This window comes from Hibiscus syriacus, unplaced genomic scaffold (genome assembly GCF_006381635.1).
Source record: "Hibiscus syriacus cultivar Baekdansim isolate YM2019G1 unplaced genomic scaffold, ASM638163v2 tig00110387_pilon, whole genome shotgun sequence".
Classification (NCBI taxonomy): Eukaryota; Viridiplantae; Streptophyta; class Magnoliopsida; order Malvales; family Malvaceae; genus Hibiscus; species Hibiscus syriacus.
This window is the reverse complement of record NW_024062717.1, coordinates 7532497-7769363: the sequence shown is the minus strand read 5'-3', so window position 1 is coordinate 7769363 and position 236867 is coordinate 7532497. Positions and strand designations below refer to the sequence as shown.

The 236867-nt window shown below is 35.1% G+C and overlaps 16 protein-coding genes, 4 long non-coding RNA genes, 1 other non-coding gene and 17 pseudogenes across 22 annotated transcripts; 17 read left to right on the top strand and 21 right to left on the bottom strand.

Annotated features, from left to right (window-relative positions):
- Positions 1-21268: 21268 nt before the first annotated feature.
- On the bottom strand, positions 21269-22692 carry LOC120122703 (annotated as a pseudogene).
- Positions 22693-24082: 1390 nt separating this feature from the next.
- LOC120122579 (protein S-acyltransferase 10-like) lies at positions 24083-27776 on the top strand. Its single transcript, XM_039141708.1, has 11 exons — positions 24083-24401; positions 24576-24690; positions 25007-25081; positions 25193-25264; positions 25428-25565; positions 25971-26004; positions 26362-26471; positions 26753-26839; positions 27007-27090; positions 27208-27273; positions 27541-27776. Exons 1-11 carry the CDS (start codon positions 24314-24316, stop codon positions 27713-27715), a joined length of 1044 nt encoding a protein of 347 aa, XP_038997639.1. The 5' UTR covers positions 24083-24313; the 3' UTR covers positions 27716-27776.
- A 4726-nt stretch (positions 27777-32502) lies between these two features.
- On the bottom strand, positions 32503-33369 carry LOC120122791. Its single transcript, XM_039141876.1, has one exon. It carries the CDS (start codon positions 33367-33369, stop codon positions 32503-32505), a length of 867 nt encoding a protein of 288 aa, XP_038997807.1.
- Positions 33370-36494: 3125 nt separating this feature from the next.
- LOC120122789 lies at positions 36495-39741 on the bottom strand (annotated as a pseudogene).
- A 1676-nt stretch (positions 39742-41417) lies between these two features.
- LOC120122788 lies at positions 41418-42035 on the bottom strand. Its single transcript, XM_039141875.1, has one exon. It carries the CDS (start codon positions 42033-42035, stop codon positions 41418-41420), a length of 618 nt encoding a protein of 205 aa, XP_038997806.1.
- Positions 42036-44061: 2026 nt separating this feature from the next.
- Positions 44062-45575, bottom strand: LOC120122690 (annotated as a pseudogene).
- Positions 45576-51029: 5454 nt separating this feature from the next.
- Positions 51030-58375, top strand: LOC120122799 (annotated as a pseudogene).
- On the top strand, positions 58273-60470 carry LOC120122787 (annotated as a pseudogene).
- Positions 60471-69104: 8634 nt separating this feature from the next.
- On the top strand, positions 69105-73656 carry LOC120122578 (annotated as a pseudogene).
- A 171-nt stretch (positions 73657-73827) lies between these two features.
- LOC120122786 lies at positions 73828-74841 on the bottom strand (annotated as a pseudogene).
- Positions 74842-74911: 70 nt separating this feature from the next.
- On the bottom strand, positions 74912-77186 carry LOC120122785 (annotated as a pseudogene).
- Positions 77187-82302: 5116 nt separating this feature from the next.
- LOC120122576 lies at positions 82303-83483 on the top strand. The gene is made up of 2 exons (XR_005516094.1): positions 82303-82388; positions 82939-83483. It is a non-coding gene; the product is annotated as an uncharacterized LOC120122576 (long non-coding RNA).
- A 766-nt stretch (positions 83484-84249) lies between these two features.
- On the top strand, positions 84250-92348 carry LOC120122573 (phosphoinositide phosphatase SAC7-like). Its single transcript, XM_039141706.1, is given in 22 exon segments — positions 84250-84550; positions 84700-84865; positions 84976-85059; positions 85319-85446; positions 85530-85621; positions 86258-86315; positions 86523-86579; positions 86677-86710; positions 86841-86921; positions 87331-87437; positions 87813-87899; positions 87990-88067; positions 88269-88339; positions 88422-88520; positions 88696-88795; positions 89316-89424; positions 89610-89682; positions 90530-90623; positions 91126-91135; positions 91138-91217; positions 91927-91993; positions 92085-92348. Coding segments are annotated over 21 exon segments (1788 nt in total). The 5' UTR covers positions 84250-84550; positions 84700-84717; the 3' UTR covers positions 92216-92348.
- Positions 90175-90247, bottom strand: TRNAK-CUU. Its single transcript has one exon. It is a non-coding gene; the product is annotated as a tRNA-Lys (tRNA).
- Positions 92349-94588: 2240 nt separating the features above from the next.
- LOC120122574 (probable serine/threonine-protein kinase PIX13) lies at positions 94589-96837 on the bottom strand. Its single transcript, XM_039141707.1, has 7 exons — positions 96819-96837; positions 96696-96777; positions 96220-96560; positions 95624-95759; positions 95388-95527; positions 95145-95268; positions 94589-95048 (listed from the first exon to the last, which is right to left on the bottom strand). The coding sequence occupies exons 2-7, from the start codon at positions 96772-96774 to the stop codon at positions 94624-94626; spliced, it is 1245 nt and encodes a 414-aa protein (XP_038997638.1). The 5' UTR covers positions 96775-96777; positions 96819-96837; the 3' UTR covers positions 94589-94623.
- Positions 96838-103070: 6233 nt separating this feature from the next.
- LOC120122575 lies at positions 103071-105129 on the bottom strand (annotated as a pseudogene).
- A 470-nt stretch (positions 105130-105599) lies between these two features.
- Positions 105600-119311, bottom strand: LOC120122784 (annotated as a pseudogene).
- Positions 116335-117083, bottom strand: LOC120122577. The gene is made up of 3 exons (XR_005516095.1): positions 117000-117083; positions 116790-116892; positions 116335-116397 (listed from the first exon to the last, which is right to left on the bottom strand). It is a non-coding gene; the product is annotated as an uncharacterized LOC120122577 (long non-coding RNA).
- A 1543-nt stretch (positions 119312-120854) lies between the features above and the next one.
- On the bottom strand, positions 120855-122533 carry LOC120122783 (annotated as a pseudogene).
- Positions 122534-122589: 56 nt separating this feature from the next.
- LOC120122782 (pyridoxal phosphate homeostasis protein-like) lies at positions 122590-123255 on the bottom strand. The gene is made up of 2 exons (XM_039141873.1): positions 122780-123255; positions 122590-122652 (listed from the first exon to the last, which is right to left on the bottom strand). The coding sequence occupies exons 1-2, from the start codon at positions 123095-123097 to the stop codon at positions 122590-122592; spliced, it is 381 nt and encodes a 126-aa protein (XP_038997804.1). The 5' UTR covers positions 123098-123255.
- A 1401-nt stretch (positions 123256-124656) lies between these two features.
- Positions 124657-126662, top strand: LOC120122570 (annotated as a pseudogene).
- LOC120122572 lies at positions 124755-128386 on the top strand. The gene is made up of 2 exons (XR_005516093.1): positions 124755-125101; positions 128341-128386. It is a non-coding gene; the product is annotated as an uncharacterized LOC120122572 (long non-coding RNA).
- Positions 128387-129052: 666 nt separating this feature from the next.
- On the top strand, positions 129053-132277 carry LOC120122569 (annotated as a pseudogene).
- A 4241-nt stretch (positions 132278-136518) lies between these two features.
- Positions 136519-138575, top strand: LOC120122571 (annotated as a pseudogene).
- A 1489-nt stretch (positions 138576-140064) lies between these two features.
- On the top strand, positions 140065-148625 carry LOC120122781 (annotated as a pseudogene).
- Positions 148626-148814: 189 nt separating this feature from the next.
- LOC120122567 (glutamate receptor 3.6-like) lies at positions 148815-152910 on the bottom strand. 2 transcript variants are annotated; one of them, XM_039141704.1, is made up of 7 exons: positions 152777-152910; positions 151978-152282; positions 150553-151889; positions 150189-150466; positions 150060-150091; positions 149555-149961; positions 148815-149473 (listed from the first exon to the last, which is right to left on the bottom strand). In XM_039141704.1, exons 2-7 carry the CDS (start codon positions 152243-152245, stop codon positions 148985-148987), a joined length of 2811 nt encoding a protein of 936 aa, XP_038997635.1. In that variant the 5' UTR covers positions 152246-152282; positions 152777-152910; the 3' UTR covers positions 148815-148984. The 2 variants fall into 2 exon arrangements, with proteins under 2 accessions (XP_038997635.1, XP_038997634.1); XM_039141703.1 differs by lacking the exon at positions 152777-152910 and adding an exon at positions 152613-152701.
- Positions 152911-166118: 13208 nt separating this feature from the next.
- Positions 166119-168122, top strand: LOC120122718 (probable protein phosphatase 2C 47). Its single transcript, XM_039141832.1, has 4 exons — positions 166119-166717; positions 166792-166989; positions 167143-167348; positions 167451-168122. The coding sequence occupies exons 1-4, from the start codon at positions 166499-166501 to the stop codon at positions 168004-168006; spliced, it is 1179 nt and encodes a 392-aa protein (XP_038997763.1). The 5' UTR covers positions 166119-166498; the 3' UTR covers positions 168007-168122.
- Positions 168123-170407: 2285 nt separating this feature from the next.
- On the top strand, positions 170408-172117 carry LOC120122566 (amino acid transporter AVT3A-like). The gene has a single exon (XM_039141702.1). The coding sequence runs from the start codon at positions 170597-170599 to the stop codon at positions 171884-171886; it is 1290 nt and encodes a 429-aa protein (XP_038997633.1). The 5' UTR covers positions 170408-170596; the 3' UTR covers positions 171887-172117.
- A 2048-nt stretch (positions 172118-174165) lies between these two features.
- On the top strand, positions 174166-176629 carry LOC120122565 (SRSF protein kinase 3-like). Its single transcript, XM_039141701.1, has 4 exons — positions 174166-174461; positions 174890-175675; positions 176140-176187; positions 176270-176629. The coding sequence occupies exons 1-4, from the start codon at positions 174279-174281 to the stop codon at positions 176552-176554; spliced, it is 1302 nt and encodes a 433-aa protein (XP_038997632.1). The 5' UTR covers positions 174166-174278; the 3' UTR covers positions 176555-176629.
- Positions 176630-178072: 1443 nt separating this feature from the next.
- Positions 178073-180392, bottom strand: LOC120122564 (annotated as a pseudogene).
- A 1358-nt stretch (positions 180393-181750) lies between these two features.
- Positions 181751-182766, top strand: LOC120122563 (DNA mismatch repair protein MLH3-like). The gene is made up of 5 exons (XM_039141700.1): positions 181751-181853; positions 182055-182197; positions 182281-182332; positions 182431-182478; positions 182599-182766. Exons 2-5 carry the CDS (start codon positions 182072-182074, stop codon positions 182760-182762), a joined length of 390 nt encoding a protein of 129 aa, XP_038997631.1. The 5' UTR covers positions 181751-181853; positions 182055-182071; the 3' UTR covers positions 182763-182766.
- Positions 182767-198894: 16128 nt separating this feature from the next.
- LOC120122560 (DNA mismatch repair protein MLH3-like) lies at positions 198895-210129 on the top strand. Its single transcript, XM_039141696.1, has 5 exons — positions 198895-199082; positions 200394-200463; positions 200582-200632; positions 200777-200908; positions 209193-210129. Exons 1-5 carry the CDS (start codon positions 199011-199013, stop codon positions 210020-210022), a joined length of 1155 nt encoding a protein of 384 aa, XP_038997627.1. The 5' UTR covers positions 198895-199010; the 3' UTR covers positions 210023-210129.
- Positions 210022-214074, top strand: LOC120122780 (DNA mismatch repair protein MLH3-like). Its single transcript, XM_039141872.1, has 14 exons — positions 210022-210467; positions 210543-210621; positions 210723-210829; positions 211083-211156; positions 211263-211460; positions 211976-212020; positions 212093-212146; positions 212243-212263; positions 212427-212467; positions 212586-212655; positions 212902-212961; positions 213210-213269; positions 213384-213456; positions 214019-214074. The coding sequence occupies exons 3-14, from the start codon at positions 210730-210732 to the stop codon at positions 214072-214074; spliced, it is 852 nt and encodes a 283-aa protein (XP_038997803.1). The 5' UTR covers positions 210022-210467; positions 210543-210621; positions 210723-210729.
- A 1130-nt stretch (positions 214075-215204) lies between these two features.
- Positions 215205-217094, bottom strand: LOC120122562. Its single transcript, XM_039141699.1, has 5 exons — positions 216768-217094; positions 216422-216512; positions 216228-216282; positions 215544-215682; positions 215205-215332 (listed from the first exon to the last, which is right to left on the bottom strand). The coding sequence occupies exons 1-5, from the start codon at positions 216912-216914 to the stop codon at positions 215225-215227; spliced, it is 540 nt and encodes a 179-aa protein (XP_038997630.1). The 5' UTR covers positions 216915-217094; the 3' UTR covers positions 215205-215224.
- A 2556-nt stretch (positions 217095-219650) lies between these two features.
- LOC120122561 (WUSCHEL-related homeobox 13-like) lies at positions 219651-220665 on the bottom strand. Its single transcript, XM_039141697.1, has 2 exons — positions 220372-220665; positions 219651-220220 (listed from the first exon to the last, which is right to left on the bottom strand). Exons 1-2 carry the CDS (start codon positions 220562-220564, stop codon positions 219754-219756), a joined length of 660 nt encoding a protein of 219 aa, XP_038997628.1. The 5' UTR covers positions 220565-220665; the 3' UTR covers positions 219651-219753.
- Positions 220666-228943: 8278 nt separating this feature from the next.
- On the bottom strand, positions 228944-230412 carry LOC120122778 (annotated as a pseudogene).
- Positions 230413-235247: 4835 nt separating this feature from the next.
- Positions 235248-236230, bottom strand: LOC120122777 (AT-rich interactive domain-containing protein 5-like). The gene is made up of 5 exons (XM_039141871.1): positions 236214-236230; positions 236095-236161; positions 235965-236015; positions 235583-235675; positions 235248-235338 (listed from the first exon to the last, which is right to left on the bottom strand). The coding sequence occupies exons 1-5, from the start codon at positions 236228-236230 to the stop codon at positions 235270-235272; spliced, it is 297 nt and encodes a 98-aa protein (XP_038997802.1). The 3' UTR covers positions 235248-235269.
- An 8-nt stretch (positions 236231-236238) lies between these two features.
- Positions 236239-236639, bottom strand: LOC120122676. The gene is made up of 3 exons (XR_005516100.1): positions 236594-236639; positions 236375-236426; positions 236239-236281 (listed from the first exon to the last, which is right to left on the bottom strand). It is a non-coding gene; the product is annotated as an uncharacterized LOC120122676 (long non-coding RNA).
- Positions 236640-236867: the final 228 nt, after the last annotated feature.

The following is a 236867-nucleotide window of genomic DNA, read 5'->3' as shown; positions in this document are numbered from 1 at the left end:
TTACAATTCTCACGTTTGGAATTGAGCCGTCGCTTTAGCCTTCGGCTTAAAAGAAAATTAGCTAAGCATAACCAAAGTCATACTTAGCATAATAGAAAAGTATGCGAAAAATAGAGAGAAAGCTAGAGAAAAAAGAAGATTTTATTCTCAAATGAGAGATATATGTTTATAGACTCACCCTTAGAGGGTATTTATAGCCTTCAAAATCCTAAAAACAAGCTAAAACATCTTAAATCCTAATTAAAACACTTAAAACTATTTAAACTAAAATACCTAAAAAATTATATAATATTCTAAATCCTAATTAAAATACTAAAACCTATTTAAACTAAAATACAAAGATAAAGATAAAATATAAAAATAATATCCTAAAACTTAATTAAAATACTAAAAACCTATTTAAACTAAAATACAAAGATAAAATATAATGTTTAAAATATTATCCTAAATTTGAGTTTAAACCAAATCCGAATTCCAGCCAGCTTTGATTCCGAAAATAAAAAATCTGCAGAATTGTTTCCTTTCTGTGCAATTTCCATAATATTACGTCCTGTACAAAAAATGAATTAAAATGAACAAATAAGCCACAAAAATCAATGATTAAAGAGTAATTTAAAAGTAAAATATTAACTAAATTAAGCACTTATAATTCCCCCTCACTTATTCAATGCTTGTCCTCAAGCATTCTTCAATTAACATATCAAAATCATAAGTTGTCATCTTCAATTTCAATTTATTCCTCAAACTTCCAATCGAATTAAGTCCATGACATTTGCCGAATTCAAGTTACAATCAAGCAAAGACATAACCAAGAAAATTTAAAGTAGGCAAGATATCTCAATTAATTGCCAACTTCAATGAAACATGGCTCAATACCTCACAAAGATTCACACATATCCGCTCAAAGTGTTTGGGTAAATGGAACCGCTCGAACTGAAACTAACCAAAATATTACCATAAGCTTGGAATCCAATCAAGTCTCCACCACGAAAAATGAACATAATGCAATAATCAAGGGGTCTTTAAACAAGGTGTAACGTGGCTTAGGTTAGGGTAGGGAAATGCCGAAAAGAAAGATTTAAAATAACGAAACAAGAGATCAAAATAATTAAGAACAATCCACGATTAACATGAAGCGTAATGAAGAACAAAACAAGGAAAAAGAATAGATGAAGACAATTGAAGCGATCGATTTTTTTTCTTCCCCTTTTTTTTCGATCAAAGGGTTTTTTTTTGTTCGATATAGTGAACAACTTGTTTTTTTTAAACATTGAATTTTTTTTCTGGAACAACAATGATACAAGATCTCAAGTCTCGGTAAGGGTGTGAAAAGAGAGGAAAAAAAGGGTTCGGATTTAATTATGAGGTGTAAAAACAAAGAAAGAGAAATAGACTCAAATGTGGTTCACTAGTGGATATATAAATGGGTAGGTTTTTTTGGGGAAAGTGGGTTTATCCTAGGTGCCCCTATCACATTAAAACATTACGCTCAACATGTAGTCTCGATATGCATTGTGATTACAAGTTCTAGAATATCCTAATTAGTTCGGCATACACAAGTCAAACAATGAGCAAGAAGGAAAATGTATGCTCGTTAGACTCAAATCTCACAAGAAAAGTTTATATGCATTGAGTCAAGTTCATCTCTATTGACAAAAGCATGAAATATCAATACTCAACAAAAAAATTCACTAGCTATATCAATCACCAATCATGCAAATTAAATTCGATAAAAAACATGGTCATAATCCAAAAGGAAGCAAGAGTATAAAGCGAAATTCAAGACTAGCAACCAACGATTACAATTTATCAACATCAGAATAACTCAATTTCAAACGATTAAACAAGTCAAGAAAAAATTGGCACATGCTTATCCTTCCCCCCTCACTTATTCCGTTTTGTCCCAAAACGTATATAAAATATAAAAAGAAAAAGAGGGGAAAAAAAGAATACTCCCCAATCTAGTGGCGATCACGGCCACGTCGAGACGACCTGTTGTAGAGTAGACTGTCCGATGATGCACTGTTCTGTTCGAACTTTTGTGCACAGTTCGAACCAAATCTGTTTTTTTTTCTGCACTATTTTTTTTCCTGCACTTCTATGTTTGAATCTGCTGTGTATTTTTCTGCACTGTTAGAACCAAATCAGTTTTTTTCTGCACTGTTATGTTCGAATTTTTCTGCACAGTTCAAACCAAGTCAGTTTTTCTGCACTATTTTTTTCGTTAAATATTCGATCGAAATTCAGATCTGTTCAGAAAAAATAAAATTAATCAAAATAAAATAAATAGAATGAAATAAAGTTCGCTAAAAAAATAAAAATAAATAAAATGAAAATAAAAAAATAAAAACAAAAATATAACGAAATGGGTTGCCTCCCATCAAACACTTTTGTTTAACATCGTTAGCTCGACGACCTGATTTTTCAAAGCGTGGGTTCCTCTAAATTGAATTCTTCGATTAGACCAACTAGAATATGGCTTCAATCTTTGACCATTAACTTTAAATCGTACTCCTGAGTTATCTTCAATTTCAACAGCGCGTGAGGAAATACTTAAGTAACTGTAAACGGTCCGAGCCATTATGATTTGAGTTTTCCTGCAAAAAGTTTAAATTTGGAGTTAAATAATAAAACCTTTTGACCGACAAAAATTTTAAAAGAAATTCCACTATCGTGAAATTCTTTTGTTTTTTCTTTAAATATCCGAGCATTATCATAGGCCTTTCTTCGGATTTCCTCAAGTTCTTGAATGTGTAATTTCCGAGCTTCACCAATTGCATCCATGTCCATGTTACATTATTTAACGACCCAATAAGCCCGATGTTCTAACTCGACCGGTAAATGGCATGGTTTACTAAAACAAGTCGGTATGGTGACATCCCAATGGGACCTTTATAAGCAATTCGATATGCCCAAAGTGCATCGGTTAATTTTAAACTCCAATCCTTTCGGTCCGGTTTAACAATTTTCTCATGAATCATTTTAATTTCTCTATTTGATACTTCTGCCTATCTTATTTGTTTGTGGATGGTAAGTGGTAGCAATTCTTTGAGTTACTCCAAATTTCTTCATTAGTGACTCGATTACTCGGTTGACGAAATGTGTTCCTCTGTCGTTTATTATAGCTCGTGACGTGCCAAACCTGGGAAAAAAATTCAAAATATTAACTATAGTTTTAACATCATTATTCCGAGTGGCTTTAGCTTCCACCCATTTAGAAACATAATCCACAACTAAAATAATATAAGTATTTCCAAATGATGAAGTAAAAAGACCCATATAATCGATTCCCCAAACATAAAAAATTTCACAAACTTGTATAGAATTAAGCGGCATTTTATTCCTACGGCTTAAATTACCTGTACGTTGACATCTTTCACAAGTTTTACAAAATAGATAAGAATCCCGAAAGATGTTAGGCCAATAGAAACCACATTCAAGAATTTTATGAGCTGTACGTTTTGGCCCAAAATGACCACCGCAAGAGTAAGAATGACAAAATTGTAAAATTGAGTTTACCTTACTTTCGGCAATACATAGTCGAATTACCTGATCCGAGCAGTGTTTCTATAGATAAAGATCGTCCCAAATATAGTATTGGGATTCTCGCTTAATTCGATTGATTTCAGCTCTCATCAAATCTAATGATAACTTACCTGTCGCCAAATAATTAACCATGTCTACAAACCATGAAGTTATGCTTTGCGCCACCGTCAGTTTTTCTTTAGGAAATTCTTCTCTAAGTGGTGGTTCGAATGTGGAAAGGGGAATTCGACTCAAGTGATCTGCTACCAGATTTTCGTATCCCTTTTTGTCTTTAATTTCCAAGTTAAATTCCTGTTAAAGTAGGATCCACCGGATAAGCCTTGGTTTTGCTTCCTTTTTGCTCATCAAATACCTTATAGCTGCATTATCAGAAAAAACAATAATTTTAGTACCAAGCAAATATGATCTAAATTTTTCTAAAGTACAAATTATAGCAAAAAGTTCTTTTTCCGTTGTCGAATAATTTTTCTGAGCCGAGTCCAAAGTTCGGGACGCGTAGGCTATGACATGTGGCTCTTTCCCTATTTTTTGGTCGAGAACGACTCCAACGCTAGTGTCCGATGCGTCACACATAAGTTCAAAGGGATGATTCCAATCTGGCGGCTGAACAATTGGAGCTGAAATAAGCTTTTCCTTTAATGAATCGAAAGACTCTTTGCATTTTGAATTAAAGTCAAAGTCTTGATCCTTTTGAAGTAGACTGCATAAAGGTTGTGTTATCTTCGAAAAGTCCTTAATAAACCTGCGGTAAAATCCTGCATGGCCAAGAAAAGAAAGAATTTCCCTCATAGTTGTGGGGTAAGGAAGTGAGCGTATAACATATGTTTTAGTTTTATCAACTGCAATCCCTTTTGAGGAAACAATATGACCTAAAATTAACCCATTATCAACCATAAAATGACATTTTTCATAATTCAAAACAAGGTTATATTCTAAGCATCTTTTAAGCACATTAGTTAAATTATCAAGACATTCATTAAAAGAGTTACCATAAACCGTGAAGTCATCCATAAAGACTTCGATGCCCTTTTCTACATAGTCGGAAAATATACTTAGCATGCATCTTTGGAAGGTGGCTGCTGCATTACAAAGACCAAAGGGCATTCGTCTATATGCAAATGTACTGAAGGGACAAGTAAAAGTCGCTTTTTCTTGATCCTCTAGCGCCACTGGGATTTAGAAAAAACTGTAATCAATACAAACTCGCCATCCATTTTGAACTCTTGTTGGCACTAACTCCCCTTCTTGATTTTCGACCATTGTGACTCCCGTTTTCTTGGGAACCACATGAATCGGACTTACCCAATTTCTATCGAAATTGGATAGATTAAGTCAGCGTCAAGGAGTTTCTGAATTTCTTTCTTTACTACTTTCATCATCAGTGGATTTAATCGACGTTGTACTTCACGTGATGTCTTTGCTCTTTCTTCGACTTTGATCTTATGCATGCAAGTCGAGGGACTTAATCCTTTAATGTCGGCAATGGTTCATCCTATGGCTTCTTTGTGAGAGTTCAATATCGCTACCAAAGCTTCCTCTTCTCCTTTGGATAATTTACTTGAGATGATCACTGGTAAAGTTTCATTTTCACCCAAAAAGACATATTTCAAATGCTCCGGTAATTGCTTCAATTCTACCTTAGGTTCCTGCAAAACATAAGGTAAAATTTTAGTTTTAGAGGAATATAAAGATAAATCAGAATTGATTGAATTAATATTTTCAAACTCCATTTCTTCATCTTCGTGGCAAAGTTCAGGATCCTTAAAAAGATCATAAGAAAAATTAGATTCAATATATTCATCAATTAAAGGATCTATAATATCAACAAAATTAATTCTTTCAACATGATCAGGGCATTTCGTTGCTTTATAAACATCAAATTCAACGATCACACCATCAAATTCCATTGTTAGTATACCACTTCTAACATCGATCTTTGTATGTGCTATGCTTAGGAAGGGTCGGCCTAAGAGTACCTCGGAATAACAATCCGACCTATCATGTTCCATGTCAATGACATAGAAATCTGTAGGAAAGAATAATACATCGACCTTTACCAAGACGTTTTCCATTACTCCCACTGGATAGATCACAGATCGATCAACCAACTGTATGGTTATTCATGTTTCCTTCAAAGGCTCGTTAGTAATCATTTTATATATAGAAAATGGCATAACATTAATTGAAGCTCCTAAGTCACACATTGCACGTTTAATTTTGAAGTTACCTATTTTGCAAGGTATAGCGAACATACCTTGATCCTTCATCTTTGGTGGGAGTTTTCATTAAAAAATTACAGAAACATGTTCTCCAAAATTTACCTTTTCGTGTCCCATTAATTTTCTCTTTGTAATGCAAAGTTCTTTTAAAAATCGAGCATACCTTGGTACTTGTCGAATTACTTCAAGAAGAGGTATGTTGACTTGAACTTTTTGGAAAACCTCTAAGATCTCCCTTTCTTCAGCTCTTTTATCACACTTCATCAACCTTGATGGGAATGGTGGTGGCGTGATTTCATGAGAAGAAAGAGAAGGATGTGAGTCAGACATACCTTGTATTTTTTGAGGTGGTGTTTCCTCTTGTTCTTCCTAATGTGCGTCTTTTTCTGCTGGAACTTCGGGTGAGATTACTTTTCCACTTCTGAGTGTGATGGCACTAACATTCTCTCTCGGATTTAACTCCATTTGAGAATGTATTTTTCCTTGTGATTCCAATTTTCCCATAGTTTGAGCTAGTCGGTTTATTTGATTATCTAACTCTTGAAGATGTGTTTCAATTCGGTTTTGGAATTTTTCTTGGGATGCAATGAATTTTTCTTATGAAATTGCTAACTTTCCTATGAGTTCCTCCAATGATGAGTTTTACGTTTGTTTTTGAGGAGGAGGCCTTTGTTGATAAGTTGGTCTCTGATTTGTCACATAGCTGAAGTTTGGGTAGTCTCGCCATCCTGGATTGTAAGTATTGTTGTATGGGTTGTATTATCTTTGTGGAGGACCTGGAAAGTTCCCTACTGCATTGATTTCTACATTGCCTCTTTCTTGTATCAACGAGCAGCAATCCGCCAGATGGTCTAGCTTTGTACATATCCCACGTGCTCTTGTTGCTCCATATTTTTCTGCAACAAGTGAATTAACTACTTCAGTTAATTTATCTAACTTGTTTTCTAGGCAAAATGTACTTATCTAGATCTAGATCCAGAAGTTAAATCCGAAGTAACCCAGGTGAATTAGTAGATCTAGATCTAGAGATCGAAGCACGAGTACAAAGAATCCACGCACAAACGCTTCGAGAAAAGAGAAAAAGACAAGAAGAACAAGAGCAAAGTTCAGAAGCAGAATCAATTCCAGAGACAGACTCTGAAGCAGACGCATACAATATCCCGATGGCAGAAGAAGAACAAACGATCCGAGAGCTAGCCACAACTCCTGTCACTCAGACGCCATTATGCATTAATTTTCCTAGTGGCGGGACTCCGTTTCAATTAAAGACAGGAATCATTCATCTTCTTCCCACTTTCCATGGCTTTCCCACTAAAGATCCGTACAAACACTTGTTGGAATTTCACATGGCTTTCCCTTTATCTGACTTGGCTAAAGATTGGTTATTTTATTTACCTCCAAATTTAGTTAATTCATGGGTTGACATGAATCGAATTTTTCTTGACAGGTTCTTTCCAGCGGCTAAAGCAAGCGAGTTGCGAAGGAGCATTCTTTCCATTCAGCAAAAGGGCGAAGAAAGTCTTTATGACTATTAGGAGCGATTTAAAAAGCTTTGCGCACATTGTTCGCAACACGGATTAAGTGAGCAAACGTTACTTTAATACTTTTATGAAGGTCTTTTACCAATGGAGATGAAAATGGTGGATGCCGCCAGTGGAGGAGCATTAGTTAACATGACCCCAACAACAACAAGGGAATTGATTTCAACCATGGCAGCCAACTCTCAACAGTTTTCGAGTGAACCCAGCCGACGGGTTCACAAGATAAGTATATTTTCCCTTGAAAATAAGTTAGATAAATTAACTGAAGTAGTTAATTCACTTGTTGCAGGAAAATCTGGAGCAACAAGAGCATGTGGGATATGCACAAAGCTAGACCATCCGACGAATTACTGCCCGTTGATACAAGAAAAAGGCAATGCAAAAATTAATGCAGTAGGGAACTTTCCAGGTCCTCCAAAGACAATACAACCCATACAGTAATACTTACAATCCAGGATGGCGAGACCACCCAAACTTCAGCTATGCGGCAAATCAGAGACCAACTTATCAACAAAGGTCTCCTCCTCAATAACAAACGCAAAACTCATCATTGGAGGAACTCATAGTAAAGTTAGCAATTTCACAAGAAAAGTTCATTGCATCCCAAGAAAAATTCCAAAACCGAACCGAAACACATCTTCAAGAGTTGGATAATCAAGTAAGCCGACTAGCTCAAACTATGGGAAAATTGGAATCACAAGGAAAACTACCTTCTCAAACGGAGTTAAATTCGAGAGAGAATGTTAGTACCATCACACTCAGAAGTGGAAAAGTTATCTCACCCAAAGTTCCAGCAGAAAAAGACACACATCAGGAAGAACAAGAGGAAACGCCACATCCAGAAATACAAGGTACGTCTGACTCACATCCTTCTCTTTCTTCTCATGAAATAATGCCACCACCCTTCCCATAAAGGTTGATGAAGCGTGATAAAAGAGCTGAAGAAAGGGAGATCTTAGAGGTTTTCCAAAAAGTTCAAGTCAACATACCTCTTCTTGAAGTAATTCGACAAGTACCAAGGTATGCTCGATTTTTAAAAGAACTTTGCATTATAAAGAGGAAATTAATGGGACACGAAAAGGTAAATTTTGGAGAACATGTTTCTGCAATTTTTCAACGAAAACTCCCACCAAAGATGAAGGATCAAGGTATGTTCTCTATACCTTGCAAAATAGATCATTTTAAAATTAAACGTGCAATGTGTGACTTAGGAGCTTCAATTAATGTTATGCCATTTTCTATATATAAAATGATTACTAACGAGACTTTGAAGGAAACGGGAATAACCATACAATTGGATGATCGATTTGTGATCTATCCAGTGGGAGTAATGGAAAACGTCTTGGTAAAGGTCGATGTATTATTCTTTCCTGCAGATTTCTATGTCATTGATATGGAACATGATAGGTCGGATTGTTATTCCGAGGTACTCTTAGGCCGACCCTTCCTAAGCACATCACATACAAAGATCGATGTTAGAAGTGGTATACTAATAATGGAATTTGATGGTGCGGTCGTTGAATTTGATGTTTACAAAGCAATGAAATGCCCTGATCATGTTGAAAGAATTAATTTTATTGATATTATAGATCCTTTAATTGATGAATATATTGAATCTAATTTTTCTTATGATCTTTTTAAGGATCCTGAACTTTGCCACGAAGATGAAGAAAGTGAGTTTGAAAATATTAATTCAATCAATTCTGATTTATCTTTATATTCCTCTAAAACTAAAATTTTACCTTCTGTTTTGCAGGCACCTGAAGTAGAATTGAAGCAATTACCAGAGCATTTGAAATATGTCTTTTTGGGCGAAAATGAAACTTTATCAGTGATCATCTCAAGTAAATTATCCAAAGGAGAAGAGGAAGCTTTGGTAGCGATATTGCACTCTCACAAAGAAGCCATAGGATGGACCATTGCCAACATTAAAGGATTAAGTCCCTCAACTTGCATGCATAAGATCAAATTCGAAGAAGGAGCAAAGCCATCACGTGAAGTACAACGTCGATTAAATCCACTGATGATGGAAGTAGTAAAGAAAGAAATTCAGAAACTCCTTGACGTTGACGTAATCTATCCAATTTCGGATAATAATTGGGTAAGTCTGATTCATGTGGTTCCCAAGAAAACGGGAGTCACAGTGGTCGAAAATCAAGAAAGGGAGTTAGTACCAACAAGAGTTCAAAATGGATGATGAGTTTGTATTGATTACAGTTTTTTCCAAATCCCAGTGGCGCCAGAGGATCAAGAAAAAACGACTTTTACTTGTCCCTTCGGTACATTTGCATATAGACGAATGCCCTTTGGTCTTTGTAACGCACCAGCCACCTTCCAAAGATGCATGCTAAGTATATTTTCGACTATGTGGAGAAGGGCATCGAAGTCTTTATGGACGACTTCACGGTTTATGGTAACTCTTTTAATGAATGTCTTGATAATTTAACTAATGTGCTTAAAAGATGCTTAGAATATAACATTGTTTTGAATTATGAAAAATGTCATTTTATGGTTGATAAAGGGTTAATTTTAGGTTATATTGTTTCCTCAAAAGGGATTGCGGTTGATAAAGCTAAAACAGATGTTATACGCTCACTTCCTTACCCCACAACTGTGAGGGAAATTCGTTCTTTTCTTGGCTATGCAAGATTTTACCACAGGTTTATTAAGGACTTTTCGAAAATAACACAACCTTTATGCAATCTACTTCAAAAGGATCAAGACTTTGACTTTAATTCAAAATGCAAAGAGTCTTTTGATTCATTAAAGGAAAAGCTTATTTCAGCTCCAATTGTTAAGCCGCCATATTGGAATCATCCCTTTGAACTTATGTGTGACGCAACGGACACTAGCGTTGGAGTCGTTCTCGGCCAAAAAATCGGGAAAGAGCCACACCTACGCGTCCTGAACTTTGGACTCGGCTCAGAAAAATTATTCGACAACGGAAAAATAACTTTTTGCTATAATTTTTACTTTAGAAAAATTTAGATCCTATTTGCTTGGTACTAAAATTACTGTTTTTTCTGATCATGCAGCTATAAGGTATTTGATGAGCAAAAAGAAAGCAAAACCAAGGCTTATCAGGTGGATCCTGCTTTTACAGGAATTTAACTTGGAAATTAAAAACAAAAAGGGATGCAAAAATCTGGTAGCAGATCACTTAAGTCGAATTCCCCTTTTCACATCCGAACCACCACTTAGAGAAGAATTTCTTGAAGAAAAACTGATGGTGGCGCAAAGCATAACTCTATGGTTTGCAGACATGTTTAATTATTTGGCCACATGTAAGTTACCAATAGATTTGACGAGAGCTGAAATCAATCAAATTAAGCGAGAATCCCGATACTATATTTGGGACGATCCTTATCTATGGAAACACTGCTCGGATCAGGTAATTCGACGATGCATTGCCGAAAGTGAGGTAAACTCAATTTTACAATTTTGTCATTCTTACTCTTGCGGTGGTCGTTTTGGGCCAAAACGTACAGCTCATAAAATTCTTGAATGCGGTTTCTAATGGCCTAACATCTTTCGGGATTCTTATCTATTTTGTAAAACTTGTGAAAGATGTCAACGTACAGGTAATTTAAGCCGTATGAATGAAATGCCGCTTAATTCTATACAAGTTTGTGAAATTTTTGATGTTTGGGGAATCGACTATATGGGTCCTTTTACTTCGTCATTTGGAAATACTTATATTATTTTAGTTGTGGATTATGTTTCTAAATGGGTGGAAGCTAAAGCCACTCGGAATAATGATGCTAAAACTACAGTTAATTTTTTGAAAAATATTTTTTCCAGGTTTGGCACGCCACGGGCTATAATAAACGACAGAGGAACGCATTTAATCAACCGAGTAATCGAGTCACTAATGAAGAAATTTGGAGTAACTCAAAGAATTGTTACCGCTTACCATCCACACAAAAAATGGACAGACAGAAGTATCAAATCGAGAAATTAAAATAATTATTGAGAAAATTGTTAAACCGAACCGAAAGGATTGGAGTTTAAAATTAACCGATGCACTTTGGGCATATCGAACTGCTTATAAAGGTCCCATTGGGATTTCACCATACCGGCTTGTTTTCGGTAAACCATGCCATTTACCGGTCGAGTTAGAACATCGGGCTTATTGGGCTGTTAAACAATGTAACATGGACATGGATGTAATTGGTGAAGCTCGGAAATTACACATTCAAGAACTTGAGGAAATCCGAAGAAATGCCTATGATAATGCTCGGATATTTAAAGAAAAAACAAAAGAATTTCATGATAGTAGAATTTCTTTTAAAACTTTTTTTGTCGGTCAAAAGGCTTTATTATTTAACTCCAAATTTAAACTTTTTGCAGGAAAACTCAAATCAAAATGGTTCGAACTGTTTACAGTTACTCAAGTATTTCCTCACGGTGCTGTTGAAATTGAAGATAACTCAGGAGTACGATTTAAAGTTAATGGTCAAAGATTGAAGTCATATTATGAAAATGCACCGGTTCATCTAATCGAAGAAATCAATTTAGAGGAACCCACGCTTTGAAAAATCAGGTCGTCGAGCTAACGACGTTAAACAAAAGCGCTTGATGGGAGGCAACCCATTTCGTTATATTTTTGTTTTTATTTTTTTATTTTTCGTTTTATTTTTTTTATTTTTTTAGCGAATTTTATTTCATTCTATTTATTTTATTTTGATTAATTTTATTTTTTTTGAACAGATCTGAATTTTGATTGAATATTTGACGGGAAAAAAAACAGTGCAGAAAAATTGACTTGGTTCGAACTGTGCAGAAAAATTCGAACAGAACAGTGCAGAAAAACTGATTTGGTTCGAACTGTGCAGAAAAGTTCGAACAGAAAGTTCGAACAGAACAGTCATCGGACAGTCTACTCTACAACAGCTCGTCTCGACGTGGCCGTGATCGCCACTAGATTGGGGAATATTCTTTTTTCCTCTCTTTGTTTTTAAATTTGATATACGTTTTGGGACAAAACGGAATAAGTGAGGGGGGAAGGATAAACATGTGTCAAATTTTTCTTGACTTGTTTAATCGTTTGAAATTGAGTTATTATGATGTTGATATATTGTAATCGTTGGTTGCTAGTCTTGAATTTCGCTTTATACTCTTGCTTCCTTTTGGATTATGACCATATTTTTTTATCGAATTTAATTTGCATGATTGGTGATTTATATAGCTAGTGAATTTTTGTTGAGTATTGATATTTCATGCTTTTGTCAATAGAGATGAACTTGATTCAATGCATATAAACTTTTCTTGTGAGATTTGAGCCTAACGAGCATACATTTTCTTTCTTACTCATTGTTTGACTTGTGTGTGCCGAACTAATTAGGATATTCTAGAACTTGTAATCATAATGCATATCGAGATTACATGTTGAACGTAATGTTTTAATGTGATAGGGGCACCTAGGATAAACTCACTTTTCCCAAAAAAACCTACCCATTTATATATCCACTAGTGAACCACATTTGAGCCTATTTATCTTTCTTTGTTTTTACACCTCATAATTAAATCCGAAGCCCTTTTTTTTCCTCTCTTTTCACACCCTCACCGAGACTTGAGATCTTGTATCATTGTTGTTCTAGAAAAAAAAAATTCAATGTTTCAAAAAAAGACCCTTTGTTCGGAAAAAAGGGGAGAAAAAAAATGATCGCTTCAATTATCTTTCATCTATTCTTTTCCTTGTTTTGTTCTTCATTGCGCTTCATGTTAATTCTTGGATTCTTCTTAATTATTTTGATCTCTTGTTTCGGTATTTTAAATCTTTCTTTTCAGCCTTTCCCTACCCTAACCTTAGCCCCATTACACCTTGTTTAAAGACCCTTGATTATTGCATTATGTTCATTTTTCGTGGTGGAGACTTGATTGGATTCCAAGCCTATGGTAATATTTTGGTTAGTTTCAGTTTGAGCGGTTCCATTTACCCCAAACACTTTGAGCGGATATGTGTGGATTTTTGTGAGGTATTGAGTCATGTTTCATTGAAGTTGGCAATTAATTGAGATATTTTGCCTACTTTAAATTTTCTTGGTTATGTCTTTGCTTGATTATAACTTGAATTCGGCAAATGTCATGAACTTAATTCGATTGGAAGTTTGAGGAATAAATTGAAATTGAAGATGACAACTTATAATTTTGATATGTTAATTGAAGAATGCTTGAGGACAAGCATTGAATAAGTGAGAGGGAATTTGATAAGTGTTTAATTTAGTTAATATTTTACTTTTAAATTATTCTTTAATCATTGATTTTTGTGGCTTATTTGTTCATTTTAATTCATTTTCTGTACGGGACGTAAGATTATAGAAATTGCACAAAAAGGACACAATTCTGCAGATTTTTTATTTTCGGAATCAAAGCTGGCTGGAATTCGGATTTGGATTAAACTCAAATTTAGGATAATATTTTAAACATTATATTTTATCTATGTATTTTAGTTTAAATAGGTTTTTAGTATTTTAATTAAGTTTTAGGATATTATTTTTATATTTTATCTTTATCTTTGTATTTTAGTTTAAATAGGTTTTAGTATTTTAATTAGGATTTAGAATATTATATTATTTTTTAGGTATTTTAGTTTAAATAGTTTTAAGTGTTTTAATTAGGATTTAAGATGTTTTAGCTTGTTTTTAGGATTTTGAAGGCTATAAATACCCTCTAAGGGTGAGCCTAGAAACATATCTCTCTCATTTGAGAATAAAATCTTTTTTTTCTCTCTAGCTTTCTCTCTATTTTTCGCATACTTTTCTATTATGCTAAGTATGACTTTGGTTATGGCTAATTTTCTTTCAACCGAAGACTAAAGCGAAGGCTCAATTCCAAACGTGAGAATTATAAGGTACTTAAATCGCTTCGGATTTTCTCTCTGTTTTCTGAAGCTTACTTTTCAAATAAAAGCTATTTCGACATTGGTTCGGATATTGTTATGGTTAATGTTTGAAGTAGGATTTGCTTATTGAAGCATATTTATCTTCCCGAGAACACACTTAGCAAAATTTTTGCTAAGAGGAAACTGAGATCGGAATAAGTTGTTGTTGAAACGACACAATCCGAGTTGGTAGCGAATAATTGTTCTTGTAAGCTTACGTGAATCTTGAAGTAAAAATTTGTTTCGCTGATCTGAGAAATTTGAGGCGAAGCTGAAGTCTGAGGCTGCTTTCACAATAAGTTTCTTTTTATCTTAATCTCTTTAATTTGTTTATTTAATTATTTTTTCTTTTATTTAATTCTTATTTTTTATTTTAACCACAACTTTTAAAAAAATCCCCTTTTATATTTATTACTATTAATATTTATTATTATATTTTTTATTTTATTTTATTTTAATGTATCTTTTCAATTTCATCTGGAATTCTATCTTTTTCTAAAATCAAGAAAGAGTTTTATTAAATCAGAAACACCACAGTCCCTGTGGATCGACTCTGCTTCTCTATACTACATTTTCATTTTTATTTATTAAGAAGCCAGGAATTATGTTGATAGCAAAACGACGGTTATCAGCGATCTATTGATAAGATAACATGCCATGTTAACGGCCTCAGCCCAGAAGTGTTTGGGAAGCCCCGCATTCAACTGTAAACATCTGGCTCTTTCATTCAACGACCTGTTGATCCGTTCCGCAACACCATTCTGTTGTGGTGTCTTGTGCACTGTAAAATGCCTCTTAATCCCATGCTCCTTACAGAAGTTTTAAAACTCTGAATATGTGTACTCCGTACCATTGTCAGATCGCAAACACTTGATTTTTCCTCCTGTTTAGTTTTCTACCTCTATTTTCCACATCTTGAAATTCTCAAAAATGTCAGACTTCTATTTCAAAAAATACACCCAAACTTTCCGTGAAAAATCGTCAATAAAAGTAACATAATACCTAGATCCACCCAAAGACGATGTCGTGGAAGGCCCCCATACATCAGAATTCACATAATCAAGAATCCCTTCAGTTGTGTGCTTCCCAGTCTTGAAATGAACTTTAGTCTGTTTACCAAGAACACAATACTTGCAAAAATTGAGCTTGCAGCTTTTAACACCATGCAACAGATTTATTTTATGTAATTCAGTCATACCATGTTCACTAAGATGAGCAAGACACATATGCCACAGTTTGGTAGTATCATCACAGTACTTAACATAATGAACTCCACCTACAACGGTACTCTCTAACAATCTGTAAATATTCCCTACAGTCATATTTCCTTTCATCACAATCAAAACTCCTTTAACAATCCAAATGGTTTCCCTATCCTCATCAGCCTTAGGGATAGAATCATTCTTGTGCAAAGAACCCAGAGAAATCAAACTATTCTTCAAATTTGGGATATGTCGAACACCACACAACGTCCGAATAGAACAATCATACATCTTAATTCTGACATCACCAATACAACCAATATTGCAACATCGATCATCACCCAAATAAACAGAACCAGAATTAACCGACCTGTATGTCGAAAACCATTACATATTTGGCGTGATGTGATAAGAACATCCAGAATCAAGAATCCAAGCATCCTTCAATTGAGTCGTTGAAATAGAGAGCATATCACCCTTACTGCGATCAGAATTGTCATCCTCGACCACATTCACAGACTTGGATGAGTCATCACGCTTCTCAGCAGTCTGCTTTTTCAACTTCGGACAGCCTCGCTTCATATGTCCCGCCTCCGTGCACTTGTAACAGTGAATTGTGTTCTTATCCCTAGATTTGGATCTGAAATTCCGCTTCTCAGACCCTGCCTTCTCTGGCTTCCGTCCACGGTCTAGATTACCCTTGACATATAAGTTATCAGCTTGAGAGTTTTCCCTTGCATTCTGCTTCCGCTGATTATGAGCCAACAAGGCTGCAGTAATCTCCTCAACTTTGATAGTCTCTTTCCCATATGTAAGAGTAGTCACCACGTGTTCGTAAGAGGGGGGCAACGAACACAACATAATTATCGCTTTGTCTTCATCCTCAATTTTCAATCATGCCGAGCCAAATCAGAAACGATTTGATTGAAGACATTCACATGTTGTGCCAAATCATGATCATCCTGCATCTTCAGCCCATACAGCCGCTGCTTTAGATACAGTTTAATCGTTAAGGATTTGGACATAAACTGACTTTCCAACTTCTTCCAAATTTCATCTGGAGACGACAGATGCATGACGTGATACATGACCTCGTCCGCCAAACATAATCGTATGGTTCCTACCGCTCGCTGCTGCAATTCTTCTCAATCTTCCTCCTCCATCGACGCCGGCTTTATAGGTCGCAAAGCCTTCATGATCCATTTTGCGCCAACAGATCATTCACCCTTGTTTGCCATAATCCAAAGTTACCCTGACCATCGAATTTCACAACTTCGAATTTGGCTCCTGACATCTGATATCAATTGTTGAATAATCGAGTTAAGAAAACAGAAAGAACACAAGAATTTTAACGAGGTTCAGCAATGTGCTTACGTCCTTGGTGCCTTAGGCGGCACTAGAATTTTTATTCAATTCAAGGTCTCATAGGTTTATGTTATATCTCCTTTTATAATAAATAAACCCCCAATACATATTTACAAAAATAACCTGTACCATACCGCGGAGCCACAACCCCTGCACCTCCAACCCACATAATCGTAACGGCCACTACGAAACTTTCTCGGTATATTTATGAGTCATACCTAACAGAAGCCAACATCTTGCGCTCAACGGATCTCGTAAACTAGTTGCTTCGATGAATAATAACCGATAAATAAACAGTATATTTCCTCCAAAGACCTGATCGGAAAGCATATGCAATGTCAGAAGAAGAAAAAAACCGTGCATCATGTTATCTATATGATTTCGAACAAAATGATAAAATTAGCAAAATCTAAAGAGAAATAATTAAACAAAGATGAGAAAAAAGTGCAGACCTTTGAAGAACAGGAAAGAATGATAATTAAACTAAATAATGCTTCTTTTATTTCCTCATCGTCGACGGGTGTACTTAGGGCGTTAACTTGGTGCGCACTTAGTCTTGGACCACGTGTTTCAAGAGCTTTCGATTACCTCATGGAGCTTGTGAAAAATCCTTGTAAAATTCCATGGAATGCTCTTTTAGCTCTTTCTGATTTGTGGAACATTCTCCTGAGGGAAGTTTTAATGTATCAATTGATTTCTTGTCCAATTTTGTTACTGCTTTGGTATGGAAATACCTAGTGTGTTTTTCATCGTGGTTGATCCAGCTGCACCGAGCTCTTTGTGCCCACAATAACTCTTCTTTTCTATTTAACATGTCCAGTTCAATCTTTATTTCTTTTTCCAAATTCACAAGGGTGTCCGAATAATGTCATACCAAGGCTTTATCAATACCTCTTAGTCGTGCTTGCATTCGCTTTTTTGGTCCCGATAATTCCAAAGGTGTTTCGATTCCATTCTGGTATCTCTTTTATCAATGTTTCTAGATTTGTAGAAAGTTCAGCGTTCACGTCCCAATTTGATTAGAGGAAGGTCTCGAATTTCGGGTGGTCCAACCAGGCTGCCAGAAGTCGAAACTGTTTCTTCTTCTTAGTGTTTGATCCGCCTGTTGTTTGTAGTACTAAAGGACTGTGGTCTGATGAAATTCAATCCAAGTGGTTTACTTTGGATGATGGGTATAATCTATCCCGGCTAGTGTTCATTAGGCAGCGGTCTAAACGCTGCCATAAGTTAGCCCGCCTTTAGGTATACCTTTGCCCTTGATAGTCCACCTACATCAAAGCGTTATCGAAGACAAAGTCATTAAATAGCTTCTTGTATCCTTTATACTTGGGCTTCCCCCATGACTATCTTCGGTTTTAAGGATACAATTGAATTCCCGTCTAAGGATCCATGGATCATCATCCCGTGGCCTAAGATTAGAGAGCATATTTCATAGATGTTTCCTAGTCGTTATGTGCGGGCTTGCGTAGACCACTGTGAAGTAATGCTAGCTTAACTTATCATTGTTCTTGAATCTGCCATGAACAAACTAATTTGCAACTTTCAATATTTCTACTTTGATAGAGTCATCCAAGAGGATCCATATACCTCCACTATTACCTTGTGCTTCCACCCTGAATGAATTCTCAAAGCCCAAGGATTTAACAATCTTGTCAGCTTTGTCTCCACTAGCATGAGTTTCAAGTAACACTACCTGCTTGGGTTTACGCGTCCTCGCTAGTTCTTTAAAATGTCTGCGGAAGTTAGGGTTAACTACAACCTGGGTATTCCAAAACATTAAGTTCATCATATGACTTGATTATTGGTTCTGATAGTTTATCCTTTCCTCTTCCACGATAATCTCCACCAAACCATCGCTGTTGGTTCTGTCTTGATCGTTCATATCTGGCGATGTTTGTGGCACCATAGTTTGATTTTCATGGCATCTATTTGCGAAGATACTGAATGGATCCAATATGATAGGATGGGGTGTTTGGGGATCTAAATTCCCCAAGTTTCTTGATTTCATATTCTTATAAATGCCTTTTGTGCTTGATTTGTCACGCTTGTTCTTTCGCCATCTTTGAGTACATGATGTTTTTGTATTATCTCATCCAATATGATAGGATGGGGTGTTTGGGGATCTAAATTGTTCTTTTGCCATGCGACTTCCTTTTTCAAGAGCTGGTTGGTGTTCTGTGATAACTGCCTCTTTTTCTGCCATTATTTGGATTCTTCATTCTTGTTGGGTTCTTGAAACGTAGTCTAGTTCTCTAGGTTCTCCGGCTTCTATTGGCATATCCACTAATTTCTCTCTCTTTATCCATGCTAATCCCGACTTTGGCTTGTTTAGTATGTGATGATTGTTCCTTCCTAGGTCCTTTTGTCTTATTACCTTCTTTTTGCTGGTTCGTTTCCAAGGGATTAGTCATGAATCTTTTAGCATTTGCGGTGCTAGAGGATGGTTGTTTCTGTTTGGGTTTCCTTGTACCTCTTCCGTCGTCTCCAAGGTTTCTTGGAGAGGTGCGAAGCGGGAGCTTGTGTTAATATTAGTTGCACCTTCCTTTTGTCCAATATTTCAAGTTTGGTTTCTCAGTCTTCGCTTTATTGTCACTACCATCCAAGGCCCGTAGGGGTATCGTCGTTTAATTCGGCTTCCTATGTGTTTGGCATGGTTTGGTTGTGTAGGTTTGCTGGTTCTGGCATGTAAACTGGGTTAACCCCACACATCCTTTCGAGTTTCCGTAGATGCTACACTTGAAAAACAATTGTCGTAGACTTCGTATTCAATTTACTGGGTGAAATCATCGATGTCGATGCAAGGAATTAGGGGTTTATTCAGATCAACTAAAACGACTAATCTTGCAAATTTACCCCGTTCACCCGCCTTTGTGTTGTAGTCTATTCTAATCACCTTGTCGATCGAATTGGCTATTGTCCTGAAAAGCATTTTTGTGTAGTATCTATAGGGTAATCTCAGGAGGCGAACCTAAATTATTACTTGATATGGATGTTTTCCTAGGTGGAGAATCCTCTGCTCCATGATTGTACTGTAAGGTAACTCCCGTAAATCGTCCAAGGGCCGTCCGTGAGAACCTTGGTGTAGTCTTCTGCTCATTCAAATTTCACGAGGTAGTAATCGTTGCCAAGGTCGATAAGGTTGATTTTTTCCATAGGGTGCCAAAAGGCGTTGGTCCTATTCCAGAGGACTCCAATGCCTATCTTCTTCCCTATGAGCCTCAAGATGACTGTTTGTTTCATGTTCTGGTCGATTAGGTCGTGTACCGGATCATAGAACTTTATCTTTGGGCAGGGACCGGTTGTGTCGATTATAACTTCTCCCTCCTAGAAAACTATATCGTCTTCTACTTTTCTTTTATCGTGAAAAAAAAAAAATGTTTTTGACAAACATTATATGAGTCTCTTAGCACTGTTGCAGCAATATTTCTCATCTTACAATTATATATTTTATTTACCTCTATAAAATTTAACATATAACAATATTTTTAATAACAATATGTACATATAGAATAATTATTTGACATATTTTTAATAAAGAATTTCTTTTATCTCACTCTACGTTAATATATCAATTAATAAATTATATTGATTTCTTATCTTGAAATTTTTTTAAAATTTCACAAGCAAGTATCTTGTTTTATTTTTTGAATTTTTAAAGTTAATCAAATAACGCATGTCATTATTTTAATATTATTTCTTAAATAACAGTTTTTATTTTATTTTGATACACATGTATGTTCTATATATTTTCGAAGTACCTAGAATAGGCCTGTATCTAGGACTATAACGAGTTGAGTTTGAATGAGTTTTACTAGGCTCAAAAGTTTAAAATTGAACTCAATTCGATTCAAAAGCTTGCGAGTTTAAAATTGTAAACTTCGACTTAAACTCGGAATCAAAAGTTGAAGTTTAGCTTGAGTTCGAAAAAATTTAAACTCGAAACATTCTCAGATTTAACTTAATTAAAGCTATAACTTGAACTCAGTTCTAGCTCGAATGCGAACCTAAACCTTAAGTGTACAAAAATCTTATATTGCATTTTAAAGAACATATAAATATTAATATTATTAATAATTTAATTTAAAATTTTAAAACTTAATATATTATTTTTATCGAATTTTCGAGTTGGATATCAGGTAGCTCATTTCAGTTCGTTAGAACTCGAGCCGAATTTATTCAATTCGAATGATAACCGAACTTTGACAAAATCGAATTCAATTAAATTGTAATGTATCTATCTCATTTCCAGGCGTACCTATATCTATCTAGCTACCTTAAACAGGTCTTACTAGCAGCCATTTTCTACTAATTAATGTTGTTGAAGATAGTCGTAAAAGCTTGTATTACATGACAAATAGGGTGGCACTTCACTAAAGCAAGGTTGTACACCAGGTACAAAATACATAGGATTCTCTGACATTATTGAATTGAAATAGGTCGATATTATAATCAAGTCTATTTTTTGGTGTTAAAAACAAAGTGATGTGAATATGCAAGATTCATCGGTAGATCCTAAAGGTTAACCCCCAGCAACCGGCTGAAATTCATGGGCGCCACAAGTGGTTCTGATGCACCGAATAGAGTCAAAGCTGCCAACTCCGATGCCCTTTGTGTTGGATGGAACCGGTCCCAAAACAAGTACTCGTCGCGGTTCGAGCAGAAGCTTGCAGTTTGATTGCAGTCATAAGTTCCATTTCCACAGCAAGCTGCTGCAATGTTCTTGAAACCTGAATAAAACATGTCCATTGGATTGTCAAAATGATTACTTGTTTCTGTGTAGGAATAGTAAATGCTTACCCAAGGCCAACATGTCTCCCATGAAAAAACTGGTCATCAGAAACGTATTTGCCACCGAATATTCATGTCTTGGACTTGGGAGCTGAAATTGTCTAATAAGATCGCCACGTTTAAAGAGAACTCTGCTGCAAGCTCTTGAGCCGGTTTGAAACAGCTATCGTTACCGGTGAAGACGGCTCGAGCGAATGGGGTGCACCCGATTGGTGGAACGGTTAAAACGCCGAACGTTCTTGCTCCGAGCTCGTATAGAGTCTGTGACATATGTAGAAACATGTATGAAAGATGCACCATAGTTTAAGGCTTCAAGTGAACTAATTGAAAGAAGGGCAAATGATGATCAAACCTTTATATGGTACGCGTATGTGGATAACAGGGTGGCATTGAACTCCAGTACAGACATTGGGGGCGCTGGGTTAAGTAGATATTCAAGGATGTCGTTGCTTCCGATGCTGATAAGAAAGAATGCTTTCGAAAGAATCCTACCGGTTGCTTCTTCATTGCCTGTCTTGTTTGTGATGTTTGAACGAACGGTTGAAAACTGTTTGATCTGATCCTCTAAGGAAATCGCCATTTTCTGCAGATGTAATTATGTAACATATAATTTAAGAATTGAAGTTTGTTTTTCTCATTCATGCAAGTTCACAGAATTAAAAAGATGAACAGTCACGTACTACTTGTCCAGTATGGTTCAGAATACCGGATCCTCCAGAGGCAAAGTTGGCACCCTGCAGTATATTCTCCTGGAAAGTTGATGGATCATTGAGAAGGTATAGAAATGGTGGTGGACTCTTCGTTAATCCGAGCAGAACCGCTAAACGAATAGATCAAACAAGTCATTAGTACATGTCATAATGGCTAGCAAAATGAAGAGCTAATGGTGGATTTCTACCTATCTGATCAGCAGTGTTAAGGCCGTTGCTGAACCTCCCTGTCGGCTTCGAGTGAGGGAAATCAATACCATTGAAGTAGAAATCCGCCCTGGCCAGGCACCCAGGTATGAAGTCGTTAGTACCGACATCAAGGGTCGAGTCCCCGAATATGTAGACGGCTGCTGGTGGTGCCTCGGCACAGAGCAGAAGCGAAGTTACTGCAATCGACATGAAAACACAAAGGAAACATGAATCGTACCTATTCGCCATGTGACAGTGGCTATTCAACACAGAATCAAACATGTTATTGAGAGTATTTATATATGCAGAATCAAACTAAATGTTACAGCCTGTAGGATGTCATGTAAAGACGATGATAATTGAGGCCGAATATCCTGTGTAAAAGGATCTAAAAGCTCGAAACAGAAGAATTCCAAATCAAATCCTTCATGTTAAGAAAAAAACAAGAAAAAAGTACAAGCAAAAGAATCAAGTGAAAAAACTTATGTGGCGTGGCGACATGTCTCCATTAGATCATCTAAGTCCAACGTTAAATCACTATGTTGAAGGGATGTCTTTAGTGGAAGAGACGAATGTACGTCATTTTCATCCTGCTCACATGCATGCTCCAAAACATACATTCCCATAACAATGAATCTCCTCCATCCTCAACCTTACGTTTCTTTGCTTTTTCGACTTACATAAATAAGACGCGTGAAGCTAAAGACACTAACTAAAACCATTTGACAACAAATCAAATCTAAAACAACGTTGCCCTTTAGCTCATTTCAACCTTTAACATATGTTACAGACATTTCAAGATTCATCAACTTAATTAACTTATTATTATTTTTTATTAAATTTGATTAAATATTCACCTCTATTCTTATTAGGGATGCTAATGGAGTTGAGCAACTCAACTCAAGTTCGACTTGGTCAATGCTTGATTCAATTTCGAGCTCGACTTGAGTTCTTAACGAGTTTAGTCGAACAAGACTTAACTCGATAAATTTGTGAGCAACTCGTTAATTTTTTAAAAATAATTTTTTAGAATGTTTATTGTCTATTTTTAAGGCTGACTATGTAATATTAAACTTATCTTTTTTTCAATAATGATTGTAATATGTTAGTTTGGTATATTTGTGGATTGTTACTTTAGTTGTAATATGTTAGTTTTATATATTTGTGGATTGTTAATTTGGAGGTTAGACTTTGGAATTACTTCAGACACTATTTTAATCATTTTTTTAAAATTTTTTAAATTTAAATTTATATTAAACTCTATATAATATCACTAGATTTTACATATATTTAAGAAACACGACAAAATTATAGTAAGCTTAATGAATCGAGTACAATTTTATCGAACTTAACTGGCAATAAATCGAATTAAATAATTTTTCAATCTGAATCAAATACTATTCAATTTGTGATCGACTTGCTTGATAATCACCTAGACTTGATTAAGACATTAATAGAAGATAAATCGTAAATATTCTCATTAGTAAAAATGGGATTGGATTGGATAGGTTGGGCCAAGAGGTTAAATACTAAAAACCTGATGGGCTTTTTTTGTAGATACCTAACGGTAAAACATTATCTGACCGACCGCTACATACAGTTTGATTCTCGATACAAACTGCCTGCAAATACAATCTTCTACGAGCTCGCTTCTATCTTCTTTTCTGGTTTGAGTTTGGCTGTATTCACATTCCTAATCTTCTCTAAACTTTCCTTTTCCTTTGAAATTAAAAGAAAAAGGGCCAAAACCAGGAAAATCGGAAACAATAACGGACCATTGTGATGCAACAACTGGTGGTGTATCGTGTCGTTTAATGATTTGATTTGAAGATTGAAAATTTGTGTTGTTGTTCTTGGGTGGGTTTGTTTGATGACGATGGTCGTAGGTGTATTACGTTCCTTTCGCGATCGAGCCCTCGCCCGATGCTTCCACTGCTTCCCTTGTCTCTCTGATCCTGGTACCCTTTTTTTCCCTACAAAAAGAGAAGAAGAAGCTTTTACTATGTATTTTTTTTCATAATTCAGTTTAGTTGCGGATAATTAGCTTATCACTTGCCATTTTGTCGGAATTTTTTTATTTTTTAACGTTTCCCTTATGAATTAATTTGGAATTTCTGGCTGTGAGTTCTTAGCCCGGAGATCATCGTGGGGTTTGAAAGTGACATTGCTGATGCTGCATCTGATATTCGTTGGCATTCTCTTTCTTTTCGACGATGATTTGATTGAGAAAACCAAAAAAGAACCCTGGTATGTATGTATGTATATGTGACTTCATTCACTGCAATTACTTCTATTTTCTGCTTTGAAAAATATAAAGTTGGATTCTTTTGTTCAATTTTTCGATGGTCGATTTAACCTCAAGATAATGTGTGTATTTAACCTCAAGATAATGTGTGTATAGCATAAGAACATCAATAAATAAAGCATAAAAATACATCTTCCTTAGCTAGATGTTTTGATGTTTTCCAAGCTCACTTGCTTTCGTATTTTCTCTTGAAATTTATAACTTGTAAATGCTACATGTCTGTGGAACCTTCAATTTAATTCTTTCCTCGTTTTCCAGGTACATCGCTCTATATTTGTCATTGCTTTTTGCCACATTGATGCAATACTTTATTACTTCTAGTTCTTCTCCGGGGTAATACCAGTGCGCATTTATTCTCGAGATCAAAGTTTTCAACTGTATAAAATATTGATTACATTTTTACTCTAAATGTTTTTGTTCGCTTTGTTGTTATTTTGCTTTTAGTTATGTGGTTGATGCAATGAGGGCTGTTAACGAGACAAATGTGGTGTATCAGAAGTCGTCAATGGCCTCAAAGTAAGCCTTTTTTTCTTTTATCGGTCCTTCTCTGTTCTTTGTCACTCCTATTGTTTTGAAGTTTGAACTAAATTATTCTGGATAGAATGATCTAACAGAAATAGAAGCAGATTTATGCTTGGAATCTTACTATTTATCACGTTCTTATTATGTTTAAGCAAAGAAAGCCTGCTTCAAGCAAAAATGGAAGCTTGATTGTCAATGTAGAAGGGAGAGAATCAGGTAGAAATTTTCAAGGGAGTAATCCTTCATCTTGGACAAAGTTGGTGATGGACATGTATCCCCCTGGAACATCCGTTAGGTATGTAAAACACAGTTGACTTTGTGAATAATCTCTTTCAGTTACCTTTTTAAAGAATTTATATTTATGGATCTGCAATGGTGCTAAGTGCTGGCAAAGTTAAGCAATCACGGTATTTTCTTTCATGTATCACTTACTACTCTTGCCTTTTTACTTATGCATGTTGCTTTTATAAATCTTGCACAAGTGTGGATTAAAATACTTAACCTCTTTGCCTCACTAGTTTTAATCTTATCTAAGCACGTCTACGAAACAAATGGCATATGAATCTTGATGTTTTGCTTATTTTAGCCCCGTAAGCTTGAGTTTAATCTGAGTTTTTTCATGCAAATCACCAAGTGGAATGCAATTATGGAGAACTTATTGAATATCACTGAAGCACTGTGTTTCTTTTGGATTTTACAGGTCTTGCACTTGCTCCTATTGTAATGTTGAGCAGGTATTGAGATCTAATTTTTATGTCCTTCATGTGATACTACGTATTTCCTTTGAATTGACACCTCTTGATAACCTCTGTTTATGCTGTGTTAGTTACCTAGATGGTGGATGTTCATTTTTGACTTTGTATGATGTCTAGCATTCAAAAAATGTTTGTGTGAATATTTGTAGCTTTAATAGTGAGCCTGGAAACATGTTAACTTTAGTCATATTGTTGCTTTTGATTGGATGTTCATTGCAAAAATATAAAGAATCACTTCTGATTATTCAGCTAAAAATTTAGATGTTACTTTTGTGCCCACTTATTACCATGCATGGCATGTGATTGTTAGTTATGTTTCTTCATGTACAACTGCAGCCTCCACGAGCAAAGCATTGCCATGATTGTGATAAATGTGTTCTTCAGTTCGATCATCATTGTGTATGGCTTGGAACATGTGTTGGTCGTGATAATCATTGCAAATTTTGGTGAGTCTACATCATCTTTGACATATTCTTTATTACCTTACCTATAGTTTGTGAGTTACTATGGTATAAGGTTATCTATAATCTAATGAGAAGGGTGCTGAAACTGTAAAAAAGAAACTCATCATAAACCCATAAAGTACATTGAGAGGATTTTCTTTTCCCATTTCCATTATCTGAAATTGTTATTTTTATGACAACTATAACAAATTCATATAGTTGAAATATATTTTTCCTAATTTGAAACTGATTTGTCTTCTCCCATCACAATTTTATAAATTCAGGTGGTATATTTGTGAAGAGACAGCATTGTGCCTTTGGACTGGCATCTTGTACATTTCATTCCTGAAGGTCAACATTTCAAGGGCTTGGTATGTTATATTACTAAAGTAACTTTTCCTTTCTAACATCTTGGTATGGCAGTCCAATATTTTATGGTGTGAGACATGAGTGGCTAAATATCTATTATTTGACTTTTATCTTCTATTTGAGCCTCTTTAGTTACCTATTCTTAAAATTTGACTTGGAAACATGACAGGTGGAAGGATGCCATCGTTTTTCTGCTATTGATCGCCTTGTCAATTTCCATATTATTTCTACTACTGCTGCTGCTATTTCACAGGTAAGTGCTGTCATTTTTTACTTGTTTTTAGCATTGCATTTCTGATTTTGGTGATTGGTTTTAATGTTATGAACCATGTGCACTGCTTTATCATGGGAACCTTTATTTTTCATGCAGCTATCTTGTTCTGACAAATCAGACTACTTACGAGCTCGTTAGACGCAGGCGTATCCCATATCTAAGGTTAGTGGGTGCTTTTATTCTCTTCATTCTATTTTGCATCATGCCAATTGTGTGCTAATTCATCTTGAAGGTACAAATACAGTACCATGTTTATGTATATCGATGGAATTATTAACTACAGATCAAAAGACTCGCTATTTAATTTGATACAACACGTTTATTAGTTATACGCTGGTATGAAGCGAGTGTGAAGCTCAGATTGATTTTTTATCAAGTGATTAATCATGTGTTGACAGCTTACTTGATTTCCATTTTCACTATATGCAGGCAAGTTCCAGAACGGGTTTTTCCTTTTAGTAAAGGAGTTTGCAGAAATTTATATGAATTCTGCTGTGTTCGAAGCAGCTTTTACAGTTTGGAATCTTTGCCCTTGCCTCAAGAACTCGAAAAAAAATCGAGGCCTTACACTTGCTTAGATGTTTTAACCTGTCGTTGCTGCTGATATTATAGGGATATGTATCATTTAGCGAAAACAATTGTGATTTAAACCGAAAAAAAATATTTAATTTGGGGGTTTAGAAGCAATCATTCTAGTTTAATAGATGTATGGTTGGGTGAAAGTTGAGATGCTCATCAGGTTTAGATTTTAGTGGGTGATGTTTTTTGTTCCGATGTGTTTTAAGAAGTTGGAAATTGTCAACCAAGATTTGAATCGTCTCATATGTAGCTTCTTATAATCATCCAAAGGTATGAAAGAACTGCCATTGGGTCTTTAGCATTTCAATGCATTATTTGGAAGTTTATGTTGCTTCAGATGTCGAAAATAAGCTTTGTACACTGCTCGCACACACCATGTGCTCTCACCGACCAGTACATCAGAAACTGAACCTTCTAATACTTGTATCTTTTTAGGCTTATTGACCACCATCCACCCCTTTCGTTGACGGAGATCTTTCCGACCACTTGATTCCAATAGTTCTTGCGGCATTGAATGGACGAGGGTGTTTAATTAAATGGATTAGAATAAAAGACAAAACAGTATTTAAATTCAGCATTTGAACTTGGCAAAAAATATACAAATGCTGCCCCAGTAAGGTCTGAAGTAGAAGGAATCCACCCTATAAGAACAGTACATGGCGTCCCAAAAGTGAGACATTTTAGATTACATGCATGTCAGTTGTCGATCCACCTCTCAAATCTCAATAGACTGGAGGGCATGAATTTTCACATGACAAGAACTCCTAATGAGAGTATGTTTAGGAAAGACTATTATGGAGCAAGCTCCTAAACATGCACTCTAGTCCGTCTTCAAAACTTTCACACTCCATCCAAAGATTCTAAATCAAGCTGTGCGGATTGAATTTTCTTTTCCCCGGGGTCCTCTTTTGAACCCTGCAGCAGTAAGTTGCTGACCGCCAGATCGACTCTGTCTAACTCGTTCATTTTCTGCTCGTCTGTGAACAACGCTGAACCCTTCCGCACCAACTTCGAAACCAATGACCACTTCGAAGGCTTTGTCTTCAACGTAAATGGAGAAAGGAAAGAGGAAGGTGTGAAAAATGGAAGCAGTGATCAGGCTTGCTTCTTTAAGCAACGCAGTGACCGCAGAAAGATGATGGTCTTGTTTTGATCGGGAAAGTCTCGGAACATGTCCATAATGTGCTTCAATGATGCAAGAGAACTGGCAATTTTCTTTTTCATGGTCATCCTAGAGGTGATGTAACCGCTAACATTGATTTCAATGCTTAGCTCTCCCAGCTTGCTTCGTCGAAGAGCCGATTGAAGTTCTCGAGCACTTTGTTTCATCGACAGAATGGCATCCCTCGTGTTTTCGCACAGATCCAAGTGCTTCAACGAACAATCTAGCAATGCGTTCTCCCATTCCTCATTGGGATGCTGAGCTAAAGCTTTTTGAGTGGGGCAAATTAAGAAGATCGTCTATGCAAATGTACAACTCCGCTAAGCCAAATAGACTGGTGCAAAGTGTTTCGGCATTCGATGATGAAGCACCCTGCCAACACCTACACTTATTCAGCTTCTCTTCCAATCGAAGCGTGCTCGGATGGGATCGAGCAGGGAAGCTGAAGGATCGAACACTGTATTTCTTCGTAGACTTTGAGGAGAAAGCAGCCGTTGTCACTCTTTTCATTCTAAGATGAAAACTAATTAATCATCCATTAACATATATTTATACCAAGAAGCTTGGAAATAGTAGGCCCGTGTACCAATGTGGAAGGCATGTGATGATGGTGTGGGAACTTTTCCTGTAAAAAACGATTTGTAAATGATAAAGTTGCCTTATTTAACAAAAATCCCAGGGTTCTGATTTGGATACGATGTATCTGACTTCCGGGATTTTGTTTCTTTTCTCGCAACACTTGTGGATTCATTACAGCTCCAATGCATCGTTCATCATCCAACAATGCACAACTACCACTGTCGAACGCCGACCTGAATTTTTCTATTAAGAAAAATATGGCCACGCAAAGTTATCTAGATATGCAGGACCTTGAAATTCATGTTATTTGATATCCGAGATAACATTTGGAACTAAGGATGGATCGAAGGTGTGTTGGGAGCGGTCGTTCTTCTTGAAAATTTTAAATTATTATAAATTTTAGATATTTTCTCTTGATAATTTGTTTTCTTCCTTAAAAGTGTATTAGTTCACTCTCGTTCAAAATTTTAAAAGTTTATTTATTAATATAAAAATATTATGATTGATTTGATACCTTATAATACTAAACTTTAAATCATTTAAATAATTTTGTACGAGGGGTACCTCATAATAAGAAGCGATGCTTCCTAGCATAGACTTGACAGGCTAAGATATATGTCTTCTGCTTCATGACATGGTTTTTAGAACCGGACCGGTTAGTGAATCGGTTATGTTACCGGTTTATTGGTTCAACCAGTCGAATCCGTCTGACCGGACGGAAGAACCGGACGACGTTATAATTATTTAAAAAATTAAATAAAAATACCAAAAATATTTAATAAAAAATAATTTTTTATATCACAAGTCATATTCAAAGCAAGTCATAACATATATAAGTTAAAAACCATAAAATCAATTGAAACAAAATGATTCAAATTAACTACAACATAATATTTAATGTAAAACATATTAAATATTAAATATAATTATATAACTATAATTAAAAAATAAATTTGAGGTTAAAAAAAACATAACAAAATGATATTGTTTGGTTTAATTTTTTTTTTTAAAAACAATCCCACATGGCTAAGAAACATAGAAGAGCATCCCAAAAGTCTAAAGAGTAAAAATATGAGAACAAAACAATCTCACATTGCTAAGAAACATAGAAGCGCATCACAACTAACTTCTATAAATAATAGAGGTAATTTGGCATTCAAAATCATGGAGCCTTTTGGTGAGCATTGAGTGAACTATTCTTTCACTTCAATCAAACTTGAATTTTAGGCTTCAATCGAGCTTCTAATTTTTTTTTTTGAGTTCAAGCCTTTTTGAGTTCAAGTTTCAATATTATATTTCGAGTTTGAGTTGAACTTGATAATTTTTAGCTTGTGAGTTTGAGTTGAGTTGAGCTTACTTTTAAAGTTTTCAAGTTCGAGTCGAGCTCAGCAATACTCGAGTTCGACTTGACTCGTTTAACAAACGACGTTGTTTGGTTTAATTTTTTTTTTAAAAAAAAAAACAAAAATCCCGATTTTTTTCGGTTTTCAACCGGTCCGGTTCGAACGGTTCAACGGTTCTGGCCGGTTCACTAATAGCGGTTCAACCGGTTTATATTGAACCGGACTAAGAAACAGTTCCCGGTTGAACCGGTTGAACCGACCGATCCGATCCGATTTTCAAAACAGAGGCTTCATGTTATAATGTTGTGCATGGGTACATGAATGCTACTACGTTTGACACATTCAACATGAGGTGGATCTCCTTATGGATTTTGGCTAGCTTATTGTTATTTGTCACAGTTTCAAATTTTGAATCTAAAATTTATTGAAAGTTGTTTTTTAATTAATTTAAAATTTTTTATTTATAAAAAGGTGTTGTCTTCATTTTGTTTTAGATAAAGGTAAAAATTAATATTATAATAATATCATAAACAAAAAAATTATGCATTGTGATATAAATTTAGATTTTTAGCATTTTTTATTTTTAAAGGAATATTAATAATAAATTTATTGTTATAGTTTAATTTTAAAGGAAGTTAAAGGATTCTCAGTTAGATTTGTTGAATTTATAATATTTTTTGACGAAATAGACATTAAATTCATATTCATAATATCAAAAAGGAATAAATTATAAATTTTGGGGTCTAATAATCGAAAATGATAGTGGCCCATATCGATGGTGACGATGGTGAGTAATGACGACCACAAGAGACTTGGGTCGATTTAATCTATTTGATATTTATCTTAAATTTAAGAGTTAAAATGATATTTTATCTAAAGTTTAAGGTCTAATTAGTATTATATTTAAGTTCAATGATTAATTAAAAATTGACCTCTTGTGACTAACGTGTTATGTCATCAACTACTAATTGACCAAAATATAACAATCGATAACATAAATGGTCAAAGTTTAATAAATCAATAATATAAGTGATCAATTTTTTATAAAAAATTTGGCGATTTTTTTTTTTTAAAAATACCAATCCAATAGTTTATTAAAATTATATTCACAAAAATAATTTTATATTTGATAAATTAAATATCCCTTCAATGTTGAGTATAAGTGAAGTCAACAATTTATCAAAAAAAAAAAAGACAAATAAAGTGTAACCAACAAAAGTATGTGAAACTTCTAAACCCTATCTACTTCTGACACGTGTCAAGATATTATTTAATTTCTCGTTTCGGGTGCCTCTACGTGGGTTCATAGCCAACACGTGGAGAGAATTGGACGAAACACCAATTTACTTGAATAAGGAATGTGGTAACAAGTGTGCGGCGGGAAAAGAAAACGAGAAACAGCTGGAGAAACCATGGAATAAAAAAAAAAGAATTGAGGATCTATAAAGGGTAATAAAAGCCTTTATGAAACCATAAAATAATAGTATAATGATAAGATTATGGACCTAAAATACACATCTTTTCTGTTCAAGTTGTGGGACTCTGTGTTATATGAATCTACCATTGGATATTGTCTTATGAAACAAATAGGTCATGATAAAACCATCTTGTATTTCATTCTGCGAATATACAAATTTTGTGTATGATGTACAAATCCATTAATTAAAATGGAAATCCCATGGCATATCCTCTAAAATTTGGATGTTTAGACAGTATTTTGACATTACTCTATTGAGAAATGATGTTCAAAAGAGAGGTTCTTGCTTTAATCAAGTGCCTAAACAGGCACTCCACACGGTTCTCCACGCCTTCAGTGCTACTCTCCAATGCCACCAATCTTTTATGTGCGGTTTGCATCTTTCCAACATCCAAAGCATGTGACCTGCAAACTGCAGCATCCACGCTTTCTAATTCATTAACAATACCTTGCTTCTCTTCACAAGCTACCACACCCTTATGCATCAACTTCGTCACCAGAGACCACCTCGTTTGCTTCGTCGAAACTGATGTCGACAGGAACGAGAAAAGGGATCGAAACACGCAAGTATTCATTCTGTTAACTTGTCTCAGAGCTCGAATCACGGCCGAGAAATGATGGTCCTGGTCCAGACATGACGATGATGCATCCAATTTATCATCCATTTGCTTCAATTCCGTGATCAATTTCCTCGCCTGCTTCTTCATCGCCTTCCTGAACGACGCGTAACGAAGGATGTTACTCTCGATGCTCGAATCTCCCTTCCTCCTCCTCACGGCAGATCGAAGAGCACCAACATGTTCCTTGATCTGAAACATGTAATCCCTCGCAATACCACATATATCTAAAAGCCTCACATATCCATCCAACAATTCATCGACACATTTCTCGTGTCGACGAATGGAGAGTACTTGTTGCGTCGAAGCCATATTAAGGAGATCATCAATGCATTGATACAAATCCCCGAGCTTCGAAAGACCGGCAGAAATCGACTCCGATGTCAACACAGCCGATGCTTCCCAAGTCTTGAACCGGTTCAACTCATCCTCTATTATGAGTGTGGTGGGATGTGATCTCGAAAGCAAACTAACCGATCTTACATGGTATTTGCTAGCCATCTTAATTTGCATCTTGCTTTCTTCTCCTCTCTCTCCTTCTAGAGAGCTTGAATCCAAGATGATTTAAAATCAAATCAAAATCAACATCTATTTATATTGAAGGCAAGGGAATGCGATCACCATGTGAACCATAGTGGACTTGCTCCTTGGGAATTTCGGATACCATGTCACATCCTTCACCAGCATGGCTCAAATAATAAACTATATAATAAAATATATAGAATATTATTTTCAAAACTTAAAGAATTGCAGGTGACTCAGTTTTTGCATAGGTGGCTTGCCTGGGTTTGTCTCCTCATTCAACAACCTTTGTACACCAAAAGGTATTCATTAATTTTTCTTCGTCTTGAGATTGAGATCCAGATCCGTTACATAAAACCAAAATGCAATAATTTATAGGCTTGTTATAATTTCAAAATCTTGATTATAGCACTAATTGGCCGCCCTTTGTATTGCCTGTAATATTAAGTGCACGATTGGCATGCACTCTGTATAATGGTTTAATATAATATTTAATCAAAATATTTTTAATCCTTTAATAATAAATATTTAAATATTCATAAAAACAATTTAATACAATCCGAACTTTCTAAATATAATAATTATTCCTTTAATAATTGAGTAATTCCTAGATATTAATAATCTTCAATGTAAAAGTTTAACATTAATATATATTTTTACAATTATGATGTGAGTGTAAACATGTTTTATATAAAAATAAGAATAAACTTGATTGAGTTTTAGAATCAAAGGTAAATATAAAAGCACGTATAGTTTTCGTAGCGCAACACGTGTGATATAACAATACAGTCCTTACATATTGGGAATCGGTGAATTGGTATTTGGCAGCTGGCTGTTAGGGAATAAGTATATGGACACCAAGTGTCCACGGCTAGTCTCTAACTCCGATGGGAAACATTACTTTAGGCTTTAAAGGAACCATGATTTGATAGACTAAAGCTCTTCATTCGAATTATATTTTGACTCACTTTTTTTTTCTAAGCTAAAGTATACAAATAGTCTCTGATAGTATTTTATTAAGTCTTTGAAATGGTTTTTCGGTTATAGTACGTTATTTTATTAAGTATTTTGATTATTAAAAGTAATAAAATAGTTACATAATTATTCGTTACGTTTTAAACTCGTCTTTTTCGATTAAAAGATTAACGTTCGTCTAAAATAGATTTTAACATGTTGATTGAGATACGATAGTTATTTGAGATCATGAGATCAAATTTTATTATATATCAATCAGTATATTAATGTCCAGCTCAGACGATCGTTAATTTTTTTAACGGAAAATGAAGAGTTTGTAACATAATGAATAGTCAGGTGATCATTTTGTAATTTTTAATAGTTGAGGGATTCAAAAAGCAAAACGTTATAATTGGATTATCATTTTGTAATTTTTAATAGTTGAAGACTAAATAAAAGAGTATCCTACATTTGAGTACATTTGTATATTTTTATCCTATTTTTCCTAGTACTTTAACTTTCAATGTTTTAATTTTTATTAATTAACGGCACTACAGCAAAACTGTACATTTGCGGCGTTTTTTTATACCTATAGCGGCGTTTTTAAGCGCCGCAAAAAACACCTGCGGCGCTATGACAAACGCCGCAAAAAGCGCCGCTGAAAATAGCGTCGCCAAAGTTCGCGGCGTTTGGTAACAAAAAACGCCGCAATAGGTAACGATATATAGCGGCGTTTGTCCAACAAACGCCGCAATAGGTGTTGATATTTAGCGGCGTTTGTCCAACAAACACCGCAATATGTTTTGATATTTAGCGGCGTTTTTTCAACAAACGCCGCAATAGGTGTTGAGATTTAGCGGCGTTTTTCCCACAAACTCCGCAATAGGTGTTGAGATTTAGCGGCGTTTTTTCCACAAACGCCGCAATAGGTCTTGAGATTTAGCGGCGTTTTTCCCACAAACACCGTAAAAGATCTGGTATATAGCGGCGTTTTTAGAACAAACGCCGCAAAAGGTCATATCTATAGCGGCGTTTTAAGATACAAACGCCGCTAATTACCTCTCTATAGCTAAAAGAAATTGATTTTGCAAATTAAAACTAATTTGTCAAATGTTGTTTTCTACTCTTTTATTACCCAAATTTAACCTGTAGCATTTTCCAATAAACTTGACATCCATACAACAAACTTAAAATCCATAACAAAAAAATGAAATCCATAATAATAAATCAAAGTTTACATTAACGTAAAATATAATGTAGTTCAACATTATAACTATAATAACAATAATATCTAAGATATTTTGCTTCTAATCTTACACATTCTTCAAAACTCTTCGTCACAATGAGGCGCTTAAATTCAAAGAGATAAATCCAGTTTATATGGGAAAACAATGATACAGAGCTAGTATTGTCCTGTCATTTCTTGCACAGATATTTTGCTTCATGAGGTCTTACTCCAATTGGCATACCACTTGAAAAGGCCCCATCCATGTCAATGCAAACCCGATCTCTAGTTTCATATCCAAATAAATCATCAGTTTATATGAAAATCCATTATATCTTACGTTAAAAAAGTTAACAACACATTTCTACATAGTCAGTCCCAGCAGTCAACAACTCTATGGCATGGGCAACCATCATGATGATAAGCAAAATATAGAGATAGATTTTAATAATTGTGCAGAAACATCCAAGCTTGAATTTCATGATAACTTCTAACAGCTTATCAGACCAAACATATTTTAAATCAATAGCACCCAGAAAAAGGCTCCAAAACTACATTCCTAACAAACAGAAAGATATAAAGATGGAAATATGACAGCTCATCGAGGGTTGTACTCAACCTGGTTCAAAGTCTCCACCTGTTTCCCGAAATAACAGTATAAGGTCAATCCCATTGGCACCATGTCAAGTCATAACACAAGATGACTATTCTACTCACCATAAAGTTCGTTGTGGTAACATTATACTCATACTTCCCAGCTATCTTCGACCAGACAATAAGTATTGCTTGTGAACTTGTAAGAAAAAGTCAATGCAAGTGTAACAATTGTCCTAATCAAGGTGGGAAAAACCATCAACTTTTTATCTTTCTCAGTTTTTTTTAAAGCTAATATTAGTAAAAGGAAAACAAATCATGTAAGTTGATCTTACTTGCATTTCCACTTGGCTTGTTCCCTTGGAGGAACATTCTTACGGAAGCTGTATATCAATGGAAATCATAACAGAATTGAGTAAAACAAAGGATGAAATTTTGTACAATTGAAATTGCATAGCAATCAAACAAGCACTTTTAACCAAAACATACCAACCCCTGGAAACCCTGTGCCTCTTGGATTCTCAATGTCATCACTTACAGTTCCTCCATCATCATCCTACGAATCAAAATTCACTCAAACAAGAATAAAATATCATATTTAAACCTCTTATGTAGATAATTTCAATCAAATCTAGGACAAATTTCACACACTTAGCAAGTAAATATCATTCCTTCAATTTTACAAATCAAAATTCACTCGAACAAGAATAAAATGTACTATAATCAGAAATACTTTAAATTAGCTTTTCTCCAGTAAACAATTACATCGAATTTTCGAGGAATTCAAGAAAATTAGCCACCAGGTTCACAGAATAAGCTAAAGCAAATGCCGTTAAATAAACAAACTAGGATTTACTGGCAAAATAAAGGTAAGCAAAGATATCAGTGACGATTGATCCAATTTGACATCCGAATATGATAATTAAGAACGTTGAGGCATACAAATAGAGGAGAAAAATAAAAGGAATAAATCGAAACTCTGTAATAAATACTTACCAGTTTGCAGACATTATAGGCAAACAAGATATAGAGAATGACCATGATACACACAATAAAGATGTTGTATTGTCCACAATCAAGCTCTAGACCCATAGTGCCTTCTGTATTTTCATGTTTTTTTGGATATTTCGTAACATACAAATAAATATCACTTATGAACAAATTACCAGGTTAAAACCGATAATTTAAAGAATAAAAAAACATTTTCAAGAAGAAAAAATTACGTGACTGAGACCCATTTACAATCGAAATGTTGAACTTGAGCTATCCCTTCTAATAAAGCATTATATGTATTATCCCCTAGATCACTAACACCCTTTACGATAGCACATACCTGCATTATATGTATTCAGTTATCACGTAATTCGTGGAAATGAGAGGATGAAGGATAACAAGGAAGTTTATTGAAGACTCACCACAATTGCGTAAACTGCCGAGAAGAAAAAAATAAGTCCTGCTAACAAACGAGTTGATATAGTCTCCAAAAAAATAGCAGAGAGCAGGTTACGTCTTAGAAGCTCATACGTCATCCTCGCAGATGTGCAGTATGCCTCACCAGTTATTGAGGCGAAGTTGATGGTGAACTTGTTAAGAAACTCTATCGCAGACATTAGGGCATTAACACAACACCGGAGGACAAGATTCACTATCCCGGGAACATCTTCTTCTCTCGCGCTATCAACAGCAACACACACCACTCGAACGACACAGATAAGTAGTCCAGATAGACAGACAGTGCCAGAAGAAAGACCAAATGCATTTTTGCAAGTGTTTAGAACCAAAGGGTTAGAAAGGTTAAATCTAGCTGTTTAAAAATAAGCAGACATGGGTGATGCCTTGAAAGTATGTCCAGCTTGATTCTCGATGTTGTAGATATTTCATTAAGATATCCTTCAGAAACCACCTTAGCGACACTAAGAATAGTGTTATGCCTAGTGGACACGAAGCTAAAAGACTGCCTAATCTCAATCGAAAAGGACCCAAAAGAATTCAATGTTTCTAGAAAAGAAATTAACATGTTGTATTCAACATGGCAACTTGAGCAAATAAACTAGAGAAGTAGCCCCCTTTTCATGGCACCAGAGAAACACCACCTGAGAGGAACATACTCTAGAAGAGTTGTTAGGCACCAGATCATTAATGCATTCTTCAGTCCATTCAAGCAAATAAAAAACAATGTCAAATTGAATCCATAAATCCAAACCAAAGCGAATGGCCACTACAGCGATCTTCCATACTCAAGAACAAACACTATACTTGAATCCATCATGCAGCCAAAAACATACTAAAATCAATGTTACCAACCTATAATCCCATAGGATCACTATTATCTTTGATAACTAATCAACACAATCTGGTACTCATGATGTAAGCATGTTGCATCCTATCAAAAACACAATATATATTTCAAACCGTCTATATTAATACATTAAAAATCATAGATCATGAAAAAGCTGAAAAACAGTAGGATGTTACCTCAAAGATCGTCTTATACTACGGTGAGGTTTCTCTTCATCCTTCGAGAAGTACCATTGAGCAATTGTGCCACTGATAACATAAACCTGAGCTTCCACCATTGTTGTCAAGGACCACAACATTGTCAATATCGCCAATGTAAAATAAGCTGGCACCCAGCTATCTTGTTTCCAAAAACAAGTATACTCCCCATTCGATTCTTTAGCTACAATTTTCCCATTAAACGTTGAAAACACCAAGAACACAACAATTGGGGCATAATAAACTAACAATCCAGCGGTCAACAACGGTATCACCAAGAACAATTCTAAGTTCCTCGAAAGCGAATCGGAAGCAACCCCGATAATCCTCACGATCAACTCGATTCGATGCCAATTAGCCACGACGATCCAAACAATAACCCCAACTCCAAGTAAACAAAACAAGCACCAAAATTCTATAGACCAAAGGGAAAGTGTCGCTACAAGAAGAGCTCAAGGTACAAGCAACGAACCAATAAACATCAAGAAAGTCGGCACAATTACAAAGAAAGGAAGCAAAACATAACTATCTGCTTGGTGTAGTGTTTGAGTAACAAAAGCAAAAGGAAACAAATGGGTACACTTAGAACTAAAGTTATGACAAAGGTCCATGCTACATATGTCCAAAGACTCGAACTTGACAACAAAAAAACAGAACTTTCAAAAACCCATACTGATTTTGATGAAAAAGAAGTGCCCTGAACGCAAGAAGTGGAATTGGAATCGTAGGTGAAGGTCGAAACGTTGGAGTAGCTGTCGTTTCGATGGAAGATTGAGAAAATACCGAAAGCAAAAGTGCAGAGTACCGAGAGAAGGAAGAGGAAGAGAAAAGGGAGGTCTTTCAAAGGTCTGGGTCCGTAATTGAAAGAGATCTGGATGAACTGGGTTGGGTCGGATTCGGAAGGGTCGGGTTGAGGTGTTTCTTCGATTGGAGGAGATGGGTAGGTGGAGCTGGTGGTGGGTTTGAAGAGGAGAGGTTCGGTTGGTAAAGTGGCGTCGTATAGAGGGATGGGTTTGGCTGTGCTTGTGGTTTCTTCTTCCGTGCTGCCCATTTGCAGCGGCGGACAAACAAAACGTGTCTTGAGAAAGGATTCTAATTTGATAGGAAAAGGGGATCGTGGGAACAGATGGAAAATGGGAAAGGGATTTGAACAATTAAAATTATCAAATATTGCGGCGTTTGTTGACACAAATGCCACCTTTTATCATTTTATAGCGGCGTTTTTAAGAAAACGCCGCTAAAGTACATATTTTTTATGGCGTTTGTGTAAAAACGCCGCTAAAGTTCTAATATGTTGCAGCGTTTATTAGAAAAAAAGCCACTATAGGAGAACTCTATTGTGGCATTTTTATAAAAACGCCGCTAAAGTACAAATCTTTTGCGGCGTTTGTCAGAAAAAAATGCCACTATAGATGGACCTATTGCAGAGTTTGTATAAAAACGCCGCTAAAGTACTACTTTGTTGTGGCGTTTGTTGAAAAACGTCATTACATATGTACCTATTGCGGCGTTTATATAAAAATGCCGCTATAGTACTACTCTATAGCGGCGTTTGTTTAAGAAACGCCATTAAAGTATCATTTTGTGGCGTTTGGATTGTAAACGCCGCTATATGTTTAAATTTTGCGGCGTTTACTTTCCAAACGCCGCTAAAAGCGGCTACAGAACAATTTTGCTGTAGTGCGGTCAATTCACATTATTGATGTATTATTTTTATATGTGCTAAATTATTAACTGATCACATATTACATCATTCTAAGTGATAATGTAATATATGTTATGTTATCAAAGGTGATAATATGGTATGTCCACATCACTTAATGTGAGGTTGTGAAGTGACATATCATTTAAAATGATGATGTGATATATTCACATCATTTAAGGTGATGATATGATATGTTTGCGATACTAAGGATGATGATGTGTCATGTACAACGTCATCCAATGTGATAACATTTTTAAATCACATTATTTAAGGTGATGTTGTGACATGTGATACATCAACAATTAAACATATGTAAAAATATTAATCAGTAATATGTATTGATCGTTAGTCAGATAACGATTTTTATTCAATAAAAGTTATTTTGATAAAAATATTTAAAATTAAAATTAAAATGATCATTCAATAAAAATAATTAGGGTTAGTTTTAACATTATAATCCCTAAAATTATGTGAAGGGGGTAAAGGAACTTCTTCCACTTTCTTTCATTCATAAAAAAAATGTATATATTGTCTTATAATGAATTGTCTCTTCTCCTTGAGTTACTTTCCTTTCCGTCCCTTCACCACGATCCAAGCATAGTGTAAAAGTTATGTTGGAATGAAAAGAGGAAATGCTAAATAGTTAGAATTATTTGAAATCATAGAATCCTCAATGGCTTTTGCATCATTGCCTGTATTTGCATATATACATACACATACGTTTTGCTTATACAATTCTCTTACAAAATCTTCTTCTTCAACATGGACCATTCTTTCCAAAGTGCAGATGCCATGAACAATAAGGACTACAATATCATGTTCAAGGTGTGAGGATATTAAGTAGAGACACTCTAATTTTGATTAGGCTTCTAAACAGGCAATCTAAACCTTCCTCAAGGCCTTCTATGGTTGCAGGAAGTGTCTCTAGTCTCCTTAGTTCAACCCGTGCATCGATCTTGACATCTTTTTTTGGAACTCGTCCATGGAGCATGTACAGGGTAAAGCTTTTGATTCCTATCGGAAACCAACCTCCTTTGGTTTTAATTACAGGCATCAAAAGAAACGAAAGCAGTACCGGAACATAGAAATCGCGACGGCATTGGATTGTTTATGTGATTTTACCACCCTTGATAAATGGCAATCTACATCAAAGATAGGAAATGCAACATTGTTATTGTAGCATTCCAATCTCTTTAGTAGTCCAAGGCTTTTAGCAATGTTCTTTTTCAACTTCTTTCTGAAGCTGATATAAGCATGGATATTGTTTCCAATGCTCGAATCTCGGCCCCTCCGACGTAGAGCGGATTGAAGGTCTTGTACTTGCTCCTTCATCATCATAATTAGGTCTCTCACGGTGCCACATGCATCGAGCAATCTGACCGAATTGTCAAGTGCCTCCTCCACTGGTTTTACATTTTGCTGATGTCGAAGAGTTCGGTGAGTGTGTGGAGACTGAATGACTTCCACGATGTTGTTATACAACTTTGCAAGCCTAGTGAAATCTGCACATATTGTCACGCCACCACCTTGAGTTTTTTGTGAACACAAAGATACACCGAACGTTTTAAGCTCGTTCACCTCCGTTTCGATTGAATTAAGCTGCAACCTGGAAGGCAAGCTGATGGATCTTACCGGAACATTCACAGAATGAACTACAGATGAACTTGCCATATTTTTCACACAAGAGGAGGTCGAGACATATATGCTCAGACAACCATAACTCTTGTATATATATTTATGAGAAAGGCATTTGACGCCAAAGTCCAATCATTGGCCATGTGATAGAGAAGGGGATTGCCCTACAATTGGAAGATCCTTGTAACACATTTTTCGTACAACCTGCAACCGTTTATCTTTGTTTAATATTACGTTGGAGAGATGAACAACAATCGGTACAGTTCGTGTGAGCCGTATGCTGCCTTGCCTACTCATTTAGTGCGATACCCTTGTTTCCAACCAGAGTTTATTCATGTCCTCATCAGCTATTAGTTTAAGGACATTCAAGGCTGGCATGTCATGATTAACCAATGGTTTAGAGCCAGAAACATAAGGTCAATAGGCAAATCATAGGGGCAACGAATCTGGAGCAGACCCCTAGGCAAAGAATCTAGGGCGGCCTCGACATACAACGAAGTCCATAGGGTCCTCAACTTGTAGGCCACGACGCTGAAATGGAGATTTTTTATTGAAGAGAATAGTTTTAATAAATTTCGACGACAAAGTAAATTGTAAAACTGTCCGGACAGGGAGGGATCTAGGATGAAATCATGGAGTCTATCTTTAAAATTTAGAGCAAGTAAGCTTTTGGTAGAAAAAGGTGAGAGGGGAAATAGTAAAGCAGAAAATAGCAGCATCACATGCTCCATTCATAGGCAACGGAATGCTGCGATTCTCCTTGTCACCCGTTATTTCCGAATCCTAGCCATAAATTAATGGTTCACAAACATTATTATAGTTGTCAAATACTTTTATTAGCTGCCTATTATTTTCTTTTCAAAAAAAAATATGTAATAGAATATTTTCAACTATGGCATATAAACCCTAATACCTCCACTCCACCCAATCTAATAACATCCTTGTTGCAGGCCATCGTCACAATCATCCAACCCTATTTACTTCATTCACTGAGATGATCTCAACAGAAATCGTGCAATCAAATGATCGTTCTGGTATCACTTATCACGAGACTATTACCCTTTTCTTAAAAGAAATATCTAATGAGGCCATCACCACTTATAAACTTCAAAACCTCCCTTTTTTTTTTTTCAATGCGTGACACTTTGTACTCCCAACAAACGTTTTGCCTTTCCCTTTTGTTCAATAATTTATTTAAGCAAACTTTGGCGTTTCCTCATCTCGTTTGATTCAATAGCAGGGGACATCAATCCAGTGTAAATCTTGTTGTCGAAATTTCGGTGCATGGCCTATGTATAGCAGTAGAAACTCGCCACCTGCCACTGGAGATCGAAGGATGCAAGATTCTTTGCACCAAATCCATCATAGCCGCAAGTATCGTACCATTATTTTACACTTCTTTTCCTCCCCTTGTTTTCAATTAAATGTACCTGGCGAAACGTACAGGCTTCACAAAATATAAAAATACAAGCTTAAACATAATTATTGCATGTTAATGCATGGGCGTGGTCCACATGGTCAGATAATACGACAAAAGCATACTCATTTTCCCATTTTAGGAACACATCATGGATAACATATAAAACAAATTACATGTTTCCATGTCTATGAACCAAGAACCAGAAAACCAGAGAAAAAAAATTAAATGAACAATGAAATTTGAATTACTTGCTGCCATTTTTACACAGAAGGTTCAGTAGCAACAATGGGAAAAGCCTACTAGGCTAACAATGAAAAACGGGTACGTAATGCTCATTTATAGAATCTAAAGAATGAAAGTGATCTCTAAGTGCCATTTTTTGTTCCCCTTTATTTCATTTTACAATTTCTTCTGCTTTTCAAAAGAACCTCTAGATTTCATCTACCCGTACTGGATGAGCACAAGCACGATGTAGTATCGTGTTGTAATACAGCCTGAACCTATAAAAGCATTAGCACACGTAGCCGAAAACAGCATAAGAGGCTTATTGTGTGCTAATTCTTGAAGACACAAAGCCATACACATAATAATGCACTTGCAGTAACAGAAATTATGATGCCACAAGCCAATTTTTCCATATAAATGCAGTGCCTCACTTTATCCATAAAATAGGGGTATCAAAATTGCAACAAATAAGAACTACAAATCAGAGAGACTGATATTCGAGAGCATACTAGTTAGACAGCTAGCCCTTGTTGTCTAGCCTTCTTCAACCACTTAAGTGTAACCTCCAATGTTGAGTACGCAGCAACATCGGTTAGACTCTTACTCTCAACAGCATAATCAAACACATCATATGCCTCTGCAACCCTGCCCTCCCGACAAAGTGCTCTCACAAGAGTAGCATAGGAAGCAGTCTCGAGCTTCATACCAGCTGACTTCATTGCCCCGTATAACTCCATTCCTTTCTCCATCAATCTACATTTGCACAAACCATGAAGCAGTGTATTATAAGTGCATGAATTTGGAGTACAGCCCTTTCTTTCCATCTCTCCAACAAAACAACTGCACCCAATGCATTCCCTTCTCTACACATTCCATTCATCGAGATGTGTAAGTAACAGCATCCGGAAAATGCCCCGATTCAACCAAAATATCTAAATCCTAGCTTCTTTTACTCTCCCAGATTTTGATAACCCGAAAATCAAAGTATTATAAGTCACAAGATCAGGCTCCACACCTTCCTCTTTCATTTTCTTATAAACCTCTATCACCTCACTCCCTTTACTCAACATACAATAGCTTTCATAATGGTGTTATAAACAAAATCTGGCTTAAACCCCGACTCATTAAGAACACCAACCAATCTCATGGCCTCACGCAATTCTTCGAATTACAAACATTATCAATCAATATGGTATAAGTACAGATCAGGCTTTATATCAAACGAACTCTTCATATCATCAATAAAACCGTAAACCGTGCTCAAAGTTCTACACTTGCATAAATTTTTAACAAGAAAGTTGAACGTATAGGTATCAGGCGGAGACTGCTTTAAAGAAAGTTCTTTTACCAATTCTACGGCATGGTCGATGCGCCCGACCTCGCAAAGTGACCGGATAGCGATATCAGTGGTGACCTGATCGGGTTTGAGTCCATTATTGATCATCATATTGAGTATCTGGTTAACGGCGAGAGGGAGGAATCAGGTGTTTTACAGGATTGGGAGAGCAAGATGGGTAGGTTGATCGGTCGGGGGAGAACAAAGGTTGGGTTTTGAGCATATGGTGAAGAAGGGAGATGGAGTCGTGAAGGGTGGAGATTGAGGCATAGGATCGTAAGAGGGTGTTGTGGAAACGAAGATCGATGGAGGACTTGGTTGTGGCAACGATGTAGTTGAAAACCTTCTTGGCGGATGAAAGTTCGGGAGATTTGAATAAGGTTTCGGCCTTGCCGGATGCTAAGGAAGCTTCGGGTTTCCGAGAATGATGGGGTGGTTTTTTCCTGGTGATTTTCTCGGGAATATGATTTGGAATTGGGGTTTCCAAAGGGAACTTTCTAGTGAGGGAATTCGAGATTGCTGGACGAAAAGAAGGCGGGACTTTCCCCATTTTTTCTTCTTTTCCTCTTTTGAGTGGGAATTTGGGGGGGGGGGGGGAGGGTTAGGGTTTTGCAGGGGAAGAGTAGAAAGAAAGGAGGAGGGAGAATGTGAATATGAGATGCAATTTCATTTCAGGGCCCAACTCCAAGCTTAATATGGATTTTAGCTCAGGGGTTACTAATATATTTTGTAGGCCCAATATGTTTTTTTATAATGAAAATCTTATTTTATTATGTGTAAATATCAGGCAATATTATTGAATAATTTTTTTAATTTTTTATTAAAGCGACACCCAAATAATATTGTCGAAAACAATTTGGTTTAGAGATATTACGTGGAAAGCGTCTTTCGAAAGATGTACTTTATAGGAACATCATTATAAGGCTCTTTTCGTATAAATTTATCTTAATATATTGTATGTGCTATTTCTTTGTTAATTATATTCATATTTTGATTTATTATTCTTATTTTCATCTTGAATAACATGGGCGTAAGAAATGTCGAGAAACCTTCCACGTAGGTAATGGTTAAACACACATTTTAAAGGATATTTCTCTCATGATGTGTCTTTATTAAAGGATGTCATTTTTTAATAATTTTATTTTGATTGAAAATAGTTTTTTTAATAAGCTAATCTGAATAATAAAAATTATATGATTTTTCATCTAGTAATGTCTATATATATATTGTTTGAAAATGCAAATATAAAGATTTTACTTTGGTTGATTTTTATAAATTATTAAAAAATTATTTGTTGATAATAAAAAATGAATGTATTGTATTTGTTTTAAAAAAAAAATTATTTATTTGAGAGTCTGATGTTAATTTGGAGCACTAATTATGGAAATGAAATTGTTTTGTTTCTAGCAAAATAGAAAGCCGAGATTGTAGGAGTGTCCCACCAAGTAATCCGCTATAATAAAGTCAAGATGAATGACGGTCCCGAATTAAAGGTGTTTTATACATTGTGTTCAATTTTTTTTAATAAAATAAAAGTAAACTACACCGGAGTCGGAAATTGTAGCAAATTTAACGCACGTAAAGCACCCAATGGTGCTCAATCAGATATTTTGTTGAATATCTTAATTATTCAAAAATAAAGTGATTCTCATATTATAAAATTATTTTATTGAGTCACTCAATTATTAAAAATATAAAATGGTTATCCAACTATTTATATGTTTTAAACTCGTTTTTTTCTATTAAAATTTTGACGACAATTTGAATTGGACGTTTTGCATACTTATTGAAATACGATAAAATAAATTTCATATCTCAAATGATTATCATATCTTAGTAAGTAAGTTAACGTTCATCTTAGACGATTGTTATTTTTAACGAAAAAGACGAGTTTGTAACAAAATGAATAGTCGGTAACCAATTTATAACTTTTAATAGTCGAGAGACTCAACAAAGCAATGTCCTATAGTCGGAGGACCATTTTTATAATTTTAACAATGAGGACTCAACAAAATAATATCTTTAGTCGGAAGACCATTTATGTACTTTACCATTTAAGATTAGATCCGTAGAGAATTAAGGATGAGAGGAGACTTGAACTTGAGACCTAGAGCAAAGAAAAAGTTAATTAACCATTGAACCAATTCAACATGAATTTGTAATTGATAATATTTTATTTGTTCTTTATTGAATTGAATAGAATACACTACTGAAAACAAACTTTGATTTACTAGAATTTAATGTATATTAAGTGTTGAATTTAAATATATATATCCATTATGAATTAGATATTAAATTCGGTTCTATGATTAGACGTGTTCTTTTCTTATAGGTCTCAAGCTTGAGCATATTTCATTTTTATTTTTCAATGATAAAATGGAATTTTATATATATAAAGATGTTGTCAATTTGAACTGTGTAAAGGTCTTGATTTAGTGTCCAGGAGATTGCTTAAATTAAAAATTATGATATGTATCATCTAATTGGTATATTAAATTTATTAAATAAATTAAAATTAGAATCAAACTGTTAAAATATATAAACAATAAGGACCAAATATATAATCACAAAACTTTGTTTAACCTTCAATATTTCTGTTAACCTCTAACGGTTATAGCTTAATTCATAAATTCATATATCGATGGTCTAGATAGAACCACCTATATAGTTTAGGGACAATACATGTAGTTTACCCAAAAAAACAAACTTCTATTCTCTACTGCATAGTTTACCATTGATATCAGCCACAGCTGGAAACCATTACACCTTCAAATTTCTCCACTGAATTGAAATTATTTATTTCACGAGATAACGTTCTCCCAAGATTAATTGTTGAAGTAGGGCGAATTGCACAGTGTTAGCCGTAGGTCGCCATGCCTTCCGGGCGACCTACGACGTGGCAGCTTCCGACGAGAGAATGATCGTGTGCATGGGATATGCACAACCCAACCCATAGGTCGCCATGCACTCCCAGCGACCTCCTAGGTCGCCATGCACTCCGGGCAACCAAAGAGGTCGCCATGCACGCCCGGCGACCAAGCTTTTAACCCTCTGCACGCCCTGCATGTCATAGCTGGGAGATTCCTGCCCGAAGACCAAGCTTTAACCCTTTGCTCCCTCATGCATGCGTTGCATCCATAAAGCGGGGCGTTGCATCCATAGAGCGGGACGTGCAGAAATATCACATGGCCATGCAAGGAGACAAGGTCGCCGGGCGTGCATGACAACCTCCTTGGTCGCCCAGAGTGTATGGCGACCTAGGAGGTTATCTCGTAGATTTAGCCGAATCGGAAGATACCGGCTATAAAGACACTATTATTGCCCGTCACTAGAAACCACACTCATTCGAGTCACTCCTGTTCTTTTCCATGCTCGAGTTTAATATGAATCATATTTCTAAAGATGTATGTTGAATTACCAGGATTTCGGTTACACCCACTGAAGACCAACTCGACAACTATTACCTCAAGGAAACCGCACTGAGTAATGACCTATATTCCACATCATCGGCTTTCTCAACATTTATAATATCACCCTTGTGTGAAGTAACTCGCATCAACTTCTCTCTCTTAATTTATTATCCATTTATGCGTCCTAGGATTTTCACTCGCAGATATGGCAAAGAGAGGGGAGAGAGAGTGGTATTTCTTTGTGCATAGAGACAACAGGAGTGGACATGGTGGAAAGCCCAACAGGGCCACCGAGAACGGCTACCGGAAGGCAACTGTCTCCGACCGTAAAATCATGCACTTCACCGACCCTAAACAACCGTGGGATATGGAAAAACTTTGGTCTTCTACACCGGGAAAGCCCCGAAAGGCAGCAGAACTGATTGGGTGATGAACGAGTACAGACTCTCAAACTCCAATTTTCTCACGGTATCATCACTCAATTGAACTGATTTATTCATGTACAAATGAAATATACAGTTATAGACATGTATACAGGAGGACATTGTACTTTGCAAGATTTACAGAAGGGCAACATCGTTGAAGGTGTTGGGCAACATCGTTGAAGGTGTTGGAGCAAAGGGCTGAAGAACATGCCGCTAGGTTATCCAGCATCCTTCCTTCGTACGTTTCTCAAATTGACTTTAGTACGCCATTGTTGTCCCTGCAAGACCTTGATTATGGAGCAGTGGCGGAAAAAATTAGAATCCCGAAAGGAAGCTGATTATGAACCCTTGGTGAGAGGTTACTTCTTGGAATCAGACTCAGCTTGGATCGAGTATTTTACTATGGACATAAATGAGAAGTTGCAGTTTCTCTAGCAATGTGGTGAAGTAGTATATTTTGGAATGAGACATGCATGTTTCGTAGTGCAATAAAAATGCATAGTCTTAAAATTTTGCAATACTTGAGATTTATGTAACAATGATATCTATTCATAATCTTTCTTAATAATTGATAATGAATACAACTACCGACACAGCTGCTTAAATTTAAAATCTCTAAAATAAATAGTACTCTTTTCTATTACTGAGATTGCTCAATAGATTATGCAATGATAATCTTAATTAAATTGTTTGATTGTTTCATCGTAATTTACGAACCAAAGTTATGATTAGAAATTTGTCTACATATATGATCATGATTAGCAAACACAATATTTCGAAAATGGTTAAATTTAGGGTAAAGTGTATAAACGGTCCACTGACTATAGGATGTTTTATTGAGTCCTTGGTCATTAAAATTTATAAAAATTATTCCCCGACTATAGGATGTTGCTTTGTTGAGTCCATCGACTATTAAAAGTTACAAAATGATCACTCGATTAATCATTATATATTCTAAACTCGTTCTTTTTCATTAAAATTTTAACGGTAGTCTGAGCTGGATGTTAACCTACTAACTGAGATATGCTAAAATTTGATATCATAATCTCAATTTACTATTAAATCTCAATCAACATGTTAACGTCCAGTTCAGAAGACCGTTAATTCTTTAAAGGGAAAGGACGAGTTTGAAACATAATGAATAGTCGGGTGATCATTTTGTAATTTTTAGTAGTCGAAGGACTCAACAAAACAACATCCTATAGTCAGAGATCATTTTATAACTTTTAATAGTCGAGATATTTAACAAAATAGTATCATTGGGAAACCGTTTGTGTACTTTTCACTTAAATTTAATACATTAAATTTAATACATTAGGCAAAGAAAATATCTAATCCACATCTAGTGTTGTCTGCCTTTACGTTTTTCCTTTTACAATAAATTTGGAGTGTTAAATATCTGCCACAAACTCCGGCTATGAAAAATAAGTTAGTATATATCATCATGCGGAAATACAACAAAGCCATTTTTTCTTCTGGCTTTTCTTATTCGTATTCTAATATTTCCTCTTCGTCGGCGTATTACCGGTGGCCTTAGCCGCCTTCTTCTCGTCGCTAGCCTTTTCGAAAATCACCGTAAATCCTTCGGCCGTAGCCGGATCGTTCACATCCCATTCCCCGAATTTCGGTAGACTCCTCTCCCTCAGATCAGGTGATTCCGCCATGAATAAACTTTGATCAAACAGTGTTATCAATACCACACGCTTTGCTTTCGGAGGCGGACGGTTACCCTTTATAAAGCGCTGAAAGGATAAACACGAAGGTGTTATCTGTTTTGCCTATGCACTGTACAACAAGTAACCAACTCGATCATTGACTCGTGTTGCAGCCGCGTGAGAAACAATGTGTTCTCCTTTTTTTTGAAAATTATTCCATCTTTCTACTATATTAATCTATTTTTGGAGTATTGTTTTTGTATTATTGTTCACAAATGACTTGACGTGTAAAACATCCCTAAAACAAAAGAAGAAGAAGAAAAATTAGTTAAATGCTCTCCAATTTCGATAATGGCATCTTGTCTGTTGCATGCTGCTGTGTTATCTGTAGAGTGACGACTGGTGAATCTGGCCCATTTGCTGGGTAAAAGACGAAACGTGATTAGCTGATTAAATACGCACCGTCCTTATCTTGACCACCAATTTATATATACTTTATAATAAGATTGATCTTGTCATTAACTTATTAAAATCTTAGTCTTTACTCGCACACATCTACCATCTCATAAAAAACCTAACTTGAAAATGGAGAATCTTCTGTTCCATTGCTCAACAAATCATTCCCTCCTATCGCCTGTGAGTTTCTTGGACCAAGCTGCTAATGCTTATGGAGATAAGGTTTCCATCGTCTACGGCACCGTAAGCTTCTCCTGGAGACAAACTCATCAAAGATGTTTAAAGCTTGCTTCTGCTTTGACTCAACTCGGGATTTCTTCTGCTTATACTGTAACATCCCGAAATCTGGGTCAGTGACTAAAATGAGAATTTTTGAAATTTGGTGATAAAAGTAGAATAGTTAAATAGTTCAATGACTTATTGGAAATATAGTTGAAGGTTGTCTAGTAATTATTGAATGAATTAAAGGGTAAAATGGTCGATTGACAAGTAAGATTTTTATTTTCCTTTATAAGATAAGGGAACCATGTGGAAAGGGAGAGATTTCTCCAGAGTTCTCTTATTCTCTTTTTTTTCTTCTTCACGTGGAAGCCAAGAGCAAAGGTGAGTTTCTGGTTAATTGATTTCTTGCTGAATTTTAAGTTTGGTTTTGATTATCAAGTGACTCTTAAGCTTAAGCGAGGCTTAATTTGTCATAAAACAATAAGAGGAAAGGTATAGAAAGGATTAAAGGAAGTAAGTGAACAAATGAAATCTTGGTAGAAAGACATTTATGGGATTTCCATACCAAATTTGACTTGTCAAGGGTTTAATTAAGAAGTTGGAAACAATAGAATTGAATTTGGAACATGTTGAAAATTTAGTGTAATTCTTGAATTATATATGGAGAATAGGATTTTGATGTTAAAGAGGTGAGTAATGAATAGAAATGAGTTTGTATATGTGTATGTGAGTTAAGAATATAAAAGGGGATGAAATATGAAGAGTTGAGCTAAAAAGAAAGTGAATTTCGTGCTCTAACTAGAATTTCTGGGTTGTGTGCATCGATGCACATTCATTGTGTACCGATGCACTCTCAAATAAATGAACATCGAATGCAATGAGTGCATCGATGCATAGGGAGTGCATCGATACACCCCTTAAAATGGAAACATCGAATGTAAATTATGTATCAATGCATGGGGTAGTGCATCGATGCATATGTTAAGGGATGCATCGATACACTGTAGAATGTACCGATGCACTTCAAGGGAAAATAGAATTAGGACTTTCTTTTGGCCTAAGAATGATAGATTAGAATATCAATTGGATATTGATATGTATCAATGTGATATATAGATATCGAGCACGAACAAGTTCCGGAACGATTATCAAGTTAATATTCGATCGAAAGAAATGAATCATAAAATGGGATTGGAACTTAGTGAGGCCAAGGTGAATGCATCTTATTTTATAGAATGATATGGAAATTGGACTTGTGATAAGTCTATTTCCGATAGTTAAAATGCATGAAGTCTTGATTAAAAGTAGGCGAATGACATGAAATATATGTATGAATGGTTGATTATATGAGTGGATATGTTTTTGTATGTGCTATGTGGCTTATGGGAACATATGGTTATGAGATAAAATATGTAATCATAGGAGAATATGATGAAAGTGAATACATGAGAAGACATAGCCATGTGACATGTGAATATACTTGAATAATACATGTTATGTGATATGAGATTATGTGACAATAAGTTATATGATGTGAATAATATAATAAGAAGATAGGTGATAAAAACTGTGAGCCTATATGAATATGTGATATTAATATACTTGATGTATGAGAATCATATGAGAATAAGAGATGACAATGAGTTACATGCCATATGAACACAAGAGAAGTGTTATAAGCTAAGTGACATATGATTATGAAATCATATGAAAAGTGAAATGTACAAGTGAATATGTGAAGTGATATGAATATAATGCCCATGTTATATGATATGAGAGCTATAGGTATAGTTGGCATGCCAAGAGTCGAGGGTCTACGCGGTCCTTCGGGACATATAGTGATCCTTCGGGATATTTCATAGTGGTCCTTCGGGACAAAATTTCATATCCCCTAGTGGGACCCCATACGGCATAGTGCACAACCTCAATAGACTCACATATCTACAGTTCTCACAGGTGTACATGGGCTAATAAGAGATAAAATTGAATATAATGTATGTGATGTATATATGTGTTTTGTGATATGAATTATATGATATGATATATGTGTGTTAGTGATTATTGTATATGTTATAGGATATATGATATGAACGTAATGGATCATATAAACAAGAAAATAGAAATATGAATGGTGATAATATGATAATGATAGGAAAGAAGATAACTATATACATGTGTGGATTTGATATATATATATATATATATATATATATATGAATGGATATATGTTTGGGTATGATGTGATAACAGTAATTGTTCATGCATGATTACAAGTTATAGTTTACATTATATGTTTATTGTCTCACTAAGTCATAGACTTAGCGTGTAAGTGATTTACACGTAGGTTACAGAAACGAGAAGAAGAGTAAAGAGCAATGTGGAGCAAGACAAGTCAGTTCTCCTTACTGAAGGTCAGATCAGAAGAGAGGTGAATAATATGTATTTATATATATAAAGTTCTAGTTGGCATGTACTCAAAAGAATATAGTGTATAAGCTCTGAATAGTTCTGTAAACGTTTTGAATAAGTTATATGTTATAAAAGTTTTAAATTACTCACTATTTTATGCAAGTAAATGTTTTAAAAAGTCAATGTGACACCTTAGACTCGGATCCAGGTCGGATACGGGTTGAGGGTGTTACATATATTGTGAGTTCTTGTTCTTATTACCATTTAAATGGATCAAATTATGCGTTTATTTCTTATGAAATTAGAACGTGGCTTTAACATATTAGTTATTTAAATCGTTTTGAGTTTAAATAATTAGATTGGTGGCTAGTGTAAGTGAAGCTCAAAATTATTGGAGGATACAATAGTTGTGTTTTTCAGGAATGTATTCTATGTAATGGGATTTTTGTTAAAAGTTAATTAATAATAAGAGCTCAATAAATGAATGAGTGCCTGATGAACAAATAATGTTGATTAATTAACAAAATCATGCACCCAACAAAATTACAAATGTATTAAAACAATATATAATATTGACTATATGCATAAGATATAGTTTTTCCTTGGTCTTTAAGGTCTAATTATATCTAAATCAATAAATTTTGAAAAATAATAATTAAAAATACATAAAAATCCATATAGTAGTATTAAAAAAATCTCATTTCTTAGTATGAAGATAACATATTTGTTTGTTTGTTTTATCCCTAAGCCAACTGAAGTTTTTTTAAACATTATTGTATCTTGGCATAATGATAGATCAAAACTTATTTTGCATAATTTTAAAATTAAGAGGGATTTTAAAAAATAATTGTACTAATAAAATGGAAGGTTAGAATTAAAAAAAATAATTTACCAAGCTCAAAACTAAGAGGACTTAGCAAAGTTGAATAAAAAAAGCTAAGATTTAATTAATTTATCTAGCTTCAAAATTAGAAGAAACCTACAAATTAATTAAATCTAAAATTTAAGAGATCATGACCCCTCCACATTACACATAATTATATCCCTATATATGCAAAATTTCTTATTCATTAAAAGCATAACATTAAATTAAGAATATGATACATCAACTATGTGGTAAACTAAAAATTTGGTTCAAGTAATACTATTATTTCATAAAGTTTTTAGTACTCAATTATTTAAGCAATATTATAGTCAAAGTTTACGGTAAACGATGAGAAATAAACAATATAATTTACTATAAAATAGTACAACGCGTCAAGGTCAACATCTCAACCGAATGTGAAATTTATGCACGAAGGTGATGCACGAGAAATACGACAATATCATGAACTCAAACAAAGAAATTCGGCAATGTCCTTGAATTTATATTTTGTATCTGTCTTTGTCTAGAAGCCTATCTGTTTGATCACTTTCAAAAATGTTAAACACGATAATGGATTTAGAAATATTTTTTAAGTAAAATTTTAAAATTAATATAATAAATTAATAATTAAAGAAATAGGTATATGCCCATCTTGAGTAAATAATGCATACGCCACCAGTTAAACCAAGAACTATAAGCACTATTAGGGATGAATGTAGGATTTAATGTTAAGAGGTGAATTTTTAAAATTTTAAAAAAAGTCAAATTTTTAAAATTTTAAGGCTTGAAACACGTTATGAATTAAAAAATATATGAAAAAAAATCTGAAAATATACTCCATCTGTCTCATAAAATATGTTCATTATTGATCTTTTGTCAATATTTTTAAATTTGACTAATTATTATTTAAAATATATTTTTTATATTTAAAATTTATTATTTCTAAAAATATATAAAAAATATATTTTAAAAGTCTTCAAACAAATAGTTTTCAAACGTATATTTTTTAAAATTTAAAAAATCGTTATCAATATTTAAAAAATTTGACTTTTTAAAAGTCAATAAAAAACAACTTTTATGAGATAAAAAGAGTATAATAACTTAAAATTTATAAGAGATAACTCATTCAGCTTCCTCAATCCATCCATCTATGTATTATACTTACATTTTTTAGGTTAGTTGCCCCTCATGAACGCCTAGTCATTTTTAATGTATATTTTTTCAGTCAACTTGAGTTTGAGTTAAATCATTTGAGTTAACATAATTGCAAAATTGACCAATTAACACGTGAAGTAACATTGTTTTTAGGTGAATCAATGATTTAATTAACAATCCAATTGTTTTAATGAGTCACATTCTTCACTTGTTTCCAGGAAGATCCATGTAAGCAATAAATGTGAAATTTAATGAAGAAAACAAACAATTTAGCAGTCGACATGAAAAAGAAAAAAAACAAATGCATGGCTGCCAGTGAGACTAATCGGAATCTGAATATGGAGACTATAAAATAAAGGAAATGGCGATGGTGGGCCGCTCCTGGTTAATTACATCCAAATGAATTACTAGTCACTTAATTATTCGTGGTTCCATTTTAACCACCTAACTATTTATTTTTTAAATTATACCGAACGTTATGTTTTAGTTTTATCGTGGTCTTTTATTGTTAAAAAATTAACGATGATGTTGATGTATTAATGTAAGGTAATGACATATCATCATTAAAAAAAATAAAAATGTTACGTAATTATTAAAAAAAAACCAAAAATGTTATGTCAACAGTTATATTAATTTTTTAATGATGAGTGATCAAAATAAAATCAAAATATAACATTTGATATTTTTTAAAGAAAAAATAGTTGAATGATCAAAATTAAACCTTATAAATAATTAGATGATTAAATATGTACTTTACCTATATATAAATATATTGTATTTGTTACCTGATTTACTGATGTGGTAATTGCGAGGAATTTTTTTTAATTGACACATAAACATATTAAAATTTAATTTACTATAGTACTATAATAATGCTTTTTTATTAGCAATAATTCTAACATGAAGAATAAAATTTAAATTAATAAATGGTTGGTTTATTAGGATGAGAAATTAGATTCATTAAGCAATGTTAGAGATTCGATCCCTGACGATTGTAAATGGAGTAAATTGGGTTAGGAGGGTCGTCATCGCCTTTTCAGTACTCGATCTGGATTAATTGATCAATAGACCGGATACTAATGATTAATTTTAAAAAATAAAATTTTTATTTTTATTTTAAATCATTTTAATTATAATTTTTATTAATAGATGAATTTCATATATACTAAAATTAAAATTAACCCATGCATTGCACACTTTTCTTTGAAAAATTGGATTTGTCAGAAATTTATTTTACATCTCCATTGATATCAAATGAGTAGGTTGCAGCTTTGGCTCCAAATATTCCAGTATTATACGAGCTGCATTTCGCCGCTCCAATGGCCGGTGCAGTTCTCTCTGCACTTAATATCAAGTTGGATGCATCAACTTTAGCAGTAATACTTCAAAAACTGGAGGCCAAATTTATCTTTGTTGATTATGAATATGTTGACGTTATCCTCAAATCACTCGAATTACTGCCGAAAACGATGGCCAAGCGAGCTCTCCTTGTGTTGATTCAAAAACTTGACCAGGCAACAACTCCGGTGGAAAATGATTTGGCCGCCGGTACTAGTAATAGCTTCAAGTATAGTGATCTTCTCGAGATGGGGGAGACTGATTTTGAAGTGGTTAAACTGAAGAATGATGGTGATCCAATTTCAGTGGGTTTTACTTCCGGTTCAACTGGAGAACCTAAAGGAGTGTTATACAGCAATAGAGCTGCGTATCTGAAATCATTAGCATCGATTAAGCAGTATGACATGGGATTTCCTCGGTGTTTTTATGGACGGTGGACATGTTTCGGTGCAACGGATGGTTGTTGCACTTGGGCCATGGCTGCTCGGTGGCACCAGCATCTGCCTCAGAAATGTATCGGCGAAAGTCATATTCGAGTCCATTGTTCTTCACAATGTGACTCACTTGTGAAGCGGTCCGGTCGTTTTGAACATGATTGCGGATGCACCGTCTTCCGAGCGAAAGCCACTTCCTTGTAAAGTTCATCTCACCGTTGCCGGTGTATTGCCAATGTCGCAAGTGATCAAAGTTGAAGGATTAGGATTTACTGTTAGCCATATGGAATGACAGAGGTACTCGGCCCTGCCATTGTTAGGCCATGGAGACCTTATCAATGCAACTCTTATCACTCCAACGAAGCCTACTCGGTGACCTTGTGATCGAAGAGGTCGAAGTTAAAGAACCCGAGACAATGAAGATCGTACAACGCGATGGAAAGACAATCGGAGAGGTGATGTTTAGAGGGAACACCTTGTCTGTCGGGGTACCTTAAAGATCCTAAAGCACACAAGAAGCATTCGAGGATGGATGGTATAGGACCAGGGACCTTGGGCTTATCCACCCAATGTGGTCCTACAATTGAAGGACCGTGCAAAGGATATCATAATCTCAGGGGGCGATCATCAGCACATTGGAGGTTGAAGCAGTGCTTTTAAGACACCCAAAGGTCATGGAGGCGGCTTTCGTCGGAAAACTAGACGAGCATTTGAAAGTGAAGCCTTGTGCTTTTGTGAAATTGAAGGAAGGGTATGGTGCAATAAGTTGCGAAGAGATTGTTAAATTCTGCCAGGGACAACTCCCAGATTTTATGGTTCCTCAGACGGTGGTGTTCGGGGAATTACCGGTGAACTCGACAGGGAAGGTGCAGAAGTTTTAATCTGAGGTGAAGGCTAATGCCATGCATAGCTTCGGTCTCAAGATGGGTGCCAGAGATCGTAGAAGGTTTGTTGTGTTTATAATTTAATATCTTTCAAACTTCTATCTGTTCACAGTTTTACTCGTACGTCATAATTTGCCTTATTTCGTTTCCTTGGACAAATAGGATCCTATATTTATAACTCATGTTTATGGGTTATTATTGCTATTATTTATTTTTAAAAATGTTTTCTATTATATGGTGAAAAAAGATAATATTTGTTCGAAACACTTAATCATTTAACAAAAAATCTATATACCCGTGCAAATATCGCACTCGAGCTTGAAATATCTAAGAATAAATGATCTATTAACCACTAAAATTTCTTTGATTAGTGTATTTCTTTTTAAAATATATTAACTACATGTAGTGAACTACAGCTACTCACCTAATTATAAACTTGTTATTTTAATCATCTAACTATTGGAACTCTCAATTTATTCACTAAGAATTTAAAAATTATTTATTTTTATCCTTTTCCATTCAATCATTAATAGAATTTATATACTTAATATTCTTAAATGATATGTTTGGGTATTACATTTGGATGATAGACATTGATGATAAGAGATTTGATATTTAAGTTTAGGGTAAATTACATTGGGTGGTCATTGAATTTTACGGTCCTTTTTCTTGGTCACCAAAATAAAAAAAATTCACTAAAATCCCTACCATAATAAAATTTTCATTTTTATTACCTGATTGTTAAATGACTAACGAAAGTTGATATTACATTCGCATGTCAAACGACAACTAAATCAGTCATGTATGTGTCATGTAAATAATATATATCAAATACACTCCCTAAATAGAATATTGGTCATGCAGTGGGAAATCAGATTAATTAGGGTAGATATGTATCTGTTATGAAATTTAAAATTATTTATATTAATTATTATTTTATTGATAATATTTACTTTGAAATTTTATTTATAATAATCTCATACGAAAATTTCTATTTTAATATATTACTTTTAAAAATATTCTAAATTGTCAATAAATTTACATAAATGAACAAGAAAAAAAACTGGACAGGTCCAGGACTAGAACCATAGATAGGCTCATAACATAAAGCAAAGCCGGTCATATAAGGTAAGTCCAGCAACACGTACACATGGTATATCCCAACAAACATCAAAATTTGAGTAATAGGGAAAATGTCTATTATGGTATTTTAACATGATGATTTGATATGGACACCTTCAATCTGATTCAGCTATCCCGGACAAAAACACAAAGACAAAATTCCAGAACAGCTGGGGCCACATAGTTCTGCTGCTTGTAGGAAGTTGGTTTTCTTGTATATCTATTGTCATAGAACAAACGTGAATATGTTACGTCTCCGCCTGGATTCTCAACCGTTTAAACTTCAAACTTATCAAACCCTAACATTCACTCAGCCTCACCAAAACCTAAAACTTAATTTAACCTCTTTGGAAAGACACTTTCAGTATTATAATGAGAATGACTAAAATCATTTGATGGGGTTGAAGAAGATGTCATGGATTAACAGAGGAAGAAGGAGACACGGAGAGTGAAGCTGATGAGGAGAGGAGAGTCATGATAAGGGTGGTGCCTCGAGAGATTTGAGAGTGCCAGTTTTCATACACTTGTCAAACTCTACAGGCTGCACTGATGCCGGGGTAGAAGCTGCGGCGGCGGTGGTGGTTGTCAAGCTGATGAATGCGATGCTGATTTGAAATGCAAAGCAATATCATCGGCGGCACAGAGTCTGCGAGCCACACGCCAAGGCTGCGGTTGTTTTGGTTAAGGGAATTAGCCAGAGGTTCTGCCAGCAATGTAGCAGGTTGGTGCTCATCTTCTGCTACTTAATTCGCCAAATTTAAGTCATTTTGTTTGTTTCAGAAAGACATTTTCGGCATTTGCTATGTTTTTTTAACGTTTCTTCTACCAAGTGTATCTTAATTAATTATGGTTTTAACCATTCTATACGGTTTAAGTGTGCAATTTGGTGATTTTTTGAGTGTCAATGCAGGTTCCATGAAATTTCAAAGTTCGATGTGACTAAAAGAAGTTGCCGCGACCGGTTGGCTGGCCATAATTTGCGGCGGAGAAAGGTGATGCAGACAGATCAAGAACCAGAGGATGTTAAAAGACAGCCAACTTCATCCTCAAATATTATTAATAAAAGTGATAATAGTAGCAGAGTCCAAATGAAAGGGGTAAAACCTCCTCTGTAGGAATGTACACAAAATATTTACTTCACAATTTTAAATTATCATATATGTTATATATTATTTTATATATTTATTAATAATTTGTTTTTATTTCTTAAAAATTTAGATAAAGTTATGGGTGTTTATAATTCGATTAAAGCCGAATTACCTGACCGAACAAAAAAAATTCAGTTAATCAGTCGGTTAATTTTGGGTTCAGTCAGTTAATGATTTTTTTCAAACTTCGTTTACCGATTAATTCGGTTTGAAATCAGTTAATTAACATAATTAACCAAAAATTATTGAATATTGAATATTTATATATTATTTTGCTTTAAGGGTGTTTAAAATTCATTTTTAACTGAATTAACCAAAAATATTAAATATTTAATATATAATATATTATTTATAAATTTCGATTAATTTGGTTAATTGACGAAATTAATCGAACTTAGTTCAGTTCGATTAAAATATTTTTAAAAAAGTTTGGCTCGGTTAATGGTTAAAGAAAAAGTTGGTTAATTCGATTAATGGGTCCGGTCGGTGACCAAATTAACCGAATGAACACCCCTGGTAAAGTACAAAAATAATCATCTGATAATAGAGTGTTGTTTGGTTAAGTCTCAGACTATTAAAAGTTACAAAATGATCATCTAACAATTCATATACTCTAAACTCGTCCTTTTCTATATATAAAAAATTAACGGTTGGACATTAACCTGTTGATTGGGATATGATAAAATCTGATCTTAAAATCATTTAAAGTATATTTTGTGGATCGAATCATCGTTTCCTTTATGTCTTCAAGTTAGTGCTTGAAAACATTATGACATCCAGCCAGTGCTTAAAAATAACGACGGTGTCGATATACATCATTAAAATATAATTTTATCATATCTTAGTTAGTAGGTTAGCGTTAACTCAAATGGCCATCAATTTATTAACAGAAAATGATGAGTTGGAACATATAAATAGTTGGGTGACCATTTTATAACTTTTAATAGTCGGGGACTCAACAAAGTAATATATAGTTAAGAGAACATTTATAACTTTTAATAGTCGGGACACTAATAAATAACGTCCTATAGTCAATGGACTATTTATGTACTTTACCCAAAAAATTATAAGTTATACCCTAAACTTTTTGAGTTTACATAGTATAGAATCTATGGATGGATCGAATGGGATAAATGGAGGTGGTCGTCTTCTTCGGAAATTTTAAAATCATATATTTGAGATATTCTTTATATTTTTATTAACATTTATTTTCGTCCCCGATAATTTATCTCTCATCCAAATTTTTTAAATTTATATTCTTAACATAAAATTATAGGTTTGTAATAATAGAATAGTGTATGTCTATCTTATGACCCGGGAACTGACACTCCAAAGTTGCAGCAGTACTAGTACCGAGCATTTTCGAACTAAATAGCATAGGCATAGCAACAAATTCTACCATTTTATAATTTTAATTTTAGATCCTTAGTAATGTTAAAACCAATTACTAGTATGTTATGTTGAACAGAACAAATTACTAGCATGTTATTTGTAATCCAAAATTTACTACCATATTGTTTTGTTATTAATGGACAGGACCTCAAGGAAGCTTGATAGGAGAGAGTGATTTTTTAGTTTGGGTAAATTATGCAAAAGGTGCCCCCGACTATAGAGTATTATTCTGTTGAGTCACTCAATTATTAAAAGTTACAATATAGTCCTTCAATTATAGGGTGTTGCTTTATTGAGTCCATTGACTATTAAAAGTTACAAATGATCACCCGACTATTCATATGTTCCAACTCGTCCTTTTTCGTAAAAATTGATCGTCGTTTAAGGACGTTAACATGTGACTGAGATAGGATAGTCATTCAGATTCTAGGATCATATTTATATCTTTCAGCATGTTAACATCCACTTAGGCTATGGTCAACTTTTTAATAGAAATGGACGTGTTTGGAACATAAGAATAGTCCATATGATCACCCTATAACCAGATGATTATTTATAACTTCTAATAGTGAGGGACTCACAAAGAATACCTTATAGTCAGGGACTATTTGTGTAATTCACCTTTTAGTTTTTACCGCTAATTGACTTAAAGCATTTACTCACCCAACTTTAAGAGAGGGTGTGCAAATTTAGATTAGACCCAATTTGATCCGAAAATAACCTAAAATAGTGATCTATATTTAAATATCTGAATTCGAATATAAAATTTAATTTTATAAAAAATAATTTTATATTTTATATTTTGTGACTTAATGTAATTTATTTGATATTCTAATATTATTATATATATATATATATATTATATTAATTATCACACACAATAAATAATTAAATATCCTAATTTTTATTAGACTTTAGCTTTAATGGGTCACTAGGTTACTTATCTATTGGGCTAAAGGCTATCTAAAATCTAAAAGCTCAATTTTTTAAGATTTTCAAATAATTCGAAATTGAAATTTATTTTATTTGTATTTGAGCTGATTATCTAATTTTTTTATATTCAATATGAATTATCCGAAAATCAAAAAATATATTGAATATCTGAATTTTTGGATTAGATCAACCGATTAACGGATCAGATCAGATCTTTTTGCACACCTCTATTTTACTGTGATTTTTTACATGTGTGTATATATATATATATATATATCGTATAGAGTTGTAGAGCTTGACTCAAATTTAAAAACTAATTCACTTATTACTCAAAATTATTCGAGTTATTATTAAAGTTATTTGAATTATATTTTATAACTCAATTCAAATTCAAAATTATTTTCAAATTGAATCAAAATTAATTTTTTGAGTCAAGCTATTCAACCCTAAAGATCGACTGGACATCGGACTCAATGAGGTAGAATCGGCTGGGATTACCGGACTAGTATTGGCCCTCTAACCGAGTGAAAAAGGCCAAGGAAAGCGGAAATAAGATAAAGGTGAACAAGTTTGGCATTTCCATCACACAGATTCATAAGTTGAACAACGAAATCAAATATCATCATAATGTGATGAAATCATTCCTCAGCTCAGTGTTGGAGCAAAATCGAATAATAAAAATGAAGAATGTTCCTGGCGTATACAGATGGATACCTGCCTGCTCTGCAATTTTTAGAAACTGCAGATGTGGACAATGAGAGCCACCTTTTTCCTGTCATGCCATTCTCATTTTCTTAATTTTTTTTCTATTTACCAATTATATATCAGATTATATGAAAAATATATATAATAAACAATGTGTTATTTATTGTTATAAATAGAAGTAATTTAGTAAATAATTATTACAGTGAAGTTAATTGGACTTGATAATTAAATAAAATATAAATCACTTTTTAGATTTAGCGAGTTTCAATAACTTTTTGCTTTGCAAGCGAGGGTTATGGTTTGATGATTTAGGATTATTTGAGTGGGGAGATTAGGGTTCATGATTATCCTTGAATTTTTTTTTTACGAACCTCATGCACTCTCTGTTTGATTCATTCTAAGCGTTTCATTAGGGTTTGGAGAAGATGAAATATGAGAGCAAAGATAAGAGGAAGAATAGATGAACAAAGGGGTTCAACTTTCCCCTTAATTTTTGCCCCGATTGACAAATTTGAGGATTTCAGCCTTATCTTCCAATGATCTAATTACTCATATGATCCCTATTCATTTGATCTTAACTAAAAAAATATGACCACCGGAGCCTAAACCTCATTCAATTAAAGCCCACATTCTAACTACTAATTCTAATCACATATTCACATCGGTCAATATACCTCTTGAATCAACTCACATGTGTTGATTTGGAAATTCAAGGAGTTATAGATTCTAAGCCTTTCTGGTTTTTGGTATCGATATCTACCCTATGATATAAAACTTTGGATAGTATTGATACCATATTAACATATTGTATGCAACATTTAATTTCAGTATCGATACTCAAAATTCGATAATACCGAGGGAATGATATCAATACTCTATGAATAAGTATTGATACCCTATGAATAATTTGTCTATATTTTAACTTTAATTTCATATAATATCGTATACTTCATAATCAATATCAATATTCAAATAAAAAAATCATTTTAAACTCAAAAATCAGTCATAACCCCCTACACACTAAATTTAAGGCCCTAATCTATTTCTATTTCCAATGAAGGGATATCATGGGGTCATATAGCATTATTTATACATATGTTTAATAACATATTCAATAAATTGGTCACCAAACATGCCAAGCACTAAAACAAATACTCAATAAGTAACATACAACACACAAAACATCATATTTATGAGTTTCATGATACAAAATAAGATTAGGAGTACATTGTTTTAGCTTCAAGCATCAATGGATGATCCTATATCAACTTCCTTCCATCTCCATTTTCCCCGGTCTAAATAGGCCCAAATATCTTTCGATAAGACTTTTATTTATCTTAAGAGTTCAATTATACAATTAAATAGGTCCACGACTATTATCGGTCAGCTTACATACTTCGATTCAGAAAATCGATTCATTGCAATCCCTAATTTTTTTAATATATAATATACATCCACAAATAATAATTATTTAAAAATGTAAGGAAAAAACCAAGACTTTAAACCTAATCCACAAGTAGGGTTGCACAGAAGTCGGATTTCAATCCGATCTGGATCGATTTTTATCCGATCCAGATTTTTCTCATAGAAAAAAAAACCAGTTTATAAAATAACCGGTTCGGTTTCTAACCGGTTTGGAGGGCCGGATATCCTAACCGGTTTGGAGGGCCGGATATCCTAACCGGTGTAACCGGTTTCGGTTTTAAAAAAATCGGTTTTTTTTTTAAAAAAAACCGGTTATAAAAAAACCGAATTTAATATTATTAAAATTACATCGTCATCAATTACAACAAAGTTTACGATAATTTGTTGAAAACATTTTGATATTTCGATATAACAAATTAAGTTAAATGAATTTTAAGATTTTCCAAATGATTTTCTAAGTATATTCGATATAATTATTCGAATATCAAAACATTACTCCAAATATTTCAAAAATCATTTTTAATCCTTACTTAAGTGTAAAATTAAGTTTTAATCTTAAAACAATTTCAAAATAATCTTTCAAAGTATTTCGAACCATTTCAAAACCAAAAATTCCAGATTGCTCAGAGGGAACCGATTCCCCCCCAAGGGGGTACCGATTCCCCCCTGAATGGTTTGGCTCCGAGATTTCCAGAATGCTCGGAGGGAACCGATTCCCCCATAGGGGGTACCGATTCCCCCCAATTCAACGGTCGAAATATTTGAATTTTACACTTAGGGAACCGATTCCCTATGAGAGGGTATCGATCCCCCCCACGCTCCAAGCATTTTTATTAAATGTTTTCACACTTAAACGGCTATATTATCTTCATTAATTATCCCTAACGTTCAGAAGTGATTCAAGGTGTATTTAAGCAAGCTTAGAAGCCATTGATCAAAGACAAGAAACATCAAGCAACTAGAATCAAGAGAGAATCAAAGAGAAATCATCAAACCTCAAGTTTGAGCATTTCAAGCCTATTTTCATTCAATATTCATTTTGCTTTCAAGAACACATATTGTGCTCAATTGTATTCATCTTTGAGTGTTCTTTTCTTTGTTCTAGAATTGTGCAAACAATCTACCTTGTGAGGATTTCCTTGTAAGTTTGCAAATTTTGTTCTCTTTGGAGAGAGTTTTCTCAAGAATTTGGGGTAATTCTTGAGGGTTTGTAAGGTTACTCTTTGTCCTCAAAAGAAAGACAAATTTGTGAATTTGTAAAAAATCCTTAGTGTAGATAGCTAAGGTAGTGGACGTAGACTTTGATTGAGAAAGTCGAACCACTCTAAATCGCTGTGCAAATCTTTTTAATTTTCAGCAAAAGCTTCCACCGAAATTTTAATTGCCAATTCACCCCCTCTTGGCCGATTCCATCGATCGATTAACTCAACATAATTGAAATACTTAAATACTTCCAAGTTGATAAATTCAAATACTTAAAAACTTCCAAGTTCGATAAATTCAAATACTTAAAAACTTCAAGTTCGATAATTGAAACAAAGTTTACGATAATTGAAATAAAGTTTAAAATAAACTACATTGCCATCTCTTCTTCATCATCTTCGCCTTCTTCGTTTGGAGGGATATTCCAAGTTCGACTTCTTCAATGTGTAAGTTTGCTTCCAAATCGGCATCAATTGCATCTTCTAGGTGGTGATGTTGCTTACGAGCCGCTCCATCCAAATAATCCTTTAAACAAATGCATACTTCCACCGACACGGGACTTAGTCTTGATCTCTGTTGCGATATAACCCTGCCACTAACAGAAAAAGCGGATTCCGAAGCTACCGTAGAAGCTTGGACGGTTAGTAAATCACGGGCCATGGCGGCTAGAATCGAAAATTGTGCTTCCTTTTCTTTTCACCAAGCCAAAATATCCAAACTTTCAAACTCTTCAAATGTCATTTTTGATAGAAAATCGCATGACATGTAATTTCCCAACTCGCTACTTGGGGTGGTAGTACGTGATCGTTTAGATTGGGAATTTACAAGAGTGTTAAAAAGATTCAAATTTATGTTACTTGGACGTCTACTAGATGATTCCGCATTCATTCTCATTTGATGTATTACACTACTTGATCCGTATTTAGTTAAATAAATTGCAAACATGTCTCGAAAACATTTGTTAAAATAATTATTTGGTTTTGGACAAAGTTGGGTTCATCATCGGTTAGATTAAAAGCAAACGCAATTTGTTCAATTAGTGTTTCAACCCCGCCAATATTTAACGTTGGGTTTAAAGCGGCGGCACAAGTAAAAATGGGGGGAATCTCCTTAAAATATTTTAAAAATTTTTCCTTCATTGCAAAGCCAATTTCTTGAAAAACTTCGGTTTCAAATTCAAAGTCATTTAGTCGGATAGCCAACAAAAATATTTGATTAAGAACCAACGGGCTAGTAGGATAATAAACACCGGATAAAAAATTTATTGCATTTTTAAAAACCCCAAGCAAATCGGTTATTTTGGCTATAGTTTCCCAACTCGAATCCGGATAAATGTTTGGGACATGACCCCTCTCGAAAAGCCGATCGTGAAATGTTTGCAATGTTTCCCTTTGCCTTAAGGTAGTATGTACCATCATCCAAGTTGAGTTCCAACGAGTTGGACAATCCAAATTAGGACCCAAAGCTTTTTTATTAACGGACTTACAAAATCGTTTATAATCATTTAGTCTTTTGTTGTTGTTACAAAGAACCAATTTTATCATTGTTTTAAATTCTAATCTAATCGGCTCAATAACCTCCAAACCGGGTTGCACGGATAAATTAATTATGTGTGCAACGCAACGGGTATGAAAAAACGCACCGTCTAAAATCGGTGAAAGTAATATTTTCAATCTTGGAACCTCGTTTATATTATTCGATGCATTATCAAAGGATATAGAAAAAACTTTATTTTCTAATTTATAAAGACAAATTACCCTTTTTAAAAGTGTAAATAAATTAGCACCGGAATGCGGCTCACCGAATAATTCAAACGCGATTGTTTTTCATCATTTGCCAATTATCTTGATCTAACCAATGTGACGTAACGGCTAAAAAGAATTTCGGTATTATGAGGGAAGCTCCAAATGTCACATGTAAGCGACACACCATAACGTTGTTCTTGGAATCCTAAAATCATTTTTCCCTCGCCGTACGCCACATTTTTATAGCATCTCTTCTAAAGGTAGTACGACTTACTTGAGTATAACGTGGTTGCATTAGTTGTTGAATTGTTGTCGTGAAATCTTCATCATCAAAGTGGTCGAACGACAATGCTTTTGTAATCACGAACTTTGTAAACGCTTCTCGTAATTTTTCGTTGTCGTAAACAAAAACACCACCTTGCGGTGTAAGATTCGATTGACTAGGATCCGATCTTGAGCGAAGTGTCTTGCATGATTTTGTCAAATGGTTCTTCAACGTTGTGTTTCCTTCTGATGCAAGAACTTTAGACAAAGTTTACAACGCCCTCCTCGAGCCATTGGCATCTCACATAAATCGTAGTGATCCCAAATATCTTTGTTTCGAGGTGTTCGATCATCTCACGACTTCAAGGTTTCCTCGACGGAAGATTTAGCCGTGTTACTCATGATGAACAAAAAATTACAAAAATAAGATTTGAGAGATGTTTAGGTGTTGTGTAATAAGATTTGAAAAAGTTGTAATCAACCAAATACATCCCCAACCTATTTATACATGTTTAGGGTGGTAAAATGGTAAATTTTTAAAGAAAAAAACGGTCACAAAACCCCCCAACGGCTATATTAACGGCTAGTTTTTTAAACCTAGACCGGTTTTTTTGAATAAAAACCAATTTTTTAATCGGTTTTTTTCAAACCGGTTAAAATAACCAATTTAAAAAAATCCGATCCGGTTAAAAAAATTAATTTTTTTCAAATCCAATTTTAAATATTTTTTTCACAAAATCAAATATTTAAATTTGTTATGCACCCCTATCCACAAGCCCCAAATTCCAAACCATGGTGAAAAAAAGAGACATGTAATATGAGCCATTCGTAGGAAGAAGCCAAAATAATAATAATAATTAGAAAAAACCAACACGCTATCTATTAGACCACATCGTCTCCCCAAAGAACAAGAAAAACACTTCAATTAACGCATACATCAGACAAGACAAAAAAGAAAAGGTTCCTTCTCCACTGCACCACTTGGCCTTGTAAATTCCTATCTCTTGCTCGTTCATGAATGATAGAGGTGTTGGTTCATAAACAATCCCTAGCTTTTCTTCCTTTCCTTTCTGTCTTTACTTTTTAATGGGTTGTGTCAGTGAGAAGCGTTGGGAGTCGTTTCCCGAGATGCTTTCCACTGGGCTATCCCTCAAGGAAACAGAAGATGGAGACGAAGCTGCACTTGAGTCTGTACAGTTCCCTTTTGAGAAGGTGTTCCCGGTCTATGCAATGAGCCTTTCCAAGCCTGACATCGATTCTACTGTCAAATCGGGTCACGACCCAATTTGGGATGCGGTGCGAGAGGAGGCCAAGTTGGAGGTATCAATTTTCATAGTTATTCTCTCCCCTTTATTTTTCTTTTTGCCTGAACCATTTTTTTTCCTGGGATATTACTCGAATGGTCTGTTTGATACGTTTGTGATGAGATTTTGATTGTTGAGGATTTTCCTTCGTATGCTTGTGACTAAGTTTTGTGAAAGGATGCACAATTTATAATCAGAAAGAAGCTGATAGTCAATTGTCTCTTAGTTTTTTTCGTGTAAAGATGAATATTTTTTCTCTCGTGATTACTTGACTTTCATTGGTGATCTTTCCATCGATTGAGTGTGTTCCTTGGTTTTGATTATTAACCTGGCTTCAGTTTTTCTTTTATCACATGCACGTTAAATTGAAATATTGGCTGTCCATTTTGTGAGAAAGTTAAAATAGTTCTAATGGCTTAAATGAAGGATCAACTTATGTATTCTTTGATCAATCATTAATGCTTTTGTCTTTCAAAATCTGAACGGATGATAGCTTCTTTGTTTTTTAATGAAAGGAGTTTGTTGATTAATGTATCCTTCTGGGTTAATTTCCTTTGCTTCTTGATATTGTGTGAGGTAAAATTGATGGGATTCTACTTGCTGCAGGCAGAAAAGGAGCCTATTTTAAGCAGCTTCTTGTATGCTAGTATCTTGGCACATGATTGTTTGGAACAAGCATTGGCTTTTGTTCTTGCCAATCGTCTACAGAATCCTACACTCTTGGCAACTCAACTGATGGATATATTTTCTCATGTTATGATGCATGATAGAGATATTCAGAGATCAATACTCCTGGATTTACAGGTAATTTTGTTAATTTTTAAAAGATCGTATAGAATTGATGTCTGATTGTAGAAGTTTTCACTAAAAATCATTTTAAATGTGTTACATTTGGAAATGTTATTCTGCAGGCATTCATGGACAGAGATCCTGCTGTTTGTCATACAGTTCAGCATTACTCTATCTTAAGGTAATATATACTTTTTACAGGTATTTTCTCATGTGTGCACGATGTCTTAGCTTTTACCCGAACTGTTACTTTGCAGCCCTTATTTTTAAAACTATGGTTGGTGTGTTCCTTAAGGTGAAAAAGCTAGTTGATTTATTATGGTTTCAGACGTAAAGAGAAGATGTTTTAAGAGATGAGATATAAAGGCGTTAACAACTGTTGCACGTTGACTGTCCTTTTTTCTCTGGACACCATTCTCTGCAATCAATCGTATCCAATATGTTACAAGTTCCCTCCTTTTTCAGGGATACCATTCTCTGCAGTCATATCGAGTAGCTCATGCCTTATAGAATTGATGTCTGATTGTAGAAGTTTTCACTAAAAAATCATTTAAATGTGTTAACATTTGTAAATGTTTATTCTGCAGGCATTCATGGACAGAGATCCTGCTTGTTTGTCATACAGTTCAGCATTACTCTATCTTAAGGTATATACTTTTTACAGGTATTTTCTCATGTGCACGATGTCTTAGCTTTTACCCGAACTGTTACTTTGCAGCCCTTTTTTAAACTATGGTTGGTGTGTTCCTTAAGGTGAAAAAGCTAGTTGATTTTATTAGGTTTCAGACGTAAAGAGAAGATTTTTAAGAGATGAGACATAAAGGCGTTAACAAACTGTTGCACGTTGACTGTCCTTTTTTCTCTGGACACCATTCTCTGCAATCAATCGTATCCAATATGTTACAAGTCCCTCCTTTTTCAGGGATACCATTCTCTGCAGTCATATCGAGTAGCTCATGCCTTATGGAAGCAAGGCCGGAAATTGTTGGCACTGGCATTGCAAGCAGGATTAGTGAGGTAGAGTTTAGTTTCTGGTATTTGGTTAGGCTTATGCGTTTTTGGCATGCCATTTTGATATATCTTTCATACTTTTCAGGTTTTTGGAGTTGACATACATCCAGGTATACTTATTTTATACTTTAATCATATCATGTTTCTCATGCCTTTCACAAGATATAATCTCTCGTTATTAGGTTCCATATGATTTCTATTTATAAAAAGGGGTAAAGAGTTATAATACTGTGCTTTGTTGCATGAAACAGCTTATATATCTTTCTTTTGAGGGTTTACATAGTGATTTTTTCTTATTCAGTTTGTTATCTGTGAAGATAACAAGGTTTTCCAATTCTCATGTAAAGGAGTATATCTAAACATCCTTTTATATGTCATGACTTTATGCAGCCGCAAAATTGGAGATGGTATTTATTGGATCATGGGACTGGTATTGTTATCGGTGAAACAGCAGTTATAGGAAATCGTGTTTCATTGATGCATGTAAGCCACTTGTTTGTTCTTTTTATTATTATCTCATGAAAACTGATTTTGTTCTCCTTATTTATTTATTAAACTCCACTGTACTTGTTAATAATCCAATAAAAGAAAACAGAACTAGCGCAACTCATCAGAATTTTAGAAAAAACTGGTTGATTTTGAAGCTTGGATTGATGCTATGCAAATAGCGCTCGGTTTGGAGATTGATTCTGGATAAACTTTAGTTAAAGTTGATATCTTGAATTCTATTTTTTGTCTTCTGCCATTCATCAACTTCCTATGTCTATCACAAGTTCTCGATAATACGTTTCCTTCACCGTATCTGCATATCTAGACCAGTAACTTCATGGTTCAGACCTGTTTCCCCTGTTGATAGCATGGGATGTGCAATGTTCATAAATGTAGGTTCTTTTGTTCTGTGTGAAGAAAGAGCTTGTTGATTGTACCCCTGATGTAAGATTATTCTCTATGTTCCAAGAATCAGTTGGAGTCTCAATTCTTAATGTGTTTTATCTCCTTGTTGGTAAAGAGTTGCCAACTTCTATGGTATGGAAGGACCTGCTGTTCATTACATTATATGATGCTTTCTTTCAGGGTGTGACATTGGGGGACTGGGAAGGAAACTGGTGATCGCCATCCAAAGTTGGTGATCTTGCACTACTCGGTGCATGTGTAACTGTACTTGGGAATATAAAATAGGTGAAGGTGCAATGATTGCTGCCGGTTCACTTGTATTAAAACATGTTCCTCCACATAGGTACCTTTGTAACTTCCCAAATATTCATGATTTCACTTTATTTTGAAATTTAATGACTACATCCTAATGTTTGAATGCCTTGGGGTGTTTTGAAGTATGGTAGCAGGTACACCGGCACAAGTAATTGGATCCATAGATGAGCAAGATCCTCTTTTGACAATGAATCATGGTAGGTCTTGTGCATGAATGTTAAATATTAAAAGAACATTTGGACCCTGTGAATAATATTGGACTCGTCTACGATGGACTAGCAGTAGTTGTCTGGACTTGAACTCTAAGTTCAGAGGGTTTTTTTGTGCCAACTGGTTCAGCTATAACTTTATCATCTTGGTTAGGTTATATCTTCCGGAAGCTGCTAAATGTGGGTTAGTTCCATTAGAATATGCAAAAATGATTTAATGGAAAACGACCTTCATTTTTAATTGATAATATCTTCATGACAAAATGGCTTAATGTGTTGTCGTAATCGAACTCATGGCCTGGAATTGTTATGACGTAGATGGTGTAAATGAACGCCATCTTTGCTTTAGTTAGTCTCATTACTGGTTGCTATGATGAACTTGCAGATGCTACCAAAAGAATTTTTTAAACATGCTGTTGGTTCGAGAGATGGAAGATCGAAACAGTAAGTATTCATATTTGCTGTCTATATTTCAAGAAAATGATCATGGTGTTTCTGCAATTTAATTTCAAACATATCTGGATAGTTAAATTGGATTCTGAAAACTCTAATCATTTAACCTTATTTCAGAGCCATCGAATGATGAAAACCACGATGGTGACATTGATGTCCCTGCCAGGTGCAGTTTTCTTCAATTCGGAGACTGGTTGTAGTTTGCATGCAAGACAAATAAGATGAGAATCAACATAATATAGGCACATGGGTCAATTGATTTTTTTTTGCCCCATGAAATGTCACTGTCACTAACCAGACAACACAAAATTATGTTTCTAACATAACACTAGTTGTGTTGGATTGGGATATCATGCAGTGTGCACTAAACAAGAGTTTCTTCTTTATTAAGAAACTAGCTGCTACTCCATATGCATTTCAAAGCTTGAGTTTCTTGTTGTTGTTGTTGTTGTTGTTGTTTTTGAGGTCCACGGGGATGTAACATGTAAGAAATGTACTTCAGCATTGGGAATAGACAAGTATGTATCTACAACGTTTAAGATATGTTCATGACTGTAATAACAATAAGATGGAGAAAAAGAAAAAAGCATCAAAATTCAAGTGACCTTCCATTGCATTGATTAACGTCGTACAACCGAGAATCTATTACAAAATCTTTGCTAAACTTACCCAGCTTGTATATTCAACAGTTCACCAAGAATTTGCTTGTAATATAAGCATGCCGAACCAGGAAATCCTTCATGAAAGCAACCAACTCAACACCAGCCAAAGGCATTGTAATATAAGATCGAATGCTTCCCACCGACCTATGTCCTTGAGCTACACCATCTCCTTAGCAGCTCTCCAGAATTCAGCCTCCAACTTTGTTTCTCCAATGTAAACGGCACGTTCATCAGTGGGTTTCTCGACAGGGCACCTGTAGAATCCTTTACTGTTGTCAATGGCACGTTCATCAGTCATGCATGACGGGGTTATCGCTTGTGCGTTCCTTAAAAGATCTTTCCTGACGACCATAATGCAAACACCTGATGCCCCACGTTCTTCTGCGCACTAGCATAAATCAAACCAAAAACTTGGTTACATCTTCTCATAGGCGCATATATGCAAATAGTTGGCGTTTGAGGGGACCTTGGCGTAGTTCTCTGATTTCACCGATCAATGACTTTCGGCTTGCAGTATTTATGCCGGCTTCCTTAAAAATTGTCATCCCATGAGCCAGATCATCAACGGAGTCATTGGGGCCGCAAAGATTCAAGGGACGGCAGGGAACTGGGTTGTGGCCCCACCTTGAAGGAACAAAACGGCTTATTCTTCAGGGATAGTGAGAAGAGCACGGAGATCGGCCTTGGCTTTGTTAATATATGTTTGTCGACTCTTAAAAATATATCTAGATCGGTCACCACTCATGCCGGATCCATGCCAGTAGCAAAGTTCGGATTGGGACTCGAGGAGGACGCTTTTGGGCAACCCGATCTTGAGGTCGGATACTTGTTGCAGCCATGGCTGTAAAACTTGGAAAGAATATTTATTCTACGTAAGGGATAATCGACTCGACTTTATGTTTAATTATATTAAAAAAAAACTAAAAAAGAAGATCAATGGAATTAAAAAGAATGGTTTTTCATTTATTAGTGTATCAGGGAAATACATGAAATTACAGTGAGAAAATTAAACTATGTTCAATGTGAACATACATTTCCACCAACAACCTAGGATGGGGCTGCAAGCTTAAATTATTTTCAAATTTGCTTAAGAATTCCCAAGTGCACGCAACACAAGTTGCTCAATTTTATTAAAATTAGATGTCTTCTGCCCAACTCTCTTCGTCAAATCAGGTATGGTCATTCAATAGCTGGATGCGCTATGGTTGTTGGGTCTAGTAAAAATTTTGCAGCTTCACATTTTGCCGTGAAACCAAACTTTGATGTGCAGTACTTTCTATGTACCCCTGTTAATTTTCCTGTTGCAGCCTTCTCATGGAAGCCAACCATCAATCTTGAACATTCTCTGCAACAACCAGAAAAAAAAAAACATCATTATTTGGCACAATGTTTGTTTGGCAAGAAACGAAAAGAAGAAGAAGAAGAAGAAGATATGAACGCTCACAATAGCTGTTCTTCTGCGTAGCTGCTAAGCCACTCGCATGTCTTACTCCATTGCTTGATCCCATATAGACTGCATTGTGCAGTATAGATTGCAGCAGCTGCCAGTAGTGATGGTTGGAACTTGAGCATCTCGTACTCCACCAGTGCAAGCTCGATCAAGAAGAACGATAGAAGCTCGAGCTTCTTGTCGGACTGAGCCGCCTTGAGGAACCTCCGCATGAAACGTACGGAGTGGGGAACGACATGTTGAATTGCAATGCGTTGAGCATCAATTTCTCCATTTCCAGAACTTCTTTCCTGGAGTAAGCTTTATCTGATATAAGGATTAGATCTCCCACGACGGGAACAGACACCTCCTCGTACTTGCATGCTAAGAGCATAGCAACCAGTCCAACCAGCTGAAGCTTTTTCCTCACCACTGTTTGTTGAGACAAAAATCTGTCTATGAGATTAACTGTAAGAAATAATGTCTCCCCCATGAGGTCAAATTTGTCGTGCACCTGTTGATGTTGCAAGCCAATTATGACCTTAGTTCACATTCATTGTTATACCATTTATGGCATTGGTTTAGTAGGGAAGAACAATTCAAATACCTCAATGAGCCAGTCGATCAGTATAGCCCTCATTTTCTCATTAATGTCAGACTGCTGCTCCATGTACTTAGGTGAAACACAGCTAAAATTCTGCATACATACAATGAAATGGTTTAAGCATGGTAACTAAAATTTTGCTCAACTTAACTAGGAAACAAATCCCATAATGGAAATGGATAGATTTACCTCCATCTTCTGTAATAGGCATGCAAATCTTCGACATACTCGACGACTGCCAGTGGATTCCTTGCATCACAGCCATCGATATCAACAATTGGCTCTTCAACTATATCCTCCATTTCCACTTCCTCCTATCCAATTTCACCAAACCCCGTTTTAGTAAACTGCCGATAGTGAAGAACAATAACAATGTTTGAAAGAATCTGTGTGAAGTAAATACCATCTCATCCGCTTCACCGAGGCTGGTTTCTGTTTCTTCTAAGAACATGGGTACTGGGTGGTCTACAGATGCCTTATTTTCCTCCACGTCTACAAATATACAATCTCCAAACGCATTTGAACTTGGAACCGATGGTTTCAGCTTCTTAGTTTCCTGTTAAAAGGACAAGACATCAGAATATTGAAATAATATTGTTGTTGTCAATGTTACTCAAGCTCTTCAGTTCCCTTGAAGTGTGGTACCTCGGGGCAATGCTGTTGACTAGTACTGGAAATTTGGGCAGCAAACTTCCTGGAAGTCAAAATTGGAAGCAAAAGCTCAGGATTTTAAAAGGACACGACTTTTCTAGTTGACTGAGATAAAAAGATCCAAATTTTGAACCTTTGCTCATTTAAAATTTCAAACTCTAACCTGGAAATAGGTCTGTGCACAGGATCAACCTGCTTGCTTTCAAAACACCCATTTCGTCTGAGAAAGAAAATAAAAAAAATTCTCACATTTTCAAGAGAAACTGAGAGACGAAAGAATAAAGGAAGTGAGAGATATACTGTGACGAGCTCTCTTATTAACAACACAAGGGTATGCTTTAGCTCCCACTAAGTTGTGATTAATTACACTCAAAGCCCTTCTGTTGTGCTTAATCTCCTGCCCAAACTTTCTGCAACCTGCAACACCACCTCCTCCTTTATTCAAAACAAACATGTAAGATCTGCGGGGTTCAAATAAAACCCAGTTATGGATATTGGATTTAAAAGGAAATGAAACCAGATATACCTTGAAATTTTGTGGGTTTGGTGAGATTATGATTGTTCTCATCAGATATATGTTCCATTTTCTATCCACAAAAGCAACACCACCCTCTCCAAATGAAGAAGAAGAAGAAGGCCAATGTATGTAAATGCAAACTCTTTAGATTAGGGAGAGAATGAGCATTTAAAGAAGTTCAAAAAAGCTCTCTCTCAGTGGAAGCGGAGATCTACAAACACAAGAAGATAGATAAAGGTTGTCTGAAAGAGAGAGGGAGATGAGGGAGTGTTTTTAAAAAAGGACAACGGCTAATTATTGAAAAGTGACCGTTAGATGACAATTCGAGCTTTGTCCTAACAACGGTCACCTGGGCTGTGACGTGGCTGTCCCGCCGCTTGCGAGTGGTTTTCAAAAATTATTAAACATCGAGGTTTAATTTAGTTAATTGATAGGATTATGGTGCTTTTTTATTATTTAATATAGAAATTTACTTTATATAGAAAGTAAAATAATAAGATTTGAAGTTTGATTATTTACATTATTATATAAGACTAAATATTTATAACAATGATTGTTTTTGTTCAGAAATAATCCCAAAAAGAGTCCTCTAAATACGTACTTATTCAAATTAAACAAAACTTTTTCCACCTGACATCACTTTTAAGAATGTGTTGGAAAATTATATTTAAACAAAAATAATATTTTGAGATATTATCGAATTCAATAATATTATTTTGAAATGATCATCCAACTCAGTTGGTAGAGCACAAGGTTCTTAACCTTGAGGTCGTGAGATCGAGTCCCATGGAGGGTATTTCATAATTCGGAGGTCTTCTACGGAAGATGCTCTCAATCTAGTGTTGGGGGCAGCCTACTATCTTACCTCTCCCTTACCCTATTACATATGGGAACAAGGGACAACCATTGAATGTTTAAGTCAATGTAAAACCGTTTTTTAATAGGGTAAAGTATACAATAGTTCTTCGATGATAAGACGTTGTTTTGTTGAGTCACATGACTATTAAAAGTTACAAAATAGTTATTCGAATTTTCATATATTCTAATCTCGTCCTTTTTCGTTAAAAAATTGATGATCGTCTGAGTTGTACATTAACCTGCCAACTGAAATATGATAAATCGTCGTTGCTTTCAAGCACCGACTAAACGACATAATGTTTCAAGCACTCGCTAGACAACATAATGTAAATGGAGAGTCGATCCATAAATACAATTCAAACGGTTATGAGATCAGATTTTATCATATCTCAACCAACAAGTTAACGTCTAGCTCAGACGATCGTCAAATTTTTAACAAAAATGATGTGTTGGAACATATAAATAGTCAGATGACTATTTTGTAATTTTTAATAGTCGGGAATTCAACAAAGTAATGTCTTATAGTCGAGAGATCATTTTGTAACATTTAGTAGTCCGAGACTCAATAAAACAATATCCTATAGTTGTGGGATCATTTGTACTGTGTTTGGACACTTTGGTCAAATTTCTTAATGAATAAACTCAATAGTTATTCCATGTTCAAACTTTAATAATATTTCTCGAAATATTTAAATGAATGTACGTACAATAAAAATGAGAAATATCAAACTTAATATGGTTTCATTATAATCATTATTACAAAAAATTATAAAATAGGAATATATCTCACAATGACAACATAATCCTTAAATTTTTATGGTGGTATGCCTTTAGTCAAAGGATCAACTAACATTTGCTCAATGTTAATGTGTTTAATGACCACTTTCGTTTCTTTAACAAGTTTACTTATGGCCAGATACTTAATGCGATGTATTTTTCGACTTTCACTTTTATTGTACTTAGCCATAAAGACATCAGTTGAATTGTCACAATATATCATTATTAACTAATGACCTAGAAATTGAGTCTATGAGTCTAAGCTCGTAAATGAAACTCTTTAACCATACTTCATATGAGATAATCTTAAAACATAAAACAACTCAGCCCTCGAAGCAAAAATAGCAATTAAAGTTTGTTTGATATTCTTCCAAAAGTTACATCTTAAAAAAATGGTTGTCCCTTTTTCCCATATATATGGGGTAAGGGGGAGGTAAGATAGTAGGCTACCCCCAACACCAGGTTGAGAGCAGCTTCCGTAAGAGACCTCTGAATTATGAAATGCCCTCCGTGAGACTCGATCCCACGACCTCAAGGTTAAGAATCTTGTGCTCTACCAACTGAGCTGGATGGTCATTTCGGCAAAAGTTACATCTTAGATTTTTGTTATTATTGCTAATTGTGGTTGTAGATGGTGACCGGATGAGATTGATGATAATGGCTCAGAATTTGATTAGTTTGATCATGGATGATGGTTGTGGATCATGATTATCGTGTTTGAGATTTTGACGGAATGATGGTGATGAACGACTAAACAGTAATGGGAAGATGATGAAGTTTTTGAACATGACATGTGTTAGTGGTAATGACGATCAAAAGAACATCAGATGATGATGGTGTAAAAGAAAGAAAGTTGATGGCTACCAATTTAGAAGAATACTCTAGGGTTTTTTTTAGGGAAGTAGATTTTAACGTCCCACGTAAAATTTTATTGACAACAATAATTGTAATGAAACGAATTAAAAAAATTAGTAATTGTATTATAAATTTTAAAAGTTCGATGATTAAAATGTAAATATACTAAAAATTTACTAACCAATTTTTTGTAGTTTACCCGAAGATATACCATGGGGAAAGTTTGAAGAGGGTGAGAACCAACATAGTATAAATGAGACGGATGAAATGTGTTGAGGAAACTTAATAATCCAACACCAGATAACTCCCCTGAGTTAGCATGTAGAGCTACCATAGTATAAGCGACCTTCTCCTAGGTTCATGTTGAACCTAGATGTGCGGGCATTGGACCAAGCGGATGGAATGATGTCTCTCTAGATTGAATATTTAATCTATCATGTCCTCATCTTATTTTTTCCAACTTACTTTTATCGACTAATTATTAGGAATGTTCAAACAGTTAATTCGATTATTGACTGAATTAAATTATCGATTTTTTCTTTAACTATTAATTGAATTGAACTTTTTTTGAAACTATTAATCGAACCGAACTTTGTTCGATACCAAATTTTTATGATTGTTTTAGTTAGATTAATTTAAACTTGATATATATTTTTTATTTATAAAATTTAATTAATTTTTGATAATTTAATGGGTTTAATGTGGTTAAAAAATAATTAAGTCTTAATTTCTAATGGATTTTAGCTTAAAATATGTATTAAATATATATATATATATATTTTCGATTAATTAATTGATTTCAAATTGAATTAACCGTTAGTCAAATAATGAAAAAAATAATCATTCCCCAAATCGAACTAATTCGATAACCGATCATTTTAACCAAATTAATTTAGTTCAATCAATTAATTCGATAAAAATTGAGAAGTGAACGTCCCTACTAATCACTCATTTAGAATATAAATTATATTAACGTTTAAATCTTTCAAATCATTGATCCACCAACTTCAATTCTCGAATATATTAATATCTTATTTAAATAATTAAATATTTTTATTAATATATAAATCTTTTAAATTTTTAAATTTTTTTAAATTTATGAAATATAAACAAACTAATTCGAGTTAGGACTGGTAATGACCTCGCTCTTTTTACTATAAATATATGCTACCTTGGTTGAATATGTATATATATAATCAAAATAAACAAACGTTAGTAATTATTCATATTTAGATAGCTTAATATATGTATTTAATACTAATATATATAATCATATTTTTCTATTAATTATAACTAATAATTGAACTTATTATAACATATATATTTAATATTAAAGTCATGCTATCCTAATCCAAAGAAGACAATTATAGTATAACATAAAAAAAGGAAATTCGAATTAGAGTATATATTATAATCACTCAAAACTATTAAAAATATCAAATCTAATATGAAATCATTAGTTTACTTAATCTTCTATTTAATATAGTTTGACTCGATTAAAAAACCAATCACGATAACATGTTCCTCACTTCTATAACCAATATTTTGTGGTATACACAAACCGCATAAATTATTTAAAAAGAACCCTCATTTAATAATCCGCGATTACTATTGTTATTATTCTTAGAAGTAAATTATATGAATGATCATTTTTATTATAGTCATCAATTTAAAAAATGATTTTATCATTTATGATCAATCTGTTTATTTTATCATTGAATTATTAACTCTCGTTAGTTTAATGACATGGTATGTTAACAAAATATTTTTAAATTTGACCATTGAAATTTTAAAATTCATTTTTTATTCCATTCAAAAATATTGAAACCTTTTTTTCCTAAAAAAAATACTTTTCTTTTCTAACTCAAACTCTAATCCTAAGCTTGTTGCCGTCGTAACCTTCTGTCGTCGTCTGTGTTGTCTTTGGCAAAGAGAAACTCTAGAGAGGTTGGATGTTATCTTAACAACGACTTTAGCCATCAACTCGTCAAGGACACCAACAACCGCAATATACCTCACTCCTCTGGCAGCTCGACAAACAACTCCGATCACACCCCGATTGCCACATTTCTCATCGTTTGAACTCTAGAATCTGAAACCGGACATTTACACTCCCAATCGTTATTCTCATCCTCCCTTAAAGACTTCTTGACGTCAAGTGCTCGGCCCACCAGTGAAGCCAACACGACCATTGTACTACTCCACTCCTTAAGACTATAACTTCGATCACAATCGTTTGTCTTATCGACTCTGATGCCAATCCCCACTTATTTGCAAACTACGCTTTCCTTCTTTGCTTCTTACCATGGCACTCTTCGCGCTATCATTTTTCTCGAACCAAACTAAGAAAACCTAAAGTCGTTGTGCACCTTTCTTTCATTCCTATAACTATAACTTGCGATTTTTAATCCATTCACAATAAAATCCGAAAAGGAATTGTGGTTGTCAAGATATCTCCCATAAACACCACGATTAATAGTCAAATGCGACAACAATAACAAATTTAGGATTCAAATTATAGTTAGAAAAGATTAACTTTTTTGGGTGCGAAGAGATTAAAAAAAAGAATTTTTAAAAGCTCAAGATTTAAATATAAAATTTACTTATATTATTAACGTGAAATTAATTATTAGAAAAAGATAACTAATAATGTAGGTGACCAAATTATTACTTTTTAAACAGATAATCAAATTAAGACAAATATAAAATAAAGATGACCACATGTGTAGTTCACCCTTATTATTATAGCATATATTTTTTTTGGAAAGATTATAGCATAAAAAACAGATGTATAAGTACAGAAATAGAGAAATCCCTTCCTTCTTTAGTCTGTACTCTTATCACCAATCTCCTTACCTTCTTCTCTTCTCTGTTCATGGATCCTTACAAGGTACCGTTTAGAAAATACCATTATTCATTTATTAAGCTTCAGTTCTCACCCAAGTTTCAGTTTTGGGATGCTTTATATCTACCAAGTCTGAAAAAGTGTTTTTTCTTGATTGCTCATCTTTTTTTTTTTCTGTCTTTGATTGTTTTCGGTGAAAATTTTCAGAAGATATAGTTGTTTTCTCATCAAAGAGACAAAGATTGTTGTTTTCTCTTGCTCTAAAGAATGGATAAACTTTTAAATTCCTTCCCATTTTCCCTATATTTTCTTAGCTACCAAGCGGGGAGGTTGTATTTCTATTATCTATATCTAGCTATGTAGTTCAAATGTCTATTGTTAATGGTTTACATTTTTTTGTTACTTTATATGCTTGCACTATAATATATTTCATATGTTCAATTTCCTTTCTGGTTTTCAGTTTCTGGGTTTTGGTCGTTTACCTCTTATAATCTCTGCCAATAAAGTCAACTCCACTATCTTATAGAATCTTCAATTAGTTTGCTTGTGCCTATTTATTTTACTTCTTATTGGATCTATTTTTGGTTTGATGCAGTTTCGTCCTACAAGTGCCTCCGATTCCCCGTTCTGGTCTCAGGTAGGAATCTCATTCTTTTACCATAAACAATTTGGAAAGATAAAGCCTTTTAGTGTTTATTTGTCACCCTAGTTCTTTTCTGGCATGATGAGCATGCAGTTGTTTATCATACCAAGTAATCGTGCCCATTGTAATGCCAAGGAAGGAAACAATGTATATGATAAGTAGTAGTGCTTAATAATTTAATAGTCTTTCGTGACTTAAGGCTGACAAATCTTTGGGTCAAAAGCTTGCTTCTCGCCTCAATGCCAGACCAAGCATTTGATTAATGACTTCAATCAAATCCCAACATCAGATGGAGAAAAAAAATGCTTCCTTGTGTGCGTAGAGGAAGTCGTAAAGCATATCATCGTGCTGGTATACTAATTGTATCGTTCTGAATACTTGCATTCTGCAATGGAATAAGATCATAATGTAGCAATTCTATGACTAAAAACATCTGTGCAACTAGATGTGCTAATATTTTGTTGTATATGTAAATTTTGAAGTATTCAAATACTCTACACATGGCAAATTGCCTTGATCTAGTTTCTGTCATGTGCAATGACATTTTATGCCAATTAATCCAATCTGTTCGCACTGGAGCTTTGCTGTTATTGGGCCATGGCTCGCGTGCATGCTACTTTTCCTCGACAGCTAAAGCTTATATTTTAATAATTTTATGGGTTGTCAAGTGTTTCGGTTTTGAAAATAGAACAGTCTGCTAAAATCTTGAGAAGATTGTCAAAGGTTTGTAGACAACCATGAAAAAGGCTAACTTGAGGATTGAGGAAGACAGAATTTATAAACATGTTTCAAAGCTGCTTTCAGCAAAGATTTTCACAATGTAGAAATAAAATCCACCATAACTGCAACTGAAATGGGAAAAAGAAAGAAAGATCAATCACATGACAGTAGTTAAAGTAGTGATTATATGAAAAATCTGCATTCTGCACAGACTAACCATTTTCAGAGGAAGTTTATTATATTTCTATAAATATGGTTTTTATTTATTTATTTGAAACGGCTCGATGTGTGATAAGCACAAGAACTTTAATTATATTTAAAATTGAGTCGAGATCTTACTTGAAAGATATTAAACTCATCTTTCGATCATATATTATTTGTGTGGAAATGAAAGAAGAGGATGAATAGAAGAGTACTATTGTTAGCAATGGATAATGACCATGTCAATGATGCCCTATTTGTGGGTAGAAATTGGAAGCAGCGAATGGAACCCCACGTTAGAAGATAATCAGTTGCTAAAAGCCCCAGACAACGGCATAATAATAGTCTTCCGCCTTTGTTTTATTCTTTAATTAGCCTAGAACTGTTAAAAATCCTCCGCTCAACAAAACTTAACACAGCAGTAAGAAGAGAAACAAGAAAACATAAACAATCATTGGACAACGTTAATCTATCAGGCTTTCGCCTGCCCTCTCGTTATACCTTTCTTACTTTTTTTTTGTTGCAAAACAGGTTGCATTTGCACTTGAAGAACAACGGGTTCGTTTCCCTTTTGTTGTTTTCGACCAGGAAACTTAGATCTCACTCTCCACACAGAATCTTGCCTTCATTAGTCTTTTGTCAGGTACCTTTGCTTTTTCTCCTCTTTCTTCTCGTTGGCTGCCTGCGATTTGTTTCTCACTTTGAGCAAACTCCTACATTGATACACTGAATATTTTTTTTTGAAGATATATTTCTTTCTGGTGTGTTTGATTGTTGAATATGATTTTGTAGTGAAATAGTATTCCAATAATGATGGAGAGGGCAGAGTCATGCCAAAAGCTATATACAAGACTGCGGTTATGGGAGTTCCCTGATGAGTATGTGATTGAACCCACCGATGGTTCTTCTGCTTCCTCTTTGTCAATTAATCGTGTGGATGCCTCAATCAAGCTCGTTGGTGGGTTTTATTTTATTTTATTTTTTATCTTGCTATGCTTCTGCCTCTCTTTTCAATTTTGGTTGGTAGAATACTAGATGTTTTACTGGACGTCTTTGTTCGTTCTATAGATGCTATTCCAGAATGCAGCGCTGTTCGTGTTCCTAAGATTCAGGCGATCTTTGGAGTAGTTGGAATGCTAAAGCTTGTTGCTGGTATGATAGGCTCCTATGAAATTTCTGATTTTTTTATTATCCTCTATTCATTTGGTTAATTCATAATGGAAAATTAGCAAGGGACCCAATTGGACGGTGAAAATGTAGTGCCTGATTAGATCAGTAGGGCATATGAATATGTAAGATCCAATGAGACGACGATTGGTTTTCTTTTTTACTTTTGTATTTGATTATATTCTCAGAATTGAGGCCTGTGGTTTCTCCAATCATTTTGATGTGTTAAATTTTATGTGTTTAGGATCATATTTAATTGTTATAACGGAGCATGAATGTGTTGGATCTTACTTGGGGCATCCCATCTTCAAAGTCGTATCCATGAGGATTCTCCCGTGTGATCATTCACTTAAAAACTCTTCTCCAGAACAGGTACAGACTGTTTCCTCACTTCTTCTAGCAAGTGTGATTGAATTGGTTGATTAACACAAGAATCTTTTGAACCATTTTGGCAGAAAAAGGTGGAGAGTGAATTTTCTGGGCTGCTAAAAGTTGCAGAGAGGACTGTTGGCCTCTTTTTCTCTTATGATACCAACTTAACGTTGAGGTGAACTACTTTCTCAAATTAGGCCTTGCATATGCACGCTTAGAACAAATTTCTTTCTCAACAGTCACACATCAAGCAACAAAAGTTCTTGATGTGCACACCATCATCTTTCTGAGTGACATCTTCGTAGCAAAACTTCCAACCAGAGTAGTTTACAATTACATGAAGTGTCTGCAGTACAAAAATCAGCCTTATGTAAGCACGTGCAAGCTGCTAAGTATAAGTTTATATGTGGTGGTCCTAGGAGGGGTAAAGTGCAATTCCCTTTAGACACACTGGCAAATGAATTGACTTTATATATGCCTATGTTCTGTAGTTTGAGATGACACATAGGGAACATCTTTGTGAGAACATAGCTTGTTGTGAGGCAAAACAGGAAACTCTCCCTTTAACGTGTTCAAGTTAACTATCATCCACTAAGTTGTTCTAGTGTAATCATCAAGATTTTAATTTGTTAATGAAGGCCAATAGTATGTCATCAAACAGCTTTCAAACTTCCAATATATATCAATAGGCTAGGTACTTTTGGAATTATTAGCAATTATGTATTATTTTTCATTTTTCCAGTCATTATATTTTCTTTAAATATTTATATTTATGGTGAAAGTAACCATTGTAAGATTTGGTACACAACAGTGCTCAGCGATTAAATGATCTGGGAGATGAATCTAAATTGCTTCCTCTTTGGAGACAGGTAAATTGCTCTTTGTTTTTTAAGTACCTAGTACATTGATTACTCTGTTTTTTATTTTACGAGATTATTAGATGATCTGTCACTAGCTTCAAACAGTTGCTTTTATGGTAGTTTTGTAAGTGCAGTGTTCAATATTCATCATGTGATTCTTCGTTTCTATTAAGTTACTGAGAGGCTTTTCCTTATGTTATCAAATGTTTGCCACAGGCAGAACCCAGATTTCTTTGGAACAATTATATGTTGGAAGTACTTATAGACCACAAGGTGAGCCTTTTCCTTTAGTAGCAGTGTAGTTTCATGCCCCACATTTCCATCATTTGCATTTGAACCAGCTAACTCCTTTTGGGTTCTGTGGCTGCAGCTTGATCCGTTTTTGCTTCCTGTTGTTCAAGGGAGTATCCTTGAAGAAACTATTAATTTTAGCAATTTTTGGCATGAAAAGTTCTTATTCCTTCTTAACTGATTCATTACTAGTGTTGGCTTATATTTCTTTCTATATGAAGCTTCCCCTTAACTGCTAATTAGGTTTTCAAAACTTCCAAGCAGCCATTGGAAAAGAAATTGTTGATGTTACATTGATTGCTAGGAGATGTACCCGAAGAAATGGTAGCCAAAGCTAGAAATGCCTCTCAATCTTTTTAGCTTGGCTTTATCTTGCCTACAATTTTTTTTTCTTTCAAATTTGTCTTGCTGAAGGGAAGGGTTTGAATTATTGAATGCTGCAAAAGTAATGAAAATCTGGTAGACTAGTACTATTATAGATTCTCTTTTCTAATATGAACAAATTCATTCCTTTTGCAAGTTCCATTCATACTTGTACTGGACAACTTTCATTATCTGTACAAAATATTACCTGGCAGGATTGCCTCATCCATTTTGAGCTTGGGGCGGATAGGAAATGGATTTTCCAAATGGATATAAAATAATGTTTAAACACTGCAACATTTTCTTACTTTCAAGTTTTTTAGGCCTTATGTAGGCAACTTAATCTCATTGATTATGTATTGTTTGAAAGGAACTCGAATGTGGAGAAGGGGAGCTGATCCTGATGGGTACGTTGCAAATTTTGTGGAAACAGAACAAATTGTGCAGATGAATGGTTTTATTGCTTCATTTGTTCAGGTAACAAGCACTACTTGTTTAATCTCCATAAAATCAATATGCTACAAAATTTGGCATCTTTTTCAGTCCTTATATTCTTTAGAGAAGTACCAAGCACAAACGTTCCCCCCCCCCCCGCCCTCCTGAAAAGTAGATATTTATTATTAAATAAAGGCTTATAAACCAAAAGTAATCAGACAGATCAAAACGAAGTTACAAGCATTAAGAACCTCTTCCAAGTGCAATCAGCAGTGGCTGACTCTACCCAATGGTCCCAATCCTGCCTTTGCCAATTTTTCAGTGTCCAAGTTATGGGGGCCATATTTTTATTTTCATGTTCTACGAGTTGTTGGATCAGACTGTTATAAACCCCTTCCCTTGTTTTGCCTCTTACAGGTTCGGGGGTCAATGCCGTTTCTTTGGGAACAAATTGTTGATTTGACTTATAAGCCTAAGTTTGAGATTGTAAAACCTGAAGAAGCTGTAAGTATGTTCATTTATTGCAACTATTTTATTGCACGCATGAATTTCTTCTACCTTCACTGACTTTTCTGGTATTATGAAATTATGTAGCCCCGAGTGGCTGAGAGGCATTTTCTGGATCTAAGGAAAAAATATGGAGCTGTACTAGCCATTGATCTTGTCAACACGGTGAGCATTGGATGACTATTGGTTTGCAGTATGCGTTGTAATTTATTATATCGAATGTACTCAAATCCTCTTATGAAATACATAGAGAACACATTTTGACGATATACTTTGTCCTTGCAAAAAGTGAGTTTTCATTTGGGCAAGCATGCATTCATTCATTATTTCAAATGTTTGATCATGTGTCACTGTATCTCTTACCAGACTGGAGATGAGGGGCGCTTAAGTGCAAAGTTTGCAAGTTCAGTGGAACCTATACAAAGTGATGATTTAAGGTACAGTTTCCGTTTATCTAAATCTTTCTTTCTTTTTCCTTTGTTTTTCTTATCTTTTATGCAATAACCCGTGATCTTGCAGATATATTCACTTTGATTTCCATAAGATCTGCGGACATGTTCATTTTGAGCGGCTTTCCTTCCTCTATGATCAAATTGCAGATTTTCTTGATAAAAATGGGTATGTTTTGATAATTGAACTTATCTGCAATGTACAATTTGATAACTGTTCCTACTGCACTGTTTATTTGATTGATTTTGCAAGGAAAGGTTTTAGAATATTGTTCTCTTAGTAGAAGTTTATAGCAATGAAATATACGGATTGATGTTGGGTTCTCTTTGTCCAAAACTGATAGGTACCTCTTGTTGAATGACAAAGGTGAGAAAATGAAGGAGCAACTTGGAGTTGTAAGGACCAATTGCATTGATTGCTTAGACCGCACCAATGTTACACAGGTGCGTTTTAAATTAGATATATCTAATCCTGGCTTTGTTGAAGGAGGCACAACATGTTTGCCAAGGCATTTTCTTTTTGGATAGCAAACTTATGCTTAGTGCTTACCCACTGTGACAATTTCAACTCCAGCCTGAACCCCTAAAGATACCTTCATTTTCTGATGCTGCTCCTTCTGAATGGTTGTTACTTATAAAGAGTAATACAAGATATTTTATGGGAGGTGTATTAAGTACTACAATGAATTCCAACTATCACTATAAAGTATTCATAGATGGATGTTTCTGACCTTTGAAAGTGCTTCCTGTAACTAAACCAACAACTCTTGAAGTTTTGAATTTGATGTATGGGACTATCTCTTAGCATATACGTTGCTTTTGTTGTTTTAAGTTGCAATGCAGATCTCTCTCTCAGAGACATATACACATACTCAAGGAGAGGTGCATGTAGTTACCAGTTATTCTTGTTTGCCATACGTCTAGTGTTCTTCACTTCCATAACTGTGCTAACCAATGTTTGCAGAGCATGATAGGTAGGAAAATGATGGAACTTCAGCTTAGGAGAATTGGTGTTTTTGCTGCTGAAGAAACTATTAGCTCACATCCAAATCTAGATGAAAAGTATAAAATATGTAAGTATTTCCATTTTTTCTTGATCTAGTAATTTTCTTTCACAGGATGTTCCTTCTTAACTTTTATTACTTTTGATTATATATCAATTAGCTTATTTATTTTTGGATAAACTGATAAACGTATAAAATTGATTTACTACCATGCGAACTAAAAAACTTAATTTTCAATGTTTGCACATGTTCAGTGTGGGCTAATCATGGGGATGATGTAAGCATACAATATTCTGGCACTCCTGCACTGAAAGGAGATTTTGTCAGGTACATTTGCATCCTGATTTTACAGATTGAGAGTTAATCTTTATATCTGGAGAATGCTAGTCTCAAGCTAAGTTGGTGCATCCTTGAGAACACTGTCATTAATATTAAATTTGGACCGACACTAATGCTATGCTCTATGAAGTTTTTCTTTTAACTGAAAAGATTCTACAAGCATAGTTATTGTGCCTTACTAGTTCTCCTTGGAATACTTCCAGTGTTGTTTCAAGAAATCATGGCATCTATGTTTTGAATTTAAAATAACACTTGAATTCTTAGGCTTTGCTTGGTATGAAGGATGGAAATGAGGAAGGATAGAAAATTCGTTAATCAAATGGTTAAGATTCAAAGTAAGAAAGTGGTTTTGAATCTTAACCATTTAAAAATTAGTTGACCCTATTCCCATATGTAATGGGGTAAGGGGGAGGTAGGGTAGTAGGCTAACACCTAACGCCAGGTTGAGAACAGCTTCCGTGGAAGACCTCCATTATGAATTGCCCTCAATGGGACTCGATCCCACGACCACAAGGTTAAGAGCCTTGCGCTCTACCAACTGAGCTAGACGGGCAATTCTAAAATCTTAACCATTTGATTAACAAATTTTCCATCCTTCATACCAAGCAAAGCCTACGTAATTTGATCTAATTCTAAAGCATATTAAGAACATTTAAAGGCATTTGACCTTCGAATCAAAATGAAATCCATAAATGATATTCGATTAGCCTTTGGGAACTTCGGATATGACCAGTTATCATTTTGTGTGCATCTCTGAAAATATGACTATTCTATTTATGTTCCCATTTGGAATTGATCAATGGTGTTTGACCTGTTCGTTTCATGTGAGCTGTAGGTTTGGTAAGCGAACAGTTCAAGGGATCCTTAATGATTTTTATAATGCCCTCGGTCGGTATTATTTGAATAACTTTGCTGATGGAACAAAACAGGTACGTATACTTGTTTCTTTAAGTAATACTTGCAATAACTAGAAAATAAGTTAATAACATTTCAAACTATTTTCACTGACCGTCACCATTTATAGCTGTCTGTAAATGTATGGGGTGGGATAAGGGTAGGTAACCCTATCTTTTAGTTAATCTCTTTCCCTAATTCTAATGATAGAAAACTTTAATATGCATAAACGTCCATCAGTCGATACTACTATTTCACATCGAACTTTTGTTTCAGCATTCTTATTGTTAAATAGATGTCGTTATTTTATGAACAACCATCCATGCTTTGATTTATCAAATCATATATTTACTGTTAAAATAGGATTAATATATCGAGCAGCTCTTTAAACAATTGATGTCCTGCTCTCTCTCCTTTTTTTTTTGTTTCGGAAAAAAATGTTATTTTACCCCATTTATAAAGGGATCATTTCTGTGATGGTATTCAATATAGAAGCTGACTTCCTCTGATTTATATGTTAATGTCATGTGCATTAAGGATGCGATTGATCTCTGCAAGGACATTACATTGTTTCTGTCAGCCGGGATATAACACCACCGTCACAAAAAGGGGGACTTGAATCTATGGCTGTAAGTATAGATGGAACAAAAACATGACTTTCAAGATTTCATTGCTTTATTGTGATGTTTGTGAAGCTTTGTACTGTGTGATATTTGCTTAATTTTTGAAGCAATTGCTATCTTGTTTTTGTGGATTATACAAGAAGCAAATGTAAGGTAGCAGTCCTCAACAGGAACTTACAGTTCATTGTCCATGGACTTGTCCTCGTCCAATGCAATTTTCACTGCAGGTTTGAGGCCTGCAGAGAGAGAAACCTTCATCTGAAATTTTTGAAATTTATATTTTTACTGAAAAATGATCAGGCAACTATATTAAGTTGTTGAGATTATGGCTTTACTAGGCATAGTTAAACACATCATTTAATGCATATTCGAAAGTATTTTTGCAAGAATATTTCAGTTAATCTTTACAACCCTAGTAGAATGTAAAAAGCTTTCCATCTTTTTGTTCCACCTATATACTATTCCATAGTATCTCATTCTGATCTATTATGTTATTTCTGTGGCACAAGCCAGAAGGTGAATGTATTACTTTCCCATCATCATGTGCCATTCCATGTTTTTAGTTGCTGGTGCCAAGATTGAATACAGATGCATATATGTATATATATGCTTTCGTATGTAACCTTATATTACTCGTTTCGTATCCATGTTGAATACTTTTAGCCGTCTTAGTAGCTCTGTTAAGTTCTCACATTTTTTTTCTTTCTTTCTGCAGAACTTCCCAGCAGCTTTATGTGTGGTCTCACTAGGGTTATTTCTCACAATCTTGTCACTTGGGCAAGGTTAGTTGACTTCTGCTTAATCTAACAATGAAGTATAGCTTCATTAGCACAAAAGGGATATTGACATAATCTTTGTTTTCGCCATCTGCAGCTCGATATGATCTCCGGTACTTATTTTTCTCGGCTTTGTGGGCTACCATAAGCCTCGGTGTTGCAGCAGTTGTGAAGGCTAATGGCAGGATTTTCTGCAATCGCCCTCGTTTGCATAAACCACGCCATTGATGCATATGCTGAATGCTATGGGAAATAAAACTTGTTCAAAAGCTGTTCATCTTGCTCGGATCATAGTTATTCTTTTTCACATATTTTTTTGGTAGTCCATTTAGTTTTAATTTAAACGATTGCTTTACCTCAATCATTTTGTTATTCTGCCAACACTTTTTATTCTCATTAACATTAAACTAAAAAGTTTTTTTTTTTTGGCTCATTTGTTCCTTGTGAATGTTTACCTCCTGCCTTGTTTGATAGTAGCAACAATCCCATTTTTCACAACTTTGTTTAATTGGACTTATGAATCATACTAAGAATTTCTCATATACTTTATTTTGATCACTTTAGTCCTTATACTTTTTAGATTTTAAAATTTCAATCTTAACCTAGATAGTAGTTGTAGAATATGTTAAATTAAATCCTACCATTAGTTTATCAACAGTCCGTTAGTGTATTGAGATGAACATTAGATTTCTTGAGAAAGGTCGGGGATTCGAATCTTGATATTTGTAAGTGGAACAAATTTAGTTGGGAGGGTTGCTCTTGCTTCTATCGTATTCGGTCTAAATTAATAAATTAATAAATTAGATATCGATGATTATATTATCTATGTATTATTTAAGACAAAAATTTAAGTTTTAAAAAGTAAAATAAATAAAGTTGACCATATTAAAATAAAAATATTAAATCTTGACTTATGCAGACTACATATTCTAACTACAAAACTTAATCTAAATAATTCTTTTCTCATTTAGATGTTTAAAATTTTTTCTGTCGATCAAGGTGTCTAACGTTACAAATATTATCACTTTAGATGTCTCGACCATAACGGTCGTTAAAATATTTTGTTAAGTGACACGTGTTGCATTTATATAATTTTAAAAAATTATTTAAAATAAAATTATATATATATATATTAAAAGTCCAAAATTTTCAAAAAACTAAAAAAAACCCAAAACTTTGAAAATCTTTATTTCAATTTCTAAATCCACGTCGGTCACTGGCCTTTGTCGGCTTGTCGCCACTGAACCTCCACCCTACCGCACCTCCACCAGACGACCAATTAGCCGACGAAAAGCCACGAGAACAGGAGTCAATGAACAAGAAATAGAGTCGATAAATCATGTGACCCCGACGAAGAACAAAATTACAATAGCAACATCACGTGATCCCGACGACCAATCAACTAAAAGGATGAAGACGTCTAACTAGGAAGATGTCGGCGGCGGTGGTTGTGGCTGAAAAGGGAGGCGAGGTTAGGGTTAGGGTTAGAGATTTGAGATTTTTAGGGGTTTGAGGTTTTTTGTAATTCAAGAAAAAATATGGGTTTTTAATATAATAATATTTTAAGTTTTTTAAAATAAAAATTTCAAAATTACATGGATGTGATATGTGTCACTTAACGGATTTTTTTTAACTGTCAAGACACCTAAAATTTAAAGTGATAATGTTTGTAGCATTAGACACATAAATTGACAAAAAAAAAATAGACACCAAAATCAAAATATATATAATTTGTATATTAAGCCTAAATATAATACTTTGGCAAGTACCCATTCGACCAAATTGAAAATACGTTTATCAAACTATATTTTTATACTCGTAAATACAAACGCAAATTAGTTAAAAAAAATTAAAAATTTGGCTAAATCTACAAATAATATGTTTATAGTAAATTTTATATAGCAATAACTTGAATCAAATAATACATATTTTGAATAATTTGAGTATTAAAATTATATTTTAAATATTTTTATTGAAATTTAATTTAACCATCAATATCTAATTTGTTAATTAATTATTCTAAACCACATCTTGTAAAGGCCGGTAATAGGGCAACCCTTCCAACCCTATTTGCTCCATTTGCAAACACCAATATTCAAATTACATATACAAGTCTTCGAACTCAAGATCTGCCTAAGCAATATCAATCTACTTACCCTTTGAACCAACCCGTTAGTTAAAATATTATCTTCTATCTAATAAAGATAAATTATTATCAGATGCTCATAAAGTATTTAATGAACCAAATGTCTGCTAAGATGAATGTAATACACAACTCGTCTTTTGATATAATACACGAACATAAATTCTTTACCTTTCCTTTCGCCTACAAACAAGATCAAACCACGTGGATCATCTTTTACTTATAAGGATAAAAAATTAATATGAAAATCAATCCAGCAAATTTGAGATGCATGGGAAATTAAACTACGTGCAACACAACTCAACAATCTCTCCCTTCTATTCTACATTTACAACGACAACAAAAAAGAATCTCTTTCCAGTCATATCTATGCAGAAATCTCCAAAAGAATAGTAGTTGATCATTGGATCATCTTAATCATATAATATAACCGAGAAGAAGAAAAAAAAATCACCACTCTTCCAGAACAGTAACACAATGTAGGGTTGATTACTTATCTTTTCCCCCGGATTGATCCAGCGGAACGATGACTGCTACCTTGTTGTCCATACCTAGGAGTAGTGCAGGACTGAATGGAGCCGGATCTAGACGTGTCCTTTGGCCTTTCCTTATTGAGTGATTCGATCCGTTCCAATGCCTCGACTACTTCTTTCATGGACGGACGGTTTTTAGGATCGTGCTCTAGACATTTCAGGGTGAGCTCGGCTGTTAGCGATGCGGCCTTGGACGAATACTGACCCTCGATCCGCGCATCCATTATGGTTTTGTGCTTTCTTTTGTGTGATAGTACTGGTTTAAGCCAATCCACCAGATTTCGCTGTTCTTCCGGGCGCTTTGTATCCAATGCTCTCAACCCTGTCATCACCTCGAGCAACAACACACCGAATCCGTACACGTCGCTCTTCACGTATAAATGTCCTGTTGGAATAAAATTGGAACTTTAACATTAGCCTGGTTTAAGCAGTTGTTGAACAAGAGAACGAAATGACGTATCGCATTGAGTATTGATGTTACCGGTTGCGATGTATTCAGGTGCAGCATAGCCATATGTTCCCATAACCCTGGTCGTTACGTGCGAGTCTCCCCCCGAAGGCCCCAATTTGGCCAAGCCAAAATCTGATATTTTTGCATTGAAGTTCTGTAGTTGTAAACAAGAACCAAAATATGAATTTCAACTCTTATCAGTCCACATTTTGAAAAGCTTCATACTATACATATCCATTGAAATCCAAAGGAATGAGGCAAACAAGGACTAACCCCATCAAGCAAAATATTAGAGGCCTTGAAATCCCTATAAATGACCTTCTCCGAAAAGTGTAAAAATGCTAGACCTCGAGCGGCTCCGATGACGATTTTAAGCCTGGTTTCCCATGACATAGGTTCAACTGCTGGATTTCCTGCATAAACCAAATAATAAAGCAATCAACATGGCATTTGTCCATGGAGATGGAACTTCCTTTTTTTCTTATTTATATTCTGAGTCTCGAGCTTACGTCGAAATAGATGGTTCTCCAAACTTCCTTTCTGCATGAACTCATACACAAGGAGCAGCTCTGTATCTTCCCAACAGTACCCCAACAGCTTAACCAAACTGGGATGAGATAACCTTCCTAGAAAGTTCACCTCTGACTGCAAAAACAATGACAAAGAAGAATCAAATATCATTAGCTGGCTCTGGTAGAGACAGCCTTGATAAAAAACACGACAATTTCAGAGGCGTTAAAATAAGGGAAATGGCCTAATCATACAGCTAGAAAAGAAAGCGATGGCATTGAAACATAGATGCCATCATACGGCATCCATCAGTACTGGACATTTATAGTCAATGAATGATATGACCCTATGGAAATCAATATAGTCCTGCCACATTTGGGGTCAACGGTTTGAAAACCATCAAACGATCGCAGATGCACATATTTTCTTTGGTGGGGTCAAGGATTAAAGGCTCAATAAAGCTAAAAAGCATCTTGCTTTCTTCTTCTTTTCCCAGTCTAATAATTCTCGGAACAAAGTTTTGCAAGATAATAATGCATAAACAAAGATGAAACTGATGATTAACACAGCACAGTAGATAAAAATTATGGTTTACCTGCCACTCCTGGAAACCTTGAACACTTTCTTGCTTCAATTTCTTGATAGCAACGATCATTCCAGAGCCAGCCTTGGAGGGTGTTAAAGTTTTCTCGTCCAACCAGCCTTTGTACACTTTGCCGAAACCCCCTTCACCCAACAGTGTATTAAAGTTCTTAGTTGCGGTTTTCATCTCTGCAAAGTTAAAGACTTTCAAGTTCGGTGTTTCCAGGATCCGCCCGTCGGGATTTTCCTCCTCCACGATTTCACTTACAGTTTGTGAAAATTGACTTCTGCAATTGCTAACGCTGCTGGTGGCCGAAGATTCCATGTTGTTGCTGCAACTATTCGATGTCCCTGTTAACACAGAAACAAAACCGTTGACTAAATTACCAGTCTCTTTTTTTTTCTTTTTTCTTTTTTTCTGTATCCATGAGAGGAGAAAAGAATACAAAAACAAAAAACTGGTTACATAAACACAAATATTACAAACCTGGGTAGTAGGGATATTGGTGGAGCTGTAAACATGGCTTGTTTCTCGACCAAAAGAGGCAGATCCCCAGCAATTACCCATACCGATATGCACAACAACAATAACTCTACCAAGTCTCTCTTACCAATAGCCTTTTCAGGGGAACAAGAACAGCATTCCCAGCAGTACAAGCTCGGAACTTGTCAAATTTGCAAGCAAAAACGCATGCTGATGTTCATATAAGAAAGCAAAGAACAGTGGAACAGATGAGGTTCCAAGCTTCTTTTGTGTGTGTTTTGTTTTATGCTTTTGGGATGGCCCCTTTCTTTTCCCTGCTGTTGCAAGGAATCAACTTTCTTGCTTCTCCGGCCAGAAAAATTATATCTTCTTCTTCTTCTTTTCCGAAGCTCTATAGCTTGTTGAATATATAAAGAATGCATAGGAAAAAATGTGTATAAAATTTAGGCGCTGTTGTTACGATTGTCGTTTTGCTAAAAGACTATGCTTCACCGAACATCAAGGGAATATGAGGAGTGCATTTGCAATGCGTAGGTGAGCATGGCGCGTCATAACTAACCGTGTAGCATTAGAGAATTATAGCCAAAACTTTGACTTTAATTTTGCGAATTTGCAGTCACAGTGCCTTACGTCTGCAATTATTTTGCTTTATCATTCAGAAGAAAAAAAGGTTATCATAGTTTAAATTCTAGGCGATTTTCCCGATATATCATTTGTGACCGGTAATATTATCGATCTAACACCGGTTAAACTATATTTTCGTATCTAATACCCTTAGCAGTAAAGCGCGCCCTCTGCATCGCGCTATACGATGATTTGGCGCCACGTGGGGTATAGCGCGCCCCCTGAATCTTGCTATACGGTGAGCTGGCGCCACGTGGGTATAGCGCGGCCCCTGCAGCGCGCTATACGCCACGTAGGGGTATAGCGCGGATCAGGAACCGCGCTATACCTTTACTTCCGACATAATTTTATATAGCGCGGGGCAGGTACCGCGACATACCTTTACTCTGACATAATTTTATATAGCGCGGATCAGGTACCGCGTTTTGTATAACTTTCCTCGCTATAAATACCATTCTCCATTGGTTAATTTCTCACATCTCTCCTCTCAACTTATAAATTAATACAACAATTCCGTCAACGAGTCAATAATTCTGGCAATCTTCTCATATTTTATTTAGAAGTTCGTGCGATTTTTCGTTATAAGGTAATTTTGTTATAATTTTTTATTATATTTATTGTTTATTATGATTATTTGAAAAAAATATTATACTAATTATTTTCAATTAATTTTTGTGTTTGTAAAATTAGAAAGTGGGAGCATACGTCGAAATAGTTTTACGGTGCAGGTAATAATATTAAATTATATTATTTAATTTATTTACGTTGATGTGTAAAAATTTTATTGTGTTATATGTTCGTTCATATATAATTTATTAAATCAGGTTTGTTTCATTTTTTTTTGCAGATTTAATAGTGCCGCACTTTTAAACTCAAATAACGGCGCGACTTTCAGTTATTGTTTATTATGATGGTGAAATTCGAGAAGATGAAACCGGCGTTGTTTTCGTATCAAATGAGCGTGTTAAAATATCATTCAAGAGAAACATAACTCTTGAGGAGCTGATAACAAAGATTTCGAGGAAGATTCATGTTAGAAGTAGTAGAAGAGTGTCGTCGTTGCAGTATAGATTTCCAACATCATTATTGCCATTAACTTATACAGCGTTTGAACTTTCGAACAATGATGATGTTGAAATGATGGTTGAAGCTCAAAGTAATTATTCAGACGCCGCTATTGAGATGTATGCACATTTTGTTTAAGTGCGTGCTGTTCGGGGTCAATCATTAAGCTCCCACTATGGGCTGACTGAACAAACAAGTTGACAGCCCGACGACAGTAATGTGTAATGATTTTAATGTCATAATGGGGAGATATTCATCCGCAACTCCTTACGATATGTACCAAGGTAGGTTCACGAACAATCCGTATGGCAACATTGCGTCCAGTTCAATGGGAAGGCATTCATCTGCAAATCCCTTTGACCTTAATATGGAGATGCCATCGACGTAACCATCTGTGCAGTTTCCATTTGACGCGATGACTTCAAGCTCTAGGGGGAGGCATTCGACTGCGATCTTTTTCGATCTCAATGTCGATATGCCTTCCAGTTCAAGGGGAAGGCGTGCAAGTAGTAGGTTCTTCGACCTAAATGTGGAGAGCATGGAGGAACCATCATCTCCACCAGAAGAACCGCTTCGTGAGCCTGGTGCGGATGGTGTTGAGACTGAACTATTAATTGACCCAGAATCACCGCAATTCAACTCCGATGATGATGAAGTTCCAGGAAATGTGGCACAAACTGACCCTCCTGCACACATGTATGAAGTTGATTATGGTGCAATGTACGGGCCAGAATTTGCGGATATGCCTCATCTCGGTGACTATGGGTATTACTCATCAATAAATAATGGTGAGTTATCTTTAGGCATGGAGTTTTCAAGCAAAGAAGAAGCGATGATGGCTATCAAAAATTACAATATCCGTAATTCTGTTCAGTCCAGAGTAGACCGCTCCACGACCGAAAAATATGTATGCTACTGTGCCCAGCGCGAAAACGGATGCAATTGGATGGTTCGCGTATCGAAGAGGAAGAGGAAAAATAGCAGATGAGAACTAACAGTATACAACGGTCCTCACACATGTTGTGCTGGAGGGGTCAACCAAGATCATCCCAACTTGGACTCTGAAGTGATATGCCAAGCCATCATGCTCATGGTCAAAGCAAGCTCTCATATAGTTGTTGCAGTGTTGATTTCAGCTATACAATCGCAGTATGGGTACACTGTCTCCTATAAAAAAGCTTGGTTGGCAAAACAAAATGCCATTGTCAAACTTCATGGTGAATGGGATGCATCTTACAACAAACTTCCAGGTTGGTTTAAGCTGGTGCGAACGTTGAATCCTGGGACAATTGTGGACTTCGAAACCTCCTATGCATACCATAATGATCGAGTTCTTCGCGATCGATGCCAATTCTACCGAGTTTTTTGGAGTTACCCACAGTGCGTTAATGCTGTCAAATACTGCAAGCATGTGGTCCAGATCGACGAGACTTTCTTGTATGGAAAATACAAGCAAGTTTTATTATTGGCAGTTGTCCAAGATGGCAATCGCAACATTCTTCCAGTTGCTTTTGCTCTTGTCGAAGGAGAAGATACAACTTCTTGGGCTTTTTTCCTCTGAAATTTACGGGCACATGTAAAAATATTAAATAAAGTAAAAACATAATAGTAAAAATATTATAAAATATACCTTAAAAAGAGAGTATTTGAGAGAAATTTATAGAATTTGAGAAAATTTAGTGTGATAAAAGTGATTGAGGATGGGGATATTTATAGGGAGGTTGAGGACGTGAATTAGGGGTATAGCGCGCCCCCTACACCGCGCTATACCCCACGTGTCAGATATACAGGTATAGCGCGCTGCAGGGGTCGCGCTATACCCACGTGGCGCCAGCTCACCGTATAGCGCGGTGCAGGGGGCGCACTATACCCCATGTGACGCCAAATCATCGTATAGCGCGGTGCAAGGGGCGCGCTTTACTGCTAAGGGTGTTAGATCGAGAAATATAGTCTGACCGATGTTAGATCGATAATATTACCGGTCACCGGTGATATATCAGGAAAAATCGCCTAAATTCTATCCCTTTTCGTCAATATATAATGATTTTACCATTTTAACAATAATTTTATCAACTTTTGCTTCAAGCACTGTAGTTAATTTGATGTAATATAAGGTTTAATTATCATTTGTACTCTTTAGATTTTGATTTCTAAATTAACTGTTAAAAATATTATATATTCAAATTTAATAAAAGGGAGTGAGGTACCATTTTAAAATATATATAATTTTCACTAGTATATAAACTAAAAATGCCTTTATTTTCAAAAGTAATCTTTATGTGAATAAGATTCAATACCATTGTTTTGGACCTCAATAGAATCTGAATTAATATTAGTCTTATCTAGTGGCGAAACTCAACATTAGTTGTTAGGGACCATTTTTAAAAAATGTATATATTAGTTGTCGAATACTTAATAACTTGATTGAAATCTCAACCCAAAGAAGTTGAGCAACTAAAAAAAAGAACAAAAAATATTTTTGTATCTTGAAATCAGAAATAACAACAAAATATATTTACGTTCATTTAAAAATACAATAATAATAATAAAAATTGAATGATAACTCTTTTTAATAAATGATAACTAAATTTTAAAGTAGTAGTTTTCAAATTTTAAGGTAGTATACAGTTTTCTTGGATAACTAAATTTAATAACTTATTATATAAATTTTTAAGGGACCAATTTAAGAATTTAATATATATAAATATATACTTACAATAAGTTGGTCTAAGGAGAAGAGACATTAGATCCTTTAATAAGATTAGATGATTAAATTATGATATTTGCGAATAGAGCAAATTGGGTTGGGGGTCGCTCTCACCTCTGCATATCCTATTCGGATTAATCGATTACAAATTAGATACCATTGATTATACCAACTATGTATGTGTGTGTATATATATATTATTTAAACAAGGCTAAACTACAATTTTAGTACCTAAACTATCATTTTTTTCAAAAGCATACCTAACGTTTACTTTTTATTTCATTTTAGTACCTTACTTTTTAAAAGAAGTGTACTGAAATAAAACAAAAAGTAAACTATATGTATGATTTTGAAACAAATGAAAATTTATGTACTAAAACAGAATAAAAATGACAATTTAAGTACTGAATGTGTACTTTACCCTAAAAAATTGGGAAGACCATGGCCCCCTCTAGTCTTGTAATAGTTATTGTTTACCAGTAACTATAAAAAAAATAAAATGTATTCAAAGATATTAACCTTAATCTCTGTCAACCTTATTATGAACTTAAAATTGTAACTTTTTTTAAATGAAACGTAATTTTGTTCTTTTAAATTGTAATTTTCAACTAGAGTATCACTTATAAGATACTTAAAGATCAAGGTCTTCATTGGTAGGGACTGGATCACAATTTAACCTCTCTATATATAAGTGGGGATGGACTTATACGACGTCAGGTGTCTGCAGAAAATGATGCAAAGATGATGTTGATGAAGAATAAAATCAAGCAAATTATTTTCATGCGTAATGCAATTTTCAGAAGTGATTAATTGTCGGGTTGAATTAGAAATTGGAAATGGAATTAATGAGTGTAGTAGGCAGTGTGTGTGGCCAAAAATAGAAGTGGAAACTTGGGAATGGATAGATGCACTTTGAATATCTGAAATCCATAACTGGCTGCCCTCTCTGTTAATTAATTAATTTTTAAGGTAAATTATACAAGTAATCACTGAATTTTTAAAACATTTAAACTTTAGCAATCGAAATAAAAAATGTAAATGCAATTGATTTTAATATCAAACAACTTCAAAAACAATTTCTGTAAAATATGAAATTTATTCTAAAGTTGGTTCAATGATTATATGTTCTCTTTAGAGTCATTGAGTTGATTTTACTCCTTAGTAAAATATGTCTTAATTCTTAGGAGTATTACTAGTACTAGACTGCAAGCGGGTTTTGAAGACCAACGCCTCATTGGATGACATAAATTCTCACCTTGCTTATTTGCGCGTGATGAATCCCAAAAGTGAGAGCAGAGACTTACAAAAGGATTAAAATTGGACGTATGGAATCCAGGAATGGAAATAATTGAGTTGGTGCAGTAATATGCAGTTCATCCTTTTTAGTTTGGGTTGAGAGTCGTAATCGGTGGAAGAACGGTCGATAACTCTTCTCTTTAATAAAGCAGATAGACGAATGTGAGGATATTAGATTCACATTCCCTCTTTTGGTTTTGATCGAGAGATTTTATAGTGACCCTTAATATTGGTGACAGACATAAGTCCCATGATAGCTATATGTAGGTTGTCATGATGGACAATTCTACTTGATATGATTGACTGCCGATTAATTTTGACATAACACGTGAGTTTTACTAGGATTCGTATCACAGGGTTATGGTTTCTCGAGGGGTATAAGACTCTGAGTGCTTCGAGTATGAAGATACTATTCTGGGGCTTCCATTGCAGAAAAGTTCCCCAAAGATTTTGATGTACTGAGCAGAGGAGATTCAAAAGGGTTGAAAGAGTATAACAATAATAATCATTAATTACTTTATATAAGCACCAGCTAAAGGACCCTACACAGATATGAAGGCATGTAAAGGGAACTTTACAGTTTACACTGCCATTTACTCCTACTCCTATAGCATATATTGGCCAGCCAAAATGTTCAAACGAGGAAGTGTTTATCTCACTATAGTCCTTCACTAACCAATATATTTAGTTCTATATATCAATCATCTACTCAACTCATTTGATCATGCAAAACTGATAGGTACTGGTTTTTAAGTGCTCTACCTTTATGTCTTTGCTTGAAGCTATCCTGTTAAACCGCTTCGTCTCACTCTTCATTCAATACAAGGTTCCCTTTCTATGCATTCTTTCTCCGTCTCCAGCATCATTCGCCTCTTTGCTACTACATAGGCTGCACGCTCATCATCCTGCTGCCGCTGCTCTGCCTCTTCCTGCATGATTTGTGTCTTCAGAGGTTAAGAAAGAAAACAAAAGAATTTCTTCCTAAACAGGTATATATATATACAGTAATATCAAACCTCCTTCCCTTCATTTCTTTTATTTTGAGGCAATTTGACAGCAAAAGGGAAAGAGAAAGGACCTGGAGATCACGAATTAGACCGTCAAGGGACTTGATCTTCCTGTGAGGACAGCGACAGCGATGAATACCGAATTCTGTGCACTTCCTTTTCAGAACAGTGAGACCAACATTCAAATTTCTACAAGCTTCCACACTATCGGAAGATCAAAGTATTTTGCAAGATCTTCAAGAGAAATTCTGGTTACATCCTTCGAGCCTGCTCTTTTTTTTTCTTTCTTTTTCGCTGCTTCCAGTCTTGAAGACATCATGCTTCATAAATGGTAGAAAAATTCATGCAAATCCATCTGCTTCTGGATAACCTCATAGATTATCATATGTTCTATAGCTTCAAATAATCTTCCCAAGTATTTCTCAAGACAGCTAGTAAAATGCCGAACAAATAGATCAATCATTATCCACCAACACGTAATACCTTTTCACATTTTACGGGGATGAATACATGAAAAACATTCTCTCTTTTTTCTCATTTTAACGCTGAACTTTGCGTTTTAGGACAACATTAATCCATTTGGAGTGCAGAGCAGTTCGGTACATAAAACTATGAAGATTGTAAGCACAAAATAAAATCTTCTTTACAGAATATAGGACTTCTTATTTGCGTGCAATTACGAAAAAGAGGAAGCTCTAAAAGAACCTGTTGCATTTTTGTTCTGTTCGTTTAGATTTCAGCAACTCAGATGCAGCGACTGAATCAGGGAGGCAATTTTAGATCCTGATCAAGTACAAGAAGATTTCTTTTTGAGTGGAAATGATTATCTCCATCCCTGCTGCAAGTTCCCTTAGATGACTACCTAGATGGTCCCCTTTCTTCTGCGCCACACCCCCTCTGGAAAATCATTTGCAAGTGTCGGAATAGCTTTGAGCTCTGCATGATGACTTAAGTTATTAAAGCATGATTAAAGCAAAATGGAAGCCAAGCAAGGAATCTCAAAACTTGCTCTAAATACATGGAGAAAATGGAAGAAGTTGAGACATTTGCACTTCCAACTCAAGGCATGGGTCAGATTGGAATGGAGATCACTGGACTATGTTGTCACATTAATACTTTGATAATGAAAAACCAGGTGAGTAAAACACCAACCATTTGCAATTAAGGGTTTACCTTGATTTTGCCTACTAACCTGGTTTTGGTGTAATCACTTTAAGTTGGCGTTATATTTGACATCGCAGAAGTTGCTTGATAAATACCACTCAAAACACAATTGCTCCATTAAAACTTTGTAAGCAAAGGAAGAAGAACCGATGAGCATGAAAAGCAAAAGAGCAAAGCCACAAACCCTGCCTTCAAAAAGCTCCCGAGGTGGAAACCCCAGCAACAGAAGAAGAGGGGCAGACGCCGTTCCCAAGTAAGGACCATCATTTCTGAACAAAAGCTCTCTCTCCACCTCATTGCCCTCTCCACTCTCCAACCAATATACATGCAAGCTTCTGATCAACTCTGCAAGGAACAAGGAAACAAGAAGAATTTAACCAAGCCCAGAAAAGAAAATCCAAGAATTAATTATGTTTGGCGAGGGTAAGGGATTAAGTAACCTTTGTTGATGGTATTTTCGGAGACTGAGAGCGTTATGTGGCAAGCGGTTTGAGTTGAGTCCATGAAGAAGAAGAAGAGAGCATGAATGCAGAAATGTGGAAAAAGGTAGAATAGAAAGGAAAAGGATAGACAGGACTGAAGATGTACCGGTCAAGAAAGACAAGATTGCATGACTCTCAGTCATGGTCATGGACCATGGCTTTATTACGTTCTTCTTTTCCCACTTGTTTTAAATTGTTTGTTCTTTTTAATAACATAAAAAGCATCTGAATAGTCAATTACATGCAGCTTAAAGGTGGGCTGCATATTTTGCCATTGCTTTTAATAACACAAGCATGTGATTTACAAATAAGAAACTTTTCAATTTTTCTACAAGTAGGCCTCCCCCACTTCTTCTACTATTTTGTATTAGTAGAAAGTAATTAACAACTCACAAGCAGAGAGATGTTTTTAATTTCATGAACATTTTTAAATCATAATAAAAATGAAATAGTTGAAAGTGTAGAAATAGAAATACATTGAATTTATAATTGTATCTCATAAATAAAATGAATACCTCGTAAAAGGAAAGAAAAGAAAGAATGTATTTAATTTCAATGAAGTACTCTGATTTTTCACTGCTATACAAACATGGACACATAAATAAACAAAAAACATTTTCAAACAAAACAATATTTATATTACGATGTAGGAGATTCATTTGTCTTCTTGTTCTTTAGCCCGCAGCAATTCTCTTACCATGGAAGAGAATGATTTTGCATTTTCTTGCATCTCTATAGTCTTTAAGCTGATTCCCTGCCCAACACATGTTTCAACGTTTCATTATTTTTTCCTTAACATTTATTTTAATGAAAACTTTTTTTTTACAATAAACATCTCCATTTCAAAAACCATATGCATGTGGAACCAACATCCATCATCCATGTGACGTCATGAATAAATCACTAATATCAATCAATAAAACTTCAACAATTCAACAAATATACCTGCAACTTCCTCACATTGTCCTGAAGCTTGCTTTCTGCCATTTTAGCTGCACTTGTTTCCTGCACCCAAGGATAAAAGGACCATAGTTTTCCTGCTTTCACATGGTTCACATGGATTAAACATCTAAGGTCTGCGGAACTGCTATTCACTCTGTCCATGACAAAAGACTCGAGGACTATATTCTACAACAATAGTATGATCATGATTAATCTCATCTAATTCAAAAATGAAACTTATTGTCATGCTAGCAAGATAAATTGGAAAGCACATCAGGCGGTATTCATCATATATCCAAGGTCTTTGGTTGGCATGATCAATTACAACTTTTCAAAATCCTTTACTATCTCCACCACTGTTTCTCAAAGAAAATAAATGGAACGAATTATCAAAGAGTATTTTAAAAATACCAAGCTAACCTATACGTGTTGTGGTAACTAACAAAACAATCAAATACAGGAAGCTTGCAATCAGAGCAAATACTGACACTTTGCAAAGAAAACCCATATTTTTTCTTGATTTGATCAACAGCACTGGACTTCTCATCTTGCGGTTTTTCTTCTGGGATAGTTTTCTCATTTTTAACCTTCATCTGCTTCAGTTTACCTGAAAATGTGCAATCATTTATTATAAAGCAAGTACATTAATTGTGTCTGTGTGTGTGTGGTTTGGGGGGGGTGTTCTGTTGATTCACGAATAGATAAAAGAACAGACCTGCTGTAAAAGCCTGAAACTTAAGTTTATGCTTATTAAAAGCTGCTAGGATATTCTTCTCTTTGGGTTTCTCTCCAGGATCATCAATGTCAATATCATCTTCAAAGAGAGGGAAAAGAAAAAGTGGGGAAAAAAAGAATCGGATTATGCTGATGCAAGAACTTGACAATCACTAAATGCATAGCAAATTCCTCGTGAAAATCAGCCATACACCGACAGCCTATTTGAAGTAATAAGCAGAAGACATGAAATACTCAACTCCCACAACATACAATACACAATATATCATGATCCCTGCATGCAACACGATTACCTATGTTTAATTCCATTTCATCCTCATCCACAGTCTGGTTATCTTTATTCTCAACCTCGCAGATAAAATTAGCAGTTGAAAAGATGGTAGAAAGCTCGTCAATACTTTCTCTAGTATCTTGTCTCCATTTCAGGAAAATGCTTTTTTACTGCCTTTTATGTCTTTGAGGACGGAGCCAAAAATTCCCTGACATGCCAAATAAGTAACATTTTCAGGAAAATCATCAGTTTCAGAAGGTTGTATCTAGTACAGAGACCAAGCAGTGCAACCCATTATCTACCTTTTTCTTCTCCTTCTGAACTGTGGCTCCAGAGGCAAGCACTTCCTGAGTAAGCATTAGATCTTTTCTGTACACATGGCTGACAAAGTCCAAATTCCTATGAAACAAGTTAATACTTAATTATGTCCTCATCAAAGACCCATAAGACAAGAAAAAAGGGAACCTTAAGGGTCTTTTTGAACTTTAATTTCAGTTTGCAATAGGTGTAGACAAATAGAAAGCAGAACAGGAAGAACATGGTAATCTTTTTCTCTTTATGGAAAATAAAATGATTACAGTGGCTATATTTGCATTTAAATTTCCTATGAAAGCTATGAAGTAATAGTGCTCTCCTTCCAGTGAGATAAGCTTTTGTCAGGACATGGCAGAAAAGAATGGTTACAAAGATAAGTAATAAAGACAATCACACAGAACTTTCTAGAACATTATACACCTAAAAATTTCCTTCTGAAGCAAAACTGAGAAAATGAAGAATTCTTGATCACCATTCACCTGTGAAAAGGAGTAAGAGTATATCAAAACCATCCCCTCGAACAATATATATTAATATAAAGTAGTAAAATTAATAATTATGTTGTACCATTACAAAGTCTCCAGAATTTGAAGAGCATATTGAACTGTCAGATAATGAATTTGGTTTTGGTGCATAATATCTGAAACCTCTGATTGATGTTTCCTTAAACAAGGATAACTCTGGCAAGGACCTTATATTACAAACACAAGATTTTTGTTGATATTCATGAGACCAATTCCAGAAGTAAATTTGCAAAAAATACATCGTTTCCAATATCAAAGCATTACAACGTATTGAACATTCAGTCCAGACCCATTTTTATTTGGTATAAATCGATTCGTAAAAGCACAGACTAATATAAATGACCGTCACCTTATTTCAACTTTTCCACTAGTGAAGAGGAGTATAAGGCCAACATCAGGAGCAGTATAAAATGTTGAGGCCCAGCAGCAAGAAGTGGAATGAAACTTCTTCTTGTAGTGCACTTTTTTAACTCCCTGAGTCAAAAAGAAAGGTGTAAGTATACCCTCATTTTTGTTTTGAAGGGCAGGGCGGGCTGGGTACAAATGATGAGTACCAACAGAAATAATGTGCTGATTACCTGAATGGTTTGAATCAAGGAATAGACATATGCAGCCTTCTCAGAGCATACAAGTATGAAAGATTTCTTTGGTATGCCTTCCTCAACAGGAGACCAATAGATATATTTGCTTCTCTAACTGATATATCCTGCCAATCTGTAGAATACAAATAAGGAATACTTTTTCACCGAGTTCTACAATGTTGAAAAAACAGGCAGCCACAATTTTGTACTTAATGATATCAGATTTATATGTTCAATAAATGTATTATGCTATCTAGTACTTATTTTAGGAAGCAAGCTAACAGTAGCACATACCCAAAATCTGCATAAATAGAGCTCTAGAGGGTTTCTTGGGTTGAACCATACTAGTACCCAGCATGTTCCCAGAATTACTATCAAAGGCCAGAACTGATGAATCCTTTGTTGCAACCACCAAAACATTCTTCTCAAAATTTTGCAGACTTCAGGTTTTAAAATGCATTGAGATGATGCCAGGACAGATATCACTTGCAATATGACCTTGAAATATGATATCGAGGCCTTCAGTTTCAACTAGAGAACCTGTTTATAGAGTTGAAAGTTTAAAAAAAAAATATTACACTAACATGCCACTGTTACTTCCTCCACTATCAGCTGAACCGCCAAAAGTTTCAAACTACTTGTGAATTACATGTAGAAGGAAAGAATCAAAAGAAAAATAGCTTACATCTCCACAGTCAGATCCAATAGCAAGACGTCTTGTTTTCTGGCATATTGCTAGTGAGAGTACAGAACCATTAACCTTAATGACCTTTACACTGTGGATTATATGATTGTTCCTTTTCTTTATGCTTCCTGGACCAGAAAAGATGAAACAGAAAGAAAAAGGAGAATATACCATGGTGATCACTTTTAGGATATACTGAGAGCAGAAAAAGAGTATGCAATTGAGATCTAAAATTTGATAGAACATCTGAACTATACTTCTTATAAATGGTTGAACTGCTACCCATTCATACTTATGTTTCACGTTCAAAGGAAAAGAAACATGGAATAGATTGTTTTGTTGCATATACCAAAAAAAAAAGGCAGGAATATGACACAAACCCAGAAATAACTGCTAAACCCAACTTCAAAACCTCTCAATCCAAAGGTATACTTAAAAATACCTTGGAAAGAAATGAAACTGTTTTCTGCAGTATATGGCTCTGCCTTGAACCTAAAGATGCGAACCTGAGGTATTCATAATAGAAGAAGAAAAAAGTTACATAACAGAAGAAATCATTTACTTCAACAAAACTATCCCCAGTAGATATTACCGTTCCACTCTGGTCACCAGAAATGAGAGTCCTAGAGTTTCCATCAAAATATAATGCCGTCAGTGGTATACCACTTAAAGTAAAATCATCTCCTCTGCATTAAGAAAAAAGGTAAAAATAAAAACAAGAAGCAAAAGCAGAATCCAGCCAATGTGCAATAATCTAGAAATTAATATTTTTAATAAAAATAACCAATCTCCCAGCTTGCTTTCTTATGAAATTTAATGCAGCATGGAAACTAAAAGTTTCTTAAATTTATATTACTTGTCGCTTTAATGACAGAACCGGTATAGGGAAGGGGCATGATAAATCCCAAAAATTAATGGCTCCATCACGGTCCAGTTGTGTAAAGGTTTTTTATCTTCCCAAATCCATTAAATTGGTATGAGTTTGAGTGACCTCCAGCTTTCGACTTGACTCCAAGGGAACAAGTGATGGAATATCCTTGACAACTTGAATGTAATTCTGCAAGACCCGAGAAAATGCAGAAGCAGCAGAAGAAAAAAAACACTAGACAAGTTACTTATCCAAAGAAAGAAATGACAAAGGTAGCAGAACAGAAAACAAATATTCCAATTAACTTACCTCATCTGAACTTAATGCATAAGGGTTGTCAGTGATGAGCTTTGAGACTGTGATGCTTGAATCTACAAGTGGCATCTTCACCATTACCTCCTTTGGGAGAGAGGGTGGAGACTTTGATTGGCATTGCAGAAGATACTTCTCAATAGAGAAATCATCATACATATAAATATTTCCTGATTTGCCAATCAGAAGTAGAAAATCTTGTTTAAGTTTGCTTTGCTTGGTGGTACTTGAAGTGATCACCATATCCACACAAGGCTCATACAAATGAAGCCCAAGTTTAATTGTGCGAGTTTCAGAATGCTCGTTCAATAAGATTACCTGCCTCATCATAATCTTAATAGTCAAAAATTACATCCAATAATTGATTAAGGTTTTCATGTTAAAATGCCTATAATAGTTGTCTCTCATCCTTCTTAACTGGGCTAAAACTTGAAAGCAAAATATTAAAAGATATATGTCATATCGGAGACCATGGATAATGATAACAAAATAAATATGAACCTGCAGCAGGCTTGAGGCTACATCAGAGGCACCCATGACATACAGTCGAGTGGCTTATGCATCAGTATAACCCCATTTTAAAGATGTTATTGGAGTCTTTTCTGATTTAAATCCAAGAATGAGTTTACAAATAGGAGCATTTTGAATGCAAATTTCGGATTGCATTGATGTGGGAACACTGCATATGAGAACCTCTCCATTATTGTTGTTGAAATTCAAAAGCACATGGCGTGGAAATTCAATGCATGGGCGGCTACACAATTCAACAATAATTAGGTTGCCTAATTTTGTTGAATTTGGGCAAGGGTTAATCACCAAATTGAGCCATTGTATTTTAGGGTAATTACAAGATTAGTCCCTAAGTTTCAACTATAAATACCCTAGCTCATTTAGCTTCAAAATCATCCCAAAACATTTCTTTCTTCCTATACTAGAGAGCTTTCTTGTGAGTAGTGAGTGTTTTGTAAACACCTGTAAATTTTCTCTCTTAGTAAAAGATCTGCAGCAGCCCGGAGACGTAAGCACAATTAGCTGAACTCCGTTATCAATTTTCGGGTATTATTTTTCCGCTTTTATTTCGCATTCTCACTAATCTGGTTATAGGGAAATTACTTGTGCTGGGTTTATTTTCCTAACAACTGGTATCAGAGCTTTTGGTTATAAATTTTGTCAATTTTTCTGCGAGGTTACTATTCACGTGAATAGTGAATTTTGTGAATAGTGAAATTCGGTCGGCGATACGAGTTTGTCGACGGAGGTGTTCTAATACACGGCGGTTCACAGAAATTGTCAAAAACGATCCAAAGAAGCCAGATTCGAGTGGGAGCGACGGCTGCAGACGAAGGGAAGGTGAAAATTGAAAAGTTCGATGGTGCGGACTTTGGATTTTGGAAGATGCAAATTGAAGATTTTCTGTACCAGAAAAATCTATATCAACCCCTATCAGGAAAACAACCAGAGGGCATGAAGAATGAAGACTGGGCTCTTCTTGACAGACAAGCCCTCGGAGTTATCCGACTGACGTTATCCCGCAATGTTGCTTTCAACATAGCAAAGGAAAAGACCACGGCGTGTCTTTGGCTGCTCTCTCCAGTATGTATGAGAAGCCATCGGCCTCAAACAAAGTTCATTTGATGAGGTGATTATTCAATTTGCGGATGGCGGAAGAGGCATCGGTGGCACAACACCTAAATGAACTCAACACAATCACAACCCAGTTGAGTTAAGTGGAAATTGAATTCGATGATAAAGTTCGAGCTTTAATTCTCTTATCATCTCTACCAGACAGTTGGAATGCTACCGTTACAGCAGTCAGCAGTTCGTCGGGAAACAGCAAATTAAAATACGACGATGTTCGGGATCTGGTACTGAGCGAAGAAATTCGACGAAGAGAATCGGGTGAAACATCAACCTCCTCAGCCTTGCACACGGAGTCCAGAGGGAGAACTTCAAAAAGGAATTCAAATCGTAGCAGATCGAAATCCAGAAGGGAAAAATCAAGAACAGGAAATAAATATTTTACCTGTTATAATTGCGGCAAGAAGGGTCACTTCAAAAGAGATTGCCGAGCACCGAAGAAAAATACCGGCGCACAGGAATCTGCCAACGTGACAGAGGAGACAGGTGATGCCATGATTCTAAGCGTCAACAGTCCGATTGAATCATGGATCCAGGGGCATCTTTCCACTCCACCCCATGCCAAGAAATCATGGAGAACTATGTCAGTGGTGATTTTGGGAAGGTTCATCTTGCTGATGATGAAACCTTGAAGATCGTCGGAAAATGAGATATCCGATTAAAGTTGCCAAACCAGACCACCTGGAAGCTGACAGGAGTGAAACATATTCCTGGCCTCAAAAGAAATCTGATTTCTGTTGGACAGCTTGATGGAGAAGGATATAGTACAACTTTTTCAGGCTGTGAATGGAAGATTACCAAAGGAGCACTCGTCATTGCTCGTGGTAAGAAGACTGGTACTCTCTATGTAACCTCAAATTTAGAGAATATCATTGCAGTAGCAGATGCTGATGGAAAATCAAACCTATGGCACCAAAGGTTTGGCCATATGAGCGAGAAAGGGATGAAGATACTTTTATCAAAAGGGAAGCTGCCGGATCTAAAGAATGTAGATGTCGGACTATGCGAGGATTGCATCTTTGGAAAACAAAAGAAAGTCAGCTTTACAAAGATTGGCAAGACTCCCAAGGCAGAAAGGTTAGAATTGATTCATACTGATGTATGGGAACCATCCCCAGTTCCATCTCTTGCAGGCTCACTATATTATGTCACCTTCATCGATGATTCAACAAGGAAGGTGTGGGTTTATTTTCTGAAGAAGAAATCAGAAGTCTTTGATACCTTCAGAAAATAGAAGGCCATGATGGAAAATGAGACTGGTTTGAAAGTCAAGCGGTTGAGGTCTGACAATGGAGGAGAGTACAGAGACAGTAGATTCAGAGATTTCTGCGCAAACAATGGGATCAAGATGGAGACAACAGTTCCCATAACACCAACACAGAATGGTGTAGCAGAGCGCATGAACAGAACTCTAAATGAACGTGCCAGAAGCATGAGGATACATGCCGGATTGCCCAAATTTCTATGGGCTGAAGCTATCAACACTGCAGCTTACCTGATCAACCGTGGGCCCTCAGTTCCTTTGGATGGCGGAATACCAGAGGAAGCTTGGAGCAAGAAAGAAATAAACCTTTCACACTTAAGAGTGTTTGGTTGTATTTCTTATGTACACATAAACTCTGCTGAAAGAAGTAAACTTGATGCCAAGTCCAACAAATGTGTCTTTGTTGGTTACGGTGGTGATGAGTTCGGTTACCGGTTTTGGGACTACGAAAATCGAAAGATCATCAGAAGCAGAGAAGTCATTTTAAATGAAAATGTGATGTACAAAGACAGGTCAACCGCAGAATCAAGTAATATCGAAGCTGAAACAAAGGAATTTGCTGAGTTCGAGGAGATTTCTGGAAATGATGTTCAGATCAGTCCTGAAACAGTTCAAGAGGAAGAACCACACACCAGAACTGAGACGCTCCTCCAGAATTCCTAAACCAACCCAACGGTATTCGCCTTCTTTGCACTACTTGTTGCTGACTGACAATGGTGAACCCGAGTGCTATGATGAAGCGATGCATGTGGATGATTCAGTCAAGTGGGAGTCTTCCATGAAAGATGAGATGGATTCACTTATGTTAAATCAGACGTGAGAATTAGCTAAATTACCACCAGGCAAGAAAGCGCTCCATAACAAGTGGATTTACAGGATCAAAGAAGAGCACGATGGGAGAAAACGCTACAAAGCAAGATTGGTTGTCAAAGGCTTTCAGCAAAAAGAAGGTATTGACTACAATGAAATTTTCTCTCCAGTCGTAAAACTGTCTACAATCAGACTGGTGTTGAAAATTGTAGCTGCAGAGAATTTACATCTTGAGCAGTTAGATGTAAAGACAGCTTTCCTTCATGGTGATTTGGAGGAAGAAATCTATATGAGGCAGCCATAAGGTTTCATAGAGGCAAACAAGAAAAACCTGGTATGCAGGTTGAAAAAGAGCTTGTATGGTTTAAAACAAGCTCCTAGACAGTGGTACAAGAAGTTTGATAGTTTCATGAGTAGCAGTGGTTTTACAAGATGCCAAGCAGATCATTGTTGCTACATCAAGAGGTTCGACAACAGCTTCATTATTTTATTATTGTATGTTGATGACATGCTCGTTGCAGGCTCAGATATGCAAGAGATTATAAACTTGAAGCAAAATTGTCGAAGCAGTTTGCTATGAAGGATATGGGCGCTGCAAAGCAGATTCTTAGGATGAGGATCAAGAGAGACACAAAGTCGGGGACTTTGATGTTATCACAGGCTGAATACATCAACAAAGTACTCTCCAGGTTCAACATGCAAGATGCTAAACCAGTAAGTACACCTTTAGGTGTTCATTTTAGACTCTCCAAAGAACAGTCACCAAAGACGGAGGAAGAACGTGCACACATGGTGAAGGTGCCGTATGCCTCAGCAATTGGAAGTCTAATGTATGCCATGGTTTGTACCAGACCAGATATTGCTCAAGCAGTGGGAGCTGTTAGCAGGTACATGAATAATCCGGGAAAAGTACACTGGGAAGCAGTCAAATGGATCCTCAGATATCTGCGGGGTACTACAAACAAAGTACTTTATTTCAAAGGTGGAGATACGATACTAACAGGCTATGTAGATGCTGACTTAGCCGGAAAAGTCGACATCAGAAGAAGCACTACAGGGTATGTCTATACTCTAGGAGGAACCGCAGTGAGTTGGGTTTCTCAACTACAGAAGATAGTTGCTCTCTCCACAACTGAAGCAGAATATGTCGCTGTTACGGAAGCCAGCAAGGAGATGGTTTGGCTCCAAAGTTTCTTGGAAGAGTTAGGCAATAAACAAGAAAACAATGTCTTGTATTGCGACAGCCAAAGTGCTATCCATCTAGCGAAGAATCCGTCTTTTCATTCCAGGACGAAGCATATACAATTGCGATATCATTTTATCCGGTCTCTTCTGGAAGATGGGATTTTGAAACTTGAAAAGATTAGTGGAGCTCAAAATCCGGCAGACATGTTGACAAAGACGGTGACCACAGACAAACTGAAGTTGTGTTCAACTTCAGTTGGCATGCTAGAGTAACAAGACTAGAAAAGCTGCTGCATTGATCGAGGTGTGAAGACAGATTAAAATCAGTCTTCAAGTGGGAGATTGTTGAAATTCAAAAGCACATGGCGTGGAAATTCAATGCATGGGCGGCTACACAATTCAACAATAATTAGGTTGCCTAATTTTGTTGAATTTGGGCAAGGGTTAATCACCAAATTGAGCCATTGTATTTTAGGGTAATTACAAGATTAGTCCCTAGTTTCAACTATAAATACTCTAGCTCATTTAGCTTCAAAATCATCCCAAAACATTTCTTTCTTCCTATACTAGAGAGCTTTCTTGTGAGTAGTGAGTGTTTTGTAAACACCTGTAAATTTTCTCTCTTAGTAAAAGATCTGCAGCAGCCCGGAGACGTAAGCACAATTGGCTGAACTCCGTTATCAATTTTCGGGTATTATTTTTCCGCTTTTATTTCGCATTCTCACTAATCTGGTTATAGGGAAATTACTTGTACTGGGTTTATTTTCCTAACAATTGTAACCAACAGCAACTTTACTACCAAAAGGGCACACCCAGCATGCAGAAGTCACATGTTTTGCTTCATTTTGTACTGATTGGAACATACTTTCACCTGTAACCAAAATAGCTTTGCTTTCTCGAATTTTCCACAAAATCATAAAGCCGTCTCTAAATATTATAAGAATTCTGTAGTGAAATGAGCAACACGTGAGAAAATATTCACTGCTGAGATAACACAATAAAGTTTGAATAAAAGGTAAAGAAATGAAGTATAGAAACACAAATGTGTCTAGATGCCAGAAATCCTCACTATAATAAGAGTCAAGGGTACTTGAAAAATGGCATCTCCCAGGAACTTAAATTATACACGAAAATTAACAGAATTAGAAAGTAAGAGTACCTTTTTCTTTTAGCTGTTGGCTGAGGGAGTATGGAGATAACAGCCCTATCAGCTAAAACTTCCGTTGGATTTCCTAAACAAGATGGTTAATCAAGTTAGATATATCAGTAATGTAGGACATGGTACCACAAAGTAAACTTCAAGAATTCTCGGAATGGCTGCAACAGAACTAACACATGAAAAGTATGTACAGTAATCAAAGAGGGGCAGTAAGTAGGTTTCTAGGAAAGGAGTCATTTGGAAACTCCAAATGAATCAAGTAGCATGCTTTATCCGTTTCAATATTTTGTCATCAGGGAAAGCAAAATGATGTCATTGTCTCCCAAGCCTTGTAGAGAGTAAACAAGAACATCTTGAAGGCATAAAGCTTGAACCTTGTAAAGTTTATTTATTAAAAGATAATGTCGCATGATTATGCTTAACAACACACTTCAAAGCTTAAGCTGATATGTATGTTGTCCTTACCATGAGAGGCTGAGAAAGGTAAGTGTATTTCATTTGTACAACATTACATACTTCTTGTTCAATCTTTAAAATCTTGATGTTGCCATCAGAGTCTCCAACATACCTGCAAATTCAGAAATTAAATCGACAAGTGAAGTTCAAATTCTGCATGTGCTTATCTTGAAAGTTGAAATAACCCACAGTGGAGCTAAGAACCAAAGATAGACTTACATGTAGGGACCAGTTTGCATAACCGTGAAAGAAGTAATTTCTTCTTTAAAGACATGTACATGAGACAAGAGCCTCTTTCCCAGGTCTCAAATCTACATTAAAATTTCCATAGAAAAATGAATTCCCATCGGAAAAAGAGGGAAAACAAAACATATTTATTGGTAAAATATAAAGCAAGAAAACATAGGCAATACTGATTCTGGTGATGTTAAAAGTAGACTACTGTTATATCTAATCTAACAGACCCAACAATTGACCAAGCAAGTAACTTGCCTCAATATGGTTCTTGAGATTTACATTTATATCGATGCCTTGATTCTGGAAAAACTGAATAGAGATAACGGTTCATATTAGTAATTCTGAATAACTTGATGAAAAAGAGAAAATGAGTTTTACAAGGCAAAAAGAAATACTGATATAGCATATCAATGATAATTTGATATGTATCGGAAGAACCACAATCGAAAGTAACAAAAGACCTCCAAAAACTTGCTTGGCACCGTGTCATCAGATTCAAGTAGTGCTTGAGAGTTATCTCCCCCAAAGAGTTTAATTCTTCCATCCCTGAAAATGAAAAATTACTTAAATAATAAACAGCTTGTAGTATATGGTTATCACCATACAATCAGATTTCAGATGCATCTGCACGGATCGGTGAAGAAGGATATTCAAGAATTAACCTTCTGTAAACTATATGTCCAATAATGAAGTGAAAAATGACTTAGCAATTACTTATCAAGCAAGTAATTAAGAGAGAGAAAAGAGGCTTACACAGTAGATATTGCAAGTATCTTTTGAACAGAATCATAAGAAAACATGCAACAACCCAACGGTATAACATAATGAAATACCAAATGTGGGTCCACATCACTTGCTTTCAAACCAACAGAATTTCCTCCAGGCTGAAATAGAAACAGTAATAGTGTCATAAGCTTGTTACTCCCAGATGCATTTTTCTTGCTAGCTCTAACAGTATAGGCCCAGAAAGTTACTATTGAAAAAAAGTTAGAATCAAATATTGATGATGCTAATAAATTTTATATTGGCCTTTTACTTTATTCTTTTAACTTTTACTAACTGTCAACTTAAAAGATAATGTAGTAGTTCTGCAATGATGAAATAGTAAGACCATTATCTTGATTCTTGATCAAGTTTTATGAAATTTCTGCCACTAATCTCATCCAATTTATTATAAATAATAAATAAAGTTGCTTTTGAGTGGGTGCACAGAAGACAAAACAAATGGATGGGGTCCCATGGATTGTCCACATCCAATCTTACTTGCAATAAAAACAGCACCGACTATAACATGGACAGGTTTTACTGGTGATTTTTAAACTTCCACCAACCAAATCAAAGTTGAGTATCCTAAATTTTGTTACTAACTAGAATTATAGGTATCCATCCGGATAGAAATGGAAGAAGTCTACATCCAAAGCCTCAACACAAGGGATACGCCACAGCGGCCTTGATTAAATAGTAAAGTTGTATCTTTAGTACCTTCCAAACAGTATTAATTCAATTAAGTCCTTTTAACTCCTTACTCCTTAGTTAAATGGGGGGGAAATGCATTTTTGGCTCTCCCGAAAATTAAAAATTCAATTTAAACCGTTTGACACAAATTTCCTGATTTTAACCCTGCCCTGCAGCTAAAGACATAGCACCAAACGTTTCAGGGAAAGCTTTCTTCTTTTCAAAATCTGGTGGCATGAGTTACTTCTTTTAAAGTTACAACTGTATATGTATACGAGTAATTTTTGTAACAGTTGTTAAATGTGGATTTGACATGGTGATCTAAGACTACAAGTAAACTTGATTAAACCTCCTCAGAGGGGACCTGGGAAAGGTGAAATAAAAAGGGGGAAATGGGATTCAAAGTGTTAACGATTCCAAATTTCAACCAGTACAGTACGCAATGCGTCTAGTACTTGAAACTATATCTGATTTGCAATTAGTTCAGACTTGAAAAAACAAAACTCTGAATCGAAATCCCATCAGCTTAAACTATAGTTTTTAATTTTAGAAGAGAGAAATCTCCGGATACAAACTAGTGCGAATCGAAAACGAAAAGTGAAAATCACAATCGGAAAAGTAAATGATAAATTTTACCTTCTTAGAAATGGAAGCCTTCTCCACCAGCTTCTTAACATTACCAAACATGGATTCTTCCTAAGCCAACACTCTCGGATTCCAAGGCCAAGTGCAGAGCCAGAAGTAATGTATGCAAATCCAAATTCTGCTTTGGGATAACCGAACTTCAAAAGGCTTTTCAAAAAACGAAGAAGAAAGTGAATTGGTGAGGGACGGTTGATTACAGTTTCTTCAAAGCAGACAAGCAAGTATAGTGGGAGCCGTTTCTATGTTTCTTCTATATTAGCGTAGCCCTGCTGGAAGTTTATTATTAGCTTTGGAATATTATTTTCTTTCTGTTTATGTAATATTATAATGAAACCAAAGACGGGATCGCTATCTCGTCCGTCTCTTTCGAGGAAGACGATCTGACTTTGTTCATCTTGCCGCCAAACGATAAGCCGGGGCTCGTTATAGGACACGTGTTGCAAACGCTGTGTGATGTTAATATGGAACTGCCCGCACTCGAACCAAGCCACCTTGCTTGCCCTTTTTGTATTTTGATTGGTATAAATAAAAAGATATGATTATGAGGAAATAAAGCAAATAAAGAAGGATTAAATTCTTTAGCACAAAATTTATTTCTTAGGGTGCGTTTGGTTCACGGAATATAAGATTACCAGTGGAAATAAAAGATTACTGTGGGAATAAAAGATTACCAGATAATAAGATTATTGAGAATGTTACATTACTGTGTTTGGTTGGTTTGGCAGGAATGTAAGATTACAGTGTTTGGTTGAAGGAATAAAATATTACTAGAATGTATATTTTACCAAATTGTCTTGTTCTATATTTATTTTTTTAACAAATGAAATTCTAAATATTTAAATAAAAATTATTTATATAAAAATTCTATTTGTTGATAATATATTACTTGAGTATTTAAATATATCATGTATATTTTAATTTTAATTAATATTAAATTTTATATAATTTATGTAAAAATATATTAAAATTTTACATCAACATTTAACTAAATGTTTATATTGTGGAAATTCTTCATAGATATTTATAATAATAAAAAGATGTAAATTATTTTTGTTATCTAAGATATAATATTTATTATATCTTCTATATACAATAATTTATTTATTTATCTTTTATATTTATACTTAATTCTGCATACTTTATCATTATTATTTATCTCATTAATTTATATTACAAAAACATAATTCAAATAAGTAAGAAAATATAACACTAAAAATCATATTGTCTATAATTCTATATTTCACCATCATTCATCATTATCTTTGCTAATATTTTAATAAAATTATTAATACTCGGTTCAAATCTGATTTGTACTTAACTCTTGATTACGAAAAGCAAGCAAGCCAATAATATTCAATCCTAATCTAATTTGTACTTAACTCGGCCATAAAATAACTTGTTCATCCGTCTTTTTATTTTAATTTTGGTTTTTAAGTACAGTTTTTCAGATTTCCAATTTTATAACCACTAGATCAGTCGACTCTCAATTGAATTGGTTCGATTGATTGAATTAAAGACCTCGAGACCTTGTTTGGATGTGCGTAACAGACTAACAGAGAAGTGCAAGCTTTGAGGAGGTCGGGGAATGCGTGGGAATCTGGGTGTGTTAGATTTGAGCGTGGATATGCAGGTGGCGAGGACTTCATTGTGGGATCATTGTGAGGAGAAACTGATTTAACGAAAGACTAAAACTCGTGTACTTGAGGTTAATTTTCCAACCGAACAATAAGAATCGAATTTCAGATCAAACAATTACAATTTTATTAGCATTATTTAGAAGGAATAAACAAGTTAAATGGATTCTACTATCAGTCAGTGTATTCTTTCTCTCGGATCAAACCACATCAACCCGGTGTAACAAAATAACAACCCGATGATTATGTTTAATAACAATGCAACGTTTCATTTCTTCTTTGGATATTCCCTTGCCCCAAAGATGGTTGATCCAACTCTGACATTGGTACTGCCCATTTCAATCTGTGGAAACAATGAGACAATCCATTAGACAGTCGTTCTCTCGTAAGCTTTAAAAGAATTGAATGCTATTTTATGGGGTTTGGTTAGGGAATATGACACAATAGGTACATGAGTATAAAGGTACAACCCTACAAGAGTTCTCGAAATATATGAGAAACTTCGAAAAAAATTAAGTATACTCATATCTAACACACCCAAATTTGAGTAACATAGCATGGTTTTGTGCACAGTATGTGGCAGGAGCACAGACATTGCACAACAATGTTTTAGTACTAAAGCATAGACAAAGCCAATTGCATACAAATATAAAGTTTTCCTTATCTAGATGGTAATGGGAAAACAATCCTTACAGCTAGCTCAAAGTCGCCAGACATTCTCATTGACAGTTCACATTGTTCTTCTGGTATTCCAAGAGCCTTGCAGACTCTACTTCGGCAATTTGTTAATGTCTGGGTATCAAATAAATATTGTTAGAAAAATAAAGAATCGATTGAAAAGGATGGAAAAACCGAGATAAGAAGTTCAACCACCTTGAAATTCTCTGTAGTTGATGTATAATCAGGCATCCCGATTGTCATCAATCCATAAAATTGAAGATTCGGGCAATTTAGACTAACATGTTTTGCAAGTTCCACACAACCTGAAGGCTCAACACCAGATTTTGCTGCAATAACATGATGCAGGAAAATACTATAAAAACGATCTCCAAGTGTTGATAAAAGGAGCTTCTTTGTCGCAAATATACTTGACCTAATCTAACTAGGTACTTAGCCCCAATGAACTAGGTTCCAATAGCCATGTTGATAGAGCATAGTACGGAACTAGAAGCTAAAGAAACAAGACCAGTTTTATCTAGCAAACTTAAAGACAAATACATGACAACACGCTTGAACGTGCAAAGCCTTGACACAACTCAACGAAAAACAATATATTTTCGTCGTAATAAAAATAAATTTACTTACATTCCTCTCCACTGGTGTTCACCTGGACTAAGACTTTCAAAGTTTCCAACCGCACGATTAAGATGATTTGTAATCTTGCCCAAAATAAGGAAGATGCTTAGTTTAATGAGGAAAAAACACAAATACTTGGCCACATTATGAATGTTGTTATTGACACTATCAATTGAAAGCTTTGACATAATGATTAATGATATAAGAAAACAAAATCATATAAGTCATTCTCTCTAAAACTAGATTCAAAATTAGGTATAAATTAATTAAAAAAGTTGTCTCTAATTCTGTCTCCAATACATAAAGGAACAGTTTATAGCAATTATACTAATGGAAATGAACAGAATTACCTTCTCATCATCTACAGTTTCCACCATGACGAGGTTCGACACAACAGCTGTATAACAATGAATATAAGTAAACACACAACAAACATTGCCCTCCAGCAAAACCAAATGAAGTAAAAGTTCAATTTCAGATACCCATTAAAAAAGCTCAGCTTAAAAGCAGTAATAATAAACTATGATGTAAACACGGACATTTTAATCGAAAGTTCCTAAAAACACGTAGCTTTGCTTACCAATCAAAGGCTTCAATTTATTGCTCTGCAAATTCCCAATAAAATGCCACTCTATGTCATCCGAAAGTTGCGATTGCAAGCACGGAAATGATTATTACTTCGGTACTTTATCATTTTCAAATTAGAAATGATTTTTTTGACTAGTTTGATGCTTTTTCTTTTGAATTAAGTGGAGGAAGAACCTGAGGGGCTTTCTCGACAAGTTCTTGGACGTAGTTTTCGCCGAAACATCGATGACCGACGTCGTACACTTGGCGAACGAGGGAGACGGGTTTCGTTTTATTGACGGCAACGACGCGGATCCACTGCGATTCACGACCACATCGCTCGGCGACCTGTTGGACTCTCTGGAGAACTGACCAGAGAGCCGACGCTGCTATTCCGTCAATCACCGCCGACGAGGCTGCCATCTCTTGTTCTCGTTGATGTTGTGGGTAGAGATCCGGTTTGGACTCTTCCAGATTGTTCATCAGTATTTGTGATTCTTATTTCCTTCGCTATTGACTGTATTGTCCAAACCTAATTAATCTCAAGAAAATGTGTTTTCCATGAAAGAGGTTTGCAGATCATCTAAAGAAGAACCGAAAAGATGAAACTGAAGAGAGGGAAGAAAATAACAAAGAGAGCGCGAAGGCAAAAACAACGCTTGAGAGAAAATGAAGGGTATTTTAGCCCAGCACATGGGAATAAAATAATACCTAAGAAAAGTAAGGGATTAACATTCCCGGTAAAAGGAGAGAATTTTTTACTGTTGGGAATATATCATTACTCTCTATTGGGAATATTTCCCATCCAAACATAAGAATTTGAATCTGGAAAAAAAAATTCCCATAAAATCTTGAATTCCATGATCCAATCACCCCTTAATTACAATGTTGAGATTTACGTTCTGTAAATTAAATTAGGTACATCGTACATGTTAATTAGTTAAACAGGCCGTACACTTACAATCATAGTATCAGACCTGTAACTAAATATTTGATTCGTTGAAAAGTATCTGAGAACCTTGTACTTTTTAAAAAAAATTAATGTAGCCCTCGAAGTATTTTTAGCCATCAAACTTAAAAAAAATTTAATGTGATCATTTGACCAACATTTTTTATCATTAACTTAATATTTTATGGTATTAACACGTAAATCCATAATAATTGATGATGTGACAGATAAATTAGATCGATCCTAGCATCATAGATCTCTCCGTTTGAAGACCTCCGTTTGAGCAACAGATACTCGCAGATTTTTACCACTATATTGGTGCTAAGGACACACATGAATGCCTCTAAATGAAACACCTTTGTCCGTACAACGTAAGAAGCTTCTTGATTGAAGCCTTTGACCTACGAGGTAGGGGAATTATATTAATTCTTGTGAATTTTCTTCAACTCTATGAGAGAGAAATATGAATCCCTCTGTAACTTTATGAGAGATAATTGTGAATTTCCGAATAAAGTATCATCCCTCAATTACAAAATATATAATAAAGCACCCGATAAGATTTTCTTTAAAAGGGAGAGAATCGAGTCTACCCCATATCCAGACCAAGGAGAAGGAGGGGGAAGATTGAGACAAGTTTAAGCATAGAAAGAGAGCATAAATCGATATAATAGAAAGAATAAAATAGACGCACAAAATGATTTTCTTTTAATATATTTAGTATAATGACAATGTAATTGAGAGGATTGGTAATTGATGTTGAAGAAGATATATTTAAGTGGGAGTTTGATATTTTAGTTAAATTAAAATTTGGACAAGACTTTAAGGTTGGATTGATATATATTTTAAAATTTTAGTGAATAGATAAAAAATAATTTATTTTAATAGCGTGACATATTATCAAAATAACAAAAATTAAGTTAAAAAATAATATATTGATAAAATTAATAAACAATATATATATATATATATTTAATTTAATGATCAAAATTGAATAAAGCTAAAATAAAATTGGTCAAATTTGTAATTTATCCTTCAAAAATATCCTTAAAGTAGAACAATTTCCCTACTCTTCGCTCGGCATTCCTTCACATTTCCCTACTCTTCGGCTTTGAGCGTCCTTCCTCGTCTCGCTCGCATTCTTGCAAAACTCGATGATCGTTATCTCAAATCATTCCGCGAATCAGGTCACTCCAATTCATCTATATTTCTATTGATATTGTAGTCATTGTATTTGATTGATCAGCTAATCACCCCCAAAGATTGTCTTTCAGCTGAATTTGTTTTTTTAATTCTGTTCCATATCTTTATCTCTATAAAAGGCTATCTGGATTTTCTTTTCTTTTTTTAACTTTTTTTTCTTCTAATCAATGTCTTTTGATTTTAGGTGTAAAGAACTATGCATATGGTTTTTATCTTTAAGAGAATCGTTTTTTCAGTGATGGGTTTGTTTGCTTATTTGCTTTAGTCTTTTGTAGCTCTGGAATTGCTTGAAAACTGTAGTTTAGTATTGAATAGTTCAGCAGTGAGCACTCATATAAGTTTCTAAGTCTTCATGTTTTTTCTTTGGGTCAGTTCTAAGTTGTTTAAAGAATCCCGTGTCTTCCACAAAAGCACCTTACCAGCAAAAAGGTGAATGAAAACAAAAACACAAATCAAAAGGAAGAAAAAGTCCAGCAACAATTAACAATACGGATTCCAAAACCAGATGAATGGAATGAAACCTAGCACTAGCAGGAGCATTAGCAACAGGATGCTCAAAAGTCTGTTTAAAAAAGCCCGTACTTTGGCAGGCCTTGCCGCCACTTCCGCTGCTGCTACCGTTCCCATCTCACCATCTTTTTCCAACTCTGCCCCTGCACCCATGGACACTCCTCTGAGGACCAAGCTTTGCATCATTGGCAGCGGCCCCGCCGCCCACACAGCTGCCATCTACGCTGCCCGTGCTGAGCTCAAGCCCATTCTCTTTGAGGGCTTCATGGCTAATGGGATTGCCCCTGGGGGCCAGCTCACCACCACTACCGATGTTGAGAACTTCCCTGGATTTTCGGATGGCATCCTTGGTTTTGGCCTTATGGACCGCTGCCGCAAGCAGTCTCTCCGCTTTGGTACAGTCATCTTCACTGAAACCGTCAGCAAGGTTGACCTGTCTTCGTCTCCGTTCAAGATCTTCACCGATGCAAAACTGTCATGGCTGACTCAATCATTGTGGCCACGGGGGCCATAGCGAGGCGGCTCAACTTCCCTGGTTCAGGGGATGGGGCAGGTGCTTTTGGAACAGGGGAATCTCAGCGTGTGCTGTCTGTGATGGGGCGGCCCCAATTTTTAGGAACAAGCCCCTGGCAGTGATCGGTGGGGGTGACTCTGCCATGGAGGAGGCCACCTTCCTGACCAAGTACGGTTCCAAGGTGTATATCATTCACAGGAGAGATACATTTAGGGCATCCAAGATCATGCAGAGCCGGGCTGTTTCTAACCCTAAGATAGAGGTGATATGGAATTCAGTTGTGGTGGAGGCTTATGGGGATGGGGAGAGAGGAATTTTGGGAGGGCTCAAGGTGAAGAACCTACTCACCGGTGAAATTTCCAATTTGGAAGTCTCTGGTTTGTTCTTTGCCATTGGCCATGAGCCTGCCACCAAGTTCTTGGAAGGCCAGCTGCAGCTTGACCCAGATGGCTACATTATCACTAAGCCAGGTACAACTCAGACCAGTGTGCCCAGCGTTTTTGCCGCTGGAGATGTCCAGGACAAGAAGTACAGGCAGGCTGTTACTGCTGCCGACACAGGTTAGTCGTTTTCTTTTATTGTCATCAAGCATTTTGCTGCTTACAGGGGCTCGACTTGAATGTTCTGTTTTACAAAATGCAGGGTGCATGGCAGCCTTGGAAGCTGAACATTATTTGCAAGAGGTTGGATTTGTGGAGAGCAAGAGCCATTTATAACAAGTGATGCCCTTGCTGTTTACATGCGTGCAACTTTATTATTTGCCAAGATGTATACATAGACGGATCAACGTTTTAGAAGAATGGCCAGTGTTATTTACATTCAATATCTGGTTTCAGTGGCAAGCTGCAGATCACCATATTCCTTTCTGTTTTTTCCCCCCAGCTCTTTCTATTGACTGCTAAACCTGAAACTAGTGGTAGTATTTTTTAGGTATTATTGACATTTTCTCAGTGCACAATCAAATTCATCCAGACCAAGCATCTTTCCAACCCCATCATTTTCATTTACAAAATCCTTAATCAAATCATCATCACTGCAAGCATCTAATATAACAAACTGCAATATCAGCATTACCTGAGCAAATTATGACTTGTAGGCACTCAGAACTGTTCGCAGGTTAAACCAAGTAGGTTATCTAGCAGTTCAGCACTGCTGTTTCGAAACTCCATCATTTGTTCATTATGATCATCATAAACTGGTTACTAGAGTTTTAGAGGAAAAAGGAAAAAAGTAACGTGCAAAGAATCGGCCATTAATTCACCAGCAATCACCTTGAGATATCACAAGCGGACTAAGAATTACCAATAACATGGTGACTTGTTTGGGAAATTGCATTTAGGAACTCTGAACAAACGTCTAAAAGTGTAACAACGCCATCTTGACTTTTCATTACAGTAACAAACTATAATCAGGACATCAAAAGATACCTAAATTTGAGAATCGAAGGTATATTTATATGTGTTTTCTTCTTATTGGAGAGTATCGATTTATAAAAAAAATGACACATAAATTGTTGATGCGGAAAAAGAAATGAGATGAAAAACCAAAAATAAAAAAAATATTACATCAGTAATGATGTTAATTTTTTAACAGTCGGTAATTAAAATAAAAAAAGAAAGTAATATTAATGATGATTTTATCAAAAATAAAATTTAATAACGAAGAGAGAAAAGTGACAATAGTTTGGGACTAATGATCTAGTTGCCCAAAAATACTACTTTTAAAATCTAGCATAAGCGAACAGCTTTAAGTGATGATACTATTAAATAAATTGGGTAAACTACACTTTTAGTACTTCAATTATCATTTTTGTTTCATTTTGGTAATTTAACTATTTTTTTCAAAATCATACCAAACATTACGTTTTGGTTTCATTTTGGTCACTCAAAAAAAATTAATAGAACTACTGACATGGTATTTTTTCAATGATTACGTGATATTATCTTATGGTGACACATCAGCATCACTGTTAGTAGGTGACCAAAATGAAACTAAACCTAAACATTAGGTATGATTTAAAAAAATAGTTTTGTGACCAAAACAAAATAAAAGTGGTAGTTGACGTGATAAACATGTAGTTTACCCAAATAAATTTACGAGATTAAAAAGTAAAGATCCCCTTTTCTTCACATTTTCCTACTTGGCTGCAAGATTGTCTTGGCTTTGGGCTTCTTTCCTTCTCTCGCTCGACATTGTTCCGAAGCTCATCGTTATATTAAACCTCAAATCATTCCACGTCTCAGGTACTCTGATCCCACTCCAATTTATCTCTATTTGATCGTTATAGTCATTGTATTTGATTGATCAGCTAATCACCCCAAAGATCGTGGCTTTCACTTGAATTTGTTTATTAAATATATTCCATATCTTCATCTTTATAGAAGGGGTTTTGGGGTTTCCTGTTTTATTAACTATTTCTATGTTTAATATTTAGGATAATAGTCTTTTCAGCGATTTTTTTTTTTGCTTTCTTGCTTTAGTTTTGTAGTTCCTGAATTGCTTGAAAATTGATAGTTTAATATTTGAATAGTTCAGCAGTGAGTACTCATATAGGTTTCTTAATTCCGTGTCTTCCAGGATAGCACCTTACCAGCAAAAAAAGGTGGCTTGTCATATTCAGTTAATAAAAACTGATTTTATCAGATTTTGTGCAATTCATATTTTAAGCAGCTTTTGAAAGATGCTGCTTCCTTTTCGCAGTAAGTGATTTAAGTAACATTAGATTTTATTTAATCAGCTTAGCCGTCACAATTGCACGATAAGAAATCTACTTAATTCATAGGCCGTTTACATTTGCACAAGCAGCCAAACTTAAGAGGATGTCCGATGCGCCAAGGATAAGGAACTTGCAAATTGTGAAGCCACTTTCCTTTTTTAGTCATCGGTGTTAATGATTGGGTTTTTCATTTTATTAGGTTACACGAATTTATGATTGGGTTTTTCATTGTATTAGCTTACATGAATTTGAGTCTTTGAACAATCTTCTTCTGGTGTTTTGTGTTTCATTCGAATTTTGTGCTAATCAGAGGATTGATAGTTGATACAGAGATTTGATTTGGACTATGGAAAACGTTTTTGTTCTAATGTTAGGTATGTAGGGAAGCCTACTCTGTCAAGTTTAACAAGTAAGGATAAGTTTAGTCTTGAGTTTTGGATGAGGTCTATTTCATTTGCAGTACAGTTTAGATATATTTAAGGTCAGGAATAGTTGTTTTTTAATGGTTCTTGTTTTCAATTTATGGTTCATGTATTTCCTTTTCTCTTTCAAGAAAGAGAGCATGATCTCATAAACACTTAACCTTATTTGCTCTACTCTAGTTATTTTCCCCCCCCCCTTAAGTTGTTTCTGTATCACCTGTACTGACAAAAGCAATACTTAGACGTCCAGGTCAGGCACAACACAACCAAGAGTTGAGGCTGTCCTATGATTCTGCTTGTGTTGGTCATAACTCATGTTATGCTAATCTTCCGGTTTTGGAGATTTCCTATTGCTTCCGTATCTCAAGTCTCAACAACTTGTGCAACCTTTTGTCAATACATCATAATGATTGTGGCAATTTTTGTGTTATTTTTTAGCACTTTTCCCCTGACAACCTAACTACAGTTTATCTAAACATGCATGTACTTACACTCCATGTTACCTTCAAGTTTGGTAGATTGCAGACATGCTTCTTAATGTCATACTCAAGTTTAGTCCTTAGGCCTGAAATGAATCAAATTACACACGAACAGAAAGAGTTGACAAGAAGCAAATGGATTGGAGATTAAGTTGTGAATTACACAAAATCTGAGTAAACCAATTGTTAATTAACTGAATTTATCAAGCCACCTTTTTCCAGGTAAGATGCTATCCTGGTGGAAGACAGGAGATTCTTTAAACATTGCTTTTTTATGCTGTGGCAAACATTTTGTTGACACTTACATTCATGTTTAGGGTAATTTCTCTCTATTCTGTTTAGTTGTTTGTTCCAACTCCGAATTGTTTCTTCATTGGATTGAATTGAAGCTAGCTTTTTGTTCTGCTCTTTTGTAAGTACCAATCCAGTTCACCCTTTTTTACCATCATCTTATTCTCTATATTTTTTGTTTAGGCCTTTTATTGAGAATATTTTCCTTCGTTTTTTATTTAAATATAAATATAGATCTTTCACAGATAATAATGGAAAGGCCAAGACAAAGGCAGTTGAAAATTTCAAATTAGGGCTTGTTATGTATAAATCTTATTTGCACAACAGATGGAAGAAAACAAGGAAGGATCCATAAAATTGGAAGCCCAAGAGGAGACTGGGAAGCGACCCTCCATTTTCATCATTGGATGTCCCAGTGTCGGCAAGCGCACACTACTCTCCCGTAACTCTCATTTCCTCTGTTCTTTCTATTTTTATTTTGTTGGAAAAACATGTTTCATGGTTGATATCCATTTATTAAAAGTTTTGTCATATTTGATAAATATTATTATTATTTAAAAAACAACAACAATGCAGGGCTTGCCTCTGTGGAGTTCGAAGAAGAAGATAGCTCCCAAGTGGTTGTCAATGGGTCTGAATGCCTTCTTTCTACTCACTTTTAACATGTTTGTTTGTTTTAGTTAATTATACAATAGATGGCCTTTCTTTTTGTTGAGTAAGTAAAATCAAACTCTGATGATCGATATCTTTACCATCAACAGCTGGACTATCAATACCAAATACTACTCTGCTGATGTTTCTCTGTGTATGGCTCATCTTCAAGATGGATTTTCAGTTCAAACCCTCCCTATATTTGACCACTCAACTGCCTTGGTCATGGTTTTTGATATGTCTAATGTAAGCATCTTAGTTTTTCCAGTATTTGTTCAATTCCTTCTATTTCTGTAGCAACAACTTTTGCCTTCTATCACCATATTTATAACTGGAGTACAATTTCTATATAAATTAGTATATATTGTCATGTAACCACACCTTCCTTTTTGCCTTTTTTTCTATCTCTTGCAGTTGTCAACTCTGGCTGCACTTCAGGATTGGGTGTCCTACACAGATATCCAAAACTTTGAGATTTTACTCTGCATTGGAAACAAAGTGGATCGAATTCCAGGTCATCCTGTCCATGCTGAATACAAAAATCGCCAACTCAAACTTGCTGATTCCTCTACTCATCCTTCATATGATTTCACTCAATATGGAATTTCTGAAGATGAAGGAAGCAGTTTATTGGGAGATGTAGACCCATCCTCAAACATTCGTAGGAAATGCTTGGAATGGTGCATTGACCATAACATTGAGTTCATTGAAGCTTGTGCTTCCAATGCTGAATTTGACAAATGTAAGCCTGTCTTTAGCTTCTGCACCATCATATCCATTGTACTTTGTTGTTACACTGCCTATACACTGAATTAATGATATGGAATAACATTCTTCAATGCCGAATTTCCAATATGCAGTCATGATAAATTGTATTAATCATGACATCTTGCTCTGTAAAATGTATTTTGTCTACAAACAAATCAAGAAGATGTGCACATATATAATTGTGAGATGTTTTACTTGATGTTTCTCCACATGACCTATTGAATATAACTTTCCTTGTCGAAAGTGTGTGGATGCTGTGACAATCACTCACAAGAATGAACCTTAAGGGGTCATGTATAGGTTAGATCTTCTTATGCTTAGTTTTGGTAATGTTGGAAAAGAAACTGGTCTTGGCAGGTTTGTCGGTTGATGGTGATTTACAAGGAGTTGAACGTCTGTATGGTGCTCTTTCTGCTCATATGTGGCCTGGAATGGTTCTGAAATCTGGTGATAAGATAACTGAACCTACGCTACCCGAGAAAGAAGGTTATATGTGATATCTTGGTTTTCTTTAATAAAAGTTCTTCCTGATTAATTAATTTCTAAATATTATTGTTGCCCTGTCCAGATTCATCAGAAGAAGAACCTGATTATCAGTTTGAATATGAAGTGCTATCTGCGGGTTCAGCTGAACCAGGGGATGACATGTTTGACGAATGGGTTTCTGCAAGTGCAGCTAACACATCCCTGGATATAGGGAAGTCAGTTGATGAGGGAAAGTCTGTTATAGAGTGCGTTCAAGGAAACATAACCAGATGCGAAAAGGAGTCGCATGCTGCTTCTCCAATGGTTTCTGCTTCAGGGGAGAAAATTGATAGAATGGAACCCAATGCCAGAGAACCTGATCGAGTATCAGCTTCGGAATTAGATGATAGCCCGCATTATGATTTTGAGGATTTGGAACAGTTGGTGTCTGAGATTGGAAATATTCGCAGCAACTTGAGGTTAATGCCTGATTTTCAAAGGAGGGAGATGGCTGCCAAGCTGGCTTTAAAATGGCTGCCATGTTTGGTGGTGGCAGCGATAATGAAGAGGAGATATGAGTTAATAATATGGGTTTCTCTTTGCATTAGAACTTTCATATTGATCATATGATTCATTCCTTAATCTCGACTGTTCAAAAATTTGGAAGTTACTGATATGAAACCCTTCAATGTACTTAAAAAAACTCTCTATATGTCTGTGTGTGCGCCAAAATTACTTTTAAAAAAGGCCTTGCCACCACTCGGCATCTGCATGCTACCTACATAGCTCATGATCCTTGTTTAAATAGGGCAGGCTTAACAAAGGAGAAATCATCATTTTTCGCTTCTCTATGCCGAGTAGCAGTTGTTTGCTCATCGCAATCCACAATAAATTGGAGGGTGACTGACATGGGTGATGGTTTGGCTTCATCGTCACAAGTGTGATCTTAGTAGGCATATGAAGAGTGACCTGTAGTTTTTCTTCAATGAAGTGGATGTCCAGATGCAGGTGAGGGGAAGCTGGGCTTGCACTTCCACCCTGGGTGGTTCTTGTGGGAGACTTTCCTGCCTCCACATGCTTCTTTTTCTTTTTTTACAGCCAAATGCCGATAACAACTCTATTACCGTGCAATTGACCCAAAAAGAATTAGAGAATATTCTGTAAAAGTTGTTTTCTAAAATCTTTGATTCGAATAGTTATATCTACGGATGTGTTTGTCAATGACTAAGAAAGATTTAAATGGATATTAAATTGTAATCACTCATATGACATTGTAATCACTCATATTATTAAAAAAAACACTTAAAAAGGCATTTGTTGGCGTTTTGAAGATTAAACCTGTGGTAGATGAAACGAAGGTTGAGATTGAATATTCTAACGAGGAAGGTCATGATGGCGAGTCAGTTGCGCTCACTGTTCATTCCTTAGCTGGTTATTCTAATCCTCAAACTATGAAAATTGAGAGGTTTTTCTGAAATATCAATTCGAATCCAGTATAAATGTTTATTTATATATTTGGTTTTTTAAAAAATAAAAGAGTTCTGATTTTTGTATTTCGAATTTTAAAATTTTGCAAAAAAATCACGATTTATATTGTTTTAAAAATTTAGGGTCACTTTAATGTCTGAAATGTGATACTCGTAATTTCGACAAAGATTTTAAGTCGAATTTGGGGTGTTAAAATTTTCTTTTGGGTCATTAGGCCTTAAACACTTAATTATAACTATGATTTTTTTAGTAATTTATCCACCTATTACTCGAATATTGTATCATGTAATTATATAAGACAAACAAAATATTACATTTACGAAAATCATAAAACACTTCAAAGTTTGAGGTGTACTGACCTTAATCTTAAGTTCAAAATGTCTTATTTAAGATTTTTTTAATATAGGTTGAAAAGATAATTGACTGACGATCATTTCTAATAAGATATTTCGATTAAAAAATATAACGATCATATCTAAAAAATCAACATATGTATGTTGATATTCCAATTTGAAAAAATCAACTCCAATTTCTTACTAAAATAATTAGTTTTATTATTCTTATTCTCTTATCGTTAGGTAAATTCCTAACAAAGAGGAGTGAAACACATTGATCAGTAAACTACTAGGTCTTTAGCAATAACTTTCCTAAACATGCACCGTTACAATATCACACTACTTTTTAGCGATTAAACAATTAAAATAACTTTTTATGTGATCTATCAAAATACAGTAGATAGACCTACCAAACTATTAAATATTAAGATATGATTTTTGAAAAAAATAGTAATTAAAAGAATATATGAACTTGTTGAGGTTCCAACAAAATATCGTTTATTCCTCAAAAACACCCGCCAAATGATAATTTCAATATTAACAAAATATTACGATAGACATTATTGTAATAAAGTATATAGTTGTTAAGAATTATGATATATAATACTTTGGCTTAATTATATATTTTAAATCACTTTTTAATAATAACTACAAACAATTAAATTTTAAATTATACTTTTTAAAAATAACTTTTAAAAGTATTGTTTATGGTACTTTAAAAATCATATAAAAAAATACTAAATTGATCAACTTAAATGTTTACTATATGAATTTTGAAACTTATATTTATATTATTTTATATTTGATGCAATATTTTTATAATTTTAAATTAAGTTGAATATTTTTTATCACTTCTTATATATATATATATATATATATATATATAAATACATATTAATTTAAATATAAATTTGTTAACAGAGTATTAAATATTGAACCTAGTTCAGTAGTTAAGGCGTGTGTAAATCACCTCCACTAATTATATTCAATTCTCCTAATCTCATCCGCTAAACCCCTCCCCCCTAAATACCCAAGTCCAATTATTGAATTATTTTTAATTAAAATTATAAGTTTGTGATATGTCTCATATTTTATTAGAGAATTATTAAATTATTACTTTTTATAATTTTTTAAATGGATACGTCAATAATTTCGTTAACAGATAACATTAGTGGCTTGATTTAAACTATTTTAATAATTTAATGACCTAATTGAGGACAGAATAGAGTCACCCCCAATAGTTTAGTGACACGCAAGATAGTTAAAAGGAATTCGATTAGCGTTAAATTACTTTCTTGCACGACCGTGACACTCGCAACTGACAGCTGAAAAAAACACAGAGAAACCCCATAAGGATGGAAGACAGGAAGAGATTAGAGATAAGCGTACCAAATTTTGAAAGGAAAACATTAAAATATTGGATGTCAAGTAATGTTAATTGTTATTTTAATTTTTTTTAATATTTTGATGTTATGTTATGGTTCATTTATCGATAAATTTAGATGTATTCGTCTATATATTTTGTTTAAGTTTTTAGATGAGTTTTTAATATTTTTTTTGTTTGGTCATTATATAATCTTAAGTGATTAGTTTTTGTGTCAATAATTATAGAAAATGTATAATTATATATTTATTTTACATTTATGATTTTAAACTTTTATTATAATTATATTTTTCTTTTTATCTTTTTTAATAAAACTAATGGATTACCAATAGGGGTTAGTTCAAATAGTAAGTAGCTTAATATCGTTTAAATAATGTCTCAAGTTTGAGTTCTTGTGTATGCATAAAATCTTAACTAGGAGACTCACCTACTAAAATCAGATGTGCGACGTGGATCGATCTGAATTAGTCAAGATAAAATTTTAGACGGGAAGGAAAAAAAACTGACGGATTCTATTTATATTATTGTCCCTCCCACCCACCTATTACATGGCTCCGTCCTGCCTAATTGGTACTATGCATTGGGAGAAATTAAAACTGTTTTATGTGCACGCCCTTAAAACTTTAAACATTATAATTCCATTCCTTCTTCGTAAAGGAAGAGGTAAACTACACCCATGATCATTATACCATGAAAGTTAAGATATCTTGTATAATTATATATTCAATCCATGTTACATGTATATTCTATGAAATTGTTTTAATAATAATTTAGTTTAATAAATTTAATCTTTTAATTCAATTATGACTGTGTCAACATCTAATTGAGAGGTTAAATTTATTTTAATTCATTAAATTTATTTTTCTCAAATTAGACGACGACACATGTCACCCCGAAGGAAAATAAATGAAACAAGAATGGGAAAGGGGGAAATCGAATTCGGGATGCTTGGGAAAGCAAGCATAATCCCGACCACAGAGCCAAGAGCATTAAACAGTTTACAATTGATAACATATCTTATATATCTTGTATATCGATGTTTAAAACTTTAAGTCATAACAATGATCAAATGTGTAATTATACTAAAATTTTAACTATTACATCACATTTTTTTATCAAATGTTAACGACATGTGACTTGATTAACATCATATAAATAATTAAGTGATTTGATTGTCAAAATTAAAAAAATCAATGACCAATTTAAAATTCACTCATAATTAAGTGACGAGGGTATAGTTTACCCTAGGAAAATATGATAAGCATTAATGTATTATCTAAGATGCCAGCTAGCCAAAGCCCTAATAGGTAAAATAAATAAAAAAACAAAAGGTATCGAGTCTGACCTGGTCGTTCTCAGAATTTGGCCCTTCAACACATAAATCAGGGGCAAGCCATGATCCCAATCACCACCATCCCTGTGCTAATTCATTTCAACGTTTTAAATAGAAAAAAAGAGAGGAATATGAATACTCTAGCCCCACCTTCACCTTCACCTTTACCTTCCTTTCTTCCCTGTCCACCACAAACAACAACATAGTCACGTTCATTTACGTCTTTCTACTTTTTATTATTATATTTTAGCCCCCTCCAACTTTGATTTTGGTTTTGTCGTGATTCAGTTCCCATGTTTTTGGATTAGTTCCATCCTCTTTCTCTTATTTTAGCCTCGGGTGTTCCACCAACGTATTCCAGTGGTTGCTAGAAATATTTTCTGTCTTAAAGAGTTTCAATATCCAAAATCACAGGACAGAGCTCTAAAACATGGGCTTCTGGACATTGTTTGAGGTGGCTAGCATGCCAATCTTGCAAATGCTTTTGATAAGTTTGTTGGGCGCTTTCTTGGCATCTGATTACTGCAACCTTCTCCCAGAAGACACCCGGAGATCCTTGAATAGGGTACTCATTAGTTTACTCTTTGTTTCCCTCAATGCACCACTCCTTTTTATTCTGCATATATGCTGCTGAAACTCTATCTATCAATCTATCTATATGTTCTGAAATTAAGGCAGATCGTGTTCGTCGTGTTCACCCCCTCGCTCATGTTTGCCAGTCTCCCCAAGACTGTCACGTTCCAAGACATTATTTCAAGGTAAGAAACTCTACACTTCTCTCTCTGTCTCTGCATACATATATTGTACATATGTGGGTGTGGCTTTGTTTGAACATGTTTGATATGATCATCAAATTCACAGGTGATTTATGCCTGCAAACATTGGGCTCACCTTTTTAATGGGAGGCATTCTTGGGTGGATCTTGGTTAAGATTTTGAAACCGAAACCATATCTGGAGGGTCTTATCATTACTATGAGCTCATCAGGTGAGTTTGACACAAGCTTTAATTTTTAACCCCTTTCAAACTAACTCTGTACTCAAAATAATTTCTTGTTGCGTTAGGGAACTTGGGAAATCTTCTCCTCATTATCGTCCCTGCAATCTGTAATGAGGATGGGAGCCCGTTTGGGGATAGAAACGTTTGCACCGCAGTTGGACTTTCATATTCATCTTTTTCCATGGCGGTAATGTGATATATCATATAGCTGGTTGTTTAATTATTGTGATCAATTGTATTCATATATGATTTTGGATGCAGCCTGGTGGTTTTTACATTTGGACTATCAGTTTCCAATTGATGAAAGCTTCTTCTTTGAAACCGAGAGCACTTGAAGCAGCCGAGGAATGGGCTTCGAAACAAGCCAACAAGAACTTGGATGCTACCCCAGAAACTCATCTTCTAAAAGGAGAAAGTGAAGAGCAAGTGGCCATATAGTGGTAACTTGTACTAACTAACAAACTGTGTTGAAAATCCTCAGAACAGAACAGTTTAGTGAAACACCACTGAATGACTGACCTTCTTGGCCGTTGAAATGGCTGCAATTGCAGAATGTACCCCAAGACAGTAGCCCAAAGCCGAAAGGGAATGCATCGTTGTGGGTTAAAGTTGCAGGATTCCTCCATACGATTTTAGAAGATCTCATGGCACCACCAACGCTTGGTGCAGTAAGTTTTCTACACGTATATAACGTTTTTTGTGTTACTTTTTTCATCCCATTTTGGTCTACTCGATCTATCAGATTTTGGGGTTCATCTTTGGAACGATCGTCTGGGTGAGAAACCTTATAATCGGTCCCGGGGCTCCACTACGGGTAATCCAAGACTCGGTTAAACTGTTAGGGTACGCGGTCTTGTCACTTAATTTTCTCGTAGTAATGTATGTTGGTAACCGAGTAGTGAAAGCACATTCATGCATGCAGGGACGCAACGATCCCTTGTATCACCCTCATTCTAGGAGCCAACTTGTGACAAGGTTTGCGATCGTCAACGATCAGGCCGACGGTTATCGTTGGAGTGGTGTGTTCGATTCATTATACTACCGATTGCCGGTGTTTGTGTCGTTAAAGCAGCTGGGAACCTCGGATTCCTACCGTCCAACCCTCTGTTCCACTTCGTGCTCATGGTTCAGTTTACTCTGCCACCGGCCATGAATATTGGTACCATGACCCATTTCTTTAATGTGGGTCAAGACGAGTGTTCGGTCCTCTTCCTGTGTACATACTTGGCTTCTGCTTTAGCTCTCACGTCTCGGTCAACAGTCTTCATGTGGATCTTGACCTGATGAAGAAGAGACTTACATTTACACCCATTCACTCATATAATATCACATAGTTGAAGTTGGAAATTGATGAATATCTTTCCTTCTTATTCTTTTACATATAGATATATATGCTAGTGAAGTGAGAGAAGGGCGATTAACCAAGAATTAGGAAATGTTTTATCAAGTTAAGCGAAGAAAGAAGCCCTGTTTGTTTTTTGATGTGGCTCTGCAGGAGCTTATACTGGTCGCATGCAATTTGTATGTAAAATTAATGTAACAGCTCCAGCTGCCTGCTATTGGTCTGAAACAAATAGAACTTAATACATCATAAGTTATTGATGGACCTTTTTCCCACTAAAGATATATGAAGGCAATTATCAGCAAAACATTGGCCTTTGGGATGCGATATGGAAAAGGACTAAACCATGCTACAATTAAAGAAGCTTTGGTCTTACAGTTTGCACGTATAGGAGCGTCAATGTACCGAGTTTGAACTAATAGAGTTGTATTCATTTGTTAAGGTACTTATGTTTTGGATCGTGTTTATTTAAAATTTTAATATAGTTTTTTTTGTTTTTTTTGTTTGTTTTTCAATACGTTCATATTTGGTTTATTTAACATTCACGGATATATTTATCTATTGTTTGTGAATATGTTCATTTGTATATTTTTTAATATATTCGTTTAGCGTAACGAACATATTAGTTGTACACTTTTTTTACTCTTTTATTTGCAAGCCAAAGAAAAAGTGGTAAATTTGTGCCACCGGTCCTTAATTTCTCTAGACTTCACAATTTGAACTTCAAACTTCATATTTTGTTCAATTTAGTCTCTACCTTAATCGATATTTAAAATATAAAAAAAGGAAAAAGAAGAACCGAATAAATGAGCTTATAAACGATTTTATAAACGGGCATATAAATGAATTAATAAACAAGCTTTTAAATAAGTTTGTTCATGAACATAAACGAATTGAACACCATATGCTTGTTTTCGTTCATTTATTAAATGAACATAAAATTTATTCTTACTTATTTATTTAATTTAATAAATAAATAAAATAAACTTTATACGAATAATTTATCGAATGTTCTGTTTATTTACATAACATTAGCCGGACACATCTGTGTTAAAAATGAAGTTGAAAGCCATGTATTGGGCTAGTTTGTGTCTGTTCTTTACTAATGTTTTAATTTTTTATAAGCGCATGATCTTTTTAGGCCGTTGCTTACAGGAAGAGGAAGGAATTAGTTCAGACCAAAATCTTCAACTTCAGCATGGTCGGTTGACACATTCTTCTATGCTGGTCCGCTACATCAGCACCCATCCCCATTATCTCCTTCATCCGAAGCTTCTTGTTCCCATGCTCCTTAACCCCGAGCATTCATCAACATATACTATATGAGGAGGGCAGATGCGTTTGTATTTGGATTTTCTCTGCGTCTGTTAAGTGGGTCTTCTTCATTTTACCCAAAGCAGTGTTCTTCTGCTAACACCCACAAATACCAAATGATAGATGGGATTTAATTTTAAATAGCGTGTCCTCGTCTTGGACAAATTGAACAGATAATAGAAATTATAGTATTCGTGCTTAAATAAAATAAGGAAACTTCAATTTTTATCTTATATGAGTGAAGTTTGAAAAATAGCTTAATAATTGGCAAGAATGGAAGTTTAGGATGGAGCTAAAGCTTAGACTTTTACATTTTACGAAACCCCTACAAGCAAAGCAAAATCCAGACAGCCGGAGATCCTTAAATTGCAGCCCCGGCAGATACTTGGAATCTTTCCGAGCAAAAACAACCCTTTGCCTTGTCTTGGTCTTTAAGCAACCTAACCTGACCTTGGCAACCCAGGAAATTAAATTACTCGTATAATCATATCAAATTCCGTTTAACGTCAATTAATCTCACCCTTCCAAATGAGGCTGCTTTTCTTCTGTTTCTTGTTGCTCATGCCCCCTGCTTTCTCCATGCCCATCGCAGTTTACGTACCGGACGTTCACCGCTCCGGAATCTTGAGAGTCGGGGGAGGTTGCTCTTGTCTCTCTCGTGAGTACTATTTTACTTTTTCCTTTTGTTTCAGAGATTAATTTCATTGTTTAAATGCTTTTAAACATGGCTCTAGAATTGTAGCAGTAGAATTTCATGTTTATCTTTGATTTCGCCCCTTTTGTTAGCCTGTTCAAGGTCGTTGACTGCTCTTATCTGTCTCAACTAATAACTTAAACCTGTATTTCATCAGCATTCATATGAACCATGCATATATACTTTTTTAAAAATATTACTACAGCTGCTCAATATTTACTCCGGTTGAAACAGTGAGCATGAAACAGAATTAACTGCTAGAACGGATGGTGTCATTGTTTTAAGGACTAAAACATCAAAGAGAGTACTCTGGTCATTTGCCTCAGGGTCTCCCATTTACACTTCCTATCAGGCTCCTCCAACATTCGACAATGGCGATGAAGCTGCTTCCGGACCAACCCCTTCTTTCTTCATTGATTGTGAAGACGACTGGGAGCTCTACGCACATGCCACCCGTTCTAATAAAATGGTAAAATATCCTTGTTTTCTGTAACGTTGAACCGGGTTTTGTGCTCTTCATATTATTATTATTATTACATTATCTCTTTTGCCTTTTCTCAGATCTATCTTAATCTTTATCTTATTACTGCACTTGCAGAAATTTTCTGTGACTGTTGAAGAATTTGTCAAACACATGCCTCATGTATCTGAGGATGGGGCAATCACTGTTGGCTCTAAGAAGACGACTGTGTATGTGGTGGATTCTATGACTAGAAAACCACTGCATGTTTATAGGTCACCTACTTCTCCAACCAAATTGGAGAGTGACACCGAGGGGACTCCTTTATCTGATAACGGTAATGGGAATAAGGAGCTGTCAAAGTCTGCAGCTTCTGGTACTGCTCAGCGGCAGTTTCACATCACAAGGACTGATTACACACTGCAGTCTTTCCATCCCAACTCAGACAAGGTTTCATGGAATCTAATGGTTTCTGAAATTGGGGCTGCTTTGCTTTGCCAGGATGTTACATTTTCCACGGATTCAAGTTATGAGTTTCATGAGATTGATAGTGACTTTGGTTTGCCATTTCCATGTCAATCAAAAGGTATTGTCATTCGGGAGCATGATACAGCAGAATATAAAAGCACTTCTCATCATGATGATCCAAAGCTCACATTGCCTGCTTGTTGATAAATCGAGCAAAGTAAACGAAAGAACACAAGAATCTTAACGAGGTTCGGCAATGTGCTTACGTTCTCGGTGCCTAGGCGGCGCTAGAAAATTTTTATTCAATGATAATAGGTTTAGGTTACATATCTATTTATAATAGAAAACCCTGATACATAATTCCAAAATTAACCCTGTACCGTATCGCGGGAGCGCAACCCCCACACCCCCAACCCACATAATCGTAACCCCCTCTACGAGACTTTCTTTGTAAGGACAGTTGATGTTCGCTTCGCTCACTCCGCTCCATCCCCTGTCCTCTTTACCGGTATATTTATGAGCATACCTTACAAATCTCCACCTTGGCGAATATCCTGCCCCTTAGGAAACATTCAATGTGGGTTGGGTTACCTTACTTCTTTAACAACTTGAAACATTCAACAAGTCCAAGCAATGCTTGAACTTGTCTGTTGTAACTGGCTTGGTGAACATATCAGCGGCATTCTCATCAATGTGTACCTTCTGAAACAAAATCTCTCCAGATGCAACCAACTCTCTGATCTTGTGAAAACGTACATCAATGTGCTTAGTTCTAACACGATATACCTTATTCTTAACTAAGTGAATAGCACTTTGATTCTCGCAGAGCAGCTGAACTCCACCTTGCTAAACACCCAACTCCTTCACTAAACCAGTGAGCCATAAAGCTTCTTTTGCAGCTTCAGCCGCTGCCATGTACTCAGCTTCAGTTGTAGATAGTGCCACAACAGATTGAACAGTAGACTTCCAACAAATAGGTCCTCCACCAAGAGTAAAAACATACCCTGTCGTAGATCTTCTATTATCCAAGTCACCTGCATAGTCTGAATCCACATATTCTACAACCAAAGGATTATCTCGTTGACTACCAAAAATAATTCCATGTCCCACAGTACCCTTTAAGTACCGAAAGATCCACTTGACTGCTTCCCAATGTTGCTTACCAGGTTTAGACATGTACTTACAAACTTGACTAACATCATGAGCTAAATCAGGACGAGTACATACCATTGCATAAATCAAGCAGCCAACAACATTAGAATACGAAACCTTTGCCATATCTTCAGCTTCCTTATCTGTCTTAGGGTACTGTTCTGATGAGAGCTTAAAGTGGTTCGCCAATAGAGTGCTAACTGGTTTTGCGCTGCTCATCGCAAACCTTTCTAGCATTTTTTTAACATAACCCCGTTGAGATAGCCACATTTTCCTTAAGTCTCTGTCCCTGCAAATTTCCATTCCAAGAATTTTCTTTGCAGCACCTAAATCTTTCATATCAAATTCTGACTCAATAAAGTTTTCAAACCGATAACATCATCCATGTTCTTCGCAGCAATCAACATATCATCAACATACAGTAATAGAAAAATAAAAGAACCACCATCAAGGCTCTTAACATAGACACAACAATCATACTCACATCGGTTGTAGCCAATCTTGATCATATAGGAGTCAAACCGTTTATACCACTGTCCCGGAGACTGTTTCAACCCGTACAAAGATTTCTTCAATCTGCAAACTAAATGCTCGCTTCCAGGTTGAGTGAAACCTTCAGGTTGCCGCATGTAGATCTGCTCCTCTAAATCACCATGCAAAAAAGAAGTTTTAACATCCATCTGCTCTAAATGCAAATCCCAACGGCCACCAATGCAAGTACTGCTCGGATTGAAGTGTGCCTGACCACAGGAGAAAAGATTTCATCATAATCAACTCCTTTCTGCTGTGAAAAACCCTTTGCTATCAAACGAGCCTTGAACTTCTTCCCCTCTTTTTCTGTTACTATTGGTTTCTTCTTATACACCCATTTGCAACCAATCGGCTTTTTACCCTCAGGAAGGGGAACCAACTCCCATGTACGATTGTGATTCAAAGACTCCATCTCCTCAACCATGGCTGCCATCCACTTGTCGTTTTCCTGACTAGTAACAGCATCATGAAAAGTAATCGGATCATCACTGCTAACAATAAGTACAAAAGAGACCAAGTCTTCAAAACCCAATCTACTCGGAGGCTTTATATTCGTCCGTCTCACCCTGTCTCTGGCGAGACTATAATCCTGCAAATCATCCGTAGTGGAACCACCAAAATCGTTGAGACGTTTTGGTTTCTCAACTGGAAACTGCTCGAAATCCACCACTGTCGTGTCTTTCTTCTGTTGCAACATGGATTGTTCATCAAAAACAACATCTCTACTGATCACAATTTTCTTCGCAACTGGATCCCAGAACTTGAATCCTTTGACACCTTTCTTGTAACCCAGAAAAATTCACTCATTCGATTTTGCATCAAGTTTAGATCTCTCATCAGCAGGTACATGCACATAAGCAGGACAACCAAAAACCCGTAAGTTATCAAAACTAACATCATGACCAGTCCATACCTCTTCTGGAACTTTCCCAGCCAATGATGCCCTTGGCGATCTGTTGATAAGATAACACGCCATGTTAACAGCCTCGGCCCAGAAGTGTTTGGGAAGCCCCGCATTCAACCGCAAATATCTGGCTCTTTCATTCAACCTGTTCATCCGTTCCGCAACACCATTCTGTTATGGTGTCTTGCGCACTGTAAAATGTCTCTTAATCCCTGCTCCTTACAGAAGTGTAAGAACTGTGAATCTGTGTACTCCGTACCATTTCAGACCGCAAACACTTGATTTTTCGTCCTGTTTGGTTTCTACCTCACCTTTCCACAGCTTGAACTTCTCAAAAACTTCAGATTTCTGTTTCAAAAAATACACCCAAACTTTCCGTGAAAAATCATCAATAAAAGTAACATAATACCTAGATCCACCCAAAGACGATGTCGTGGAAGGCCCCCATACATCAGAATGCACATAATCAAGAATCCCTTGAGTTGTGTGCTTCGCAGTCTTGAAACGGATTTTAGTCTGTTTACCAAGAACACAATACTTGCAAAAATCGAGCTTACAACTTTTGACACCATGCAACAGATTTCTTTTGTGTAATTCTGTCATACCACGTTCACTAAGATGAGCAAGACGCATATGCCATAGTTTTGTAGTATCATCACAGGACTCAACAGAATTAACTCCACCTGCAACGGTACTCCCTAACAATCTATAAATATTTCCTGCAGTCATCTTTCCTTTTATCACAGTCAAAGCACCTTTAACAATCCGAATGGTTTCCCTATCCTCATCAGCCTTAGGGATAAAACCATTCTTGTGCAAAGTGCCCAAAGAAATCAAATTATTCTTCAAATCTGGGATATGTCAAACACCACTCAACGTCCGAACAGAACCATCATACATCTTAATTCTGACATCACCAATACCAACAATATTGCAACATCGATCATTACCCAAATAACAGAACCAGAATTAACCGACCTGTATGTCGAAAACCATTTCCTATTTGGCGTGATGTGATAAGAACATCCAGAATCAAGAATCCACGCATCCGTCAATTGAGTCGTTGAAATAGAAAGCATATCACCCTCACTGCAATCAAAATTGTCATCCTCGACCACGTTCACAGACTTGGATGAAACATCACGCTTCTCATCAGTCTGCTTTTTCAACTTCAGACAGTCTCGCTTCATATGTCCCGCCTCCTTGCACTTGTAACAGTGAATTGTCTTCTTATCCCTAGATTTGGATCTGGAATTCCGCTTGCCAGACCCTGCCTTCTCTGGCTTCCGTCCACGGTCTCGATTACCCTTGACATATAAGCTATCGGCTTGAGAATTTTCCCCTGCATTCTGCTTCCGCTGGTTGTGAGCCAACAAGGCTGCAGTAATCTCCTCAACGTTGATAGTCTCTTTCCCATATGTAAGAGTAGTCATCATATGTTCGTAAGAGGGAGGCAACGAACACAACAAAATCATCGCTCTGTCTTCATCCTCAATTTTTACATCAAGCCGAGCCAAATCAGAAACGATTTGATTGAAGACATTCACATGTTGCGCCAAATTATGATCGTCCTGCATCTTCAGCCCATACAGCCGCTGCTTTAGATACAATTTTGTCGTTAAGGATTTGGACATAAACTGTCTTTCCAACTTCCTCCAAATTTCGTCTGGAGACGATAGATGCATGACGTGATATATAACCTCGTCCGCCAAGCATAATCGTATGGTTCTGCCGCTCGTTGTTGCAATTCTTCCCAATCTTCCTCCTCCATCGACGCCGGCTTTGTAGGTCGCAAAGCCTTCAGGATCCCCTGCTGCGCCAACAGATCCTTCACCCTCGTTTGCCATAATCCGAAGTTACCCAGACCATCGAATTTCGCAACTTCGAATTTTGCTCCTGACATCTGATACCAATTGTTGATAAATCGGCCAAAGTAAACGAAAGAACACAAGAATTTTAACGAGGTTCGGCAATATGCTTACGTCCTCGGTGCCTAGGCGGCGCTAGAAAATTTTTATTCAATGATAATAGTTTAGGTTACATCTCTATTTATAATAGAAAACTTAGTACATAATTCAAAATTAACCTGTTCAATGAAACAAGTGTCCCTCAGTTTCCTTTGGAGAATAATGATTCTAGAATAGTTGATGTACATGATCTGAGAGCACCTCATACTGATGGCAAGGACATTTTTGGAAAATATCCAGTAATATTGGCTTTTATCTTATTTTTCATAATTTTGGTGGCCTTCGTCATCAACCATATTCTTTTGGCTAAAAAGTTTGCTGCATTGAAAGACCAGCCTTTTGCTAATAGAAACTCTGTACCCTCCAAGAGGAAGAAATCTCAAGATCGGGGAAGAGTAATGGTTCTATTGAGGATGGATTTCCTAAGATGGCGGTGACAACAAAATATTTCTGGACCTTAATAAACTAGTTGGTTGTGTTGATGGACGTAGAATAGGTAAGCTAATTGTATCAAGCACAGAAATTGCAAAAGGAAGCAATGGTACAATTGTCCTTGAGGGATTCTACGAAGGCCGAGCAGTTGCTGTGAAATGCCTTGTCCAAGCTCATCTTGATGTAGCTTTCAAAGAAATTCAAAATCTCATTGCATCTGACCAGAATCAGAACATTGTTAGATGGTATGGGGTGAGTATGATCAAGATTTTGTGTATCTTGCTCTGGAGCGTTGCACTTGCAGTGTTGATGATTTGATTCAAATGTACTCTGATACATCTCGAAACCTAGTCCTCAGCAAAGGCCCAGCAACACGTGCTATGATTGAGCATAATATTCACCTGGATTTGGTGAAGGGTGTCATGCAGGATCTTAATTTGTGGAAAGCAAATGGCCATCCATCTCCTCTCTTCCTAAAACTGATGAGGTTAGTGTGGGCTCAGTTAGCTGTTAAAAGATGACATTCGTTTGATTAATTTCGATTAATAATTTCGTAGGGTGGAGTTTACCTTAATCTTTTGCCTTGGTAACTTTCACCTAAAATCAAGAGGCCTTATTTTGCTTCTAGATTTGATTTAGTTAAATATCTGCTTCATCCTCTATTATTGTATCTTTACACAGGGATATGGTTTCTGGTCTTGCTCATTTGCATGATCTGGGAATAATTCATCGCGACATAAAGCCTCAAAATGTGCTAATAATTAAGGAAAAAATGGTGTGTGCAAAGCTCTCTGATATGGGCATTAGCAAGCGCCTTCTTGAGTATAGGTCATCCTTGGGTCACCATGCTACTGGCAAGCATCTTTATTAATTTTTATTTGTTAGTCGCATGATTTATTTGCATTACTTGAAATATATGCTGACTATTTTTTTTAATCGGTACTCATAATTTATATACTTGGGTTTTAGCAACTAGCTAGTTGATGCAATCATATTCTAGCAAGAACCCAGGGTTAGAATTTAAGTTCTTCCAAAAATTTTATTGGATCATTCTGGAATTTGCAACCAATGAAAATGCTGATTATTATTTCTTAATGTGCTCTGCTGCCTATTTTAAAAGTTTGTCTGTGGAACTTTTAACTAGTTATTTGTGCAAAGTTTGATATTTGCAAATTACTGCAGGCTGTGGTAGTTCAGGTTGGCAAGCACCTGAACAGCTTCTTCATGGTCGCCAAACACGTGCAGTTGACTTGTTTAGTTTGGGTTGTGTCCTTTTCTTCTGCATCACTCGGTGAAGGCATCCATTTGGCAATCATCTTGAACGTGATATCAATGTTGTCAACAACCGAGTCTACCTATTTCTAGTGGAGCATATCCCTGAAGCTGTGGATTTGATTTCTCGTTTATTGAATCCCAAGCCTGAATTGAGGTATGTTGATTGTTTTCTTCCACCATCAAGTTTAGAAAGCTTTCTGTAAATGCAATAGACTTGAGACTTGCTGGGCGGTAAACTTTTCTTTAATCATCTGGATTTCAATATAATTTTTCTTTCTAATGTTCATAAGATATTCCTAACTTGCTGCCAGGCCAAATGCATTGGAGGTGTTGTGACATCCTCTATTTTGGAGTTGTGAGATGAGACTGTCTTTTCTTCAGGACACTAGTGACAGGGTCGAATTAGAAGATAGGATGGCAGACTGACATCCTGAAATCATTGGAGAGTATTGCACCAATGGCTCTACGTGGAAAATGGAATGAAAAATGGAAACAGCATTCATTGCTAACATTGGGTATTATCGCCGTTATAAGTTTGACAGTGTCCGAGATTTGTTGCGAGTCATAAGGAACAAATCACATCACCATAGAGAGCTTCCCAAAGAAATTCAGGTTTGAATCTAAATCGAGCTGTTGCACATTAAAATAAGCTTTCTTATTTGAGTTAGGTTGAATAGATAAAAGGTATCTTGATGTAGCATGGCAATGAGTTGTGTCAAGCTTTGAAATGAAAAGTTACCTCTTAGAAACATGAATTTAGTGCCCTGAACATTTGTTGCTTGTGGTTGAGAATTTTTCCTTGGCTACTGATTGCAGGAACTGGTAGGGCCGGTTCCAGAAGGGTTCTATGGTTATTTTGATTGTCGATTCCAGAGACTCTTTATTGAAGTATACAAAGTTGTTAGCAGGCACTGCAGGGAAGAGGAATGCTTCCGGAAGTACTTTTAAAGCAATGGTTATGGTGTTTAAACATAAATTTATTTCTGTCAAGTAGTGTTGCTTAAGAATACGATCGTTCGAAGACAGCTACAGAAGACGGCAATGTTTCTGATGTCTCATTTGCCAGTAATGTATAATTATGCAAATGATAGCAATGTGCAACATAGTATGTAATGTACATTTTTATTAGTTAATATTTCTTTCATTTGCCATTTGATATTTGGTAAAGAGAGAATTCTTACATAATTTGCCTGTACAAGTACATTATAAGCCCCTTAGCACCTATGTGCTATTGGCTGATTGATTCTTACACAATTTACCTCCACTGGTTTTATAAAATGATCTCAATATGTGTTTACACTATATGATAAATGAAAGCCATACATTACCTAGACTTCATTACTTCCGGTAGGAGTTCCAATGCTTTTGTTTGAAGCAAATTCACCAATATTTCTTCTGATGGAGTAGCCAGTGCCATTTGATCCATCATCAGCCCTATTAGAGACTCTCTCCATGTGCCTTCTCTTCGACCGACTCTTAACCTCCTCTTCCTTTTCATCCACGAACGAAAGAAACGTCTGAACGCGTGCAGATCTGGAGCTTTGAATTTCGGATTCCTCGGAGTAATGGCGGCTGAACTGCCTCACCATCTTCAAGAAATACAGGAAGAGAGCAATCAAGCAAGCTAATCCACATATGAGAAATAACCCCCAGAAGCTTTTAAGCTGAAGCCTGTCCACTTCCATCTTTGCACCTTGATAACTACATGCACGCCGTAACAGCCATTTGTCGTGGATCCTTTGCAGATCTCCGTTCTCAGAAAGTTTGAGAATGGCAGTTGACATGTCCACCGCTAGAGGAGAGTCGCGTGGAAAGGCCTGTCCCCCCAACAATACCATTAGTTTTCTGCAGGCAAAACCTACAAATTACAAGCACCAAAATAAAAGGAACTGACTTACAAATCCCCATCCGTTTTTGGTGAACTCTTGACCCACGATACTGAATTCACATCTGGTAGAGAGAAAGAGCTCGATATAAGCACGGTCATCCACCATTGCAGCCACACCACCCTTGTGAGGCCCATCTTTCAATGCTTTAGCACATTCATCCGGGGAATTGAGAGCAACAAGTCGTGAAGGATCGATTTTTAGCTCGTCGATTAAATAGTTTCTAGCAAATGATCCCTGCTGGTAACCTATAGGATGCTTGCTTGCTACTAAAGTTCCAATGCCCTTAATAGGAGATGTAAGTTGTTGCACTGTAAGGATTGAGGTTAGGCTTGCTGTGTAGCTAGAGTTGATTATGAGAACCACGAATAGCCAGATAATAAGAACTATGCGTCCAAGTACACTGACAGTATTTTCTCCTGCATATAAGGGGCAAAAAACCAAGTAGCACAAATTTTGTAAGTTTAATTTATGGTAATGGAAAGCTGAATACAGTCATATGTATTGTATCACTTACTATGGGCGAAGAACCAAGTTGAAAAACTAAACCTACAAAAGGAGTTTCGATATACAATGTTATCAACCATGGTTTACTCGATTCAAAACAGAATGAAACACAATGCAATGCAAGTCCGACACTGCTCACCATAAAAGAGTAACTACTTGTCGTCTCGGGGGGCCTCTGAACTCATCATTCAACCTATGCTCCAAAATCCAAACTACAGTTCCCACCAGCAGAAAAAAGATGGCTGTCACTGCCCACATCCTTCGTGTGAATGGCCTCAGGAAGGCAAAAGCATTAGAATTCTTCCTCCAAACTGGGGCCACCACAACTAATCCAGACTCGATATATGGCTGCGTGAAATCTGCCATCTTTGTTCTGTTAGTGATGATTGCAATGTCGCCTATTGCCGCATCAAACACCTGAATTACAATAAGAAGAAAACTTGATGATAACGTATGAAAGGAACAAACCAACCACCTTAAAAGAGATTTTTCATGGCACTTACACCTGCTGTGATCAAACGAACCAGCTCGGTGCCACTCGGATTGGTACGACCATCCCCGAAGGGGATTAATTTGTATGGGACAGCATAGGGCAACAAATTGAGAGCAGCAGTGAATACATCAATGCAGTGTCCTGTAATTGCATCAGGGCCTCCTACCGAGACGAATTCACGGTAACTAACACGATAAGGAACTCCAATCCTCAAATGTCTGCCACTATTTGGAAACACCCATCCACGGGGTTTCTGTGTGGTTTGTCCAGGCCAAACAACACCGTATAGCGTTTGACTCGAGCTCGAACGGTTAGGTGGTTTTCCCCAAAGCATTTCTGGAGGCACAGTCGATAGGCCAGAATGATTGGACCAGTATCCAAATCTTCTATAGCCGGTACCAATCACATTGATGAGTTCAAATGCAGGATTAATGAGATTCCGATCATTTGTAAACCTGAAATCCCCTGTGACACCCTTCATATTGACGTTCAAAATGTTATCAAGTAACAAGTTCCCTCCTTGGAACACGCTCAAAGCATCAAGATGCAAGTTTCCTTCACTGAGCTCCGATGATAAAGAACCATTTAAAAATGAAATGTTTCCGCCCTTATTGAAAAACTCATTGATTGCACGAGCAAGCAGCCACACTGTGTCGTAGGCATATAGACTATAAGCGTTGAGTCCAAATGGTTTTCCTTTGGTTAAGTTGATCCACCTTGAAACAAATCGCCTCTTGAGTTCTGAATCTGGTGTGTACATCCGCAATGTAACAACTCCTTGAATATCATCCATGGCATCTTGAGACAATGGCGAGTTCGTATCGAGGACAGTAGATAGCCAATTAGTAGCAATCCAAACATAACCGCTTCCCAGCATTCCTAGATACTGAGCCACACTGAACACTTTAAGACCCCAACTACCAGGAACATGTACAACCAGAATCCTGGACTCTCTCAAAGCCACCTTAACCAAAACATCGGTGATTTCATCCCTAGTCGGTTCTGGGCTTAGACGTGCTTTGTAGGTGATCCTGCATCTTCTTTCTGCCAGTTTATCCCCCAATGCAGCAATCCCATTTCTCCCGTGATCGTTATCATCGTAGATTGCTATCACCTCTCTCCATTCGTAATGGTCTATGATCTCAGCAATGGCAGCCATCTGATATAAATCGTTCTGAGAAGTCCTCACAAAGAATGGGAACTGAATAGGAGACAGGGTAGGATCCGTGGATGAGAATGACAATAGGGGGACTTGCAGAACATTGGCAATATGGGAAATCACATGAGCCGTCACTGATGACTGGGGACCAATTATGGCAACAGTGTCTTTCTCCATGAATAGTAAAGCTAATATGAAACCAAATCAATACATGACAAATTTTAAAACATGGCAAAAGTTTTACGCTTCACAACACTGATAAGAAAGATAACCTACCTTCCACTACCGCCATAAATCCACTGTAATTGGAGTCCTTCAACCGGAGTTTCAATTGAGTTCCTTGAAGAATATCTGGGTGAGAATTTACATCGTCTATGGCTGCATCGATTGCAACTTTTGCAGCTTTTCCAATCACAGATTTGATCGAAAAAATAGCCCCGATATTCACAACTTTTGGCCTTCCCGTGGCGTTTGTGCTCAGTCCAATTGCAGGAAGACCATTGCACAAGATCATGGACGCCAAAAGCCATACGATGATATTCATGGTGAGTTACTGCTGCTGCTGCTTTGCTAGAGTTGCTCTGAATGGTAGAAAGAATCGAGTCAAGAACCAGAAGAAAGGCAATAAAAAAAATGTCAGCAGATCTGAAACAAGTAATCAGAACCAAGAAAACGTAAGATCCTGAGGAGAAAACCTTGAGCTCCTCTAATTTGCAAAAGCACCCCAAAAAATAAAAGAAAAAAACTTGGAATCAAGTGCGAGCCATCAAATCAAAACGTTGTAGCAGTAACCAGAAGGAAAAAAAAGGAAGTTTTAGTTCACATGACAGAAACTTGCACAAGAATCATGGTAGAACATGAAAAGCAAAAGCAAAACAGGACTTTTGGAACAAAGGAAGATGGTAACTCACAGCAGCAGAACGAGTTTAGCGTCGTAGTCATGGATTCTAAGTTTTAAACCAAAGAGAGCAATAGCATAGACTGAGAGAGAGAGAGAGAGAGAGACCCTCTAACAGCAGTAGGCTTAAATGGTATATTCCATACCAAAAGTGACTTAAAATTGTAATTCAGATACGTTTAACATGTGCTGAAACGGCTCGGTTACTATTTGAGTTCGGAGAATGATTAAGCTTCATGAATGGTGAAGAGTTGACTGATAGAGAAGCTAAACAAGATAATGCGCGTCAGACTCGGTTGTCGCGTACTGTATATTCCCCCAAGGTTGAAAATTAATTGAGAAAGAGAGGCATTCTATGGCGGGGAGGGTGTTTTTTTAGTTGAAACTGTTCTGATTATTATATATAATCTATTAATGAGTAAAAAATTGATTAATCGATTAATTGAATAAAGATAATTATTTTCTTATAAAATATTCAAAACTAATAAGTTTTTGTTATGATATTTTTAATCTCACATTGTTTATATGAATTTTTTTAAGTCTTTAAGTATAGTCTTATAAACATAGATTTATTGAGAAGTTGAAGAAAATACTTATATACATGTGTTGTTATTATTTTTCAATACACACTTTACAATGTTCGAACTCAAGATCTTTAAGGATAGCGACGCACTGTAATTAGATTAAGTCATTAATGTACATGGCTAGATTGTTTTTCAACTAACACCTTACAGTGTTCGAATAAGGACTTCTAAGGTTAATAATATTTTTATAAACTTAGTCATTACAACAATTTAATTAGACTCTTATAAATCTAACAAAATATAACGAATTAAAAATAAACATTTTCAAAAAAAAATCCCCGCAAAATATGAGATTTGATTGTTTTAAAACATATAAATTTTATAACATAAATGACTAAGCAGTAATGAGTGGCCCCTCAAGTGGTGGTGGTGTGTTTTTCACCAAAGGATATAATTATATTATATATTTATATGCACTATATAATAATGCCCGAAGCATAAAGCCAGATCCATCCATTTCAACTCAACTCACGCCATGCCCCCACTACCATTTCCCGTCGAGACTCAACTTGGTACAGAAAAGTGACCCCACCCCTTTTGTAAGTGCCCCAATGACCAATTTCTAAGTACTACATTCACTCATTTTGCTGGCCGGTTGGATTTCATTTGCCCATTTCACACATCATCGGTGCGTGTACAATTGCATCAACTCTCCAAGTCGGGAGACACTTCGATTCGGAGGCTGCCTGGCTGGCTGGCACCACTCTTTGTTGCCATCCAAGGCATCTGCTGCATTTGTTTTCCACGACTAGATCAGGCGTGCGTGCGAGCTTTGTTTCCTTACGGTGTTCTTGGTTGGTTAAGGTCGACTCTTTACAACCCACGTTCAATGAATTAATAAATGAATAAAGAATAGCCAGCGCCCGTTTTCCGTACTGATGTATAGTACGTTGGTGAGGGTTTTCAAAATTTCAATATGGCCCTAGTAGATAAGCTGGTGATGGCTACGTTTACCTAGTAATAACTAAATAAATTATAAAACCGCATATTGTTCAAATTACTCCAAATATTCCAGGAAGAAGATTTGTGTTCTTATTTATTGGTGCATAGCAGATGCACTTCCTTTAGCTTCCTTCTTAATTTTCAAATACTTTTCTTTTATATATATCATTTTATATGTATGAGTATGAATAAATGGGGTAGATCTGTCGTACGATATCTTAATTTAATATTAAGAAAAGGCATAATTCTGGAAATATTAATTTTGTAACCCCTTAGACCCGGTCTATGCGTTTCGTCTAAGTCTAGTGAATCACATTCATGATTCCTAAAGATATTGTTTCGAAACCATTATTCAATCATGGTACAATCACATTATAAATGACGTTTATGAAATTATAATAATTTATACTATAAAAATACAAATCATAAATATAATGAGGAAAAACAAATTAATTTAAACATATCTTAAAAATCTAAATTTACGATAAACCAAATATAAATAGCAAATGAGTAATTATCCAATACTTTAAAATAAGACACATGTTACCAAAATAGAGTCAACTTAAAAGATAAAACATTACAATACGATATACTTCAAGAGATATGTTGATCCTCCAAGTGCTCGATCAGGTGTATCTAACCAACAGTATCTGAAAGGGAAAAACATTTTCGAAAAATGAGCCAGGCTCAGTGTGTCACAACATTACTATAAAATCATGATGGTACACTAAACAAATCATAGTCCAGCAAATCTCATAAAAATTATACTGCAGTAAATCCCATAAAAGAGTTACCCTAAGGGAATATCTTAGGGCCTGAGAGCCTACCCAAGATAGATTTCGGGGCCGTGGAGCCTACTTAAGAACACATCTTAGGGTCGTAGGGCCTACCCGAGAATGATCTTAGGGCCGCAGAGCCTACCTAAGAGTCACATTAGGTCTGTAAAATTTTCCAGCTTGATCAGAGCTGTACTTTATAAATTCGTATTCCAAAAATTCAATTGCACCGTGACATAAATTCCATAAATCCATAAACATGGTAATCATATACCATTTCAAAATAAAATCAGATAGCGGTCATAATCCATAAACCATCACATTAAATCGGTACATCAATAAAACAGTAACCAAAGAATTCACTGTACCACATATTAAAACAAATAAAACAGTTCAGTAATAAATATGGAACACACCTCGATAATAGGTTCAAGTAGTAGATCTACTGATTGCTGGTCTCACCACGTTCTGCTACAATTTTCGAACCTAATTTATAATAACACTATATTACTAATGGGTAACATAATTAATCTCTAAAATCATAAAATTTACGGATCTTACGGGTGAATATTGGCACACGTTGTTTAACTGATCTAGAAGAGCTGCGTCGAGCTGTCGAACGATCCGTAGAATCTCTTGTACCTTCAAACAATAATAATTTATCAACTCCAAGTCTTACTTAATTGATCAAAGCTAAAATTCTTAAGTATATAAGCATTTTTTGGATTTGACTATCAATTTGGAGGATTTCGAGTCTAAATTTGACCAAACGAATTACGGAATCGGAATCAGGACGTCGAAAAACATAAAGTATGACTTTTCAAAAATTTAAATTCTTGGTCAAAATCAAAGTCAACAGGTTTGACTGATGATTTGGAGGCCTTCGGGTTCGAATTTGGAAAAACGGACTTCGGAAACAGATTCGGTACGTTGAAAAATGTCAAAATAGGTATACTCAAACAAAATCAAAGGTCGTTTAATGGCCGTTTAAAGCCGGTTAAAGTTTTGGTCAAAGGTTCTCAAAAGTCCACAGTCAACTATTACGAAAATAATATTTTTTGTCGAAATAATTCCCAAACCATCACCTTTTTCAAAATAATTCTCAAAATATCACCTTTTTTAAATAATTCCTAGAATATCACTTTTATTCGAAATAATTCCCAAAATATCATCTTTTTCACAAAAATTCCCAGAATGTCACATTTTTCACAAAAATTCCCAAATTTTGCCAAATTACACAATTATAATAAATATTTTTCATTTTTTTCAGGGTTGTTACAATTCTTCTCCTCTACAAGAAATTTCGTCCTCGAAATTTACCTTATGAGAAAAGTTGAGGAAACTGAGTCTCCATTAACTCCAATGTCTCCCAAATAGCTTCTGAGGGGCCACGGTTACTCCATTGAACTTTGACCATTGGAATACGCCTATTCCGAAGAACTCGCTCATCTCTTTCTAAGATCTGAATGGGCTCCTCCTCATATGACAAATCAGGTTTTAGCTCTACATCCTCAACCTGAATGATGTGATCTGGATTTGGACGATATCGCCTCAACATTGATACATGAAAGACATCATGAATACGACTGAGTTGGGGAGGCAACTCAAGTTGATATGCGACAGGTCCTATTCTCTTCAAAATACGAAATGGTCCAATAAATCTTGGACTCAATTTACCCTTACGCCTGAATCTCAATACTTTCTTTCAGGTGATACTTTTAAAAAGACCTGATCTCCAACTTCAAACTGAATATCTTTCCTCCTTTGATCTACATAAGACTTCTGTCTATCAAATGCTTCTTTCAGACGGTCACGAATCTATCTGACTGTGTCCTTCGTCTCGCGTACTAACTCAGGTCCCAAAGTCTTCCGGTCACGCAACTCAGTCCAACATATCGGAGTGCTACATTTACGCCCATAGAATGCTTCGTAGGGTGACATACGAATGCTGGTCTGATAACTGTTATTGTAAGCAAATTCAGCCAACGGTAAAAAGTTATCCCAACTACCATGAAAATCAATTACGCAACCCCGCAACATATCCTCCAGAATCTGAATCACTCTCTCAGATTGACCATCAGTTTGTGGGTGAAAGGATGTACTATAATCCAATATTGTTCCCAAAGTCGCATGTAGCGCCTTCCAAAATCTTGAAGTAAATCTCGGATCTCGATCAGAAATAATATACAATGGAACACCATGCAATCTGACAATCTCTGAAATATACAATCTCGCCAGCTTGTCCAAAGTATAATTTACCCGCACAAGAATGAAGTGAGCTGACTTTGTAAGTCTGTCAACAATCACCCAAATTGAATCCTTTTTCGAAGAAGTCATTGGTAAGCTAGTAACAAAATCCATAGTAATACGCTCCCATTTCCATTCAGGAATCTTGATAGGTTGTAACAAACCTGATGGATGTTGATGTTATGCTTTAACTTGCTGACAAGTCAAACACCTAGCCACAAAATCTGAGATATCTTTCTTCATGCCAACCCAATGATACATCTCTTTCAAATTCCGATACATCTTATCTCCACCGGGGTGCATAGCATATGGACTACTATGAGCCTCATTAAGAATAATCTGCCTCAACTCAGAATCATCGAGCACATAATATCGACCCTTAAAGCATAAAACTTCATCCTGATCAAGGGCGTAATATGAGCTTGTCCCCTGCTCTATTTGCTCAAAGATGGATAGTAAGGAGATAGCAAGAGATTGTTTAGCCTTAATCTCATCACCAAAGTTGGTTTAACTTGAAATTCTGCTAACAGAGTGCCATTGTCATATAAATTCATCTTGGCCATTAAAGACCTTAACTCCGCTATCGTCTTTCAACTCAGAGCATCCGCCACAATGTTAGCTTTATCAGGGTGATAATCAATCACGCAATCATAATCCTTTAGAAGCTCTAGCCAGCGTCGTTGTCTCAAATTAAGTTCCTTCTGGGTCAGAAGATACTTTAAGCTCTTATGATCAGTGAAAATATAACACTTCTCTCTGTAAAGATAGTGTCTCCAAATTTTCAAGGCAAAAATCACTATTGCTAACTCCAAATCATGAGTTGGATAATTACACTCATGTGGTCGCAGTTGACGGGACACATAAGCCACCACCCTACCTTCCTGCATTAGAACACATCCAAGTCCTGAATACGAAGCATCACTATACACTGTAAAATCCTTCCCGGACTCTGGTTGAATCAATACTGGTTCTTGAGTCAAAACCGCCTTTAATTTCTCAAAGCTCTCCTGTTGTGTCTTGCCCCAATCAAACGACACATTCTTCCTTAACAGCTTTGTCAAAGGAGCAGCAATGATCGAGAAGCCCTCGACAAAACGTCGATAATATCCAGCCAAGCCCAAGAAATTACGGATCTCAAGGATATTCTTGGATCGTTTCCAATTCACAATAGCCTCGATCTTGCTTGGATCGACCTGAATACCTCGAGCAGAAATAATGTGCCCAAAAAACGACACTTCTTGAAGCCAAAACTCACACTTGCTTAGTTTGGCATATAGTCGATGCTCTCTCAAGGTCCGCAGAACAATCTTCAAATGCTCGTCATGCTCTGTTTCCGTCCGAGAATAAACTAGAATATCATCAATAAAGACAACCACAAATTGATCCAAATATGACCGGAACACACGATTCATCAAATCCATGAAAGCTGCGGGAGTGTTCGTCAAACCAAAAGGTATTACTAAGAATTCATAATGACCATATCTAGTGCGAATGGTTGTTTTTGCAACATCGGACCCCTTAGCTTTCAATTGGTAATACCCCGAACAAAGATCAATCTTAGAGAATACAGTAGCTCCTCGCAACTAATCAAATAAGTCGTCAATCCTGGGTAATGGGTACTTATTCTTGACTGTCATCTTGTTCAACTTTCGATAGTCAATACATAGCCTTAGCGACACATTCTTCTTTTTCACAAACAAAACTGGAGCTCCCCAAGGTGAGGTACTATGCCGAATAAATCCTCGATCAAATAATTCTTGCAATTGGACCTTCAACTCCTTAAGTTCCTTGGGAGCCATACGATATGGTGCCATAGAAATAGGTGAAGATCCCAGATAAGTCTCAATCTAGAACTCTACCTCTCTATCAGGAGGTAACCCAGGCAACTCCTCCGGAAAAACATCAGGAAACACACTAACTGTACGAATTTCCTCGATCATGGACAAGGAACCTTTAGTGTTAAGAATACAGGCAATGAAAGTCTCATACCCCTTTCTGATCATACGATCAATTTCCATAGTTGAAATAATATTGGAGAGATAGTCACGCCGTTCACCAATTAACACAATAGTCTGACCATCTAAAGTCTTCAGAGTAGCTCCCTTAGCAATCAAGATTTACCTTGTGTTTATTCAACCAATCCATCCCAAGAATTATATTGAACTCCTCTAAAAGAAGCTCCATAAGATCAGCGAGAAAAATTTCTCCCTGAACCTCTAGAGGACAACGCCGAAATACTTTATTCACTAATATTGCTTGTCCTACTGGACTTGTAACCGTAACAGTATTATCAGTGTTCTCGATCGGAATCTGAAGGTTTTGAGATATTGAGCTCGATACATAGGAGTGGGTTGAGCCATTGTCCAATAATGCAAAGTATGGAATAGAATAAATAGTAAATGTACCTGCAATAACCTCAGGCTCATCTCTGTCATCCCGACGTCTAGTGGCGTAAACCAAAGCTGGCTGTCTAGTCTCAGAAATTGTTGGCCCTTTATTCTGCTGAGGGCGGGCTCTACTGTCTGTCTTGGACGCTGAACCATGAGCCTTTACTTGATTATGATCTCTAATTGGAGTCTGTACTGTAGTCTGTGAACGTACAGGAGCCTGGGTAGCAATCCGTTCAGATGAAGCTAGCTGAGGACAATCCCTCCGAAAATGACCACTAGATCCACAATGAAAACATGATCCGGTCTTCCTATAACACTCTCCCGTGTGTCTTTTACTATAAAAGTCACAATGAGGCACTTGAAACGAGACCGAAGAACCACCTCTACTAACAGTTGAAGGTGATGATGCTGCAGGCCTGAAGCGTGTATTGTTCCTCTGAGGGGCTGAAGTACGAGTCCTCTTATCGGACTGTGCGGATAATTCAGTAGGGCCAAAATGTTTCCTAGATCGCTCCTGATCAACACGCTCTCTACCAGAAGCTAAAGCCTCCATCTCCTCAGCATCCTTGGCTCTGCTCACCAGCACATCAAAAATCTCATCTTGAAGGGCTACCACCTGCCTACGTAGCTCGTATATGAGTCCGAGGGCAAATTTACGGCATCGATCTCTCTCGGTAGGCACCAGACTTATTCCATACTTTAACAATTTTAAGAACTCTATCTCATACTCTGAAACAGTCATATCACCCTGAACCAAGTCCTGAAACTGTTGTCGTCTCTGGACTAAGTAACGCTCATCCAAGAATCGGCTACAAAAGTGCTCTTTAAAGAAATCCCATGTCAAACGATCGATAGGAACACTACTGGTCACTGACTCCCACCAGGTGTGGGCATTGCCATCTTACATCGCTACTGCCCCCAAATATCTCTTAGTTGGGTCCAAACCCAACTGATCCATGCGTCTTTCTGTATCTTGAAGCCAATCTTCTGCTTTATTAGGAATTTCTCCAAGCTGTCCTCCAAAAGTCCTGACCCCATTGGCGATCAGAGTTTGAGAAATAGGCACCTCGGATCCAGCACCAGTAGCTCTGACCGCTCCTTGAATTAACTGTAAAAATTGTCTACCAAAATTATCATCAAATACAACTCTGGTAGAATCAGGCTCACTATCGGTTGCTCCCCTGATCGGTGTAGTCATGCCAATCCCAGCAGCAGGAGGTAAATTTGTCGGGGTCGCAGGAGTAGGATCACCTATCGGAGGTGGGGGATCTACTCGAATATCGTCGATCGGGTCTACAAATCTAGCCACTCGACCTCGCCCTCGGCTAGTTCGACGTCCACGTCTAGCACTCATTTTTGTAGATCTCTAGTTTACTACAGAATATAAAACTTAGGGTTATATAAGCACTTGGAGTCTCGAACACAATTAAAATCGTAAAAACTTTTAGACATGGCCTTAGCAACATGTTTTGTAAAATGTTTCAAAACCGTAATTTCAATTTAGACTCATACACAGTCCGAGGTTTAAAACCCAAAAGCTCTGATACCAATAAATGTAACCCCCTAGACCCGGTCTATGTGTTTCGTCTAAGTCTAGTGAATCACATTCATGATTCTTAAAGATATTGTTTCGTAACCATTATTCAATCATGGTACAATCACATTATAAATGACGTTTATGAAATTATAATAATTTATACTATAAAAATACAAATCATAAATATAATGAGGAAAAACAAATTAATTTAAACATATCTTAAAAATCCAAATTTATGATAAACCAAATATAAATAGCAAATGAGTAATTATTATAAAATCCAATACTTTAAAATAAGGCCCATGTTACCAAAATAGGGTCAACTTAAAAGATAAAACATTACAATACGATATACTTCAAGAGATATGTTGATCATCCAAGTGCTCGATCAGGTATATCTAACCAACAGTATCTGAAAGGGGAAAACATTTTCGAAAAATGAGCTAGGCTCATTGTGTCCCAACATTACTATAAAATCATGATAGGTACACTAAACAAATCATAGTCCAGTAAATCTCATAAAAATATACTGCAATAAATCCCATAAAAGAGTTACCATATGGGAACATCTTAGGGTCTGAGAGCCTACCCAAGATAGATTTCGGGGTCGTGGGGCCTACCTAAGAGTCACATTAGGTCCGTAAAATTTTCCAGCTTGATCAGAGTTGTACTTTATAAATTCGTATTCCAAAATTTCAATTGCACCGTGACATAAATTCCATAAATCCATAAACATGGTAATCATATATCATTTCAAAACAAAATCAGATAGCGATCATAATCCATAAACCATCACATTAAATCGGTGCATCAATAAAACAGTAACCAAAGAATTCAGTGTACCACATATTAAAACAAATAAAACAGTTCAGTAATAAATATGGAACACACCTCGATAATAGGTTCAAGTAGTAGATCTACTGATTGTTGGTCTCACCACGTTCTGCTACAGTTTTCGAACCTAATTTATAATAACACTATATTACTAATGGGTAACATAATTAATCTCTAAAATCATAAAATTTACGGATCTTACGGGTGAATACTGGAACATGTGGTTTAATTGATCTAAAAGAGCTGGGTCGAGCTGTCGAAAGATCCGGAGAGTCTCTTGTACCTTCAAACAATAATAATTTATCAACTCCAAGTCTTACTTAATTGATCAAAGCTAAAATTCTTAAGTATATAAGCATTTTCCGGTTTAAATTTGACCAAACGGATTGCGGAATCGGAATCAGAACGTCGAAAAACATAAAGTATGACTTTTCGAAAATTCAAATTCTTGGTCAAAATCAAAGTCAACAGGTTTGACTGATGATTTGGAGGCCTTCGGGTTCGAATTTGGAGAAACGGACTTCGGAAACGGATTCGGCACGTCGAAAAATGTCAAAATAGGTATACTCGAACAAAATTAAAGGTCGTTTAATGGTCATTTAAAGCCAGTCAAAGTTTTGGTCAAAGGTTCTCAAAAGTCCACAGTCAACTATTACGAAAATAACATTTTTTTCGAAATAATTCCCAAACTATCACCTTCTTCAAATAATTCTCAAAATATCACTTTTCGAAATAATTCCTAGAATTAACTTTTTTTCGAAATAATTCCTAAAATATCATCTTTTCACAAAAATTCCCAGAATATTAAATTTTTAAAAAAATTCTCAAATTTCGCCAAATTACACAATTATAATAAATATTTTTTATTTTTTCAGGATTGTTACAATTTTTTTAATATTTCCAATTGAACATAATCTAAAATATTAATTTTGTATATTTCCGGTTACAACTGGAAATATTACTTTTTTTCATAATATTTTCGGTTTCAACCGAAAAATGTTAAAATATTAACATTTCAAGTTGCGCTCAATCAAAAATAATAAAAAAGATTTAACATTTCCAATTACGTTTTTCTCTAATTTTAAAATAAACTGTCGTTAATTAGATATTTCCATAGACGAGACTCTCGTTTTAAATTTTTATTAGAAATAAAGGCTTTGTAGCTGTGAAGAATAGATGCCCATATCTTTTCTTTTCTTTTGGTGGTGATATATTTGTTTCAATGTCTAATCATGGCTTAAATTATTGTTATATCAAGGGATTGGAATATTCTTTTCTCATCTCTAAATCTTGAAGGCAACTATGTTCATTGCTATACTTGTTTCCATGGTTTTCAGAATCGGATCGGTTAGCGAACCGGTCATACTATCGGTTCATTGGTTCAATCGGTCGAATCGGTTCGATTGATCGAAAGAATCGAACGACGTCGTAATTATTTAAAAATTAAATAAAAATACTAAAAATATTTAATAAAAAATAATTTTTTATATCACAATTCATATTCAAAGTAAGTCATAACATATATAAGTTAAAAACCATAAAATCAAGTGAAATAAAATGATTCAAATTAACTACAACATAATATTTAAGGTAAAATATATTAAATAATAAATATAATTATATAACTATAATTAAAAAATAAATTTGGGGCTAAAAAAATCATAACAAAATAATATTGTTTGGTTTATTTTTTTTAAAAAAAACAATCTCACATAACTAAGAAACATAGAATATCATCCCAACTAACTTCTATAAATAATAGAGGTAATTTGGCATTCAAAATCATGAGCCTTTTGGTAAGCATTGAATGAACTATTCTTTCACTTCAATTAAGCTCGAATTTTAGGCTTCAATCGAACTTCTAAATTTTTTTTGAGTTCAAGCCTTTTCGAGTTCAAGTTTCAATATTATATTTTGAGTTCGAGTTAAACTTCATAATTTTTAGCTCGTGAGTTTGAATAGAGTTGAACTTACTTTTAAATTTTTCAAGTTCGAGTCGAGCTCAGCAATACTCGAGTTCGACTTGGCTCGTTTAACAAACGACGTCGTTTGGTTTAATTTAAAAAAAAATTGGCGGTTTTTTCGGTTTTTCTCAGTTTTTTCCGATTTTCAGCCGGTCCGGTTTAAACTGTTCAGCGATTCTGGCCGGTTCACTAGTAACGATTTAACCGGTCTAGATTAAACCGGACTAGATAACGTTCCCGATTGAATCGGTCGATTCGGTCCGGTTTTCGAAACAATGCATGTTTCATTGAATCTACATTGATGCATGTATGTATATCTTTTTTCCCCCACTTTCGTTCTACGAACCTGTGTTGCTTGTACTTGGACTAAGTGATTGTCTCGAAAATCTATATAATTATTAAGGTAAATTATCTTATTCGCCATTAATCTATGATTATGTTTTTACTAATTTGCTTACAAAATAAAAAATAAATAATCAAGACACTAATATTAGAAAAATTGAATGATCAAATCGCCTACTTTATGATGGCATGTTTGTTTGTTTTTTTTAAAAAAAATAGGAAAATAACAATTTTAACCTTTTTGTTGATCGGTGAAATAAACAATAATCGTAAAAATGGTAGAAGGATATTTCCGATGATGATTCCGATAGTTCCACTGGTGCTGATATGGTTTTATGGTGAAAAAGTGTTCGTCTTCCTATTCTCTATTGCATGGTTATTTATAATGTCATGGACAAGTGTCGATCAAGAGTTATCTTGACATTGATATTGATTGGACGTCCTATTGAATGATAGCTTAGACTAGGAGACCCGTGTGTCAACACTTGGTCATTGGCGATGTTACGTAGAAAGTGTTCGCACGAGTAATAGGTGATAGGCACGTGGTCACTTACCAAGTACAATCCGCATGCATAAAGGTTCGCATAAATCTTATGTGTGCACGTATGGGGTTCGCATATAGTAACACTTCTATATTTACATATTCATCATTTGTTTAAAAAAAAAAAGCTTTTCTTTTTTCTTAACCAAATAAACCCTAGCTGCCATATACATTTGTCTCAGTTTTCGTTGTCATCAATAACTTCTTCGACTAAACACCACGGTCAATAAACTCCACGTCCCTTCCTTTTCTTTTTCATCAATTTACGGGTTTTTTTCTCCAAAATTCTCTCTAGATCCTCAAAATTATTAACTGAATTTCAATTTTCGCTCGTCGAATCTCTATTATGCACCATCACGACGAGTAAAGCCAATCTTAAAGCTCGAATGTAGGGTTGGAAGTCTATGAGCCTCTATCAGATAGATACAACTATGGAGAGGTCAAGTGTAGCTGTGTAAGGTTAGCAAGTCGACCAACTACGCTTTGTGTGTCACCTTCGATGATAATTTCTTCCCAACCATTTTTCAACATTTAGTAAGATGCATTCTAAGAATGTGTGTGCTTCAATGATTTCAATCGAGTGGAACCTACGTGCATGGCCACCTAAAACAAGACTATGATGATCTCTTGCCACAACCCCATGAATCAAACGCATTCTAATTATTATGCATAAGAACAATTGCTATATCTACTCTTACAAACAGGCAATAAGCCTAAAATTACGTGACCCATAGCCAGCCCAATACCCAAAGGTTTTCGCTCCTAACATATTCGCAGGTTAGTATCACCGCTATAAGTTATTGTAATACTAAAATTGTATTTTAATCTTATAAATAATAAAAATTTAATTATTAAAATTATATATATATATATATATATATATATATATATATATATATATATATATATATATATAACTATTTCAGTCCTAAAAAAATTATTATTCAATTTTAACACTCCTAATTTTTGTCTAGCTAGTAGCTTCAACCTTAACTGCAAAAGACAAGGGAGCTGGTCTCCACTGGTGTATGAGCCAAAAAGAACTTGGATCAAAGACGTGTACAACAATAAATATCTTTTCCTTTTTATTTATTTGATAAAAATGAAGCCATGACATTATTGATTCTTTTCAAGGGACATTGATTTCCCAGAATTTCAAAAGCTATCAGTTCCTTTAGCATTGAATACGGTTTGGGTGAATGAGAGAGACGTAGATTGATGATCGAAGTGAAGAAAAATCCAAACCAAGGGAAAGGTCAACGATGAGGAAGTGAAACACGTGTCAAAAGCCCAATTCTCCTTTCAATCTCTGCCTATAATACAGTGCGCAAAACTTGGAATCCCATGAATATATAACAGACGTCGTGTTTCTTCTCTCTCTAAACGGTTCTCCCTTCCCCTTTTCCTACTGCCATGCTTTGGTTTTGCATTTCTTCCTTCTCCTTCTTCCTCTTTCACATTCTAAGCTTTTTCTTTTTCTTCTTTTTTATTTTATCATATTTTCTTCACAATTGATAGGGTGTACCCAACTTGACAAATGGGGCTGCTTTTATTTCCTCACACCAACCAATAAAAGTTTCCACCTTGCTTTTTTGATACCATACGTCTGGGGTGGATTGATTGAATCTTAATTGAAATCCTTGGATCAAGTGCTCGATCGTTCCTCATACAAAATACGGGCTTTGGTGCCTTTTTTCCCCTTTGAAATGACGGGTTAGTGCTCTTTTTTTTGTTTGTTTGTTATGGTGGATTGTGGAGGGAGATCAATGGCTTCAGCAACAGATGTATTTCCTGCAACAAAACTAGAAGGTGGAAGCTTCAAAGGCGGACTCGATTCAATGGCGGACGAAAACGAAGACACGTTGGAGAATATGAGCCAAACCAACGCTGCCAAACCTCCAAGAAGCCTCCCAGTCCCTGCTATGCGCCATTGCACAAGCTCTGCTTGGTTAATCGAAAGGGTTAGCCTCTTTGTTTTTAGTTTTGATGTTCTCTGGTTTTTTCATGTAATAGCTTCTCTTATTGGTCGGTGTAGGAATCGGTTATGGGTGCTGGGGGCTTGAAGTCACCACCATCGAGAGAGGACACTGGATTTCTACCTGTATTCCGTTCAGGAAGCTGTTCCGAGAAGGGACCAAAACAGTATATGGAAGATGAGTATACATGTATCGATGATCTGTTTCAACATCTTGGATCGCCTGCAGACTTTCCTTACGTAGGAGCATTCTATGGGGTGTGTAACTTCTGTTAGGTTAGATTACTTAAATTCAGTACGACCGTTTTATGAAGCACTTGCATGATCATTGTCAGATTTATCTGGCATAATGGCATTAGATTAGACCATATTCTTGGAATGTAGAATTGAGGGTTTCGTTGTTTCCCATAGGTATTTGATGGACATGGTGGTCTCGATGCAGCATCCTTTACCCGAAAGAACATCCTCAACTTCATCATCGAAGACAAAAATTTCGCCACCGCCACAAAAAGGGCAGTTAAGAGTGCTTATGTGAAAGCTGATCATGCACTTGCAGATGCTAAATCTCTCGATAGATCCTCTGGCACCACCGCTTTGACTGCTCTCATTTTGGAAAGGTAACAAAATTACAAACCTAATGCTTAAAACATCTTCCTGCATCGTATGGTTTCGACATTGATATGAACATGTTTAATTTACCTGCGATCGTTTCGTGTCAGGACCATGATCATCGCTAACGCCGGGGATTCTCGAGCTGTATTGGGGAAACGAGGCCGAGCAATCGAGCTGTCCAAAGACCACAAGCCCAACTGTACCTCGGAAAGGTTAAGAATCGAGAAACTAGGTGGTGTGATATACGATGGATACCTGAATGGTCAGCTTTCGGTAGCACGTGCTCTCGGAGACTGGCACATCAAAGGCGCTAAAGGTTCGAAGAGCCCTTTAAGCTGTGAGCCGGAACTGGAAGAAATATTGCTGACAGAAGAAGATGAGTTTCTGATAATGGGGTGCGATGGACTTTGGGATGTGATGAGTAGCCAATGTGCCGTAACAATGGTGCGGAAGGGGCTGATGCAGCATAACGATCCGGAGAGGTGCTCGAGAGCGCTTGTGAAGGAGGCGCTGCAACGCAACACGTGCGATAATCTAACCGTCGTTGTCGTCTGCTTCTTGCCGGATCCACCTCCGAAGATCGAAATCCCGAGATCGTATAAGAGGAGGAGTATATCAGCAGAAGGGCTGGATCTCCTCAAGGGTGTTTTGAACAACGAATGATTTGAGTGGTGAAGAATTGCCTGTATCTCGTACAAAAGAAGGCAGAAAACAATGGAGTTCAAACTAATTGGAGAGCCATTTTTTTTCTGAATAACAACTGATCCCTCCACCCTGGATATCTGGTACACAATTTGCTTTTGTTTCTTGTTTTTATTAAAAATATATTTTTGAGGCAGTAACGTATGAGTTGCAGCCCGAAACTAGTAATAAGTTTCCCCGGGCAACCTCATGTTGGATTCGGGGGTTTTTGGATTGTAACAATTTATTTACTATTAGACACATGGACAACATGTTTACTTCAAAGTAAATATCATAAATTCTGAGGTTGAGATCGGTCATGATTAATTGCTTCCTATTACTGTTGTGCCATATATTTTACGGATACAAATAAATCGTGATAAATAAATAAACATAAATAAAAGTGAGTTTAATTTTTTTATATTCACGAATAAATATAACGAAAAATCATATATAAGATGCAGTTTAGCGTATCATAGATCGACGGAACATCGTATATTCGTACTATATTTCATTATAGTTATTTGTAAATCATATTATGTGGTGAATTCTTGCGTTCTCAAGGAACACGACCATTGTATGATAGAATGAGGATTAAGAAGTCAGTTTTTAGTGAAAAACAAGACTTAGGTATCAATATTGTATTTTAAAATATCAATATATATTCTTAAATTTAATATTTTGTAAAGAAATTTACTGGTCAAGAGTAAAAATATTATTATTAAATCTGGAGTATATGCAAGTGGTTTATATTCAAGGTTCATATAAAAGATCATTTTTGTTTTATATTTTTAAGAGAATTTAACTCTCACTATTTTTTTGTTAAAATAATTGTATTAAATGAAAATTATTAGTTCACTAATGATTAATATTTATTTCTGACGTAGTATTTTTATATGTGTATAATTGATGATATAACACATATTACGTTATTACTTTAGATGATATTTGCATCAACTCTAGTTGATATGATATATGACATATCATCATCTTGAATGATATGACACATATCATATTATGATGATAAATTATATAATATGTGATCATTTTGGTAACATAATCATGTTACGTCATTATTTTGAGTGACGTGACACATCTATATTATCAATTAAAATATGTGAAAATATTATATTAGTAATATGTGTTGACCATTAATTAGTTAATCGTTTTCATCTAACATGAGTTATTTAACAAAAAAAAGAAACGTTAGAATTAAAATATTAAAAAAAATATCAAAGTAATCATTTGTATAATATTTAAAAATTAATTTATCATTATATTTTTTATTTTTAAATTTGAATGACAATATTTTATCAACAAGAATAAATATTCATTCCTAAAAATCAATTGTCTAAATTTTCTTAAATTGTCTAAAAAAGAAGGTTATCATACTTTAAACTTAAATCCTAATCCAAAAACGAATTTAAAGCTCTTACCTTTGAGCTTGAGAATGAAGTTGGAGAAAAGATGAGATAAATGCTCATCTTTCCCACTTTAAAACCCCAAATATAAGCAAATGGTAAAGTTACATATTAAGTCCCTGTCGTTCCTTCTTCTAATAAACCCCAGCTTTTATGTCAGTCTCTGTCTCTTCACGAATTGAACTTAATTCTTTATCTTCCATTCTTGACGCAGCAACTAAAGAATAAAATAATAGTGCTAAAAACCATCAAGTGATTGTTCTTAAAAAATCTCAGTATTTATCTCAAGTTCAAAATATGAATTTTTTGGTCATTACAATTTTAATAAAAAAAAATTCTTGCCTTGTGAAAAAGTATGTCCTTCCCAACATTGCAGTTTAGCCAAAATATTTTTCTTTAATAACAGCTACTACTTCACAATTAGTCTTCCCCCGTTGTAGAGAAATCGAATAAGGAGAATTTCATAAGCGCTTGTGGATTTTAAAATTCATCTTTCCGGATCCTGGTTCTTAAATTTATCTGTAAGTATACATTACGTATACGCCACAAAACCAAAACAAAATAATTTAACAGGAAGAACAAACTGGAAAGTACTAGCAGGAAGCACAATATCTTATGAATATGAGCCTTATTCGAAAAAGAATGGAGAAAAATATGGGGTAGTTGAGTTTGATTTGGTGGAACATTCCTGTCCGCAAAGAAAGACAATATTGTCTCAATCAAATGGTCCACAAAGAGGATGGTGATGACAGCATCGGCATCCGTAGAAGCCAATTATTGGGCTTAAGCGGCAAACTGACAGTGGTCGCCGACTGACTTGTTCTTATCACTTTCCTTTGCGTGTTTAACTTCAACTTGTCTATAAATTTTCAACCTTTAACTGTTGAAGATATTTTAGATAGGTGGCTTGGCTTATCCCATCTCAAAGTCCTCTCTTCATTTCATCCCATGTGCATACTTTTTCAATTCAAGTAAACGACAAAAGAAACCAGAAGAAAATATCTTATCCTCCCCCTCCCCCACCTTTTTATTTGACGATGTGTGTTCTTTCTCTGCAGAATGCAGATTGTGAAGTGATAGTATCAATCCCCGTTTAGATCTCTCAAAAAAACCCATCAATTTGTAGTATTGTTTTCCAGATAATTCCAGATATGGGGTTTGATAAAGAAGCGAGCTCGTCGTCGCATGTGCTGAAAGTGCCAGCCCTCCCGAGAGAAGACACCCCTCTGTTGGGCCAGCCACGCCACCTCTCTTCTCAGTCAAAGACCTTTGCAAATGTCTTCATAGCCATAGTCGGAGCAGGCGTCCTCGGCCTTCCGTACACCTTCAAGAAAACAGGATGGCTCATGGGCTCCCTCATGCTCTTCTCCGTCGCTATTCTAGCCTATCACTGTATGATGCTTTTGGTTTTCACTCGCCGCAAACTGGAGTCCCTCCATGGCTTCTCCAAGATAAGCTCTTTCGGTGATCTCGGCTTCGAGGTTTGTGGCCCCCTCGGCCGCTTCGCAGTTGATATAATGATAGTTCTTGCACAGGCTGGCTTCTGTGTTAGTTACCTCATCTTCATTGCCAACACTTTAGCTTATGTTTTCAATGCCGATGACGATAACAACCAGGCACGTATTCTCGGGCTCACTCCCAAGACTTTGTATCTGTGGGCTTGTTTTCCATTCCAGTTAGGTTTGAATTCGATTGCAACGTTGACTCATTTGGCCCCTTTGAGTATCTTTGCCGATGTGGTGGACCTTGCGGCTGTCGGGGTGGTGATGGTGGAGGATGTATTTGTTTTCTTGAAGAACATGCCGGAGTTGAAGGCTTTTGGTGGTTTCTCCGTATTCTTTTACGGCCTGGGCGTGGCTGTTTACTCTTTTGAAGGAGTGGGAATGATATTGCCATTGGAATTAGAGGCTAAATACAAAGACAAGTTCGGGAAAGTATTGGCCTTTTGCATGGCATTCATTACATTGTTGTACGGTGCATTCGGGCTATTGGGATACATGGCTTTTGGTGAAGAGACCAAAGATATAATCACCACCAACCTGGGAGCAGGATTAATAAGCACCCTGGTGCAGTTGGGTCTGTGTATCAACCTGTTCATTACGTTCCCGTTGATGATGAACCCGGTTTACGAGGTAGTAGAGAGGCGGTTGTGTGACGGTAGATACTGCTTGTGGCTGAGGTGGGCGGTAGTTCTGGGAGTGAGCTTGGTGGCTCTGCTGGTCCCCAATTTCGCAGATTTCTTGTCACTTGTGGGGAGTAGTGTCTGCTGTACTCTGGGGTTTGTTTTGCCTGCTTTGTTTCATTTTTTGGTGTTCAAGGGTGAGTTGGGGTGGGATGGAGTGCTTTTGGATGCGGTCATTGTGGTTGTAGGTGTGATCATGGGAATCTCTGGAACCTGGTCTTCCCTCATCGAGATATTTGCGTCCAACTCCAAAGCCTGATTTCTTTCTTTCCTTTTTTCCCCCTCTCTTCTTGAGGTATGGTGGGATAGGGACATATTAGCGACTGTTAATACCGATGATCGAGGAGAAAGAAATAAAACTTTACCATGTGTGTTTGCCACATTACACAACACTGCAACAACTAATAGTATGACAGAAGATAGTAACCTATATTTATCCTCCTATAATTAAGCATCAACCACACACCATATATATATTTGCACAGCTTTCACAAGTCTGTCATATTTATCTACCGGTCTTATCTTATTTACCTTGACAGATAAACTTGTATAGTAAGTTTTAGGGTAAATTATACGTTTACTATCTAAATAATTAGTTTTTTTTAGTATTTAAATTTTTAATTTTTAAAATTATATTTAATATTTAGATTTGATTTTAAAAATTTAATACGTTTAGTATTTAAACTGTTAGTTTAATATATAATTTTTTATTTTTTTAAAAAATTTAAATATAATTTAAATATAAACGTGTTTTGATATCTAAAGTTTTATTTTTTTTAACATTTAAGTTTTGATATTGAAAATGAAATAAAAATTAAATTTCAAGTATAATTTTAATTTTTTTTTTTGAAAATTTAAGTATTAAAATAAATTAAATTTGATAATTTAAATAATAGTTTTAACCTAAGTTTTATTGTTTAAACATTAGCGGTATTACTTTCATAATTAGTTGAGCAGAAACAACTAATCATGTAATTGAAGATGAAGCATTAAGTGGTAGATGAAACTACGTCCTCCAAATCCAAGACAAACATCACTCCAGTGTATTTTTTAATTTTACATATATTTAGATTATTAGATGAATGTAAATAAATTGATGAAAAATAATAATAAAAAATAAGAATATATTCACTGAAAAAAATAAGTTTATCATCTTTTAAGATACTTATTTTAGTCGCTCAAAAAATCAACTTTGCTTAATTAATGTCAATTTTTTTTCTAGTCACTCGAGTGTTAAATTTCTATCGAATTTACTCAAATTTTAATATTCAAATCAAATCAAATTTATTAAATAATTTTTTTGAAAGTTACAATATATATTAATTTAACCGTAAATAGTATTTGAAATTGTAATGCATAACTTGGGTAATTTTTGCCCAAAATATAACTTTGAAAAAAAGCCCCGTGTTAGGCGTTGAGAAAATTATTTTTCAATTAGTGTGAATGTTACAGTATACATCAAAAGAAATTTGAACGATGAAGACTTTGAAAATACGTTTGGACGTCTTCTCCCAAGTTGCATGCATGCCTAAAAGTTGATAAATATATAATTTTGCTAAATATGTCGAATGATCCGTGCATCTTTTCAAAATCATCATGTCGTCCGAACATCGTCTTGAAAATTATTTTTTCAATTAATGTGTGCTATAGTGCACATCAGAAGACGTCAGAAGAACACGATGTCTTCTCTTAAGCTATGTGCATACCCGAAAGCTGATAAAGCTACAGTCTTGACAAGTTGCAAAATGATTTGTGAATCTTCCTAAAATTGTCGTACCAATCGGACGCCTTCCGACATGCACTATAACATCTACCCTAAAGAAAATAATTTTTCTAACATCCTATGCGACATAAATTTTTTCTGCCATATTATCTAACCAAATTTACCCTTAATTTGATTAATTCAAAATTTTAATTTATTTATTTTTTGTTTCCCATGGGCTTGGATAGAAGAAACGAAATCCCTGATGATGAAAACCAATTACGAATTACTCAAAGCCCAAGCCCGAGATCTCCTCTTTATCCTATATACTAGTCGATAGTACACCTAGAGATGCATGCATGGCAACATGGCCACGCTCCTTTCTTCCATTAACAAAACAAAATAAGCTGTAGTTAGTCAAACACACCAAAGCCAAGAAGGAGAGGCTAAACTAATATATAAATATACATATGCGAGCAAAATCAAGGTCAAATATCGAGAAATTAAATTATTAAACTTAAAAAATATAAAAAATATAAATATTTAAATTTAAAACTTAAAAATAATATCTGATTTATTTCATATTTAAATTTATAAAATATAAATATAATTGATAGAAACATGGGGGAGGTGCAGCAGTGACGGCGGCACCCCAAAGACGAGGCGGGACACCTGGTGCATGCTTGGCACTGTTTCTATTCAAAGCCACACACATCAGCGCACCCCCCCCCCCGGCCCAAAAAAAGAAAAGTAACCAACAACAAACGAGGCGCAAAGGAAAAGTTAAAAAATAAAAAGGAAAATAAAGAAGACTCATCGCCAAATATATAAACAAAACTACCCCCCAACAGTAAACGATAAACACAAATTCCGTTTTTTCGTTAATTTCTTTCCCCCAAAACACACAGGAGAAAATCAAGGGTGTGTCTCATCGGATCACTCTGCCGATATGTCCTGTTCTTCATCATCCGGCTCCGAGGAAGAAGACGAGGGAATCGACTCTTACAGGAAAGGAGGGTACCATGCCGTGCGGATCGGCGATCCATTCGCCTCCGGTCGTTATATCGCCCAGAGGAAGCTTGGATGGGGCCAGTTCTCCACCGTTTGGCTCGCTTACGATACTCAATCCTCTGTACGTTCCCTCTTTTCCTTCATTTCTATACCTTTCTTCACCAATTCGTATGATATGAATTCATGCTTTTATGATCTGAGTCTTCCTTTATAGAACCTCTACGGCATTATTATCCGTTTTACTTCATCTTTCTCGTTTATTGAGATGGCGATCACCGCTTAGATACTTTAGTATATGTATATGGTCAAATGAAATATAAAATAATAATCAGGGTGATTGGACCTTAAGAAAAAAGAAACCTGATCTTGAATCTGAATAGTGTTTTATGTACAAGTTGGGAAAATCTTTATGCTGCCTCTTGATGAAAGAAGTTGGTTCTTTGAAAATTTATTTTCTTAGAATTGATCCTTATGATTGAGGATAAAACTTGTTGCATAAGAAGAGGGTATCATTGTATTAAATCTAAACCATTTTCTCTTTTAATCCAGAAATATGTTGCTCTAAAGATTCAGAAGAGCGCACAACAGTTTGCTCAAGCTGCACTTCACGAGATTGAAGTCATTCGTTCTATTGCTGATGGAGACCCTTCAAACTCCAAGTGCGTGGTGCGCCTGATCGATCATTTTAAGCACACTGGCCCGAACGGCCAACATTTGTGCATGGTCCTTGAATTCCTTGGTGATAGCTTACTTCAATTAATCAGGTTTAACCGTTACAAAGGGCTTGAATTGAATAAAGTTAGGGAGATCTGCAAATGTGTTCTGATAGCTCTGGATTTCTTGCATAGGGAGCTTGGTATAATCCACACTGACCTAAAACCTGAAAATGTTCTTCTCCTTTCCACAATTGATCCACCCAAGGATCCAATTAGATCTGGTCTTACTCCAATCCTTGAAAGGCCTGAGGGGGGCACCCTAAATGGCGGATCTACCATGAACACCATTGAGAAAAAGTTGAAACAGAGGGCAAGACGGGCAATTGCTAATATATCTAGTAGAAGAGGTTCAATGGGAGGAGAAGCTCTAAAACCTGCAAGATGTCTTGATGGGATTGATATGAGGTGCAAGGTTGTGGACTTTGGAAATGCATGTTGGGCTGACAAACGATTTGCAGAAGAAATTCAAACAAGGCAGTATAGAGCTCCTGAGGTCATACTTCAATCTGGGTATTCCTTTTCCGTTGATATGTGGTCATTTGCTTGCATAGCCTTTGAGCTTGCTACTGGTGACATGATGTTTGCTCCTAATACCGGAGAAGGTTTTAGTGAAGACGAGGTACAGCTGTTCTATTCATCACAGTTTCGGAAATGTCTTTCCTTGTCCTATTTTTGCAGGTTCTTTGTTTGGAAATGAGAATAGAGCAACACAAAAATGAAAAAGATGTGTTCTATTTTAATAACATGATGCTTGATTAGGATTATCTAGTTATATTTTCTGGTTGTCATACCAGAAAAGAGCTATAAAAAGAACTACTCCGAGTATAACCCAGGCTTGGTCATCACAATTATGTTGTTATATGTATACAAACATAGAGATATATTATGAGTGTGTCCTGGTTCTAAATTTGGTTATTTCTCTGATTAGCATACTATATATATATATATATATATATATATATGCCTACTGTTTCATCATCGTCATAATCATTTGTTTGTTTATGGGTTGTTTTAGTAATAATGACCTTTTAGATAGAAGAGTGATAAAGGGCCACTGGGAATAACATTTTCGGTTGCTTCCAGGATCACCTAGCTCTTATGATGGAAATTCTTGGAAAGATGCCACGGAAGGTAAAATAATTTATATATTAACGTCCTTTCCAATTTAGAAAGATGTGATTCAAATGTTAATTCTTTGCATGTGTAAGCACAGATTGCTGTTGGAGGAGCTCGATCAAAGGATTTTTTTGACAGGCATGGGGATCTGAAGAGGATTCGAAGACTGAAGTACTTGCCACTCGATCGAGTGTTGGTGAATAAATACAAATTTACCGATACTGATGCTCGTGAATTTATGGAGTTTCTTTCCCCACTTCTTGAATTTTCACCAGAAAAGCGACCAAGTGCGCAGCAGTGTCTGCAACACCCATGGCTAAATCTGAGGAGCTCAGATGGTCAATCTAAGGTGGATGCTGGAATGAACAAACTTAAGATTTAAGGTGGGAAAGTGAAGAAGGAATTAAAGATCCCTCCCCCCACCTGTACGACTTTTTTTTTTGGTTAACAAAAGTAATAACTGTTGCACACACGAGTGTTTAACTGCGATGACTGAATGTGTTTGTTCAAATTGTCACTTTAAGCTAATTTATTAGGAAATTTTATTACCACTCTGCTATGAATCACATGTATGTGTTAAAACTGTCGAATGAATCCTTTCTCTTTGATGTGTGCTTCTCATTGTCCTCGTCGAAGAAAGTGGTGCTTATAAGGTTGTGTTTGTTTTAAGTATTTAAATTTTAATAATTTAGTTTTTTCGATGTTTAGTCAGATAAATGAATTTAATCAATATAACTATTAACTACAGATAAAAAAATATAATGATTTCTTATAAAATAACTTATCTCCTTTCATTTTATCGTCATTGCTTTCTTTTCGATGCTTTTCGAATCTATCATCGACGTTCAAGTAAATTTATTATCAGATAAAGTATAAGGTTTGAGTTTCATTGATTTCTTTGTTTTTTTTTTTCATCCTCTACTCTTGAATTCTCTCTTTTATGGTCACCAGTCTTCCTAATTTGTTTATTTTCTTTTTAATTTTTTTTCCTCTTGCCATTCGTCAAAATTTTATAATATATCAATATTTTTTATAACAATATAAATTAATTTTACAATAAGTATTTTTCCTTCAAACTTCATGTTGAAGGTATAGTTGAAGAACCAAGTTTTTTTAGTATATCAATCTTTATATAAGATTTATTTAATACTTATTTATACTAACATAATTTCTTTTTCCTAATTTTTTATTAAACAGTGTTGTTGATTTACATACCATCATTCGAATACCAGAAAATGATTTTTTTTTAAATATAATTTATTTTCCAAAATCTGTTTTATGAAACAAGCCTCAAGTTTTAAAGAGCAACCTATAAGAATGCTGGTTTCAACTTTACATGGCATTTAAAATTAAACTTAAGCTTGATAACAAACAAGGTCCTAACTCCTAAATGGAAAGATCATCAATACAAACTACCGAGTTCATCCACCACTGCTCACATTTTACTATCGACACAAACCAATACGCATAACTGTCAGCCTCCTTCCTCTCTCTCTTTCTCAATATGTCAGTATACACAACACACTTATCCAAATATCCTTCTCCATTTTTGGTATAACCTCCAGCATTAAAAAATATGCACCCCGCATTACCACACCCCAGCAACTTTCAGCGGGTCCTAGATGAACTACAGACAAAGTTTTCTCAATTCATCAAAAAGTTTAAACCACGACATTGAGAAAAAAATGCAAATCCTTTGTTGACGAACGATGAAATCAATCACTGTCCTTTAAAGAGGGGCCATTATTAGATGATCGCTTGCTAGGTCAATGTGCATATATGTTTCAGCAACATCAACTTCAACGTGTTTCTGTATCCATCAATGATGCATCTTATAAACAACAAAAGGAATTTCATACAACCATGAAAGGAAAATAGATAGGGGAGAAGGGGAAAAAAATGAATCAAATGCTGAAATAACAATACCAAGGGTATTAAAGTTTTAGTACATGTAGCATCATCCAAAGAAAGCAGGATGAATAAGCAAAAATGAAAGAAAGAAAGAAAGGAGCTATCTAAACTTATTGCATTCCTCTTCATCTCAAATCCAAATATTGCTATCATTCTATGCAGCAATCACTATTAGTAAAGTGTAGAGGCAAGCAACTGAACATTCAGATATACACTCTGTCAATTCAACTTCCTTACAAAAGCAGTAATGAGTAAAGAGATAAATGGGTAAAGTCGTACCTAATAACCTATAAAAGAGAATTACGAATCCTACCTCAGCTATTAACTTCAATCATTGAAGCCATCTGTTACAAGAACAGGATTTGGACATTATGATTGCATGACTTTGCTTTGTTTGATACATGCAGGGACCTTGAAATCCTGGCATTTCCGCATTGATGAACCTTCAATTGAAATAACACCATCATTGGAGGGTTCCAAGGTAAAATAGGTCTTAACAGCAGCAGTTGAATTATCCATGTTCTTTTCGGTCAATGGAGAGCCCTTACTAATAATGTCTTCCTTTGGATTCACTCGATCCCTAAAGGAACAAATGCTCAGGGGCAGTCTCTTTAGCTTCATTCTTCCCCTCCTTTTACCTGGGGTTACTTCCTCAAAAGCCTTTTCCTTCGAATGGCTTGATTTTGCTTCGCCATTATCCAACTCTGATTGCCCAGATTTTTCATATTTAGCATCCTTTGCCTCTGCTTTAACAGATTCCTCCATGGAGTCCTCAGAATCAATTTCGCCTGCTATAGTACCTCCATTGTATGTAGAAGACGGGCTACCACCCAATACTATACCTCCATTGGAAGCTTTTGTTTTCTCAAGAGTTGGCATTATCTTAGGTCTCTTATGTTTATGACCTCTCCATTCAGAAGGTGAATTCTTTGAGATTCTTAGGGAACTGTTGATGGCTTGGTGCAATTTCCGGGCTAACTCTTCATCTGTTCTAGGACTCTCAATCGGCTCGTGTTTTTTGTACAGAGTTGAACAGGGACATGTTTCTTGAGCTTATTCTTTTTTAGGCGTCTGCCTCTGTCTTCAGAAAATTTTGCTACCATGTCCAATGCAATCTTAGCTGCAGCAACAGCTTTAGTGGCAATTGCAGCCTTCTCCTCTGCAGCAGCTCTGGCAACCACTGCAGCTTTAGCAGCAGAGGTAGCGGCTGCTCTTGAGGCCTCCAAAATCTCCTCAGGAGAAAGATTTGGGTTGTACAAATGAGAACTCATCAATAGATTCTTAAGATGGGCATTAACATCGCTTGACAAAGTAGAAGGTGAAGGTGAAGGTGAAGGTGAAGGTGGAGGTGGAGGTGGAGGAGATGAAGAGGAAGAAGCAACCGTAAGCTGATCTGAAGCACCACTGGCATTAGAAGCCTGTTTCTTAAATCCCGCCAGAAGCCGTTTCCGAGGAGGCAGGAGGACATCGGCATCCAAGTGATTGATGTCACAACTGTTAGCCTCCATCAACATCCCTTCTCCAATTTATCAAAATCTGAAACATCAAAGAAGAAGTAATTGTCTATATAGATAATCTGAACCTTTTGATCACATCCACGCGAAAACATCAATAATCATAGATTTCAGATATTAAATAGTAAACAAAACCCAGAACAATATCTGAATTCTCAGCGCAGTCATAGTAATAGTAAATATCCATCAAACTTAGAAAGAAAAACGTACAGATTTGGAAAATAGCATAAATTCAAGCGGCTCTAGTACATAAATCGGAATTGAAAGATGTTTCACGTGCCGTAAATGACACAAAGAACGAGAGTTTGAAAACCCTACCGGCAAATTCGGTTATATAAGACCTTCCGGTTTAAATAAAAAGAATAATAAGATACGAAGTCAACAAAAAGATGATCATGCAATGAAAAAAGGAATTGCCAAGTTTAAAGATTATATCGGGAAACAGATGGTACGGATGAGAGCAACAAAACTAAAACGTTAAAAAAAACAGGGCGATCGATAAAAGGATAAGAGAGAATTACATGAAGGTCAAGCGAAAAATGCAAAGCAGAAGCTTTGATTGAATGGAATGGTGAGATGCAAATAAAGACAGAGTGAATTACAAAAGAAAAAAAAGAAGATGGAATTTTGATTCAATACCTGATCATTATGCGGGGGTTTGCAGCTTGGTTGGTGTCACAGAGAAAGAGTTTGTTTGGATTGGATTGCAAAATGAGAGATGATTTAAGAGACTTGAGAAGAAGGAAAATTAGGGTTTTTTTTTTGTTGGTTGATATTTTTATTTATATTAAATTATAATAATATAGGGTATACACTTGTGTTTGTTTTGGAGATGAGAGCGAGAGCGAGAGAGGGGGTCCAGTGTAGGAAATAAGGAAAAAGGAAAAAGGAAAAGGAAAACCGAAGATCTCGTGTCGTCTTACTAAGTATTATGTTAATAGAAAAACTAATTCAAATTAGAAGAAAACTACATATTTAGTATTTCAACTATTACTTTTATTTTTTTATCACTCATTTATTGTTTTTTTTTTAAATCATAACTAGTGTTATGTTTTAGTTTTAGGGGGCTGTTTGTTTACTTCAGAATGATTAAGTGCTGAATGATTCAGAGGCTCTGTATGAATTAGCTCTGAATGTGACATGTTGTTTGATAATGACTCTGAATCATTCAGAATGTACTTCCGTGTTGAATCATTTAGCATTGTTTTGCTGAATTAGTCAGCACTGTATCATTCAGAGGTGTGAAACAAACGCGTTGAATGCTGAACGGTTCAACATTCAGCGCTGAATGATTCCATTAAGAGACAAACAAACAACCCCGTAGTTTTATTTTAGTCACTCTTCGTTAAAAAATTAATATAACAGTTGACATGACTTTTTAAAAAAATTTCAATGATAACATGACATATCTTATGCTAACATGCCAGTATCACCGTTAACTTTGAATGACGAGTGATCAAAATAAAAACAAAATGTGATGTTACATATAATTTTGAAATAAAAAAAAATTGGGTGAGTAAAACAGAACAAAAGTGATAGTTGAGGCACCAAACAAAATAGTTAAACCTAAATTAAATAACAGTGATATTTTATGGTCTAACTCTGTTTTTAGTCCTTGTACTCTTTATACATTTAAAATTTAATCTTTTTACTTTTAATCTCTGTAATGTTTTAGCCATATTTAATCTTTTTACAGTAATATTGAATTTCAATCGATAATACTGATAAAATATTTTCATTAAATTAGGTTATGGGATATTTTTAATATAAAATTATCTAATATGTATTACATACTTGAAAGATCGAATAATAAATTTTTTTTATATAAGATAATTTTTTTATTCTTAATATGATATTATAAGATTTTTCAACATTGTTTTAAATAAGTAAAATAAAAGTTAATGATTTTCTTATAATACTTTTATGCAGATTTAAATTTTCCAAGTAATCATTTAAAAAAAAAATTATATAATTCAATTTAACAAAAAATATTTGATGATATTATTAGTTAGACTTCTAGTATTAAATCAAACAATAGATAGATTAAATTCATGAAAATAGACTAAATTTTAAATACGTAAAGAGTATGTGGACTGGAAGCAAAATTAGACCTTACTTATTTAACTAATGGTGTACCCCGGCCCACGACAGTTCCAAACTGAAAAGTCAATTGCGGGAAGAACAGGGGAAAGAAACTGAAATGCGAAACCAATGCAATAAACCCTAAACCTTATTCTCAACTTAGCCTTAGCTCAGGTGAGATGATATTGAAATCAACTTATTGAATGTAGCTTATGAGATTTTGTTTTCTCCGCAATAGAACTGCTTATCATTTTCCTTTATGAAAGGCTTTCCCAACCCAAATTTGTTGCCAATTCCTTGTTTAGGCACTCCTTGTTTTTGTGAATTTAAAGCGGATTGGGTTTGATGCGAATATTTGTGTAAATTTTCATATAAGCTAGATCACGCTTGTAATGGGGAGCATTAAGCCCTTGCCAGAGGCTGTTCGCGCTATAGTGCGTTCTGCCAGTATATTGTTTGACCTCACTAGGGTTGTGGAGGAGCTCATTTTCAATAGCCTCGATGATGATGCATCAAAGGTATTAAATTTCAACAACTAACTCATAAATAATCTATGATAAGAACTTTGTGTTGAAAGAGTAGTTGTTTCTTTGTCATTTAGGTGTCAGTCTTTCTAAGTGTTGGGAGCGGCTATGTCAAAGTGGTCGATGATGGTAAACACTATCATGCCTTTCGTTGCTGAATCATTCAACTAATTGTCACTTCCATCCGGGTTTCATGCTTGATTTTTCTGTTGCTTATATTCTTTCAGGATCTGGTATATCTCGGGATGAATTGGTGTTACTGGGAGAAAGATATGGTTAGCTTCGTAGTATATTTGTTCATGCTTCCTTTTATTTCATGTATTTTCTCTAATGCTCTCAACTTGTTTTCTCACTAATTCACAGTGATTGTTTCATTTCTCTTTGTGCATTGCCAGTAACGTCAAAGCTTTCCCATCTGAATGATTTGGATGCTGGTAGCAGCGGCTTTGGTTTTAGGGGAGAAACATTGGCATCTATATCTGATGTAGCTTTGGTAGAAATAGTAACAAAAGCTTATGGAAGACCAAATGGATATCGCAAGGTCATTAAGGTGTCGTAACCGGTTTTTGCACGGGCACGAAATTTTTTTACTTGACGGGAAAAATAAATGAATAAATAAATGATTTTGAAAATATTTTGGGAGTCACCATTGACCTTTTTGGGTTAAGTAGGTCAAATATCTAAAAATAATCTTTTAAAATAGTTTTTAAGAAAACATGATTTAAAAGATAAACTGATCTGCGTATAACAAAAAAAAATTTAGTAAATAAGGGATTCGTGATCGATTACATTTAGGGAAGGATTAACACCCCTATAACGCCCAAAATTAATACTCATTAATTATAAATTGTCTCTATTATTTTAAATATTCAAAGATATATTTAATTTATAATTCTGTTATTTCAAATTTATTATTATAATTTTAAGAAAATCTATTAATTTATATATATATATATATAAGATGTTTATTTATTCAGAAATATCAGAAAAGTGCTTCTAAATGCTTTAAGACAACTCTTTTCTTTATATTAAAAAATAAATAAATATTAATAAAATATTTATCTAAAAATAATTAAAATATATTTAATTTAAAATATGTTTTTTTAATATATATATATATATAAGATATTTATTTATTTAAAAATATCAGAAAATGGACATCTAGTTGCTTTAAGAATGCACTTTCTTAATATTGAAAAATAAATATTAATAAAATATTTATCTAAAATAATTAAATATATATATATATATATATATATAAATAAGATATTTATATATTTAAAAATATCAGAAAATGGACATCTAGTTGCTTTAAGACTGCTCTTTCTTAATATTGAAAAATAAATAAATATTAAATATTGAAAATGTGATGATTTTTCCTAAAATAATTTAAATAAAAAAAAATAAAAAAATATATATATATATATTAAAATAAATAAATATTATTATTTAAACAAATGTATATATGTATGACTAAGATAATAATAAAATAATAATGGAATTAATAATTTAAATATATTGAGAAATAAAGGAAAATAATAAAAATAAAAATGCAAATAAATAGTACTTAAATAAAATTAATAACAAGATTAAAATGTAAAATATAAAAATTGGTGAACATAATTCGAAATATAATTACTAATACTGTAATTATCCCTTAATTATTAATAGGTGATTAAAATAAAAATATTAAAATTATTAGGGACTAAAATAAATAAAAATAAAAATAACCAAAATGAAATATAAAATATCTAAAATAGTGTACATAATTCGAATCATTATGAAAATATAATTACTCATAGTGTTATTAACCCATAATTATTAATCAGGATTAAAAATAAATATTATTAAAATTTAAGGGACTAAGTAAGTTATTTACCTTAAATATTATATAAACATGGCAATGACTAAATTATAAAGAAATAAAAGTAAACGGCCGAATTAAAGCTTTCAGTGATTGATTTCAGTGACCAAATTATAAGTTTACAAAGTTACAGGTATCACGGAAAGAGTTTGCTCTTAGGTGTAAATTACGCATATACCCCTTACCCAAAACGACACCATTTGGGAGGGGTATATGATCCCCAAAGGGCCGACCCTTCGGGCCAATCTTCTCATTTCTCTTCTTCTCATTCCCTCTCTAATTGAGAGAGAAGAAAAAAATCCTCTGCCTTTTCTCAAGGTTTCCTTCGCCGGAGGGAGACCATACACCGACCGGTCGCTTTACTCCGCCACCCACCACCAACGTCGGCTACCGCTCGCGGTGGCTGGAGCTTCCAAATTACCCCAGAATTTTTCTTCCGATGGTTTATCTAGATCTAAAGGAAACCGATGGCTTTACCTTCGGTTATAGGGTGGTTTTAGTAACGTTTGGGCTTCCGATGGTAGAAAAGGCTTCAAGGTAAGTCTTTCTCTTCTCTTTTCCTTTCGGTTTACTGTTGTAGGTTTTGTTTTCGTTGCTGTTGTTTGCTTCTGTTTGTGTCTTCCTCTCTCTCTCTGTATCTTCGTCGTGGCTCTCTGTTCTCTTAGCCTAAGAAGTGATAGTTTAAGATATATCTAATGTAATTAGTATACTGATATGTATCAATGTATTGCTATGTAGATTTAGAGCGTAATATTGTTCCGGAACAATCAAAGGATTAGGATTGATTCAAAACAAACAAGGCTAAGGTGAGTGCAATTTAAATTGTACTTATAGAACAAATATTGGCTTGCGATGAGCCACTGACGAAGTTACTATGGTAAGAAGTAACTCTTAAAATGTTATTGTATGTGATATGTTTAATATGTTCTATGTGTTGTGTGATATATATATGTGCTTACATAAGAACATGAGAGATCAAATAAGCTATGTGATAAAGATATAGAGAGTGAAATGAATGACATGAAAATGCATGTATGTTTGATTATATGTGTGGATATGCTCTTGTAAATGTTATGTGGCTTATGTAAATAAATGGAAAGATGAATGTGATATATATTATTTATGTGAAGCATATGATAACAAGAGATACTAGTGATATTCATGTTATATGAACATGAGAAGTGTTACAAGTTAAATGACATATGAATATGAATAATATGAAAGTGACATGTACATGTGAATATGTAAAAGTGTGATAACATAAATAATAATGCCCATGTTATGTTATATGAGAGCTAGGGGTATAGTTGACATGCCAAGAGTCGAGGGTTTACCTATGTTCTAAGGAATATATGGACAGTTTACCTAGGTTCTTCGGGACCTATGGACAGTTACCGAGGATCTTTATGACCTCTGGATAGTTACCGAGGATCTTTATGACCTCTGGATAGGTCCTTCGGGACATTTATACGAGCTGTGGTGACAGCATAGTGGTGCACAACCTCAATAGACTAACGTATCTACAGTTCTCACATGTATACCATGGGCTAATAAAGAGATAATATTAAAAACTTGATATGATGATATACTTGTTTCCTTATGAAATGTTATGTGTGATATATGATTTTACAAGGGTAATTATAAGATCATACGATAAAAGGAATCAATGATAGTGATAAGAGATATGAATGATAATGATATATATGTGTGTGTATATATGTATTTGTTACATGTAAAAGTATATGAATTGTATGGAATGATAGTAGTAATTGCTTATGTATGATTATTAGATAATGTTTACATTATATGTTTATTGCCTCACTAAGTCATAGACTTAGCGTGTGAGTGTTTCACACGTAGGTTCTTACAAGCTTATGGATAGTAGGGGTGCAAGACAAGTCAGTTCTCCTTACTGAATGTCAGATAAAAAAAATAAATGAACAATATGTATGTTAGTATATATATAAGTTCATGTTGGCATGTATTCAAAAGAATATGTTGTATAATCTCGGAATAATTTTGTAAACGCTTTGAATAAGTTATATGTAAATGAATAAGTGAATTATGCACGCTCTGATCGGTTTTGCAATAATGAAAATGTATTTTATGTAAATTGATCAATTATATGTTATAAAAGTTTTTAAATTACTCACTATTTTATGCAAGTAAATGATTTGATATGTCAGTGTGGCACCTCAAATTCGTATCCGGGTCGGGTACGGGTTGGGGGTGTTACATTTAATGGTATCAGAGCCAGGTTTAGCCGATTCTAGGCTAAAAATGAAGTAAAAAGTGTTTAAAAAAAGTATACATGCCAACATAAAGTGAAAAATTTTCTGATATGATAGGGTAAGGAGTGTGCTGTCTTGTTAATAGAGTTAATTTTTTTATGTTATATAAGATAAGTGAATACCTGAGAATGATTTATTAGATATATATGTTTATATGATATGATAGATGATATGTGAACATATGCAAATGACATGTTATATGATATGAATTAGATGATCATATGTACACGAGATATGTGATAGAAGAAATGATATGAGCACATTAATATATGAAAGTTTCCAAAGAGAAACACAAGGTAATAGACTGAAGGTAATAGCATGCACCTGTCCTGGCCAGGCAGGGAGAATAGCGAAAACCTCAGGGAGTGCCTGTATAAGATTAGAGAATATTATATGATGTGGAATGATATTTTAGTATGATTTCAATTTTATACTGCTATAATTCATAGAATGAATGTATCGAAGAGAGTTGAGAATACCCGAGTTCAAGGGTGAATTTGAGAAATGTTCTATTGTTATAGAGATTTGATTAAATTATATGAAAATAGTGTTATAAGGTTTTCATTTCTCCAAAGTGGAGAAGTTAAATTGAGTAGTTTTGTTACTACATAGGTAATCTAGAAGTATGGTGGACAAATGTCACCATAAGAATGTTAAAAGATTAAGTAACGTGGTTATTGTTGTAGAAGAGTTCAAGAATAAGTACATGGATAATCAGTTCATAAGATAAACGAAGTTCAAATATATGAACTTGAAGCAAGAGAATTACACATGCATGTGTATGAGTATAAGTTTAATAAGTTAAGCATATTTATTGATGGGTTGATTTTGATTAAAAAAGATAAGAAGGATACTTGTGATTGGTTGTCTAGGGCTTGTTGTGCCTTAGATTAAAAGAGTGTTACTGGTTTTAAATTTGTTTTCATTTTAAGAAATGGTTAATCGCGTTAAAGTTCTTGAGAGAGCTCAGAATAAGAGGATTGGAAAAAAAATCTTAGAGGATTAAGAAAATTAGTGCTTAATAAAGTTAAGCATCATCAAAGAAAAATATAGAATATGATTTTCAACTTTAAACCAGATATGAATTAGTTGTATTCTCCACTAGAGAATAAAGCCAATCAGTTCAGATGGATTGGAAACTATTATATTAAAGGAACTTTATCATTCTGAAGTAGAATAATTTCTTTACAACATGGGAAAGATAAAGTGGAAGAGATTGATGCTAATTAGAGAATATTAAAAGACCAAGGAAGGGTTTAAGATATGTATATCAGTGATCAGTTATAAGACAAAGGTAAATGGAATGGTTGAATTCGAACCAAATGAATCGTATTATGGACGAGAGAGAATGAAGGTTTGATAAGTGAAGGAAAGAGCGAATGAATTATTTTGACTGTAAAAAATTTATATGTATGAATAGTTTAATGAAGGTTTATGTTTTGATTGAAAGGAATAAGTCGAATAATAAAGTAGTGGGATATTGAATGTATTAAAGTAAAGGATATGTATGTTTGACGGAAGCTAAGGATTGAAAGAAATGTTAAAAAGGATAAAGAAGGAAAAGTATCAAGGATAAGAAAGGAATGTAAAAGCATAAGGAAATAGGGTAATGAAATAATTAAAGTAATGAAGTGAAGATTATGATAGCATGAAAGATTTATTGAAGAGGTGATATGTGAAAAATAATATTAGACGTGTAAATAGTATTGTGTATAAACAAGAGTGTGGATATGATAAGAGATTTGCATGATAGATGGAAAGAATTAGCAATGGCTAACAAAATTATGTGATGTAAATGTATTGGAGTTATAAGATTTTAAGATATTGTCAAGATAAGATAATCCAAGATGAAATGGACCTGGATACGTTTTTATATTTGTTGATATAAATATGATGAAGGCAAAGAGAAGAGTATTTACAAGTTTAAAGGGAGCTTTGAGGAAGGAAAATACAAGTGCAAGAGGTGGTGAAGAATAAGGTTCTGTATAAGTAAAGTTGATTATTAAAGTTATAAAAAAATGGAATAAAGAAATGAAAGTATGAAGTTTAAAGGATCATATGTGATAAAGGTTATATGGAAGTGTAAATGATAAGTTTGATATAGAAATATGAAAAGTATGCAAGGTGATGTGAAAAGATTGTTTGACTTTATAAAGTATATGTTTAATCACAATTGAAGAAGATTTAAAATCGTGTTTTGGTCAAATGATGACGGAATAAAAGTTTGGTATAATTATAAGGTAATTAGAGCGTTATGAAGAAATAGATGGATTTATGATATAGAGCGGTGAGATGATTATTACTGTCTGCGTGATAAGTGACATTATATGAAATTTTAGAAATATAAAAGGAAAATGCAGATTGAAGGAAAGAAAAGACGGCAATGGATTGGATTCTTTGGAAAATGAAAGACAAATCATTGATTATAAATTGCGAAGGGATAAAGTTGTGAAAACAACATAAGAATATTAAAAGATATGTTCTTGTCAAAGTTTGCAATAAAAATTCGAGGGCGATTTTTCTTAAAAGGATAGGAGATTTGTAATATCCCAAATTATGGGTTAGTGACTAAATTGTAAATTTTAAAAATTTGGTGACAAAATTATAATTTATTAAAAAGTTCAATGATTTAAGTATGAATATTTCAGTATTGGATTAAATGGTAATTAGGGAATTATGGAAGGGATATAATGGTCTTTTTATGAAAAAGATATTTATCTCTTATTAAAGAGATAAACATATGGGTGGGGAGTATCTAGAAGCTTATTTCCTTCTTCTTCTTCTCATTCTTCTCCCCGTAAGCTCCATGGTAAAGGTAAGATTTCTTAGTTGTTGATTATTAGCTAAAATTTATGTGGGGTTTTAATCATTAGGTGATACTTAAGCTTAGGGAAAGCTTAAGTTATCTTAAAATCAAAAGATGAAGAGGTTATAAAAGATTTCTGAAAAAGAGTTTTAAAGTGAATTTCTGAAAAAGAGTTAATAAATGAACGTTGAGATGGAATATGACTTGTCATAGGTGTGAATAAGAAGTTATAAGTGTTAAATCAAAGTTTAGATAACATGAAAAATTGGGTATGATTCTTAATTTTAAGAATCATGAAGAGATATGGAAAATAAAGATAGTTTATATGGATATAAGTGGTTTATGAAGTGATAGTTGAGTTTAATGACATGATAGAGGCTTAAAATAGAAGAATTGAATGAAGAGTTGATGATTTTCGGGCTTGAAATATAATTTCTGGGTAAGGTGTATCGATGCACATTCAAAGTGCATCGATGCACCCTTTAAAGAAGAAACATCGAATGCAATTAGTGCATCGATGCATAAGGCGTGCATCGATGCACTCCCTTGATACAAAAACATCGAATGTATTTTGTACACCGATACACAAGTAAGTGCATCGATGCACCATTAAGGATGCATCGATACACTGTATAGTACATCGATGCATACCTTCATTAAGAGTTGAAATTAGCTTTTCTCTTAGCCTAAGAAGTGATAGTTTAAGATATATCTAATGTAATTAGTATACTGATATGTATCAATGTATTGCTATGTAGATTTAGAGCGTAATATTATTCCGGAACAATCGAAGGATTAGGATTGATTCAAAGCAAACAAGGCTAAGGTGAGTGCAATTTAAATTGTACTTATAGAACAAACATTGGCTTGCGATGAGCCACTGACGAAGTTACTATGGTAAGAAGTAACTCTTAAAATGTTATTGTATGTGATATGTTTAACATGTTCTACGTGTTGTATTATATATATATGTGCTTACATAAGAACATGAGAGATCAAATAAGCTATGTGATAAGGATATAGAGAGTGAAATGAATGACATGAAAATGCATGTATGTTTGATTATATGTGTGGATATGTTCTTGTAAATGTTATGTGGTTTATGTAAATAAATGGAAAGATGAATGTGATATATATGATATATGTGAAGCATATGATAACAAGAGATACTAGTAGTATTCATGTTATATGAACATGAGAAATGTTACAAGTTAAATGACATATGAATATGAATCATATGAAAGTGACATGTACATGTGAATATGTGAAAGTGTGATAACATAAATAATAATGCCCATGTTATGTTATATGAGAGCTAGGGGTATAGTTGGCATGCCAAGAGTCGAGGGTTTACCTATATTCTAAGGAACATATGGACAGTTTACCTAGGTTCTTCGGGACCTATGGACAGTTACCGAGGATCTTTATGACCTCTGGATAGTTACCGAGGATCTTTATGACCTCTGGATAGGTCCTTCGGGACATTTATACGAGCTGTGGTGACAGTATTGTGGTGCACAACCTCAATAGACTCACGTATCTACAGTTCTCACATGTATATCATGGGCTAATAAAGAGATAATATTAAAAACTTGATATGATGATATACTTGTTTCCTTATGAAATGTTATGTGTGATATATGATTTTACAAGGGTAATTATAAGATCATACGATAAAAGGAATCAATGTTAGTGATAAAAGATATGAATGATAATGATATATATGTGTGTATATATGTATTTGTTACATGTAAAAGTATATGAATTGTATGGAATGATAGTAGTAATTGCTTATGTATGATTATTAGATAATGTTTACATTATATATTTATTACCTCACTAAGTCATAGACTTAGCGTGTGAGTGTTCCACATGCAGGTTCTTACAAGCTTATGGATAGTAGGGGTGCAAGACAGGTCAGTTCTCCTTACTAAAGGTCAGATCAGAAAAAAAATAAATGAACAATATGTATGTTAGTATATATATAAGTTCATGTTGGCATGTATTCAAAAGAATATGTTGTATAATCTCGGAATAATTTTGTAAACGCTTTGAATAAGTTATATGTAAATGAATAAGTGAATTATGCACGCTCTGATCGGTTTTGCAATAATGAAAATGTATTTTATGTAAATTGGTCAATTATATGTTATAAAGTTTTAAAATTACTCACTATTTTATGCAAGTAAATGATTTGATATGTCAGTGTGACACATCGGATTCGTATCTGGGTCGGGTACGGGTTGGGGGTGTTACACATTCCACAACAAACAATCATCCAATGACTCAGTAAGTTTAATGTTTTTCAGCCTATCCAACAACTCTACCAACTGCTCCACCTCCCAATCACAAAGATTCCTCCTAGTCTTAACATTCCATTCCCACCCGGATGAATCAAAACTCCCAAATTCTGTAATATTACCCATTTTATTTAAAGAAAGGGCAAAAATTTTGGGAAAAATAAGTTTCAAAGGAAACTCCCCAAGCCACGTATCACTTCAAAAGGATATAGATTTCCCATTTCCAATTTAAAACTTTGCATGGGATCTAAGACAACCTCCAATGGCATCATCCTTAATGAAGTTGTTCATAATTCCCCTCTAAATCTAAGAGTCATTTTGAGAGTTGACCTTGTTTATATCCATGGAATGACAGCTCACATTGTGTTTGCAACATAAGAATTTCTTCCACATAGAGTTTTTATCATTAGAAAATTTCCAAACCCACTTACCCAACAATGCTCAGTTTGAAATATTCAAATCAAAAACTCCCATGCCTCCACCACTCAACGGCTTGTAGATTTTATCCTAACTCACCCAATGCATTTTCTTCTTAACAGCCCCTCCACCCCATAAAAAAATCGACATCATGGAATTTAACCAGTGAGAAATAGTAGAAGGTATCTTAAAGATGGAAAGGTAGAAAATAGGTAAGGATGATAATACCGACTTAATAAGTACCAATCTACCAGCCATAGATAGAAAATTAGCTTTCCAGCCTGCTAATTTCTTATTAAAATTGTCGATGACCGGCTCCCATAGCTTTTCTGAGTTCTTTTTCGCCCCTAAAAGAAGACCTAAATATACAGTGGGAAATGAATCAACAGAACAACCAATATCCCTAGCCCAAACATCAAGAATGTCACTCTCCACATTAATCCCATATAGTTTACTTTGAGCTAAATTCAGTTGGAGCCCCGTCAATAAGCTGAAAATCCTCAAAACTCTTCTAACATTCTTTATCTGAGTAATTGAATCTCGACAAAAGATAATTAAATCATCTGCAAACTGCAGATGAGACAAAGCAAAGGAGTTTTGATTATTTCCAAAAGAGAACCCATGAAAAAGACCCAAGTCCACTGCTTTCGACAGCATCAAGTGAAGTAATTCCCCAACCACATTGAACAGAAGAGGAGAAAGGCTGCAACCTTGCCTCAATCCTTTAGAAATAGAGATCTCTTCAGTAGGTGACCCATTCACTAGAATCGAAATAGAAGTTGTTAAAATGTACTGTGTGATCCAAGAACACCACCTCTCACTAAAACCCATTTTTTTCATTAGCTTTTGCAGGATCTTCCACTCCACAGTATCATATGCTCTGCTAAAATCCACTTTAAATACAACCCCTTTAAGTCCTTGCTTCCTCCAAGAATCAATTCCTTCATTAGCTAAATAAGCACAGTCCAACAATTGCCTTCCCGAAATAAAAGCAAACTGTAACACCCTCAACTCATACCCGACCTGGATACGAGTCCAGAATGTCACATTGACTAAACAAAACAATACTCTTAAAACAACCGATAAAACATTTGAACTTATATTATTAAAATACAATAATATACATATGTTAATACAAGTTTATCAAATTACTCAGAGCATACACAACTTAACATTCTATTACATGCCAACATTGATTTATATAACAAAATGACATAATATTAAGTTGCTTCTGTTCTGATAGTTGCTGGAGTAATGTTGTCTAGCTACTTTACCTTGATCGTCTATTTTCTCGGATCCTACGTGTGAAACACTCACATGCTAAGTCATCGACTTAGTGAGGCAATATAATAATAATGATAACAAAGAAATGTAATGGAAATGACATAATTAAATGGAATGTGATGAAATCAAATGCTTAACCATGTCGTTTATATCACCATGTTCTTTACTGGTAAGTATAATATATTAACATTCATGAATTCATATTAATAAGATTATTGGCCTATGATACCATACTGAGAACCTAAGGTATGTGAGTACTATGAGGTTGTGCACTATATTGTCACCACAGCTCGTATAAATGAACTGAAGTGCCACGTAGAATTACACCAAAGTACCGCGTAGAATTACACCGTAGTGCCATATAAGCTTGTCCCTAAGGACCAGGTAGAAAATTTCCTTAAGAATCATATACATATGCCAAGGATCAAGTATGTGTCTTAAAAGTCCTCACACATGTTCCAAAGAATCCATATATGTCCCGAAGGACCGCGTATACTATCTACTCTTGGCATGCCAACTATACTTATAGTTCTCATCTATATAACATGGGCTTTCACCATTCCCATAATTTATATTGTATAGACATATAATTTCCATACCTTTTTCACATAAACATATCATGTTCCATCATTATATCACATAGCTTATATAATATTTCCTGCATATTCATGTCACTTAATGCATATAATATGAATTCATGTCATGTATCATGATATGAAATGCGATCATGTATCAAAATATTGAATCTAGACTTATCACAAGTCTAGAACTGAATAGAATACTATATTCATGCTATGCATATGCACTCACCTATATTTCCTTGCTTTTTCCTCGATCGATCTTACGAGGCAATTGTTCTGGAACTTTTTTAGGCTCGGTATCTACAGAGTAATTCATTGATGCTAATCAATATACTAATTAATGTATTCTAAACTATCATTTCTTGGGCTAAAAGAAAATCCATTTTCATCTTTTAATGAAGGTATACATCGATGCACCACACCATGCATCGATGTATAAATCCTATTCGATGTTTATATTTAAGGAGGTGCATCGATGCACTCCTTATGCATCGATGCACTGATGGCATTCGATGTTTTTATTTTAAAAGAGTGCATCGATACACTTCATGTGCATCGATACACCTTGAACAATTTCTGGGATTTATCCTTGATGCATCGGTGCATATTGAATGTGCATCGATGCACATAGCCCAGAAATGTCATTTTAAGCACGAAAATCTCTTTATAATCTTCTCTACACTTTATATTTCACCTCCTTTTATATCCCTAACTTGTATACTCTTATTTAAACTAATTATTATCCATTTCATACTTCTAAAACTTAGAAATCCAATCTTCCATATATAATCTAAGAATCTCACTCAAATTCTAACATGTTCAAATTTTAATTCTAACACTTCCTATTCCTTAATTAGCTTGATGACAAGTCAAATCCCACTTCTAATTCTTATTATGAACTCTAATCCAAGATTTTACTTTTCTACTTCCTTTCTTTAATCCTTCCTAACCCCATCATCTTTTGTTTTAAGATATCCTAAGATTTCCTTAAGCTTAGTTATCATCTAATGATCAATAAGCAACCTTAAATTCATCAAGAATTTGATTAACAAGAAAACTCACCTTTAGCTTTGTCTTCACGGTGAAGAAGAAGAAAGAAGAAGAAGAAGAGAAATCTGGAAACTTTTGCCTTCTCTACTAACTTCCACGTGGTTTATTAAATAACCTTAAGTAATATTTAATTATTTCTCTTGCTAAAAGACTCATTTACCCTCTTACTTTCCCTTCTTTGCTTATCCATCCTACATGAAACATTCCCATTAAATCTTTCAACTATTCAATTTATCTACTTTGGTCACTAAATTTTAAAATTCCATAATTTGATCATTAACCCGGTATGGAAGATGTTACACAAATTGTGACAGACTAATAATATCATTGACGCACGATATTAGTCTCTTAGAAAGAACTTTTGATAGTATTTTGTACAGGCTACCCACAAGACTAATAGGTCTATAGTCTTCAATACTCTCGGGATTACCTTTCTTAGGAATCAAGGTAATAAATGCATGATTAACCCCATGAACTCCATAATCTGATTCTTAAGATTTTTCTAGTATTTCTTGTAAAAACCCATGGTAAAACCATCCGGACCAGGAGCTTTTGAACTATTCGAAGAAGAAATTGCTTGCCAAACTTCTTACTCCGAGAATTCCTCCTCCAAATATGCGCTTTGAGTTGCTCTTAACTGTGTAAAATCCAAATTGAGGTCATCTACCTCCATGGAAGAATTAGAATTGTAAGCAGACTTAAAAAAATTAAACACACATCCTTTTATATTCCCTGCATCCGAAATTAATTCTCCATCAAATTTCAATGAAATACTATTGTTTACTCTATTCCTTTTCATAGCACTTAGGTGAAAAAACCTAGTATTTATGTCACCATCTTTAATCCACCTACTTCTGGACTTTTGACATCAAATACTCTCCTCAATCCTTAACAACCTCCACAACTCTTTTTTGTAGTCAACCCACTTATCACACTCACTCTTAGATAAGGTTTTACCTTGGGACTTTTTTTCCAGGTCATGTATCTTCCCTTCGAGCATCGAAATAGAGTATGACATCCCTAAATGACTACTTCCAGGCCATCTTTTGATCTGATTTTTTACAGCATGTAACATCCTGAAAACCCCCCCATTATTATTCTTCTTCTTCTCAATTGTCACTAAGTCTTCAACTCATCCATCGAAACTTTTTTCCTCTAAAAGGAAATTAAATAATCTAAAAGGTTTGGGCCCCCAATTGATACTAACATCTTCCAGCAAAATTGGATTGTGGTCAGAAATAGAATTCGGTAGAAGGGACTGTGAGCTTTTAGGAAAACTGTTTAGGAATCTGCCACTACTTAGGAATCGATCTAATCTTACCCATGTAGAATCTTCTCTATTGCTACACCATGTGAAAGTCCCTCCTGACATTGGCATATCAAGAAGATTAGCTTGATGCACAAAAGATCTAAAAATATCTATTGTATGCCAATTATGGGATTTCCCTATCTTTTCTTCATGATCAAAATACGAATTAAAATCACCGCTTATACAAACGATAGATTCATTCGAAAGAACAAAATCTAGCAGCTCCCCGTAAAATTCCTCTTTTTCAGACTCGATAACAGGACCATAGACATTAATAAAAGTGGATTCCTCTTGATCATTCATAAATTTCCCCACCAGTGCCAAGAACCTACTGTGCATATACTTCTTTGTGACTTTGAACATCTTATCATTCCACATAGAAATCAGCCCACCCTTTGACCCCTATGCTGGAGACACCATCACTTCAATAAATTTCCTCCAATCCTCCTCGTAATCGACACATGACATTTTTCAAGTTTTGATTCTTGGATAAAAATCAAGACTGGTCTAACCTTCTTTACTAGCCTTGTGACAACAACATATTTTTTCCCTTCCCTAAACCTCTAATATTCCAAGACAAAATGCTTAATCTATACATAGAAAGACTTTACTCCTACAACCAAAACCCAACCCTCCAAACAATAAATCATGCGAACCTGCAAATCATCCATCCCTTACTGACTCCGACCCCTTTTCAAGGCTTAAGATTTTCTCAATGAAAGTATTCTTCCCTTCCTTGAACGAAATGCCTAACATCTGATAAACTTCCCATATATCCATTGCTTCCTCCACCACCTTCGAGAATTGAGGTGAAAAGATAATAGGAGAATTAACCAGATTCACTGTTTCCCTAGTTAAAACTCTTATCTCCATTCTTTTAGTTCTTCCTATCCCTGAAGCAGAAAAAAGAGCTATTGTCAAACCCTCTGAAGAGCAATACTGAATAAATGGGGCCACAGAAGAGTTCTGATAAGAGTCAGAACAATTAATATCATTATCCATCCCACTTCCCAATATTTCTGAAGAGAGTTGCTGAAGATCATCCTTTCTAACAGAAATTCATTTCTGTTCATTCCCAAACCAGTAGTTTCTCGCCCTAGATCTGCTATAAAATCTTCTGTAGCTGGCCATTCTCCTCCTCTCTAAAGGCACACTTTTAGAAGAAAGCGATCTTCTATGAGGAAACAATGATCTACCTCTTGACTGACTCTGTGAAAATTTTGGATTATGATTTAACAACATTAAGTTAGAATTTATAGACTCAATTTATTCACATCCATTGTGATTCACTGAAATTCTCCCCCTTTCACATAGAGTTGAAGAGCAACCTGCATTAAGGTCCACTTGATTAACAACCTTGGCCATTTTCTTCTTCTTTAGAACAACTCTATTTTTAACTGGAACTTCATCCCTCACTAAATATGTATAATGCAGTGGTAAAACTGCATGGTCCCCTTCACGATTTCTCAAACCAACCAACCGCTCTTCTCCCAAACCAACTTTCTGATCCCTACTCGACACTTCATTCAATCCCCCTATACTCTTTTCCCGCAACCGAACCTCATCCTCATAATTATCTTCCATCTCGTAAGGCACAAACTTTTAGACATGTGATCCAAAGGACTCTAACTCCTTCAACCATTTGAAAAAGTCTCCTTATTGGCTCCCAGCACCTGATTCTCAACCTTTTGGATTGGTATGGCTTCCCTTTCCACCTCTGTTTCATCCATACCTCTTGCTTCTTTATCCAGATCAACTAGTTCCTCTAACACTTCAACATTATAATTTTTTGAAATCCCTCTAAATTGAGACTGTACTCTATCATTGTATCCTCCAACAATCCTTTTTAAATTGAAGTCAGGCCTAACATGAACCAAATTCTGCATATTAGATTCATCCAAAACTGTCTGCTGCAGATTACCTTGTATCTCCACCCGAGATTCTTTCTGTTTACCGTAACCCAATTTAATTAAGTTAACAGCCGGCTCAGTTGGTGAAAATCTTGTATTTTTTTAGATGAGCTCACTCAAGTCATCTAACTGAGCTTTTTCACTACCATAACATAAATTATTCCTCAACCCGAGGCCCAGATAATCCCCTTTTAAATTCAAACCTTCTTCTGGTAATTCTGACACCCTTGCTCCACTAGGTTGACCTTCTCCTACCTGCCACATTAATTGTTGACCCCCACAGTCGCCAGCCACAGCAGCACAATCATCACCTTCCAACCACGTGTCTACTCTACCTCTAGTATCCTCAACTAATATGTCGAGCCTACCAACCCCTCCTGAACATCGATCTTCTCCCTCCTCAGATGCTGCAGCTTCCCTGTACACTCCACCGTCGTCTACCGCTGAAGTCGCTATTGAGAAATCATTCTGTCTCATACTAACCGAGCCCAAATTAATTTTAACCTTATATGATCTCCCATACGATCCCAGTGTGACTGTTTCTGGTATATCAAACGGACTAGCCACCCTCAACAGTGCCCTTGCAGCCACCATATCCTCTCTTCTAACCGTCGATTCATGAATGCAAATCAGCTTCCCTCTCCTTGTAATAAGTTTTCCATAAACTGGACATTCCAACAAAATAAGGGAACTCCAACTAGTTCAACCGAGCAAAAAGACATCAGTAAACCTTCCTCATTCAAAAGCGTATCAAGCCATTCAAACCAAAATGATAATTCCTCCAATCTGCTCGACCACGCCTCCTTTAAATCTTCCACTGAAGCAAATGTTAAAATGCATAAATTCCATGCATAACCCCATTTAGCTGCATAGGTCCCATTCATAAGTTGCTGAACAACTTGGCCACTAGTTTCGAGTCTTTACATCCAGAGAAAACTAATATCTGGACCAAGAATGGGAAGAGGAGTAGATCTCAAGTGGTTTCATCCTACATAATGAATATTAGCTGCCCTCCATCTTTCTATGATTTAACCTTTGAACCATCAAAGACATATGTTGAATTCAAGGTAATATTCAGTCTAATTATGAACTGTGATTTAATTTGCATTTCTTTTTGAGTAACCTTAGTATACAGTTCAAAATCATGTTTATTCTAAACATTTGAGAACTAATTTAAACTTTTCTATGATCTTAGAACAAACTGGGGTTGCATGTTTCTATTGCATAGAAGCATGGACAAAATACTCAATACTACTTTCCATGATAGTATAATGTCATATTTGGCCCTTGTACGTTATTTTGATTTGTGACCAGTCCCTTTTGTTATGGAACTTTCCTATGATGCACAATACCTCTACTTTAAAATGTGTAATGTGTCTTATATGCTATCATTCTGTGAGAAAATCTAGTAACAATATTAAATGAGACAGCTGATGCAGTCTCCATCTAGTAACATGTTGATTCATGGCAGATAATGCCATTCCATCAGACCAGACATCATTATTTTAATATATACATATATAATATGTTTTACTTTTAAAATTAAAAGTTCCATATTTTTTTTCTACTTTCTCTCCCATCCCCCTTCTCTCTCTCTCCCCTATCTATTAACTTTCTTGCCGAGCCTGACTAGTTACTAGCTAGATCTAGCCAGAGGTTTGAATCACAGTGGAACTGGGCTGTTCAAGCCTATTCCAAGCTGCCAATGTTGTCTCCGGCCTCCTTTGCCTAGTGATTGGCTGGATTTGGCCTGAAAGTTGGTAAATCAGCGGGAGAAAGAAAGAAAAGAAGAGAAAAAGTACTAAATTTTTGGTGTTTTCAAAAGTTGACCCTCGAGTGCCTTATATGCATTTTAATTAAATTCAACCAATTATGTTGCCAGGGGATTTGGCAAATTTGTACAATGTCTCATTATGTGATTGGATGACAACAATGTCATCCACCTTGATGTTGTCAATATCTATTGCAATATTAATAGACTAATGATAGTATAGATACCGTGTTACACACTTTTAAAGTACAGGTGCCACAGTGAATTTTTTAAAAATTACAGCAGCCAAATGTGACATCATCCCTTCAATAATAAATGACAGTATATGATGATGGACTCTTCACTTTATTGCCATTTGGGTATACTTCGTGTTCAAGAATTGTGGGATTAAAACATTATTTAGGTTGTGTGGTTACCTTGAAAAGTCATCTATGTAATGTCATAATTCAACTTTCACATATTTAATTCTCAGTTGTGAGTTTATTTTTAGCATTTTTCTAATAACATGAAATGTTGGGCACTCGGGCTGTTAGGAACTTCAGAAAGTTGTTAATTCAGCCTCAAATATATTATTCTTCTCTCGGTCTCTTTGTTTCTTTCTTGCCAGGATTGGAAACCTATGTTTACCTTCATTGAGAAGGCAATTCAACACCTCTGGAGGAAAAATATTGGTTGTGGTATGCTCTATCATGTTAAAAAAAGTGCTTATTATGGTTTTATTTATAACGACTCATGAAGCTGTCAAGTTATTATATGTTTCTATATAATCTTTAATTCGTGCAGCTGATGGATTGGGACAAGCTGAAACCCTGAAGGAAGATGACAAGAGTTCATACGTTGCGGAAGGTTTCCTTCAATATGTTATTCACCAAACATTTTCTTTGGACATTAATGTGAATGAATATTCAATCATGCTTTCACAGAAAGCTATTGCCTTTTGCTATGCTATCTCTTAGCATGTTCATTTATTTTTTACCCTTATTTCTGCAGATTTTTTTGATGGATCATTGATGGACTTGGAATTTGCAACAAGAAAAAGGACTAAAAAATATCAACTATCTTCTTCACTGGACAAACTAGCAATAGATAATTTGTTTCTTATGGAACATGAAGATATGCCATGTAACATCCCAAATTATGGGTTAGTGACCAAATTGTAAAGTTTCAGAATTTGATGACTAAAGTAGAAGAATGAAGTAGTTCAATGATTATTGGATATATATGATAAAGGTTATTTAGTAATTATTAAAGGAAATAAAGGGTAAAATGGTCATTTGATCATTTAAGGGGAAAAAATGGAATTATATACACGTGGAAAGGGAGAGAATTCTCCAGAATTCTCTTCTCCTTTCTTCTTCTTCTTCACGTGAAAGCCAAGAGCAAAGGTAAGTTTGATTTAGCTTTTGATTTCTTGAAAGTTTTAAGTTGGATTTGAGTCTTTGAGGGTTACATAAGCTTAAGGAAAGCTTATATAAGTTTAAAACACCAAAGAGATAGAATTAGAAAGGAATTTCTATTAAGGGTTTATAAATGAACTTTTGTTATAGAAAGGTTTTTGAAGTTCTAAAGTTGGATTTGACTTGCCATCAGCTTAATTAAGAAGTATTAAGTGTTAGAATTGGATTTGAAACATGTGGAAAATAGGTATGATTCTTAAAATTCCTAAAGAGGAGAGGATATTAAGGTTAAAGATGAGATAAATGAATATTAATGAGTTTAATTATGTATATGAAAGGGGTTGAAATATGAAGGATTTAATCCAAAAAGAAGGATTTTTCGGGTTCAAAAGGAGGTTCTGGGCAGAGTGCATCGATGCATATTCATAGTGCACCGATGCATCAATGTTAAAACCCAGAAATTGTTTGAAGGTGTATCGATGCATTGGTAGTGCATCGATGCACTCTTTTAAAATTAATACATCGAATGCAATTTGTGCATCGATGCATAAGTAGTGCATCGATGCATCCCATTAATAAGGAAACATCGAATGCAATTAGTGCATCGATGCATAAGGCATGCATCGATGCATCCTAGTAATAATACAACATCGAATACATTTTATGCACCGATGCATCAGTAGTGCATCGATGCATACCTTCATTAAAAGATGAAATTGACTTTTCTCTTGGTCTAAAGAGTGAACCATTAGAGTATATTAGTTATAATACTAATATAGATCTATGTATGATGATGTAGATGTAGAACGTGATCCCGTTCCGGATCAATTGAAGGATTATAATCGAATCAAAGCAAAGCTAAGGTGAGGGCACATTCTCTAGTATATGAGGTTCAAGGGAAAATAAGACTTGTGATAAGTCTATTTCCAATAGTGAAAAACATGAATTCATAGAAGTATGTATTTGTTATGATTTATATGTGTGCATGGGTATATGTGTTATTGATATGAATATGGTAAGTAAAAGGGATTAATGGTGATGATAAGAATAATAATAAGGATAATGAAGTGATAGGTATATGTGAATATAGGTATTGATATGTTTTGTATGTATTGTAAGATGATATGTCTATGTGGTAACATGATAAGATGACAATGAGTTACATGTCATATGAACACATGAGAAATGTTATGAGCCATATGAAAGAGAAAGTATATATGATACATGAGGGTGAATCCTATGTGACATATGAATATGAATTCATATGAAAAGTGACATGAATTACATGAAAGAAACTACGTGATTACATGTATATGTGAATGAAACCATGAGCTTATATGAATATATGATATGGTTACATGAATATGTAAAAGGATATAAAAGATAATGCCCATGTTATGTGTCATGAGAGCTAGGGGTATAGTTGGCATGCCAAGAGTCGAGGGTCTATGTGGTCCTTCGGGATATATATGTATTCCTTGGAACATGTGTGAAGTCTGGTGAGACACATATTTGATCCCTAGTATATGTATATGATTCTTAAGGAGTGATATGTGGTCCTTCGGGATATATATGTATTCTTTGGAACATGTGTGAAGTCTGGTGAGACACATACTTGATCCCTAGTATATGTATATGATTCTTAAGGAGTGATATGTGGTCCTTCGGGACATTATTATATGGCACTTCGGTGCAATTCTACGCGGCACTCCGGTGTAATTCTACGTGGCACTTCGGTGCAATTATATGAGCTGTGGTGACAGCATTAGTGCACAACCTCTATGTACTCGCATATCTTTAGTTCTCACATGTGTATCATGGGCTATTAAATAGATAATATTAATAAAGTGATAGGATAATATGTTTGTTCCCTTGTGGAATTTCATGTGTGATATTGATTGTACAAATGGTAACTTATAAGACTATATGATGAAATGAATCAATGATAGTGATAAAATAAGAAAGAAATGAAGATGATAATATAATTGATTGGGTGTACGTGTTTTATGATAATATATATATATGGTTTACATGACATGGTATGTGTATGTGCAATTGGTTATGGTATATGTTATATGATATGGACATAAGAGATCATATGAACATGAGATAAGATATATAACTGATAAGGACATATATGTATGCATATATTCGTTACATGTAAAAGTATGAGTGGTATGAAATGATAGTAAGAATTGTTTAGGTATGATTATTAGTTACCGTTTACCTTATAAGTTTTTATGCCTCACTAAGTCTTCGACTTAGCGTGTGATTGTTTCACACGTAGGTTTCGAGAAAAGTAAAGAGTAATGCGGAGCAAGACAGGTCAGTTCTCCTTACCAAATGTCAGATCAGAAAATATATGTACTGGTTATAGAGTGTAGTTGGCATGTAGTCTAAAGATATAAATTGTATGAACTCTGATATATTTTCTAAACGTTTTGAATGAGTTAACTGTTATCAAAGTTTTTAAATTACTCACTATTTTATACGAATAAATGTTTGAAAAGTCAATGTGACACTTCGGACTCGTATCCGGGTCAGATACGGGTTGGGGGTGTTACATTTAATGGTATCAGAGCTACGGTTTAGCCGATTCTAGGCTTAAATCGAAGTCAGAAGTGTTTTAAAAAGTGTACATGCCAACTCAAAGTGAAAAATTCTGATCAGATAGTGTAAGGAGTATGCTGTCTTGCTAAAAAAAATATATTAGTATGTGATAATAGAAGTATGATAATAAGAGCTTCGAAAGAAGTGAAAGGTAATAAACCTGAAGGTAATAGCATTCACCTGCCCTGGCCAGGCAGGGAGAAGAGCGAACACCTCAGGAAATGCCTGTATAAAATTTGGAAAATTATTCTTCATGATTGAAGAATGTTCTGATGTGTTTTCAATTTATACTTCTTTAACTCATATAATGAATGTATCAAATTAGTTGATAAAGTTGCGAGCACCCAAGTTCAAGGGTGGATTTGAGGAAGGTTCTATTGTTATAGACCTTTGGTTGAATGATATGATAGAAGGTTTTCATTTCTTCAAAGTGGAGATGTTGAATTGAGTATTTTTGTTACTACTTTGGTAAGTTAGAGTATGGTGGACAATTGTCACCATAAGAACGTTAAAAGATTAAATGATGTGATTAGAATTGTATAAGAGTTCAAGAATAAGTGCATTGATGACCAGTTTATAAAACAGATGAAACTGGAATACACGAGCTTGAAACAAAGGAATTACACCTTGTATGAGTATGATTATAAGTTTATTAAGCTAAGTAGAATTGCTGCTGAGTTAATTCCGACTGAAAAATGATACATGTGATATTTTGTTAGGACTTGCGCCTTAAATTAAAAGAGTGTTACTGGTTTTGAATTTGTTATCGTTTCAAGAAATGTTTAATTGTGTTAAATCTTTAAAGAGAAAAAGCTCAGAACGAAAAGTTTAGAGAAATAAAATCTTAGATGATTAAGAGAATTAGTGCTTCATAGAATTTTCGCACCATCAAAGAAAGGTAGAGATTCTGGTTCAACTTTAAACCATACATGAATTAGTTGTATTCTCCGTCAGAGAATCAAATCAGATGAGAGTTCGACAGACTCCAACAGTAGGGTTGATCTTGAAAGATTAAACAAAGAGTTAATTGAGGACAAGTCAAGGTTAAAGACAACCCTTGTGAAGTGGGTTAAAAGTTCTTTTAGAAGTTATGTAAATCGAAGCAGAAAAAGTATTAAAATCTGGTGATTTTTTTTAAACAAGTGGAAAAAACATAAGTATAAGAATGGTAAAGAATAAGGTTTTGTGCGAGTAAAGTTGACTATCAAAGTAATGAAAATGTGATAAGGAGTGATAGTTATGGATAAATATATGTGATATAAAAGAGCATGGGATTATGAAGAACATGATATGGTTTAGTTATGTATAAGACAATGCGGATTATAAAAGGATAAATGGATAAAGATCAAGGAAGGGATTAAGTGTTTTGCTAGAAATTAAATAATGTGAAGGATAAGAAGTATTTTAAATATATCAAGTGAGGTAGATACTGGTTTTGTATTTAAGATGGAAAGAGTTAGCGTGGGCTAACAAGATTATCGGACGGAATGTATTGAAATTACAAGATTTCAAGATATGGTAGGTTATGATAACCAAATATGAAGTGAATCTGGATACAGTTGTATACTGTGATTATAGTAAAGTGATAGAGTGAAGGAAGTGAGGATTCAAATGTTTGAGTAAAACTAAGGATTGATAAGAAGAGTTTAAATATGGGTACATCAATGATCAGTTTATAAATAAAGGAAGTTAGAATGTTAAGCTTGAATAATGGAAGTGAAATGGTGTATGAGATTGAATGTTTATTTGATTAGTTGAGTAAACTATTGTTGAAATAATTTCGACTGCAAAGAATGTATATGAATGGTTCGATGAAGGTAATAAAGGAGACAAGGCATAATACTGTATATGAATGAGAGTATGGGTTCAATAAGTGAATTACACTGGGTTGATTTTAACTGAAATGATGTGTAAGATTAATTTGATCAACGCTTACGCCCTAGATTGAAAAGTTGTTATTAATTAGCTGTAATGGCATGGATGTTAGAATTATCAGATTTGAAGGAAACATAAAGTAAGTTAATCAAATGAGATACAAATCTGGATGTGGTTGTATATTTTGATCATATAAATATGATATAGGCAAGGAGATAAATATATGAGAAATTGTTTAGTTATGCAAAGTGTATGTTTAATCAGTTATGATGAAGATTTAAGGTTATGTTTCTTGGTCAAGTGGATGTAGACAGAGAAATGAATAAAGATTTATATGTATTAAGGAAGTTTTGGAGTCAGTCAAGTAAGGATGAAATAAAAGTTTGGTGATTCTTGAAAGACAATTGAAGATTGGCAAGGAATTTGATTGATTTATGAGTTTGAGTAATAAGAATTAATGTTATTGTCTATCTGATAAGTGACATGATAGGAGATATAAAGTAAAAAGGTAGTCGAATAATTGAAAAGATAAGAACCAAGTTATTAAAGATGATACAAAAGATTAAGTTCAGAAAGCAGCAGGAGAACGTTAGAAGATATGTCCTTTTCAGGATTTGCAGTGAAAATTCGAGGACGAATTTTTTTTAAAAAGAGGGGAGATTTGTAACATCCCAAATTATGGGTTAGTGACCAAATTGTAAAGTTTCAGAATTTGATGACTAAAGTAGAAGAATGAAGTAGTTCAATGATTATTGGATATATATGACGAAGGTTATTTAGTAATTATTAAAGGAAATAAAGGGTAAAATGGTCATTTGATCATTTAAGGGAAAAAAATGGAATTATATACACGTGGAAAGGGAGAGAGTTCTCCAGAATTCTCTTCTCCTTTCTTCTTCTTCTTCACGTGGAAGCCAAGAGCAAAGGTAAGTTTGATTTAGCTTTTGATTTCTTGAAAGTTTTAAGTTAGATTTGAGTCTTTGAGGGTTACATAAGCTTAAGGAAAGCTTATATAAGTTTAAAACACCAAAGAGATAGAATTAGAAAGGAATTTCTATTAAGGGTTTATAAATGAACTTTTGTTATAGAAAGGTTTTTGAAGTTCTAAAGTTGGATTTGACTTGCCATCAGCTTAATTAAGAAGTATTAAGTGTTAGATTTGGATTTGAAACATGTGGAAAATAGGGTATGATTCTTGAAATTCCTAAAGAGGAGAGGATATTAAGGTTAAAGATGAGATAAATGAATATTAATGAGTTTAATTATGTATATGAAAGTTAGGAATATGAAAGGGGTTGAAATATGAAGGATTTAATCCAAAAAGAAGGATTTTTCGGGTTCAAAAGGAGGTTCTGGGCAGAGTGCATCGATGCATATTCATAGTGCACCGATTCATCAATGTTAAAACCCAGAAATTGTTTGAAGGTGTATCGATGCATTGGTAGTGCATCAATGCACTCTTTTAAAATTAATACATCGAATGCAATTTGTGCATCGATGCATAAGTAGTGCATCGATGCATCCCATTAATAAGGAAACATCGAATGCAATTAGTGCATCGATGCATAAGGCATGCATCGATGTATCCCAGTAATAATACAACATCGAATACATTTTATGCACCGATGCATCAGTAGTGCATCGATGCATACCTTCATTAAAAGATGAAATTGACTTTTCTCTTGGTCTAAAGAGTGAACCATTAGAGTATATTAGTTATAATACTAATATAGATCTATGTATGATGATGTAGATGTAGAACGTGATCCCGTTCCGGATCAATTGAAGGATTATAATCGAATCAAAGCAAAGCTAAGGTGAGGGCACATTCTCTAGTATATGAGGTTCAAGGGAAAATAAGACTTGTGATAAGTCTATTTCTAATAGTGAAAAACATGAATTCATAGAAGTATGTATTTGTTATGATTTATATGTGTGCATGGGTATATGTGTTATTGATATGAATATGGTAAGTAAAAGGGATTAATGGTGATGATAAGAATAATAATAAGGATAATGAATTGATAGGTATATGTGAATATAGGTATTGATATGTTTTGTATGTATTGTAAGATGATATGTCTATGTGGTAACATGATAAGATGACAATGAGTTACATGTCATATGAACACATGAGAAATGTTATGAGCCATATGAAAGAGAAAGTATATGTGATACATGAGGGTGAATCCTATGTGACATATGAATATGAATTCATATGAAAAGTGACATGAATTACATGAAAGAAACTACGTGATTACATGTATATGTGAATGAAACCATGAGCTTATATGAATATATGATATGGTTACATGAATATGTAAAAGGATATAAAAGATAATGCCCATGTTATGTGTCATGAGAGCTAGGGGTATAGTTGGCATGCCAAGAGTCGAGGGTCTATGTGGTCCTTCGGGATATATATGTATTCTTTGGAACATGTGTGAAGTCTGGTGAGACACATACTTGATCCCTAGTATATGTATATGATTCTTAAGGAGTGATATGTGGTCCTTCGGGATATATATGTATTCTTTGGAACATGTGTGAAGTCTGGTGAGACACATACTTGATCCCTAGTATATGTATATGATTCTTAAGGAGTGATATGTGGTCCTTCGGGACATTATTATATGGCACTACGGTGCAATTCTACGCGGCACTCCGGTGCAATTCTACGTGGCACTTCGGTGCAATTATATGAGCTGTGGTGACAGCATTAGCGCACAACCTCTATGTACTCGCATATCTTTAGTTCTCACATGAGTATCATGGGCTATAAAATAGATAATATTAATAAAGTGATAGGATAATATGTTTGTTCCCTTGTGGAATTTCATGTGTGATATTGATTGTACAAATGGTAACTTATAAGACTATATGATGAAAGGAATCAATGATAGTGATAAAAAAAGAAAGAAATGAAGATGATAATATAATTGATTGGGTGTACGTGTTTTATGATAATATATATATATGGTTTACATGACATGGTATGTGTATGTGCAATTGGTTATGGTATATGTTATATGATATGGACATAAGAGATCATAGGAACATGAGATAAGATATATGACTGATAAGGACATATATGTATGCATATATTCGTTACATGTAAAAGTATGAGTGGTATGAAATGATAGTAAGAATTGTTTAGGTATGATTATTAGTTACCGTTTACCTTATAAGTTTTTATGCTTCACTAAGTCTTCGACTTAGCGTGTGATTGTTTCATACGTAGGTTTCGAGAAGAGTAAAGAGTAATGCGGAGCAAGACAAGTCAGTTCTCCTTACCAAATGTCAGATCAGAAAATATATGTACTGGTTATAGAGTGTAGTTGGCATGTAGTCTAAAGATATAAATTGTATGAACTCTGATATATTTTGTAAACGTTTTGAATGAGTTAACTGTTATCAAAGTTTTTAAATTACTCACTATTTTATACGAATAAATGTTTGAAAAGTCAATGTGACACTTCGGCCTCGTATCCGGGTCGGATACGGGTTGGGGTGTTACATGCCATTTGAGAAGAACAATGGGAATAAACCATTTAAAAATCAACAGAGTGAAACGAAGTTTTCTCATTGGACTGACTATTCTTTTCAAAGTTGGAGTGATTCCCTTTCCAAAGAAGCATTCATTGTAAACCAAAGGAGTGATTGGCATCTTTGGTCATCTGATAACAACTTTGTATCCGAAGATTACTTTTTGGAAAATGGATTCGTGGCTTCAGGAAGACCAAACTGTCTCATGTACAACAATATAAGTTCAAAGTTATGTAATGAATTCCTTAAGGTTGAGAGTTATGTGACCGATGAAACAGCTAGGAGTGGTTTTCCTTTTGATAACCGTGAACATTGCAATGGCTCACAGTTCAGGAAGAATATCAGCAAACCTCTTCTGCAAAGATGCTCCTCCCAAAGAAACTGGCCACTAGACAAGGAGATGATCGAAATTGACTATGGAGTTGAATCTCCAATTGGTAGCTTTAAGAAAAAGAAGCAGGGTTGCTCAAATGCAAGCTTCAGTATGCTGGAAGTAAGTGGCGAGACATATCATCCCTTTTCAAAGGCGCTGTGGCAGGATGGAGAATCATGTTCTCAAATTTATCCCAAAAGAACAGGTGGCATTCCAAGAGATTTTGATTTTTTAATATCTTCTGCAAAGTTGTTCCTGTCATGTGGTGGAGATGTTTCTGTTGAAGCGAATGACCTACAATTCGGTTCAGTCACACTAGCAGAAAACTCTGCTTCTCATCATCAGTCCTTAAATATGGGAACCTCAAACCTTCTTATGCAATTCAGTTATAAGAATGAAGTAGAAGAGAGCTTCAGATCTGAGAAAAAAAACTAACTTTGGGCATTTCTCAGATGGTGAAGATGACAACCAATTTGGTTTTGATCTAATCTCAAGGGGCTCTAGCCAAGAAAAATGCATCCGTGACCACCCAAACACTGAACAATAAATTGACTGCACTGAATCCTGTAGAGAGTTTCGTGAATTCTTTCAAGAATACAATTTAAATCATAAATTTTCTCCTGAACATTTCAATGTGGTAACTGAAGACAGATATTGGCCATGTTCAGACTCGAGTGTGAATGAATATAAAAGACAAAGAGATTGCTTTCCTTATCAAGGTTTTGGAAAAAAAACTTAAGTCCTAAAGAAAGATCAAGAAGAAGCCAGTCAGCCCCTCCTTTTTACATTCAGAAGAGGAGGTTTATATCCTTACATCATTCTTTGCAGACGTCAAAGGAATCTACTTCTAATGAAGCCCATGATCCATGCACTTCTTTAGGTAAGTACATGACGGACATTTCAGTTCAAAGGATTGGTTAATGATTTAAAGTATTAATGCCGGTGAATTTTGCAGTGATCGGTGATAAGAAGCCTCCACAACAATCTTCTAGTGTGCACAATCTATATTTTGAACCTAGTATCGGGAAGAACAGGTATCTGCAATTCTTATATCTCCTTATAGAAGTTACTTTGATATTGCAGTTGAAACTTATTGTTTCTTTCTTTGTTGGATGATTGCTTTGGCTAAGTACAGATCAAATATGGATAACAAGCCGGACACAATGTTTGGCACCATAGTTAAAAAATGTGAAAAGATTGAAGATCATTGTCTGGAGGATCCTGAACTTGTTGTCGTGCAAGGTAATTCAGTTTTGTCCCCAGATGAAATACATGTATTTGATTATAAGTTATCATGAGACAATTGATATTTATTTGGTATTGGGTGATCTTTAATACGATGTTTAACAACATTGAAAATAGATTAATACGCATGAAATGCAAAATACTTATTTTCTTTTCTTTTTTCATGTAAATTTGCTTAGTTGCCAAACAAGGAAAACATTATATACTTTTCAACCTATTTATGGCTCTTTTTTGTTCTCTCATCTTTCAGTATCTACCTCAAATGGAAATCAAGATCCCGAAATTTCTGCAACCAAATGGAAGAATAGTTTTCAACAGAACACGGTTGTGTATTTTTGCAATTGTAATCAATTATATTAGCTGCTACCGACTTTTCAGCTCCAACTGCATTCAATAGTGGTCAATAATATTTACAGTATAATTAATGCAGAGCAATAGCAAATTATATGATACTGACAATGAAGACAACTTAGTTGACATTGCTTCCGGATTCCTTTATCTTGCCGCTGAATCATCGATTCCTAAATCTATCAGTAAGAAGTGTCTCACAGATGCCAAGGTTCGGCAACAGGTGGATAAGAAATTCATCCCAATTGTAGCTCGTGGAACACTTGCTATTATTGATCAGGTCCAGTACCTGCATAGATTCCTATAACATTACCTTTTCCTTGTCATGCATTTTCTGCTGTAATTGTTGCATTGTTGGTTTTTTAGCTGAAAAATGGTACTTAAGTTCATGTATGTATAATTGAGCAAATATGAGGTCTTGGATATACCGCTTGTCAGATGTTGGTCTTTACTAGAAATAGTTATTCCCTGAGGAACAGCAGACTCACTAGAAAGAGATGTCAATACGTCAGGATGAAGGTCGTCACAAATGCTGATAGAAAGAGACAGAGATTACTCATGACAACAGTTTGATGAATAGTTGATGAGAAGTGAGAACATGTTAGTTGCAATGATCGTTCAACTATGTGAAAGATACCATAAGTCAGTAAACCATGGATTTGATGCCAATAGAACAGAGGATAACTTATATGCTGATTTGGACATACAAAATAATAGCATTAATTTACAGGTTCACGGTGATGCTATTGAAACTTTGCCAGTATGATTAACTCTAGTTATTGTTCTCTTTTGCGGCATGCTGCAGATGAAAGAATAAAACTAGAAGAACTTCGTCACATGGTAAAAACATTTTCAAGTTCAAATTTGTGGAAGTAGGGATTTTCTCTACTGATTTGACATGTCAAAGACTAGGTCTTATCTGGTGAAGGGAAGTCGGTCACCTATTTGGATACGGAGAAAGAGCTGGTATACCTAGTTTCGTTTGATGCTTTACCCTGGACATCGCTAAAGATGGTTCTTTTTTGTGATTCTAGGTTTAACTTATTAGTTGTTAAATAACAGATCCTGCCAGAGATGGGATCAGTTACTGCACACTTATCCTGAGCCAATAAGACAGTGGGGTTGGATCTGCGACTTTCGTACCCAAGATTCGAGATCCTTCAAGAAGTAATTTTCCCCTTTTTTTCTTGTTATGCGCGTGTAGTTCTCTGTGGGATAAATAATTCTGGATGTGGATTTAGTGCAGAAAACATTGTTCAAAGATGCATGGCTCTTAGCTGTAAAGATGTTTAACATAAGTTTCACCATTATGCAAATAATTCCTTGATGTTCGTCCATTGGCTTCTGATATTCATTGATATTGTTCTTATCATGATTCCTGACTTTGCCTCTTAAAACTATGCAGGAATTTGATTCTTATTCATCCTAAGCCGGCTGTTGTCAAACTTCTTGCAGTTAAGCTCCATTACACTTCTGTTTATATTGATGGAGGCTAAACAACCACAGGAAGCCCTCACGTCTTTTGCATGAGCTTTACTTTTGTAATTCAACGAGGTTGGGCTGGAATTATTGTTTTTCTCATAATTTGATGGAAAAGTTGGACGGTCATCCCCACAAATATTTTCCATGTCCTTGTTTGTTTATCATGTAAATTCAAGTTTTCCTTTTCTATTCTGTTAAACTATGATGTCAATGAAGTTTTATATGGATAATATGCACAGGTACCTTGCATTTTAGGTGTCAATTTATCTGATGTTGATCTCTTGGAAATTCTTCACCAGGTAATTCATGGTTTTTTGTTCATTAGGACATTTACATCCTACTTATCCTTTCCCTTTAACTTGTTGCAATTAAGGATGCGACTAACTGATGGAGGCATTGTTGATGATCAATCCGTATCAGCAAGCTACATATCATAAATACAAATTAAGTGTTAGAAATTAAATACCTATCATGTAAATTCAAGTTTTCCTTTTCTGTTCTGTTAAACTATGATGTCAATGAAGTTTTATATGGATAATATGCACAGGTACCTTGCATTTTAGGTGTCAATTTATCTGATGTTGATCTCTTGGAAATTCTTCACCAGGTAATTCATGGTTTGTTTCTCATTAGGACATTTACATCCTACTTATCCTTTCCCTTTAACTTGTTGGTAAAGGTATTTAATTTCTAACACTTAATTTGTATTTATGATACGTAGCTTGCTGATACGGATGTATCATCAACAATGCCTCCATCAGTTAGTCGCATCCTTAATTGCAAAGCATGCCGAGGTAAATGCCTGATCTCGCTAAGAAATGGCAAGTGTGGGAATCAAATTCAAATCTTATCCATGTGGGAGGGAGTTTTATTCTTTATATAATACATTATTAGAGTGGTCAACACAATAATTATCTGAGCAAATGCCTCTATATGCACGAATGCTAGGCCAAGTGAGACTTCTCTAGTGTAGCTGTAGAGATATCTATGTATTTTGTGGGTCTTTTGTCTATTTAGAACTCCAACTCTTAGCTACTTGCATAGCCTTCATTAATATGCGGATGATATCGTGTCCTTCATTACAAGTTGGCTAACTTTGAGTAACTTCCTGTCATGCTTTCATCAATAAGGTGCAATTATGTTCGGAGACTCCTTACTTCCTTCAGAATGTTCCTTAATTGTTGAAGAGCTCAAAAAGACCTCATTGTGCTTCCAAGTGAGTTACATACACCACAACAAGTGTTTTTCCCTCCAGATTTGATCACTGACATTTCGTGCATGTATGCATTCATTTGTGTACACAAGTGAGAGAAATCCTCCTGTTTCCTTACTAAATGTCAAAACAATATCATGCAGTGTGCTCATGGGTGACCAACGACAGCCCTGCTTGTGAATTTGGAGGCATTGCATAAGCAAATAGCTAAGATGCAAGTGAGAGGTGACGAACCGAGGGAGTTATGGCATGGGCTATATCGACAAAGAGTCAGCCTTGAACGAGCCAGCTTGTGGTTAAGAGCAGCTGATGGAATAACAAACTAACGTGCTAAGCTGAGTTGTTTAGGCAATTGGGTTATTGGAGTGATTTTACTAACCTAGTTTCTAAAGCTTGCGAGAAGTTGGCGGCTTGGCATCAAATTTGGCTTTCAGCTTTCTGGGCACAGAAGAATTATCCAAGATGGGCAATTGACAAATTCTTTCACTATCATTCTCTCATTCTATCTTTTTTTAACACTAGTAGTAATAAGTGCGTGCTTTGAGTCCCTTTTGTTCTTTCTTCAACCCCCCGGATGTATTATAAACACAATAGGGTCATTGCAAGTAAAAAGAATGTTGCAAACATTATACCATATTTGTAATTCTTCTCCATGCATCGTTCTTGGGTGTTTGCTGTAAGGATTAGAATGATGGCCTTTCTCACTCTCTCATCTCAAAGTATAAGTAGAATCATACCCCTTGCTTCCTTGATGTGTCAGGTTTTAATCGTTTTCTTGGTGCCATGAGAAGAAAACATAAAAGAACTTCAGGTTCAGGCCTCTTTTTTAACCCGTGTGATAATCAATTATATGCTACTACACCTTTAACATTTCACAAACATGAAAGCACATTATCATGTCAATCTTAAAATTGAAACCAATCATTTTTCCACGCATAAATACATGTACCGGCCTAAACAGCATAATGTTATTCTCAGACTCTGATATAAGTTAAAAGGGTATCGTTTCTTGTTGAATTCTCAATACACTTGCCCTGCTTACTAAAAATATAGTAAACCCTAAACCTAAACCCTTTTGGATATCAAATGAAACAAACCAAAAGGAAATCAGTAAAAAGGTGGGGGGACACACATTTGTAAAGGCCATCCACTGTTTCCTTTTGCAACTGACAACTTGCTGATAATCTCTAATGCTCATCCTCTTCTACAAGAATGGGGTAGTTTGTTTTAACTCTGATGTGAATGCATTTTCCTCTCTTTCTCTACACTTGCAGCAATCGATCCAGATGTATTCTTCGCTAATTGATGTGTTTCCGTATAATTCTTTTCTTACTTACGTTGTCTTGAAATCAACCACCTTCACCTTCCCCACATGTGACTGGACTTTCTTTGTTCTCCATGCTAGAACACAAGGCCTTCCATACGGGAAGCAACATCTTCATCGGAGGGCGTAGCTCCTTCACACACAACCAAGTTTTATGCCTCAATTAAACCCAAAACTACTATATTAGCTATATGACAACACATACAGACACTCCCAACAAAATTCTCCTATTCCTTGATATCCTCACAATTAGTGATTGACTACCCTGTTTAAGATATAAGCAGTATATATCCCCCCTATATTTTCCAAAGTAAGCAACAGAAATTGAAATTCAGGTGTTTTACCTTGAACACCAACACCAGCTCTTCCTTCCCACGCACAAGTAAAGAGAGGCTCCAGTAACAAGTTACTGGGGTAACACATTCTAATAATACAGATTTCAAAATCTCACCAGCAGGAATAAATCTGCGGATGATTCTTCCACTACAACAAAATAAATAAATAAATAAAAAGAAGATGAAATAATAACATTGGTATTGGCGCTAGTACAACAACTATTTTGTAAAAGTCAGTGACCAAAAAAATTTAAAATCTCAAGGGTTTACTCACGAGTATTGATTAAACATAAGAGAGGAGAATGAGCAAGTCTATTGAAGGAAAGCTAGAAATGCCTGAGAACTACTTGCAAGTCTGGGACAGTGCAATGTGAAATGCTGAAATTGGATGGAAGAACAACTAAACCCTAAGTGCTGAATAACAACCTAGATCACGAATTATGATACAGAGTGACAACATATGTTCCCTTACATACAGTCTTATTTTATGATCAAAAGAGGAAGTTAGAAAAATCAAGTCAGGAAATAATCTGGCCATCAACTTCGATTTTTTTTAACATTCTAATAGTATAAAAAATAAAAGGAAAAAGAAAAAATTAAAACAATGTTTCTGTATATTCATGGTATACAGTAGAACATGTAGTTACATACGTATTTAACATTCATTCTCGGAGAATTACATGTTTTAGTTACCTTGCATAGTGAGTTTCAAGCTGAACTCCAAAGGCTGGCATTATGATGACAGACTCTGAAAGCTTAAAAATAAAAAAACTTGATAAAATGGATTAAAAGAATATAACTATCAATCTCATTCTTTCCACTTGATGAATTGAAAAAAAGTTCAACACATCAGATAACAAAGGCAACCGGCTGAAAAATGGTCTCACCTTTGTGAACCGGGTTCCAAAGCAATAACAATAATAGGACAAAGTGTCCAATTAGCAACAATCTCCACAAAATAAGAGTGGCTGAAATTTCCTGTTATATCCATTCACTCAATGTATGAGATACTATGACCAGATAGTGGAGTTAATTTCCAGAATATTGCTCTTCAAGCAGAAAACCATTATAACAATAGAAATATAATTTTATTTAGGTTCCCAAAATTCATGATTGGCAATTCCTTACTTCCCCAATAACTCATAGTCATAGTATAAAAGAAAAAGGGAAGTCAAGAATAGATTATTAAAGAAGAAGAGTGCTGCGAATAAATTGACAGTCCAGAGTCCATACCCTGAAAGAGAGGAAAATGCAGGCAAATGGTAGAAGAAGAATAGCTACAAGGACAGCCTTTCGAAGACCATTTTTAACGATGTGAATGTCAACTGTCCCAGGAGGCCATTCACCCTCGTGTATGTAAGCCATTGAGATCCTCCCCATCCGGTTTTTTTTTTTTGTTTGTAAATGAAGATTCTCAAAGCTTAAAAAACGAGAGGCAAACTTAAAAGGTTACCAATTAAATCAATTCTTCAGACCGCAAACAGGTTCAATGAATCGTCGAGTCTGAGCTCGCGGCGGCGATGGGTGAGCGATGGAGCCGAAACCTAGAGCGGTGGTTAAAGAAAGAAAGAGAGGGTAAATAACTTTTAAATGACAAAGTACATTAGATATATTAGACTATATTTAAATGATTAGTTTAGTCACTGAATTTTTAAAAGGTATAATTTCTTTTTAAATTTATTAAACTATTATAAATTAATCATTAAATTTTATAAAACTTTTAAAAGCTATTAAATTTTATTTAATTTTCATAAATAATCATTAAATTTATCAAAGTTTTACGTTTATTATAATATTATAGTGATCAATTTGTAATAATTTAATATATATACTTATTTTTATTTTTTAAAAATTTAATGACTAAAATAATTATTTGAACATAGTGTAGTGACCATTAGTATACTTTAGCCATTAATAATCTATATAGATGTAAAGGGCGAAGAAAAATTATAAATTATCTGTGGTTAAAACTGGGTAAAATGCATTAAATAACTCTTGCATTAGTCTGATAACAAATAGATCACCCAATTTCAAAATTTAATAAGTGCCATTTAATTAAAATTAAAAGTATAACAAGTAGTCCCCCAACTATAGGGCATTGCTATGTTGAGTCTTATGACTATTAAACCTTATAAAATGTTCCCTCGACTATAAGACGCTACTTTGTTGAGTCCTCCAACTATTAAAAGTAATAGAATTGTCACTCGACTATTCATATATTCTAAATTTGTCATTTTTTGTTAAAAATTGAAAGTCATCTGAGTTGGACATTAACCTATTAACTAGGATATGATAAAATTTGATCCCATAACCATTTGAATTGTATTTATGGTTCGACTCTATGTTTACATTATAATGTCGAGCTAGTGCTTGAAAGATTATATTGTCGAGCCAGTGCTTGAAAGATTATATTGTCGAGCCAGTGCTTGAAAGCAATGACAGTACCGGTAGGCATTATTAAAATATGATTTTATCATATCTTAGTCAACATGTTAATGTCTATCTCAAACAACTACCAATTTTTAACATAAAATGACAAATTTGAAACATATGAATAGTCGGATGATCATTTTATTGCTTTTAATAGTTGAAGGACTCAACAAAATAACATCCAATAGTCGAGAGACCATTTTACAACTTTCAATAATCAAAGGACTCAATAAAGCATCACCCTATAATCAGGAGACCATTTGTGAATTGTACCCTACAATTAAATCATTCCACTGTTAAAAATTAAATAAACTGATAATAAAATTTGATATAATAATAATTTTAGGGTTCGTCCGAGAATGCTTTTAGTATCATAATGAGTATTCCCAAACACTAGAAATTTAACCCCAAAAAATAATGTTAGAAAAACACTATCTAATTTTATTGGTTGGACATCAATTTTAGTGTTGATCCTCAATTATCAGTGTTCATATTTATCATTGTTTTTTTTATATTTTTGTTTTAATTTGTTGTTTTTATTCAATTTTATTGTAATTTTTAATAAAAAATCTCTTTTGTTTCACTCCTTACTTTTCTTGTATTTTACGTATGTTCATCTGTCTTTTTGACACATTTTAACTCTATGATAGATATGTGATCGTGTTGAGATTCTCACATCGCTTGTATTTGATTTGCGATTGTTGGTGGTCTTTCGGTAGCTAGATTATCCTTATGTGATTGTTTGTTGATGTATTCAGATCTAATTTACGAAGCAACCTGTAGATTTGTTTTGGTTTGATTGTCACATCATCATCTCTAAAGCGTCTAGTTATATAGTGCCAAATGAGTACATTAACGATTATTGGGTTACAATGAATGATGGACGTCAATTTCGAAATTGTTATTGTGCCTTTGAGTTTTTATTTTATGTTTGAGTTTTTAATAGACATAGTTCCTAAAATTATCTCTTTGATTAACCCCATTATTAAGGTCGTATCTTCTTTTGTTTAATAAAATTCAGTATCGTTTCAAGATTAAAAAAGAAAAACACTTATGAACTAAATCAAAAGTCTTAATATTTTTGGACCAACAACTAATTAATCTAGTAGTAAAAGCACTAATCCTTTAAGTAAAATCAATAGTTTGAATTCTGATATTTTTAAAAGGAGTAAAATGTGTTGAGAATATCACCCTCATAACGAGCCTCCTAAAAACCTAATATGAAATAGTTGATTAATAAATCAAATACTCGGTTATAAAAAAAACCGGTTGAATAGAAAATTTTAGATTCGACTCTTTGTCCCAACGATATACTCTGATCTTCAGTTAAAACCTTAAACTAATAAACAGGAAGAACTTTCCCAAAGATCTTTCATTTTGCTTCTCTTGAGATATAGAGGTTGGTTAATACTTCTATTTATTATTTGCAATGTTTAGTGAATCTCTAACACAATCATGTAATCCAGTTTGTTTTTTATATATATATAGGGATTAGAAGTGATGAGGGTGGGTTTCAAAATTAAATAATTTTTTTTAGTTATTTTCATTATAATGTAGGAGCCAAAACATATACTAATCCTAAAGTTCTGAAAGAATTAATTTGAGATGATGTTTAGTATAAACAAAATCAAGCATTTCTCATAATTTCATGAACAACCAACCACATTCCTGGATTTCTTCACAAGATTAAAATGAAAAAGCAGCGTAAAATTCTCACTGAATTCATACTATAAACGTCCATTTCCAACTCAACAGTTTGATCTCATTTTGAATGTATGTATTAGCTTTCTCACTCACCCTGCCATGCATGCTGGTCATAAATGTGGTAGCTGCCGCCCAAGAAATGCAGTTGAGAGGTTATATCTGGGTTCTGAAAGCACGCATCTTGTTGAGCTTGAGGTAGGAGAAGAAGATTCTCCGGCTTTGTCTTTGGTGACTCCACTTCGATCTCTACCTCTGATTCGGCACCATTTTTGTTGTTGGAGGATGCAGCCACTACTACTTGCTTCCTTTTGGATCTTGCTCGTCTGTTTTGAAACCAGTTGTACACATTGGTTTCAGAAATTTGGCCGTGCTGGCTCAGTTCTGAGGTTATCTCTTTGATCTTTTGCTTGCTTGGAGTTCCCGACCCCTCCTCGAAAATACGTTCCAGAATCTGAAGTTGCACGGCTGTTGGTGTCCACCGCTGTCTGGCACTGATTTTGTGTCCACCGGATGTCATTAAAGGGTCACAATACAGATTTTCCAGCCTCCCGCCTGCCCCCAAACATGAGTTTTTCAGTACCCAAAATCCAAGATAACAGAAAGAAGAGCTAAAACAAAGGGGAAGTCACAAGTTTCATGTTGACTGAGAGAGGGTAGATCCAAGGTAAGATGAACAAAAAGGAAGAGAGAAACGGAGGGGTACCTGTAAGATCTTGGTGGGCAGTGAGGTTCTTGTGCATCTCGACCAGCTGCTCGCAGATGGAGGCATAAACAGCAATCTGCTTACGGAGAGTCTCCAACTGCTCATCGGTCATCACTTTGACATACATTACTCCGTTTTCTTCCCTCTGGTTTTGGAGTTGATTCTCTTGCTGTTGATCCCATTCCATTATCATCGTCTTACTTTTCACTCATCTCCAACAACTCTTACACTCAAATCTCTTAACCTTGAATTCTTTTTGTGACTCGTGAGAGAGAACTTTGAAAAGTGGCAGTAAGAAATGGACAAACCGACAGATAAAGTGTAAACGAAGAAGCTACAGTCCACACTAGTAGACTAATTGGCCATTGGCTAATGCGGCTGACAGCTGTCGTTTCGGATGTCAAATAATTCATTATTCCCAATCAATAAATTAAGGAAATGCGTAGCAAAGAGAAGTAAGTGTCGATTCTACAGGGACTTAGAAAATTATAAATTTCTGTCTGAATTATTTATGACAGGCGTGAAACAGTAAAAATGGGGGGATTTTAGTAAAAGATAATAAAGTGATTAAATAAAAGTAATTAAAGAAAAAATAAGAAGATGAAGATTGTGAATAAATACGGTAAAAGTAGCCTCAAGCTTCGCTTTGATTCAATTTCCTTTAGATCATCGAATAAGATTTTCTCTTCGGGATTCACGTCGGTTACTTTGTCTACAAGGGCTATCCTTGTGACACTATCTTGTATACCGAATACCCAAGGCAATCTTTGATTCCGGCTTCGGTAGTTGATTCTAACAACATCTATTGTCGTAGATCAAATACCGTTTAAGTTCGTGGCGACCGACTCGGATTGTTGTTTCTATAACCGTCAATTCTGATCTCAATTCCCTCTTGGCGAAGCTATCTCGCCAAGTGTGTTCCCAGGAAGTCGAATTGCTTTCTATAAGCCGAATCTTCCTCCCACACGTTTAATCGCAACAACTTCTTGACCAAAGTCAATCTTCGATTTTGAAAACTGTTTTGATTTTGAAAAATAAGCGCAGAGATTGAGAGAGAGATTCCGAAGATATTAAGGGACCGTTTCAATTCTCCCGTTGGAATTGAATCATCGCGACAGCTCTCGGCTTATGAAAAGTTTAGCTAAGCATGACAAAAGTCATACTTAGCATAAAAATAAAACTTGAAAATAAAGAAAAATAAAAAAAACTTGAAAAGAAAAAGAGAAAACTTTTATAAAAACTAGAGAGAAAAGAAGAATGTATTCTGAATGATGAGTTTATGCTTACCCCAAGTGGGTATTTATAGCCTCTCAAAGCCTAAAGGATAAGCAAAGAAAATAATAAAATAATATAAAAGATAATTGTTTTTAAATTTAAATTCAAACTTAAACTAGTCTCCTAATGCGACTCTACTCGTCAATCTTCCAGAAGGCGTGCGGAAGAAGTCTTCTAGAAACCGCCGCTGACTGGACCTTCTAGAAACTGCCACGTCATACCGCGTCGTGCCCAGAGTCGTGCCTATGTCTCCAGCCGTGACCAAATAATAAAAAATGCAGAATTCGCCCGTTTTGTCACAAATTCTGGAAAACAATGACCTGTACGAAAACAAGCACAACATGACCAAATCAACAGCAATAAATCCACAAAATCGAAGAAATAACGAGCAAATATTAACTATTCTGAACACTCATCAAATTCCCCCTCACTTATCTCATGCTTGTCCTCAAGTATGATTAACCAAATCAGTCAAAAACTTCATTAAACGTTCTTTCTCAAGTTTCACATTTAGGGAAGCAAGGTAGAGACCACAATAACTATTCAAGTCAAGAAATCAATCAATTGAACATCACCAATTAGAACAAGTCAAGTGCAATTGTAATATCCATTCATTCATTAATTTCAATGCTCATAACTCAATACCTTACCGGGATTCACTCAAATCACTCCATGTGTTTGGGGTAAAGAAACGCTCAATGTCAGAATTTACACAGTATTACCATAAGCCTGTAAGTAAATCAAATCTCCACTACTAATAAGAACAAGATGCATAAATCAAAGGGTCTTTTATTGGTTGTAACGGGGCTTAGGTAAAGGTGGGGAAAATGCTAAACATAAGGCTAAATGTTCAAGGCAAGGAACTAACAAATAATAATCTCAACTCCATCAAAACATTAAGCACAACAAGATAAAAAAAACAAAATATCAAACAACAAATTTCTTATCGAAATGCATTTTTCACAATTTTGTTGTTTTGTCTTGCATTTTTTTTCACGTCTTTTTTTGTGTTCTTTTTTTCTTTCGAACAGTCTCTCTTTTTTCGAACAGCTGCTTTTTGTTTTTTTTGTTTTTTTCATTCAACATTTTTTTCGATGGAGAATAAAATGGTAAAAATTATTCACTTGCCCTGAAAAAGGTAGAAAAGAGGGATAAAATAAAAAGGCTCGGGTTTATGAATATGGTGAAAACAAAGAAGCGGGAATAGGCTCAAAAGTGTTTAACTAAGGGAAAATATGCATGGGTAGGCTATTTAGTGGGGAAACGGAATGGTTAATCCTAAGGTGCCCAAATCATTTTTAAGCATCATGTTCATGTGTAATCTCGACAGTATTTAACATGCAAGTTCTAGAATACCAATGCCAAATTCGACACACTCAATCAAACAAAATGAGAGCGAAAATGATATGCTCGTAAAGGCTCAAATCTCACCAAATTGTTTCATGCATTGAGCTAATCACATTTCAACCAACAAAGTCATGGAATATCACAAAAATACCAACTTATCACAATTCATGCTATTCGCTATCAAGAATATCCTAACCTAAACAATTATGTGTTCCCAAGCAAGCATAGCATTCCAAAAAATTTCAACAAGACAAAGATAATTAATGAAATTTCCGACCAATTCAACCAACACATACTAGATTCAAAGCATAAAGATAAGCGAAATGAAATTCAATCCTACACTCTACTCCCCCTCACTTAAAGCGTTTTGCCTCAAAACGGAAAAAAAAAATTAAAGTGCAAGAGAAGGAACAGAGTACTCCCCGGATTTACTGTCGACCGGTCTCCTTAGAAGTGTGCTAACGTGCACCGTTACATGCTCCTAGGGGTAGAATTTGGCATTGTTCGGACGATAATCTCTCAATTCTTTGTTGTTTAAGTTTGAAATTCCTGCAAAATTAAATAAAATATGCTTAATCGGGAAAAAAAATAAAAGAAAAAATAAAAATATAACGGAATTGAAAACAATGGGTTGCCTCCCATGAAACGCTTTATTTAACGTCATTAGCTTGACGACCTGGTTCAGACTACAGGTTTCGTGACAAACACTTCCGCTTCATTCGCTTTCTCCAACTAAGAAATTTCTTATGAGAAATTTGAAAATTCTCACAAAGATTTCTTCGGATATTTCCCAATTTTAAAAACTTGTCCAGAAGAATGGCTGTCAAAACATCTTTTTTACCAAAAAAAGATTTCTTCAAATGGCTCCTTGATGATTTCGACTTAATTTTTGGTGCCTACAAAAAGGAAGGTAAATCTTTAGTTTTTAAAGGAGTTGATATCAAATTTGAATCAACAGCTGAAATATTTTTCAACTCCCTTATGTCGTCTTTTTTATCATCTGATTCCTTGCATAAATCGTCAACAAAGTTAGATTCATCATCAACAAGTTCAAAAATGCCAACAAAATTAATACTATGAACGTTATCCGGATATCTCATTGCTTTATAGACATCAAATTTTAAGATCTCACCATCGAACTCTATAGTAAGAATACCGCTTCGAACATCAATCTTTGCATTTGCCGTGCTCAGAAAACGACGACCGAGGAGGATTTCAGAACCAATGTTGCTACAATCATTTTCCATATCAATCACATAAAAATCAGCAGGGAAAATTAAGTTTTCTACCTCCACTAGAACATTTTCTATGAGTCCTTCAGGATAAATTATTGATTTGTCGGCTAGCTGAAGTGTAACTCTCGTCTCCTTCAAAGGCTTGGTGGAAATTAAATTATAGACGGAGAGATTACATTGATAGAGGCACCTAGATCGCACATAACTCGCTTGATTTTAACCTCACCAATTTTACAAGGTATTGAAAACATACCTTGGTCTTTATACTTCGGTGGAAGTGGTCGTTGGAAAACTGCTGAGACGTTCGCGCCTAAATCCACTTTCTCGACCCCGGTGAGCTTCCTTTTAGTCGTACAGATATCCTTCAGAAACCGACAATACCTTGGAACTTTCCGGATAACTTCGAGGAGAGATATGTTAACTTCTACCTTCCGAAGTACGTCTAATATTTCCTTTTCCTCAACTTTTTTATCCTTTTTAACTAACCTTGATGGAAAAGGCGGTGGCACATCGTAGGGAGATGGCTTCGGATCGTCCGTTTGTTCTTCATCGTTCTCTTTCTGGGATTCTGCGTCAACTGCTTCTTCTTCACTTTGGGAGTTCGAATCTTCTTCTTTCTTCCGGGATCTTGCGCTTACCTCCTTAGGGTCTGGTTGTTCAACAATTGTACCACTTCGGAGGGTGATGGCGCTAACATTCTCTATTGGATTCGGTTCAGTTTGTGATGGTAGCCTCCTTTGTGACTCTAATCTCCCCACGGTTTGAGCCAGTTGGCTCAATTGCTTGTCCATCTCTTGGAAGTGGGTTTCAGTTCGAGTCTGGAATTTCTCCTGGGATAGTGCTAACCTCTCGACAATCAATTCTAATGATGACTTCTGCGGTTGTTGCGGTGGTGGAGGTCTCGCTTGATAGCCTTGATTCGGTCTCGGGTTCTGTGCATAACTGAAGTTCGGATGGTCCTTCTATCCTGGGTTATATGTATTACCATAAAGATTATAACTTCTTTGGGGAGGTCCCGGGAAGTTTCCGACTACGTTGACTTGAGCTGTTGCATCGTCTTGAATCAGTGGACAACCATCTGTTGGATGATCAGGCAATGCACATATTCCACATACTCGGTTTTGTCCTGTCTTTCCTGCAACAAGAGAGTTTACGACTTCAGTTAACTTATCTATTTTACTTTCCAATGAAAATGAACTTATCTCATGAACCCTTCGAGAAGGTTCATTATTTGCGCGGAACTGTTGGGAATTTGCAGCCATCGTCAATATTAAGTCTCTAGCCTCGGTAGGAGTCATATTCACCAAGGCTCCACCGCTAGCAGCATCGATCATCTTCATTTCCAGGGGAGATAATCCTTCATAGAAGTATTGAATGAGTGTTTGTTCGGTTAGCCCATGTTGTGGGCAACTAGAACACAACTTCTTAAACCGCTCCCAGTAGTCGTAGAGCGACTCTCCATCAAGTTGCTTGATTCCAAGTATTCTCCTTCGTAGTTCACTTACTTTTACTGCAGGGAAAAACCTGTCAAGAAAAAGACGAGTCATATTAGCCCATGTAGTAACAGAATTAGGAGGAAGATAAAATAACTACTCCTTAGCCGAGTCGGCTAAGGAAAAAGGGAAAGCTCTAAGTTTTATTTGGTCCTCGGTTACTCCCTGTGGTGTCATGCTAGAGCAGACCATGTGAAATTCTTTGAGATGTTTGTGTGGATCCTCGTTTGGCAATCCGCGGAATGTAGGGAGGAGATGAATAAGGCCAGTTTTCAACTGGTATGGAGTTTCGCCTCGGGGAAAATTAATGCACATAGGTCCTTGTTCAGTGGGTGCCGCGGCTAACTCCCGAATAGTAGGTTCGGCCATCGGATTTGTATTACCTGAATTTGATCTTTCTTCTGGATCTAATTGTTGTCTCCTTCTTTCCCGAAGTGTCTGTGCGTGGAGTCTCCTAGCTTCAGCTTCGATCTCCGGGTTGTACTCCACTAATGTGCCCGGATTAGTCCTGGTCATAAATAAAAAACAAACAAAAATTAGTAACTTTGGCGAAGTCCCCGGCAACGGCGCCAATTTGACAGCTGTCATTTCGGATGTCAAATAATTCCTTATTCTCAATCAATAAATTAAGGAAATGCGTAGCAAAGAGAAGTAAGGGTCGATTCCACAGGGACTTAGAAAATTATAAATTTCTGGCTGAATTATTTATGCCAGGCGTGAAACAGTAAAAATGGGGGGATTTTAGTAAAAGATAATAAAGTGATTAAATAAAAGTAATTAAAGTAAAAATAAGAAGATGAAGATTGTGAATAAATACGGTAAAAGTAGCCTCAAGCTTCGCTTTGATTCAATTTCCTTTAGATCATCGAATAAGATTTTCTCTTCGGGATTCACGTCGGTTACTTTGTCTACAAGGGCTATCCTTGTGACTCTATCTTGTATACCGAATACCCAAGGTAATCTTTGATTCCGGCTTCGGTAGTTGATTCTAACAACATCTATTGTCGTATATCAAATACCGTTTAAGTTCGTGGCGACCGACTTGGATTGTTGTTTCTATAACCGTCAATTCCGATCTCAATTCCCTCTTGGCGAAGCTATCTCGCCAAGTGTGTTCCTAGGAAGTCGAATTGCTTTCTATAAGCCGAATCTTCCTCCCACACGTTTAATCGCAACAACTTCTTGACCAAAGTCAATCTTCGATTTTGAAAACTGTTTTGATTTTAAAAAATAAGCGCAGAGATTGAGAGAGAGATTCCGAAGATATTAAGGGACCGTTTCAATTCTCCCGTTGGAATTGAATCATCGCGACAGCTCTCGGCTTATGAAAAGTTTAGCTAAGCATGACAAAAGTCATACTTAGCATAAAAATAAAACTTGAAAATAAAGAAAAATAAAAAGAACTTGAAAAGGAAAAGAGAAAACTTTTATAAAAACTAGAGAGAAAAGAAGAATGTATTTTGAATGATGAGTTTAAGCTTATCCCAAGTGGGTATTTATAACCTCTCAAACCCTAAAGGATAAGCAAAGAAAATAATAAAATAATACAAAAGATAATTGTTTTTAAATTTAAATTCAAACTTAAACTAGTCTAATAATGCAACTCTACTCGTCAATCTTCCAGAAGGCGTGCGGAAGAAGTCTTCTAGAAACCGCCGCTGACTGGACCTTCTAGAAACTGCCACGTCATACCGCTTCGTGCCCAGAGTCGTGTCCATGTCTCTAGCCGTGATCAAATAATAAAAAAATGCAGAATTCGCCCGTTTTGTCACAAATTCTGGAAAACAATGACATGTACGAAAACAAGCACAACACGACTAAATAACAGCAATAAATCCACAAAACCAAAGAAATAACGAATAAATATTAACTATTGTGAACACTCATAAGCTGCCCTTGCGTATGGTAGCGACAACATGCGCCTCGTGGTTTGGGATATGGTATTGATTAAATTAGTATTGTGAGTAAACGAGAATAGTGATGAAAGTGAAGAATAGAAAAGAACAGCAATTAAAAAAAATATTTAAATACAGGTTGCTGATGCAGCTACTGCTAGGTGTGGGTAAGAAACATGCAGTGGAACTAAAACTAAGATGACAAATGACTGCTAACCGACAGATGGAGCATAACATTCTATGTATCTGTCAGAACCATAATACGGTTCTACATGAATAAAAAAATAAGGATTAAATTAAAAAAATTACTAAGTTCGGGGATTAATTAATTTTATCCATTCTGTCTTCTACTATTGACGACAATTGGGATTGTGAATTTCGATAATTGAAGATATTTACCTCGACTTTTGCAGAGTTAAAATATTGCAGATTTAACCTTCAAATATTTATTACTTGAATTCGTATTACTTATATATATATATATATATATATATTGTATATTTAAATATTTGAATCTAACTTTAAATTACAAAATATTTAAAGATTTAGCAATATGTATATATTATTTTATTGTAAAGATTCAAAAAGATGGATGACCGAGGGGAGGCGTGAGTGGGGGTAATCATTCATAATTTTTTTTTTAATTTTAGATTTTTTATATATATTAATTTTATAAATATTCTATTTTCACCTCTTAAAATTTTATAAGTTAACACATCTTAAAATTTTATAAATTAACTCATATTTAAAATTTTATAATTTCATCTATTTAACATAAATCTTGCATCCATCCCTAAAAAAAGTATTATGGTATGTAATATACCATGTGCATCTCCCACTAATTCAGGCGATGGATGAGAGTCAAAGGAAAGTATTTTAGTTCATATCGAGAAATAGTTGAAAGTTGAGGTGCAAACATCAAACTTCACCCTCCCACCATGGTTTCTTGATTTAAATGATGGAGCAAATACTTTTGATGACAGGACAACCTTATTTACCCTTTGGATGTTACAGATAATTCTTGCATTTTTCTTGGATTCTCCCATGGACGATGACAATTTCGTTCGGTGTACCAAACAAAAAGATTTGCAGAAAAAGGAACAGTCAACATATGATGATTGTGTAATCTAGTGGGCTCTTAGTATCCTCTTCCTTTGAATTTTTATTAATTTCTCTTTCTTTTACCTACTTTCTGTTTGTAGTAAAAGGGAACAATTTCAATCATCAGATCAGCTTTAAAAATACTAGAATACAAGCATGCATGTACAGTATGTATGAACCTGATCAAAACTCAACCTATATGTCGCAAACCCGGCAATAGTATGTATATGGCTGCCGGCAAAGCCTCATTAATGCATGCACCGTCGTGGATGCGTGTCCTTCACGATTTCCTCAACCAGGTATCCCATAATGTGGCATTCAACCTCTCTTCCCAAAACATTAGTTTCATCGTCTATCCAACTGGACAAAGGTAAATCCCGGGCCACCATGCTATTGAGCGAGTAGTTGCTTCTATCATTTGGAAGATATAAATTGGTTTGGATAATTTTCCACACGGAATTCAGTAACTTCCTTCCCCGTGGAGGTGGCAATATGGAGGAACCGATACATGCTCACTGGTGGCCCTGGTATTGTTGAGAGTGCTTCATTCAACAAATCGAGTATCACCTTTCGATCTACCCTCTTCTCGTTCTCGTCATTTCTCGAGCTATCATTCTCCTTGGGCAATTTTCTATACGATTCTTCGACTTGTTCAAAGACAGAATCGTCCATCGGCTTTGCTAGTGAGTCCCAAGAAGATAAAGATTTATCACATGATCCACCATACAGACCAGAAGCGACGAGCAGGTCTCTAACACAGCCTTCTGCTTGGTCCTCTAGATTCCCCATTTCAGATTCAGTAGACTCATGTTCGATTGATATGTCATCTGCTCCATCAGACTCAAGTTCATTAACTTGCCTCCTGATATTAGTTCAAATTGAACTTTTCTTTCTTCCTTCTACCAACATCCACTGTCACATTCTCATTGCCTTCATGCTTCCTCCTGATCTGAGCACCGGTTAATATATGGCGGTTCTTTAAAACCAGCTTTCCCAATGATGTTCCCGGTACGGGGGCTGACAAAGACCTAACCAGATTTCTTGAGGAAAGTTCATCATTTAGCAGTCCAACATCATCTCCCTGCCTGAAAGATCTAATTTGCATTTGTTGTTTATCTTTAACAATTTCCCTGTACCTCTGCTCATTTCCCGACTTTGGCATATCATGAATTTGCTTTAGCCTGTCCCTTCACTATCGAACACGGATGATTGAGAGCTGCCAGTGGAAACTACTGGCATATCCAACACTGTTTCTTGCTTCTGAACATTTTTTAGTCTCTCTGACAAGAATCTTCTCATATCTTTGTTGATGAACTCAGGGGAGCCTGATCCATTGAACTGAACTTCACTTATATACGATTTTGTTGATTCTGGTCGAACTAAATTCATTTCAAGATCCCTACTGACGTTTTCCCTGACATGTTTTGCAATGTGCTTAGCAATTTGTCTTGAATCGGATGACTTTTCATCGGAAGGGGTCTCGATTCTGCTCCCTCTAACCACAGAATTCTTTATAAGAGTTTTACCTTGCAGTTCAAGTTTTAGTCGTTCCTTTCCCTCCTCAAGGAAATCTTCTATACTAGCTCTCTCATCAAAAGTGCCAGAGGAGCCGGTCGATGATTCTTCACGCTCTTAAATCCTATCAGGACCGGGCTTTAAAATCACTATTCTTGTGGGAGCAGCATCAACTCTCATTATAATGTATCATAGAAGGTAGCTGAAAATCCGTCTTGATTCTTATACATTAAAAATTTTAAAAAATATATCGAATTGAATTGGGTGATAAAGACGGAACAAAAATTTAAGTTTAATTGTAACATCCTGAAATTAAGGTTAGTGACAAAAATGAGAATTTTTAAAATTTGGGGATCAATTTAGGAAAAATTGAAAGTTCAAGAATTTTAATAGGGATATTTCATTATTGGATGAAAGGGTAAATATGAAAGGATTTTAAGGGCATTATGGTAATGTTAGCTTAAAAGATATTTTCTTCCTTTTATAAGAATGAAACACGTGGGTTTGGAGAGTTATCTGAAACTCTTCTTTTTCTTCTTTCTTTCTTCTTCCCGTGTGTTCATGCTTAAGCCTCAAAGGTGAGTTTTAATTTTGATGGTTAATTCTTGAATATTTGAGTTGTGTTTTTATTCTTTGAGTGTTATATAAGCTTAAGGAAAGCTTATATAAGCTTAAAACACCAAGAGGAAAGAAATAGAAAGGAATTTCTATTAAGAGTTAAGAAATGAACTTTTGTTATAAAAAGGTTTTTGAAGTTCCAAGAATGAATTTGACTTGTCAAAGGGTTAATTAAGAAGTTAGAGGTGATAGAATTGAATTTAGAACACATGGAAAATTTAATGAAATTCTTTGATTCAAGAATTATGGTGGATTATGGGAGATGGTAAAGTGTTTTAGTGTTATAAGAAGGTTTATATATGTATATATAAGTTTTAAGGTACAAGGAAGGATTAATAAGTAGAATTTGGGGTCAAAACAAGACATTTTCGTGCTCAGGATGTAATTTCTGGGTTGTGTGCATCGATGCACATTCAATGTGTACCGATGCACTCTCAAATAAATAAACATCGAATGCCATTAGTGCATCGATGCATAAGGAGTGCATCGATGCACCCCCTTAAAAATGAAAACATCAAAGGTGATTGATGTACCGATGCATGGGTAGTGCATCGATGCACATGTTAAGGGATGCATCGATGCATGTTATAATGTACCGATGCACTTCAATAGGAAATGAAATAAATCTTTCTTTCAGTCTAAGAAATTATAGATTATAGTATATCAATGGAATACTGATAGTATAAATATTTGATTGTGTAGACATCGATCGAAAGCAAAGTTCGGATAGGCATGCAGAGTAAGATACGCAAAGAAAATAAGAGCTTAAGAGTGTTCATTGAGACCAGGTGAGTACATGATAGTAAGTATACGTTATGTTAAGGAATTAAGACTTGCGATGAGTCTAATTTCGATATTATATGATATAAGCACTAAAGCATAAACATGTAGTGATATGGTGTTAGATGTATGGTATATGAGTAAATGCTTATGTCTAATTGTTGAATGTATCTTTATGTGTGAACTATGTAAATGCATTTATGTATGATAATAGGTCATGTGATCATGAGATATATGATAAAATATATGTGAAAATAATATGACTCATATGTGTCTCTATTAGAAGGTTATATGATATGTTATGTATATGAAATGAATGATATGAATACATGTTAGTATAATAAGATAGATTAGATGTTATAATTGAATGAAGGGGTTGTATGATAACATGTATATGCGAACATGTGTTGTGAGATAAGAATCATGGCTATGAACTATGTGAAAAGGAATACAAGAAAAAGTGAAAAGCTATGTGATAAGTGAATGTGAATTACATGGAAATATGTTATGTGAAAGTGAATTATGTGCCTACGTGAATATGTAAAAAGATGAATAATAATGCCCATGTTATATAATAAGAGAGCTATAGGTATAGTTGGCATGCCAAGAGTCGAGGGTCTACGTGGTCCTTCGGGACATAGTGGTCATTCGGAACATAATGGTCCTTCGGGACATAGTGGTCCTTCGGGACATAATGGTCCTTCGGGACACAGTGGTCCTTCGGGACACAGTGGTCCTACGGGACAAATTCTACGCGCCCCTAGTGGGATTTATACGAGTTGTGGTGACAGCATTGTGCACAACCTCTATGTACTCACATACCTTAAGTTCTCAATAGTGTGCATGGGCTTTAAAAAGAAATATAATTTGATATAATGATATGTGTGTTTCTCGTGAAAAGGGATATGTGATATGTATAAGTAATAAGTTAGGATCATATGATAGTAATGGTAACAAGTGCATATGTGTAATGGTGATACGAGATGTTATATGGTTATGCATGGTATGATCATAGTACTTACTCATGTATTGTTGTGTGTTGAAGTTATATTATATGTTTATATTCAATATATGCTCATATAATGGAATGAAATTAATGACAAGGAAATAAGTAAGGATAAACATGTTAGTGATGAGTTCAATAGGTGTATAAGTATAATGTGTATTACATAAGATGTTCATGCAATTGTTAGTTTACCTTATATATTTACATGTCTCACTAAGTCTATAACTTAGCGTGTAAGTGTCTTACACGTAGGTGTGGATCAATCAGAAGATTATGCTTGGGATCCGTAAAGCAGCATATCTCCGTGCAAAGTTCAGATCATAAATATTTTTGTAAAGTACGTCGTGTCATATAATTTAGTATGTTGGCATGTAACTAAGTCACTAAATATGTACGCTCTGATGGAGTCTGTTAAGGTTTTTGACACGTTTATGTAAAAGAATTTCTTATAGATTAGAAGATTTAAATTTTCTATGGTTTCTTTTATAAAGTATATGCTTTGACTGGTCAATGTGACACATCGGACTCGTATCCGGGTCGGGTATGGGTTGGGAGTGTTACATTAATGATGATTTTGAAGAAAAAATAGTTAGATAACCAAAATATAACTGCTAAAATAGTTGAGGGCCTAATATATAATTTACCCTTGTGTTTTTTTAACAGAGGTAGCAGTTCAAGCAAATGAAATAACAATTTAAATTTCAGGAGATAAAACGTCTCGAAAGACACTTTAAGGAGTAACCTGATACAAATGACATAATTTAGAGGGCAATGATGCATTGGGGTGCCTATTAAGCGAGTCGTTCGCGAGTTGGGCAGTGCTCGACTCGTGCTCGTTAAAAAATTTATTGCTCGACTCAATTCGTTGCTCGTTAAGATTGTTAAATTTTTACTAGACTCGTGCTCGTTAAAAAACTTGTTGCTTGACCCGTTGCTCGTTAAGCTAGTTGTTCGCATCGTTGTTCGTTAAACTCACCGAAATTTTTACGTTATTTTCTTAAATATATGTAAAATCTACTATTATCATAACTTAATATAAACATATATTTCAAAACATTTATCAAAAGAGTGTATGAAGTAATTTCAAGCTATTCAAAGTAACAATCTATAAATATATTAAAATAATAAATAGGGTTTGACTTCTTAGTGTAATAAAATGTTAATTACTAATTTAGTTTTTTTTTGTTGTTTATTAGAAAATTAATAGATTAATAACTCATCATCTTTTTTTATTATCTATTAGTAAATTATATTTTTTAAATAAAATAAATTTCTTAAGATAACTATTAAAAAATCATATAAAAACATTAACGAGCTACTCGCAAACTTATTGAGTTGAGTTGGACTTTACTTGAACCAACTTGTTAAGGTCTTGAGTCGAACTCAAGTTGAATCGAGTCAATCTCAATCGAGTTTTCATCAAGTCGAGTTTTAACTTTTCAACTCATTAAACACCCCTAACGATGCATTTAAGCCAAAGAAAAATAAATTGATCTTTAATTCATAATTTGTAAGCTTCTTTTTAACCAAAACTGTATAATATGTGTAGGGATGGGCATGGGTCGGATAGGATCGGAATTTTGCCCAACCCGATCCGATTCGAACATTATACATCCTCCACCCAAAACCGACCCAATTCGACTTTTTGAGATAAAATCTAAACCCGACCCGGCCCAAAATAATATATTTATTTAAAAAATATTATTTTTATTCAATAAAAATAGAGATTTAATTGAAAAAAAATATAGGACATTATTGTAATTATTCCTATATATAAAGGTAAAATTTTATGTTTTTCTCGGGCCGAGTTAGGTATTTTTCACCCTAATTCCGAATTCGATCCGAACCGAACACAACCTCTAAAAACCTATCCAACCTCAATTTTTAAAAAAAAAATCTAATCCGATTGAATCGAATCAGATCAGAACCATCGAATTCAGGCATGATGCCCGACCCTAAATCCGTGAGGCATTTATTTAGATTAAAGGGTTCGCCCTAATTTTCGGTTAAACGTTCACACTATTATATAACTTTATTAACAATATAATACTCATACTAATCATATGCACCATCTCATTATTTATGAAGCTTTTTTATGAGGTTAAATGAGTACTTACTGATATATGTTTTAGGTTGCATGTGTTTTGCTCTACATCTTCTTGACGTGCTGTTAGGTTGCATAGTTGCGTGTGTTTTATCTACACTTCTACAAGTTTGAACTTTCTTGGATGATGTTCTCTATTCATCTTTTTTTTTTTTTTTTTACAATGCATACATTTTGGTCTTGTATGTTCTCTTCTATATCTTCACAGCTTTTATTTACCTCACAATTTCTTGAACTGGACTGTGATTGTATATGATCGTCGTTTTGTTCTTTTTAAGCTGATACTTTTCTTGGGTCAGAGTTTTTTTATAGAATATTAGGACTCATTAAAACCCCCTTCATATCCTACATGTTACAATCATAACATGAAGGAAGGAGGAAAAGAGTGCCTGACTTTTATTAATGAGAAGAATAATACACCTCTACACCTAAACATCTAACTGCTTACAACATAACATTTAATACATAACACTGATTACATAACACATGAAAGGATAGAATTTTATTTGCTCAAATTTTGAAGTTACTTTTATTGTCCATGAAAGGTTACGACCGCTGATGTTTGATGCGGATCAATCCTCGACGGTAAGCTGACAACCTAACAACACCAAACACAATTTTCAGAATCATGAAATAAATGGCATCACTTAACTTTTAAGTCTTCTCATTTATATAATTATTATTTAGAGAAGATTCATTATCAATGATGTGAAACCAACTTGAGAACAAAACATGGCGTACAAATATATTCATGATAATGAAATCTAGATAGACACAACGGAAGTTTATTCTAATTAGTAAAGCAAAGAATACTGCTCTCTTAGAATACGTTAGTACTGCACCTTTTTGAACGGTGTGACACCCCAAGGATTATCCGGATGCTCAGGTTCACAGCTTATTACAAGGCGTCCTGCAGGATCAGATTGAACACGCACCTAAAATTGCAAAATAACCACATAAGAAACTTGCATAGACAGTGCAGAAATGTAGCATTAATTTCATCACAGGAGAAACGGTATTAGCTACTGCCATGAAATATACATCTCAAAGCTGCACCATCACATTCTCATGCTCCATAAAACCAAATGCTAGTAAAGCTGCATTTTAAGCCAATCTTTAGATGATGATCATTCAATGCAAGGCACTTCTGTTTGGATTGGTTTGAACCATGCGTGCTAGAAGAAAATGAAAACTATACATAGTTTTACAAGTTTGTTCACAGACCTCCTCACAAAGAAGGCCTGGAACTAAAGCATATACCTCAAAAAAATCTTTCTGCAAAATCAAAACAAGTCAAAATTTTCAAAAAACCAGAATCATGTCATTTCTGGAGATCAAGGGAAAAGAAACTTACAGTTTTCTGCACATTGATCTTAACCCAATCTGCCGAGGATCCAATATCAACCACCGCTGTCTTAACACTAGCCAATTAAGAATGAAGTCAAACAAAATGTTAAAGCTCATAGTAAAAACCAAAAAAAAAAACCCATGGGTCTTAACAGCATAGTTCGAATATGATGGTTTCTTACGTTTAAGAAAACCTGCATTAATATGCAAGAATCCAGCATCATAGATCTTCATCAGTATTAAAACAGCTAGAAAGAAAAATCTGTTTAAAGGACTTAATGACATACCCAGGCTTTTAAGCTGTTTTTCACGCTTTTGTTGAGAAATAGAATTCTTATCCTACAAAAGAAGGGCAAATTGCAATATAATACTATATCGTCAAAAGATTACACATGAAAATGCACATAACTAGAAGCACAGCTCTTCTTTTAGCTTTTTTCCCACTTTATGGATGAATAGGATGGGAAAGAAAAGAACATAATTGCTCACTAGATTTTCATACACACCTTAATTATCGAGTCATTGACTTCACCGTTACGGAAATGACGTAAGTGCCAACCCTTCATAGCACGTGCAGCTGCATCCTTTCGTGCTCTACCGGATCGTGAAGCTTAATTACAAATAGAATCAGAAAGAATGTTGGAAGGGATAATTAAGAAATATAAACCTCGTTAAATGGATTCTAACTAGGGATACAAAGTGTAACAAACTTTTTATAGTATAGAGTATTCCCATACAACTTCTATGCAGATAAGGTAGGGAAAACATGATTGTGTAAAG

What these genes read in the sequence shown, in the direction of transcription:
- LOC120122562 (XM_039141699.1), bottom strand. Translation starts at nt 216,914, where the DNA reads ATGGGGAGGATCTCAATGGCTTACATACACGAGGGTGAATGGCCTCCT. An exon ending in GCATTTTCCTCTCTTTCAGG is followed by an intron (nt 216,513 to 216,767) that starts GTATGGACTCTG and finishes TGGATATAACAG; the next exon opens with GAAATTTCAGCCACTCTTAT. An exon ending in TTGGAACCCGGTTCACAAAG is followed by an intron (nt 216,283 to 216,421) that starts GTGAGACCATTT and finishes TTAAGCTTTCAG; the next exon opens with AGTCTGTCATCATAATGCCA.
- LOC120122566 (XM_039141702.1), top strand. Translation starts at nt 170,597, where the DNA reads ATGGGGTTTGATAAAGAAGCGAGCTCGTCGTCGCATGTGCTGAAAGTG.
- LOC120122579 (XM_039141708.1), top strand. Translation starts at nt 24,314, where the DNA reads ATGACGATGGTCGTAGGTGTATTACGTTCCTTTCGCGATCGAGCCCTC. An exon ending in CCCTTGTCTCTCTGATCCTG is followed by an intron (nt 24,402 to 24,575) that starts GTACCCTTTTTT and finishes GTGAGTTCTTAG; the next exon opens with CCCGGAGATCATCGTGGGGT. An exon ending in GTCAACATTTCAAGGGCTTG is followed by an intron (nt 26,840 to 27,006) that starts GTATGTTATATT and finishes GAAACATGACAG; the next exon opens with GTGGAAGGATGCCATCGTTT.
- LOC120122780 (XM_039141872.1), top strand. Translation starts at nt 210,730, where the DNA reads ATGGATAACAAGCCGGACACAATGTTTGGCACCATAGTTAAAAAATGT. An exon ending in TAGAAGAACTTCGTCACATG is followed by an intron (nt 212,021 to 212,092) that starts GTAAAAACATTT and finishes GTCAAAGACTAG; the next exon opens with GTCTTATCTGGTGAAGGGAA. An exon ending in TCCTGCCAGAGATGGGATCA is followed by an intron (nt 212,264 to 212,426) that starts GTTACTGCACAC and finishes GATTTAGTGCAG; the next exon opens with AAAACATTGTTCAAAGATGC.
- LOC120122788 (XM_039141875.1), bottom strand. Translation starts at nt 42,035, where the DNA reads ATGGCAAGTTCATCTGTAGTTCATTCTGTGAATGTTCCGGTAAGATCC.
- LOC120122560 (XM_039141696.1), top strand. Translation starts at nt 199,011, where the DNA reads ATGAATATTAGCTGCCCTCCATCTTTCTATGATTTAACCTTTGAACCA. An exon ending in GAGTTCATACGTTGCGGAAG is followed by an intron (nt 200,633 to 200,776) that starts GTTTCCTTCAAT and finishes TTATTTCTGCAG; the next exon opens with ATTTTTTTGATGGATCATTG. An exon ending in GGAACATGAAGATATGCCAT is followed by an intron (nt 200,909 to 209,192) that starts GTAACATCCCAA and finishes GTTACATGCCAT; the next exon opens with TTGAGAAGAACAATGGGAAT.
- LOC120122567 (XM_039141704.1), bottom strand. Translation starts at nt 152,245, where the DNA reads ATGAATATCATCGTATGGCTTTTGGCGTCCATGATCTTGTGCAATGGT. An exon ending in ATTTATGGCGGTAGTGGAAG is followed by an intron (nt 151,890 to 151,977) that starts GTAGGTTATCTT and finishes GTTTCATATTAG; the next exon opens with CTTTACTATTCATGGAGAAA. An exon ending in TTCGTTTGATCACAGCAGGT is followed by an intron (nt 150,467 to 150,552) that starts GTAAGTGCCATG and finishes ATTGTAATTCAG; the next exon opens with GTGTTTGATGCGGCAATAGG.
- LOC120122718 (XM_039141832.1), top strand. Translation starts at nt 166,499, where the DNA reads ATGGTGGATTGTGGAGGGAGATCAATGGCTTCAGCAACAGATGTATTT. An exon ending in ACGTAGGAGCATTCTATGGG is followed by an intron (nt 166,990 to 167,142) that starts GTGTGTAACTTC and finishes TGTTTCCCATAG; the next exon opens with GTATTTGATGGACATGGTGG. An exon ending in ACTGCTCTCATTTTGGAAAG is followed by an intron (nt 167,349 to 167,450) that starts GTAACAAAATTA and finishes GTTTCGTGTCAG; the next exon opens with GACCATGATCATCGCTAACG.
- LOC120122561 (XM_039141697.1), bottom strand. Translation starts at nt 220,564, where the DNA reads ATGATAATGGAATGGGATCAACAGCAAGAGAATCAACTCCAAAACCAG. An exon ending in TGCCCACCAAGATCTTACAG is followed by an intron (nt 220,221 to 220,371) that starts GTACCCCTCCGT and finishes GTTTGGGGGCAG; the next exon opens with GCGGGAGGCTGGAAAATCTG.
- LOC120122782 (XM_039141873.1), bottom strand. Translation starts at nt 123,097, where the DNA reads ATGAACAATCTGGAAGAGTCCAAACCGGATCTCTACCCACAACATCAA. An exon ending in CACTTAATTCAAAAGAAAAA is followed by an intron (nt 122,653 to 122,779) that starts GCATCAAACTAG and finishes GGGAATTTGCAG; the next exon opens with AGCAATAAATTGAAGCCTTT.
- LOC120122563 (XM_039141700.1), top strand. Translation starts at nt 182,072, where the DNA reads ATGGGGAGCATTAAGCCCTTGCCAGAGGCTGTTCGCGCTATAGTGCGT. An exon ending in TGTCAAAGTGGTCGATGATG is followed by an intron (nt 182,333 to 182,430) that starts GTAAACACTATC and finishes ATATTCTTTCAG; the next exon opens with GATCTGGTATATCTCGGGAT. An exon ending in GTTACTGGGAGAAAGATATG is followed by an intron (nt 182,479 to 182,598) that starts GTTAGCTTCGTA and finishes GTGCATTGCCAG; the next exon opens with TAACGTCAAAGCTTTCCCAT.
- LOC120122791 (XM_039141876.1), bottom strand. Translation starts at nt 33,369, where the DNA reads ATGGCTAGCAAATACCATGTAAGATCGGTTAGTTTGCTTTCGAGATCA.
- LOC120122574 (XM_039141707.1), bottom strand. Translation starts at nt 96,774, where the DNA reads ATGGGTAATTGCTGGGGATCTGCCTCTTTTGGTCGAGAAACAAGCCAT. An exon ending in GGAGAACCATCTATTTCGAC is followed by an intron (nt 95,528 to 95,623) that starts GTAAGCTCGAGA and finishes TGGTTTATGCAG; the next exon opens with GAAATCCAGCAGTTGAACCT. An exon ending in CTAATATTTTGCTTGATGGG is followed by an intron (nt 95,269 to 95,387) that starts GTTAGTCCTTGT and finishes TTACAACTACAG; the next exon opens with AACTTCAATGCAAAAATATC.
- LOC120122565 (XM_039141701.1), top strand. Translation starts at nt 174,279, where the DNA reads ATGTCCTGTTCTTCATCATCCGGCTCCGAGGAAGAAGACGAGGGAATC. An exon ending in CTTACGATACTCAATCCTCT is followed by an intron (nt 174,462 to 174,889) that starts GTACGTTCCCTC and finishes CTTTTAATCCAG; the next exon opens with AAATATGTTGCTCTAAAGAT. An exon ending in AAGGTTTTAGTGAAGACGAG is followed by an intron (nt 175,676 to 176,139) that starts GTACAGCTGTTC and finishes GGTTGCTTCCAG; the next exon opens with GATCACCTAGCTCTTATGAT.
- LOC120122777 (XM_039141871.1), bottom strand. An exon ending in AGATCAATGTGCAGAAAACT is followed by an intron (nt 236,016 to 236,094) that starts GTAAGTTTCTTT and finishes TTGATTTTGCAG; the next exon opens with AAAGATTTTTTTGAGGTATA. An exon ending in GTGTCACACCGTTCAAAAAG is followed by an intron (nt 235,339 to 235,582) that starts GTGCAGTACTAA and finishes TGGTGTTGTTAG; the next exon opens with GTTGTCAGCTTACCGTCGAG.